At 45.3% G+C, this 263,416-nt stretch overlaps 47 protein-coding genes, 1 long non-coding RNA gene and 4 other non-coding genes across 93 annotated transcripts; 29 read left to right on the top strand and 23 right to left on the bottom strand.

Moving 5' to 3' along the window:
* Window positions 1-10,361: 10,361 nt before the first annotated feature.
* LOC6542124 (coronin-1C-A) lies at window positions 10,362-21,497 on the bottom strand. Of its 8 annotated transcripts, none has more exons than XM_015159165.2 (7): window positions 21,334-21,497; window positions 14,997-15,251; window positions 13,410-13,676; window positions 12,938-13,351; window positions 12,581-12,874; window positions 11,677-11,862; window positions 10,362-11,618 (listed from the first exon to the last, which is right to left on the bottom strand). In XM_015159165.2, exons 2-7 carry the CDS (start codon window positions 15,192-15,194, stop codon window positions 11,391-11,393), a joined length of 1,587 nt encoding a protein of 528 aa, XP_015014651.1. In that variant the 5' UTR covers window positions 15,195-15,251; window positions 21,334-21,497; the 3' UTR covers window positions 10,362-11,390. The 8 variants fall into 8 exon arrangements, with proteins under 8 accessions (XP_015014651.1, XP_015014653.1, XP_015014648.1 ...); XM_015159167.2 differs by having other exon boundaries at window positions 11,677-11,883; window positions 21,314-21,474; XM_015159162.2 differs by having other exon boundaries at window positions 21,314-21,474.
* A 398-nt stretch (window positions 21,498-21,895) lies between these two features.
* On the bottom strand, window positions 21,896-24,657 carry LOC6542426 (nose resistant to fluoxetine protein 6). The gene is made up of 10 exons (XM_001970678.3): window positions 24,525-24,657; window positions 24,014-24,466; window positions 23,735-23,875; window positions 23,133-23,674; window positions 22,950-23,029; window positions 22,786-22,899; window positions 22,384-22,724; window positions 22,179-22,321; window positions 22,011-22,125; window positions 21,896-21,958 (listed from the first exon to the last, which is right to left on the bottom strand). The coding sequence occupies exons 1-10, from the start codon at window positions 24,604-24,606 to the stop codon at window positions 21,903-21,905; spliced, it is 2,067 nt and encodes a 688-aa protein (XP_001970714.3). The 5' UTR covers window positions 24,607-24,657; the 3' UTR covers window positions 21,896-21,902.
* Window positions 24,658-24,742: 85 nt separating this feature from the next.
* Window positions 24,743-27,784, bottom strand: LOC6543209 (alaserpin). 8 transcript variants are annotated; one of them, XM_015159159.2, is made up of 4 exons: window positions 27,688-27,784; window positions 26,281-27,212; window positions 26,075-26,216; window positions 24,743-24,951 (listed from the first exon to the last, which is right to left on the bottom strand). In XM_015159159.2, exons 1-4 carry the CDS (start codon window positions 27,710-27,712, stop codon window positions 24,830-24,832), a joined length of 1,221 nt encoding a protein of 406 aa, XP_015014645.2. In that variant the 5' UTR covers window positions 27,713-27,784; the 3' UTR covers window positions 24,743-24,829. The 8 variants fall into 8 exon arrangements, 7 of the variants coding, with proteins under 7 accessions (XP_015014645.2, XP_015014643.1, XP_015014646.2 ...); XM_015159157.2 differs by lacking the exon at window positions 27,688-27,784 and adding an exon at window positions 27,293-27,539; XR_003407798.1 differs by lacking the exons at window positions 24,743-24,951; window positions 27,688-27,784 and adding exons at window positions 24,982-25,295; window positions 25,391-25,597 and having other exon boundaries at window positions 26,281-27,279.
* On the top strand, window positions 24,912-25,212 carry LOC113564114. The gene is made up of 2 exons (XR_003407799.1): window positions 24,912-25,024; window positions 25,100-25,212. It is a non-coding gene; the product is annotated as an uncharacterized LOC113564114 (long non-coding RNA).
* A 739-nt stretch (window positions 27,785-28,523) lies between the features above and the next one.
* LOC6541783 (ovalbumin-related protein X) lies at window positions 28,524-30,102 on the bottom strand. The gene is made up of 3 exons (XM_001970676.3): window positions 29,111-30,102; window positions 28,903-29,044; window positions 28,524-28,694 (listed from the first exon to the last, which is right to left on the bottom strand). Exons 1-3 carry the CDS (start codon window positions 29,960-29,962, stop codon window positions 28,543-28,545), a joined length of 1,146 nt encoding a protein of 381 aa, XP_001970712.1. The 5' UTR covers window positions 29,963-30,102; the 3' UTR covers window positions 28,524-28,542.
* On the top strand, window positions 29,158-32,250 carry LOC6542799 (serine protease inhibitor 42Dd). 2 transcript variants are annotated; one of them, XM_026979167.1, is made up of 4 exons: window positions 29,158-29,222; window positions 30,675-31,556; window positions 31,620-31,761; window positions 31,824-32,062. In XM_026979167.1, the coding sequence occupies exons 1-4, from the start codon at window positions 29,190-29,192 to the stop codon at window positions 32,009-32,011; spliced, it is 1,245 nt and encodes a 414-aa protein (XP_026834968.1). In that variant the 5' UTR covers window positions 29,158-29,189; the 3' UTR covers window positions 32,012-32,062. The 2 variants fall into 2 exon arrangements, with proteins under 2 accessions (XP_026834968.1, XP_026834969.1); XM_026979168.1 differs by lacking the exon at window positions 29,158-29,222 and adding an exon at window positions 30,021-30,280 and having other exon boundaries at window positions 31,824-32,250.
* LOC6543050 (serine protease inhibitor 42Dd) lies at window positions 32,159-33,786 on the top strand. Its single transcript, XM_001970674.3, has 4 exons — window positions 32,159-32,250; window positions 32,520-33,364; window positions 33,422-33,563; window positions 33,644-33,786. Exons 1-4 carry the CDS (start codon window positions 32,238-32,240, stop codon window positions 33,760-33,762), a joined length of 1,119 nt encoding a protein of 372 aa, XP_001970710.1. The 5' UTR covers window positions 32,159-32,237; the 3' UTR covers window positions 33,763-33,786.
* An 871-nt stretch (window positions 33,787-34,657) lies between these two features.
* On the top strand, window positions 34,658-37,594 carry LOC6542082 (serine protease inhibitor 42Dd). Of its 2 annotated transcripts, none has more exons than XM_001970673.3 (4): window positions 34,658-34,877; window positions 35,815-36,749; window positions 37,163-37,304; window positions 37,363-37,594. In XM_001970673.3, exons 2-4 carry the CDS (start codon window positions 35,862-35,864, stop codon window positions 37,491-37,493), a joined length of 1,161 nt encoding a protein of 386 aa, XP_001970709.2. In that variant the 5' UTR covers window positions 34,658-34,877; window positions 35,815-35,861; the 3' UTR covers window positions 37,494-37,594. The 2 variants fall into 2 exon arrangements, with proteins under 2 accessions (XP_001970709.2, XP_026834970.1); XM_026979169.1 differs by lacking the exon at window positions 34,658-34,877 and adding an exon at window positions 35,643-35,723.
* Window positions 37,595-53,421: 15,827 nt separating this feature from the next.
* Window positions 53,422-68,902, top strand: LOC6542901 (GTP-binding protein Di-Ras2). Its single transcript, XM_001970671.3, has 6 exons — window positions 53,422-53,887; window positions 56,996-57,163; window positions 57,710-57,819; window positions 61,687-61,877; window positions 67,380-67,509; window positions 67,607-68,902. The coding sequence occupies exons 1-6, from the start codon at window positions 53,723-53,725 to the stop codon at window positions 67,680-67,682; spliced, it is 840 nt and encodes a 279-aa protein (XP_001970707.1). The 5' UTR covers window positions 53,422-53,722; the 3' UTR covers window positions 67,683-68,902.
* Window positions 68,903-70,457: 1,555 nt separating this feature from the next.
* On the top strand, window positions 70,458-71,709 carry LOC6541562 (putative deoxyribonuclease TATDN1). The gene is made up of 4 exons (XM_001970670.3): window positions 70,458-70,526; window positions 70,589-70,768; window positions 70,905-71,511; window positions 71,577-71,709. The coding sequence occupies exons 1-4, from the start codon at window positions 70,490-70,492 to the stop codon at window positions 71,680-71,682; spliced, it is 930 nt and encodes a 309-aa protein (XP_001970706.2). The 5' UTR covers window positions 70,458-70,489; the 3' UTR covers window positions 71,683-71,709.
* Window positions 71,710-72,721: 1,012 nt separating this feature from the next.
* LOC6542895 (MTSS1-like protein) lies at window positions 72,722-109,961 on the bottom strand. 17 transcript variants are annotated; one of them, XM_026979459.1, is made up of 19 exons: window positions 109,126-109,961; window positions 101,049-101,288; window positions 86,040-86,101; window positions 85,193-85,266; window positions 82,661-83,115; window positions 82,347-82,604; window positions 82,148-82,228; window positions 81,733-82,041; window positions 81,021-81,135; window positions 80,064-80,882; window positions 78,020-79,639; window positions 77,234-77,355; window positions 76,815-77,087; window positions 76,072-76,272; window positions 75,534-75,867; window positions 74,385-75,281; window positions 73,703-73,854; window positions 73,506-73,624; window positions 73,249-73,320 (listed from the first exon to the last, which is right to left on the bottom strand). In XM_026979459.1, the coding sequence occupies exons 2-18, from the start codon at window positions 101,118-101,120 to the stop codon at window positions 73,514-73,516; spliced, it is 5,955 nt and encodes a 1,984-aa protein (XP_026835260.1). In that variant the 5' UTR covers window positions 101,121-101,288; window positions 109,126-109,961; the 3' UTR covers window positions 73,249-73,320; window positions 73,506-73,513. The 17 variants fall into 17 exon arrangements, with proteins under 17 accessions (XP_026835258.1, XP_026835265.1, XP_001970705.2 ...); XM_026979467.1 differs by having other exon boundaries at window positions 80,064-80,381; window positions 109,126-109,960; XM_026979456.1 differs by having other exon boundaries at window positions 74,385-75,867.
* LOC6542775 lies at window positions 89,988-90,822 on the bottom strand. Its single transcript, XM_001970668.3, has 3 exons — window positions 90,577-90,822; window positions 90,335-90,511; window positions 89,988-90,207 (listed from the first exon to the last, which is right to left on the bottom strand). The coding sequence occupies exons 1-3, from the start codon at window positions 90,820-90,822 to the stop codon at window positions 90,031-90,033; spliced, it is 600 nt and encodes a 199-aa protein (XP_001970704.2). The 3' UTR covers window positions 89,988-90,030.
* Window positions 91,344-92,562, bottom strand: LOC6541653. The gene is made up of 3 exons (XM_001970667.2): window positions 92,104-92,562; window positions 91,871-92,047; window positions 91,344-91,802 (listed from the first exon to the last, which is right to left on the bottom strand). Exons 1-3 carry the CDS (start codon window positions 92,338-92,340, stop codon window positions 91,626-91,628), a joined length of 591 nt encoding a protein of 196 aa, XP_001970703.1. The 5' UTR covers window positions 92,341-92,562; the 3' UTR covers window positions 91,344-91,625.
* Trnak-cuu lies at window positions 93,645-93,717 on the bottom strand. Its single transcript has one exon. It is a non-coding gene; the product is annotated as a tRNA-Lys (tRNA).
* Window positions 94,444-94,516, bottom strand: Trnak-cuu. Its single transcript has one exon. It is a non-coding gene; the product is annotated as a tRNA-Lys (tRNA).
* LOC6541460 lies at window positions 94,804-95,627 on the top strand. The gene is made up of 3 exons (XM_001970666.2): window positions 94,804-95,082; window positions 95,133-95,309; window positions 95,386-95,627. Exons 1-3 carry the CDS (start codon window positions 94,834-94,836, stop codon window positions 95,554-95,556), a joined length of 597 nt encoding a protein of 198 aa, XP_001970702.1. The 5' UTR covers window positions 94,804-94,833; the 3' UTR covers window positions 95,557-95,627.
* Window positions 95,717-97,586, top strand: LOC6542194 (sodium channel protein Nach). Its single transcript, XM_001970665.2, has 6 exons — window positions 95,717-96,030; window positions 96,083-96,364; window positions 96,576-96,675; window positions 96,734-96,925; window positions 96,982-97,206; window positions 97,273-97,586. Exons 1-6 carry the CDS (start codon window positions 95,717-95,719, stop codon window positions 97,504-97,506), a joined length of 1,347 nt encoding a protein of 448 aa, XP_001970701.1. The 3' UTR covers window positions 97,507-97,586.
* Window positions 109,962-110,262: 301 nt separating the features above from the next.
* On the bottom strand, window positions 110,263-113,465 carry LOC6541379 (probable cytochrome P450 6u1). Its single transcript, XM_001970663.3, has 3 exons — window positions 113,222-113,465; window positions 111,066-112,278; window positions 110,263-110,903 (listed from the first exon to the last, which is right to left on the bottom strand). Exons 2-3 carry the CDS (start codon window positions 112,105-112,107, stop codon window positions 110,485-110,487), a joined length of 1,461 nt encoding a protein of 486 aa, XP_001970699.1. The 5' UTR covers window positions 112,108-112,278; window positions 113,222-113,465; the 3' UTR covers window positions 110,263-110,484.
* On the bottom strand, window positions 112,323-113,387 carry LOC6543070 (probable Ufm1-specific protease 1). The gene is made up of 2 exons (XM_001970662.2): window positions 112,569-113,387; window positions 112,323-112,506 (listed from the first exon to the last, which is right to left on the bottom strand). Exons 1-2 carry the CDS (start codon window positions 113,142-113,144, stop codon window positions 112,381-112,383), a joined length of 702 nt encoding a protein of 233 aa, XP_001970698.1. The 5' UTR covers window positions 113,145-113,387; the 3' UTR covers window positions 112,323-112,380.
* A 1,040-nt stretch (window positions 113,466-114,505) lies between the features above and the next one.
* Window positions 114,506-123,859, bottom strand: LOC6542454 (rap1 GTPase-GDP dissociation stimulator 1). Its single transcript, XM_001970661.3, has 4 exons — window positions 123,567-123,859; window positions 115,913-116,818; window positions 115,432-115,818; window positions 114,506-115,373 (listed from the first exon to the last, which is right to left on the bottom strand). Exons 1-4 carry the CDS (start codon window positions 123,571-123,573, stop codon window positions 114,769-114,771), a joined length of 1,905 nt encoding a protein of 634 aa, XP_001970697.2. The 5' UTR covers window positions 123,574-123,859; the 3' UTR covers window positions 114,506-114,768.
* Window positions 119,558-123,655, bottom strand: LOC6542121 (dnaJ homolog subfamily B member 12). Its single transcript, XM_001970660.3, has 4 exons — window positions 123,567-123,655; window positions 120,071-120,851; window positions 119,845-120,011; window positions 119,558-119,787 (listed from the first exon to the last, which is right to left on the bottom strand). The coding sequence occupies exons 1-4, from the start codon at window positions 123,571-123,573 to the stop codon at window positions 119,630-119,632; spliced, it is 1,113 nt and encodes a 370-aa protein (XP_001970696.3). The 5' UTR covers window positions 123,574-123,655; the 3' UTR covers window positions 119,558-119,629.
* An 85-nt stretch (window positions 123,860-123,944) lies between the features above and the next one.
* On the top strand, window positions 123,945-127,315 carry LOC6541419 (G protein pathway suppressor 2). 2 transcript variants are annotated; one of them, XM_015159230.2, is made up of 6 exons: window positions 123,945-123,959; window positions 124,383-125,123; window positions 125,179-125,278; window positions 125,951-126,001; window positions 126,098-126,582; window positions 126,959-127,315. In XM_015159230.2, the coding sequence occupies exons 2-6, from the start codon at window positions 124,695-124,697 to the stop codon at window positions 127,148-127,150; spliced, it is 1,257 nt and encodes a 418-aa protein (XP_015014716.1). In that variant the 5' UTR covers window positions 123,945-123,959; window positions 124,383-124,694; the 3' UTR covers window positions 127,151-127,315. The 2 variants fall into 2 exon arrangements, with proteins under 2 accessions (XP_015014716.1, XP_015014717.1); XM_015159231.2 differs by lacking the exons at window positions 123,945-123,959; window positions 125,951-126,001 and having other exon boundaries at window positions 126,947-127,315.
* A 2,074-nt stretch (window positions 127,316-129,389) lies between these two features.
* LOC6542806 (23 kDa integral membrane protein) lies at window positions 129,390-134,454 on the top strand. Its single transcript, XM_015159233.2, has 6 exons — window positions 129,390-129,474; window positions 130,999-131,099; window positions 133,145-133,336; window positions 133,395-133,556; window positions 133,614-133,808; window positions 134,108-134,454. The coding sequence occupies exons 2-6, from the start codon at window positions 131,040-131,042 to the stop codon at window positions 134,177-134,179; spliced, it is 681 nt and encodes a 226-aa protein (XP_015014719.1). The 5' UTR covers window positions 129,390-129,474; window positions 130,999-131,039; the 3' UTR covers window positions 134,180-134,454.
* Window positions 129,432-130,942, top strand: LOC6541396. 3 transcript variants are annotated; one of them, XM_026979420.1, is made up of 2 exons: window positions 129,432-129,474; window positions 129,820-130,942. In XM_026979420.1, the coding sequence occupies exon 2, from the start codon at window positions 129,827-129,829 to the stop codon at window positions 130,544-130,546; it is 720 nt and encodes a 239-aa protein (XP_026835221.1). In that variant the 5' UTR covers window positions 129,432-129,474; window positions 129,820-129,826; the 3' UTR covers window positions 130,547-130,942. The 3 variants fall into 3 exon arrangements, with proteins under 3 accessions (XP_026835221.1, XP_015014718.1, XP_001970694.1); XM_015159232.2 differs by lacking the exon at window positions 129,432-129,474 and adding an exon at window positions 129,504-129,754; XM_001970658.3 differs by lacking the exon at window positions 129,432-129,474 and adding an exon at window positions 129,504-129,759.
* A 39-nt stretch (window positions 134,455-134,493) lies between the features above and the next one.
* LOC6541160 (23 kDa integral membrane protein) lies at window positions 134,494-136,243 on the top strand. The gene is made up of 3 exons (XM_001970656.3): window positions 134,494-135,586; window positions 135,649-135,813; window positions 135,873-136,243. Exons 1-3 carry the CDS (start codon window positions 135,335-135,337, stop codon window positions 136,122-136,124), a joined length of 669 nt encoding a protein of 222 aa, XP_001970692.1. The 5' UTR covers window positions 134,494-135,334; the 3' UTR covers window positions 136,125-136,243.
* Window positions 136,244-136,290: 47 nt separating this feature from the next.
* Window positions 136,291-138,336, top strand: LOC6542094 (23 kDa integral membrane protein). Of its 2 annotated transcripts, none has more exons than XM_001970655.3 (3): window positions 136,291-136,714; window positions 137,530-137,721; window positions 137,787-138,336. In XM_001970655.3, the coding sequence occupies exons 1-3, from the start codon at window positions 136,655-136,657 to the stop codon at window positions 138,231-138,233; spliced, it is 699 nt and encodes a 232-aa protein (XP_001970691.1). In that variant the 5' UTR covers window positions 136,291-136,654; the 3' UTR covers window positions 138,234-138,336. The 2 variants fall into 2 exon arrangements, with proteins under 2 accessions (XP_001970691.1, XP_026835222.1); XM_026979421.1 differs by lacking the exon at window positions 136,291-136,714 and adding an exon at window positions 137,026-137,223.
* A 2,375-nt stretch (window positions 138,337-140,711) lies between these two features.
* LOC6542203 (23 kDa integral membrane protein) lies at window positions 140,712-142,703 on the bottom strand. Its single transcript, XM_001970654.3, has 5 exons — window positions 142,503-142,703; window positions 141,596-141,787; window positions 141,361-141,522; window positions 140,967-141,164; window positions 140,712-140,903 (listed from the first exon to the last, which is right to left on the bottom strand). Exons 1-5 carry the CDS (start codon window positions 142,560-142,562, stop codon window positions 140,832-140,834), a joined length of 684 nt encoding a protein of 227 aa, XP_001970690.1. The 5' UTR covers window positions 142,563-142,703; the 3' UTR covers window positions 140,712-140,831.
* Window positions 142,704-143,230: 527 nt separating this feature from the next.
* Window positions 143,231-149,368, top strand: LOC6541114 (23 kDa integral membrane protein). Its single transcript, XM_001970653.3, has 5 exons — window positions 143,231-143,312; window positions 143,967-144,050; window positions 148,023-148,385; window positions 148,446-148,637; window positions 148,701-149,368. Exons 2-5 carry the CDS (start codon window positions 143,991-143,993, stop codon window positions 148,770-148,772), a joined length of 687 nt encoding a protein of 228 aa, XP_001970689.1. The 5' UTR covers window positions 143,231-143,312; window positions 143,967-143,990; the 3' UTR covers window positions 148,773-149,368.
* Window positions 149,369-149,387: 19 nt separating this feature from the next.
* On the top strand, window positions 149,388-150,463 carry LOC26526027. The gene is given in 4 exon segments (XM_015159947.2): window positions 149,388-149,802; window positions 149,863-149,976; window positions 150,032-150,170; window positions 150,227-150,463. Coding segments are annotated over 4 exon segments (423 nt in total). The 5' UTR covers window positions 149,388-149,718; the 3' UTR covers window positions 150,313-150,463.
* A 44-nt stretch (window positions 150,464-150,507) lies between these two features.
* Window positions 150,508-151,339, top strand: LOC26526299. The gene is made up of 4 exons (XM_015159998.2): window positions 150,508-150,747; window positions 150,808-150,908; window positions 150,970-151,096; window positions 151,153-151,339. Exons 1-4 carry the CDS (start codon window positions 150,642-150,644, stop codon window positions 151,269-151,271), a joined length of 453 nt encoding a protein of 150 aa, XP_015015484.2. The 5' UTR covers window positions 150,508-150,641; the 3' UTR covers window positions 151,272-151,339.
* A 5,249-nt stretch (window positions 151,340-156,588) lies between these two features.
* Window positions 156,589-159,517, top strand: LOC6541437 (23 kDa integral membrane protein). Its single transcript, XM_001970652.3, has 5 exons — window positions 156,589-156,865; window positions 158,248-158,421; window positions 158,482-158,643; window positions 158,716-158,913; window positions 158,973-159,517. The coding sequence occupies exons 1-5, from the start codon at window positions 156,809-156,811 to the stop codon at window positions 159,042-159,044; spliced, it is 663 nt and encodes a 220-aa protein (XP_001970688.1). The 5' UTR covers window positions 156,589-156,808; the 3' UTR covers window positions 159,045-159,517.
* A 362-nt stretch (window positions 159,518-159,879) lies between these two features.
* Window positions 159,880-164,018, top strand: LOC6541687 (tetraspanin-3). Its single transcript, XM_001970651.3, has 5 exons — window positions 159,880-160,162; window positions 162,611-162,772; window positions 163,170-163,346; window positions 163,405-163,578; window positions 163,639-164,018. Exons 1-5 carry the CDS (start codon window positions 160,103-160,105, stop codon window positions 163,717-163,719), a joined length of 654 nt encoding a protein of 217 aa, XP_001970687.1. The 5' UTR covers window positions 159,880-160,102; the 3' UTR covers window positions 163,720-164,018.
* Window positions 164,019-164,325: 307 nt separating this feature from the next.
* LOC6541263 (protein late bloomer) lies at window positions 164,326-165,748 on the top strand. The gene is made up of 5 exons (XM_001970650.3): window positions 164,326-164,471; window positions 164,531-164,725; window positions 164,798-164,962; window positions 165,025-165,222; window positions 165,448-165,748. Exons 1-5 carry the CDS (start codon window positions 164,412-164,414, stop codon window positions 165,523-165,525), a joined length of 696 nt encoding a protein of 231 aa, XP_001970686.1. The 5' UTR covers window positions 164,326-164,411; the 3' UTR covers window positions 165,526-165,748.
* A 159-nt stretch (window positions 165,749-165,907) lies between these two features.
* Window positions 165,908-167,716, top strand: LOC6541241 (tetraspanin-9). The gene is made up of 4 exons (XM_001970649.3): window positions 165,908-166,214; window positions 166,275-166,457; window positions 166,864-167,229; window positions 167,293-167,716. The coding sequence occupies exons 1-4, from the start codon at window positions 166,155-166,157 to the stop codon at window positions 167,371-167,373; spliced, it is 690 nt and encodes a 229-aa protein (XP_001970685.1). The 5' UTR covers window positions 165,908-166,154; the 3' UTR covers window positions 167,374-167,716.
* LOC6541506 lies at window positions 167,698-168,573 on the bottom strand. 3 transcript variants are annotated; one of them, XM_026978729.1, is made up of 4 exons: window positions 168,447-168,505; window positions 168,232-168,370; window positions 167,979-168,167; window positions 167,698-167,917 (listed from the first exon to the last, which is right to left on the bottom strand). In XM_026978729.1, coding segments are annotated over exons 1-4 (495 nt in total). In that variant the 5' UTR covers window positions 168,449-168,505; the 3' UTR covers window positions 167,698-167,752. The 3 variants fall into 3 exon arrangements, with proteins under 3 accessions (XP_026834530.1, XP_001970684.2, XP_026834528.1); XM_001970648.3 differs by having other exon boundaries at window positions 167,699-167,917; window positions 168,232-168,384; window positions 168,447-168,573; XM_026978727.1 differs by having other exon boundaries at window positions 167,699-167,917; window positions 168,232-168,380; window positions 168,447-168,524.
* A 525-nt stretch (window positions 168,574-169,098) lies between these two features.
* On the top strand, window positions 169,099-171,598 carry LOC6541577. The gene is made up of 5 exons (XM_026978793.1): window positions 169,099-169,223; window positions 169,296-169,422; window positions 170,414-170,575; window positions 170,635-170,997; window positions 171,417-171,598. Exons 2-5 carry the CDS (start codon window positions 169,357-169,359, stop codon window positions 171,507-171,509), a joined length of 684 nt encoding a protein of 227 aa, XP_026834594.1. The 5' UTR covers window positions 169,099-169,223; window positions 169,296-169,356; the 3' UTR covers window positions 171,510-171,598.
* A 117-nt stretch (window positions 171,599-171,715) lies between these two features.
* On the top strand, window positions 171,716-173,377 carry LOC6541274 (23 kDa integral membrane protein). Its single transcript, XM_001970646.3, has 5 exons — window positions 171,716-171,865; window positions 172,476-172,634; window positions 172,693-172,854; window positions 172,916-173,110; window positions 173,164-173,377. The coding sequence occupies exons 1-5, from the start codon at window positions 171,806-171,808 to the stop codon at window positions 173,233-173,235; spliced, it is 648 nt and encodes a 215-aa protein (XP_001970682.1). The 5' UTR covers window positions 171,716-171,805; the 3' UTR covers window positions 173,236-173,377.
* A 1,514-nt stretch (window positions 173,378-174,891) lies between these two features.
* LOC6541129 (protein late bloomer) lies at window positions 174,892-177,269 on the top strand. Its single transcript, XM_001970645.3, has 5 exons — window positions 174,892-175,157; window positions 176,068-176,226; window positions 176,292-176,447; window positions 176,677-176,883; window positions 176,949-177,269. The coding sequence occupies exons 1-5, from the start codon at window positions 175,098-175,100 to the stop codon at window positions 177,018-177,020; spliced, it is 654 nt and encodes a 217-aa protein (XP_001970681.1). The 5' UTR covers window positions 174,892-175,097; the 3' UTR covers window positions 177,021-177,269.
* Window positions 177,270-178,972: 1,703 nt separating this feature from the next.
* On the top strand, window positions 178,973-181,237 carry LOC6541214 (protein late bloomer). Its single transcript, XM_001970644.3, has 5 exons — window positions 178,973-179,170; window positions 179,239-179,308; window positions 180,309-180,467; window positions 180,529-180,864; window positions 180,946-181,237. The coding sequence occupies exons 2-5, from the start codon at window positions 179,249-179,251 to the stop codon at window positions 181,015-181,017; spliced, it is 627 nt and encodes a 208-aa protein (XP_001970680.1). The 5' UTR covers window positions 178,973-179,170; window positions 179,239-179,248; the 3' UTR covers window positions 181,018-181,237.
* Window positions 181,238-181,875: 638 nt separating this feature from the next.
* LOC6541391 (protein late bloomer) lies at window positions 181,876-183,261 on the top strand. The gene is made up of 5 exons (XM_001970643.2): window positions 181,876-182,092; window positions 182,148-182,321; window positions 182,385-182,540; window positions 182,601-182,795; window positions 182,918-183,261. Exons 1-5 carry the CDS (start codon window positions 182,033-182,035, stop codon window positions 182,987-182,989), a joined length of 657 nt encoding a protein of 218 aa, XP_001970679.1. The 5' UTR covers window positions 181,876-182,032; the 3' UTR covers window positions 182,990-183,261.
* A 256-nt stretch (window positions 183,262-183,517) lies between these two features.
* Window positions 183,518-186,466, bottom strand: LOC6541475 (protein late bloomer). The gene is made up of 4 exons (XM_001970641.3): window positions 186,352-186,466; window positions 186,122-186,295; window positions 185,704-186,063; window positions 183,518-185,636 (listed from the first exon to the last, which is right to left on the bottom strand). The coding sequence occupies exons 1-4, from the start codon at window positions 186,409-186,411 to the stop codon at window positions 185,478-185,480; spliced, it is 753 nt and encodes a 250-aa protein (XP_001970677.1). The 5' UTR covers window positions 186,412-186,466; the 3' UTR covers window positions 183,518-185,477.
* On the top strand, window positions 183,763-185,476 carry LOC6541073 (protein late bloomer). The gene is made up of 5 exons (XM_001970642.3): window positions 183,763-183,970; window positions 184,598-184,771; window positions 184,833-184,988; window positions 185,050-185,247; window positions 185,337-185,476. Exons 1-5 carry the CDS (start codon window positions 183,911-183,913, stop codon window positions 185,406-185,408), a joined length of 660 nt encoding a protein of 219 aa, XP_001970678.1. The 5' UTR covers window positions 183,763-183,910; the 3' UTR covers window positions 185,409-185,476.
* A 40-nt stretch (window positions 186,467-186,506) lies between the features above and the next one.
* On the bottom strand, window positions 186,507-190,727 carry LOC6541899 (polypeptide N-acetylgalactosaminyltransferase 3). Its single transcript, XM_001970640.3, has 6 exons — window positions 190,201-190,727; window positions 189,796-189,896; window positions 189,198-189,378; window positions 188,972-189,138; window positions 187,250-188,508; window positions 186,507-187,192 (listed from the first exon to the last, which is right to left on the bottom strand). Exons 1-6 carry the CDS (start codon window positions 190,332-190,334, stop codon window positions 187,031-187,033), a joined length of 2,004 nt encoding a protein of 667 aa, XP_001970676.1. The 5' UTR covers window positions 190,335-190,727; the 3' UTR covers window positions 186,507-187,030.
* A 617-nt stretch (window positions 190,728-191,344) lies between these two features.
* On the bottom strand, window positions 191,345-192,634 carry LOC6541800 (protein late bloomer). The gene is made up of 5 exons (XM_001970639.3): window positions 192,409-192,634; window positions 192,177-192,350; window positions 191,954-192,106; window positions 191,555-191,752; window positions 191,345-191,499 (listed from the first exon to the last, which is right to left on the bottom strand). Exons 1-5 carry the CDS (start codon window positions 192,466-192,468, stop codon window positions 191,425-191,427), a joined length of 660 nt encoding a protein of 219 aa, XP_001970675.1. The 5' UTR covers window positions 192,469-192,634; the 3' UTR covers window positions 191,345-191,424.
* A 517-nt stretch (window positions 192,635-193,151) lies between these two features.
* On the top strand, window positions 193,152-194,983 carry LOC6542030 (protein late bloomer). 2 transcript variants are annotated; one of them, XM_001970638.3, is made up of 5 exons: window positions 193,152-193,420; window positions 193,906-194,073; window positions 194,133-194,285; window positions 194,476-194,658; window positions 194,716-194,983. In XM_001970638.3, exons 1-5 carry the CDS (start codon window positions 193,361-193,363, stop codon window positions 194,785-194,787), a joined length of 636 nt encoding a protein of 211 aa, XP_001970674.1. In that variant the 5' UTR covers window positions 193,152-193,360; the 3' UTR covers window positions 194,788-194,983. The 2 variants fall into 2 exon arrangements, with proteins under 2 accessions (XP_001970674.1, XP_026834600.1); XM_026978799.1 differs by lacking the exon at window positions 193,152-193,420 and having other exon boundaries at window positions 193,628-194,073.
* A 538-nt stretch (window positions 194,984-195,521) lies between these two features.
* On the top strand, window positions 195,522-198,921 carry LOC6541747 (tctex1 domain-containing protein 2). 3 transcript variants are annotated; one of them, XM_026978754.1, is made up of 3 exons: window positions 195,522-195,625; window positions 198,091-198,420; window positions 198,492-198,921. In XM_026978754.1, the coding sequence occupies exons 1-3, from the start codon at window positions 195,609-195,611 to the stop codon at window positions 198,655-198,657; spliced, it is 513 nt and encodes a 170-aa protein (XP_026834555.1). In that variant the 5' UTR covers window positions 195,522-195,608; the 3' UTR covers window positions 198,658-198,921. The 3 variants fall into 3 exon arrangements, with proteins under 3 accessions (XP_026834555.1, XP_026834553.1, XP_026834554.1); XM_026978752.1 differs by lacking the exon at window positions 195,522-195,625 and adding an exon at window positions 196,531-196,763; XM_026978753.1 differs by lacking the exon at window positions 195,522-195,625 and adding an exon at window positions 196,788-197,599.
* Trnat-agu lies at window positions 198,805-198,878 on the bottom strand. The gene has a single exon. It is a non-coding gene; the product is annotated as a tRNA-Thr (tRNA).
* A 677-nt stretch (window positions 198,922-199,598) lies between the features above and the next one.
* Window positions 199,599-199,672, bottom strand: Trnat-agu. The gene has a single exon. It is a non-coding gene; the product is annotated as a tRNA-Thr (tRNA).
* A 2,081-nt stretch (window positions 199,673-201,753) lies between these two features.
* LOC6541827 lies at window positions 201,754-202,697 on the bottom strand. The gene is made up of 2 exons (XM_001970636.2): window positions 201,904-202,697; window positions 201,754-201,846 (listed from the first exon to the last, which is right to left on the bottom strand). The coding sequence occupies exons 1-2, from the start codon at window positions 202,581-202,583 to the stop codon at window positions 201,771-201,773; spliced, it is 756 nt and encodes a 251-aa protein (XP_001970672.1). The 5' UTR covers window positions 202,584-202,697; the 3' UTR covers window positions 201,754-201,770.
* Window positions 202,698-236,248: 33,551 nt separating this feature from the next.
* On the top strand, window positions 236,249-256,541 carry LOC6542395 (protein espinas). Its single transcript, XM_001970633.3, has 6 exons — window positions 236,249-237,502; window positions 247,318-247,912; window positions 248,625-248,738; window positions 249,267-249,395; window positions 253,715-253,918; window positions 254,085-256,541. Exons 1-6 carry the CDS (start codon window positions 236,511-236,513, stop codon window positions 255,501-255,503), a joined length of 3,453 nt encoding a protein of 1,150 aa, XP_001970669.2. The 5' UTR covers window positions 236,249-236,510; the 3' UTR covers window positions 255,504-256,541.
* On the bottom strand, window positions 256,510-258,784 carry LOC6542337 (cytochrome P450 9b1). Its single transcript, XM_001970631.3, has 5 exons — window positions 258,529-258,784; window positions 257,967-258,474; window positions 257,273-257,909; window positions 257,047-257,216; window positions 256,510-256,976 (listed from the first exon to the last, which is right to left on the bottom strand). Exons 1-4 carry the CDS (start codon window positions 258,732-258,734, stop codon window positions 257,050-257,052), a joined length of 1,518 nt encoding a protein of 505 aa, XP_001970667.1. The 5' UTR covers window positions 258,735-258,784; the 3' UTR covers window positions 256,510-256,976; window positions 257,047-257,049.
* Window positions 258,785-259,309: 525 nt separating this feature from the next.
* LOC6542348 (cytochrome P450 9b2) lies at window positions 259,310-261,134 on the bottom strand. The gene is given in 5 exon segments (XM_001970630.3): window positions 259,310-259,588; window positions 259,650-260,286; window positions 260,350-260,558; window positions 260,561-260,826; window positions 260,889-261,134. Coding segments are annotated over 5 exon segments (1,485 nt in total). The 5' UTR covers window positions 261,095-261,134; the 3' UTR covers window positions 259,310-259,421.
* Window positions 261,135-263,416: the final 2,282 nt, after the last annotated feature.

Raw genomic sequence — 263,416 nt, 5'->3', positions numbered from 1 at the left:
TTACTTAGGGCATCAATACATCACTTAGTGGCAAATTTATGCGCGCGCTTGCCGGCGGAATGTGGCAAGTAGATCCCAATACCAGCAACTATCCGCTTTAAGCTTAAACAGTGCGAATGCTCATGGCGAGCACTGACCGCATACTGCAATATCCCGTGGCCGGTTTCAATTTATGGCCACACGAAGCGCGCTATGAAAAATGTGGTCAGCATGCAGCGAGGCAAGTTTCCTGGGCAACGCCAAAACCGGGAAATCGGAAGGGCCGAGGATATGTGGGATAACTGGGAAAATAATCACACAAATTATGATCGAGTGCGAGTGTATGCACAAATGAACAAATGAATTTGGGCCGCCTGGCAGCCACGGCGGATGCGTAATGCAGCACATTGTTCATACGCAGTGGGTGCCGCGCCAAGCAGTTGGCTTCTAACTCCGGACCAATAAAGGGGCTTTAGAGCTGCTTAACAGCCACTGTGTGGCCTCGGAGTCTCTCCATGGTAGCTAAGTCCGCTTGAGCATTCCCTAAGCCCATTTAATTGTCTTCATTAGCGCGCTCAGAGTTACACTTAATCCGCAGCCGACTGTTTCCGTTTCCCTTTCAGTTTCCGTTTCCGTTCCGCCAAAACGGGAAGGTGTATTGGGCGATGGCTAATTAGACGGACCGACTTGGGTGCAGTGGGCTGAGTGCTTCGAGTGCATTACTTTCCGGCCGAATATATCAAATATATCAAATTTAAATGCGGCCCAAACACTGGAAATTTAATGTGTAGCGCAGCGATGGGGCGGCGGACAAGGAGCAAAGCAATTTGTTTCACCACGAGTAATTTGTCTTCAAAAAGCAAATGTTTTTCAATTTGTTAACAAGAACATTTTTCGCTTATGCTCCCACCGAACCTCGTCCTTGTTTTACTTTTTGCTCCTCCCTGCATGTATTTGTTGGCAGGCGCTTGGCGGCTTGTTTGCCATCGTTTGGTTTTTGCCTCTTTGTTTACATTGTTCGCGCGGAGCCAGACTCAACACGGCTCCTGGATTTCCAGGACTTTTGGGACTGGAGTTTGGAGCTGGGAGCTGGGGCCAATGCAAACGCAAATTGCGGGAAGCTGGCCCCCGAGCAGATAAGATGGAAAATATCGCTCTGCGCTTGTAACAAATGAGTGTTCCGCCTAAAATTGAAAGTAAATACATATCGGCAGACATGGCAGACATGGAGATGTGGCAGTCCAGCAGGATGTCTTTAGCCCAGGAGGACTGGCACACTGGTGGTCCACTTCACCCGGAACCCACTTGTTGGACACGGTTCACCCGGCAGCGAGCTCTTAATTGATTTCGCGCTAATTGGTGCGACCCACCAGCGACGCTGGTTGATGTTTAACAATTTGCAAATATAAATATTACCAACGGTGTCCAATTATGGATTTCGCAATGCACTCATGTGCATTCATATTCAATTATCTTCCTGGGCGGGCATGTTAATTGCTCTTAAATCTGTGCGAGCCGGAAAACTCTCTCTTCACTGGCGAATTTCCCGCATGCAGCGAGACGGTTTGTTCGGCTTTTCAGTCCTGCCATAGGAAATTCATTTTATTTCATTTGCATTATTTTTTCCCCTCATCTCCAGGTTTTAGCCCCTTCGAATCGGGCTGGAATCAGTCAAACCCGTAGAAACCACTGCTCTGGTTGTCATGTGCATGGCCGGAAATCCACTTTATTGGCGTGCTGTAATCTGAAAGGTATTTCGATTGATGATTAAGTTTATTGCATATATACTCGTACAAATTATCAGTAATCGAATGAACCAGGTAAATATTTAAGTTTAGTTCAACAGTTGATTTTTAAATGCACCAAAAACCATGTAAGTAATGTATATTCACAATTAGCTTGGTAAGTATAATTAGGGTTGCTTGGAATTAGTGGTTCTACTGTTGAAACCTTTTTTCAGCTTAAGGTTGGAAGATAGTTTCGTTTCGTTCATTGTTCGACCATAGCTCCACAAATCCAATCTGGAGAGAAAACATTTGCTGGGGAAACTGGGAAGGTCAAAAGGTAAGGCCCGTCGTCCCTGATGTGGTCTCTTGATGGTTTTATGCTTTGTAATCATGGCCAGCACACACACACACACTCGGCTACCACAAAGCGACACATTTGAACTTTAACACCTTCAATGACAGCCAGCTGTATGACCTCCGGCGCAATTTCGTGTAAATAACACGAAAATAACAAAAACATCCTCGAGCGGTCGAGCAGAAGGCTCCGACCTCCGGACCACGCCCCCAGGCGTACTGCCAATCTCAATCCCGTCGTGTTGGTGTGAGTGCCGCCGTAGTTGGCCATTATGCGCATAAAATATAAGAGGGTTGTTCATATCCCCGGCACAATGGATGCATAAATCTGCGCTCCTTTGCAGGAAAGGACGAATGGCGGGGGGCAGGACGAGAGACACAGTCGGTGAAAGACGCTGCCCCCGGATCGCACGCAAGATTTATTTTAACATTTTTATTATTAGTTTCCCGTCTCGTTTGGCTTTTCAGAAGTTCCTTGCGGTCATGCTGCATTAGCTTTGGCTTCCATCACAAATTGCTTGAAAATGGCATTGCAAATTATGGTTTACTCTTAAGAACTTCATTGAAACTAGCTTGGAGCCTTATCCACAGGCCACCTTGGAGCACTCCCCCCACTTTCCCAGCTCTTGTGCGCCATTTACAGCCTTACAAGGGTTCGAGTTTTCCATTCGAATGCCTTCGAGCCCGTTTCGATTCGATGCCATTGTGCGCCTATGTGTTTGGCTTAAATGTCAGCTGTCATTGGCCATAATTTCAGTTTATTGTTTTGCCAAAAACAAAACCCGGGCCCAGTCTTCAGCGGAAGGAGCCCTTTTCCGGGCCTGACAATTCCATTTACTCATTTTGGGCTCGCTGTCGCTGATAATTGGACGTAAAAGGCTATCGGCATTTCAGATGGCCCAAACTTTCCTCAATTCGGGGAAGTGAGTGAGAATTTGTAAAAAACTGACTAAGTCGACGATTTTAGAACTTAGAGCATTAGTTCCCTAAGCTTATTGTTTTTTCCTCCTTATTTCAGGCATTTGTATCTGTCTATAGTGTTTGGGAAAAGTTTACTCTTACATGTTTCTTCTATGACAGTTTGGTTTATATGAATGTAGCGATAATTACGATTGACTTGTATTTTGAATAGTTTCATGTTTCACTGCTGAAATCTGTCTTCTATTTCGCATTGGCTAACAAAGGGTACTTAACTGAAATCCGAAGACCTAAATGGGAAATTAAATAATTAAATGGAAAAACCGTAGGCCTCAGGCGATCCGAAACCTTTCGGGTTGGGTGGAATTCGCAGCTTACTTGTTGCAGACCTTTTCCGAAATTAAAAAGTTCCCTAATGTGCATTAAAATCCTTTCGTTTTTCAATTTCCATAAGCGCTGACCCTGTGCATTTCCCATTTCGCAAGTCTTGTAATTTTCCAATTTGCTTTTCTTGCTCAGTGTCTGTTCTGCCTTTTCACTTTTTCTGCTGACTCGTGCGCCTAATTGTAAGTAACAAGCGGGCAACAGCATTTACAGCTCGGAAAATGCCAATGGAAATGGCTTATGGCTGTGGAAAGCGAGCGAAAAAAAGGGAGCGAAAAGGGAGCGGAGAGCAGATGGGGGGAAGGAGGCCCAGAAGGAGGCGAGCAAAAATTATAAATGGCGGCGGAAAATTCTTTGCAAACACTTTTGCACTTTTTCACGCTTGATTAATTTTGGTTCGGCAGCCGCTAACTCCCAGCCCATCCGCATTTCTGTTTCACTTTATTACCATCCATTTTTTAAACGCAAAGTGTTAAGTTTGACAGTTTTGGGTCCACTGTGGGGCATTATGCACACCTCACTAGATGTGCGAAGAAGTCATGCGAGTCCCCCGAGCTGACAGGCTGCCTTTAATTAATGCACTCCGAGGTCCTTTCACCTGGATGCCAAGGCGGAGCAGTTCGAGCTCTTTCTGCTGCCTCCGCCGGTCAATAAGCACATCATTAAGGCCCTCAAAGGGAACCCAGACCACCCAGCCCACCCAGCCCACCCAGCCCACTCCAGGACCTCGAATTCCGGCTGTATGCTAAGGCTCAAAAGCCATATCTTCGGATTGAATGGATGAACTAGTCCGGCCATGGATTGCTCTGTGTTTGCGTTCTGCGCTATTTATGTTAGTGTCTTGCACTCCAGCTGCTTCACAAAGCCCTCTACTCCGCTCCGCTTTCAATTTACTAATGCACATCGCTTCCCAGGGCAGGCATCCCTGTTTCCACTGAAGATGTTGTCCCGCCCCGACCGATTTACGCTGGGAAAGTTATTGCCGACACATATCGAGCATATCGTCGAGTGAATTCGCATTGTAATCAAGAGCAAGCCAAAATAGAAAGCTAAGCTGCAGCAAGCGGATATGGAGTGTTATTCGACAGTGGAGACCCGTTTCCAGAGCGAATTTCTTTCGCTTGTGGTTAACCATGCGCCAGTCTTGTTTCGCAGGTTATCTCGATAATTAATTCGACCGCCGCGCCCGCAAATGCAAAAGTTACCTGCTAGTTAAAGTTGCCGCGACCAACGTGCCGTATGCGTGATGTGAAATTTAAGCTCACTTACCCGTCTGTTTACCAGCAAACACTCCGGCTGAATGGCTGCGAGCCGTTGTTGACTCTATCTGGAGTCTGGCCGCTGGAATCTGGCCAGCTACCCAAAGGAAGCTGGCCAAGGTGTTTGGGCGTTTATTTAACGCCGTTCGTTGCTGTTTGCCCAGCACGCTTGATCTAAGCCAGGCAACTCTTTGGAGGCCAATCCAAACGGCCACTTTAGCTCGCTTAAATGCCGTGGAGCCAAATTTGCCGGGCGTCCGAGCAAATTCACTTAAAGTGCTGCTCGGCGTGGGTGGGGCGGCAATGAAAATAAACGACTCTCATCAGAATAAAACGCTAAAAAATTAAGAAAAATGCGATGCCGTCCAGCCCAACGGCCCATATGGCAGGGAACCAAGGAGCAGCAGCAGGAACAGGAACAAAACAGGAGGCAAATGGAGCTCCAGCTGGCGGCAGGTGGTCGAGGCATTACAAATTGTTTTGAATTTAAATTGGACAACAGTTGCAGATACTTCTCGAGTCCCTCCAAGCCTTAATCTGTGGCCAGACACTTGATCGCAGCGCTTTCGCATCGAAATATGTAACGGCAACGACAGCTCCAAGGTTGCGGCAAGGATGCCAGCGTCGGCGTTTTGTGTTTGTGCAACGTGGCGTGAATGAGCAGCGCCAAAGGTCCCCTGTCCCAGATACCTGCCCCAACCCCAACCTTCGCCATCAGTGTCAACGTATCTCGGCCACATCCGCACCTGCACTTGAAGTGCAAATGTGCAGTGTAATTAAAAGAGTGTGCACGTGCAGAGCCTGCAGAGCAATTCACATAGAAAGCGGCAGGCGAAAGGCTCTTCAAGGGCCGAGCTGGCGGTAATTTTGGAGAACTCGAGTCCTCCGCCCAGCTGGCTTACCGATTGCCGACCGCCGGCCTATTTGGCTGTCAATCCAAGACCATAATCCAGCTGCAGGACCAATATATTAAGAGACACCTCCCTGCCGCCCGTCCCATTTCAATTAACGTTTGACCGGACTGAATTCGAAACCAGCAGGCAGTGCCTGTGCCCTTCACGGGGAAAAACAACAGATAAATATGCATCTGCTGGAATAACGATAAATCAGAGAGGTATCAACTTCGTCCAAGCTATCGGCATATCCTTTAAGCAAGGCGCATCCGAGCAGTACAGTTCGCATGGGGAAATTATCGTTTTATTTTTCCTGGTGTAGCCCTAAGACCATGCAAATTAGTTTTCAGGTGAAACCCAAACCAAAGTCGGCATCACAATCAGGACGAAGCTGGACGACCACTTGACTTGAATATGTGATAATTGGGTTTTTTGCCCCCTAGTTTCTGCCCTTTCGTTTCCCATTTTGCCTTTGCTAATTGCCATTTCTGGAAAATTGCAGCAGCAGATAAAAAGCGCAGGGCAAAGGAGAAATACACGTATGTGCTGAAATTGTTTGATATCACAACCCTCTCATGTGAAATTAAAATATTTAGCTAGTCAGCAGGAGTCAGCTGCTATGTAGAATAAATATTAAATGCTGACCAAAAATCCGATGAAAATTCCATTATTTAGCTGCGGCCATCGATCCCTTTCGCAATGCATAAAATTTTCATCTTGTTAAACGCATTGCACATTCAGAACTTCACTGCCAAACTCCCCGCCGAGGCTTTAATCTGGGTGGAGAAATAGGAAAAGAAAGTGCGAACATGAAATAAATCTTGGCCAGCATTGTCCTGGCAGCGCAGCCGGAGCCGGAACCAAACCTGATCCTTAGAGGGAACCAAAGCCACAGCCAAACATCGAAGCACTTAGCAACTGCCTAATTTATGGCCCTGTCTGACAATGTGAACGTGAATGTGAATGCGAATGCGAATTCGAATGTGAATGGGAGTCCCAATCCGAATGCGAATGCTTGAGCGCCGGGAGGCCAGACGGTCCACACAGACATGGGGCAAATATCAGACGATTAGCCACAGACGATTGCATTGAAACAAAGCTGAAATGGGGATTGGGTGGGGAGTCGCATCGTCATCGCCATCGCCATCGCCGGAAATCGATCCACATTTAAATATTTTCGTGGGCCTGCTCACAGCCTCTGTGACCAAAATCGATGTTTGAATAATTGTAATTGAATTAGATGGGATTGTTGTGGCACTGGCTGGCACGCGTCCTTACAGTCATGGCGCACACATCTCAGCCCGACATTTATTGGTGGAGCAAGTGCTGTACGGTAGTCACGTAGTTGGCAACTGCAGGAGCAGCTCCGGAGTTCAAAGTTTTGTTAGGGGGCACATGACATGCAAAGGCGAAAGGCGAAATCACAAAACACTGAAACGTGCTTTTTGACATTTTTGCAATGTATTTAGGCACGTGCAACATCCATCTCAGCGAGTGTGTGTGCGATTCCTTGGCCAAATTGAATTTAGCTGCCAAAAGTGATATCGATTTAAAGGCGGGAGCCGAGCGGAATCAGGAGCAACAGCATTAGGGTCAATTACCGCTGCAAAGTGAATTGTCAACAAAATCGAAGCCCCAAAGAGGCGGCAAACTGAATTCAACACATTGTCCAACTGCCAACTATCGCCCACACACACACACACACACTCCAGCCAGGATGTTCCAGGATGGGCGCACTTTCATTATCTGTGCAAATATTTGCCAAAAATGGCAGTTGGCAGTTGGCAGTTGTCTCCTCTCCTGCGAGAGTTGCTGGCCCGACACTTTTGGGCATCCAGTGCAAGTTTTAAGCCGCTTAGTCCCAGCTCCTTCCCATTACCCTTGCCCCGCCCTTCACTCGGCCAAGTGAAAGTTATTTTTCTATTCTGCACACAGACACTCATGCAAACTAACCCTGCGGTGCACATTTCATAAATGTGGCTGGAGAAAAACTGGAGAACTATTTTCATGTTCCTCGGTTGCGTGGGCTTTGCGAAAGTTTCGTCCTCCTATGTCGGCTGTCCCTCAACCCAACTTTTTGTCTGCGCCGGAAACTATGGCCCTTCCTCCGCCAGAATGGCGTAAATATTTGCCTGTGCGGCACAGATGCAAACACGTCGCCGGTTTGACTTTAAGACTCACCTGAAGGGACGCAGTTAACACATCCACTGCCCACAGCAGCAAAAGGAGCAGCAGCTGCACTGCCACAAAAAGTGGCGACAATGGTCCTGACGCATGTGAATATTGGGATTACTTGAAAATAAAGAAATCTAGAATGAATTGAATGTTTATATTATATATACTTCATCCATATTCATAGCCTCTTTGAGTATGACTATGTAGGTAACTTAGTGACGAAGCGCGCGTTTAACTATAAATTCTCCATGTCCAAGGAACATTACAAACCGATCTTTATCATAACCATACATGTAGCTTCAGTATTTCTTGCACTTATGGCGAAATGTTTTCTGGCAAAAATGTGGCGACAATGCTCCTGACGCATGTGAATGTTGTGATTATTTGAAAATAAAGAAATCTAGAATGAATTGAATGTTTATATATACTTCATCCATATTCATTGCCACTTTGAGTAAGACTATGTAGGTGACTTAGTGACGAAGCGCGCTGATACTATAAATTCTCCATGTTCAAGGAACACTACAAAGCGATCCTTACATGTAGCTTCGGTATTTCTTGCACTGTACTGGTACAGCAAAAGCAGTTAAGGGGGGGGAGAAAGTTGGCCAACTTTTTGTGGGAATATATTTGGATGTGTTATTGGAAAATTTTCAATTTGCCATCGAGTACGCAATTCGGGAAGGATGTGGTGATCGAGGGCAGAGTGCGGAACAAATTTCATACACCAGAAAGCTAATTAACTTCTCTTTACGAGGCATAAACTTCCGCCATTAAACGCATTTATTTTCATGCGAAAATAAACAAATACCCAAACACGAGCCGCCGGGAGAAGTAATGTTTTGACGGCTCCTTTTGTGCGCGAGTATATTTCTTTATGCATTTACAGGACGCCGAGCACGCCAGCAAATACAAACAAAGCCACGGCCCGCGTGAATTTACGACAGAGCCGCCGTCAAGGAGCTGGGTGGGGGTCCTTTGAGGTCCTGGAGGGGGATGCCTCTGCTGGTACTTAGCAAGTTGGAGTATTTATTTAGCACGTGTTCCCACGTCGTTTTGCCCCTGGCACTCGGCACATTTGCTGCTTGCTTTTAATTAACAAATGCCTTCCATCGCTTTTGACAATCGTTGAGCGTTAATAGAAGGCTGTAAACTCACCTGGCGGCGGATGGAGACATGAATTGGTCCTGCTTTTTACTGCCGCGCCATCATCTACTGGCCCATCCAATGTCATGGTAATAACATGGTTTGACTAACACGCAATCACAGTACTAACAACTAATACTCTAGTAATATCTTACAGTGTAAGGTGACACTTTTTGGCAATGAATTGTACTTTGAACTTCATAAAAGTAGGCGCTGAATTTAAGTGATGTACAGCCGGTTCTTCAAATTGGCGAGAAACCCAAATTTTAAACAACATAAACAGCGCCCAAGAATTTTAACAATAATCAATAATCAACAATATTCAATAATCCCTAGATTTCTGACTTCCTAAATGTCCATATTAATTCTTCCAGATGGCGACCATATGGCATTTCTAGGACACAATTTTTTGATGAGAACTAGAAGAAGGGTTGGAAGAAATTATGCCATTTGTCTTTCAATAAGTCCAACGCTACCAATAAAACAACCTACATATTTTGATTTTGAGCCAGTGCCTGGTCAAAGATGGTCTAGAACACTAGAATTCTAGAATTATTCCAGTGCCTTTGGTCTGGTGCATTGCTTGATCCATAGTCTTGCCTTCATCTGCTCAGTTTCCCATTTCAGATTAGTGAAGAAGGAAGGACCCCGACTGTAAACAGCTTCAAGAGCTCGTTACGAAATGAAATTCCCGGTTCTTCAAATTATAAAAGCATTAATCGTTACTTTTAAAAATATATGTAGCACACACCTTATTAAGCCAGTGCTGAAAGTTTGTGACAATTAATTAACAATCTCCGATTTCCTGGATCTTATTGGCAGTCCGAGATGCAAAATCTTAGTTCAACTGACCAAATGTGTCTGAACCACATTCGGTAAAACTAGAGTGATGAAGAGAATCATTTCAATAATTGTTAGTGTCAAATGTCGCACTGCAATTACCAAGTCGACCTCTAGTTGCTCCAGAGCACTTGGATTATACAGCTTTACTACGTGGGCTTCTCTTTTGGCCAACCAAGAAGACCTACTGATTGCTGTCGATAATCGCTGAAACTTGCAGTGAGCCAAATTGCACAACAAACATAATTTTAATTAAATCAACAACTTGGTGGGAACGCACTCTATCATAATTGCGCGCGCCACCCACAAAAGCACACTTGGCCAAGTTTAATTAAAATGTCAGAATCGTTGTGCACGTAAATTGTAATTGCATTTTTTTGGTTTGCTCGCTGAGGTAATAATTACACACAACACATTTGCAGTATGCTCTAAAGCTGTTTAGGCAGAAATTAAACGAATTTGCATATTCAATTGAAGCGAACAAATGGGCTTTTGCAATAAATAGCGCTTGGATGAGCTTATTTCTGCAATTAAAAGTTGTCAATTAGTTTAAAGTGCAGCTGATCCCTATAATTGTGACTAATATATACATGTCTCTTGGTTTCCAAGGGATTTTCTAGAGCTCAAATCACAAAAAGACCCTTTTCCTGAATTTGACTTCCTCCATCATCAGCACGCAAGTCTTCTGGCATTGTATTTTGTTTTATTTCGTATCAAATTGTAAATTAGTTGTATATAGAGTATTTATGTATGTGTATATAGGTCTGCACTTTACAATGGTTTTCAATTACAAAATCGGCAGGTGTTTAAAGACGCTCTCGCTCTCTGTTCTCTAACAAAACGAATGAAAATAAAATAAAATAAAAGATAAGTAAACAAATCTTTATAAAAATAGTTTCGTTGGTTTCTTATTTTCTCTCTGATTTTGTTGCATTTATTGTTATTCTTATTATTTCAAAATACAGCTTATCATTAGTTTGAACAAGAAAATTTTGATTACGAAAACGAATTTAGTCCGATGACCCCCGTCACTTTCTCCATCAATTTGCTGTGTTTAACACGGGAATTCGAACGGAAATGCGACTGTTTAGGAGGCCTCAGCCAGGATGAACGGTATCAATTCTATCAGCTATTGTCATGAAAACTACGGGACGTACAAATATACAGACGTTACAGAAAGGAGCTCGTACAAATTTGGTAGGTAGGTGTTAACTCTTAAGTGATTGAGGTTTAGTCTATGATTTGCCTTTGTTAAATTTACAATTTCATACTTGCGTTACAACAAAACGATCGAAGGGCTAATGTCTACCCTTCGCTGTTTGATTTTGGGCGCAAAATGTAGGTAGTTCGTTAGGTTTTTATATTTTTGGCAGGATGTAGTTTTATGTTATGTTTTATACGTTAACCGTCCAGCTCTGCTCGCTTATGTTCGATTAGATGGTTTAGCTCGGCATTCTCTAACCCTATCTGTGCCACACGCAAATGATTTCGCTCGTTAAGGACCTAATATTAAATTATAAAAAATAAATAATCAAAACCATAATGGTATAGACAATAACTTCTTTTTTCAATTCGCCCTCAGCGCGTACGAAATAAACGTTATGTTGCATTAGACAAATTAAGCGGTAACTACGAGCTTCTACAAGCAGTACTCTGTCTCTCCTCCAATCCATTCCGCCCTTTTTATCAGTTCAGTCCTCGTTTCACTGCAAGACCTAGTCCTCGTCCTTTGACGTTCCGGCTGATGTAGACGCGTGGTCATTGGCACTTTCACTGGCTTTGCCGTCGGACGCGACTGCTCCCGCTGAAGCTGGCGCAGCATCGCTTCCATTCTTGTTTCGGGCGTCCTCCTTGGCCTCCAGAGCCCGGATGCGGTTCTCTTGCTTGACGATGATTGCCTTGAGTTTGCGGATCTCGTCCTGGATGGTTCGCAGGTCCTTTTCCTTTTCAGGGTAACCAATTAGTTAGTCATGAAATCGTTGTGCTACTGCAAGTACTCACCGATAAAACCGCTGCAGGCGGTCCACCTTCGCTAGCCTCATTGTTGTTTCCGGACGCAAAGTTGCCGCCGCCCGCGCTGCTGCTCGTTGCACCGGAGCTGGAGCTGTCGCCTCTGGGCTTGTTCAGGATGTTACCCGCCTTCTTCGCTGGAAGTGATTTGTTTACCGACGAGGACACGTAGCCACCCTGTACAATGGAAACGCGATCCTGATTAGGCGGGTAAGAAAATCTGTTCGTTTCAGAACACAACAAACAACAATGAACACAACGACAAGCGCCACGCGCATTCGCGTGCGTGTTAGGGCCAAGTTTGCATTTGTGCGGCGTGTTACTGTATCCAGAATACCAAATCGTTTCAGATCGTTGTGAGTACTCTACATACTTGTGGTACTGGAACTAGGACATTCTCACGATGCCGCGTCCCGAAGGATAATGTATAGCGGAAAAATTATGTCTGTATCAGTGTATTGGAGTGGAATGTGGCTGGGCGGACAAGGCACAAACGTAGATAACGCAGAACAAACATAAGTAAAGCAGGCGCAGGCATCACACGCTGGTCGATAGCCACCGATAAATGCAGGAAGCAAGCTTTAAACGGAACTCACAGAAGCTCACTTGGAGTTCTTGTGCTGGCAGACAAAAGCAACTGCAAAAGCCGTTGGAATACATTGTAGAAGGGGCGTCCACAGTGGCAGCGACTGCCTCATCGACTTCGAGCCGCATTGCCATCTGTGGACAAGCCCGCTAGCCCACATGCTGATATATATCTTATATCTTGTACGCTCCTTTCGCCGGCGGAATGGCTGGCAGTTGGCTGGCCGAACCGTTGCCGCATTTGGCGGCGAGCGCTGTATTCGCAACACGGAATAAAAGTCGGAGTTGCAACTGCAGCTCTGCAACTTACTTTGAGCGAAAATGTGATCGGGTCCGCATCCTTGCCATCGATCCACTCCTCCGCGGTGATGGCGGCGTCTTCCGCTAGCGTGTCGGGGTAGAGATCCTCCTGGAAAAGATCCGACTTGCGCGGCACAGTCATCGATATAACCTGACAAAGACCGTTGTTGTTCATGCGGTAGAACTTGGCGACCTCGCAGGTGGTCACATCACAGCCTCGCTTGGGCATCAGACCAATACCACGCTGCGGCTCTGTAGTCTGAAACGTGTTTATGTAGTGCACGAAAGGAGGCTCGGGCGTCACCTGTACAATGGGCAATGGATTAGATAACATACGGATACGAATGAGGTTTAGTCTCTTACTAACCTCGAAATACCGGATGACCGAGTCACCCTTTCCACACAAGTAGATCATGTTCGTGTCTGCGTCGTATAGCGGGAACATTACGCCGTTGGACGTGTCCAGCTCCACCATGACAATTGGTTCGTTGAGGGCATCCGGGGCGCGCAGGGAGTACTGACGCTCCGAGCTACGGTTGAAGCCTGTGGTGAAGATCAGACCGTGGCGCAGGAAAATGGCCCGCGTGGCCTTGGAGCCCTCGTGGCACATGGCTTCGCTCTCCAGCTCGGCCGTACGCGGATCGTAGATGCGGATCTTTTTATCCTTGCAGGTGGTGACCAGCTTAGAGCCATCCCAGTTGAAGCAGGCGCTGTAAACGATGTCCGGGTGGGAGTCGATGTGCACGAGGATTTCACCAGTGCCCACGTTCCAGATCACGACCTTCGCGATACAAAGAGTAAAAGCGTGGACTTGTGAAGAGGTGTTGGCATAAGCTCACCTGGTTATCAGAGCCGGCGGTAAGCAGCACATTGAGGGCAGAGGGATGCCACAGCACCAGACCCACGCGACGCTGGTGGAAAACCAGGTCGACCACGGGTTCGGTGAGTGTTCGGGACAGCCCGCCATCGGGAATCTGCCACACTTTGACCACACAGTCCTCTGAGCCGGAGGCGATCACGTTGTCGTTGTGTGGGCACCAGGCGATGTCCAGCACAGGACCCTTGTGACCGCCCACCAACGGGTGGTCAGCAGCTATACGACCAACCTGGAAGAGTTCATTAAATTTCAATTAGCTCGATACGCTACCGCTAACTTATTAATTATGGCGACAATGTCATGGGCAGCAACCATCGCAAAACTGCAACCTCGCGACCCATTAGCCCAATTCCTGAATTATTATTTATAGCCGACTCCGACTGCACTCGGTTCTGCTATGTTTGCTAATCTGCCAAGCAGGCAATTTATGATTGTAAACTTCATGCCAAGTGGTACCGAATATGGCACTAGAGTTATAGATATTGGAATGGATATAATTCGAAGCATATAGTATATTCGAGCGACAGTAACTGAAGTTAAGGGGAAATATTCCAAATTCTACATTGTTAGATATATTCGCACATGAAAAATATTCTTGCTTCATTGTTTATATTAAGCTTCACACATTTTGTTTTTCAATAGAGGTATTGCATAAAATGTATCAATCCAAAAAGTTTTCGAAGACTTCCATGAGTGTAAATCTATTTTAGTTTTTCAAGAACTTGTGCTTGTTCTTTCCTACACTTGCCACATGCGGCCAACCTTGGCGACTAGATGGATCTCACTCATCATCCAGTGCCCATAAAACAACTAAAATAGGGCGTGTGAAAGCCGCTCCACATAGAAATCGTCACTTAAAAAAGCGGCAACTGCTTAGCCGTCAAGTCAAAATGGAAAAAGAATCGGTTGCCACGAGTTTTGCATACAAATTTGTTTCAAATGGAACGACCATGGGTTTGCTTCCAAATATGTTTTCTTCAAAAGAGGAGCATCGAAAGATTAGCGGAATGGGTGCTTCTAGCGCCCACACCAAAACTACAACTAAAAAGAAGTCCAAAAGGCTAAATCTAGGGCACGCCGGCCAAAAGATCTGGAGACTAAATGCAATTTAGTGGAATACAAACAATTAATTCTTAGCGGAATTAGTCGCCGAGCTGAGTGTGCATTTCAATGCAATGATTCGCCCGAATATCATTTTTGCATTCATTTAACTGGCTGCTCCTCCGCCTCTCGCTAAAATTAGACGATTTGTTTGTCATGTTGGCTGGTGGCCAAATTACAAAAGTGCGCCAGCTAGCAGAATCGCTGCGCGGTAGTAGCAGATCCCTAACTATTTATAAACACATGTGAGATTGGGTGGAGTCATGCGAAATCCGTCGACGTCACTCGCGACGTGGCAACAAGCCCGCAAATGGCCGCAAACTTTATGCCAAAAGGGCGCTATAAATAGTTGGCCATTGTCTTGCTTAAAAATACTCCACCAAGCTGGCCGCTGGGGGCAGACGCACGTAGACGAGTGCAACTATAATAGGTCCGGAGGGGCACTCACTTTGTTGTGCGGCAGGACGATGAAGGCTCCGCCGCCCGCCGACTCCACGATGATGGCCAGGAACTTGGGATTCACCGCGCAGAATGTGGAGTCCCAGCTGGACTTGGATACCCGTATGTTGTCGTAGCACTGCTCCCGCTTCAGAGCCTGTCCGTAGACGTGGCGGAACTTGGAGCTGCGTACTACGCGAAACGACATCTTGGTGCTGCAGTGGCTTGGGTCAGTGGTCAGTCCTGAGTTTCTCTACGTCTAGCTCTGAAAATAAATGGGAGGCACGAAGGTTAGTTAGCAGTTTCGGGGAGTATCTCACTCACAGACCCGTTTTGTGTTTTCCGCCCTCTTCCCTTTACATCAAGTCCTCAACCGAAATCATTGAGCTGTATTCTTACCGCACCGGAATAAGATGTGAAACCCCTATTGTTAGACAGAGTTTTGAAAACTCATTTGATAGGTCGATTTTTCTACAAAGTTCGCTGGCACCTGAAAATGCTGATCTTGGCCTTATTCGAGTTACGAGCGACGCATAAACCGACTGAATCGCAGTCTTATTCGCTTTCAGCTTTGCTCACTTATGTGTTAGCTTAACGCGTTTTTCTTTCACCGCGCTTCGCAGCCTCGATTAGTTCAATAAATTTGCATATGCTAATTCGCTTGTTGCGAAAATCAATGAGCTTTCCATTCACAGCTCGCTATTGACGCGCTGACTTCGTCCGCGAGAGGTTGCATCAAATTGCTTATGGCATCACTAATGTCGGCGACTGAAAGGAGGCGCCTAGAACGCTTTCACCTGCCACCTGCCACAAACGGCGCAACTTTCGTCAATGAAGCGCCAGCCGGAACGTGTCGAATTATCAGTTTTTCATGCCCCCTTTATTTCAGATGACATCATAACGCCGAAATACCCACTCCAGCACTGAATAGCCTCCCAACACGTGAGTAATGGCTGAGCAAAACCAATCCCACAGGCAAACATAGGCCCAAACATATACCTAACTCTCCGTGAGACTTCTAGATAGCTACTTGTTTGAAGCAGAATTAATTTCTGGGTTGGGCCGCGGCCGGCAGGCTGACTAACTTTGACTCGGAACAGCTTTCGTTTTTAATCAGAAAAGTGCCATAAAATTGTTTGCCTCTTGTGCCTCCTTGCTTCGTTTTGTTTTGCTCAAAGATATTCATATTTATTGCGAGCACTAAACTTTGTCATTGACCCCTTTAAACAGACCCCAGAATGTGACTACTTTCTAGGCTGCCTGTTTTTGGCCACAAGGTAAGCACGAAGGGCTTTCTTTATGGGGGGAGTGGGCGGTGTGGCCGTCCTATCGACAGGGCCTCTCCACCGATAAGGAACTATCAGCTCGGAGTTGGCTAAACACCACAGAGATAATGTTAAGTGCTACGCCTATGAAGCCCAAAACGACGCCGAAATGTTCGCCACCAACTGGAAAATACTCCAAAGCGCTGTACCCGGAATATATCTATATCTGCGGCGTGTGTATGCGTTGATATTTATGTGTCTATATGCCAAACACCTTCGTTTGCAGGCGGGAAAATTTCTGTTTCGCGGCTGAAGGTCAAACTTATTAATAGAAAATTAAATCATCTTAGGCAAAATTAAATGCTTATATACAAACACAGCGCACGATGCGCAAAGCAGCATTGTAAATCGCGTTTGAAGTGTTTATTTATTTCGTTCGCATCCCTGGCACCTGCCATGCTTGAGTTATCATAGCCCACTCCCACTTTCCTGCTCGATCATAATTGCATTCGCAATTCCGCTCGAAGAACCAAAAATGTGGCCTCCTCTACGGCAAGTAAACCGATGGTTTAATCAGCGACCCTGCGACTGCAAAAGTCAGCGATTAACGGAAGTGGGTTCCAGAAAATCTCTGGAGAAATAAAAATCTCATAAGTACTCATTCCAGACGCCCATTATGCGGGTCACATTGAACTCCATCAGTTACAGTGGGACACAAATGCAAGGATGTTTAAGGATATATTAATCGAAAAGAAATCAAAATAGAAGTACATCCGGCTAAAATTAGTACCGGTTCTTAAAATGTCACAGTGGTTGGAAGTGCACAATTTTAGTTATTGTGTTTAAATGCAAAATATATTTTTTACAAAAAGTTGTAGGGTGCGATCGTCACTAGTTTCTTACTTTGTTCAGAACTGTTTTTGAGTCGACTTGTTAATTACTTATAAATTGAGAACCTGATTAGGAATAAATTCTTCATAGGGTCGGAAGAATACTTCTTCCCTACAAATACCCGATAGCAATAAAATGGGTTCAACGGACAAAATGATTTTAATGGTATAATTAGCTTCCAAAGAATTCCCTGCGAAAATTGTCTTGAAAATGGCTGTCCTGCGTCAGATTTTAGTTCTAGGAGGTGTCTCTGACAGGATTAGAAACAGACTGCGGGTGTACACCAACTTTCAGCAGCGACTGTCTTGTAATTACGTTAACCATTTGACAATGCGCTTATTATGGGGCCCTTCAGCAATTTAAGTGGAAATCGCGCGAGATGCAGCCGCCGCTGAATTGATGCGAATGCGATGGTCCAGCGATCGGCGACTGGCTTAATGCTTGATTGCAAAACTTGGCGCTTTGTCGACACGTTGTGTTCACCGGTCACTTCTAATTGCTGGCAAATGCCGTCGTGTTGTTCTTGTTCCCGGCGGCGTGACTAAAACGCCGTGGGTCCCCCACTCGACACCCCTCCCCTCTCCACCCCCTCGACTGACTGACTGACTTGGGTGTGCAGTCAATTAGGCGTAGTACGAGTAGTTTCCAGCAGCAGTGCAATGGGGCGTGAGCGAAAATAAAACAGTGCTTGGGTAAAAATAAAGTGGTGATGGAATGGGACACTGCTCCAATTGTGGCGACGAGGGCCCGTTATATTGACATCTCTATTCCCATGTACACTCGAAAAACGGTCTATTAAATGTGCAGCAATCGTACTAGCTTCCACTGAAAGTTCAAAACTTTTCCTCAAAGCTAGTCTTGCTTGAACAAGGGGTTACTACATCAATACTACATAAACATAGTCTTGGTACTATAAGATAGCCCACCAGTTGTAGCGTAGTGTTATCAATATCACATCACGCATGTGTGTACGTTGTTCCCGTTGCGCGGCTTGGTTTTGATTAACCATGGTATCTTTTTTCCTGTGCACAGCTGCAGCGACACCTAATCAGCTGGCCAGTGATCAATGCCACAGGCATGAGTCACGCGTGATAAGGGGCCCGCTGTTTATCGGCTGTCGGCTGCACTGGAAACTTTCGCCGTTCGCCGCTACACGACTGGATGGTGAGTTCGATTGCGATGATGATGATGTCATTGATGCAGTCGCAACGTCATTGGTTGTGCAGCGCATATACATGCAGCACTTAGGCGTGTGTGTTGTAGGTTCATCAAACTGATTGCACAGTGTGCGTGCCTGACGGCGATTAGCCAAAGTTTTTGACAAAAAGCGCACAAGTGTCGCGGCAGACACACTGGCTTGCAGCACAGTGGGTGTCGTCGCTGTACGAGTGAAAGTGGAACTCTGCTGCTAAAATTAACCACATGCATAGCAGTGCCCCAACCGACACCCATCAGCTCCCCTCGCCGTCGCAAGTGGCGCTGGCTTTTGTTGCTGTCTTAATTGCCGCTCGTTCTTTTTCTTTTTCTCCTCAGCGCCCCCCACTCCGCCCGCCGTCCGCTTGTTGCTATATTTCCATTTGCGCTTAGTCAGACTGGGCGGCAATTGTGGATGCTCTGCACCCTGGAAATTCAGCGTACATGTTTTTTTTCTGCGGCTCAATTGGCGAAAAAAGTACCTTTCCTTTTAAAATTACACATTTCTGCAATTCCCAATACTGTGTTTGATACCTAACTATAGCCTAAAACGCTTATTCCATCAGACAATTCTTATCAATACGTGAAAAACTCGGAATAAAATATACCTGAATTTTAGAAAATCGCCTATTATTTGGAAGCGCCATAGAAATGGCACACCGAAAACTTTTCTAAATATAAAAAAATATAATGAAATATAAATATGTTTCTTTAAAATATTTTTTTATAAGTGTTGTCAAGTACAAGTTAATTTACCCATTTGTTGGATAGAAATAATAGATAAATCACTCTAACTAGGTATTAAAATATGCATTCCAATGCCAGTTCGGGTTTCAAAAGTTATTCTTCTTTATTCGAACTGATTTTTGAGTTCAGCAATGTCCAGCAAGATCAAAAAAGTTTTAAGATTGATTTCTAAAGTAAGATTTTTGTTTGTCTGAAATCATTAAATAAGGCTAAAAAAGACTCAGGGCTAAAAAACACTCAAATCTAATGTAAAACATAAGGAAACGCTATAGTTGAGTTCCTCGACTATCAGATACCCGTTACTCAGCTAATGGGATTGCAGCCAGAAAGTTCAACATCCTTTTTGGCATATCGATAGAAATTGGCAAAACAAACAAAAAAAATTTAAAACTGTGGGCGTGGGAAGCCTTGTGGCTTCTAGGCGTTAGAGTAGGCGTGGCCAACATTTTTTAGCTTATCGATAGAAATTTCTACAGTTTTTAAAACTTTGGGCGTGGCAGTTTTTAGCTGTTTGTGGGCGCGGCAACATGGGTCAAAAAACTTTCGTTGCGTCTATATCTCTGGAATCTGCATGCTTAATCTCTTTCTAGCTTTTATAGTTCTTGAGATCTCTACGTTCATACGGACGGACCGACGGATGGACATGGCCATCCGTTATTAATCCTGATCATGAATATACATATATACTTCATATGGTCGGAAACGCTTCCTTCTACCTCTTGCATACTTTTTAACGAATCTAGTATACCCTTTTATTCTACGAGTAACGGGTATAATTACTTCGAGCATCAGCACTGTTAGCGACCTATATTTTTCGGTTCCAAGACTATAGCTGATGATAGTTGGTGAAATGTGATCTTAATTTTTCTTCAATATTTTATTTTAATTCTAGTTCATATATTCGCAACTGTAAAATTAGAATTTTCGATTTTCGTAGTATCCGATAGGGTATTTAAGCAGTGACTTCCCAAAATTACTTGCTTCCTATTTCTTTTCGGACTTATTGCCGCCAATGCCCGGATACGCCGGTTGCCTGCCCAATAAGCGTTCATACGTGCGCCTGTTTTGCGATCGTTGTCGAACAGCTGTTGGCCGCCGCGTAATCACGACATTGACTGACGCATAAACACGATCGGCGGTCGCGCACGAGTGTGTGTGTGCTTCATTCCAGTGCATTTCTCATATTTTTGTCACTAATTGGTGTTGGCTAAGTTTCGCTGCTTAACCCATTTGGGGAGCAACCGAAATAGCTGTGCGTGGGGGCGTATGCTGTGCGCTCTCTCGCTTGCTCGCGCGCACTTTCGAAGACGCCTCTGGAGGTCGCTTGTTTTTTACACTTGCTCTCGCTCGCACGCACGAAATGAACCGTAATTCTGGGCTTGGTCCCACTGGATGCCACGTTTATGGCTAGCCAATATTCCGAAATTTCAAATGCCAGCTCATTTTGGCGCCCTTTGAAAGCACACCCTCCTTGCCCTTCAGTAACTTGTTGCTTCCACCAGCAACAATTGGTACACTCTCTCCCCCTTTTCCTTTCTCCCGCACTCGGCCGCTCTTTCCCGCTCTCATGCTCTCCCGTAGCGTAAACAAGTGAGAGCCGGAAAGGAAAAGCCACACAAATTACAGCGAAACGCGAGGAAGAAAAAAATAAATACCAGAAAAAAACAATTAATACAATCAAGTGCGAAACAACAAATTCGACTGCGAGTTGTTTGATTTCTTTCGCTTGTTTTTGCAACGTTTTTCGGCACTGGCGCTGCCAAAGACGCTGCTTCGCTCTCTTTATTCCCTTTTTTGGGTGTTGGACTCATATAACACGGCGAGCGAGCGGGAGAGCAGATGGCGAAACTTTTATAGCGGTACTCTTCACATGCACTGCGTTCGCCGCTCCGCTCGCACAAGAAAGCACGCACACCAGCGCACGCACGCCACACTCGGCGCACACAGAATCACACGCACACACACGTATGGTCGCAAGGCGGCTGTCGCACTTATTTTTTACCGTGATTTTTAATGATTTTGTAATACGCGCGTTCATTACTTAAGAGGTGCATTTGCATCGACCACTCGCAACGTCACCTGGAAAATGCGCAGCTTCAGCTGACACCGAGCCGCATTACTCCTATTCCGCAAAAATACAGCTGTGATTCATTGCAACCGCTTGCTTTTGCTTGACATTTAATGTGGCGGCACAGAAGCGGCCGCAAGAAACCAAAATACCACCACTCACTTATCTATCACTCCACTCACTGGGGCCAGCGCATTCAGCGGGATTCAACTAGAGATTTTGCACACGACTCCGGCTGGGAACTTAAGGCACTTCTTTTCAGACTTTTCAGTCAGCAGAAAGACGGGACGAGTACAAAATGCCGACGAGAGCGCGCTGAGCATCTAAGAGCAAGTTCGACACTGTTGTTCGAGGCGAGTTGTTGATATCAGCGCAGTTCGCGTTCACGTTCACCGGCGCCGCGTTCATCCGCCTGGGGCTGCCACCTGGGCCGAAACTGCCATGGCAATAGCTAGATCCAGCTAGTGTTTTTTTTCGGGCTGACTGCCGCCTTTTGAAGACTCCCAATTTTACAATATATTTACAAACGCAGAGATGTTTTGGTGTTTAATTTTTATGAGCCACTTAACTAAACTCTAAGATATTTGTTAAATATAAAGAATTTGCATTCAAAATATGACGATTTTTCGCAAATCCAATCCTTTAATTGATATATTTTTCATTATAAAAAAGCTGTATTTATGTACCAACAGGGATGTCGGAATTAACATTGCAGCATTGTCGTGCATCCCTGGCGCGGAATAGGGTAACCCTAAACAGCTGACGGCGCGGGTCTCATTTGAATTTCCGGGCCGACTTCTTCCCGTGCTGAAATTATTTGAATTTAGCTAGAATTGCGTCAAGTGCAGGAGGTGTATACCTTTCTCCGGCTTTGTCAAGCAACGCAGCACCTCTAGAAATGGATATTCAAGAAGCACCGCCACCAGCGCAGCCACAAATTGAGTGAGCATAAACACACTCAACACGTTGCACAGCTGAAGTGGAGATTAAAGCAATTGAATTGTATATCCTAAGTTAAAAATATTACCAAGTAGAAGCTGGAGACGTAGACCGGCTGCCTAAAATATCCCACCACTGTTCTGAGGACGACAATGTGCCAGAGAAACGACTGAAATGAGATTCTTGCCAGAGGCCGAAACACCGGCAATGTGCAGAAATCGTAAGCCATGCCTGTCGTGGATTGGTGAGTGACTCAGTGACTTACATAAGTTAAAATCTGTTAGTTAACCCACCTCCCACCTTGCAGCACATGAGGATCACGAATCCTGCGCATATTAGCACCCACAAGATCTTGTGGATGCCTGCATACAGGGCTAGCCATAGCGATGGCTTCGCAAAGTCCTGTCGAATGAAGATGTAGCCGGAGAAGAGCACTGCCAGCGTGGCCAGCACAAGCAACCACATGGCCAGCTCGTACTTACGTTGACCCCGGAGTTCTACTTTTCCAGAACGCTGCCTTAGGTAAAAATGACCGCACAGAAAACCAAACAGGTAGCCTCCCAAATTAGTGTAAAAGGGCGGATACATTTGGTAGAATGTGTCAGAATGTCGGAAGTACAAGTAGCGGTACGTTCTGGGGACATTCACTTATCATGACTGAGAAATAGAGCAATAGAGAACTTTTAAAAACCTACTCCGGACGAATATGGTAGATACCATCCAACTCGAGAACGTAGGTCACCACAGCAGGCACTGCTAGGGCAAGCGATAAAAGAGTTGTGTAGATTGCCCTCGTCCACTTGGGATGCCTAAAAGCACAAGCTAATTTTTGAAATTGCAAAAAGCGCAAGGAACTTACTTTTTGGTTATGATAATTACTATAAGAAAGAGCTCGAATAGTTGCATGTCAGCGCCTAAGTACCATGTCTGATGAGAGCACTACAATGAGAAATAGGATAGGTAAGGTGCTTTCAATGCTTCCACTGCTTTAAAGGGTGAGGTGGCCTTTCTAAAACACTGAACAATTATTAAAGTAACGCACACTGTCTTCCAGCATGTGGTTGGCCACGAAAAACACGTTCTTCCACCAGTTGGAGCGACAGAAGACCCGCTCGGCCTCCGTAAGATGTAGCCAAAAGGGGCCGTTTTGAAGGCGCACCAGCAGTGTTCCGTTGAACAGGATGAGAGCGAGAAGCGACGGAAGGAGTCTAAAGTATCTGTAGAGAAACACACGGAAGTACACAGCAATGCACTCAAGCATGCTAGTCTTGGGTTGAATCAGCTGGCGTTTGGTGAATTTCACGTAGAGAAGAAAGCCACTTATAACAAAAAATATCTGGATGACCAAGCTGCCGTTCTGGAATACTGAAGTCTCGAATCTGAAAAGGAACTGCTCAAAGAACTCCGGATTTTCTATTGGAACAGTCATAAAGACCATGAGCGTGTGCCCTAGGATCACTACAAACACGCCGATCACCCGAAACCCGTCAAAAAAGCTCACTTCGCGCGAGAAATCTGAGTTGTACGGCTCAACCAATCGATGATAGTTTCGCAGCACTGAGAACGATGTAAGGAGTCGCTTTCCTGGAGGCGAACCGATATCAGCTTAAGGGTGTCAAGTACCTGTAGTTCATATCCACTTACGTCGACTCTTTGGTGGCTCTCGATAGAAATTTTCTGTTTTTGGCGAGTTCATCTGGCTCAGTCGGTAGTCAAGCAAAGACGAACACAGAGTTATAATGATTATTAGGACCAGAATACCATAAAACGTCAAATCAAGCAAATCTGGGGAAATGAACTTTACACAGTGCTCAGGTTATCAAAAACAGGAAGGCGGAAAACTGCACCTATACAATTGTAATGGTGTAAAGCTTCCACAAGCTGCATGTATAGCTTGTCAAAAATAATCTCCACTTGACTTACCCAGCTTCAAGTCCATGTCCGAGGCCGAGACACAATACTCGATATGGTTGCGAGACCTGAGCGAAAACTTTTCACCGAAGTTATAGTTCAGGCAGCTGTTCACAACCTCCTTATAGAGGAGAGCCCTGTCTGAGTTCGATTCCCGACGGTGTACCTTGTTGTAGTAGGATATAAGTTCCTTATCCAGGATTTCTTCTTCCTCGTACTCCGTGAACTCAGATAAGTCATTGATACTTTGCTTGCAGCTCTCCAGACACACGCCCCTGAAGACGCGATCGTGGCGAAATCGGTGCTTTGAGTCCTGGGAAACTTGGTCAATCTGGTGCCACAGAGCAGAGCTAGCATTGGGCAGAATCTCGACGTACACCAAGCAGTAGGTACCAGAATGGTTATCCAGGCAGAGGTCGTAGTCGTCGAGATAGTATAGAGGGGGCATTTGCCTGTAGAGAGTCACTGCATACGCAACTCCCCGTGAAATATCTCTATATAGCATCTAGTTCACGCTACTTACAATTAAACGAGCCAGATACAACATGTCCTTGTCCCAAAGACAGTATGGCCGAAAGAAGGCCCATTTGCAACCAGCGGAGCATGTTGAGTGTGTTTGGCCTAACACTTGAAGATCAACTATTGGGAATCGCTGCTCGATTTGTCTTACCAATTTAGCGATAGCGTGCTACACCGTTAGGCTTGGTTGCGTTTGCCAAAGATATTTCTATAAATTACTTCGACTTGACGAAATCACAGCTATTAGGTGACTGTCGTTTATATTATTTTATTGAACTTAAATTTGTTTCATAGAAAGCTTTATATTGCTCAACCCAAGTAGCGCCCGGTGAATAACGGCAGATCGAAATGGGACTTCACGTAGAAAGCAAAGGGATGGTTAACAATAAAGTTTTTGCGACTGAAGGCAGCCACGGGCATCACCCGGAATCCTGAGGAGGAACCATGGAAACGATGCAGAATTTTAGACACCTGCTTCTAGACTTTATTAAGGCTACATGCTTGGTTAGTACAAAAATATTAAGCGTATATATAAATTCATCAATTGCGCACAGTCTAAAGTTTTGTGTATCCTTACAGGCAATGTAAAAGTCGAATTTATGCTTGATATATAGATATAGATATATATATATGTATATATGCCAGCTATAGGACTGGCCCACGTGTAAATTAAACAAAGACGAGACCCTCGAGTGACATGGTGGATTGGTTAGTAGAAGGTGCCCGTGCTTATTTAGATTTTCTTGATGCCGCCAGCGAAGAGAGCTGCTGAGTCCTTGTTAAGAATGTAAAAGTTAAATGGATGATCGACATAGAATCGTATCGGATCCGGCATCGACATGGGCATCGAAAAAAGTGTTATGGCCATACCTGCGGATTGGGATTGCATTGAAATTCAGTTCAATGGTTGTGACGGGTGGATTTTGATGGAGTGCTAACTTCAAAGCCTATTGATTCTGCCCGCAAACAAAATTGTAGAATCCTTATTGATTATGTAATAGTTAAATGGATGCTGTACATGGAATTGGACGGGCTGTGGTTCGTACGAGAGCATGGAGGCGAAGCACATGACCATTCCTGCAAATGAAAAATGGCTCAGGCATTACAAAACTGAATTTAGTTAGTGGTCAACCCAATAATGGCCCAGATGCAATTTATTTTCTTTATGTAATCAATGGATTTTCTTTTTAGAGCAATTGCGGATATTCCTAAAGCTTTAGACAAATTGATGCTCCATTGTAAATAGCTGCCTTTATTGTTTTGCAAAATAATCAGGTACCATCACAGCTCATCATGCTCGCTGGAGGCGGAGATATTTTCCTCGAGCCTCACAACTGAGCCCCAAAACAATGGCAGATCCTCCTTATGCACTAGGGCATAGGTGAAAGGATGGTCGGCAAAGAAATCAATTGGTTCCTCGAGCGAGTAAATAGCACGCTTCGTACGTGCCACCATTCCTGCAGGATGGGAAGAAGACAAGACAGACACGGATGAACAAATGGGACATGCACAGGATGATGGATGCCAAAAAAACAAATGACTGTGACCACATACCCGTGGCGGCCGCAGCCTCCGTTCCCTCTTCGTTTACTTCTATGAAGGCCTTGTGTATGACGGCTGACACTTTCAAGGGCTCCGGACTTTGCAGCATTTTTCCGAATTGAGCCTGATCGGTGAACATCCTTGACATGCCCAACTGGAGGAGGTTTATAGAAACATGAAGTCCATTTCCTTGCTTATGTGTATAAGGCAAAGCTCACCTCCTGGAAAACCTCAGTCAACTCCACTTGGAACTCCGCCTTGAACCTGGGCAGTTTGAGTGCCACCATGGTTTCGTGCAACGCCTGCGTGATCTGCGAAAGGGGAGTGAGGCGCAGCTTCTCCTCTAGTGCGGGCAGACCCGTCTTGGTGTTGGGCAGAACGATCAGCATAGATAGGTCTGAGTCCTTGTAGGGCAGTTCCAGGGCCTTGGCATCTAGCGCCGTCAGATCGGCGTAGCGTAGCCGCTTCTTAATACTCATCATCGGAACCTGAACGGTTCGCTCGCCATCCAGGTGAAAGGTGTCCGGGCGCGTCAAGTGCTTGGAGAACTGGTGCTGCCAGGTGCCCTTGAAGTGGATGGCGTTCACAAGGACCAGTCGCGAATCGGAGTTCAGTACGTCAGCCGACACAAGGTCCTTGATCAGGTGGTTGGTGCGCTGCTCGACCCAGTTGTTGATGGTGGCCGCTGCTTGGACATTTTTGGCAAAGTCCACGCTCTGAGCCGCCGAGAGGAACTGCTTGGACAACAACTGGTCAAACTCCTGACGCAGCTGGTAGCCCTCCATCACGAAAATCTTGTTGGCGATGCGCAGGATCTGGCTGTCCTGGTAGGCGGCCAGCACCTGGTGGAAACTCTGTGCAATTTGTTCTGGGTCACTGGTGGCCAGACCCAGTCCTTGGTCCAGTTGTGTGGCCGTCTCCATTTCTGCGCCCAGCCTGGCCATCGCCGCACAGGTCTGGATGGAAAAGGGCGAGAAGACGATGTTCTCGCCGGGCTTATGCGCCGACAGCTTGCTGTACACGTTGATGGAAAAGAGGGCCAACCGGCGGGCGAACTCCTGGTGGGCGGCGTCGGCCATGGTGACGTCAGCCGAGTGGACCGTTGGAAACGGGGAGAGGACTAGGCCGAGCAGGGGGAGCAACCAGCAAGCTGTAAGTATCCAAATCAACCGTGGATGAGGTCTGCTCGATTTCATAAATTTATGTAATTGCAGTGGACAGATGAGTCACCTCCACAAATGGCGTACACTGTATCTCTGGGGCTGGCCGTTTCGCCGGGAATTCAGTAGCTTGATTATCGAAAACGGTAATTTACTGCCTGCTTCAACTGCTGGTACTCAGTTTTTCTCCAGCTGCTTCGAGTTTGTAATTCGATGTCCGTTCTATAACCGTTGCCGTCGTCTTTTATGATGTGGCCTTTAAGCAACAACTGAATTCTCTCAGCGAGCGCGCGTTGTTTTTATACCCAAATGCATTGCACTCCCTCACAACAGTGTTTTCTCTTTAGTTCGTGTTCCCAAACGGGTTTTTCTCTCGCCTGCACTCAGTGTACTCATTGATTTCACTCTTTAAATGTATATCGCTCTTTCTTTCGCTTTTTAAAGTCGGACTGTCGGATAACTTACCGTATGACACCAAACGGAGATCCATTCTCAGTAATTTGTATTAAAGTAAACCTAGCCTTCAAAGCGTACGTTATAGACTGGTCTGACTTCAGGTCCGCACACCCTTATCAGTCAAAGCTCAGCATGAGCTTGTTATTATCTGCAACAATAATGGGATTTTTTCCGTTCGCTGATAACGGAGGGAAGCTGAAACTGAAATCGTTCCTAGCTCAATTTGTTTACTAGAATTTGTCAGAAGTTCTAGGCAACAGAATCGCTTAAGCCCCTGCATTTACACACCTCATTTGTAGGGTATACCACATTCGTGGAACAGTACGTACCATGCAGAAGGATTCAAATTATAAGTTCTTCGTGAGTTAGTTTTAATATTTATGGCCGTTACTCGTAGAGTAAAAGGGTATACTAGATTCGTTTAAAAGTTTGTCACATGCAGAAGAAAGCTATTCCGACCATATATTCTTGGATCAGGATCAATAGCCGAGTCGAACTAGCCATGTCCGTCTGGACGTCCGACTGTCCGTCCGTATGTCCGTATGAACGCCTCGATTTAAGGAACTATAAAAGCTAGTTTGTTTCCAAATGCTGCCACGCCCACAAACCTCCCAAAACTGCCATTGTAAACAAGTTACGAAAAGTAACAAGTCGACGAAAAGAAATGTAAGAGTATCTAGTAGTCTGTTAGTCTCTCAGTACAATTATTGAAGGATTAAAGTTTATTAAAGATAATTCTTAGATATTTCAAGTGTCAATTAAAAAATATTTCAAATGTGACGAAATGAAAATACAATTTATTTCGTAACTTTTAAGCCGGCCAAAGATATTTCAAAACTGCGCATTCTTTTCTTTAGATACGAATTAGGAGTTCTCAGCCTTTGTGGTGACAAAATGACCGACAAATAGAAGCCCATGGGTGTTGTCATGAATAGCATAGAAGAAAGGTCTATTAGCGTGAAATACCTTTGGAGAACCCTGGGGTGGAGGCATGCTTCTAAATGTGGCAACTACAGCTGAACAATAACTTTAAATTAGTTAATTAGAATACATACCTATTTGAGTGAATTACTACTACTGATTATACACGTTTTTACGTTACATAAGGAAAGCTGACTTAGAAAAGGGTACTACAGATAAAGGCATATCGAAATGCGAAAAGTAGAGTTTTGGCTTCACTCAAAAATGATCATGTTAATGGGACCCAAGTTCCTGCAGGCTCACCCGTTGCGGCTGCAGCTTCAGTGCCCACTTCGTTGACCTCGATGAATGCTTTGTGGACGATCTTGGAGACAAATAGGCCCTTTTCGGATTTTAGCATTCCGCCAAGCTCAGCCTGACCACTAAACATGCGGTTCATGCCCATCTGTGAGTAGCCTGGTCACGTATACACATATAATCGAAATTCGACTACAAAACCATTTAGGCTAACCTGCATAAAGACCTGGGATAGCTCCTGCTGAAACTCGGCTGCGAAACTAGGAATCTTCACATCAACTTTTTCCAGATTCATGGCCGCTGACAATGCCTCTAGAGAAATATCAGTAAGCTGCTTTTCCAGCCGCGTGAGATTCGACTTCTCATCCGGAAGTATAACGATCATAGCCAGATTACAGCCACTATAATTCATTCTGAGGGCAGTGGCTTCGAGCCTTGGAAGCACGGCAAAAAAGAAGTTCTCGCAGACGTGCATCATTCTCACTCTAGAGGGCTTACCCGATCCGAAGAATTCAGCTTCTTGGGTGTCTCGTTCATTAAATCCGATTGACCATTTTCCTTTGAAGTGAATAGCGTTCACTAGGCACAGCCGCGAGTCCTTGGTCAGAACTCTTGGACCGATAATGTCCTTGATTAGGTTGTTGGTCTGGGCCGCTACCCATTTGTTGATTATGCTGGCAGCCTGCTCGCTGCCAAAGTCAATCTCCATTGGCCTTGAGCGAAACTTGCGCTCTATAATGTGGCCAAACTGCTCGTCAACTTGAAGGCCCTTCATAACGCAAAGGCCGTTTACCATTTTGAGGACCTGGCACTGTGCATAGGACTCGAGGACGACATTAAAGCTTTCAGCTACTTCCTGAACATCTCGCCCACCCAATCGGAGGCCCTCGTCCAGCTCCTTAGCTGTGGCCGATCCCTCAGCCGTTCCCATGCGCAGCATGGCCGCCGAGGTCTGGATGGACAACGGGGAGTAGATGATATTCTGACCAGGATTTGCCCGGCACAAATGGTCATGCAGACAAAGCGCGAAGTGTTCCAAGCCCTGAGTGAACTCCGCATCTCTCATGGTGAAGGAAGCAGGCGCTCTCGCTTAGTCAATGGGAAATTCCTAAATGTCTGTTCTGCGACAGAAGAGTCAGTGTGTACTCAGTTTTCGGAACCATTCGAGCAGAGGAGTTATCAGCCTGCCCAATTTTGGGTCACTAGCCAGCTAGCTATCTCGGTCCGGAGCGCTTGCCACTTGGAATTTTTCTAATCGGGCCGCAGTTCGTTCAGTTCTGACTCACAGCGATTCCGGCGTTAGTCGATTCCGCGCGGTATGACAGAAGTCACGCTCTTACTCCGGCTGCCTTCCCATTGTCTTTGCTAGATTGTTTTTTACGGTGTAAGTTAATTAGCGCAACCTCACCTGTTTCGCCGATCCAAGTAGCTATATTCATAGTTCCTAGCATAATTCAAAATCTGGGCAGGCTATGTTACGCTAATCGAAGTATATAAAGTCCACATAGGGTGGAAAAGTGTATATGTATATAAACATCAACAACCTTATCAGGTGACGTGCGTGTTTTTATCTTTGAATTGCTTTCGCGGCGTTTGGACCTATAAAAATATATGTAATAGTTATTATCGTCACCTAGTAGTATTTGCAATACGTCATTCAGAGATTTCCATTTATAGTTTAATTAGAAGCCAAATTCTAAATGGCAATGTGACCAGAAAATGTGTTATTTTGTACATTTAAGCATTTAAAAATATCAAACATATATTTCTATACGCAGATCGAGATGAGCGAACCCCAAGATGGCAGAAATCAGTTTGCCCGAAATCTGATAGATGTCATTACCAAAGATGCGGTGCAACAGAGCAAAGATGCACACATCAATACGATTTTCTCACCAGCATCCGTCCAAAGTTCACTGACCTTGGCATTTATGGGCGCGACCGGGTCTACGGCAGAGGAGCTAAGGAATGGACTCCAGCTTGGACCAGGAGACCGCCATCACATAGCCCTGAACTTCGGAGAGTTCTGGCGCACGAACTGCAACTACGGCGAAAGGGGACCCGTGTTGAAGTCCGTGAACCGGTTGTACGTCCACGATTCCTTGGAACTGCTTCCAGAGTTTAACGAGATCGCCATGGACTTCTTCCAGTCGAAGGCAGAGGCGACTAGGTTCGCGGATTCGGAGGGCGCTGCGCAGCTGATCAACGACTGGGTGGAACAGGAGACGGAGCACAAGATCACCAACCTGCTTCAGCCGGACGCCGTGAACAACGAAACGAGCGCCTTGCTCATCAACGTCTTGTACTTCAAGGGAAAGTGGAATAAGCCCTTTATGCCGGAGACCACCTCGATCGACCATTTCCACGTAGACCGGGACACTCACGTGGAGGTGAACATGATGTACCAAGAGGACAAGTTCAGGTTCGCCGAACTGCCACAGCTGAAGGCGCGGGCTGTGCAACTGCCCTATGATTACTCAAATATACACATGCTGATCCTGCTACCCAACGAAGTAGCCGGTCTGCAGGAGCTGGAGCAGCAGCTCAAGACCACGGATCTAGCCGATATTGACGCAGCTCTGACCTGGCAGGATGTGGAGATCTTCCTGCCCAGGATGTGCATAGAGTACGACGTGGATCTCAAACAGGTACTTAATCAGGTGAGTTGCAAGCAACCTAATCCTAATAATCCGCTATCTAACTTCAATCCAATGTACCCACAGCTGGGTATTACGGAGGTCTTCAGCGACAAGGCCAGACTCGACGGGCTCTTTACCTCGCGAAGTGGCCAAAAGATCTCGGCGGCAAGGCACCGCGGCTACATCGACGTAAATGAGGCAGGATCGGAGGCAGCAGCAGTCAGTTGTAAGTGCATCAGTTGCGCGCAGCGTGCTCCTACTAATCCCAACACCGATTCCCACACTCAGTCATGAAGATAGTACCCATGATGCTAAATATGAACAAGAAGCTGTTCAAGGCGAATCACCCGTTCGTGTTTTACATACGAAACCCGCAGGCCGTCTTCTTCGCCGGCCGATTCTCGAACCCCAGGTCTGGATTAGGAGGGAAGGGCTCGCCAGGGCAAGGTTCCCATGCCAGCATGTACCATGTCTAGGAGCAGCAGTGAGACCGAATAGAACGCAGCTATGAAATCCCACTAGACGTCATTGGATTTCAATCTGAGAGAGCTGTGTGCGCGGTTCTCAGTAGCGAAGTAAAGTATTGCCAGTAGGTACATATAGGTACATATGAGTCCAGTGCATATATGAGCTCGTCTTGGCACTCAGCGCTCAGTTTACCGAGATACTTATCTCGGGCAAGAGTTCGTTGTATACGGTCAAATGTATCACTTGTGTAAGTGGCGATCGCTTATAGCCAGTGAAAATACAAGCAATAAATTACTTACAATAACGCATGATTTTAATTTTGTATTAGTCATATAAATAATAAAACAGTACGATGCAAATGTTTGCTACGGCATTAACTTTTAACTTGCTAAGACTATCAGCTTTCGTTGAATTCGATCTGCTTTAACCTGCAAAAGCAGAAATATCAAGTTTAATATGCATGAACAGAATTTCCGACCGCTGAAACCAAATTGATAATTCATTTCCCCACACCAGGCATCTTCCTGTGGGTCACTTCTGTGGCATGTCAATCCTCCAAAGACATCTACCAGCTACTCTCCAAGAGCCATACAAATCAGAACCTCGTCATCTCGCCCGTCTCCATAGAGACCATCCTCAGCATGGTCTTCATGGGCGCCGAAGGGTCTACGGCCCAGGAGCTGCAGAGCGCCTTGGAGCTGCCATCGGGGGACAAGCAGGCGGTGGCCGCCAAGTACGGAGCTCTCCTCAACAAGCTGCAGGGACGGGAAGAGGGACCCGTACTGAAACTGGCCAACCGCATCTACGTCAACGACCAATTTAGCCTGAATCAAGACTACAACCTCGCTGTGGGGGAGTCCTTCAAGTCCGAGGCGGAGTCCATTAGTCTGGCCAACGGCCCTCTGGCGGCCGAGAGAATCAACCAGTGGGTGCTGGACCAGACCAGCGGTAAGATCAAGGACATGATCGAGCCCGGCAGCATGACGTCCGATGTGAAGGCCTTGCTCGTGAACGCCATTTACTTCAAGGGCCAGTGGGAGTCGAAGTTCGACCCAGCTAAGACCAGAGCCTCCACCTTCCAAGTAACTGCGAACAAGAGCGTTCCCGTCCAGATGATGTCGCAAATGGGAACATTCAGAGCTAACTACTTCCGCGACCTGGATGCGCAAGTCATCGAGCTGCCGTATCTCAACTCCAACCTGTCCATGACTATCTTCCTGCCCCGAGAAGTCGAGGCCTTGAGCGCCCTGGAAGAGAAGATAGTTGGCTTCGCTAGGCCGCTGGACGCGAAGGAGGTGTTTTTGAAGCTGCCCAGGTTCAAAATCGAATTTCGTGATGAGCTCAAAGAGACCTTAGAGAAGGTAAGACTCCACCCAGCAGTACCCAGTGTGTCACTTTAGCGCTCCATTGTATTTAAGCTGGGCATCCGCGAGCTTTTCACCGACAAGTCGGACTTAAGCGGCTTGTTTGCCGATAAGTCGGGTGGCAAAGTCAGTCAAGTTTCCCACAAGGCGTTTCTGGAGGTGAACGAGGAGGGAGCGGAGGCCGCAGGTGCCACATGTGAGTACAGATTTGGTTATCAGCGATGAATGTAGACTCTATATACTCACTATATACTCACTGTTCACATTAATCCCCAGCTGTGGCCGTCACAAATCGAGCGGGATTTTCTATGTTCCTCGCGGCCGATCATCCCTTTGCCTTCGTCATTCGCGACGCAAACACCATATATTTCCAGGGCCGTGTTGTAAGCCCTTGAATAAATGAAAAATATTTTAACTGATTTGAAAACTTTGGCTATAACATTCCGTACGGCGTAATTACATTTTAAGTTATGGGCCCTGTGTAGGGCAGACCACGTAGTGACGAAGGGCACATAAGCAATATGTTGCAAGAAAGAATTTATTTTAAGTCCTTTAAATTTTTAGTGTCCAGGTAAATGCGTGACGTATGTATGTATACAAGAAACATAAATTATACAAATTTAAAAAAAAACTGCTAGTTTAGCTAGTTAAGCAATAAATAGTTCAATCTCCTGTGCTCATAGCTAACGAACCAATGTAGGTAGATGCAATTTGAAACACTATTCACACTTTCCAAACTTGTTATGTCCAAATACTTAATATGACAAACAAGTGAGCACGAGTCGAGTTCCTCGCACACGAATCAGGTAGAAGGAAGCGTTTCCGACCCAGTAAAGTATAGTATAATATCAGGATTACTAGCGGAGTCGATCTGTCTTATTATTCCCGTCTGCCTTATTAAAGTTGATATATCAGGAAGTAAAAGAACTAAGAACTTTTGAGCAAGAAGATTTTAGGGACGCCAAACAAGTTTGTTTCAGAAGATTGTCACAAGAACGCATTCCGCACATTTATAAAATATCGGAAGCGTCTCACGCTCGATTTAGCTTAGCAACTGGTATCTGCTATTCGAGCAACTCGACTACAGAGTTCTCTCCAGTTTGGGTAATTTCAAGTTGTTATTTTTTAGCCGTAGAATATAAGAAATTAACAAGAAATGATCTAAAATCTTTTGAAAAACATAGCAATTGCTTTATTTGGCATTTATTTAATACTCAATGTATAGAAAATGCCAAACATAAAATGTAGTTGAGTGCAGAAGTAAAAGAAAATGTTCTCAAGTGGCTTCTTTGGAAATACGACTTTTGAATATATCTAAAAAACTATTTATGTATGTATGTACATATGTATGTGGTATGTGGTTATTCAACTCGAATAAAATTCCCCACGGAGTGCAGTTATAGGGCCCGAGAAGAGTCAGTTCCCAGTTCAACACGGAAGCCCTCGCACTGTCTTTTAGCACGTGAACGGTTTATGTACAGTACAAGCAAATCCTCTACAGATAATTAAGGTAATTGTGCACACATACACTTGCTGATCTAGTATACATACTTAAAAATCAATTTTGTTCACTTTCGATGTGATTTCCGGAGAAAATGCGATTTCTATTTGTAAACAAAATGACATCACTGTTTGTCAACAATAAGAGAGCCAAATTGGGCCACACAAAAAGAGAATGAAGGTCAAAGAGAACTGAAGTGCGCTCTCTTTATATAATTCCTAATTTTGATGATTTGAGTCACGACCTAAGAACTACGAATGAACCACTGCCGAGTGGAGATTAATTAGTGTCTTTCAACTATATAACCTATATATGTATATATAAGTCCTATATATATACCCTATATATACATATGTATATAAGTCAACATAAATCCCTACAAATTTAGTTTTCGACTGTAAAGGTTGTAATGACATATGGATGTATTTTCATTTATTAGTGCAGAAAATGACCTTTTATGTGTTACATTCAACCACTTATTAGGTGGTTAGGGAATAATTGGTAAACATTATTGAGGTGACAGTTTAGTAGGCAAATGGAAACCAGAGATAATATTCCGAAAGGCGTATTTTTCTCCGTACCAGCAAACAATTTATTCATTTGCACACAATTTTTGATTTTCCATTTTTCGATTTGAAAACCTCAGAATAGGGCAATTCTGATTATTCGTTAGAATCGTAAATAGTAAAATGGTAGGAAGAATTATCTTATTCAAAAACCAGTTGTGGTATGGGTGTATTACAGGAGAACAAAGAAACATAGCCAGAGAACCAGTTTAAGCGCCGATAACAGTGGAATCACAGTTCAAACTCAAAGTAAAGACCTCGAATGGTTCAGTTTTCCTAATCATGTCAGGTAGGGAAGACGTCCAAGCTGTGTGTCCACGAATTAATGGCCTACTGTTCTTCTACTGCTGTTTCGGTCTTTCCATGTCCACATCCTGCAGTCAAGGCCACGTGTTCACTTCTGCTGCTCCAGGGCCTGATTGTGGCCATGGCGAACACTCTTAACTACTCCAAAAGTCCCGCAGGCGAGGCTCAATTTGCCTTGAAGCTCTTTGGCCAGTTGGCCAAGTCCGAGTCCGGCCGGAACATCGTCCTCTCTCCATCGTCCATCCGGACAGGCCTGGCCATAGCCTACCTGGGCGCCGAGGGCAGCACTGCCGACGAGTTGAAACTGGGATTGGGCCTGGAAGGAGCTGGAAAGAACGATGTGGCTGAGAAATTGGCCCAGCTGTTGGCCAAAGGACAGTGGGAAAAGGCGAGTGGGGACGAGGGCGGGCCCAAATTGAAATATGCCAATCGGATTTTCGTGGGCCAGAGATTTCAGCTGGCGCAAGCCTATCAGGATTTGGTGAGCAAAAACTTCGCAGCAGCTGCAGAGAATGTGAACTTTACCCAAAGTGCGGACGCAGCCAAGCGCATTAACTCCTGGGTGGAGGAGCAGACCCATCAACAAATCAAGGACCTCATAGATCCGGCCTCAGTGGACGCAGATACTTCGGCCGTCCTGGTCAATGCCATATACTTCAAGGCCGACTGGCAGAGCAGCTTTCCCGACTACGCCACCTACGCTAGCGACTTCGTCAACCACGGAGGTCGGAAGGTCAGCGTGGACACCATGTTCCAGGAGGATTTCTTCAGGTTCGGCGAACTGCCCGAGCTGAAGGCCAAGGCCTTGGAGCTGACCTACGCAGGCACAGATATTGTTTTCCTGATCATCCTGCCCCAGGAGGAGCAGGGCTTGGCCTTCCTCGAGGAGAAACTAGTGGGCGTTGACCTGAGTGAAATAAGCTCCCAATTGAGCAGGCGAAAGGTTCGCGTGCAGTTGCCCAAATTCAAATTCGAATTCGATGTACCTCTGCAGGCGGCGCTGGAGGAGGTGAGTGCTTTAGCCTAAGTGACCCAATGGTAGTATCCAAATCCTAGGCTCTGCAGCCTTAAAATTCGATGTGTGCGACATGTTGTGTTGAAATACTTTGGAATGCTTGATGTAACATATTTCCTTACTTATAGCGTTAAATCTTATAGTATATTCGTTGAAAAGTATTAAGATAATTGTATGTATAATGGAGCTGTAATCTGTAAATATGAACTTCGAGCTCTTGGACCTAATTTTCAAAATATTATCACGTATTCAAATTTTCTGAACATATTTATCTTGCAAATAGCTGCCAAATAATATATGCCAAATAATAGCACCAAAAATATTTATGCTTTGCCTATCCAATATAATATCTAACATATCTAACGAATATCTACATCGTTGAGCACACTTAATCCGCCCTATTTCAGTTGGGCATTAGGAAGCTGTTCTCTCCTGAGGCGAACCTCAGCAGCCTTCTCCGGGAATCGGAGCCCCTACGCATCTCGGAGGTGAAGCACAAGGCGATCATCGAGGTCAACGAAAAGGGAACCACTGCCAGTGGAGCGACCTGTAAGTCTGTTGGAAAAAGTATCTGCAAACATTGCTAATCATCAGTCTTTTACTCCAGTTGTCCAGGTGGCGGTGGAGTCGCTCTTGATTGGAGAGGAAGTATTCGAATTCAGCGCGGATCATCCCTTCTTCTTCGCCATCAGGGATGCCCAAAATACCCTATTCCTGGGCCACGTCAGTCAGCTGTGAGTTGGAGTTGAGCCCACGAGCCCCAGAATCCCAATATGATGTTTTGCACGCATCCAATAAATGCCAGTTTCGGATGTCAAGTGCACGAGTACCGACAGCTATATCAACCTGGTTGCTTGATTAGTTTTGGGTTGCGTAATGCTTGGCCTTCCTGCTTGCTGCTTCTGTAATTAGAGCCATCCGAGCTGACGTTGATAGTTTATTAAGGGGACTTGGCCCGTTCAGCCTCCGATCCGGGCCGAGTGCCAGGCTCTTTGGCTGCGCTGTATCTGCCCGCTGTGTGTGTGTAGGGGTAATAAATCAAAGTTGGTATAGCTATCAATCCATGACACAGCGGCTCAAAAAACGGGCCGAGAACGAAGGCGAGTGCGCTGGCAAGAACTGGCAATTTGAATGGCAGTGGTAAGTGGCCGAAGTCCAGGCACACAAGGACCTGTGGACTGTTGGACTAGCGGACACGCACATGGCCAAAAGTCAACAACTGTGTTGGCAATTTGCTGCAATCATCCAGCAACACAGCCCCTCGTCCTTTTCGTCCTTCTCGTCCTTCCTGCCGCCGCGCTCCCATTTCCCTGGAGCCGATGTTTATGAGTGCAGCTAAATTGTTGTGCTCTGTGTTGCGCTCGCTTTCCCTGCAGCTTTTTCCGCTTTTTGCCGCTTTTCGACGAGGATTTTCCAAATCCTTGACCGTTGACGGCACTCACATGAGTGCTTCACACATAGCCCACACGGAGCCTCCTCTTGTGGCGGCTATTTGCATATTTCTAACCAGGTGTAAATTAAATTTGACAATTTTTTGCGGCGCAGTGCGCGTCCTGTGATTTCCTGCCGCCCGGGCAGCACTTTTAATAATGTTTTGCGACATTTGCATACCTTTCGAGACCTGGTCATGAAGCCGGTCCATTATTCAGGTTTATTGTGGGCGGAAGGATGCAGCTGGCTGAGATGTGGAACAATTAGAGCGGGACTTACGCACGTGTAAAACATTTTAATTAAATCCGTGCTGACGTGCCGCTTGCTGCTCCACTTGATTCCTGCGCATTCTGTCACACTTTCGAAGGTTGTGTGGTGCCTTCCGTTTTCTCCGGCGCTAATTGGTGGCCAGGTGCCGGTGGCGGTGCCCAAACTTCGACTCGGTTGTCACGGGCGACGCTCAAGTTTCCGTCACCAAATTGAAATTGAAATGACAACACAACAGGAGCAGCAGCGTCAGGAGGCGAGCATTAACCGCATTGGGAGGAGCAAAGGATGCATCGCGCGCCCCTGAAAATGGGAACTTAGCGACAAGTTCAGCTGTGGGCAGGTGGGCGAAGTTTGGGGGGCTTCCCCACTTTTGGTTGGGCCTTTTGCTACTCTGCTGCTGACAGCTCTGCATCATTTGCCAAATTGGCAGGGAGCGTTTGATCTGGGCGCCACCTACGAGAGTGGGTCACTATTAGTAGTTTTTAGTTACTTCCCTGGCATTCTGCACTTGCAACTTCAGTATAATCTGCTTTTACCTACCGTCCATATAAGTGGACACAAAAAGCAAATAGTTGTTTGCCTCTGAACCTTAAACTTTCGAGTAAAAGTCATAAAGGATACGAGTTTAAGAATTGTTCACAGGACCAGCATTTAGGTTGAAAGTATGCACGATGAACAAGCACTATTCCTAAATAAATATTTATTTAATTAGCAACTGTGCGAAAGTTCGCTTTGCTCGACTCATATTGAAATAGTTTAAAATGCACAGTCCAATGGTCGTAAACAGAATTCCAGTGAAACTGGCCACCATTATGTTTCCGAGAAAGCAACTTTTGCCAACTATTGTGACTCTCGAAAGTTGGGCGCCAATGTGTGTATTTAAAGCTTCCCTTTGAGGCTGTCTGTGCCAACTACACGGAGGGGGAGCTCCGCAGGTGGCTGGTCGGAACGATTACTCCTGCTGCAGCGTGGAACAGACAATTGCGGAGGCAAATTGTAATTGTAACTCGCCTTTAAGTGCGTCTGACAAGTTTGGTAATTAAGGAATTATGTCATGCGCACGTTTGCCATGCAGCAGGACCCTTGTCCTTGCCTAGTAACTGGCTGTGGGAGGTGGAGCATTGGTTACCTGGGGTTTCCTCTGTCACATTCTGTGTCCCGAATATTGCATTTTTGCAATTGGCATTTAATTTCGCAAGCTGCAATGTTGAGCATTGTGTTTATGCACGCTGCACTCCCATTGTTGGAGCACCAGGCGGGCTACTCAAATTCCAGGTGACTTTGGACACCCAACTTTCCCACGGCCCCCGTGAAAGGGCACTGGCTACCGCAAAACGATAATAGAATCCCAGCGCGTCCTGGCATAGCATGCTGCCCACAAAGGGGGGAAAGGTCCTGCGGAAGGACGATTTGACGCTCTCGAGAGCGTCACACTGACAGCAGCTGCCAATGTGCGTATCAGTGCGAGTCAGTTAATGAAATACTTGGAACATGCCTCCTGCCAGCCGGTCAAGCGTTGTGTCTCGTCCTGCGCGGATGTCCTTTTTTCCTGTCAGTGTGTGGACACCGGCTCAGGGCGATGGAAAGTGCAAAAGTTTGTTAGTACTTTGAGCTTAATACATGCTATTGAATATTAACGAGCAGAATGGGCAGTAAACTGGGTTTCGCCGACAATTATCGAGTATACGCCCCGTTTGCCTTTTGGCACCTTGTGGGCTGTGTGGGTAATTAACATTTGTACGTCAATATTTGCAGTGGCGGCCGCTGGCATCTAAATGAAAATCTGCACGTGACATGAGATACTATTTGCCGCTCATTAGATTTAATTGCCATTTCAGGTGGCTGTGCAAACAATTGGGCTTTCAGTGTATTATGCTGTGGACAGAGTCTGTTGGGTTCTACTTGTCTGAATCAAAGTTTGGTGAGCGTAAAGTTTGGGTTGCTGCAAGGATGCCAATCCCCTAAAACGAACTTAGGGTCGTCTGCCCAAAATTGAACTGTCACAGGAATTATTACCAACTGACCGCAGTTGACTACGCCGGAGGGGCGAGCCCTTCATCCTTTCATCCTTGCAACACGTTTGAGGGGCAAGTCCCCGACTGCCGCTGCCACTGCCGCTGAAAGCTCGGGTTCGGAACACAGCTAGTGGCAGCAAGGAGCTCAGCTTTGTCCTGGCGACGCCTGCGTCCTGATCCGCTGGGGCATTTGCTGGCTCGCAACCACAACGTGCAACACGTTGTGTTTTGAATGCTTTGGCGGCAAACACTCGTGGCCTGTTGGTGAATATAAAAGCGAAATCCCCTGCTGGCAGCCAAACAGTTCCCTGCTTGACAGCAAGCCACGCGCTCCTCAGTGGAAACCCGGAGACTTTGAATGAGGTGCCAGGAGCAACCGATACTCCTGTGGTCCTAGTCCGTCGGTCGGTGGTGTTCAGTGTGTCTGTGGCTTTGTGTGCGGCTGATTCGCAACACATAAATCAAAAATTTAATCAATCTCACGTGCCGAGCTGCAGTTTCCCACAGTTTCGTTGCCATTTCGGGCTTATAAAGTATACGCCAGGTAAGCCCGCCTTGCAGCGCTGTCTCCCAGTCCCTGTGACCTATTAAGGCCTGCTGGAGCAGTGCGGTCACTCGGAGTGCGTCCAAGTAACTCCTCCACTTTATGGCCACATTAAGGCATAAACAGGGCAGGAAAACAAAGCACGTTCTGGTTGCAAGTGCAAAAGAAGGGACTTTAAAGTGCCTGCCAACGGGACAAGTTACGATTATGGCGAAAAATTCAAATTTCTCGCATCCTGACCTGCCGAATTCCCGCTTCCAGCCAGCCCTAGGTGGCTTTTTGGTATCCAATTTTAACGGCATTATTCGCTGGCATAATAAAAATTTATCGCAAGCGCATTAAATTTGTAGCCGCCGCAAGTTTCGCTCCGTTCCCCTCTTTTCTCTATTCGACATCCAGAGACAAAGCGTCTTCGCAGCAGTTAACATGTCTAAGTGAGCTCTAAGTTGCCCCCAGATCTGCCTTTTGTGTGTCCCGGGCGGGGAGCCATGCCATGTTGTGCATTTTTATTACGATTACACAGCTCACACATGGCGGAAAGCACTGGAGCGGCGAGGGTGGCCATCATCCCCTAGGAACCCCTAGAAAATCCCCCGGGAGGGTCCGTCATAAATTCCAAATTTGTCAAATAAATAAAAGTGGAAGGGCGCTCTATCCATTTGTGCACTGGTTTTGGGGATCTCTAATCGGATTCAAAATTTGTTCAGCCCCAACGAAAAGTGCTCTATGGGGACTCGATACTCGATAGTGGTAGACATGACTCCAATGGCATGTGAATAAGCCCTGTCTAAATGTTGTGGCCTTGTACTTTACTTTTAGAAAATGATACATTCTGCGCCAAGGAGTGTTTAAATCTACTTCAGTTATATGCGGCAAATTTGGTGTTTCTGTGCTTTTGAGCCGAGTTCCTGCAGATGCCACTCATATCATTTTATTATTTACTTCTTGTAACAAAAAATACCTTTATTTCCTGAAGATTTCAGATAATTTTGAATTGAATTTGAGTCAGTTGAGGTTTCCAGATTCTTACAAGCAGAGTAACAGCCTCTGGGATATTGGGATTTTATTTACAGTCAGCTCTGCCTTTAGAGGTACCACCATTGCCAAGGAACGCCCCATCTTCCTTGGAAATGCAGATCCTAGTACTTCCAGGAAGCACGTCCCAAAAAGCAGCACTCAGCTGGACTCATATTGCCGCGCTTACAGCTCACTTTCATGTCGTTCATTTGCTTAATTGTATTTTTCGATTGTTTTTCCAAGTATCGCTTTCTTGAGATGAAAAGTCAACAGACAGTCGGCCAAAAGGTTTGTGTATTTCGCTGCTTTTTTCAGCAACATGAGGGCTGGGTAATCGGAAACCGCAACTGTTTGTTCAACTTCCTCCGAGATTGCATAATTAATTTTACTGACTTCTTAAAGCCGTTCCTAGGGGGAGCAGCCCCACATTCACCTGTCGCCTTCATCCCCTAATGTGCACAGTCGCTTGTAAATGCCTGTGCTCCATATGTTTATGCTAGATTAAACGCTCTTCCTGCCAAACTGCGAGTGGGAATAGAACACACGCGCGCACACCCGGGAGCTATGCAGATGCCCCCGTAGGTATGCCAGCTTTTTATTGTATCTTAAGCCGGGCCAGCCGGGGGAGCCGGGGGGAGCAGCTCCTCGGGGACCGACTCGGTCGCACACTATATCATAATGGAGTCTAGACCGGATGCCTGGAGTGCGGTGGCATTTACCATAGTTTGCATTTCTGCGCTTCCCGTGCTCCTGGGCTTCTTGTCGAATCTAGTTGGCATTAGAGTCAGGCCTTCTGAGTGGGGTGCCCTAATCCCACCGCATTCACAGTCGCCTGTCATGGACAAGGGAGCCCGGAGTGGCTGCTGGTCTGTGAGGGCTATTAATTGTATGCGACTCATTTAATTGATAAACTGAATGCCTGTGGGCACTCGCCCTCCATACCTGCGGCATACTTCGGCGTACAGTGTCCTGGAGGTGTCAGCTGCAACATCCAGGGCGCATCACCCATACGCACTGGGAATTCCGGCAGCTGGCGTGAATTGCAATCCGTATGCAAAGCGCAAATTGAAAATGCACACGTGAGCTGAAGAAGCATCAAAGTGGCAACTAAATGGCAAGTGGCACGCCTTTAAAATTGTGGAATTTTCTCTTTGCCTTGTTGCATTAGAATTAAAAGCACATAAAAGGTTCAAAGCTTCCACTTGGCCTGCCAAGCGTCCTCCTCCTTCGGCACATAACGGAGAACATAGCAGGAGGCAGAGGAACACGACCTGGCCCTCTGTGCGAGTTCGTGTTTCCGCCCTAATGCCTCCATTTCCACTTATTTTAATAGTTTTGCTCTTTTCCGGACGCCACTTGTGGCCCCTTGGCCGCCAATGGCTTCATTGAAATTTGGGCACACACACGGGCGGCAAACTTGGGATGAGCAGGAGCTCTTGTTGCGGACGCATTTGATTAAAGTGCTGGACCATGTTTGTTGTCTTCCACTCTGCGGCCATGGTTATCATCTCGATGGGAATGTGTGCTTGGGTTTGTGCTGATTTTATGGTCCGACGGATTTCTCTTTTTTGGCTTGCGCCCCTTTCTAGCAGCTTTATTGAAATTTGATTGTACAAAATGGTCTCCACGAGCGGGAGATGTGGCACGTTTGCTGCCACTTGATGACCATTAAATGCTGGCCAGCAGAACTACGCAGATTCCAGGAGTGCGAGTTCAGCCGAGGCAAACAGCAATCGCATTATATTAAAAGCAATTCCAACTTTTGAGACAAATGCCCAAAGACTCGACTGGATTTATAATGGATGAACCGAAAGTATGCCAAATGCGCCTCAGCTCGGCGCACTTACAATTCAGGCAGCACAATTTGCAGTAATTGCACGGCGATTCAAGACGCCGCTCGTGGAAAATGTTTCCTTTCAAACAGGAAATTAATCTAGGACAGCGCCGCCCACGAACCTACGGATCCACAACTCGGAGGACCACAGCGGCCAGTGGGGAGCTGTGGGTGGTGGGTGGTGGCTCTGTGCGCTGCAACCTAATTAACGTGAGCAATTCAGTCACATTAACAATGCATACTCACGTTGAAATTGTTTATAATTTGATAACACGCCTGAGTGGGCACGGCGGTGCCCGCCCGAAGTTTGCACTCGATCAAGTGGAAAATCAAAACTAAAGACAAGGCCAGCAGACGCCTCTGGATGGGGGACGTGCATTCCCGGAGGGGGCCCAAACTTGGCTCGGTTCAATTTCAAAGTGTCAAATGCAGTCAGGCCAAACGAAACACTGAATGAAGACGGAATATCCTGCGAGTCCACAGATCGCTGTCGTCGCTTGGCAGAGATGGGAGCAAGTGCCTCGGTTATTGTCCAAGCCCGTGCTCATGAGCAGTCGAAAGGGTGCACAAGCCGTGGGTAGACGAGTGGGCCAGAAAAAATGGAAAGCCATCAGCATATGCCTCACTGAATCACTCGCCATATACACAGGCGTCCTCCATTGACAATCTCGGCAAACTTCCGCCGAACGGCTGTCCCCTTTGCGCCGTTTCGCATTTTCCATTCCAAATACCAGCCCGCTGCGGCAGAGCAATCAATAAGTTCGTATATCCGTCAACCAACCCTCAGATCCAGCAGCAACTGCTCCACTGCTCCACTGCTCGAGTGGGTGCTCCGAAAGTTTAGCTGCCGTTTTTTGTCATTTTGGTCATTTTTGTTCCCACGGCGGCAGACACGATGATAATATCAAATTGAGTTCGCTTTCATCGCTCCGCCGCGAAAGTGGCTAAGTGTTATTCAAAAATCGATTTCAGGCCGCGGTCCGCCAATCTGCCACCTCAAGCACGGCAATCTGACCAGCTTTTATGGGCTGATAAAGCAATTAATTTCAAATCGCCACGGGCAGGCGGCTAAGGGCGGGTGGGGAAGATGGAAATAAATCAGATCTGAACCCGATAGGCAATTTGGGGGTCGGAGGACAAAGTCAGCCAGGAGAGAGGGACCTCATCAGTGCCGATAAAGATTACGTGTACGCGTATTATTATGTTAATCGAGATCATGATGACAGTCATCAGCGCCCCATCAGACTGGGCCGATTGTCCTTTCGACTCGTGTCGTGTTCCTTCCCCGGCTGCCTCGCCTGGTATCTCCCACTCCGCGACCAGCACCCAGACACACAAATCTCTTTATAATCGTCCCAGCCCGTCGTCTTTGACAAGGGAAAGTAGGCCTAGGAGCGGGCGTGTCCAGGAAGTCGGGTCGGGTCGTTCTAAGGGCGGTAGGGATGCCTGGAATGGTTGGCCGGAGGGCTTTGTGCCTACACTTATAAATTTTTATTTGTTGGCATTCCGCAATTTATTTTATATCTTCTCCAGCGGCAACTCCACCGTCCACTCCTGCCAGCTGGCTGTTCTGCCTGTTTGTCCGTAAGTCTGTCCGTAAGTCTGTCCGTAAGTCTGTCCGTCCGTCGATTTGCTGGCTTTCGCAACGCTTGCCAATGACTGGCGGCCTTTTTGGGAGGCGCCGCGGCTGCTCGTTCTCAGGTCGTTACACTTTGAGAAAGTTTGAAGCCGTGGGGCGGCATCGCAGGAATCTCGTCAAAGGAAGCCGTACTCGCCGCCGTACGGCGCAGTATGACAAGAGGCCTAATCAAATTATGCCCACTTTGTGGGCCGCTGACGCTGGACTGGCAGGATACAAGGGAAAGTAGGTTGTGCTGAAAGCGGGAGATGGGAGATGTGCTCATTAGGCCAGATGTGAGTGGAGCGTGCTGATCTGATTGTCGGCTTTTCGGGCTGCCCATTAGTGGCATGTCGAACTGCCGGGACATCGGAACATCTCTGAAGCATCCCAGCTTATTGGCCAAACTCTGTTCCCTGGACGCTCTGGGCTTCCAGCCAGGCGTGCTGCTGAATCCTTCGGTGCTCCGAATGCCAGGAATGCTGTTTGTGATTTTACTTTCCGCTTTCCATTTAACATTTTTCACCGTGTCGCAGCGGCGTCTTCCCCGCCTTCCACTGGATCCCTTTGTTTGCTCGTGCTTCCGCCATTTTCCCGCCATCTCCTGCTGTTTCCCGAAGTCACTCACGCGGAAAGCGCGTTGCGTGCTTTATGAATCTGCCCCGGCTCTGCTTCTCTATTACGTTCTAGACAACTTGAACTGGTTCCCTGTCTCCGCCTCCGTCTCCATCTCCGCCTGCGTATCCGTCTTCGTCTTCGTCTTGTCCGTGAACTCCTGCTCGTTTCCGGTGAATTCTCAGCCGCGTCCTTTGTGGATGGGTCCTTCCATTGCCATGTCTCCAAGGTCCCGCGGCATTCGTGTTTATTAAGTCTAATTCAATTTTGTGTGAATTTTATTTGTTGCATACATTAGGACCCATGACGTTGAAACATCCACCACGGATCCCAACGAATCCCGTGCAGTTGTAATTACACACTTAGCAACTTGGAGAGTGCTCCTATGAAGTTTTTAATTAAAACTTTGATAAATTAGCTCAATTTATATCCAGCCAGATATTTACCATTTAACAAAAGCGCCCATCCCTTTGCGGGAGCTGATTTCGTGTCGGTGTGAATTTCTTTGAGAGTGCAGATTTCCCATTTTAATTGAAATTTACCAAGGAGGTCTTGCTCTTTGAAAGTGCGGAGACGTGCATGGCTAGACAGGCAGGATGCGGAGTAAATTAAATTGACAAGTAAATAAGTACTGGGGAAAAATGTGAGTAAATATGCCTTTCATGGCCACAAGAAATTGGTTCTGGCCAGCAACAACAAACCACTGCTCTTTGCAATCGGATTTGGCCAAGTTGCAAAGCGAACCTTTTCATATTCGCAGCAATTGCATTCTCTCCGATTTGTATCGGGCATAAGTTTATGGAAATTTATGGCTGTGACGGCATTTACACATTTGTTTCAATTATTCACAGTGCCAATGAAACGGAAAGCAGCTGCATGCATACAAATTCAGCTGAACTGTCGAGTGCGAATGCCTTTAATATTAAGGAGCAGTGGCTGGGGATCTCGAGTGCTCTTGACACAGTCGCGTGGACCAAGTAAACCCGCGCGAGCTGCCCAAATTGTCGAGCAAACACATGCTGCAATTTGCCGCCCTGAAAACTGAGAAAGTGGCCCCAAGTGGGTCACAATCGGGCCAAGTCAAATCAATTGACGCCAAGATGCGTCTGCACACACATCCTTTGTCTGCTGGCGTTGTTTGCTGGCAACACGATTAACCCACAAACGGCCCGGCAGACGTGCCCCTTGGATCCTGCTGCTCGGGGAGATTGTGGCAAGTCCGACTGGCACAGACATGGCAAACGCAACTGCAGCTGCAGCTGAAGCTTTGGCTGTTGCAGTTGCTGTTGCTGTGGAACGTGGCCACTAAAGGGGAGCGCACTTTGTGCTCGCTTCTTACCAATTCCACTTAGCCATTACTTCGATTACCCGGCCAACGGGTACCCTTCAATCTATTTTGGCTACCGGCACTTAATCCTTAGAAGAAAATCCATGAGTAGTAAATTCATGGATCTATTTCCCGCTGCGAGTTTGGGCCTAGGTCGTTTTCCCCATTCATATCCATGCTTAGCCGGATATCCACATCACCACTGTCGGCCAAAACGAATGACAATCACTCCTTTGGCCCAAAGACAAGCACAAAGGCGTCTGTGGCTTGTTTGTGTTTAATTTGTGGCGCTGCCAGCTGCTGACAATCGATGACGACCCTCCAGGCTCCAGGACTGACTGCATCCACGCCAGCCAGCGGCACCTGCTGCCCCAGGAAGCCCTGCCGGCTTCTCCTTTTCGCGCGCCTGATTAAGTTCTTGCATTCATTTCGCTACACCCTCGATGGCGCTGTCCTGGTGCTCGTCCTTGGCTTGTTTGCTTAGCCATTAGCCGGGGATTCTGCGACCTGCGGATCCTTGGGGCTGCAAGCTGCCTTTTTGCCAGCCATGCCTTCAGCTTTCGCCTTGCTGGCTTTTCATGCTTCGACTGCAATCGAATTTATTTGATGCCCTTTTTTAGCCAGCTCGCAGTAGCGGTTCTCATCAGCCAAAGTCGATTACTACACTTGCGTGCGGAGCCTTTTCTTGATTGCAAATCGCAGTGAACCCGATTAGAGTGCTGAGTCTCCGGGTAAGGGCTATAGATACCGAGTCCATCGAGTCGGTAAAATACTTCATGGAATAGCTCCGCTGCCCGCAAAGTCTATTAGGAAAATATCCGCATCAGCTCCTGATTTTGATCCCCTTTCTGTTCCTGCTTCTGTTTCTGTTCCCACTGTCCAATTAGCCGCGTCACCAACCACATGGCTTTGGCTCAGGCTCGCCCATTTGCATCAGATCCGTGTTGCTGCAGTTAATTTGTTGTTTCTGCAGCTAAGTTTGCACTCCACCCAGTTGGCTCATCACGTACCCCAAGCGGGCAAAAGGACCTTAACCTCGTCCGAGTCCGCGCCCTTGCCATTGCCTTCCATATTGGGATACCTCCACAAAGTTATTCACAACACTCAAGTCCTCCTCCTCAGCCGACTCAGGGCATGTGGCAAGTACTCGTCCACCTCGAGACCTGGCTCCAGGACAGGCCCTCCAGACTCCCAGCCATTTGCCGCGATTAGTATAAATAAGTAACTGTTAGTGACCTATTTTCTGCACGCCATTGAGCCAGAAGGAAAAAGGCTTTAATGCCATGGAATTGGTGGGGACAGATATGAGCTTGTTAGGGTGGACCTCTTTTTTATCAAGTATCAAGCATATATTCCACACTATAAGGAATATAAGCTAATATTCTGATCTGCTTCCTCCTGAAGGCGGGGTACTATTTCAAGGAAAAGTCGAAAGTTTAAGACAAACTAAGATGCGAATTTAGTTATAAGTATTTAGTTATATGAAACACATTTGGCTAGGAAATATTAATAAATTCCTTTTTTAACGTTTTGTGTTCGATTTCATGTATTAGTAGGCTGAGCGTGTAAAAATTCGCCTTCTACTGTTTTTTTTTTTATTTTTTTTTTTTTATTTTTTTTTTTTTTATAAAGCGACGTACTTGCAGTACTAGTACCATAACATTGCAATTAAGCATATAAATAATATAACCAAACCTCTCACTTATCGCGGGAGGACTAACAACTGAATCCTTACTGTAAGAAAGTAGTGAGTTGTTTTAAAACTTGAATTTTACTGTGGTCCACCTCGGTGTTACCTGCTCATCCAAGGATGAAGGCGCGCGGCTTCCATCCGAAATTGAATTTATGGCATGGCTCCGTGCCTCAGAGATTCAGAGATTAATATAGGCTACACCACCCTAGACGTGTGGCAAGGTGTGGCAAGTGTGCGGCACTGCGGGTCGGAGGTCAGATGGACGATCCGGAGCTGTCATCATCGCAGTAATCAACAGTTTAACGGCATCGCCTGGTGGCCCAGATACTGCGTCGCCACTTTGTAATCGTTTAGCTGGTCCTGCAGCCAACTACAACTGGCCTGGCCTGGAAGAAACCGAGGGCTGGGGGCAGTGATTGCGTGGTCCTGACCAGAATTATACCCATAAAATCATTTGTTTATCGCCGAGGTTGTTTTCAGGCCCATTAGTAGTTCAAATTCAGCGCCATAAATCCCCGAATCGGCGAAAACAGAGCTGATTCCTTCCCATGCATGGGCTTGGTGTTTGGTGGCAGATGGCAAATGACGCGCCGTTTGGCATGCAACATAAAAGCTTGTTTTATGATTTAAGCACCACAAGGCCACAGCTCACAGCCGCAGCACGAGAAGCATATTGCGAGTGTTAATCGCACATAAAGCGTAATGCTTAATGGCGCTCAAAAGCCGGGCCCCTCAACCCCAAAAATGTTGCCAAATTTCTGTACATGTATTTTGCGTATTTTGTGTTGCTGAATTTACATTAACAAACGGCAAACTAATCAAGTTGAACGAGAACCCACTGCAATTAGTTGTGGTCGAGAAGTGGCTAACCGGAGAATTCCAAGTCATTTAGGAAGTTTGGGTTCACTGAAGTTTCAAGGGAACTGAAAGCGTAAGCTCTTTGCAATTACAAGTTGAGCGTCGGGTTTTGTGTAATAAATACATTTTAATTACTTCATTTTGTGTATTTATAAGCACTTTACAAGTCTCACTAGGCATTGAGCGCAGCTTTTACAGCAATAAGTGTGGAAAGAACTTGTTTCATATGATTAATATAATGCTAAGATTTTCTCATAGTTCCTTGAAGATACAACACTTCCTTTGTACTTCATTTGTATCTAAAAGTAGTAATAAGTGATAAATGTTTATGCAGGGTTGCATGTGAATATACTTAATTTTCAAAATATTATAAATATACATTTAGCGAGAGAGATAGCTGTAGTCGACTATCACATACCCTACTATCACATACCAGTACCTCAGCTGGTGGAAGAAATTTCAGCATTTTCTGGAATATGGGCAGAAATTGAAAAAAAGGCTAAAACAGGTGATTCTGCTAAATTCTGGCTATCTCGGTGTCTTCAAATTAATGGAGGTATCGCAGGACATAGCAAGTACAAAAATATTGACATTTAATCCGTCGTATTTTCATCACATAACATCACAACATAAGCAGTTCCCTTGATCACAGGGCTTAAAATGCAGACATGGCAAGCATTTCTCGCAGTGTGACAGCTGATGGCTGGAGCTTAACGCACACGTCCATCATCTGCAACAAAGGCGGCCAACTAGCAGGATGTTAGGTGCGTCCAGGCGGAAGTAGTTCACCACCGAACCAAGCCAAAGTCCCTGGAGCCGATCCAGAGTTGGCAATTTTTCGCGGCTTTTCGTGATATGCCGGATGAACTTTTGATACCCCTGCGGCATTTGAGGCATTTTAATCAACTGGCAACGCAGCAGGACGCATTGGTATGCGGCTAATAAATATTTATACTCGTAAACGCTGCCCCGCACAAATTGTTTGACGTGGTCCGCCTGCTTCCGCACATATGAAAGTTCAGCATTCTCTGGCTGGCCAGAAACGACCCCCTCTTTGGCCCCGCCCCCTGGCCAGTGGAGTCCTTAAGCCCCTGTTGTCGTGTCATATGCTATCCTTGCCATTGCCAACGAGTGCAGAGCGTCCCAATGCCGCGGCAACAGGCAAATGTGCTTTTGATGACATTTTAAACGGCCTCGGGCGCAGGAATGCATCCGATCTGTCATATAGGCCGCCCAATCCTGGCTTGGGATTGACTCCGTTTCACTTTCGCCACAAGGGCCAGCTGCGCAGAGCTGGGCAGATTCGCAATAATCGATGGAAGGGCCAGGAGCACAAATTGATTTCCAGGAAAGCGAAAAGGGAACGTCAGAGCCAAATATTTTCATTCTTTTTCTGTGCGTCTGTTGTGATGGCAACCTTGCATTTCCTAACTGCTCGAGCAAACACGTTCCCAAAAGTTTTGAGCTCCTCTGCCCTTTGAGTTGTTGATGACATGTTTCCGTAGTCCGTAGTCCGAGGGTCGTGGTCCGTGGTCCGTGGTCCGCAGTCGGGATGATAAAACAAAAATGTCAACAACAGGAGCGCTTTTATTTGCGGAAAACAGAAAAATTAATTCAAGTTCGGCTCTCTCGGCTTGCTTTAAAATGTAAAGCGGAAACTTTTGGCCGGGGCTTGCCGTTCTTTTATGTTTTCCACAGCTGTTGGCAGTTGTCTTTGGCCTGGGCCTAGTAGATTTAATTAAATTTTTGTACACAAAAACATTTCGAAGGCTGCTGCGTGTGCGAAAGTTTGCGCCCGTTGCCCGGGAATCGGGAATATGTTGAAAATAGAGCTCTCATGGGGGCAGATCGGCGACAGCACTGGGTTTTCATATTGATATTTAAATTTTCTAATTTACTCTGCCCGTGGGAAATTCCCTCCCCTCCCCCTCCATTCAGTTATATCATTATCCGCACGCTTTCAGCTCATCTGAAGCACATCCACACTCCACTCCACAAGGCATTATGCAGTGCAAACAGTTGTCCCACGGGGCGTATGAAAATCTGCCGCAAAATATGTAGATGCAAATTAATATGCATTTCTGTGCTGCTGCTGGCCGGGCACAACAAACTAAATCTTCCGGCTGCTGGGTTTTCATTAAAAATTATGCCGAACACAATGTAAATAGTTGTGAATTTGCAAGGATGCCTACAAGTTCAGGTGCTCTTTGCATTCCGAGATTCGGCCAGACGAGCCGAGAAATTAAAAACACAGTGCTAAGTCTCGGCCAGCCCCACATGCATTTGATATTCCGTAAGTTTGCCCGCCAGGTTAAAGCAAACATGGGCGGAATAGCAAATCCCACTTCAGTCTTCAGTGCCGAGCGAATGATTATGAAAGTGCCTAGGCGCTCCGACTTCCAGATCTGAAAGTCCTGAATCCGTGCGGATACTTGCCATCTGCTGAAACCACTGGCACACAAGCACGGGCAGTGCAAACGAGCCGGCCATTACTGCATCCTCCAGGTGATTGGGTGATTGGGTGATTGGACCACCAGTTTGCTAGTCTTCACTGTGATTCATTAGCCCCGGAATAATTAGCAGCCGGTGCAGCCTGCACACTTAAATTGATCCTTATCATCTGCGCGCGGTACGGAGCCCAGTCAGCTGGGCATCTAACCAAATTTGCCCACTCATGAGCGGCGGCAACCTGTGCAGTTGATGGCAATAAATTGCGTTTGCTGGAAAACCTAATTACATTAAGTTGCAATTACGGAACAGAGAGCGCCGCAGGATGGCCCGGGTGCACTTGGCACAGGTGCAAATGGAGCCCCGCTGGCTGGCTTTAAGAAAAAATGCAAAATTCCTGCAAATTGAATTGGCAGCACTTAGCCTGCACATTACATCACATGTAAGCTGGAAGGCCAAAAGGACGAAACTCCGAGCGGCCGAAAGGTGCATTTGCCACTCCACCGCTCACTGTGTTTGTCTGGTGCTTTATGGGACTGACATGGGTTTCGGCTGCTGCCTCCATTGGAGGGGCTTGGCTGCATCAATGTTTGTAGCCAGATGCCGTGCGTTCCTCTGATTTGCGAGCGAGCACGTGGGCAGATTATGATTGCATGCCGCTGCAGCTTCAGATACTGCGAGCATCTAATTCGGGTGCATCCTCTGGTGAAGCCAATCAGGGGCGGCAAACAGAAAGTACATTTTCGGATGCAAATCGCTTCGGGTAGGTTGAGTTATGAAAACTGCAGCTTTGATGCTTGATTTGAATGCGATTACATTGCTGCCTCGAAGTTTTCTTTTCCTGCGGAGGTTTGGAGTTGAAGCACTTTCTAGTACCTTAACTATATTTAAATAATATTTGAAATATTTGCAATATTTAAAAGTACTAGCAAATTGTAGTTAATCACAGATCGAGCTAAAGTTCACCCCATTTGCTTGCATCCACAGCTTCGCAGTACTTCGCACTAGTTCGCGACCGGAAGCGGAAGTTGCCGGGCCGGAAGTCTAGCTGGCTGCGTAGTGGCATGGCCACTGCCATGTAGGTGTAGCTGGAGCACCGAGCTCGCAGCGGAAATCGAGCAAGTGCTGGGACTTATGATGCCCCGACTCCGGCTCAAGCACACAAATCCGTCATAATGCAGCGCTGAGGCCATCGGAACAAGCAAATACAAGCCAACGCACTTCAGGCCCAAAGCAGCTGAACCATCGCGGGACGAGGGTGCTCCACTTGACGACCAGCGATTTCCAAACAGGCGACATGGCGGACCTGGAGCGCATTCGCCTCGTGCTTCTGGGCGGCGCCGGCGTGGGCAAGAGCTCCATTGTGAAGCGCTTCCTGTTCAAAAGCTACACGGACAAGTATCGCGCCACCGTCGAGGATCTCTACAATCGCGAGTACGACCTGGGCGGCGTCACACTAAAGGTGAGTTCTGCCCCGAGTCCACGAATCCGGTTGCAATGGCATTCCAGCAATTCGAGTGGAATGTAGCTGTAATTGGTTTATGAGAGTTAAAACGTCAGAAATGCACTCACAGCTATGTATATGTCCTATACTCGTCTTGAGAACCGTGACAAGGTGATTGTTGAAACTAAGTGCCACAAACGGATGGGAAAACTGTATAGTTAAGTTAGAGCTGCAACATTAAACACTTGACTCCCATCATGGCAAAAGGTTAACTATAGTTCCCAAGCAATTTAAACTGACTGCATTGGGGCGACTTCATCACCGTGGTGGCCAGCAGCTCGCCGGGAATGCCATGCCCGCAAATCAGGCAGAAATCTACTAATTGGATGTCTGGAGAACAGGGCTCCGCAGGCTTTACGCTCCACACGCAAAGTATTAGGCAGGGCACGTGTGTTTCTGGTCTCCTGGCAATTGAGTAGCTCCCAAAAGCCTATTTGGAGCGGAGTGGAGCCGACGGGATTGGCTGGATTGGCGGTCTGTGCCAGAGGCAGTTGTATATTAAAGATGAAAACGCAAATTGAATGAATGAATCTCTACCGGCTTACATGTACTTACGGCAGTCCTGGCGAATAGTTACCCCTTCACCCGACCGACCGACCGACCGACGGACTGACAAACTGACTGACAGCTTGTGGGCGAAGACTCATTAATCAAATTTCGCACACGCTCAAAACAGCGGAAGCAACTTGGAAAGCGTAACCCCCTCCCAGCCTGCAGAGCCACCAGTGCTGAGGATGCGGAGCAGTTCCGGACTGGCGTGCCTAGAACGCCACTTAGGAGTGCGATTAATGGGTAATAACTTGTGTCATGCCGGCGAGGAACGAGTGCGAGTTTTCCGGAAGCTGATAACTGCTGCGTATTATTTTAATCGGGCCTTTATCTGCTACGGATAACCAGAAGGGAGTGGTGGATAGCACGGGAGGCATCGCAGCTGCCTCCGACGCATCCTTACGACCATGTCATGAACTGGAAAACTTCCGAGGGAACATCATTCACTGCTCCGCTGGAGCTGATTATACGCTGTTCAAACTTGTCTTACACCACGAGCACATGTTTGGCGAACAAAAGTTGCTGGGAAAGTTGATTAATAGGTGGGCCAGGCTGGCTGGCTGGCTGGCTGGCTGGAGCTTCATTATCGGAGCTCTGGCTGGCCAAATTGATTCCTGGAGCTGCTTTGGTGACACCGGCTCCCTGGGAGGCGGCGCCGTTGCCAGGCTCTTGTCTTCGACTTAATGAATTTCACTTTAGCGAGCGATAGGTGCGCATCCATTACTTAGACCGCCCAGATTGAATTCCACTCGGCAGCTGTCACCCGACCCAAAGTGATTTATTCCCGGCCGCCTTGGGTGCAGTGTCCAGGTGACCAAGTGCATCCGAATCAGGTTAGCCTGTACCGCAGCCCGCTGGGACTGATTGCCGGAGCAGCATGTGGCCAAACGGCGACATTCTATTGCACTAAATGATTTTCGGTCTTTAAAAGCCATTTCGTGTATGTGCGCACAGCAGGACGCATTTGATGCCTGGAACATGGAAACATGGATGGTGGAACAAAGGCGGGCAGGCAAACAATAGCCGGGTGACCGGGAATGGCGTCAAAAGTATAAATTGTGTCACTCTGCAAAGTGTTTTAATAAAGTTTACTCATTTCGGCCTGACAATGCGTTACAAATTTGCGTCACAATGGCCAAGGCTGTCAATTGGTGGGCTGCAGGGCCAAGAGGAGATCACTCCGGCGGGGCTAAATGGTTGGCACTCTGTTTTTGTGGCTTGGCTTTCAGGCTTCCACGTGCCATTGGCATTCCGGATCTCGTTATATGCGTATCGCGTACTCCACGCGGCATTATGCCCAACATAACAGATGCTGACACGGGGATTAGTTGGCCTCAACCAGGAGTCACGACCCCGGGAGCAAGGCCAGACAACCGGACACCATCCGGCTTCCCACGGACATATCGCTTGAAAAGCAGAGGGCAGTGCCAATGGCAGGGAAAACGACGCCCAAATAATGGTTGAAAAAGGAGGCGGACCATAGTTGTCTGCACTTAAAGTCCCAGGATTTAATGTCGCTTCACTTGAATTTCTATTCCTAGCTTTTGCTAGTCAGCGCCTTTTATCCGTTTAACAACTTCTCGAATTTGGCCATAAATAATAAGAAGGAATGTTTGCTTTTTTGCCGAATTTGTAGCAAAACGATAGCTTTTGAGTCCTATTTGCATGTGATTGGTAAAATTGAAAAAACTATACCATTTGCGCACTTTGTCGCCACTAACAAAGTTAATAATAATCTTGCAACATCAAAAGCAAACTAGAACAAAATTTTAAGTACGTCAGGACGAGGTTTATACACCCTAACCGCCCTTGAACAAGTTAAAATTATGGAGCTACCATGATATCATCAAGCTAGGCCTTCCGAAACCTTTTTATATTAGCCTTTTTCCAAAGCAACAAAAGTGTCCTGGTTTTCAATCAAATTTGCATTCATTTTTAAATCTTTACTATGGCAGCAGATGGCTTTTATGGTGATTAAAATTGTAATACCCGCTGCAAGGGTTATAACAACTTTGATAATAACTTTCGGTCGGTCTTCAGCTGCAGCACCTTTGTAACTGACACCTTTTTAGCCGTTTTTAAGCTGCGAGCGTTGAAATACCTCTTACAGTAACTGAAATTTGTTGGTTTGGGCTGCGCAGAAACACTGAACGGCAAAGTGACAAGCTGCGCAAAAATGTTCATCGTCGTACTAAACAAACTAACGTTAACTAGTTAACTGATTTCCCGATAAGGGAATGGTCTAAAGTGGGGCACAGAAAGTAATCGAATAGATTTATTTATTCATATAGTTCAGCTTCAAGTTCGCCAGAAAAATGAATGAATTTAATTTTGTGAATCACTTTTGTTGTTTAAATTGCACGTCAGCGATCTGAAACGCGGCGGGTTAAAAAAAAAAAAAAAAAAAAAAAAAAAAAAAACGCTCCATGGGTTCCGTGGACACGGACCTCGTTGATGGCAGTTTACTGCGGGGAGCGGCCATTCAAATTTAATTACGCGTAATGTCATCCCTTGCAGGTGGACATTCTGGACACATCAGGTGACATGCAGTTCCCGGCCATGCGGCGCCTGTCCATCGCAACGGCCCACGCCTTCATGCTCGTCTACGCGGCCACGTCCGCGCCCAGCTTCCAGTGCGTGAAGCAGTGCTTCGAGGAGATCCGCGAGCAGCGCGGCGACTTCCAGGTGAGTAACAGGAGCAGCACTCCTGCATTTTGCATGTAATCAGCGGCGCCTGAAAAGCGAAAGCCTGCGAGCACTCTCGTCCTGCGCCGCAATCCGAAAAGCAATTATAAACGTTCCCCTTTGTGGCGGAGAAGCCAGCCGAGCGGCAGAGGTTTAGGCTTTTTGCTGGGATTCGGCTCTCAGGTGGCACCGTGTGTCAACTGAAGGATTAAGCAACATGTAGACAGTAAAGAAATCGAGCTGCGATTTCAAGATAATAGCTGAAATTAGTATATGCCAATTAAATGCCTGTTATTGGCACTATAACTCGCGCCATTTTGGGCTTAGATCAAAATAGTTACCAGGCTTGTGGAGTTCGAGCTGGTTTAGTCCAGCTCCAACCCAGTGTGCGATAGTTAGCGCTATTGTTTCCGAGGCTTTCACGGTTTCCGCTTTTCGCCGCCATTGTGAGAACGAGTATCAATTACGCGCAATACGCTTTGTCCGCATCCCGATTTGGGGAGGACAAGGAGGCTTGTGCCACTGCTAATCCCTTTCGCTCCGCAGGACATCCCCATTGTGATCGCCGGGAACAAGGCCGACCTGGCCACCACCCACAGAGAGGTCAAGCTGGAGGAGGTGACCGACTGGGTCTTCTGCGAGCTGCCGCGCCTACGGTAAGTCCCACATGAATCGCACAGGATGCGGCCGGCGTGAAACGCGCAACAGCTGCTGCACGCGACAGCAATTAGGGCGCAACTGCCAAAAGTTGTGCAACAGAGCCGAGCCACAAAGCCGCCAAACAGCTGCAATTTCCATAAGTAACGCAACACAGCGGAATTAAAAAGCACCCATAAATTCTGGCCACCCAGAAAGGCTGCAGTAGCAGGAGGCAGGAGGCAGGGGCAGGAGGCAGGAGGCAGGCGGCAAATGGCAAAAGCGCAATTAAATTGCTAGAAATGAAATTAAGCGACAGAGAGCGTGTCGGCGGCCATGGAAGGGAGTTGGCCCAGCGAAATCAGCTGCATTGTCCACGGAACGGGTGCTGCGCTCATTAAATGCCATTTGTTGGCTGGGAAAGTGTCGGCGCCAGAGTCGCGCACTGAGGAAAATTACTAGGAGGCAGGAGAAACCAGGAGAAGTCAGGAGAAGTCAGGAGAAATCGGGCAATGGATAGTTTGTTAGCAGGACACAGCAACCACAGGTGTAAAGTAAAGTGCGGAATGGCATAAGTAAAGTAGAAATTTCCTGTTTCTCTGAGTGCAGCTAGGTGGAAATCGCATCAGGAGGAAGACACCATTTCGCTATTTGCACAAAGGATGTTTCCCATAATAGCTCCTAATTGGCCGCAAACGGTGCTGCTGTCATGTTAGACATCTACATGCAATCGTTGACGGTACAACTGGTCGTATGAGTGATGCGTTGGAGTGGTCTTGGAATACTAAGCAGTGGGGCACTCCATATGCGCATATGCATGGGGGCTTCAACTTGACTGTTCACTGCTCCACTGTTCCACTGTTCGATTGATGCTCCGGGGAACCGCCGAGGGGCTGCGAGAAGTATGATTAGTTGTGGTGATTTGTGTTGCCTGCTCAAACACAATGGGTGAAAACCAGACCCGAGCAGCAAACCGACATTGAGTTAAATGAATAAACCACAGAAAGTTGCCCACGTATGTGACGAATGAGCGCATATAAAATGCAGAAAGGTGATAGGTGAATTGTGCAAATATTTATAATATATTTATTTCATGCCTGACTCGAATAGAATTTCATAGCTGTTTTATTGGCGCTATTTCAAGACTTTAAGGCTTAATTTGAGTACTACACTCTGGTCGACGAGTGGTAAACGAGTATAACTGGCCTGATTAAGGTCTTTGTGTGCCGCATTAACAATTTTAATGCATTGCTTGCGTGACAAGCAGCCGTGAAAGCGGGCCGCATCCTTTCGATTCGCTGCTGAAAAGGACTCGCTGGCCAGGACATTTTTCAGAGGCGCTTTCCGCGAGGTAATTGCTTCCTTAATAAACCGTGGGGCTGGACTCGTAAAAATCACTGGCAATCACATACGTGCCTGCCACTGGGAGTGCGACTCCTGGCACAATTCCAGGCGGCTGTCCTGCGAAAGGCGGATGGGCGTGGCACGCTCGTGTTGCTGTTTAAGCAAGCGTGCGTAAACTTATTTAAAAGCGACCAAAGAGCGCCGCCTCCACGCAGGAGGCGCACTCAACCACAAAATGGAGATGACAGAGGCCGCAGGAGGAAGGATTGGGGATGTGGGATGAAGGATGAAGGACACAGGACACAGCACACGAGAGGCAGGTCAGTTGGCGTGAGCATTACGTACAAATCTCTGTTGGATTAAACATTCACGCAGATTGATGGTGCGGCGTGGATCCCGGTGTGTGGAGCGGGAAACACCTTGAACCCGTCGCCACAATCTCACACCTAGAGGATTGCCCAGGACTCGCGTGGAAAGTGTGTGTGGCGTGTCCTGGATCGAGCTGCAATGCAATTTGTTGCTGCCCGTCTGTCTGCGGTTAAACGCTTTAAGAGCATGCCACTCAAGTGCATTTATCTGCCTGAATGGGTGCTCCCCACATTGTGCACAGTGTATGCCACATTGGGGCAGGCCCTGCGTGGCAAGTGGTTTAGTGTGCCGAAGGTGGGGCAATGTATTTATTCAACATTTAATTGCAAAGTCATGCGCATTTTGCTGCCATTTGGCCACGTTAATGCGCAAAATAAACTCCCGTGCGATATCAATTTTACTTTGATTTACTGTTATTGCAGCTCACGGCATTAACAATTCGGCCATCTATTTGTTTATTTTGCCCAGTCAGCCGTTTTAACTTTAATAAAACGAAGCTGCCTGAAATACTCAAATGCTCTGCGTCACTCAGTAGCATAATAACTCATAAAAGGAAATAGTCTAGTTGCTTACAAGGATTTCGCTTTATGAATATTAATTCAGAACTAGTGTAAGTGCAACATGCAAATCTAACATGTGGAACAGCGCGTAGATAAATATACATTTCGCAAGTGGTAGTGCCATCTGCGCATAAAAAATCATTTATTTTAATACAAAATGTAATATCTTACACTTTTACGTGGTAGTTTTTGGCAGCTTGTGGGCGTGGCAACATAGTAAACAAACTGGGACTAAATTGCAGTTGTAATTTCGAATTGGACGTTCGTACGGATGGATATATCGTCCCGGCTATTGAACCTGATCAAGAATTGTATAATAGCTTGTATAATAGAGTAAAAGGGTACACTAGATTGGTTAAAAAGTAGGTAACAGGTACAAGACCGTCATATTAGTATATAATATATAATTAGTATATAATATATTACCATATTCTGATCAGGATCACTAGCCGAGTCGATCTGGACATGTCCGTCCTCCAGGTTGAACTTCGAGAACTCAGGAATTATAAGAGCTAGAAAGATTAAGCATTCAGAGATATTTCCTTTACCCCAAATGTTGCCCTGCTAACGCCCACAAACCGCCCAAGACTGTCACGCCCACACTTCTGAAATATCTTTTTTTTGTTTCATTTTATTACTGTTTTTCCCAATTTCTATGAATGTGCCAGAAATATGCCAGTTGTTGTTGTCGGTCCCAAGTACCAGTCAAGTTCGATGTAGATACATACAAAGTATTTAATATATTGATTTTCTTACAAAATTAACAGGGGAAAACTCAAACAAATCGCATAAACGTAGCTTGTTCTATTATTTTTTCCAAGCGCCAAAAATTAAGTTAATTATTTTCAGTTAATATAAAGAAGGAAAAAATATTTTTGTTCCTTATTGTGAAATATACTTATATATGAATTAAAAAAAATAAAGATTCAAAAATATTACTTTCGTTCTGAGACCAAAATTTAAAATCAATGATTCAACCAACGTGTTTATATTATTTTTTCCACCACTGTACGTATTTCCTTGGAAAAAGACAACAAAGGGCAATTATGATGTTAGTCAAACTGAAATATTTTGACTCGGAATAAGACTTCCGACGAAAAGCCGCATTGAAGCTCGAAATCCCTCTGACAGATTAATCCTGCCATCGCCAGTGTGCTGAACATCACCTGTCCTCGCCAGCATCATCATCCTCGTCCCCATCCTCATACCCATCCTGATACCCATCCCCATCCTAGTCTTAACCCAGTGCTGTGGGGCCAGCGCGGATCGGCGTGAATCCATAGTACCGCACCAATTTGAAACGAACATGACATGCTTAATTTGACCATTAGCAACATTTGTTTCGACCCCCGGACGGTGGTCGATAACCCACTAGGTCGTGGAGGGCACAAAAACTCCGTTTCGCTGTTTCGCGTTGAACATGCCACATTGTTGGTCTGGTTTTGTTTAGGTTATTTGGCTCGGCTTGGGCTTTTTGTTTTTTGTGTGGAAATCGCTTTGTTTCGGGCCACCGAAATTCGCTGATGTATGCATTGCATATGCGCTTTTTGCCCGACCGCCAATGAAATGATGCAACCTTTTTAAACCCTCTTTAAACCCTTTCCCTCCTCGCAGGGCGAAGGTGCTGGAGTGCTCGGCGAAGGAGGACAGCAACGTGACGGACCTCTTCAAGTCCCTGCTCTCCCTGTCCCGCTTCCTGCCCGCCAGCAGTAGTGGGAGCGGGGGCAGCGGGGTGGCCGGGGAGGCGGCGCCCAGCGGTTTCAAGCGGCGCTCATCGGCCTACGTCAGCGCATCGTCCAGTCGCAGTAAGTACTCCTAAATGCTCACATTTGTGCTGGCAGAACCAACAAGTCCATCTAATATATGTACAGTTGGTATTTGGGAAAGGCGAAATCCACTTACTATTTTAATATGCCCCCAATTCAACATCTTTAACGCATATACCTCCATAAACACAATAAAACATAGCATATAGCTTTTAGAGTTAATACAGATTTACAGTCAAAGTAAGAGGTAAAGTAAATTCCTGACAGCCCAACGTTCATACGGACGGACAGATGGACTCTCGGGTGGACGGACAAACGGACATGGCCAGATTGACTCGGCTATTGATTCTGATCAGGAATATATATACTCTATGTGGTCGGAAACGCTTCCTTCTACTTGTTACATTCTTTTTAACGAACCTAGTATACCCCTTAGTGCACGAGCAACGGGCATAAGCAAAGAGAATGCTAGTCAAGCTCCTAGACTATCAGATACCCTTTACTCAGCTAGTGGGGGTACAAGGAGAAAAGACAGTTTTGTACGGATTGTGAAAATTCAATCTTCAAAAAAGATTGAATCTGCCTCTAGAATCTGCATGCCTGATCTTAACTTCCTAGATTTTAAAGATTTTTCTCTACGACGGCTCGGCGATTGATTCTGACCAGGAATATATTATATATACTCCATATGGTCGGAAACGCTTCCTTCTACTTGTTACATTCTTTTTAACGAACCTAGTATACCCCTTACTGCACGAGTAACGGGTATAAGCTCCTAGTCAAGCTCCTAGACTATCAGATACCCTCTACTCAGCTAGGAGAAAAGACAGTTTTGTACGGATTGTGAGCGTACCAATCTTCTGAAAATCAATGCGCCTCTAGAATCTTAACTTTCTAGATTTTACAGTTCACGAGATCTCCACGACGAATCAGGAATATATATACTTTATAGTGCCGGAAGCGCTTCCTTTTACCTTGTTGCTTTTCAACGAATATACACAGTTGTGAAAAAAGATGTCCTGAATTTTAAAATGAAATCTAAGCAGTTAGCTGAAAATAAAACAAAGTTTTATGACAAGATTTGCATAGTACAGAGCGTTAGAAGCCATTGTGGCTGCATTTAACCCGATTAAATCCCCCGAGATGCTCCACATCGCATTCTGAAAGGAGTGGGCCATCCATCCTGCCAGAAACACCAGCATAACACACAGAGCCCAGGATTGAAGCACAAACTCGCCATGGATCCACCACTTGATTTGTTGCCATGGCCAGCAAAATGGAAATGAAAACCAAATGACGCAAACCCTTTGTCGATTGTTTTTGGCCTCGTCGGTTGGCCGTAACAGTTTCAAATGTCAATTAAACATTCATATTCACCGGCTCTGATTGAAAGTCAGGCCTGTAACTGGAACAGCTTTGTTCGGGGCTTTAAATGGCGCCGTAAGGAGCTTAATTAGTGCGAAATTAAAATGCGAGTGCGCCGCCCATTAATGCAATTAAGCCGCTTGCTGGTCGCAGATGTCACTAAGCCGGGCTTAAGCCCAATCAATAATTGATGCACATTTATGAATACATTCATTATTTTAAACAGGAGGATTCCAATTAATTGGAATTCTTTAAGTGAGGCCAGGACTAGGACAACTTTTGGCAATTTGGCTAATTGAATGCAATTAACGTTCCTGCTTCAATTGCCGCCCGTCCACTGCCATCGCCTTTGGGCTAATTAATTGTGGGAACTCGGGATCAGGAGTGGAGTAAGACGGGCCGCCGGGACCCTTTCTTCCGACCCAATTGACAAAGACAAACTCTTTTTCATTATTCATCAGACGACAAAGCGAAGGAAACGCCGAAAAGCAAAGCAAAGCCAGGAGAAAAACGCCGAGACGGGGTTAAAGGCTGCATAAGGACGAATTCGCTTTCGGGGAGTCCTTCGCCGCGCAGTGTTCAAACGAATTCAATTTTATCAAAATGTTTCCGAGCGAGCACGTGTATTAATTAAACAGCTTGACCTCCTAATTACCCTGTAATGGAATGCTTTATTATCTCATTAAAAACTTAGTTCGCAGCACATGAAAATAGAACACGGAGGCGAAGACAACAGCCAACGGCTCGAGAACTTCCGAATTTTGCCGAGCTCGTCAAAGTATAAATATCTAGTTAATTAATGTTGCCTCGACAGGCGCGGTGCCCAAATAATTAATTCAATTTTCGCTGTGGAAAAAGTTGTGGAATCCGCCCAGTCAGCGACGCCAATATTTCAATATTTCAAGTCTGCGCCCTAAAGTCTTTTCGTAAAATTTCTGGGCCCTCAGAATGAACTGCAAAATTGGTCAGCGGCTTTTGTTCAAGTACTCAACTTCGCTCAAATGTAAATTCAAACGGCAGAGGACCCCATTAATGTCCTGCCACCGAACATTTCAAAAGCCTCCCGAAAAGTGCAACTGTCGATGACAGGCGGACAGGACACGCCGCCAATGGCGGTGGCCTCAAGGACGAGGAACAAAGGTCGAGTGGCAAACTGTCTCCGGGAGTTCAGAGGTCGAGAGACCCAGCGGTGGCAGCGGTGACACCGACGCCCTGGCTGTGCCACCGAAAATAGGTCTAAGCACTTAATCACCGGCAGCTCGAGGGGCCCAAGTCAAGTAATTGCCTTAAAAAGTACAGCGCGACGTATGCAAAGCAAATCGCGGAAATTTCATTTACGACCCTGCCATTTTGTGGCTGAGATTGTGCCACACGTGTTTACGGCTGCCAGAGGAGCTTGGAGGATGTTGATGGGTGGTGAGCGATGGGAGACGGGCGGCAAGTTGAGACAAAACCAAAGCTGCAGGCCACATACATGTGCTGCGGCCGAAAGACCCACTTTTCCTCCGCGCTCCACATTGTTTCCGGCTTTTCAGCGGCCCGGCGTTGGGCGCCACAAACCGTTTTGTTTCAGACCCAAAAGCCAGAGCCTAACTCAATTGTGGGTGTTCCCCAGCACACACAACATGACAAACATATTTGAGCCACGTTCGTGGACGTGTTTTCCCTATTCGCAGCCAAATAAGGGAGAATCACTTTTTCGGTGCCAGTAAGTTATGTCCATGTTCATGTTCTTCAATTAATTGTCAGTTTGTTTAAGCTATTTTGTTCTCAGAACAGCTGAAAGTCTGAGATTTCATTTCATTTGATGTTTGGCAACTGGAAATTTGAGAAATTGGAGCTTACCACTTAAATGAGTCAGCCACTCTTGAGTAAATTTAATGAAATGCAACTAGCATTAGCCAGGTATCACTCGAATTCGAAACTGGCCAACTTATATTGAGCATTAAAACTTTACCAATAATGGAAAACAATTACTTTGGGTGACTTTACAATTGATTGCAATCAAAAACAATTGCGTTTCATTGAAAGTGCGGTTGTATTTACACCGGTTTCTCATATTACACGACAAAAATTGTCGGAAAATATATGCGTTTATGTAAAGCGCTTTTTTGCTGAACGTTTCAACTTCGGGCATCAGATGTGGCGCAATTGATGTGGCAAAACCCTGTGATGCTCGTGCTGGCAGGATAATAAACGCCCTTCACGACACTCGACTGTTTTGCGATTTCCTTGCTCGGTATCAGCGATTTGGCACGGCTCCTCCTGTGTCTTTGTGATGGCACCAGACCAGGGCACAAAATAAAACAAATTTAATTTAAATTTCCGTAACACGACGCACGCATCAATTCCCGCCGCATATGCACAATTTATATCCCCGAAACCGAGCCCCCTCTTATTTGTTTTTGTGCCTTGGTGCCTCGTTTCGCATTCACCCGCAGATCAGCGGGTCCTTGCTCCCCGGAATGGAATGGAAGTGGGAGTGGGATTGGGAATGGAAAAGGGAATGTGAATGTGACTGTGACTGTGAATGCCGCCCCAGCGAAGCCGTATTTGTAGTGCTGGCATTTTCGCGCGCTTTCTGTCAGCGGCAGCAATTGTGCCCCACCGCCCTGCCCCGCCCAACTTGACGCGCTTGACGCCTTTTTTTGACAACAATGGCGTCGGCGGCCATTTTGTTTGCACTTGACGCCGCCGACACCCGAAAAGCATGCAACACTCTGCCGCAGAGTGCCACTGGTGGCTCAATAATTCTGTTTGCACGGATCATTTGGCCCGTTCGCAGCTCGCAACTAAGCTGCCGAGTTTAATAACTAAATTGACTTGGCTCTGGCCTGGCTGTGGCATTCCCTCTGTATTTGTCTTGCCACTGCCACACTGCCGCACTGCCCTTGCCCCGCCAGTTGCCCATTGTTTTCCCATTGTAAGCCGTTCTTTGTTGGCGGCTTTATTGCTCGCCCGGCGGAACAAAAAGGTTTGTTTGCCACCAAGGCAAACATCTGCGCGAACACCTTTGTGCGACCTTAACACTCTCCTTGGCAGTCTAAGCCGGCTGATTGAGGATTACCGGAAAGTTAATGACTCCATTGACACTGATTTCTCCCACTTAATAGGCTCAACTTCAGCGACAGCTTTTGAGCCACTTAATTGAAAGCGATGTGCATTATCTTAAAGTTTATGGCACGCCAAGTGCAAAATAGATTAGGGAGATTCATCCAAGTGAAATGGCAACATGCCCTTTTAACTTAGTACTGCCACAAAAACTGTCATTTTGGCAGTTTATTTTTAATTTGAATTTTTAATTTTCTAATATAAATTCGATACTGAGATATTTTATATCATTAATAGAAATTTAAGGTGCTAATACGTATTACAGCTTACACAACTATCTATCACTCTATACAACTGAGTTACTTAACATAAACTAATTTCAAACACTAATGTTTAAAGGGTTTTCCCTTGTGTTTCTGTGAATTAATGTTAACTTAACTTTTAAATGAATATATGGTTATGGTTCCTGATATATGTATATGCGTTTCAAGGGTTTGCGTTTCAAGAATAGAAAAGACATAATAACATTACTGTGTAGAAACCTATTTTAATTGGCCGAGAATCCTTTAAGCTTAAGCATACCACATACCACACATGGTATGATGAAGTACAGCCATGATTTTAATTGAACTTCGACTCGTTTCGAGTGTTTTCACGACCTTCCCCTGCCAACTGCGAATGAGTATCCCTGTTGCTCCTTTGAGTACGCGTTCCACATCGGCGGCACATGCATAACGCATAGATCCGAAGGCAGGCAGCGAAAAGTGGGATTACCTCTTTCTTGAGATGAACTTTGACTGTGCAGCCGACCGTAAAAATCCCATTTGGAGCCGTAACTTGAATGTGCCACTCGCTCAGCGGCTCTTTGTGTCCGTCGTTCATAAGTTAATTACGTCGGCGGCTGCAGAGGAGGGCAGGCTGTTGGGATGCTGGGTAACTGGGATGTCGGAAGCACCAGTTGCTCCGGCAACTGGCAAGGACCACATCAGTGGGACAAATTGGATTTGCGCTGCACTCGCAGCTCCGAAATCGCGCAGTCCCTTTGAGTCGGCATGCGGCATACGACCACCATTAAATGCACTCGCGGGTACTAATTAGCCGCGCCTCACCATCTATTTGTTGCAGATAAAAATCGGATGAACAGCCCGGCCCTGGGCGGCGCCGGCGGCAGTGGCGACAAGAAGGGCTCCGGCCTCGTGGACGCCGTCGATGTGGCCACCACCAGTGCGGAGGCCAAGCTGAAGCCGCGTTCCAGGTGAGTGCGACACGCGCCTGGAGTCCCTCACCCGGATGGAGTGCCTCTGCCCACATCCAGCCACCCCTCTGACCACTTCCTCCCGCTTCCATTCCAGATCGCTCATACGCCGCGCATCACGCAAGACCAAGCAGCAAATCAACAACGCATCCGACGACTGCAACGTGCAGTAAACCGTTATTTTGGCCGCCAGCGCCGCGCCTAATTATGTTATTTAGTTATTATGGCTGCCACAATGTGAATTAATAATGGACGCCAGTTAATTAGCGTGCATAAACAAGTGCACTGAGCTGATTATTCCGATGAAGCTACCGAACTTTGGGAGAACCACTTGCTCAAGGCCAAACGATTTCGACGAATTTGCCACTCTGTTAAACATTTTATAGTTTGTAACTAGAGCTGCAAAGCGATGCCGTCATGACACTGGCCTGCGATTAAGAACATTCCACAAGCCACTCTGATTAGGTAAATTTATATTTGAGCATGAATGGAGCCATGAGAGATACCCCTTCTTTAACGAGGCCAAACAAAGCTCATACATACATATATCAATTCTGCAACATTGTGAATCCAGTGTCATCGCGGCATAAAAGATAAAGGATTATTCCGACACTGGGCTGACTTGCGAGGCATTGTGCACCCCAATCGATTTGAGTTGCGGTCATTAAGGTTGGCAGGGACCAGGTTTATTTTAATTTAAAATTAACTTTTATACGACAAACATGTTCGATTTTCGTAGGCTTTAGTACGGCCCGGGTGCCCGATTGAATTTAATTTAGATTTCTCCCATGGGAGAAGGCGTTTTGGAGCCGTTCAAGGAGCTCTTCTGATGGCAAAATGATGGCTCAGTCGCGTTGCTCGGCGTTTTTCGAGGGAGGACTAAGTTAAATGCGTTTTCGAGTGGCGGATTGTCATAATATTGTGACAGGTGGCATAGCCCTAAGGTACATCTAGGATACTAATTTATGAATCTCTATCTGCACCATCCCCAGCCGACACCATGGTTAATACTTGAACGTTCTATATACCAATACAGCCCGATAGGAATGTTAACCTCTCGCAGAAGTTTTACAGAAGTAAGCCAATTTCGCGGCATTCTCCTCGGTTCCAGCCACGTAAAATAACAAGAACTTTGGCAGAGAGCACGGCACAACTTACCATGCAAAAAGCGTAATTGTAAAATAAATTTGAGGGGAGCGTCCCGATGCTTATCAAGGATAATACAGGGTGAACTTCTTATGCCAAAATGCCAAATCAAATTGCCCACAATGCACATCCTGTTCGCAGGAGACTGGCGGCAGCGAATAATCGATAAATCTGTTTTAATACGCCGCCTGTATCCTTTGGCACAACCTACACTTGCATCTGGGTGTGTGTTGTGTGGTGTGATAAGAGTCCTTTGTGTTTGTTTGCCGGATTGTGCTTAGCAATAAGATTTATTTAAAAGACTACTTTTAGGCGGTACCGAGTACGGCGGAGATATTTAAGGGATCTGTAAATGGATGAAATACGGCATATGCAAAGTGAATTGTGATTAAACAAAATCGTACATCGTGCATCTAGACGTGTGCACGTGTGCGAGCTGAAAAATGGATGCAAACAATGCACGCAGTGATTGCAGTAATGTACACTGCAAACAACTGGGAAGGGTCAGAGGCGACCGAGTGGCCCCCGAAAATAGTATTGTATTCGTCCATGGAGGATTGTAGTTAAATGTGCGGCATTATTGACCGCTTACAGTACACACACGATACATAACCTAGTCAGTACCTAACAAGTTTGTGTGTACAGTTTGGATGTTTGTTTTATAAGTAATGCGTTTACACATTGTTACTAGGTGTAGTTATTGACAACAAATCTGCAGAGGCCAGCGCATTCGATCTCCGACTAGTAATCTCCTAACCACTCGCGTGCATCAGGAACCCATGGGAACACAACGGGGGAGCATTCCCCCTTCCATCTGGCGACGAGGACCGCGAGATGCTATATATCTTATCCGACCTACCCGATTTTAAACACATATTCGTCTACGTAGTTCGATTGTTCCGCCAACCGGGGCACTGCACTTAGCTACTCCTCAAAATCGAAAGATCGCGGCCCATGGACTAAACATAGTCTAGGGAAACCAAAATTAACTCTCTAAGTGTGCGTATGTGTGTCATGTACTTGTAACTAATTGAATTTCAATTCAAATTGAATTATTGACAATTGTATTAGCCAATTAAAATAAACCACAATGCGTCCCAGCATCGCTGTAAAATGTTTCACTCCCTTGCATAATGGACTCCGCCTCGTTTCGCATTCCGTTTACAACAGGGAGTCCGGGATCCGGACGGGGATCGGTTCGGAATCCCCCTGCTCACCGGCGGCCACCGGCGGCCTGGCAAATGGCACTAAATCAATTAAAACAGTGCAGCAGTACGGTGCAGCGACCGCAGCGTCCATTAAAAGTAGCTAATGGAATTTCATTCGAATTATATATTGCGACTCCCATAGATTCCGCAATTGCGTAATGCCGATTGCCGGCTTAGGCTTAAAGCAGCCGGGCTGCTGCTGATTTGAAATTTGCATATGCACTTGCTGTTGGGATGGGGCATCCGTGGGCTGCCGTGGGCTTCCGAGGAGCAAGCCGCTTTGGCATTCACGGCAAACAATAAACAGCTTTGCTGGCGCGGACTAATGAGTTTGCATTATGCGCAATTCCGAATGCAATTTACTGTGCCATTGAATTTGCATTAGATTGGCTTACGCCGTGCGCTGCGCTGTGCAAAAGTGCGGGAAACCCCAATTTCGAGCTGGCACGTTCGAGTTTAGAATTATGTTTTAAAACGGCTTAATGCTAATTGCAAATTCAAACTGCAACGGAATGGCGGCGCCACCTGGCGGCTGCCAGGGCTCGGTAAGACACGGCGCCCCCTGGCGGAAATCACGTAAGCGAAACAGTTGCTTCCAGCTGCTGGCTTTTTTAGGACATTTATCCATGCGGCGTTGTTTTGGAATGGCCATGAAATATATTGGTAACTTGCAAGAAATAAGCTCCTGCAGACTCGACTAGCTAACCCCCGGCCATGCTCCACAGACATTGGGGCCAACCTGACGGACCCCATGTTCCAGGGCTGCTACGGCGGATCCCAGAAGCACGAGCCCGACCTGGACAAGGTCTTGCAGCGCGCGTGGCAACAGGGTTTGCAGAAGATCATCGTCACCGCCGGCTGTCTGAAGGACGTGGACGAGGCACTGGAACTGGCCTCCAAGGATGGTAAGCTGCCCATAAGGATATATCCTGGAACTTAAGCTTTAGATTGAGCGGCGCCTTTGCATGTCCCATTCAAATTATTTCCTGCTCGCTCTTGGTGTTTAGCAACTAGCATCTCACAAGTTGTTTCCCTCGACAGAGCGCATCTACACCACAGTGGGCACACACCCCACCCGGTGCGAGGAATTCGCACCAGACCCAGTGGGCTACTACGATCAGTTGCGATCCAGGATCAAGTCAAATCGCAGCAAGGTGCTGGCCGTGGGGGAATGTGGTCTGGACTACGATCGCCTTCAGTTCTGCGGCCAGGAAACCCAGCGTCTGTATTTCGAGAGGCAACTGGACCTAGCGGCCGAGTTCAAACTGCCCCTTTTTCTGCACATGAGAAATGCTGCCGAGGATTTCATGACCATCCTGGAAAGAAATCGGGACAAGATCGAGCAGTGCGGCGGCGGAGTGGTGCACAGTTTTACAGGAACATTGGAGGAGGCCCAGCGCATCCTGGCCTTCAGTGGTCTGTACATAGGCCTCAATGGGTGCTCCCTAAAGTTGGAAGAAAACGCCGAAGTGGTGCGCAAGCTACCCAACGACAGGATAATGCTGGAAACCGACTGCCCCTGGTGTGGCATTCGACCCTCGCATGCAGGGCACAAGTACGTGACCACCAAGTTTCCCACCGTCAAGAAGAAGGAGAAATGGACAGCCGAGTCCCTAATAGACGGACGCTGTGAGCCTTGCCAAATCAGGTGAGCCTTACTAATACCTTCACCTAAATATGGGGGTGGTACTAACACTTCGTGTTCCGTTTCAGCCAAGTTTTGGAGGCCATTGCCGGAATCAAAGAGGAGCCCAAAGAAGAGCTGTCAGAGATATACTACCAAAACACATTGGACTTATTCTTCAGTAAGGCAGAATAGAAAGAATAAAACAACGTGCATTTACATTCAATGCGTTTACATTTATTTTATTATTGTTTCTCGCGTCTAAATGCAAATGAATTCAAAAATACGCATTACAACTTTGATTTGTTAGGTTACATCGGTTTGGTTTCTTCGATCTGCGGTGAACACACAGACACACTTTATGATAAACATTTAGATGTGTAAATAATTGTTGCATATGGCTAAGTTTATTACCATTCGTGATTACGCACTGCTATGTGGTGAATATAAAATGGATCGCCCAAAAAAATATATGTATTTCTTTCGACTCGAACTTGTATATTCTCTCTGGAGTCTAGTCTAAACTCTAATAGAGTGTCATAGCTTAATTATTGCCACGTTTTTGGTTACGAGTTGCCAATATTCATCGATTATTGGTGAAGCCTTGAAAAGCCTATATACAAAATATTTTGTAAATATTTAAAAAGTCTATCAACTATAAGTAGTACGCGTGTAGGTATTAAGAGTTTAGAATTTGGGGGACAGGAAATATGTTTACCTTATGGGCATGCTATAATCAGATCTCCGTTAAAGTTAAAGTGTAAAACAGCCAAGATCTGGAGCTAAAAACTGCATTTTGTTCTACGTTAGATGAACTGATATGAATACAAATGATATTGTTAGTATTAAACTTTAAGAGAGGGGCGTTTATTTACTCGGGCATGCATTTAAAATGGCAATAAAAGATTCAGTCCGATGGAAATGATATGATATGAACTCGTTCATATAGCACTTTAAGTTGGTGCGAAATATTCTGGGGAAGACTGATCTCCAACGTTCCCCTTTCCGCTTGGCAGTAGATAGTTGTCGTTTTTAAAAGCAGATCCAATGCGTTACTTCTTCGCAGATAGTAAAGTTACAGTGGGATATCGAGTATTCGGTTAACGCGTTAACTCTAACTCTATTCAAGACAATGTATTATGGGTTGTATTTGAAATGCGCTCAGACAAGGCCCAATTGACTTGCAGTTGACAGTTTAAAAAATAATATTACAAAAGTAAAAATACTAAAAACATTTACGATAAATTCCATTTATTAGGCGTCATATTAGTAGTTTCGAGTGTTTGTTAAACTCATATTTATATGTATGTACAGAAGCAAGGGAAATTATAAATATGGGAAATACATAAACATAAAATATCTTTTAACAGAAGTGCTCTAAAGATAAATTCGAGTTGTAGATATAAATAAACATACGAGTGCTAACTGTCTTCCATATGGTATTCACTTAACAGAAAAAGCCTTTCGACACATTTTTGGGATATAGGAAATCAAGAAAGGTGTTGATTAGTTCGCGTTATGCTTAATGCTCTTGTTAAATATCATATATCGAATATATTGTATCGTAATCATATGTGTTTAAGTTGTATGCTGTATTTCGAGTTTTCAGTTTCAAACCAAACTCTGCAGAGCTCTGCAGTCGAGCAGGCGTCGGGCCTCATGGTTATTCATAGATTAATTATTATGGTAATAAATATGCTGTTTCGCTTAAGCCTATAGGTTATTTCAATGTATTTTGGGAGCGCTGCGATCGTTTATCTTCTGGTTACGCTTTAGGGTGGCTCCGCGCTTTATTTGATCCATCAGCGACTCGTGACAGATGCGAGGGTCCGGCTGAAAGAGTCCACGAGAAGCGGGTTAGAGGAGCACTTTGCGGGAAAAACCTAGGGTCTATCGTTAGATCGGAGAGCAGTTAGTTGGTAGAACGTGGCACTGAGTGGATTAGCTGCCAGCTGGCTTAGTAGGCTTCAAACGAGAACGAGAACGAGAACGAGAACGACTAGGAACGAACTAAATACCTTAGCACTTAGCACTGATCTTCGCAAGTGGCATTGGTGGTTGTGCTGGTGTTGGGATAGGTGGGTGGTCTACGGTATTGCGCGCTGGGTCGCGATAGTTTTTGCGGATTTTGATACATCTAATTGCCATGGTGCCATGGACAGAGCATAGAGAGTGTTGGCAATCGAGTGAGTTGCGGTCGAGGTGCACTACTTACCAGGGCCTTGCTGTTGATGAGGTTTCGCACGGCAAATGCTCGTCCAGACATTCCCTGCTTCGCCAGTTTCGCGTTGAGATTCTCGAGGAATTCGGCCTTGGTCTTGGCCCGAATACTGCCAGTCTTTTCGATATTTGTGCTTGTCGCGTAGTCTATTGGTATGTGTTGTTGGTACCGATACGGGTGCATAAAAGAAAATGGTAAGCAGACATGATCGATCAATGGTTGTGTGGATGTTGGCTTGCGAAGAAGTGGTTAATATGGTGGTCATCCAAATGGAAATGGAAATGCAAAATAAAAGTCAACAATTGTTGCTCAGAGATGACTCAGTGATGATTGATGATGGCAAAAATTGTAATGTAAGTTGACTGCGGCGGAAACTGCACTCCCATGTTGACCCTATAGTTTCCAGACGCACTTGACACAGTCTCAATCAGGTTAATTAGCAACACTTTTCAAACGATAACTCAAACGAAAGAAAAGCAAAAGAACATATGCAGCATGCGCCAAACTTAGAGCTAACATCAAATCAAAATTTAATGGTCGCGAAATCGCAAATCAGCAAAACAATAATATACAAAACAGCGCCATTCCTTGCAATAAAATCATACGTAATGAAATCAATCAACTCAAATGAAATCGAATCGAATCGAATCAATTCAAATCCAGCTCGCGCTCTTACTTGGATGATGTGCCTGGGAATGGGCATGGGCATTGTGGTTATAGTAGGCAGCGCCGCCGTTGCTGTTGCCCCCCACAGCATCGCGATAGTAGTGCTGCTGCTGAGCCTGCTGCTGCTGCTGCTGCTGGTGATGGTGGCCGCCACGCGAGGTTGTGGCATAAATGCTGGCCAAGGACCCAGACCCAGTGACGGGAGAGCCGCACGTGGGCGAGGCCGAGGGCGAGTGAAACTTGACGGCCGTTGTCTGTATGAATGGATTCGTGGAGACGAATATCTTTTGCTGCACACTCGAGTGGCGCGAAGGAATGGGTGGCTGGCGTTGCTGGTGCTGCTGGTGCTGTTGGTGGTGCTGCTGCAGCTGATGTTGCTGATGCTGCTGCTGCTGCTGCTCCGCCAAGTGCTGCTGCTGTGCAGCTCTGAGCTTCTGCTGGGGCAGCGGCAACTGCGGACGCTGGCCTAGGTGCCCATTGCCGTTGCCAATGCCCATGCTTGCCGGCTGTTGATACTGCTGCTGCTGCTGATGCAACCGTTGCTGCTGCTGCTGCTGCATCATATTCTTGGGCAGCGTGGCCGTGGACGAGGCTGCTGCATAGGCGCTCGAGTGCGACGCGCTCTGGCCAGTGGGCGGACGGGCCATCTTTTTGGGCATCGTAGCCGATGCACCGGCGGCGTAAATGGGCGGCGGTGGGGGATCCTCCAGAGGAGGCGGACAGGTGTAGTGCTGTGGCGGCTGCTGGTGGTGCTGATGGGAATGAGCCTGTCTCATGCTCGGCGTTTGCGCAGCTGCTGGATTTTTGGTAAACGAACTTGAGTAGGTGGCCATGTCTTTGCTGTTAGCAGCTGCTGCAGTCGGCGGCTGAGGTGGCTGATAATGCGAATTGGCCGAGCCAGGGGCCGCTGCCGTTGTCGGTGGGGATGCGGATGCGGATGAAGAGTTCGAGAATGAGCTGACTTTGGAGAGCAACGATGATGTGGATGAAGACAGGGGAAAGTGAGGCAATGCATTGAAAGAGGTGGTCGGTGTTAGAATGGACGGCTTAGTGCTGCTGTTGGCCGCATGGGCCGATGACATTGCTGATGATGAGGTGCCGAAGCTAGCGTAAATTCTATGCTGTTGCTGGTGCTGCAGCTGGATTTGGTCAGATTTACCGTCATAGTGTTGCTGCTGTTGCGGCTGCGACATGGACAAGCCACTCCGCATGTAGAGCGACTCTCCTCCGGGCGCCTGCTGGTTGCCGTAGATCCCCTCGACCTGCTGCTGATGCTGCTGCTGCTGCTGCTGTTTCCCGCTGAGTCGTGCATTGAGCTGTGCAATTAGGTTCGGATTCGCCTTTGGCTGTGTCGGTGGCAGTGGGTGAGCATGTCCATTGGGACTGGGGCTGCTGGTGCGGAAGCTTGACATGCTGTTGACCAGTTTGGGCTGGGCGTATATGCCGCCGCCGCCACCCCCTCCGCCCGCGGCTGGTGACGAGGTGCGGAACGTCTGGTCGTGAATGTGTGTCAATGATGGTGCGTTTGTGGCATGAGAAAAACGAGAGGAAGACGGCACAAATTAAAAGTTAGCCAAAGCACGATCAAAGCTAAGCTCTAGTGTTATCTATGAATACAGCATTACAACTAAGTTCCAAGGAGGGCAGACGGCTGTTAGTTCAGGTTAGTAGCCCGCGAGATCCCGCTGGTCACTTACGGCATCGACTTGGTAGACAGGCGGCGGCGGTGGCTGATGCTGATGCTGAAGTGGCTGCTGGTGGGTAAAGCGCTGCTGGTTGGCCATCTGCTGGCCGCCTGGCTGCTGGCCAGTGGCCAAGACCTGCGCATAGGCGTGCAGATCCAAGTAGGAGTCGTAGTACACGGTCAGGTCATCTTTCAGGGGGGAATTGTGCGCAGACTACGTGGGGGATGGGGGTTTCGGTTTGTGTGTGGTAGTGGTAAAGCAAATGAAAGTTGAAATAAAATGAAATAATAGGTAACAGAAGAAAATCTACTTTTGGAGGTGGATCTAGATTCGTGCACTAGCTAGGCCCCTACTAGCTTAGGCTATAATCTAACTCTCTCGCCTAAATATACTGGCTTTTCTTGGGGTATAGTACCTACATTTGCATCCTTCGACACGTAATATTTAGCAAAAAGTTGTGCAATTAATGCTGACACTAGAAAATATATGGGACAAAGCCATTGTTAGATGAAAGGCACGCTAAAAATATATTGTTTTTACGCTGGCAAAGTAACGAAAACTCCTGCAGTCTACGATTAGTGATGAGCAATCCTGTGACACTGGACACTTCCAAAAAGTATGATGGCTTTCAACTGACTACATTTTCGATCTGATGCATAACTACACATTGATGGCACCCTACTTGGTTGCAAAGTGAAATAGCCAGGTGAGAGTAGGAGTTCAAGCAGATGGGAACTGGCCTAGCGTGCACACACCTGCAGTAGGGATTGCTGCTGCTGCACCTGTGGCTGCTGCTGGTGCTGCTGTTGCTGCTGCTGCTGCTGCATGCGCCTGAGGGACACGGGTGACGCCGGCTGGTGCCGCATGGCTGCCAGGGCTCTTACGGTCTCCGATACCTTCAGCGCGGAGCTGGGAATCTGGGGCGTGGCGTCCAGCATGAATGGCGGTGGCGGCGGTAAGTGCTCGCTGGAGCTGCTTAGTTGGTGACTCTGCTGCGACAGAGTCGCGTGCTGTGGTTGCTGCTGCAGCTGCGTTGCGTAATTAAATCATAAGTGAAAGAATAAAAGCGTAGAAGAAACCAAAGAGTGTGTGACCCACAGTTGAGCGGCTTAGCGACTAGCTTAGATTAAGTGGCTAACTTAATGGGGTTTTAGTAATTGGAGGTTTAACTTACCCCGACCGAGGCATTGGGACTGGGGGTCACCGACGAACTGCGTCTAACTGGCGGCGGTGGCTTGGCCTGGTTGATGGACGAGCGCCGTCCGATGCGCGTGGAGCCACCGCCGGCTGCTCCTCCTGGGAAAAGTGAAAATCAAAGTAAGTGAGGCGGTCAATTTGCGGCTTAAGTCATTGGTTTCTGCTGTTATTCACAGTTATGTACAGTAATCAGTTTATACACTTGGCACACAAAACACAGGACACCATCTAATACCAGAAGTTAGCGATAGACGCAGAGTTAGGAACTGCTGATCGAGAAAGTTATGAAAGTTCTGGGTCTGCTGTGAATCATAATGATGACCCTGAAGCGAGTGAAAAGCGTTAATGGCAGTGATGGCACTTCCGATATCAATTCATGAAGGATAGACGTTTCCCCTGATTCAAAATCAATTTCACAAAAAGATTGCAGTTACAATCGGTCGAATCTAGTAAGTGATTAAGCATTTAGCAGTTAGTGGCAGTATCATGCGGTATTTGAGTTGTCTGTGGATGATCTGAACTTGATGATTGTGACTTGATGACATGAGCTTAGTGCTTGGCGCGAACAACTCCAATTTCAGAAAGGTTACCACATCGAACTTGAAGCAAAACGAGAAACCAAAAACCACGTGAAGTTACTTCGGCAAGCACAAAATGATAAGGATATTTGCAAAGTACAACAAAGTAGGAACATATTGTAAATAAGGATTCAAAAACCAAAACCATATAAACCCAAACAAATCAAAATCAAATCGAAACGAACCCGACAACGAAGCCGGCCGGGGCGAAATGCACGGCTTGAGATGGGCATTAGCATTGGCATTGGCATTGGTAACGCTATTGGCATGATGGGGATTGGCTGGGGCATTGGAGCACACATATAGATGGGCGGGTGGTCGCTCACTGGCGGGCAGCATCGATGACCGAGCATTTGATGGTGATGAAGTGGTGGCTGGTAATGGTAATGACGATAGCGATGACGGTGATAACGGTGATAATGGCAAATGGCCGCGAGGTGATGACGGTGACAATGCCATTGTGGGCGTCTTGCACTGCCTGTGATTGGATGTGGCTGTCTGATTGTGGTTTGGCATTCTATGGTTTTGATTCGGGTACAGGTCTGTGGATGCAGGTGCGGTTGCAGATGCAGATGCAGATGCAGTAATATTGGCGGCTTGTTGATTAGTGACATTACAGTTTCTGGTTTGGGGCGACTGTGGTGAGTGTTGCTGTTCTGGTGGTGCTTGCTGCTGCTGCTGCTGCTGCTGCGTTTCTTGCTGCTGTTGCTGCTGCAACTGCTGTTTAACCTTCAGCTTTTGCCTGCGTAATTTAGCATCTAGAGCGGCCTTAAAGTCCGACTTTCGGGGCACGACAGGCCTATCGACCGCAGTGGACACTAGGTCGTTGAAAATGCTCAAGCTGGTGGGCTTGGGGGGCAGCTGGCGCCTGGCAAGTTCTACTGGTGGACTACTGCCATCGATCACATCCTGCTGATGTGTCTGTGGAAAATGCTGGTCCTGTGGTCTGCTCTGTGCTGCCTGCTCACTGGGTGTTTTACCTCTTTGCGGACTGCCGCGTCCGAGGAGTTGCAACTGCTGCTCGCTGGTGGCGCGAAACGAGGAGAGTCGCTGCTTGGCGGGCGCCACAGTTGCTGTTGGCGGTGCCTGGCCACCGGCCGAGTCCGGCGAGGAGTCCGGTGAGCCGGTTAAATTCGCGGGCAACTGCTGCAGCTCGCGCATCTCGTGCAGCTGCAGCGCGTGGGGCTGCGGATCCTTGGTCCGCAGCACTACAATCTCGGAGTTCTGCTTCACGAACTCAATGTCGGGCGTGTTGGGAATCTGGTGGTCGTAGATCACCACGACTGCACTGCCGCTGTCGCTGCACGTATCCACGTAGGCGTGGCGTGGCTGGCCCAGACAAACGCTGTCGGAGGCCAGCGAAACCGCGTCCTCCCTATTCGCATTGGCGGCAAAGTGCGCGAAAGTGGGATTCTCATAGCCGCCGGCCGTCAGGCCACCGGTTAGCGAACTCGTCTCGCTCACATAGCAGCGACTCAGCTCCGAATCGCTGGCGCCCAGCAGATCCCGGTCTCGATCCCGCCGCCTGACGTCCATTTCGTCGCCGGCCAGTTCGTCGGACGTGGTGTCGGATATGTCCGTTCCACAGCCGCTCGAGTTCGTCTGATTGCTGATGGCGCAGGGCTCGATGTTGCTGGTGGCGGGCGGGTTGTTGTTGTCGCTGCTGCTGTTGCTGCTGGTGGTCGTATGGTTGTTGTTGCTGCTGCTCGGCGGCTTGACCTTGCCCTCATCGATCTCGCGTTGGAACGAGTCTAGTTCGCCAATTAAATTATTTAGTGCTTGTATTGAATCTTCGAAAGATTTGTCTGTTAAGTTCATATTTTCATATTTGTTGGTATCGATTTTGGAGATGGTGTTGCAGTTGTTGTTGTGGTGCATTTGGTTTATTGTGAATAGTAGTTTATAGATGACAGAGATTTTGGGTGGGGTGAACATGAAGTCGAAACCAAAAAAACAAATTATGGTTTCAAGTTGGTTTTGCAGTTTGTTGTCGTTGCGTTACACAACAAACCAAAAATTTGTAGAGAAAGGGGAGGGAAAAACAAAAAAGAAATTTAGGGGTTAAAAAATATTCACGATATGTTTGTCAATTATAAATAAAAACGGGCGCTCGACATGAAAGTGGACAGAGGGGAGACTCATGTTCAAAGTGCTCTTTGGTGCTGGGCGGGCTGGGTGCTACGATCAATTGACACACTTCCTGGTGTGTTGGTCGCGGATTTAACTCACCCATTTCCTGCTGCTCCGCCTCGGATCGTCGAGTTCCGCCTCCCGAAGCTGGGGAACCGGATGCAACCTGAATGGGAGCTGGAGGCGAGACCGCAGCCGCAGCTGCCGCCTTTTCGAACATCGAAGCCTTCTGCAGGACAGAGGCCCTTGATCGCTCATCCGTCTCGTCTGCAACGCTGTTGGCTGCTCCCTGATCCTGTCCTGCTGCGGCCTGCTCGGTGATCTTCAGCACCTCGCTGGAGGGCGGTGTCGGGGAGCTGACCTGGTAGACAAATCCCAAACCGGACCCAGGACCTAAGCTGCTGCCACTGGGAGTACCTGCGGCAGTGGACGTGGGGGAGTTGGTTAGCAGGGGCGAGTAATGGTTCTGTGGCGTGGAGCTGCCACTGGACGGCGATGTGGTGTTGGTGTTCGTGTTGGTGCTGGTGCTGTGGTTGTGCTGGCCCATCAGCGAGCCGCAAGCGACGGTGGAGTCGATCGACGGATGCGAGTGAAGTGACGAGGCCGTCGAGGATATGGAATGGGAGCGTGTGGCAGTGGCTGGGTGATGATTCTGCTGCGATTGCTGATGCTGCTGCTGCTGCTGCTGGAGGAGCTGATGCGAGCCAGAGGAGTCGTTGGAATGCTGCGAGCTGATCGAGTCAATGGAGCTCTGCTGCTGCAGAGGCGGAGTGGAGGGCTTCTGCTGCTGCTGCAGGTTGGTCTGCTTCAAAGCTGCCATGGTGGCCAGCTCGGACATGTTCACGTAGGTGGGCGGCGTCTGAGGCTGCTGATTTTGCTGCTGCTGCTGCTGCTGTGCATGATGCGCTGCGGACAGCTCTGTGTGCGGATGATGTTAGCAAGGACATGCGGGTGGACACGGTCATTAGTAAGACTGATGGGATTAGCCAAGGGCAAGCGTGCACACACATACACGGAGACAAGCTGGCCAATTGCCGGGCATTGCGCACCATTTACCTTTCGTGATATGAGCCGGAATCGGCGAAGGGCACTGGCGCTGCAGCAGGTTGCTCCCGCTTCCCTGGCGGTGGTTACTCTGGGCCGAAAGGGGTCGCTCCAGCGACGAGCAGCGCTGAAAGTGGGCAAGGACATTCGTTAGCTACGGTGAAAATCGAAATGTTTTGGGTTTAATGATGAGGCGACTTAAAGGTCCTAGTGGTCAGTGGTCTAGCGGGGCGCATGCAGATGAGCGCGCTGTTGGATCTACGATTGGTGGGGCTCTGACTTGGGAATACTCACCACATGGGCTGGCTTCTATGGCGAGTATCATGGCCAACAGAACGAGAGAGACAACTTAATAGAATGTACACAGTCAATAGACGGTTGCCCGGCTATTCAAATACCCTGCTTTCATAACATTGCCTAGACTAACTCAGATATTTTTACAAAGCGCAATTAAGATATGAAAAATAATGTAGTTTTAAAATCTTCGTACTTGGAAATTGATTTCGTTAATGCACCAATATCCTTAACTTAATACAATTGATTTATTCTTCAAGAGGAAAGTAGATTTGAAACAGTCTGTATTTTTCTCATTAAGTGATTAATAAGTATATTTTATGGATGGCCAAAAGAACAGCCATCAGAACAATAAAAAATAAACAAAAACCCTTCACAAATTCTTGCTAATCATTTAGTGAGTTTGATTTTAAAACTACTCCCTACTTACAACTGGCAAGGGAGGCCGACTAAGTGAGACAGCCGGTGATTTCTGGGTGGCCGGAGTGGCTTGTCCGGATGACGGCTGTCCATTCGGGGTTCCCGCTGCGGTTCCATTGTTCAGGCAGCTGCCCGACTCGTGAATGGTCTCCGGATTTTGAAACGTGTAGACGGTCAGCGGCGGACGCTGGTGACCCTTTTCGTATGCCGTCGAAATCGTGTGCGGACGGTCAGCGGTCGGTGGCAGTGCTTCGACGCCATCCTGGGAATGTGGGGGCCAGGTGGAGACACTTGCCGTTTGATTCGTTGCATTCGAAGTCTGTGGGGAATCGGTAGAGTCGTTAGTAAAATCCAGGCAGGTAAAGGTGTCATGAAGAAGTATTTGCAATTTGGTAAAATTGAACGGAAGAAAAACAAATGAAAACCTGTGTTGTTAGAGCTGGCGATGAGCAAAAGCCACTATCACTGGATTCACCAGGTTTCAAGCGAATTGCGGGCGTTACAAACTAAAAAACGAAAACGAAACACAAAGACCATTGATGAAAACCAAGAAATGAGCGGACGCTACAATGCCGAATGCGGGTTTGATGGCGGGCACCTAGGAAGCCCTTGGACATGACGCACCTGCGACAGAGAGCGCGGATAGTGATGGTGACCGGGAGAGTTGCTCGAGCCGCTGCTATTCATACTGCTGATGGAGCAGACGGAGCTCTTTCGGGAACCCAGCGAGTTGGAGCAGCCGCCGCCCTGCGAGCCGGAGCCGCCACCCGGGGACTCCGGGTACAGATTAATGCTGGCCTTAGCGTCGTGGATTAGCTCCTCGGAGGCCTGGGGCAGGACACTGGGCTCCTTGGTCACTAGCGCAATTGACTGCATGGCTTCCTGTAAAAGACCTTTAATAGTCACTGAGCTGACCATGTAAGCAGCGTTCTACGCACCTGCAGGTGACCCAACTCTGACATGACCTCGCACTCCTCGTGCACCACTGGCTGAAGCATGTGGACAAAGCTGCAGTAGCGCAGCCGCTCCTCCACCATGGCTGCCCTCAAGGATTTTTTCTCCACTTCCTCCAGTTCTGCCCGGCGCAGGGTGACATCCTGCATGTGCGAGTCCATCAGGGACTGCAATCCGTCCGTCTGACCCTTGCGCGCCTTCTTCTGCAGGCGCAGCGTGTCGCTGGAGCGCTTCTTCAGTTCGCTGCGACAGCGCTTGTACTCTTTGGCATGGTCCTTGTCGATGGTGGCCACCGTGCGCTTCCAGTCCTCGATCCTCTCCTGCAGCGGCTGCACCAGGCAATCCATGATGGCGCTGGTGAAGGTCTTTAGACGTGTCTCCACCGCCTTGTGGCGGAGGCAAACGCGGGTCAGGGCGGTGCCGATCTCCTTGGAGGCGCCTGCAATCGAAGGAACAAACGTCATACAATACTCAATCATGTTGTCATGTGGCGAAGCAGGTTTAATGATTCCATCGGAAACTATGTTCTTTGATTTGAATCATTCAGCACATACTTTCCCGAAATGTTAAAAACCCATGTTTTATTCAGAAAGTTATCATGTAGGTATTGAACTTCGCTTATATAAGACACTAGGTTCCACTTTCCGCTCGTTTAATTTGTAACCCAAATTAAGCATGTAAGCATGCAATATTAAACAGTTGCCAAATTAAATTACTGGAGGGGAACATCCATCCATCCACGGAGCACGAGGAACTTAGCTGGCAGCGGAAATGTTTAGAGCATGCAGCAACAATCGCACGCCATGGGCTGTCGTTTCGATTTGGAGGCGCAGCGGACAGCATTGCATGCGACACGAATCGGGACTCCATTCCTCCAGTCTGTGGTGCCGCGTCCCGAGTCCCGAGTCCCAAGTCCCGTGTGTGCCCATTATGCCATGCCGCAGATAGATTCAAAGTCGGATCCCGGACAACTGGTCAGGCCAACAGCTACTGCTACTGCTATTGCTCCTGCTTTTGCGTCTGCATATCACCAGCAAATGACAGGCGGCCCGATTATCTCGGACTGCCACTGCCTCCGACTCAGAGAATGACTTTTCCATCCTCGTTTACTGTGTAATTATCTGCCAAGTAGGCAGCAGCCTATGAAGTCTCCTTTGACATGCCGGCTCTCAGAGCCACTTGCTCCAAATCCCAAATAATTGAATGGATATGAGCTATGAGCTGGGTGCCCAGAAAACCCACCACCTTGAGGACCACCACCATGATAACCGTGTGCCAAGTGCGCATCGAGAATCCAAACCGAGACTCGAGCTGCGTTTCACCCTCGTTTGGGGCGCCTTAAAGGAGAACTGACACTTGTGGCGATGCTTGACCGCACTAAGCCAAGTAACCACTAAAACTAATGAAACCATTTAGCAAGTGCAAACGACCCGGCCAGCAGGCTTCTGGTGCCAGCACGGGTGGCTAGCCAGGGCAGGAATTACGAGGATGTGCACTTAGCACCAGCCATACACCCAAGCCATGGAGGGGCGGTTGGAGTAGAAGTGCACATGGCGGGAGTGGATCAATATATGCTAATGCCAAACTGCGTATGCGGATGATTGAAGAGTTAAGTCTGCCAATCCTGCAGCAGTGCTAAGTCGGAATTTAGAAGATTAACTGAATAAAGCCGGTTTGCCGCAGAAATCTCACACTCGGATTTCTCAATCAACAGCAACTACGCATAAACCACTTTATTTATGGGAATGTGGAGGAAACAAGCTATGCATAATATTAACTGCCACGAATTGAATTATTAAGCGGATATATACATTATTTTTATTATCTTTTATAATATTTCGAATTTTATAATAATTCAATGCATTTGAGAGCGATTCAAGCCAATGATAATATTTTCCTAACTGCATCTCCACAAGATAAATGAAATAGTTGCACGATTGAGTAGGCCTGCTTATAAGACTACCATTTCATTAGCTAACGAAAACCGAATGCGGAATAGTAATTATTCAAGCCTATTCCCTACCTTGACCTGGTAAGTTCGCTATAGGACCTCGTTTGAATTGAGTAAGGACTCGGGACTTTAACAAGTGCATGCCAAATGAAAAAGGTCAATGGAAAAGCCACATCTTGTGCTATTCGAGCTGCTGGACTGGTAACGATCACAGCTCTACCCGCTGGTAATTTTCGCATTTCCCGTGCGGACTGAGGTGGGCTGTGGGATTCGGACGTCGGACATTGCATAATCGGGCACTCGATAAATAAATATAAATAGCAGAACCAGCGAAATGCGTGAGCTCAGTCGGAGCAACAACATGGCCATTCGGACGCAGAGGGGGAAAATCTACAACGTAAACACCGAAAGCATGAATGTGTATAAAAATCAGATCGATGACCGCCGCCGACTGCGCGTAGACCCATGAATAATGAGCAGCGGACAGAGATACAGTACGTGGGCCGGCGGTAGAGGGGAATCCCCCGTACTTTCAGTAGTAGACGAGTCCACGGTTTGAACTTACCCCTTGAGTTGGTCGCCGCGTCGGCTATCTTTTGGAAGGCATCCAAATAGGCGGCGATTGCTTGGATGGCGGCCCTGTGAACAGAGGAGAGCAAATGCACATCATTATTATTGTGGGCCCAGCCAGCTAGATTTAATATACATCTTATCCAATTGCCCGTGGGCGACATTTCAATTAGGCGACAGCTAAGAAAAAAGCCTGAACCTGCGGTATCTGAAGACTTGACTACCTTTTCGGTGGAAATATACTTGGCAGTATTTCCGTACTGATTGCAAGCATAGTTTTCCAAGCGATGATTGGAATAATTGTGCCTGTTCCCCAAATACTTAATAACCACCTCTAGGGTATACACAAGTGGTCCATCTGGGCGTCTAGATCCGGGCGTCCTCACCTCGCGGCAAATCGGTCAAGATGTGTGTCAAGCGCAGTGGGCAAACACTCGGAGCGAGTTTTGGCAAGCCCCGTGATTTGAACTCGGACAACAGGATCTGTGATAGTGGGTAGTGATTAATGCAGCCGCTATTCGGCGGCTATATACTTATGCCCAGACATTGCCAGCGAGAAAATTTGGGCCAAGTCTGAGCATAAAAAGCACAGAGAAAATAAAACAAACAAAAGCCCAACGTCTGTGTCGGTGGTCTTCACCCGACGATCAGAAATTTAGCAACGCAGAAAGAGCACAAAAATAATCATAGACACATTATATACGCCTGAGTGTGAGGAAGTGGAACGCATAAAGGCAACTTGGGCAAACGAACACTTTGTTTATTGACACGCAGTTCTCGTTCCAGAGTTGTGCAACTGCAGTCGATAGCTGGCCGCCCATGTGCACCCAAAGTTAACTTACCTCAGGCAAGTGTGCAGTTTTCCGGCCTTCGCAACAAAATCCTCCCACAGCGGCGAAGTGTTCTGCAACAGGAAAAGATAATACATTAGTTAAACAATTAATCGTATGAAATATTTAGTTAGCCAATACAAATTCAAACGAAACTGAATGGATATCCCTTTAAAATCAAGGAGTGCAACAAACAAACCTCTCATCTGTGAGAAAATTGGTCGAATGCTGTTCATTCCAGGACAAATTCCAGGACTGGAAAGGACAGGACTTGCAATCTAATAACTAATTAATAGTAATGTATATAATGTAATCCATTATATTCAAACTACATTGCACATTAAAGAGTGAATCGTTGTTATTCCATTAGCTCAAAAGTTCAAAGTTCATGTCGTCATCGTTTTTTCGCTGGATTAAATCTAATTGAGTTTGACTTTTGTTGTCTGCGCACTTCATTAAATGCGAATAAAGCAGAAAATTATTGTGCAAATTCAATGAGCAAACAACCCAAACATGACATGCAAAGTGTGAGACACATTTAATGTAGCCAAAGTGGGTTCCATATGGCTCGATTGAATACAGAATCGACCAATCAATCCCCTTGGGATTACTTTAATTAAGTTTTCCCGTACTCCGAGGTAATCTGGATTAATAAATTTCCATATTAATAAGACTACTAGAAAAAGAGCGAGCGTACAAAAGAAAGTCATTATAGATGGGACTTGGGAACGTGGAAATAATAATGAAATAATCCCACAAATTCTCGCCCTTACTGGATTCGCATATTTGGCCAGCGGGTGAGCCAAAAAGCGAGCTGAAATGGCTCCCACATGGGTGCTTCTCACACAATCCTGTTCAGCCAACTTATTTGGTCAAGACCACAAAGAGTTGCCGGCTGGCTTCTGGCCAAGTATCAGTGTCACGACGCCCGAACGGCAGCAGATTGTTAAGAGGCAGCCGTAAAAGGCAGCCAAAGACTTTATGTGTGCTTCTTTCTTGAAGAGAAATAAAAGCGAGTGAGGACGCGCAAATGGTCAATAAAAGCGAAAACGAGTTTTCGTTTTGTTTTGGCTCGGTTTTGCCCATAATAATGTTTCAATTACACAACAAATGACATTGAAAGCAAGAGCCAGATGAGCAGGCAGGCGGAGATCGAAAGCAGCAGGAGGCGTCTTAATGAAGACATAAAATGTTCCCATTTGGCGAGCAAATCACAAAAGCCAAGAGGCCCGAATGGCGACCACACTTGCATATCACTTTCGGTTTTTGCGCAATCGGGCAGAAATTAATGCCAAACACAACGTAAAAATCATCAAAATGTCAATTGCAAAAGCCGGCTCTGGGCCACGGCAATTGCATAAACAGCAGTGCTCAAAGGTAAACGAACGAGACAATGGCAACGGAAAAGTCGGGAAATGCACAAATAAGTACAACACGGCGAAGCACTAACAAAAACTAAACGGAAATCGATTTTTGGCCTTTTTTGCCAGCTTTTATTTAATTTTTTGTTATATATATTGCCATGCAACCACTGAGTTCAACAAAAACCTTATACAATTGTTCAATTCCAGCGACTACGTTCCCTCTGTCGAAAAACTCCACATGAGAGATAAAATAAATAATAAATTTGGTTCGAAAAAAGTACGTTTGAACCTATTATGTTGGCAAGTACTAGTTACACTCCCTATAAATATAATTTAAGCCAAAATGTAATCTAGTTCTTAGGATCTACTAATAATTGTATTACTTTTGCCATGATATCATCAACCTATACATTTAGATAAATTCAATGAATATGTGTGGGATAGGGGAAAATCGAAATATTACCCAAGAGATAGGTATAGAATAAATTCCAATAGACAAAAATGTTTCAAAGCTTATAAGCTGATTTTTTCACTGATTGAACCGCGTTTCCAAGACACGGCCCACATGCAAATTATTATTGTTTATTTGTTGCAAAACCATTTTTTGTGTGTGACAAGCGACCGCCAGCGACAACTTGATAAGCGGTTCTTGCCTCGAATGCGTGGGCGTCTTGGCGGCATTTTGTGAATGAACATTTTATAGTCGTGGAGCGATATAGCCACCATGCCGCCGAGCTACCAACAAGCCAGCCATCCACTCGCGGGCCAAAACACGCGAAGCTGTCATTACGTTGACCAGGCCCAAACAGTTCGCGTTGGCGTGGATGTTGTGTTTTGTGCTGGCGTTGGGAGAGAGCTCAGCTGGTCCCAATCCCAGTTCGGGTATCGCCTTATGAATGGGCGAACGGAGCTGGTTTGCAGAGCAGCTAGGCGCTATCAGCGTTCTACACCGCAAAGTAAAAGTGTCGCAGCTATGGAAAAACCTTCTTAACTTGATTTCAAGATCAATTCAGTTAGTTACTGATACGTTGTATACATTCGTTGATACGTTTTGTAAATAGTATTAGGGGTAGTCCCATATAGTAAATGAATGCATTTACTTTTAAATCATTTACCCAATCTGTTGAAGTAGTCCATATTTACTGTTTAATAACCAGTCATCGAGCTAAAAGATCTCGATTTCGAGCCTGAAGCCGTTCCCGCTGTACGTGGTTGTATTCAAAACACTTTCCAGTTTCTGTCAGACATCGAAATCGAGTCTAAGCACAGGAGAAGCCAGCGAGTGCAACGGACGTGGTGCATCCATGTATAGTACACCACAGCCTCCCCATGTGTATCCATTTATCTTGGCAAGCCACCTCGGCCGGGAAGGCAGTGAGCTAGACACCTAAAAACCCACAATTTATGCCAGGCAGAGCAAACTGGAAAAGTTCACACAACCACGGGGATACCCACACCCATGCACACAGCACAACATGCACAACACACAAAAAACGTGTGGCTGGCATTATAAACTCTTGATCTTTCCAATAGCCTACAAAAGCAGCCCACACGGACCGGCTCTCCAGCTGGTTCACAGCCCCATTCATGCTGCAATTTTGTTGCTTTTTCGGAGCTGCTCCTCGATAATTCCCCAAAGATTCCCAGCTGCAGCTCGGTGGAAAGAGGCGGAGATGGCCAAGAAACGGGTTCAGAGCCATCCCGTCGCCACGTCCTACATTGCTAGTATTTTGGGTTGGCGAACAAAGCCACGGCTTCCAGAAAGAGCCGTATCTTATGCTAAATCCAAGAGCCTGCGAAGCAGAAGTCCGCACTGATTGATTTTCTATGAGATCCGACGTACTATACTCGTATATGACTGCCCGCGGCCACAATTTCGGTTTTTGCCAGATGTTGATTTTGCCGGATTGCTCGAAGGGGGCTCTAAAATCGTGCGCTGCTAATTTGCACCTAAAGACGGCTTTTGTTTCTGGCTCTTTGGTTTAGAAAGTAGAAAATTATTCGCCGGGAATATGAAATAAAAGTGTTCCCGCCCGAAAGTTTTCGCAAATATCCAAGAATAATTTGGACATCATTTTCCGCGAATTGGCAAGAGCTTTGCAAATTGGTAAAACGATTGGTGCGATGTGAATCGATCGGAACTTGTGCCAATCATCATCGGATAATCCAATAACCGACCGTTGTATTTGCATTTTCACCATCTAACAACGGCAATCGTGACCCCAAAAAAAAATACTCCTGAATCTCCGACAGACAGTACACGGGTAATAATGTACCCTCTGTTCCCCTATCTCCTTAGTCTCGTCGATACCCGAGAATATACTTGCCACACGCAGCTAGCTATGGAAACCGCAACTTGAACTCAAGTTGCGTTCAACGCGTGCCACCAACCGCAAAACAAAATGGATCAAGAAGTGAGCTTCATGGAAATATGGAGGGCCACCATACATTAAGAAAAACGTAACGTGTAAACGATGTTTACGATTTGTCATTCTGATAAAAATATTTATATTGAATTTAATTAGTGTCGAGACATGTTTATAATAAGGATAATAAGTTTAATATATTGCAATATAATTATTATATTAATATAACAAAAAAAAAATTATAATTTCCAACTAAATTGTCCATTCCATTAACTACTTCAACTTGAGAGCTTCTCCTCTGATCTCCAAACAAATTGGGTTTGGACGCGGTATATTCAGCTCATCCACGGCGTTAAACAATACGACCATTTTAAGCCGCCCTCGAAGAAGAGGTCCATTAAAATTCTCTAGTTTTAGTATAAGATCGAAGGGCTCGTGTACCAAAACGGTCTGAAAGAAACCGGAATATTGCAAAATATTGTACGAACAAAATGGTATTGTGGCTTGTGACACCAAACTGGGACATGCTATTATATTCTACCATATTAGGTTGTCGAATTGCTTGAACTACACTTACTCTAGGCCCTCTGAGGCACTTCTTTTCCACCTCATGGCGATTGGCAATGAACTTTGTCCAATATTTATACCAATACTGGTGCTTGTCGTACATGATAGAGCAAAAGTTCTGGGTGGCCATGCCAAAAATAGTGGGCTCCCAAGAACCTCGGTTGTAGTGAAAGAAATCAAGTTTTGCCTACACGAATGCAAGAGTTTTGATATTAAAATCCTGGATTATTCCGAAACTGCAGTTTGTTTTACAGTAATCCGATCGGTGGGCTGCACATCCCAAATGACAGTGACGTTTCCGGACAAATGAAGTGTATCCGCTTCCTGGTCGACTACAAGATCGTCGAAATTCATTGCCTGGCGAATGTTAATGGATCCGGGCGGACCTTCGGAGCACGTCGAAAATATGTCCGGATCCTCGAGCAATAATTCGTAGTCAGTGGCCCAGGAACTGGCCACTCCATATAAGAGCAGCAGCACAACTATCATGATGACCATAGAACCAAAAAATGTGAGACCCGAACTCTTTATAGCCACTGCGACAATGGCATTGGGTATATTTTTGATCCATACAACATTATAACATGATTCCCTTTCTAATCATGACATGCCATCGTACATCGACCCAACATGCAAGAATGAAACAATCATCTTAATCAAATATTGTCAAACTCAAACAAGATAATTGGCATATTAACGCCATGTATGATTTGAAAAGAAAACAAGCCATTGTAAAATTAACAAGTTTAAAACAACAAATGAGATATTAATGTTAAAAAGCAAAAAAAAATTAAAATTTTTCCAAAAGTGTGGGCGGTTTGTGGGCGTTAAGCAGGGGCGTGTTCGACATGTTTTTGGTACGCCGATAGAAAATGGTAAGACATTGGCGTGATAAATTTTGGTAAGTGATAAGTTTGGTATGATAGTGTCTCAAACAAAGTTGCGCTGCGCCTACGTCTCTGCATTCTGCATGCCTAATCCTATCATTATAGCTTCTACAGCTCCCGAGATCACAACAACATAAGGACGGACGAACGGAAATACGGTTATGAAATACTCGGCTAGGGAATCTGACCAAAAATATATATACTTCATAGGTTTGCCTCTTAAACACTTTTTGCATAATAAACTGTAGCCTTTTCCTACGAGTAAAAAATATATAAATCTGTTCTCAAATTACAGTACTTTTTCTTTGTAGTGGCAGCTGGGGATAGCTAATATATTTTATTTTTAATTTTCGAAACATGTAGATCCTGGGCGTATCTTGTTTATTTGGTTAGCGACTCCGCTCCTTGGACAGATTATTTTATCTTTTCGGCTTCTCCCCTAATTTCGAAGCAAATGGAATTACGGCGCGGTACGTCCTTCTCATCGAAAGCCTCGAGGGATACCACAGCTTTATAGCGACCCCTCAGAGAAGCGCCACGGATGTCCGTTAGACGCAGCCGCAGATCGAACGGATTGTGCTTCACAACGGTCTGCAACAAAATTCCAAGTTTAAACCACTGCGCCAGAGATTGACTCTTTTGATTGCAGGACAACTCACACCACGATTTTTAAAGCATTTTTGCATCACCTCTTCGCGGTTTGAAATGTGTTTGGTCCAGTACTTAAACCATGACTGGCTCTCATCAAACATAGAGGCGCAGAAATCCGGAGTGGCCATGCTAAATACAGTTGGCTCCCAGCTGCCGCGGTTGTAGTGCATTACTGTAAACTTGGCCTTAAGAACAAATGCTTATTATTCAGTGTACCTCGCTTTAGGAAGGCGGAAATTACGGATATGCGATCTGTGGGCTCCACATCCCAGATTGTGGTGACACTCTCGGAGAGGTGAATGATGTCCGTGTCCTGGTCGAGTACCAGATTGCCAGTGTCGAAGGCATCGTGAAATCCAATCGATCCGGGCGGCGCTTCGGTGCAGGGTGAGAAGATATCAGGATCCTCGAGCAACAGCTCGTAGTCCGCGGCCCAGGAACTGGCGAAGCCAAATATGAGCAGCATGAGAGTTCTCATGATGACAATGGTATCACAAGGTGGGATGGGACCCTTTTTATAGTAGCACTTTTATCATGGTATGCCATCATATATCCACTCGACATGCGACAAAGTTGCAACCATTTTGTTTGTCCGTCATTATTTCAAATCGACATTTAAAGCAAGAAGCTCACTTTAACCATGACGAGCTTCGAGGAAACCAGTGTCAATGTAAATTGTCGCAATTTATCCATTAACACAATCTAGTATAAGCAAAATACGAAGAGGTTTAGCCACAGTTCACAATTTCTAAGCGAAATATGTAGCAGGAATGCTAAAATCTTTCAGAAGACCCTGCTCTGTGTAGTATTTGGCTTATGGCATTGCAAATTAAAACAAATATGACAAATTGCATGATTGGGCGACAACGAAATACCCGCAACAAGTCAACTGGACACATTCCGCAATTTAATCACAGCTTGTGAATCACAAGTGCATGTTCATATTCTTTTTAATTAACTACCCTTTGATAGCTGTTGTAGCTGACATTATACATACATATGTACATGCAGCGCACTCGGCACAGTTCAAGCCACCAAGCCACATCAGTCTTTCCACATTAACAGAGGGAACAGCATCCAGAATTGTTCCCGCACAGCTATTTACGGAATAATGCAAAGTAATTAATACAGCTAATATGATTCTCAGGCTCTCCAATTGTTTGTGGAGTCTGAAGGGGAATACATTCCGCATTCTTGTCTGATCTCAGATTTCACTGTCTCCATGTGGGTGGAGGCAAACATATGGAACGAGTTGCAATACGATAGTGACCTGCGTCATATCATGTTTGCCCCGAGATCTAAACAAAAAACAATTTGCATAATTTATTCATTTTTTTCCGAACAAAGCAGATGGCCAATAACAATTGTACACACTAACACCATTGTTTCCATAGGATAAGGACCTTGCCCCACATATGAAATGCATGATGGCATCCTGTCGACATCCTGTTCGGTGGCGCAGTGAACTGCCACTTCCAGTTGAGAATCAGCCTTGAAATGGCTTTCATACTATTCAAAATTGCAACGATATTCGCGAGGGGCAGAGAGAAAGCACACGGGACATTGTCATAGAAATGAAAACAGCTGCGAGTGCCAACATGAATAAAAACTCATTAGGTCTCGTCTATAAATAAACAAAAAGTTGAAATTGACTTTCGTCTTATAGCCCACGCAACCACAGACGTGAACTAAGCGCAGAGTATAAATGCAAAAGTTCAATGAATGCAATTAGAAAACATTTTCAATAAAATAATAAATAAAAAAGATAATAAAAAATTGTCTCGCCCAACGTGGGGCTCGAACCCACGACCCTGAGATTAAGAGTCTCATGCTCTACCGACTGAGCTAGCCGGGCACTTGCGATAAAAGCTCAAACTTGGTGATTACAGAATCATGAACATTGATATGTACAGGATCTAATCGATCAAGATCATAAACCTGCCTAAAACGCTCCCGAATTGTGATGTTCCAGGTATCTGTTATACCCGTTACTCGTAGCGTAAAAGGGTATACTATATTCGTTCAAAACAGGTAAAAGGAATTGTTTCCGACTATAAAGTATATGTATATATTCTTGATCAGGATCAATAGGCGAGTCGATATGGCCATTTCCGTCTGCCCGTCCGTATGAACGTCGAGACCTCAAGAACTACAAAAGCTAGAATGTTAAGATTAGGGCATGCAGAAACCGCCCAAAACTGTCACGCTCACACTTTTGAACAAATTTTGTTTTCCTTTTTTTATTTTTTCTCGCAATTTCTACCGCTTCTCCAGAAATTTTTGAAATTTCTGGTTTGCACTTCCACTAGCTGAGTAACGGGTATCTAATAGTCGGGGAACTTGCCTATAGCATTCTATCTTGTTTTATTTGTAGTTAAAAGTTTTAATACACTCATAAGTTTTCAGTTGAACTTTGTATAAGTTTTTAAATGTCTCCCATCACTTACAGAAAATATAGATGCAGGAAAAGAAGCAATCAAGACTTCTATCCATTTATAAATTAGGATAAATTGAATTGCTAAATAGGAAGCTCGAAAATTGTTTTTTATTATTTATTCATTTGGAATTAAAAAAAATGCATCGCCCAACGTGGGGCTCGAACCCACGACCCTGAGATTAAGAGTCTCATGCTCTACCGACTGAGCTAGCCGGGCAGGTAAACGAATTCGCTGTCTGTCAAAACTCGGGAAAATATTATATCAATTGGTTATAAACAGATTCGTTCTACGAGATCTTCGCCTAGTATTTAGTCAATAAATTGAAAACTAGATCAATATCAAAACTGGCACGCGCACTTCTCAAACGAAGGCAACATACTTATTTTCGTGCCAAACAAGATACGCCCTTTTGAAATTATTAAATACAATGATTTTATCAAACTGGATAAATTGTGCAATTATAATCACTGACGACCCTAAGCTGTATATAAGGTGCAGTTTTTGGCACTTTGCACCCAACAAAGCTAGTGAAAATGAAGGCTACTTTTATGATCCTGGTGCTCCAAGTGGTCATCTGTTTCGCTGGAGCGACTGAGTACCAGTTAACATTGGACGACGATGGCTTTCTAGCAGCTTGCGAGAATCAGCCCGGCAATCCTGCCAGCTTTGAAGCGCTGTTTGAAAATTCCTCTCTTACAATACAAAACCTTGGTTCGAAAGTTCAAGTTGATGGAGAACACAAGGTGGTCTGGAAAGATGTCCAGCCTGGAGACACATTGAAAGTAAGTCCCTAAGGGAACTTTTGCCAATAAACCATTTGAATATCCCACAGATGTTTGGTCAAGTCTATCGCCTGGATAAGGGCACCTGGCAGAAGACTATGTTTACCGCCAGCTCCAATAACTTTTGCAAAAACATGTTTGATAAGAACCAATACTGGTATAATTTCTGGACAAAGTATATCAGCAACTCCGACGAGATCAAGGAAAAGTGCTTGACCACACCAGGGGTAAGAAACCTACTAGTACCTACTAGTTTTGGGAATACTCCAATTGCTTCTGCCCATTTCTTAAAAAACCTTTTAGGCCAATATTAAGTACAAAGACTACGTCCTGGAATTGAAGAGCAGCCTGAATGTTCCGAATCTGGAAGGGCGCTACAAGCTGGTAGTCCAACTGGAGGCCTTCGATAAGCGCAATGAAAAGCGACCAGTGTCCATTTGCATGGAATGCCGTGGAACTGTAAAGCAGCTCTAATCATGACAATTTTATATGCATGCTGAACATACAGCAAAACACCATTAAAGTCTATAATTGAGCACATCAAACAAGGTGTCCACGAATATGAACATTGGGGGGCATTACTCGGGTCGCTAAAAAGTTGTACGCGGACTTCTGAACTTCTGTTCAGTTCATCATGGAATCCAACAGGAGTCAGTCGAAGCAACCGGACTGGCTCGCCGAGCTGTGCCAGGAGTCCTCCATCCACGGCATGCCCTACATCGTCCGCAGGAATCTCCACTGGACCGAGCGCCTCTTTTGGTCATTCATAATCCTGGGCTCGGCCTACTACGCTATCAGCAGCTGCCTTAGCCAGTGGTACCGGTTCCGGGACAACCCTCTTGTCTACGAATACGAATACCTCTTTGGGCTGCGCAACTTCCCCCACGTGGGGATAACAATCTGCCCCAGTTATTACGATGAGGAGGAGATCCCAAGGCTTATAAATCAGTGAGTTTTTTCATATAATATAACATAATATAAAATAATACCTATTATCAAGAACTTGGGGAGTGGATCCCAGTAAAGACAAAGAAAAAGCAGAATACTATAGGAAGTTTTTGATTGCCATCAACGGTCTTCGGTACTCCACACTGGAAACGCTAGAACCCTTCGATAATGATACCAGTTTGGACAACGTGAATTACTTGAACATTTTGCTGGAGCTGCAGAAAAAGATTATACCGGTTGATATACCTGCTGTCCTGGCGCCAATCATTACTGAGGTGGGTCTGTGCCAAACATCTAGCCAGTTAACCCGGTACGGAAATCCCTATGGCAAACTGTAAGTCAGCGTCTTAATTAAAAGGGCCATTGAAAACCCACTTCTCTGATTTTTTATAAACTGTTATTTAATTTTAAACAGAAAATCATCAGTTTTTATATTTTTTGAGCACATATTTCTGAAATAGTACAATAATTACCTACAATAATCAATGTCATGATGCATAGGACATCACGAATTTACATCATTTTACCTATCGCTTACATCTTAGAGAAACAATGGATGTGGACCCGATGCAACAGTGCGGCTTCTTCAGTGATTGCATCACGTCTCTAAAGCCTTTGAATAGCATTATGGCCCCTCTTCTTCTGGTAAACAGAATTTATTATTACTTTCGGAATACACTTTGAAACGAAATCAACCTTAAAGTACCTTCATGATGTCAACGAAATGATGCTACCCGACGACATGCGAACACTCGTTTTTGATGCTAAAGTCGCCAGCTCCAATGTTCTCGATGTTATGCTACATTCCACATCGGCGGAAAGTGAGGTGCGAAATCTACCATTGGCATATCGCAAGTGTCGCTACAGTAACGAAAACAATCTGCAGTATTACAGTGTGAGTTCAAGACCTTTACCAAATGCGCACAATCAAAAAAGAAAAAATCCTTGTAGCCCTATCACCCGAGTCTTTGCAGACTGGAGTGCCGAATCAAGTGGGCATTGAGCCTATGCAACTGCAAGCCATATTTCTATGTAGCAGCACCCGAAGCTCCGGTCTGCAAAGTATCTGGAATGCTCTGCCTAGCCCGTTCCAAGTGGCTTGAAAGACCATGCCATTGCTTTCCGTCGTGCCGGGAGGGAACCTTTAACATCTTCAAAGTCGATAAGCAGGCTGGGGTAAGTGAAGGAGAGTTGTATCCCTAAATCCAAAATCCAATTAATCCAATGTACCCTTCTCTTCAGGGTGATGTGAACTACTCCGGCGAGAAGTTCGAGCGGACGCTGATCGTCAAGCTGCACATTTCGAAGATGGGTATAAACCGGCGGGTTGTATTCAGCACGGATCAGTTGATAATGTCGTTTGGTGGAGCCATTGGCCTCTTTCTGGGAGCCAGCTTCATGACCATATACGGCCTGGTGTACCTTTTTCTTACTTTTGTAGCTTATAAATGCAAAAACAGTATTTGTGCGAAATAATAATTGACTATGGCCACTATAAAAATCGTTATGTAGCAAGCTTTTTCTGTTGGTCATTCAAATTCTATTTTTTATCTAATTTGTCCTTACAGGTAAATTTTCAAAATATTTTATGTAACAAAAGTAAAAAATAATCAACAATAAAATATTCCATTTGTATACCCGTTACTCGTAGAGTAAAAGGGTATACTATATTCGTTGAAAAGTATGTAACTGGCAAAAAGGATGTGTTTCCGACCATATAAAGTAACTATATTCTTGATCAGGATCAATAACCGAGTCGATCTGACCTGTCCGTCCGTCCGTCTGTCCGTCCGTATGAACATCGAGATCTTTTAAACTATGGAAGCTAGAAAGTTGAGATTAGGCGTGCAGAATCCAGAGACATAGCCGCAGCGAAAGTTTGTTAAAAGTTTGCTACGCCCACTCGAACGCCCAGAAACCGACCAAAACTGTCACGCCCACATTTTTGAAATTTTTTTTGATATTTTTTCATTTTTATTTGCCACGCCAACTCTACCACCCGCAAATTTAATTATTTTTTAATGTTTTTTACGCCATTCCTACCAATATCCAGAAAATTAAGAAATGTCTCGTTCGAACTTCCACTAGCTGAGTAAGGGGTATCTGATAATCGCGGAACTCGACTATAGCATTCTATCTAGTTACATTAAAATATACAAATACTTGCTAAAAGATGATGGGACTTTTATGATTTCTAGTAACATAGAAACGCTGAATAAGAGCTTCGTTAATCGTTGGGAAGAATTATGTTAATTGTACTTTTAAGAGTATTTTTAATTGGAAAAACTCGCAAGCGTATTAGACTGCGGCTTGCGAAAGCAAGATCCATTTATTTCAATGTTTATAGATCTTTGTTTAGTGCACCGCTCATAAAACATATACAATAACTAGAATATCATGTAACACCAGTTTTTTCACTGAGCATACATTATCTTGCAAGGTAACACAAAGCTAATGAAATTATTTTAAGCTTAACAACATCAGAGTTGTTTGATAGTCCGGCCGGACAACGTAAGCAAATTAAAGACTCGGCAATTGTTGCAGGGCCACAGGGTGGAAGCCGCAAAAGTGAAGAAAGCGACACGTTCAGCTCAGTTCAGCTGGGTTCAGAGAGCAGAAAAATTTCACTTTTGCGGAAAACTCATAACGAAAACTGCAGTGCGTTTTTTTTACCGTCTTCGGTTACCATCCGATGATGGCGCAGCTGAGATTTCCTATTGTAAAATGTGACAATTTGTCTGCTTATCCGGCTATTACTCGACGTATGATGGAGTGGTGCAGCTTGGTATCTCCATCCCACACACTTGCCACACTTGGCCCAAAATGCAGCCAACGGAGCGAAGCGGTTGGGTAAAGTTAACAACCTTTAAGTTTACTCAATTGTTCATTTTTCGATTCCAGTCCACATGCGTGGATAAACTTGGGAATTAGCCGCATTTAGTTGCCGGCTAACTGCGGGTATCCCGTTAGGAAAAACTATTTCAGAATGAAATTAGCAAATATTGTAAGGCTTTACGCTTATTGAATTGCGGCAGCCTCAAACAAGTCTCTGTTTCTGCCTCGGCATGGGCATAAATTTGTTCGGGTCTGTTGCCAAAAAATAAGAATGGTAGAAAAAGCAAAGTCAGACGGGGAGGCAGCCAAGCAATTAAAACGAAGCTAATTTTAGTGTCTGTGCTACTGCACAGCCTTCTGCCTTTCGACTTAACCTTTTAGCAAACACCGGGGGTAAATGCTGTCCGCTCTCTCCGGCGGCTCATTTGCATCTTGTACAGCTTTGTGACATTTGCAATGGCATTTGCCGGCTTAGCAAAAGTTGGCCAGCGGATCTGCCCACAAAGCAACAACGCCAGCAATCTCTTGCCATGAATCAGGCCAAAATCAGACCATGGCAAGGCAGCAAGAATTACCTGGTAAGGTGATCCGAGCACAGACGAATGTACGAGTATGTGGCCATGTAGCCATTCATATTGCACATGCTGCGGCGGTACGAGTATGTGTTTCTGCTCTAGTTCACACTCAGGTTGGAAAACACAGAAAAAGAGCAGCAACTTCTGCACAATTGCGTGCCGAACAATTTCCAAATTTCATAAATACAAAATGCAATAGCCCGCATCTGACAGCAGTCTTCTGCCTCCAGAGTTCGGCTCACACTCCCCGGGGGAAGTTGCCTTGCATTTTCCTATTATTAGTGAGCTGCGGGCGGGACGGCGGCGCGATTCATCTCTCCTTTGCCCGTCGACAGTTTATTTCGGTACTATGCCGCCGACAGACCCAAGACACAGTGAATTCCAACACCTGTCCGTCCGTCCATGGGACGACTGCGAGCAGCTGGCGGGAGAACTCCAATCACAATGTGCTGAAAATGTAATTTTCCTCGGCATAGCAAATGAAGCAAAAGCGACGGGAGATTTAAAATCACAAACTAAGAATGCGCTGGCAGCCAAGGAAAAGACTTAAGAGCTTCGGACACAAGTTCATTTAAAGTTTTCAAGATATGACTCAATATTCAAGTGATAGAATAGTGATAGCAATAGAATTACGATAGCAATAGTGTTGAAAAGGTACGTCCGATTCAAAAATGCCACCGACAATATTCAAGTGCGTTTCTTCCGATTGTTATACAAATGGAATGTAAGCCAAAAAGTGGAAATAAGAAGGAAGTTAGTGTTATACCTGCCTTTAATTCGTGCCTTTAAGTCATTTGTCACATAACATCCTATATCAATATGTTAGATTTGGGGAGCCCGTTCCATTAATTCTCTGCCAAGAGGCTTAGCCAGCGATAACGATTTGCCCACTCCGAGACACCGAGCGCCCGGCGTTAATTTACGCTTGTTAAATGAAATTGTCTGGCTCGCCATTATATAAGCGCAATAAACATTTTGTTTGAAAGTAAGTTGCCTCAAATGGCGTCATGGAAGCCATAAATTAATGATACCACACACTGGACAGATAGCAATGAAATCAATTATTGATAAATAAAATCAACAAAAAGTTCGCGGAATAAAGTTTTGTGTTTCGACACGGCTGTAGATACATGCGAAAAATGCCGAGCATTTTTTTGTGACTTTCATGGATTCCATTTGGCAGTTTTATTGCTTGCCATTCAATCAATTAGAAGAGATACGAAAAACTAAGCAGTTTTTGTTGTTAAACTAGAGGAAATCATTTATTTTGCATTTATTTATCGCTTTGTACCATAACTTAATTGGGCTTTTGTATATTTGTTCCGGCCTTGGCTGATCAAATTTCTTCATCTTTATCTGCTTCAGCCTTTTGTTTATACACGAGCGAATTTCATACCAATTCTAAGTTCTTGACACACTGACAAGCAATTGAGACATGTGGCTTTTCTGCTAAATGAAGACTGACCCCGTGATCAAGTATATACATACATATGTATACATGCTTCCCCAAAATGTTTCAAAGTTCCTGGAACATTCAGTTTCGGGGTTCGTGTGTAAAGTTACATTGCACTTCCGCAGAAACTGTAGAATAACAAGTGAAAGACTCACCTTCATGTCATTGATAATCTGCTGAAACAGACTACCCAGCGCGGAGCTATCGCGTTCCAGACTTAGATCCATGTTTCTTAGAGTTAGCTGGTTTGGTAGGGATGTCGATTGGTTTCGTTCGTCGTTCAATTACTCGGTATCAGTTTACTGGGGTGACTTTTACGTTTGATTATTTATTATCTTTCATTTTGAAGGGAAAGTACAAGCTATTTCAGTATTTCCTTGTGATTTCCTTGTGATCTGGAAAGAGGGAAACATATTTATTTATAAATAACCACGCTTTACAAACAGATTTACACACACTTCCGATCGAAATCTGTCTCATCCCGCGTAAGTCTCTAAAATTCGTCGCACCATACGACTCTCGTAAATAATCACGAATGTAAACTAGCGTCTTTCCAAACAAGAAATTATGCTTAATTAGGCTTATTAATATACGACTACGCGATGGAGAGTGGGAGTTCCCTGCTGGCGTAGGCACATTATAAAACTTTATTTGGGGATCGTTGACCCAAATTAAGTGCGTGAGTGTGGCTCCTGCTGATATGACTCTTTGATTTATTGTTCATGCAGCGAGGCAAATTGCTAATTATTAATTGATAATTGATATGTCTTCCAACGAAGTACAGGAAGTGGCGTACACAATTTACGGGCTTGCAATCGAAACTCCGGACCTGAGACCCATGTAAACGACTCCCATGCGGGAAGTGCAATAGTGCAATAGTTTTGACCCATTTGTGGGTTCGCTATACGTGACTAATTCCATGGCGCTTTCAGTGCAGATAAGTAGAGAAATCTAACGCCAGCCAGCCTTGGAAGCAATTAGAGGCGTTTCATATGCAGGTACTTCCACTCGAGCAATAACCTTCGACCGGGAGGAACTGGCCAAAGCGCTGCTCGGATCTCCAGTCGGCTTTTAAGGCCGTATCTCTTCAACTCAGTTCTTTTTCGGCTGATTGCGACATTGACGGCAACTCCAATGGAAGTTATTTGGGTACAAGTGCTTGTTCGTCTCTTTGTATGTACGTCTGTGCAACTCTGTTGCACTCAGAAAGCGTTCACAATAGACACTCAAGCGTGGAGGAAGCAAAGCCCAGTGATAAACAGACGCAACAACGAGAGCTGATTGCCCAGACTGCGTATCTTTCGTCTATGTCTGCGTGAAACGCAGAAGAAAGCATCAAAGTGCTAGCTTGTCGGACAAGCAGGACAGCGAAACAGTTTTCCGACTAAGAGATTACTATTAGTGGAATAACAGCATTCGGTACGTAACGAACACAAACTTCTTCCTATATGAACCTTCAACAAATTAGGTTCGAGTACTGATCACAGTACAGTACATATACTGGACTTCTGTCAGCAACATAGCCATAGAAAAACCAAGGTACTATATCAATTTTTAAAATATACAAGGTAAATTTAAAAGAAAATCCAATCGATCAGAAAAACAAAACTGCACTGATTTAATGCACTACTAAATGGCTTAAGCTAGACATCTTAAAACAGTCAGATTGGTTGGTTTCTTTTAGATAGATGCCCTATAAGTACGGGGTATCTAGACGGGTCATACCAAACTGGCAGCGAAACAGAGTGACGCACATTCTTACAAACATCGTGGAAGTACAAGTGGACTTTCTGCTGCCTCTCTTTTCTTCCCTCGCTTCTTTTTAGCTAAATAGTGTAAATGACCTCTCGAGATAAAATTGTGGCCACAACGCAAACGATGACAGGCCCGCTTTGTTGTCGCCGTTGTTGGTGTTGTTGGTGTTGTTGGTGTTGTTGGTGTTGTTGGTGCTGTTGCTGCCGCAGAGTTGCAGTTTCCTTTGCAGTGCGGAAATAATTTGTTGTTGTTTTCGGCAATGGAGTGCGTTAAATCTGGTTTAAGAGGCATATAGTCGGGCATATATACACGAAACATTGACCCAGTTAACCGGCTGCATTTAAATCATAAGCCCAAACTGGTTGGACAAGTAGTGCATGCTCATATCGAGTCTACGCTACTTATGCGGCGGAAATAGGAGCTTTTCTCAGCATAGAGATGAACTCGTGATTGCGGGCTTGGGAAATTCGCTGAGAGCATGGGCCACAAAACGAGCCTAAGGTCAGGCCTGCAGATCGTGATGCGATCGGGAAATCTGTTTTGGCAGTAGCCAAAGTCCAAATTGCCAAATCGTGCTATAAAAACAAAAGCAGGAAAACGACAATTTCGCAAAGTAGCCCCAGAAGAAGAGCAAAACATTTTTCCCGGCCCAACCATGGCAAATGGGGCATATTGTGTAAGGGGAAGTTGATGGTGGAAGCGGGGCATCTTGCTTCAAAGGGAACCCGCATCAATACTCCCTCAAATGTCAAGAAGATGACGCTGTGGTGTTTTTCCTGCGCCTGATGATTATGCTGCATGCGTTTTAGTTTAAACAACGCATATTTTCCGCCCTATTAACTGCCGTTCTCTGTGCGGCTCTATATCTGCGGTTCTATCTCTGAGGTTTCTGTTGAAATAAACGGAGGCTGCTCTGGTTGAAATGGGGAGGAAGTTGGAGCGCACCAGCCAGGGAATCGTAAGTTCGTTCGCTATAGAAGAGATCACATTAAAAGGTCAGACACTAATGAACATATTTGTATTACTTTTAAATCAAATGCTTAAGAAACGTGTTACAAAAGATGTCTATCTATGGACATGTTGTCAAAAAAAGAGCAGTCATGAGCATCCATGAGATTTTTAGATAAGCTAAAACCAATATCACTATTTGTTGGTCTAACCCATAAAATAAATATTTTAAATAGAATTCACTTTTTTTAATTTATTAAACTTCAGCGTTTGATTATCAATTTTGGGTATGCTAAAGTACAAGATGTAAGTATAGCCAACTAACCAAAAGTGACCTATTAGCGCTGTTCTATTGTCTTGACCGCATCTGTACCCGTCTGTACCCCATTTATGTTGCATGTTGTCTGGATTTCTATTGCAGGAAGTGACTTGACTGACGGAACGGAAAGCAGAGGAGGCAAGTGTGGCACACACTTTTCTCAAGGGCGACAGACACACAGAGTTGCTGCCGTTAATTGCTTACCAAAGATGTGAGCACACGCACCGCCATTTCTGTCCCATTTGCATTTCCCCCTTTGGACATGGCGTTGCTGTGCGTAAATGCAGATGAACAGTATTAGGGTGGACCAACAACGTGTTGCAGCAATAACTCTGGGGACTAAGCCAGAACTAGGGAGTACTTATACTCTTGAGCGTACCCACCGCGTAGCATAATGACTCATTAATTCTTTTTGAAACCATTTCCTCAGCACTTCTAAAATAATTACTGATAACTTATGCATTAAGAGAACATGAACAATGAACTATACGAACAGATTTGTACTTCTTCAAATGAAATTTCCTGTATCTTTATTATAAATTTAAGAAAAGATCTATTAGAATTTTATAGATCTATAGAATTATTTCTAAAAATCTATTTCAGAAAAAAACTCTGTGTTTAATCAATTCACGCAAAGAAAACAGAAAGATTGAACGGCCTGAAAATAGATCTCAAAGTTCTAATTTCCAGCCCACCACTTTAATGCACTGCCAACGACTTTCCTATCCACTCGGCCTATGATGTTCTGTTTTTCTTAGGCTTGTTGTCCCATAAGTTCTGGTTGGGATTTCGTAAAAGAAATAATTTTACAGCTGCCTTGGGGATTTGTATACTTGGAAAAGTGAAGTGCGGGTGCGGGTGAAAATCTTCAATGTCAGGTTGGCTTTTAGCGGATTTATGTCTTGTAATTTGTAAGTAAAGCGATACGTTGTGGCCGGCAAATTGAACATCAGCATCAGCAGCGGACGGCCCGTCATGACTTTACACTTTCACCAACAACTACGAGTATCAACAACTTGACACCAACAACTGCGGCCATCTGTGGTCAGCCAAGTGTCGAGATGTCTCGGCCCTTGGTCTGATCTTGGTCTGGGGGCCTGGTGGCCTGGGGTTCGGGATCTCTCATCTTGAGAAGGGGGTCTGGTTCCTCTGATCCGGGGTTAGGAAAGCGCCGATCATCGAATGAAATGTGTCGAGTGGTCGCGCGATGAAAAGAAAAGCGAAAAGAACGCATAAAACGATGATAATCAAAAGATCAAGTTTTATATGAACGGAATCGACAACGTCACCAGCTGAAACACAGAAACACACATGCGCTCAAACATTTATGTTTATCTATGGGTTTCTATCTTTAGCGTCATCTGTGCTTTGCACTGCATTTTCTATTTGATGTTTCTGGGATTTGTGTTTGTGAGGGCATCTGCTTTAGCTCTCTCCCCCAACTGCCGCCCCGCCCACCTCCCCCTGCCACACCCAGTGACGCGTATGGCACGTCATTAACCCAAATTTTCTATGAATAAAATATAGCGAAAAGGAAAACACTCAGTGTTTATGTTTGCGAGCAAGCCTTGGGAAATATCTGCCTATTTCATTCCTTAGGCTACTTTGATATGAATTTAATTGAATAACTCGCGGGCTGCGCATTCAACACGCTGTAAAATAGGCCAATTCATCGATAATTGAAGTTGATAGCCATCCCAGCTTGATAGGCTTCACTATCTAATCAGTAGCACTGTAAACACGCGTTTGTTTTGGCCACGAATGTGAAAATCGATGGGTATCGATCGGAAGTTATCAGGCAGCTGAAACTGCCCAAAGAAACTGAAATTCGGGAGAATGTGGAACACAAAACCCATTTCGCAACGCAAACGCCCACAAATCTGTAAACACAACTGCCCGCCCGAAATAGACTTTCGGCATTTAGCGGCGTTTAATCGATTTGTGCATAAAATTATATGTTTACACATGGCAAGGCAGCCGAAACGAAAATAAAGTCGAGATACACAACATGACCCATTGGCGAACATTTCGGTGTGGTGTTTCTTTTCCAGCGCAATTCCACACAAAATTCAGCGAATTAGTCATTTGAATAAAACAGTGTTTGACTAGCTTATTGTAGGTGTAGGAGTAGCCTACTTTAAAGATTTTCAGGATAATTTAATTGAAAAGAAAACGCATTGCGATTAGTCAAGAAGAAATGTATAACATTTGCTTCTATTTGCTTTTCTTTAAGTTTTATTTAAAGTGTTCACGCAATTATAGAGCTGTTTTGTCAGCGTTTTTAATCTTTTAAACCGATTCATTGTTCCCAACTTGCTCTCAACTCATTAGAGTACGGAAATTCTCAACAACCCAATGTTAAGGTGGGTAAATTTGCATTTACTAATTTGAACAAAGGCCCGGACATTGTCTATCATTAACACCAGAACCACACCCGCTCTCTTGCCGGTTTTCTGGGCGTTTTGGCCATGGCCAATGGTTATTAATGATTAACCGGAGTGCCGTTAGCCGGCACATGTTACTCCGTACTTTGTCATGTTTGTTATGTTCTTGTTTGCTGGTTCCATCAGCACGTTTTGTTCTGCTTCCTCATGACAGCTTTGTGGCCATCAGCAAAGGGGATTTCTCTGCCTTTCTCCGGCCTTTCCAGTCTCGTTAGCGTGAAAAGTTTTTCCCAGCTTTTGTTTTTCTTGCATAAGAAAAGGCCAGTTGCTCAGGCGGGCCGAGGAATTCCACAGGCATCTTGGTTTTGCTAATTTTCCAGCCCCGCCATAACTAATACACACAGTCGCGGAAAAGAAACGAGAATTGAAGGAAATACATTTTAGTGTCGCTTCTCGCAGGCCTCAACCCTTGACATTTTCACCCAGGGCAGCGATAAAGTTTTATACTTTTTAATGAGCTCCACGTTCTCTTCCAGCGCAATTCACCGCACGCAACCCACCCCAAGTGAAACCGCTTGAGGCCAATCTCGGGTTGGATTAGACACGATTTTCATTAGGACGAACCCCAAAAAATCGAAAGTGGTTACGAAAGATTCCACTCGAGTGGGCGATCCAGCAGTCTCGAGTCGCGGACTCATTCAAACTCAGATTCATTCACACAACAAGGAACGCCCATGCAGTTCACCAATCAAAAGAAAACGAAAATATTTTTGTGAGTGGGCAGCGAAAAACTCGAATTGCAGCAGCAGCATGCTAAACAAATGCAGACATTCAGGCAAAGTGAGTCAAAAGTTTTACAAGTTTTCAGCCGTTTTTTCTTGTTTACCAATTGAAAACAGTTGTCGCATTATATTGACATACCTATAAAGAGGAACAGCGGTTCCGAAACGCAAGTATAATGGTTTCATGAATGTGTATCAAATATTTTGACATTTAGTGGTAAACCAGATACAATAATAATTCGGACATACGCTAAAGAACATTCAAAATGTTATTAATTTTTTCCAAAACCATCGGTGGGCAGCAGGAGATAAGCAAATGTGCCCAACTAACAGTTAACGTGTTTCCTTTGTTTTGGCCATGTTCTCGTGCTTGCGAACCAATGGTGTTGTTTCTATGCAAAGGGGGTGGGGGTTGGTCAAGTGGAGCGGCCTTTCTGCATAGGACACAATATTTATTTATATTCACTGGTATTTGTTTTTCTCCTTTTGTGCATTTCTGTTTGCATTTTATTAAGACGCAAGTGCCTGGTTTCTGTTTATATAAGCGGTGTAAGATCACCGAAAAAAATAACCCTCACAAATACGAACTGTTCAGACTATTTATTCCGTGTATTTTGTTTATTCTCTACTCTAATTTTATATTCATGTTCAATTTCTTGTAATTTGTTTAGCGAATAATGCTTTCCCTGCAAAACGTGCCCTTTTCTCCAAGCGATCCTAATATCAGGGCCGAGATAGTAGCTTTTTTCTCAGTGCAGGAGCAAGTTTCTTCCAAATGGCCGACAGCTGTTTGTGGCTAATTTTATCTTTCTTTCTTAGCCCCTCTGCTGTTTTGGATTCTCTCGCTTTTGGCAATTGCACAGGTGCGGCAGTTGGATGGTTTGCGGATTGGGTTACTCCGCGCGAATCAGATAACCCAAGGCATCCTTTCGAATTTGAGTACTACTTTGGGTCTAAGCAACATATAGTTTGTACGTACATATGTATGTACGATATAGCGACTTGGCGAATGCAGCGCCCGACTTTCCAGACGCCGTTGCTCGAAAGTTATGCATAATTTGTTTAGACAAATCCGCGAGAAAACAGTCGCGGGACGTAAACAAACCTCGGGCACAATATTTTAATAATTACGCTTATCTGCTCCGTTTGACGGCGAACACAAAAGTCGTTTGAAAGGTATGCAAAGAAAACGAGACGTGCGATAACAGAGCCGGGAATGGGAACTCAGCTTTCGAGCGTTTAGTCCGCACCATGGGTGTCAACGTGCTGCTCCGGTTCCTGTTGCGATTACGAGTTCAAAGGAACACAAAGACACCCCACGAAAAGACAACCCAGCCGGAATCTGAAAAAATTACCTCTTTCAGATAAAACGAATTCAGGTAACAGTCCGAAGAGAAGTCCCTGCACTTGCGCAATTACCGCGCCACTTCAAAAGGGGAGTTGTGCACAGAGAAAACTTAATGGCAGTGGCTGAATTGCATAATTAATCTCGCATGAATTTCGTGGGCCGCAGCAAAGACACTTCACTAGCACTTATTTGGCACAATTTGCAAAAATCACTGATTGTACATATCTATGTGGTTTGAATTCAAGTTTGACTGCATGCTTATTCTAATCATATGAATTAAGAAACTACTGCAACTATTCGTAGTTGATTTCGTTATCAAAATATTGTTTTTTGCTCAATACAATTATTATAAAATAAATATATTCTAAAATACATTTAATATTTGAAGATTTTATAAAACTCCTCTTTTTTTAACGTGTATAACAATCCTGTTTGGATTGGCCGTGAAAGGAGTTTTCTGTTCTCACGACCGCCTGGAATGGGCACTGGAAGTCCTTGGACCTGGTTTCCACTGGAATGGAATCGGTCCAAGCTTGTTGTTGGTCAACTGCAGCTTGAACGCCCTCCCCTCTTTCCCATAACTAGCGCTCTTCGCCCCTCTCACAACCCCAGTAATTGGCATTATTAGCCCACTCCACACTCCACACTCGATTCTTGCTGTTGTTCTTCTCACGAGCACCCTTGAAGGATACTTACAGTGCACTTCCGACTGGCAAATATCTCAGGGCGACTTAATGCTATCGTTTGCTTGATTTTTCGACCAACGATGCTGCAGACAATTAAGCGATGTTAGCGATGTTGTTGTTGCTTGCACGCCTGCAACCCATCATGTCCCGGTGATGTTGTTGTTGTAGCATTGCATTTCCAGGCGGCAAAAGCGCACACAAAGGTTAGAAGCGGGTGTGAGTGTGTGTGGGGTGTATTTTCCCGTTATCCCCCTCTATTTGCTCTCTCTCTCTCTCTCCCACCCAGTTTCGTGTGCTTTGCTCTGCTTTTGCGTTTGCTTTGCTTTGCTTTGTTCAAACTCAAACAAACTACCCCGAAGAACCGTTGATCCTGACTGCCTTGTTGTTGCTGCTGTTGTTGTTTTGTTTTTTGTAATGTTATACACTCACAGACGCACGTACACACACATACACACAGTGGGCTGGCAGACAGACGCTTTATTTTCCGTTTTCCTCGGGAAATCGCATACAATTATTCGCGGATTTTCGCACCGAATCCGACACTTTTCTCCGCTCGCATTCTGAACTGCACTTCTAATTGGTTCGCGCACTCCTCTCCCGGCCAGAAAACAGTTAGAATCGTGCCGCTGCAACAGCTATTTTCGCCCCGCCTACGACTGACTTTCCAAGCGCATTTTCGGTTTCCTTCGCTGCGAAAGGGCTTTCTTATAGACAAACAAAAAACCGTAAAACAACCGCGACCGATTCGTTCGAGAGTCGAGTGTCTGCGTCAGTGTGGCCATCGCTTACAGTTCCGAAATTGCGCGTCTGCAGTGCGACCATAGCCAAAGAAAATCACTTGGCAGCGAGGTCTCACTAGCTGTAAAGAAGAGTCAGAAATGTTAACCGATTCTGTGAATCGGAAATGTTACCTAACATCTGAACCTTTAAAATGACATATGTATGTGCACACATTTTGGCGGGTTTCATGATGTTTTCAAAAACCAACACTAAAAACATATAAAACTAAATACCGTTTCTGTTATAAAAAGATTGAATGACTTTTAGAGCAACGTAGTTCCAAAGTTCATTATGATCGAATCCACTTTCTCAATGATTATCTAGCAACATAAGAAGCCTAATAAATTTAGAAATAAAAAATGGGAACTTTAAGGAACCTTTTACAATAGTCTCTCTAGGGTATTTATTTGTTCACGTTGTTGAGCTTGGTGCAAAGGATTATAAAAGTCATCGTCAGCATTATCACACAAGTCCACAGCTTAGGGAAATCAACGAAATTGGTGCATATACAAATATAAAAACAACTAAAACGCTTTGTAAAGCAAACAATACAAAATAGGCGATGCTCAAACAGCAGCCTCCTCTAAAGCTATTCCACCCGTTCCACACTAAGTTTGATGTCCGATTTGGGCATCAAGAACAGTCGTCGGTTGTCGTACTCCACGGGAATCGTGGTTTCCGCAGTGGGAGCATATCTGTGCATCCTCAGCAGAGCCACCAGACCCACCAGTAGCTGCTGTTCTGCGAAGCGAGCTGCAATGCATCCCCGCAAGCCATCACCGAAAGGCAGGAACGCGGTTGCCGGGCGCGATCGCTTAGCCTCTTCTTCAAACCGCTCCGGACAGAACTGCTCGGGATTCTCATATATTGCAGGATCTCTGTGTATAGCCGCCGTGGGAATCAGCACATTGTTGCCCTTGGCAATTACAAACACCGATCCGGGCACTTCGAATTCTTTGGTAGCCCGGCGCAGTAGGAAGGGATGTGGCGTGTGCAGGCGAAGCGTTTCTGAAAAGGACGTAAAGTCATCAGAGCGATCCATTACTGTGGAGGATTGAATGTAAACTGTACAGTAATGCAGCTTCGTATTGCAATAGTTATACGACTGATATAATATAGAAATAGATAGAGTGCTTTGCATTACTTCATTTACCCGTTCTGGGCACGTACCATTCAGGACTTGCTTCGTAAGCCTGAGCTCCCTTAGGCACTCCGGTGTCACTTGACCACTATGCTGCGCCAGTGTCTTATTTATCTCGAGCCGGGTTCGATCCTGCAGCTCGGGTTGGCGGGCCAACTCGTAGAGGCAGAATGCCAGGGTGGCATTCAGGGGACTCAAACCAGCCAGAACGAAACCAAAGGCCTGGGCGGCAATCGCGACGTCGGCTAGCGGCTTTTCTGCGTTGGAATATAGCTGGAGGAAAGTCTGCAGTGGCTGGCGATCCCTCCTTCGATGCTCCTGCAACTGCGACAGGGCCACCTTTTGAAAGTAAGCTGTAGCAGGTTCTGCGTAGCTCTTGTACTGTAGGAGCCGAGCGATGAACGGGAACTCCAGCGCCAGGTAAGCCCGCCACAGCTTGAAGTCCGCCCAGTAGTTGCGTGTCCACTTGGCGAATTCCACGTTATCCTCGCCTACTAGTCCAAAGGCCATGGACGCCATGACTTCTGTATTGTAGGCACCGACGAGTTCGCTTATATTGAGAGTTTGAAGGTTTTTTTCGCCCAGATCCCTTTGAATTCTGGAGGAAATTTGCGACAGTCGGACCAGGAGCTTCTGCATGTTGGCCGCTGTGAAAACCTCTGCAGACTTGGCGTGCATTGACCGCCATCTGTGACCGTCCTGCTGAAGGAGATTATCCGACAGCGGTTCTCCACTGGGATTGCTATAAAGGCCTCGGGAGGTAAAGTGTCCCGCGTCGGTGAATATTATTTGGTGGACTAGCTTCAGGTCAAGCGCCAAGATGAACGGCTTCAGGCAGGCGTAGAATCCTACAAACGGCGCCCTGCCCTTGTATGCGGTGTAGATATCTAGCAAGGCGTCCTGGGCATGCCTCTTCCCGCTCACCACGCCCTTGATGTTGCCCCACAGGAACTTGGGCTTTTCGTGCAGGATCCCCCGCCGCTTCCAGTAGCCCAGGCTGATCTTGACCAGGGCGTAGAACACGGACAGCGCACCCAAGGCGGTGAGCAGCGCGCGGTGCATTAGATCCATGCTCACTCAGCTGTCTTTTTCGGCTTTTGCAATATGTTCGCGCTGCTTGGTATGTTTAACAGCTGGGAGTAGCTGCTTGTCGCCGTTCTGTGGCTCAATGTCGCTGGCTTATCAGCGCCATTATCGTGCGGTTCGATTTAATAATTGATAAAGTCCATCGAGTAGCGGCCGCTAAAATGGAAAAGAAACGTGGCTATAAGGCAACTTGCAATAACTAATGGTAATCAAGAGCTAAGAGGGATTTATTTCTGAAATAGGCACGGAGAGTTGCTACTACGGCTGCAGGATGAGGCAGAGGTTGTACGTGCTGGCGGGGAACTCATCAACGGGCACCCAACGGACGTAGCCCTGATCTATTAACTGCTGCCGGGAGCTGGGCACGCCTACGAAATGTGGATCCTAAAAAGGAAAGCGAGTGATGAGTGCACCAGTTCAGAAAATGATGTAGTCCGCTGACTCACCACCACCTGCAAGAAGATGCGACCTTGTGCACTGCAATGGTAGCCGGTTATGGCCTTGGAGGCGGTGTCACTCAGTCCACCCATGGCGATGAAGCCTTGGTACTTCTCGAAATAGCTGCGAAGCTGGTCGAGGATCTCACCCGAGATGAGCACCTTTGCGTGAAGAATCTTGCAGGGCACCTGGTGCAGCACATCGATCACGTAGAACTCCTCGAGCGTGCCGATCCAGTCGCGCGAGCCCTCGAACTGCGGACCCTTATCGCCGAGGGCCACCAGGATCTGCTGGATCTCCCGTATGGAAGGCACATGACCGCTTAAGCCCCGTCGACGCTGGATCCAGGAAATGGCCGATTGCAGGGTGCGGTAGCCACAACCCCAGCCAGCATCCTGGTGGCCATCGCATCCGTAGTGGAAGTAGTTGAAGGCGCCGCGGGTAACCAGCGTCCGCCCGCCCTCAGTGGGCGTGGCTAGCGCGCCTTGCGGATCCTCTAGAAGTGGATATGCATAGTCCTTTGGCACAATTTTCAAGGACGCCGTTGAGGAGTCCCCAAAATCTGCACTCTTTTCCGTCGCCATAGCAAAAGTTATGGAAACTGGGTAATTTGATAGCCTACACCTGCTTCAGCTGCTCCTTTTGTTTGTTGTTTATTTACCTTGGGCAGCCGTAATTTGTTTTGTGAAAGTGAAATCGCAGCAGAGAAATTGGAATGTTTTTTGGCCCACTTAGAGATGGTAAAAGCTGAGTCGTCATGCACCAATGATAAAATATCAAAATAATGCGACAATTCAATTGAATAATATATACATGTGTCATGCTGACACATTATCTTAAAACAATTTACATTTTTTATATTAAACAAACATTTGCATGGTTTCTCCAGGAAGTCCATCACCAGCATTCTCATCGAAATATCGATAGCAGCCCGTTTTTGCCGCCGAAATTTAAACGCACTTATTTGTTTTTCTCTTATTCTCATGCATTTCAAATTTTATTTGAATTATTAAATGTACATTATTGTGTTTAGAATTCATAAATATGTTTTCGCATTTACGGGTGTGTGTGGGTGTTTCAACGCTTTATATATTAACACCATTGCTCTGGAATTGTGCTCGTTTAATTTATAGTTTTTGGTGACCAAACATTAGTACATCGTTTATAATAATTGGTAAAATTTGTAGCACTCCACGACTACGCTTTGTAAAATTGAAATATTTGCATTATTGAGTTTCAACTATTTTCGGATTGCTGATTGTTACTGAGTTCCAGTTTTGTTAATGTTTAAAAGTTAGCTTAAAAATGCATTGGATAACTTCGCCGAGTTTTACAATAAATAGACGGTGTTTGCAATATGTGTTCGTGCACCAATTAAAATACCTTAATTACATTGTGCGCCTAAATGTTTTGTTATCTTTTCGTTTTTGGTGTGGGCCAGCAACGGTTTAAAAGAGTTCGATTAAAAATTATAAGTACAATCATACAATACATTTATTAAATATATTTAGCGATATCACCACGATTTGTTGTTATTGTGCTCTTAAAAATCATGTAACAGAAAAGATTAATATGCTAAATTATTAATTATTATATTTATACGTATATATTATGTATGTTATAAATATTCATACGATTTGTGATTCTCCCTCACTACATCGGATTCTCCTCATAAATGCAGTCAAAATACGCTTGCGTCTAAAAAATACACTCTGCTCCTCTCGTGCTCGCGTGTTCCACTGTGCTCGACATTGGAATCTGCACTTTCCTCTTACGAAACTACAGTCAAGTCTACATCTGAATCGTTGCTTTAGGGTGAAAACTACTATGTTCTTCGGTTTTGAGTGTGTCTGTGTGGGTGGGGGTGGGCTGATTTTTCAAAAACATGCACTAATAGTGGCAAACATTTATCTTTGGCTATTTGAAATCATGCAACGTCAGTGAATCTCAATTGAGCTGATTTTATTACAATTTAACAAAAAAGCTTTTAGGTAGTAAAGGGGAATTAAGGACATTAACGCAAGGTATTCATTTCTGTATTGTTACGACTAAGTACTGGCGTTTCTTATGGTAGGATAAACAGAATTTTCCAAAGATAACTGCTTACCCCTAACGTATTTATGTTTTGTTCAATCCTACAAATCGACCCATCCTACTGTGAGGCATCCTGCGGTGCTGGGATAAATGCAATGACAGTCCCCTTTTTTCTTACAACGTGCAGTATTCGGTGAGAATGGGTATAGACTTTAGCAGCTCGTTGATGTTATGCTGTTCCAGATGCGCCACCAGCTGTTCTGAAGACTTGAGCAAGTTCACGCAGTTCTGCAGGTTCTCGACAATCTCCTTGGTCATGGTGTCCGACGACTTGCTGATGAGCTCAGCCAGCTTCTTGCCGACCTCGCACTTGACCAGCTCGTCCTGCAGGCGCTGGGCCTGCGCCGCCTCGCTCGCCTGCGAGAGGTACACCACGGACAGGATGCACAGGGCAATCAGCGCCTCGTTCTGCATCACCAGGTGCTGAGCCGTGAGCATGCTGACCATGGCCTCCACGGTTCCCTCGTTGGCAAGGAACTCGCTCAAGCTACTGCGATCGTAGTCCTGGGTAAGTGGGATCTTGTCGGCAATCTGTTCGGCGGGTGCATCGCCCTTGCGCGGCAGGGCGTATGCGATTTTGCTGAGGTAGGCGTGCTTGATTAGCCAGGCCATGAGGCGCAAAGACTCTCCGGTGACGCCCGCATAGTCCGACGATTTGCTCCAGTGCACCAGCTGCTCGATCAGTGTTTTGTTCTTCAGCAGCTCCAGTGCGAGTTTCTCTGGAAAAGCAGATGTTGCTAGAGATGCGGACTGCATACAGTTATGGCCACTACTCACCCTGTCCGTCGACGGTCATGCGTAGCGTGCCCAGCAGCTTGAAGACGACTGGTGGCTGGTGTATTTCCAGCATGGGAAGAATAGTCTGTACCAGGCCAGCCTGGATTACCGCGTTCTTGTTGGGCTTCGGAATGACCAGGTTGCGCAGCGCGGAGAGCAGAGCGTGCTGCAGGCGTACATCGTCCTTGACGCCGTTGTTCTTGGCCAGCACTTCGAGCAGCTTGTTCATGGTCTGCTGCTCCACAAAGTAGATGCAGTGGCTATCGGTGCGCGCAAAGTTGCCCAAGGCCAGCACGCCGGTGGTTAGCAGATCGATGTCCGTCGAGTCCAGCCAATCCACCATGTTCTTTAGCAACGGCGTGGTGTACAAATAGTGCATTGAGTCATCTAGAACAATTATGGAATAATTAGTTTGTAAATGTGGCTTTACAGGGAACAGGTTTAATTAGGGATATTTTCAATCATATGGTCCGAAACTTACCACCCGTAAGGATTAATACGATGAGTTCGCAGGCGAGCTTCATCAGCGCTCTGGCCTCACTTGTGCTGGCCAGAGTTTTGTACTTTTCCAGCAGGTTGTAGATGGTTTCGCACAGACCGTCCTTGGCCAAAATAAGCTTGACCTCGTCGCTCTCCGCCTGGTAATGGAGCAGCTCCAGGCACATCTCGGCAAGATCGGGATTTATGGAAGCGGCCAGAATGCGAGACAGCTGGATGTTCAGGGAGGATTCGAAGTTCAGATCCGCCACGTTCTCGGTGAGTATACTAAGAAGTGGAAGCGTGTTCAGCAGCAGATCCTCATGCTGTTCCACATTGGAGGCGCCAATGTCTATGATGCCTTGCAGCTTCTTCATCACGCCCAGCTCCATAGCCCGCTTAGCCAGGCCCTCGCCTCCGAGAAGATAGTTGGACAACAGACCACCACGCACTTTGATGAACTGCGCCGCATTGGTAGCATCCTCGATGGTTGTGATGTCCAGCAGTCGCAGCAGAACAGCATCGCCCTCCAGCTCGAGAATTAAATCCCTGGCCTCGTCGTTCAAGTAGCAAATGTTACCCAGAGCCCGACATATCTGTATGGGCAGCTCCATACTGCCGTCGGGCGTGGGCACGTGGCGCAAACACTCCAGAAATGCGGCTATTATGTTCCTCTTGGTGAATTTCTTGCGCTGCACCTCGGACTTGGTGATCTCCGCAATGCACTTGGCCGCCTCCTTGCGCACGTTCGTGTCGTCGCACTTGGTGAGGCCCAGGAAGCACTCCGCCAGCTCATGCTTGTCGAAGAGTTTGGGATCCTTTGTGGCCGAGATCTCGCAGAGCAAGTTGGTCGTGTTCGCCGCACTGACGCTGGTCGTCTTCAGTTGTTCAATCAACTCGTCGATTTCAGCTGCGGAAGTCGGTGGAGAATCGAGATTGATTAGTTTTGGTCATTTAAGCAATCTAAAGGGTCGGCTTGTTCTGTGTTTTCGAATAACTCATGCCTTTGTTGAAAAGTAATCATTAATTTTAAATAAAGTTTGGTTTGCTTACTTCCAGCCCGCCTTTTAACTTGTTCCTAGCTTTTAACTAATTTACTTATTTCATTAGGAGTCTCTCTATGTATACTTAATACTTAAAGGGTACTGGGTATTGTAGGTATACTATGTATTCTATTCCGTTCCATTTCAAGGAGCACGCAATCCACCTTCCCCTTCCTGCACTGTCTAAGTTGAGAACCGCAAAATTGATTGCCCATTTCGATTATCGTCGTTGGCTGGACGAAGTCAAGACAAATGCTTTCAAAGCAAGTTATGGGCTTGTGGCCTGGCACAAAAGAACTTTCCTTATTCAAGAATAGAAAGCGTTTTTGTGTCTTTGAATCTCCAGTTCGAACCGTTTTTGAGCCATTGGAAACGTTCGGGAAAACTCGTGGAGCGTGTGTCACATTAAAGCTTCCTTTTGCCACCCAAACAGATGGCTCGGATTATAAAAGACCCAGGATGGACTACAATTTACATAAGTCCTGGTCACGGACAAATGAAAAGGAAAACAATCGGGATTTAATGTATTGTGATGATGAAGGTTTAGGTTTACTTATTCTGCATAAATGCATTGGAATTGAGCTTTTCAGGGGGTGTTTTTAGATATTAGTGGGTGTGAATGAAAAAAACGTTGTATTATTAAATCATAATGAATTTTAACCCCGAGATTTATAATTTATTTGCTGAATTTCCATTTCAGATATTCGATATACAGCCAGAACCCTTATATGACCAACATTATCATAATATTATTATTTCAGTCAGGCCTTCCCTGCCGCCAAGCACACACGCTGGAAAGTACATTCCGATAAGGCATTCCAGCAGGACGAGGGCCACAGGACGAAGGGCAAGGGCCAGACTCCGCCGCTCGACAACTGGCGACAGTTGGTGGCAACAGCAACAGCAACGGCAACATTGTGGACTGGGGTAGCAATTCAACAAACTTTGTGGAGCATAAATAATGAATAAGTAAAACAAAAAGCAAGGAGAACCCTTCAGCCGGGCGGGCAACCGTCGTCATCATCGTCCACATCATCAACGGAGGCAGCATCCACGATTTGGCATAGAAACAGCAACAAAGGACACAGAGCAGCCAAAGCAGCCTGAAAAACAGCACACTAACTCGCAGACAAGTTGCACTTAGAAACGTAACCCCAACTAAAGAGAACACAAGTGCACTGGCTGCATTCGAGTGTCCCGACCTAAAGGTACCCTAAGAAAAAGGTACAAAAAACAATTTTTCTAAAGCAAGTTGTACAACATAAGATTGTACAGCAACATAATAGCAACGACTTTGGGATACGCTAACGTAACTAACCTAACTAATGGTTAAGTTATTTTTACATAGTATACTATCAAATTCCCTATTCACTTGTTGAAAATGTCGAATGATATTTCAGTTATCTGTTAATGTTACCCTTCAGTAGGGTAGTATCACTTTTTCAAAAGTGAAGTGCAGTGAAGTATGGAACTTCCAATTAAAAACATATTATTAAGAATAAAATCAAGTCTGGTTCAAACTGTCTTATGCAAGCTTGAAAACTTATAAAAACTTGTACGGATATACTATAAGTAGCCCAATATGCCCTTTTAATCGAAACGCAGCCAGGGAATATGGGTATATATATTGCGGGATGCATCTGCATATGCAGGTAAAGGGGAAGTTGCATTTGTTTGTCCGACGCAGCTGACTGAATGCAATTGGACAGGTGGCAGAGTCGCGTCGCCCAGCGGAGTGGCAGCTCGACAGGGGTGCGGGATGGAGGAGGACAGGTGCAGTGGCAGTGGCAACAGTAGCGTCACTTCCGTCTGACAGGAGGTGGCCCAGACCAGCGCCTTAATGCGTCTCGGTTGCTGCTCCACCGCCTTTTGCGTGCCTCCGAATGTTTGCTTTGGTAACTGGTACTCGTTGGTATTCAGAGTATGCCACTCGTCCATCCGTCCATCCAGCCATCCAGCTATCCCGCCATCAATCCATCCATTCCGTTCGAGTTCCGTGGCAAGTTCGTTAGCTTTGCGCTGCGGAAGCGGGATTCGTTCGAGGCATTTATTCGCCTGAATTTCTGGGGCAATGGCTTTATTTCATTTTCGTGTTTCCTTTTTTCTGGGTATGATTGGGCACCATGGCCTGCGTTTTATTTGCAGTCCGTTGTGGTATTTTATTTTCTCCATTAAACGATTCACCGACTTTGGCCACATACAAAAATAGCAAATAGCAAATGGCAAACGGCAAACGGCACAGAAATCAGAAAAAGTAGTGCAAACTTATTGTTGCATGTTTGATTCATGTGCAACTTGCGACGCTAATGTCGGTTTTAGTTGTACTCGTATTGTTGCTTTTTGGGCCTGTTGCCAACGAAAAATTCGGCAAATCTGGGTTAAGTTGGAGGAAAAGGCCTGGCACAGAAAATGGGAGCCATGGAAACCGTAGAATTCAACCAAATGATTCCTTTTGCATGGATAACTAGGTCGTAAATACTTAATAGCTTCTGCGAGCTGGTCTACGTTTCTCAAAGTTCAAATGCATGGCAAAATTAATAAGTCATTTCGATTAAATTTACCCAAACGCAATATACAATAGAATAACTATATAATAAAGCTTTGAATATTTTTGTAAGCTGCCTTTATTTACACTTATCCATACATCTATCAATAAAAACTACCGAGTACCAGAGTTGCTAGACCTCCTTCAAAGACTCATTCTCCAGCAGCAGTGGACCGTGACCAGACTTTCCCAGCTGGAGTAACGCCTGGCAGGCAGGAGTGGGCATGTGGCCGACATGCTGGAGTAACTTCTGGTTGTTTCCCTGTCTCGCCCTAAGAAACAGAGTATCCCCTGGAAGCAGAAGTAATTTGAAGTGCCTGGTACTGGACAAAGTTTTATAGTCCTCACTCAAACTCCGCTCTTGCCTGCACTTCTGTGTGAGGTCCGAGATGTAAACCTCCTCGATTTCTGCTTCCAGTTTGGCCAACTGCTGTTCTGTGTATTGGGACAGATCGGTCGGGTTCATGTAGTAGGCGATATGCCTCGTCTGACTGAGCCGACGAAAGCTGTGGGTTCTGAAGAAGATTGGGCCTGTATACAGCCGTCTCAGCATCCGAGTGAGTCCAGAACTCACCTGGTTGGCGTGAAACTGTATGCAGGAGCGGCAGCGATGTAGTGCATGGTGACGAAGAGGAAAACCAGAGCAGCCACCACTCCGATGACGAGTTGCTCTGTTTGGTAGAGCGACTGCCGCTGGGGCATCCGCTGATTGGCCCCCTGATAAGGCCTGCGAAAAGCGGCTCCCAGATCGGACTCAACTGCCTCATCGATTCCGCTTTCCCCGCGATAATCCGTGTACTCTGAGCGATCCTGGTCGTGGCAGTCGCCCACTGCCGTTGCTATGTTGTACTCAATCCTCTTTTGGCAGTCCGTGAGGCAGTCAGCCGCCTCGCTGATGCGGCGAAAGGCCTGCTCAGCTCCAGGGGATTTATTCTTATCTGGATGGAGGCGCAGGGCCAGCTTGTGGTAGGCCCGCTTTACCTCCGAGTAGGTGGCATGGTGAGAGACGCGCAGAACCTCGTAGTGATTGCGGCACCGCAGGACCTTCTGCACCACGTCCAGCATCTCGAGGGTGAATCCGTGGGGCAGGGCGTCAGATTGGCGAGTTGGGCCTATGGTCCGCTGGGCCTCGCCCTTCAGTCTCAGTCTCACGAGGATGTTCTTTAGCTCCAGCAGCGCCATGATCTCCTCATGGTCTTGTAAGCCTTCCAGACCCTCGTTGATCCGCCTCAGAGCCTGCTCGTAGTATCCCTGGCACAGGTCACTCACCACTTTGTCGACGCACAGGTGAGTCCTCTGGTGCAGGACTCCCATTGTGGAGGTGTCGTCCTCCGGTTCCTGGTTTCTCTCTCCTCCTTCCCAGCAGCGTGAGTAGACAAAAAAGGATTCGTTTTTCTGTGTTCGTTTGCAAACTTTAAATTTTGGTTGGTTTTTTCTGGGACAATCCACCGAGTTGGTGGCGTCAACAAAGATTTTATGTATGTACATAAATGTATGTATGTCAGAGGTAGCCAAAATAGTATCGAACTCAGTTGATTGTTGGCCTTTTCTATATCAGGTCAATTTTTGTGAATACTTGGGAAATGACAACTTAATTCAGCTTCTCCATACACCAGCATACTGTACTATTAGTTCTTGTCCGGTGCTGTGTAAATACCAGCGATTTTACCAACTGGAGCTGACACAAAAATAAGTTGCATTCTGTATGGCTGAGTTTGATGTTTAGAGCGGATAAACTTAAAGTTTGCACACAAATTTTTCACTTCGAAAGGCACTTGAAGCACACAAGTTTAAACGTTCTGTCGATAGAGGATTCCCCCAAAATGCTAACCCCCTTTTGGCCCCAAGAAGTATGCTTCACAACTTGTCAAGGGGACACAACCTCCTTGAAAAGACTGGAAACTTAATTGAAATTAATTTCTATGCCAATTTGAATAGGGCACGAACTCAATTAAAACAGAGCTAGCCACCCCACATTTTCATCTTTTCTCCGCCCTGCTCGCCTCATTCATTCTCAAGGCCATTAGAAGGGCCAAAATCTTATTAGCAGTAAAAAGAATAAGGCGAGTGGAAGGTGGGCAGGGGAAATCACAAGTCACCCAGCTAGATTTGAGGCAAATGAAGCAACGAGGCCGGAATACGCAAGAAGGAGGTGGAAAGAGCAATAAATTCGGGGCCGGGTAAACTACAATAACATCCAGCTAATCTGGGTAAGCTGCGTGGAACGAATGAAAAGGCCCAAAATAATAACAATAACAATAAAGAGGCAGCAGCTCCGGAATCTGGCAGCTGATATCGTCGTCCTTATCAGAATCCGAGCTTTGGGGTTGATGGAAGCCACAGCCGCCAGGACAGCAGTCAAATTGCGTCGAAGACGCCGAGCGAAAGCGTCGACAAATGCAGTCACAAAGGACCAATTAAAGTCCAAAGTGACTGAGCCGCAGGGAGGACGTGGCAAGCATCTCGCAGCTGGGATCTGCACAGGGAGAAAATACAACCGCGAAGGATAGCGAAGGTAGTACTACTACTACTAGCTAACTCTTTGGTCATTCATTCGATTTTAAAACAATACGAAAATTCAAAGCGAACTCCACCAAAGTATATCACAAAAGAAACTAGTTTTTAAAGATTTAATATACTTGTAGCATAGGTATTCTCCCGGATATAAATAAGTACACATAAACTATTAAATGTTGCGTAGTGCAGATCCTGAAAACGATATATTCAGTAGGCCTTGCAAGCATTTTCATGGGAATAAAACTGATTTAAAAGAAACTGATTACAAAAGCCACCAATTGTTTTCAGTGTGCCAATGGGTCTCGCTACGCTGGGCGCAGCTGGTGGGTTACGTGGACAAGTGAGGTACAGAGTGGTGTGGGGATTGGGATGCACCACCGCCCCTGAGAAAGGGGAAGTTTTGAGGCCGGGATTGCCGGCGCGTTCAAGTGCTGTTTGTTGTCGTTCTGCACAGGTTCCCCTCGGGAAAGGGTATACAAACAGTACAGTCTGTGGGCAGTGTTTATGTGTTGTTTCAGTGCAGTGACGTTTGAGAACTAAAAAGTTTAGGGACTTGTTTACGTTTAACAATTTTCATCGGTGACTGACCCAAATATACATCCAGTGCGTAAGCACGTAATTATTTAGTTACACATCCGACTACACTGAGAACCAGCAGCCACAACTCCCATTACTTACTCACAACTTTAGCTTGGCAATGTCTAATTTGACTGAAAAGTACCAGCCCATCCTTCTAGCATAGCATATGTGATTTTTTAAAGCTTAATCATAATAGTTGTAATGATACATTGCATGTCACGTGTTTCTCGTCAAGGTTCTGTCATCAAACCAGCAAAGGGGGAACAGATTTCTCCCAGTGCATTACTTCTGAGTTTTGTTTGTTATATCACCCCCCGTGGGGATAAAACGAATTGTGAGGACTGTGGGGAGTGTTGAGACACGCCGGTAAACCTGGCACCTCGCAGGAGGCATATTCTCATTTATTAATGCGTCGTCACTGCTGTTCCCAGTTCCCATTCCGCCAGTGCTGCGGTGGAGTGGGAGCATCGGGTGGAGGGTTCGTGCCAAACGGTGGTGGCCGATGTCTCAGCCGCACTTAGTTCCCGCCAGAACTGCCGGGGCCATTAAAGGATAAAAAACCGGAGTTTCTGATTGGGAAGCGCTGACCCTGTTGGCCGCGATAAGTGGGTGCGCGCAGCAGCAGGAGCACGGCATCTGCCTAATCCAACCGGCCCATTGTGCAAGGAGTGGGGAGCGTGAGTATTGATTTTTCTCACATGTCTCTGGCAAACACTCATCTTGTCTAGGAAGCCGCGCCGCACCGCACCGCACCGCCCACACCGCACCCCCCCTCGCTCGGAGCAACTGCCTCCGACACCTGGCAGCGATTTCGAAGTCTTCGCAGCTCGTAAATGCTGCACTGCAGCCATAAAACGGGCGCTGCAATGACTCGCATGAGTTGCGTTTGTTTATGCGATGGAAAAGGAATCCGGGTTCTGCTGTATGTTGCTTGGGATGCTCCATAGGCGGAGAAGTGCCCCGATGTTACTCACTCGCCATGTTTGCCGCCTTTGTTGATTATTCCGCTGCTGCTTCTTACGCTCCCAGTCACCGAGGTTTTTGCTTTTTTTGTTCTGTGGCTGCGTTCCAGGCACGTTGTATCACTGTTAACTTCTAACACTGCTGATAGGCTAATGGCTGCTGCTGGCAACTGAACACATTTCACGGCTTTCTTCCAGTCGCGTCTCCGTACAACTTCCGTAATGTCCGTATAATCCGTGTAATCCGTATTTTCCGACTCGCGTTCACACGTTCACCCGCACTAAAACTGCAATTCTAGTGTGACCGCAGCGCTATAGCTGCAAGATACCGCGAATGAGTGTCGCCATATCGATACTTATACATATTATAAACATCGATCGATTTTAGAATATTAATATATCTGAGTAAATAGAGCGAAAGGACAAACATAAAATAAGATAGTTTTAAGTTAACCGATGCTTACCGAATACGAATATAAATCGATCAAAAGTAATAAATCCACAGTAAAATTTTTATTTTTGATTTTGTTGCTTATGCGCATTTCTCTTCGGTCGAAAGTCCGTGTCGGAATTTTAATTTATCTAGCACTGAAACTCTTATAATTGGGCCAATATGGCCCAGAATATGGAAAATCAGTTTCCCAAAAAGTTATCGATACGTATCGGTCAGATATTTAACAATTTGTATTTCTTATTCCGTTCTTTTGTGGCACAGAAGAATATTAGCCTTTTGAAGAAAAAAGCGTTTTAATTTGTAGGCAATTTTATGCAATTACAATTTACAATATACAATTTGCCACCGCAATCTGAAAAGTAGCTATTTTCTAGCTAGCGTGGCCCAATAATCGATAGTTGGCAACACTGGTCGGCACATCCCACTCACTCAACAAATTGTTTACCACAAAAACCGTGCTGAAAGTGACCAAAAATAAAGTGCAGCACGGCGCCGAGCATTTGCAGTGATCCCAAGACGCCCAACACTTGATTCCCGTAGCGGTGTCCACCCGGATTCCAGCCCACCGCCACCAGCACGTCATTCCACTTGGAGCGCCTCTCGGTCGGATCGGTCGAACAGTCGCGATTGCCTGGTCGTCCACGAACGCTTATAAAATTGGCAAGATAACTAAGCATAGCACAAAGATGCCGCCAGCATCAGCGGTAAACAACAGCAACGCGGCCGCCCAGGCGGCAAAAGCCGAGCGGGCGGAAAAGCTGCGCGGCGCACTGAAGGGCTTCATCGTGGCGGACCGCCAGCGGCGCCAGGAGGAGTTCGAGGCGCAGTGCGAGGAGCAGCGGCTGCGAAGGGAGCGCGAGGAGGTAGACCGCCAGAACCAGGTGGCCCTGGACGATACACGCGGCCAGATCACCCGACTGGATGAGCAGCTGGCCGACCTGCACAGCCAGAAGCATCAGCTCACCGTCCAACTTAAAAAGGTGCTCAACGAGGACGAAACGCGCAAGAAACTGGCCAAGGAGAACGAACTATTCGCCATCCAGCAGGCGGCGGCCAGTAGCCCGGTCTTCCTGCCGGCCCTGCGCGTGCACCAGCACCATTCGCTGATGCAGAAGGTGTGGACTCCGCAACTGTGGGATTCAGGTTCTAATGGTCTTCTTTTTCGCACAGCCCCCTTCCGGCGGACAGCCAGGAAAACGTGGCAGGAGTCCATCGCCGCCGAGTCAGCAGCAGGCTTACTACAAGAGCGCCGCCAGCTACGCCCAGCAGAGTAAGCCAGGAAGAGGTCAACAATGTGGTCCCTGGGCCTCCGATACAGTGAACGCTGCCTCAGGCAGACAGTCAAAGATCTCATGCACGCAATTTCGGTTGGATTTTATTAACTTGAACATAGGATCTGCTCATAATCTAACTAGTCATTGAACTGGTTAGCACATATGTATGATTTTGATTTGCGCGACAGGTATAAGTGGTTTTTGTGATGTCATCAGCTGTACATTTTGATCATAATATCTGTTGAATATTAGCACTAATAAGTCTTCAATTGAACTTCAAATTAGAGAAAATTTGAAAAGTGAAAGTTTATAAGTGAATGATCAACTTTATCAGAAGAAAGATATGACATGCAGTGATGTTCAGGTTTTCGATTTGGTTGTTAAGTTTAATTTTTTTTCATATTACAAAATAGGACATTATTTTATAGTATTAAACAAAATATGTGTTTAGGGCTTCCTGTCTGATAGCTCGAGTTTTAAAAATTCAACTGCAAACTGGCGTTAACTGACGTTGATCTGTTCTGCGGGGCTTTCGCTGTTCTTGATTAACTGCTCGCTAACACTCCGTCCCGTTCATGAGAAACCCATTTTACTGCGCACACTAACCTCTAACAACACAGGCACACAACTTATGTTCATTTCGCTATTTGTTTACGATCGATTCGCAGAACACGATGACTACCGTCGTGCCGCGGACTATGCTAGATTATCATGGAACAGTAAGCACCTCACTTGCAATACCAAGCCCGAGATCCTTCGTCGGAACGATCGCAACCAAGATTCTCCAATGAACCCTCGCTTTCCTTCTCTTCCAGAGACATCGGCGCAGTATCCGGGCACGGGAACGGTCTTCTATCAGACGGTCGCTCCTCCGCCGACGACGCAGCACCAGGCGGACGCACGCTTGCAGTCTATCTACAACTACAACCTTCCCTTGCGCCAGGCCTACCATGTGGATCTGCCCAGCGCCACTGTCAGCAAGCCGCCGGACTCGCAGTCGCCCAAGGCACCGTCTCAGTCGCAGCCCATGCAAGTGCTCCACATCAACCTCGACCAGCCGACCATCTCGCAGGCAGACCTGGTGGCTCAAGCCGGCGGCAGCATCTCGGTGAAGGCCTCCCAGCCGCACGTGACTATGGAGAAGCTACCGGACCGCTACCACATCGAGGTGAAGCACGACGGCCAGCCGCCGAGCCACGCCCCGCCTCCGCCACACCTGCTGTCGGAGGGCGTCATCTTCAAGCCGCTGCTCAACGAACTCTCTTTGCACAGTAACGTGCTGCAGATAAGTAGCAGCCAGGTGGGTCTCATTCTCAACAACGATAGTTATTTTTTTGTGGTTAATTCTGCGTTGCTCTCCCAGAGTTCTTCTCCAAACAAGATACATTTACTTTTACGAAATTCAAGTGCAAGGATTTGGCTCTAAAAGAATTGTTATTAAAGTCTCAGCCACGTTTCTACCACCAAACCCGTCATCACTTATCAAACCAAACGCCACGAAATGCGTTACATAGAGCTACTTTCCGTGAAACAAATATATTGTTGCAGTAGATTTTTACAAAAGCTATTAAAAATAGGGAAACGCATTACACCCATCTTCTCATCTACTGATAAACATATTTGATATAACTTAAAAGGAAGACCTAAGTCTAACACCTGACCAGTTTCCTCCACAGAATCCGAAAACAGCGGGAAGCATCACACAGGGCTATGCCCCTGGACGAGGTGGATCCGCCCACGAGCAGCAGATGGCTCGGCAGCAGTTGGCGATGCTGCCTGGCCAGCCGGGAGCCCCATCCGGATCCGTCTCTGGGTCCGCCCAGCCGCCTCCTGGTCAGCAGATGCACTACACGCGACGATTGTACTAGCCACGGCTGTGGGCTAACCCCTTTTGTCGCTACGGAACTCACTCACTGATATACTTACGATTTTAAATGGACATTATGTATACTGACTACGCTTCCCACGTGGAGTCGGATACACGAAATAAAGCACACAACTATGGCGTCCCTATTTTCCAATCGATAATACAATACTGAGACTTGATATTGAGTGGAATAAATGGGAGGGTGTGATCTGCGGTTAGGTGGGGTAACGTATTTCTGATGACCAACAGCCACATTGACCCAACACCCAACCGCTTTTTATAACAAAGTTCTTTGTATTAATATCTGAGAAAAATTAAAATGTTCTGTTTGGTCAGCTGCAAACCCAGAAAAACACATTTCCATGATTTGCAAAAGGCGTTTTGCCTTAAAACCAAGAGAATGCAGACTTTATTAAATTCCTCACTCTTTTGTTTGTTATTTATTTCACTGTGTTTTACTTTCTGTGTATAGTTAATTTGATACCCCGCACCCATGGGAAGCAGTTTCACGTTTTCCGCGCTACTAGTACATTTTCGAAATTGCTCGAGTGTGGCGCATTAGATCTCAATCTCGACCACGGGTTTTCCTCGCCGATAAGTGTCCTCCCCTTGGGAGACAATCTCACTTAAGTCATTCATTTGACGCTAATTCGACGTTTACAGAAAATATTCGCTTGAGGAAGCTAACCAGAAGTGCAAGCAATGATTCATAATTGATTCTACTTTTGTCAATAATTGGGGAGCCCACACAGTAAAAAAAATTTAATATATGAGTATAGTGTTTTTTCTACAGTTTCAGCACGTTCATTCTATTTAATCTATCTATGTTATAAACCATTTATCTTCAAAATAATAGGAATATTTGTAATTAATTGATCATTTTGGGTTTATATTTCACATTCTGTAATTATCAGTATATCTCTTACGTTTAGGAAAATCTGTATGAGTTTTATTTTAATCTAAAGGAGAGGAGAAAGTAATGCTGAATCGTGCTGCATTCAAAATTACTGAAACAGAAATAGATGAGGAGCATTGCCTATTTGATCGCGCAAATTATTGGCGTATATGTACATTAATCTTAAGTACATGTGAGAAATTCATCAAGACGATCTCGATCGGAGGTACATATCTACAGATACATTCAAATTGGAAATTGTGCATCTTCAGTGGCAACGACTCATTCCATATCTATAGCGCGATTCCGATCAATGCAGATACGAATTTCTCTTCGTGTGCCGGGCACTGTGGAAATATATTTAAATACGGAACAACGTGAGGTTAATTGTGCGGAGCACACTAGTTAATTAGGAATGTCAGCGGGCGCGACAGTTGGCGCTCTCCCCCCAAATCCGAAAATAATGCTTCCAAGCCACGTTTTCATTGGATTACGTAAGCTGTAAACCAGTTTACGACGTTGTTGTTGCTTGTGTGTCAAGGAAAGGCTACACACAATTACAACGCCCTTCTGTCTGGTAATTAAAAACGGAAGCCGTTCCCGAAGCCATAGTAGGGTGGCTACGAGACCTGCAGCTCATCGGGCAAACTGGTTGGTGTTAGGCCACTTTCATGGAAAATCCATCCGCCCACGATGAGTCGAAAACCGCAAAACACGTTCGCCAGTGGAAATCGCATCGAAAGTTTTGTGGTTGTGCGCCATTTTTCTGTAACTCAAATTTTTATAAGATGAACTTAAAGGTATTTTTCTTTTCGTGCTAAGTGTAAATATTCTTTTTAATGTTTGCTACATTTGGTGTTTCAAAATATTTTTGAACAAGAGTTGTAAGTAGTAGCGTACATACATACAAAATTTGAAATCATGTAACAATGTTCACTTTTCATTACTTAAAATACAAACATACTTTTCCCACAATTTCCTGTTTTTGAGGCTGCTTATGACCCATGATCTTAAAAAACCTTGTAATTGTTTGAATATCTTCAACGCGAGGTTTTTGCTTCTTTTTTTAGACGAATATCTAATTCATTTTCCTAGCGGCGGGCAAAAACAAGCTTCGACCGCAGCGAATTTGCATAAATAAACAAAGGGTTTATTCAGCGCGATTGGTAACAGAGAGTGGAAAACAAGTTACAGCAATTACCGTTGCGGGGAGGGGGTGGCGAACGAACCAAAACAAAACAAATTATGCTAGCGCATGTGTGGCTGTGTGTGTGAATGCGACGCAACAGGCGGTTGAGTCTACTGTATCGCTTGGCGCAGCTTTTACCGATCTCGGATATTCAGTTGGCATTGTCAACTGCTCACGAACGGTTCGAAAAGCGGAGCGCGCGTTAATTCATTCAGCAAACGGAAAAGGCGTAAAACTCAAGGTGTGTGTGTGTGTGGGTTTTGTTTTTAAACTCTGTGTGCTAGTGTGTGTGAGAGAGCTAGAGCGACAGTGGCGCAGCAGGCAGTGTTGTAAGGTGCCAAAAAAGAGTGATCTCGACGGGCTACTAGTTGTCCCGCTCGCACTCCAGTGAGGCAAATGTCAAAGTCTGTTCAGTAGCAAAACAGAATTGCAGCCGAGAAAGGCGAAATCAGCGACAAAATTAGACATTAGCAGGGTTTACATATAGATTAGGGCAGCAAAACGACATAACGCCCCGAGTGGTACAGTGAGATTCGCCAGTTGCGGCACCCAGCCCGAAAAAACCTAACCAGCGACCACTTTCCAGTTATCCAATGGAGTCGGCCAAGGATTTTGTGGTGGCCAAGTACCAGGACTTATGTAACTTCCTGGAGCGGGACACGCGCGGCAGCGAGCTTGCCATCTACGGCACCTCGGCTCTCATGCTGGCCGTGGCCTATGCGAAGCGGAAGCCGGCCTACCTGGTGCGCCAGTTCAAGCAGCCCTCGCACATCCCGGAGCGCCTGATCAGGGAGCGCGTCATGCACACGGGCAGGATCGCCGGAGTCAAACAGCAGGAGCAGGACACACTGCTGATGATCCAGCATCGGCCGCTGATTCCAATCTTCACCAGCCGCAAACGCCTGCTGCCCGTCAAGCTGCCGGGCGTGCGCGTCAATGCAAACGGCTACTCCTGGTTGCAGCAGTGCCTCATTGGCCGCGAAGCCACCTTCCTGCCCCTGAATGCCGCCAAGGGACAGGACTTTGTCGTCTGTCAGCTATGCCTGGTCCATCCGCCCAGGGGCAACCGCCTACTGGACGTCTCGGAGACCCTGCTCAAGCTTCGCTTCGCCCGATTCGTGCAGGATGCCTCCGCCGCGGTTAAGAGGAACGGGAAGTACTACCAGCATCTGAAGAAGGTGGAGCAGACCACCGCGGAGAAGGAGGCCTGGCTGTCCTGGGCTTCCGGCTATCCCTACATCTGGCGCCGCTATAACGAACTGAGGCAGCGCTGGTTGCCCAAGGAGAAGCTGCTGCCGGAGCTAGTGCGCTGATTGCGATCTCCACGCTCCTGCTTCAAACTTAGTTACAGGGCGAGCTCGCTACCATTAAGTTAGTTCTATGGCCAGTTACTCTATATTTTATTGAGCCTTTTTTACTAACAGCATTTCTTTACAAATCCTTGAGCACAAGTACAGAAGTCAGTCTCAAAGGCATATTAGTGAATAGCTAGCGACTTGCCCAACGACAACGATTTAAGCGACAATCGACGCCCAGGCTACGGGGCAATCGACGTGATCGTGTGCTAATTTGCACACCCAGTATAGCGAAGAACGTCATTTTTTAAATATTTAAATAAGCGAAATGTTTTTACCACGGATCAGAGCGTGTGCCTGGGTGTGTACGTGTGCGTGTTTCCCAAATAAAATGCCGAAATACCCAACTCTTTACGCTCGCATCTGAATTTCTTAATTCCATTCCATGTTCTCGTCTCCCAAACGATCAGTTGCAGTTCTTCATCCATTTCCACCAGCAATCTCCGACAAAATGAGCTGCGGAATGTCCATGGTTAAATATATCTTATTTATATTTAATTTGCTCTGTTCGGTGAGTAGCATACATCTAGATTCTAGATTATATAATTTTTTAGCGCCATTGGCCAAGCTTAGATCGGTTTCTCAGCCTTTTAGGCTCGCAGTGATATCATAAGTAAACTGGTTTTCCTAAAATTGGCGTTTTGAGTATTGCCTGAGAAAGTCGAGGCCCACAAAACTGGTCAACATGAGTACATTTGGAAACCGCAGAAGGCACTCGTTAAATGCATCATATAAATGCTAAACATATTTACATTTCATAAAATTAAACATTTCTCTAATAATGTTTATCAAGGACTGTAAAAGTAGGATGCGTAATAACATTTATGGGGCCTTTTCTCCGGTCAGCACTATCACTTTCCGGCTTCGAACTTTAGATCAACAGCATTTCAAAACCAGTTATTAAAATTGGGCTACGTTTGTGACGTAGCGGTACCCAAAAAGTTCTATATAAATTTGTGTATACTACGTACACTGTTGTTTACTTTTGAGTCCCAAAACGAGTTTGTTTTGCTTCGGTCCCACAGAGTTCCCCACTGAGTTCCCCACAACCGAGCCTCAGAAACATGCATCCCATTAGTTGGAGTCAGCCCGAGGTTAACTGGTTTCAAACGGCAACCAAACAATCGCTGAAACGCCAGCCAACGGTGGCATTTCGATATTGTGTTGCAACTTCTAACTCACTGCCCCAAAGTCACTGCACCGCCAGGTGGAACTGTACTTCGTCCAACCAGTTTGGGGCCCTGACTTGCAGGTGGGAAATCTGACTGCGTCGGAGGCCCACCGCATTACTCGCGACACGCAAATATGAATATCATTCTCTACAGGCGGAAAAACAATGGCACACGGCGCGAATTCTTCAGTGGTCTAAGCAGTGCCGTAAACGATATAAAATGCATAATACGAGAGGGATGACCGATTTATTGTAAAGAGGTCATTTGTTTTGATCGGGAGCTCTAATCCGTAGTTCCCCAACCTTTTTAATATTTTTAAGTAGCTCTAATTAGCTCGAAAACTGACATATAAACATTTTGTCTTTGCAAAAGTCTCCCACTCCGTCTGGCATTGTTCACAGTTGTGTAATGGCTTAGGGGGCTCACCCAAAAATAGTTGACTTAATTAAATATGAACTTGCTCCCATTGTGAGGCGAGCCAAAACTCGGAAACAACGAAATTTCATCTACACACGCCTCATGATGGCATGGAAACGGGGGTCGTTGGCGGTACACTTGAACTCAATTTTCCACGGAGTGGTGGGGGCTGACGAGTGGGTGGGCTGGTTAGTATTATAATTAGAGCAGTGGCGACATTTCGCTCTCTTCTGATCGGATCCCATCCGATCTGATCCCATGAAGTGGTGAGCTGGGTGGCTGAGTCAATCATATGAATTATAGTTTGATTGGGAGCATCTAATCTAATAACTTGGGTTTGACTACGTCAGCCGATAAAAATCAAAGCCAAAGCAAATTTGTTTTTGATAGCTAGCGTAGAAGGCCAGCCGCTTTTATGTATAATCTTAATTAACGAAACGAATCGGATTGATAAGAGATAAGCCTTTAATAGGCGTGCAAATAGTCAAACTGAAATTTTATAAACGAAACTCGCTGAAGAACTGGCGAATAATAAAAAGTAGTGCTAATATTTCAGGTGATCTCACCCAAATGAAGCCTGTACGTCTTTGAGCGTAGTTCTAGTTTCTCGCAGTGCATTTTATTTGTCCAACAACAGGCGTGAGCTTTTAACGACACAAGCTTTCAAATGAAACTAAAAAGCTTATGATATCCCAACAATCATTTATTTAGAATAATATTCCTATGTTGTTGAATCAGATATTTCTAAAATTTTGCTGTATCCCGAGATTCAGGCGATTTTGTATTGCAATTCGATAATCAAATCATTTAAATATGAAACATTTTACTTTTACTAGCCTAAAATACATAATTGTTTTCCTTGGACAATTTCTGTCAAAATCTGAGGGCTGGAGGACTAAAGCTTGGTTAGACTAGGACTGGACTGGTTAACTTATTTGTGTGTTCAACTACGAATTTCCTTCCTCAGATATGCGGCATCTTACTGATCGTATTCGGAGCTCTGCTGTTCAGCAAAGTCCACAACAGCGATGATGTCGGGGACGCCCTGCGATCCCAGCAGGTGTCATTGACTATGATCATCCTGGGCACCATCATCCTGCTGATTTCCTGGTTCGGCTGCTGCGGAGCCATTCGGGAGTCCTACTGCATGTCCATGACGGTAGAGCACTTATCCTGCATGTTGCCATTCATAGCTAAAAATGTGTTCTTTATGACAGTACTCGATTCTGCTGTTCGTCCTGATGATTGGCCAATTGGCTTTGGTCATCTACATGTGGGTGCAGAAGGAGAAGTACCTGGAGATCATGGGAGATGTGGTCGAGAAGGCCTGGGACAATCGCACCCGTCGTTCCGACTACTTGGACGCCATTCAGATTAACGTAGGTTCCTCCTACGATGACATCTGATACATCTTTAACTAACTTTTTGCCCCCCAGATGAAATGCTGCGGACGCAATGGCTACACCGACTACTCCTACCAGGGCAGGCTCCCTCCTTCCTGCTGCACCGACACGAACATCTGCCGCGTGGAGACCGCCTACAAGCGGGGATGCAAGGTGACCTTCGTCGAGTTCTGGGACAGGAACTGCGACATCATTAAGTATGCCGGTCTGGTCATCGCCGCCATTGAAGTAAGTCAATTACTCTGGCTGGGAGTAACTCAATCGATCAACGAAACTAGGTGCTTCCCCATTTGAAGTGCGATCAGTTTGATGGATGGGTTCAAGTTATACACCTTTCTGAGTGTTTTGAACATATCTTTCTTGCGGATAGCCAAGAAGTACAACATATTGTGATACATTTGTTGTTGCTTTGCAGTTTAGCCTGGTATTTTACCATAAATAAACTACAAAAAGATGGCTTATCTATTTTCCTACGTCAAAGAAACGAAATATGTGTACTATATATAACATACTCTATTTTCTTTCAGTTCGTGGGATTCGTTTTCGCCTGTTGCTTGGCGAACAGCATTCGGAACTACAGACGCCGTGCGGAATATTAATCGCTGGACAAGGGCCTCGCAGTAATTTAAATTAAAAACGAAAGTACGAATTATGTTGCCCAATTTTACGAATACGATTATATACCTGATACAGATGGCCATTCAAATTTGCATAATCTCAAGCTTAAGCAGCAAATCCCATGACGAATGCGAAATGATCCCTTTTGTAAGATCGTTTGTTCAAATTAACACTGATTGTGCTAATATGTTTAACTGTACAAAATAATTTATACTCCTAGAGATTGCAATAAACGGAGAAATTTATTTACAAACCACGGAATGTGTTTAGTGTGCCCTAAAATGGCAATTTACATGGCGATGATTGCTTACACTGTTTGCAATACGATCAACACATTAATGCTATTTTTCTAATTGCCACGGGAGGATTTCAGCCATTCGCGATACCGTATCTGCGACTAATAAGTATAAATAGAGGTTGCCCAACCCAACAAATATACCTGATTACAGATCGTTATCAATCATTGCCTCTGGAACTAACCTATCAGAAGATTATATTTAGTTAGCTTTGTAGTTGGCTTTTTTGAGTGTCAACAGAAAATGATTCCGCCCTGGAAAACCCCAATAGTTGTCAAAATCCATTCGGCTTATTGGAGCACCGCTGGAGTGCACTTGGTAAGGGGTTTATTACCCGATTGATAGGGCATAAATCCATGCGATAAGATCGGGGACTCACGGGGAATGGAGTCCCAGCAACGCAATATGTGAGTCAGCCTGCACAGCGAACTTTTGATGGTTGATAAGGGAGGGTGTGAAAGGTAGGAAATAGCTAAAGTGGTGAATGATTCATCTTTTAGCAAGCTAACGTCCCCAAGATGGAATGGCGCGAGTGCTAGATAAAATGCCGCCCCCAGCAGTTTACACCTACGAATGAATCAGTGCGTCAAGGACGTAGCTTCCCAAGTTCGGACCGTCTCCGTGATGCGGTATCTCGGGTACATAGAAATCGGAGCTTCCAGCGCAAGTACATAGAGCACTTTATTGCCGAGATAAGAACGCACCCGATAAGATGAGGACTCCGTGTAAGCTTTAATAGCCGGGTTCTGTCAGAAGGCCCATTCAGTTTGACGAAAATCGTCGCTTCGAACGAACGGATTATCGAGCTAAGCAACCAGAAACCGAACCGAACTCAGCACCATGAACTGTCTATCCGCGATGTTCAAGTACCTGCTGTACTTGCTGAACCTGGTGTTCGTGGCCGGCGGCATCCTGCTCATCGTGGTGGGCTCCATCATGCTGTCCACGATGGGCAACTTCACAGCCTTCGACGGAGGCGTTAGCACCAAGACCATCCCCATCTGCATTATCGTCATCGGATGTGTCACCTTCGTGGTGGCCTTCTTTGGATGCTGCGGCACCATTCGCGAGAACGCCTGCTGCACCACCGTGGTAAGCACTCGGATAACCCACTGACCCAAGCCGTAAGCTGACTGGTCTGCTCTCTGTTCCAGTACGCCATCTGCATGCTGATTCTGTTCGGCCTCCAGCTGGCCCTCTCCATTTGGATCTTCGCGGCCAACGACAAGTTCCTGACCAGCATGGGCAAGGTTGTGGACAAGGCCTGGGATGAGAACAATGCCGCCCAGGGCTACCCCATGGACGCCCTCCAATTGGCCGTAAGTTCAGCGAAACTCATCCACGGATGTCATTAACCTATTAACCTATTTCAATGCAGTTCACTTGCTGTGGCAACTCGGGATACCAACAGTATGACAGCGTGCCCAGCTCCTGCTGCGGCTACAAGGATCGCAACAAGGCTTGCGAGGCGGCGATCTACAGCCAGCGACCTGGCTGCCAGAAGGAGTTCGTCGACTTCTGGGCCTCCAACACGGACCTCATTCGGTGGAGCAGTCTGATCATCGCCCTCTTCGAGCTGGGCATCTTCGTCATGTCCTGCTGCCTGGCCAGCGCGATGAGGAAGCGCTAGAACGCTAGAACCGAAGTCTGACGCAACCCCTAGATATATAGCCCAGTTCCTAGCATAAATCCAGAACACGAATTCCTCACTCAGCGTAAATAAACCGGAATAGGTTAAGCCCAATGAAATATTATTGCTTATTCGCTGTCTACCGCTGGCTACCTAGTCTATCTTATCGAGACAGGTTGATGTTTTTCCAAAAAGAGTGTCCTTATCGGCCCGTAAGCCCATTGCCGCGTTTCCGAGATCAAATGCCCTCAGAAGTGAATCACCTACATATGGCAATGGCTATCGATCTCCCACCGCCCACTATCTATTTTTCGTTTTCGTTTCGGCCATGATTACGATAACAGGCACTCGCGTATCTTTCCGATAGCACCCATGTCTGTTGGGCAACTTAAAAACAGTAGCCCATCTGGAGGACCAGTCCAATCGAACGACAGTAAACGACGCGAGTGCGCGATAAAATCAGACCTCCTTTGGATAAAACTATTGTCTTTATTTTATTCCACTGAATAGAGGAGCAAACTACTTTCAAAATGGGTTGTCTATCGGGAATAGTCAACTTTATTTTATACATTGTCAATATCGTGTTTTTGGTAAGTTGAATAAATAAATAAAACAACCAATAATGTGATGTAACGTGTAGAGCAATCGCTGGGTGGAAAAATCCTTGTAAAATCCTTGTAGTTATAAAAAAGGGGTTTCCCAAACTGTTGTAAATTTATTAAGCGCTACCTGATTTTTAAATAGCCATTTCTTTCCATAAAACCTCGAAGGGTGTTTTGGAAAATGCTTGCATTCAATAATATATGCATATACATACCAACTTTGTGCAAAAAATATCGAAGTAGGAAATCCTCATTCTGTACAATTTCGAACAAGTGTTATAAGGATTGAGAATCCATAAATTACGCATTGGTCGCTTCCTTTCGATTGGCTTTGAGTCACAAGGTCTAGCACTATTATTCATAGAAATGTGCTGGCATAGATAAAATATCTATCTGTAACGCAAGTGGACTTTTATCAGTTGATTGACATAATCAGTGATTTGTAATATAAGTAATGAGCCCAAAATGAGCTTCAGAGGGTGCACACATTAACACAAGTTCGTATTTAAGCAAGGCCAAGTCAGTGTAAATAAAAAACCATGTAGATAATTAATTAAGAAAGTATATCAGACTATTTTATATTAAATGGTGTGTATCTTTCATACTAAATATGGACCTGCAACTCGCATTATTCAAGTACTAAAACTCATAGAAAGGTCAATTTTGTTGACATTTTCAGGAAGTATTATCAGATACTAATCAGATACAACCATTAAACCTTTTTTTATTGTGTGGTGTGATTATGGCTCGAGAATTGCGTGGGAACCGGAGATAGATACTTATGATCCGCCGACTATTTCCAGATCGTTGGCGTCCTCCTGATCGTGCTGGGTTCGATCATGTTGTCCGATCTGAGCCACTTCGAAGCTTCGGGAGCTGGCATGAACACCAACACCATCCCCATCTGCGTCACCGTCCTGGGAGCGCTCATCTTCGTGGTGTCCTTCTTCGGGTGCTACGGCATTTTCAGGCAGAGTGTCTGCATGACCGGAGCTGTAAGTATGGGTGAAGGGCATATGGGAAAGGACCGAGCTAATATAATTGAGGTTGACCATTGCAGTACACCAGCATGGTCTTCGTGCTCTTCATCCTGCAACTGGTGCTCACCTGTTGGGTCTTCGTGAACCGATCCGCCTTCCTGGGGGACATGAGCAATCTGGTTAACTTGCTCTGGAACTCCCAGGACTACAGTGCCATGGGCGTGCTGGAGGAAACCTTCGGCTGCTGCGGCGAAACCGGCTATACCAACTACAACAACGTCGGCCTATCGGTTCCCGGCACCTGCTGCGGCTACCTGAACCGCCAGGCCACCTGCAGCACCCCCTCCGTCTACCAGTCGAGGCCGGGCTGCAGTGCCAAGTTCGAGCAGTTCTGGAACGACAACATGGACATCATCCGCTGGTCCGGCCTAGGACTCTGCATCTTCGACCTGATCGTCTTCCTGATCGCCGGCGCCCTGACCAACTGCATGCGCAGCCAGAACGCCGGTCGCCAGGGGTACGCCTAGACCTCGGATCAAGTCTTTTTATCTATTTCTACTTATGTTATTACATTATGTTATTACATTTTCGAAAAGTGACAGTATTAATATATACGCCTAGACTTCTGAGGATCAAGCCTTTTTATCTATTTCTACTTGTGTTATTATACAAACACTTTTTCGAGCCGTGCCAATATTAATATATACGCCTAGACTTCGGATCAAGACTTTTTATCTATTTCTACTTATGTCATTACATAAACACTTTTTTAAGAAGTGCCAATATTAATATATACTCCTAGACCTCGGATCAAGTCTTTTTTATCTATTTCTACTTATGTTATTAAATGTAATAACATAATGATGTTATTACATTTTCGAAAAGAGACAATATTAATATATACGCCTAGACTTCGGATCAAGCCTTTTTCTCTATTTCTACTTATGTCATTACATAAACACTTTTTTAAGAAGTGCCAATATTAATATATACCGCAACAACGTTACCCATTACTCGCTTTAAGATAAGTTTGTCACCTATAGCGTTCTGTTTTTCTTAATTGGCTTAACAAAATCTAACGATTATTGGTTGCTTGTTGTCCTACAAAATGTGCTGTAACTTAGGCTGTTTTTTCGATATAAATATCGATTTCATTATTTATTGTCTTAATGTTTTCTACAAGCTTGCGAGTTTGTGAGATCTTGATCCTAAGGAATTAACAATTTCTCAAAGTGTAATGTTGTATAACGCAAACGTAAAGTTAACAGCCCAGTTCTAAGAAAACAATGTCTGTTGCAACTTAACTGCACGAGTGCTTTGGTAGTGCTTTTTAAAGTTAGTCGATCGTGTTCCTCAAACTGAATTGATAACATTAAATTTAACATGTGATATTTTCAACTTTCAAAAAGAAATTTCAAATTTATTGTAAAATTGTTTCAAGCTTAGTGAAATTGCCCCTGTTGTAGATGGAATTTTAAGATCGCAAGGAATCCTTCAATAGTGAATAAACAAACGACAAAACAATAGTTACATTTTATTGTGAGCATGTCGATATTTATTTTGTAAATACAGTAGATACAAATACAGTAGAATGGTGGAAAACTTTATAGCACAATACCCAGCATGGATGAGAGGCTAACACAGTTTTGATGGATTAGGAAATGAACACTGGAAATAGAAACTAACTGGTCGTCCAAAAGTTATATTTCCTTTAAAAAAGGCAGAAAAACCACCACCTCCACCACGTCCACCTTTCAAGGGCCCAAAAACAGTATACACAGTTTTTTGACTATGTCATGGACTCACGGTATGTCCAATCCGGCTAAAACCAAAAACCATCAAAAAATGGTTTGGCATAGAACATCCTCAACCTCGCTTAGGTCTCAGTACATATATTAAAACCAAAGAGAACGCCATAGTCGAGTTCCCCGACTATCAGATACCCGTTACTCAGCTAGTGGAAGTGCGAGCGAAAAATATGGAAAAAAATAATAATTTTAAAGTTTTTTAAAAATGTGGGCGAGCCATTTTTGGGCGGGTTTGTGGGCGTGAGATATTGAACTAATATTGAACAAATTATTACTTAACCTTTATGTAGAATGTAGAATGTAAAGAATATATTTAAAAGAAAATGTGTTTGTCTATATTAAAGAATATCTTCTGATTTATTAATTAGTGAGAAGTACTTGTTTCTCAGAGATATCAAATCTATATTAAATTATCGATGTAAGGATAATAGAAATAAAAACATTATTTTGGGCTTAAAAATCGCACCCAAATTACAAAACTGGCTTTTTCTTGCCAGTATATGTATATTTATAAGGTCCAGACCTAAAACAAGATTAGAATACTATAGTCGAGTTCCCCGACTATCCGATACCCGTTACCCAGCTAGTGGAAGTGCGAACAAGAGATTTCTTCATTTTCTGGAATATCGGTAGAAATTGCGAAAAGAAATAAAAATATTTTAGAAAGAAATGTAAAATGTTTTCAATAGTGTGGGCGTGACAGTTTTGTGCGGCAAAACGATTTTTGGCAAATCGATAGAAATTTACAAGACTAATAGGAAAATTAAAAAAGAGGAAAACCTTTTTTAAAAGTTTGGACGGTAGAGTGGGCGGCCAGATCGACTCGGATATTGATCCTGATCAAGAATATACATAATAATATATACTAATATATACTTTATACTTTACATATTACTTTTAATATACTTTACATAATTTTCAACGAATGTATACGTTTTTACTCTACGAGTATAGGGTATAATTTCCATTATCCACTTCTTTAGATTCTAAAGTAGCAACGCCCTGCTTCTATATATAAATGTACCACGGCTCGCTGGTGCTCATATGATATCTCGGAAGCAGTCACTTTTATCCACATCCCGATCTCCCTTGCACTCTTATTAACTACGTAAGTAATGGGTATCTAACAGTCGAGGTGTTCCATTTCGTGGAACATTTCCATTGGAAAATGCTTTAAATGCTCTTTGCTAAACTATTAAATGCCGCAATCATATAGTAGGTATGCGAAGGACTTTGTTTTATTAATTCATATCGACCTTATAACGTTAAGAGGTCGGGAGATAATCCTAATACTATACTACTACTGCCGCTCCATCGTTAGTAGTTCTGGCGTCTCTGAGAGTTGCGGGTCTGGTTGGCCAAGCAACAGGCGAAAATGAAGGCCACAAGCTGGAAGAACCAATCGGTACCAATCAGTTCGACGAGTTCGAAAAGATGCGACTCGATATTTACCTCAACAGCAGTCACACCCAGGCCAGCGTACTTGATGATGCTCACGTTAGTGTCCCAGAACGAATCGACGGCTTTCAGGCAACTGGATCGCGTCATAACTTGGGTTAGTGCGCAGGTTCCATTGGAGGGCGAGTCGCAGCAGGAGGCCGGATACGTAAGGATGTAATCAGCGAAGCCGTTCAAGCCGCAGCACTTGAACTGGAATCAGAGTAAATACTCGGTTATGCAATCTGTGGAACTCTATCGAACAACACTTCTCTCAGAGAAGCAGTGTACAATAGGTAGATTAGGGCTAGACACTAGAATAATTATATTCATTGGTTCTAGTGTCTTTGGAGTAAGTAACATTGACCATCCATTTTGGAGTTCAGCGAAACCGAAGAGAAGAACTCACCGATCTCTGCAGTGTGTCCATGAGGAGGGCATCGGTTTTTCGTTGATCCCAGATGGTCTGGACGATCTTCTCCAGGGACTGCTGTATCTGCACATGGTCCACCCACACGTAGATAATGAGGGCTAGCTGGCTGACCAGTAGCACCAGCATGACCACAGAGTACTGAAAGGAGGAGGCGAGATTGATTCATTTGTTGCACCCTGCACCCAGCAGGGCATGCATCATGGGAACCTACCGAGGTCAGAGCACAGGAACTCTCGCGAATGGCGCCGCAGCATCCCATGAAGGCCACCAAGAAGACGATGCAGCCAAGGACCAGGATGATGATGGCCACGCTGTTGGCCGTGAAGGTCTCGCCGACACCTGAGAAGTCCTTTATGGTGGACACCATGAGGGAGCCGAAGATGATAAGCAAAATGCCGCATATCTACGATGGAGAACCCGGAATGTGCTAGTTAGTCAATGGTTCGGCACCAGTCATGGGGATGGTGAATCAGGCCTATTGAATAACAGTCACCCGCCCAAGTATTCAATTCGACCGCACAACTTACTTCGAATGAGGGATATAATTAAAGTAACGAAAAAGATAGATGTATGAAACACACATCATAAGTCAGTGTCATAAACTTTGATTGTATTCAAAGCCAAGCGTTAGTTGCCGCTTTCCAAAGCGGTTTGATAATCCTAAAACCGCACTGTGTAAAATCCTAAACCAACTTGGCATTTGAGATAACTGAGCTGGTGCTTTTTTTCAGTGTGATTTCTGCGGAGTCTGTAAACAATTTCATCACAAACACTGCTGGTTCCCAGATCTTTTTGAGGGGGATGGAACGTATAGTATAGTATTACTCATGCACTTATCTTTCCGAGTAGAATGTGTTTTCCGACAACTGTTTCGGCTCAATAGCCGTAATTACGTTCGTTATAGGCATGCAATGATTTATTTAAGGAATGCCAGTTTCTAACCACTTCCACCCACTTTCCCAGTATTTTTCGATAAGATAAATTTTGAAATGAGTATCCAGGGCGCTTTGGACGGAGTCTCGCGCTTCGAGAGCTCTTTTGTCGGTGTTTGCCAGATAAGATACCGCCCGCTTGTTGACTAATGGAGATCTTTGTATCTCTTGAGAAAGCGGTCTTACCACGAACAGAATGTTAAATATGAATAGCACATATTTCACAAAGACTCCGCCGCAATCCATTGCTGAATTATACTTTATTTCACTTGGTTTCGATTAAATAGTAAGTTATTCGATGCGATTTCTTTGGTGGTTCGGTTGTTACTGAACAAATTCGATATATAACAATATTTTTATGAGCGCATTACTTATCGCTCGCTGAAAGCTCGGTTCGACCTTCGCTAAAAATTAATAGGCGATAAGGAAAGCGTTAACGGCAATCGAAATGCTTTTCCCGAAAAGTATGTGGCATTTACTGTAATTATATACAATATTGTATCGTTTAGTATCGGTTATATGTTGGTGTCAATCCTTGGGTACCAAGTCTCGATGTCCTCATTTGTGCAGCAGTAATAATATTTCAAATAGCTCTTGATATGTTACTATTACTACCGCTCCTAAAACATTGTTATTTTCATATTAAACAAGCTAAGGATGAAACACCCATAATTTTACGTGAGAAAATGGGTTATTATGACCTAATATTGTCTTAAAACTCTAAACCGTTCAAGGGATTTTAACGGTTGGTTAACGTCTGTAAGTTGCCATTAATGCGGCTCAGTTGGAACAGGCTGTTATCGGAATTAAGTGCTACCGAAGTTTCGCTCCTATCAAAGTTTCGTTTACTGGCATTTGCTGGCATATTTAGGGCTTGCTGTGGCGAATCGGGGTTTATAAGGCCGCCCCAACTACGTTCACACTGATTTCTGAAAAGTTGTTCAACTTGAACGGACGTGCGTGGAAGTATAATTTGGCGATAATTTAAAAGCGAAGGTAATGATGCGGTGTAAACTAGATTGTTAAACATTGTGGTATTCTCGGAGTTCGACATACGGGAATGAGTGCTTTTCGCTTGGCGCTCCTGCAGGAGCACAAAAACAAAATTAGATGATGCTGCAGGCCGCACAAAGTGGTTAGGAAGAAGAAGAGGAAACGTTGGCGAAGGAGAAAGAGGCGGGAAAACAAAAGACTGCGCAGTATGCGAAGAAAAGTGGGGGCAATGGGAAAGCGTATGCTGCGCTTCCTCTTCTCCTTGACAAAGTGCAGTGAACTTTTCCCATTTCCCCACTTGAATCTTCGAGCCCCCTTCACGCGTCCTTCGTTGTCTGTTGTCCGTATTGTTATTGCTGCAGTGCGAGAGCTCCGTTCCGTTTGTTGTTGCCCTTGTTGTTGCCCGGGCAACGTATTCGAGATTCGCGTCCAGGAGATGGAGGTGATAATGGGATGCTTCGGAAGCCTTATCGCCACTGGCCACATAAAGAAGCCCTCTCTGTTTGTTTTGTTTTCCGAGAAATCGATGTGTTTCATATTTATTTTTATATCCGTGATTATCGCTTGAAAATGTACATTTAGCGGGCCGATTGCTTAATTTGCACATCCGTTTTAATACGACGCACTCAATTGCGCTCTTTTCGTTTCCCCTTCCAGACGGTACAGTGAAACAACTTCAAAATGGACTGCGGCACCTCTATGGTCAAATACATCCTCTTCATATTCAACACCATTGTGTCGGTGAGTACATAAGTATATGTATGTATGTGTCTTGATTATGTTTACGTTTCTGGTTTATAACCGCCGAAATCGAAACCGATACAAAACCGGTACGAAAGAGTTGCGTGAAAGCCAAATGGGACTTTTGTTACGAAAGTGCTGTCGAAATAAGAGTCGATGAATTCATTCGCATGCAGTGTTTATACTCAACAGTGTTATCCACCGATAAATCCATGTATGTATGTACATATGCATATATGTACATGTGTACAGTCAGAAGTCGAGAACTCGTGCTTTTCTGTTGTCCGACTGCTGAAACAGCTTCAGCTTCAGACTCGCTATTGAACTGTGATGATATCATCGCCGACGCCTTTCTGTTCATCTCCCATTTCAGCAACTGGGTTTTTCACTTTCGGGGCAAAATTCCCAAGAAGTCAGAAAGTCCTGTGATTTTTAAGAAAAATTTATCGCTAGCCCGAGAAACAATTCAAAATTTTTTACATAAATGATTTCCGACATTTCAAGAAAGACTCGCATATCCTAAGTTAGATAGGGATTTCCTGCGACTGCAAGCTCTCGTTCCATACAACTTTTGAATTAGAATTATCAGTAAATTTAGTAATTGTGATGAATAAATTTTATAGAACTGGAAGTACATGCGAGTATTTATTTTTTAATTAAAATTGTTAGTAAAGTTGGTAGTTGTTAGTTAGTTTTGAATTAAAATTTTTATCAATGAATTAATGTTGTAAAACTGAAAGCTATTATATTTATTTATTTTTGTATGTACATATGCTCACAAGTAGTTTTCAAAGAATGAGTCATGTTTTGTAAAGGTTATAATTTTGTTATTTTCCCTATGCTGTGCAAATGAGCACGTATACACTTTCTGTGGAGATACGATTCATTTTTCCTGTTTGTGTAATATTAAACTATTATAAACACGATTGCAGATTTGCCCTCAGCGCGTTCTTGACGTAGAGTTTTTGGGCTTAAATCATTGAAGCACACTCATCAACACACACGAGCTAGCCTTGCCAGGCCAAACCCTGTAAACTGCGGTTAAAATAATAACTAAGCAAATAATGTTATACTCATCGTAAATTTTTGAATACTTTGCATTCGCTAAGGCGCCTGCAAAACACGGCCAAAATGAGTCACAAACGTAAAACAACAAACGAAAAGCGATGCGAATATTAAATATAAAAATGATACAAGGGCGGTCAAAATGTTATCAACAATGCTGGAAAATCCCACAATCTAAGAATGGAAATCATTATTTATATACGGAGTACTATAGCTTTCCATTAAATTTTGTTGGTTAAAAAATTTTATGTTTAATAAGTTCGTGTACAACTGGTGCAATATGTTGTAGTTTTTGGACCGTCGTCTGGCTTTTTGATTTGCCCGCACCTGTGGTCCAAACATACCTGCACATAAGTAGGTAAATGAGCAGAAAGAACAAAAGCGGGGACGAAAATAAAAATAAAAACTTGTTGCTCTAGAGAAGAGCGATAAAACAAAGGCAACACCAATCAACTGGTTGGCAGAGCCGAAGCTTGTAGTATACACGGTCTGCACTTACAGCGAGCCGTGTTGATATTTATCTGGCCCGATCGAGTATATAGCCGAGTACATAGCACACTTGACAGACAAGCCAAATAAATTAACAAGCCGCTTTTAGAGCTCGCCAAGCACCACTACATCTAAAAGTGAAAAAGCTGCGCCACGCTTGAGAAACAGCAACGTAAAGCAAAAAGGCAGAACCACAGTTCGCTGTTTGTCAGAAAAAGTTGAGAAAAACCACTCGAATACTATCGAAACGATAAAAACTTTGTTTTCCTCTCATCTAAGAAAATTGTATTATTTTTATTGAAAGTTGATGCATGGTGTATCCATTGACCAAGGACTTTCGTTCAAATTAGGCGTTTGTTTTAAGTTACTATAGTAACTCCCCAGTCTGTGTCAGCAGTTTTGCAATGAGTGAGCTAGAACATATGACAAACCGGTATTTTCATAAGAGTGCAACAAGTCAGTCAAGCTGCTGGCTGCTAAAAGGGCGTGCAGTGCCGCCCATGAATGTAAGGCCGACCGATATTGAATGACCTGCATTCAGCTCGTCGATAGCCGTTTCCTGTGCCACAGCCGAAGTGCAAACAAATTTTGAAGTAAATATTTACGTATCCGTTTAGCCGAAGCGAAACACATTGATTAAAAATCGCATCGAATGTTTTTCCGATGACGTGTCATTTGTCAAGTTTGAAGTCTTCGTATTGGAGTGCTTTTGGAAGAGTGATTCAGACTCCAGTGGCTTGTATAGCTTTAGTCAGCTGGCTGGATGGGCTGCTATTATCAAATATTTAGCTTAGATAGTTGTTCTTTTAAATTTGACCTTAGTTGCAAGGTTTTATATGAAGTTTTTTTTGAAAAAATACAAAAAATCCGTTTAATGTAAAAAACTTTGAGCGCGGTATTAAAAAGTGTACACAGTTCAGCAGCGTGACGGATAACTATAGCATGCCTACGCCAATTAAAATGTACACTTTAATCTTGTAATTGAGCATTCCCATCACGCATATGTCCTCTTGCTCATCGGGTAGCTCAAAATTGTTGTTCCCTCACCTAAACGCACTCAAGTTTACTTGTTTGATTCTATGATGCAGGCAGTTTGGCGCCAATCGACCCATTCACATCGTTGGGTGTGGTTCCCCACATTAATAAATATATATCTATCTTTTTATTGCGGTACGCAAAACTCCCAACTATTTTCATTTCCGTTGAGGGTTGTTTTTCTGTTTAATTTTGTGCTTTTTTTGGTCGGCAATATGATCTCAGACCCTTGCTTCGGGCTTTCTGGTATTTGCAAAAGCAAATTTGCATTGTATTCTCATTCCAGTGTGACGTCATTGAAGCTGTCGCCGACAGTTTTGGGCGAAAAATGGCCAACAGCATTGTCTCGGCCATATTTATGTGGATTGTGTAACGTCCTCGTCAGCCAAAATCGGGCTGAAATAAGTAAAAGCTGGAGAGGAAAAGTTGGCGGCTGCAAACAGGTTTCCAACCGAACACTGTTGTTTTCATGTCTCATTTCTTAATGCTGAAGTAATGCAACAATTAGCAGAGTGTCGGGGATTTGCTTTCTTTTGTTGGGGCTTGAAATATTTTTGGGTAGATTTTTGAATCAAATCCAGCTGCCTCCGCCGCCCACGTTCATTCAAAGCTCCTCGCGCACAGCCGCTCGAGTTCTCAATGTGCGGAGCTATAGCCAGGCAGCCCACACGCCCCGTAGATATAAATACAAATACGGTGGCCGCGAGCATTATATACACATAATGAAATAAAGCAGATTCAATTGATGACCGCGTAATTGGGGCTGCAAGTCGGGCATTCGTTCCTCCCGAAAGATCAAAGTTGATTTGCACTGTCTGACCAGCTGAACTGAACCCCACCGTAAAATCAAAAACTCGACCTCGTCGAGATTTCTGTGGCATTGTCATGTGTGAATGTCACGGGATGCCTCCACGTCTTCCAGTTCTCATCTAGGGCTGGCTTATCTAATCCGATCGGATCAGACGGTCTTCGTTTTGTTTGGCCAGCAAATACTCTTGGACCAATATTATGTTGGTAGCCCACTATTTTAGTGGGGAATTACGTAACCCGTTTACTTATTTTAATTATCATGAACCAAGCGTCGCTTATGGCGTGCCTGAGCCTGACTAGGAATCCCTAAGGTCAGCTACTGGGTTCTGTGGTAATTAAGTCTTTTTAGCGTGGTAATTGCGAAAGTTCTTCCACTCCGCCACTTTCAATTAAAATAAACGAGAGCGAGCTGATTAATTTGAACTATATTTAGAGCTGTTTGTTGGACGTGCAAGTGCAGTGTGTATCTTACGTATCTGACACGATTTGTCATTAGCCCATTGAGTTAATTTTACTGCTGACTATACTGTACTTACTATATCTGACCCTTCGATTCTTTTTCCTCATCCGCAGGTTATCGGCATATTGGGCATTGTTTATGGCGTACTGATTCTAAAGAGTATCGGTACTATCGAAGTTAATGGAATGGAGGGCTTCCCGCCACAGGCGCTCATGCCTCTCATTCTGATCAGCTTGGGCTCGATTGTGGTCTTCATTTCATTTCTGGGATGCTGCGGTGCCATTCGCGAATCCGTCTGCATGACCATGAGCTATGCAGTCTTCTTGCTGATCTTGCTGATCCTGCAGCTGACACTCGTTGTTCTGCTGTTTACCAACAAGGAAGAGTTTAATAACGCAATGGGAAAGGTTATTGAGAACGCATGGAAGTCTGACACTGCTCAAGAGGGAGGTGTCTTCGATGCCATTCAGAAATCGGTAAGTGCTCAAAAAAAGAACCATTTTCCATATTTCTGACTTCACTACGCAATCTTTTAGTTGAAATGCTGCGGATCATCCTCTGCCCTAGATTATTTAACATATGGAAAACCCCTGCCCTCCAGTTGTTGCAGTGGCTCGTGCTTAATCCCGACTAACTACTACCCAGGATGCCGCGGAAAGTTCATCGATCTAATGAGCGCTGGGTCTGAGAACGCCAAATTTGTGGGCATCGGCCTTATTGGAGTAGAGGTGAGAATTCTACCCCAAATATTGGCTTGTAAAGCCGATTTAATAACCAAATATCAATTTTAGCTGATTGGCTTCATCTTTGCCTGTTGCCTGGCCAACAATGTGCGTAACTACAAGCGCCGGAACGCCTACTAAACTGTAGGTGCGCATTCATCAACCACATCTAGAGGCACACCCACATCCAGTAGTACACACTCCTCACATTCTCATTAACTTTTACAGTCGTTGAACGCACTTACACAAAGGGATAAACAATAACACCTTGAAATAAGCCATTTAAGTGGATACTTATGATGGAAAATCGAGAAAAATCTTAGTTTAAGGCGATATGAAACGCATACAACTTTTATATCCTATGTATTGGTAGAATTCGCTTTGTACCTATCGAACGAGCAGACAAAGCTATTTCCAAAGCCTTTGTACAAACGTTTTACTTGTTAAACCGAATCCCCGCAAATAACAAAATAATCACGTTAATAATGGTATATTTGTTTAAAACTAAGGATATAATCTATAAACTGTTGAAGAGTCCGAATGCGAAAAGAAATATAAATTTGTAATAAACATGTATATACTCGTATATATGTTTGTAAGTACACTGTTCATTCTATTCATATTTGTAATGAGAATCTCCGTGTAAGATTTAAATTTGGAAAAAGCGTCAATAATCAAGAGCTCGAATTGCATACGAAATTTATGAATAAAGCATTTACTATGTATTTATATACCAATACCGTTGTGTTTATGTGCCGAGTGGCTAGTAATAACTTGGTCGGCTTCAGACGGTTTGTTATGTCCAAGTTGTCATGGCAGCGACTTCAGCTTACCAAGCAATATATTTGGACTGCAATTACGAGAAACCTTTTAAGGTCCCACGACTACTACAAATTTGTGTGCACTTGTCAACGATATTATTGCCATTATGCAAACATAATTGCCTGCGCATCGACATAGACTTTCGATACCCATTCTTAATATATCCCTTTATGCTATTCGATGATTCGACCCATTACACTTTTTTTAATTTTCTAGGCAGTAGCAATAAAAGCCAACATAGATCAGTTCACTTAGAATTGCAGTCATGTGCTGTTTGGTTGAGCACATTTTCAAAATTGTGGTCTTTATCTTTGCAATTCTAATGAACGTTCTTGTAACAGTTTATTTAGTGTTCCATTTCTACAATATTAAATTAAATGGAACGCAAGGTGATAAAGACAATTCTAAGGAGTTATATTTTTAACTATTTGGCTCAGTTTTCACTCCGGGAATAGACCATTATTATTCCCTCTGGACATTGCAGAGCTGGTGCGGAACTCTAATGGTCGTAATCAAGATAAAGGTTTGCGAAGGCTCCTTCTCTTTTTTAAAACTCACCGTCGAACTTTCGCGTATAGGATCTGTGTTATCTGCATTGGTGGCTTCTGATGACTTCGTTCTTTATATTAGCTGGCTTGGTTCTACACTTGTTTCTGTTCGACTTTCAAGAAGAACAATTTAGCACCACTGGAAAAGTTTTAAACTACTTTGGCCTCGGTAGGTAAATATAATTATTGCAAAATTTGCTCTTTCATTCTATTTATTAATTCCAGGGCTTATGTTGGTTTCCTTACTAACAGTCGCAAGCTATTCGAGAACCCTAAGGCCACCAGAAGATTCAAGTCGACTATATAATTAATTCATTTTTGTTTTTAAATAAATCTTTAGTTTGTTTTTAATATGTACTTTTACTTTTTGTTTCCTCCTGAACCCCTTAATTTTTGTGTGACCTTGCGATCGGTGTATCAGTTATGATACATAGTATACATAGTAGTGCCTTCACACACTCCCATGGTGTGCTTCGTCACCTAATGGACAGCCGTTCACGATGATGGATTCGAAATTAGAGTTTGTATACATTGGTTTTTGCGCTGTAAAATTAAAATCGAAAGGCTAAGGGACTACCCTAAATTGAAGTTTATCATTTGATTTCAAGAAAACTTTATTGTCTGCATTGCCCTTTCGACTATGATGCCGAAACTACTAAGTTGCTTGGGACTTAGCATATATTTTCCACTCACTTATTATTTACCTTCGACATTGTTGCCTTGCCTGGAGCACTGCATCAAATACTGTAAGTTATTTAACTTGGCTTTAAATGATGCAAACTAATCGATTTCCTCATGACCAACAGCTTCTTGGGAGAAATGTGAACAAATTAAGTTTGAACATTTGTTAATAGTGTCGGCTTTGGTCGGCGTCACTGGATTGTTGTGGGTATCGGCGAATAGCACAGTAAGGGAGCTGAACAATGTAGTATTAAATAAATCAATAATTTAATTTTATTATCTTTCAGGAATTGCACTTTCTGTTCAACTGGATAATTGTCACATTTGAATTAATAGTGCTTGAGATTTCCTATGTTGCTTATGCTATTATTCTATCAAGAAATCATTTTTGGAAATGGCACATTGTATTCTTCGGTAAGTCAAAGGTCAAAGTCGTGTATAAATATGATTACTTTGCCTTTCATCCTAAGGTTTCCTGGTCGTCAGCTTTATTTTGGTTTCGTTACACGTTCTGGTAGCAAATAAGATTGTAAAAAACCACTTCATCGAAAACATTTTTAGGGTGGTTCCTGATAACACTGATATCTAGTACGGAGCATTAAATAAATATATACTATACTTATAAACCTTCCTATCGAATTAAAATATAATAACTAATTTCAGTATCCAATTTTTTTAAAAATTGTGTTTCAATTCAGTTTTAAATTTTGCGGTGTACCTGCCATTATTTTCTGAAGGTAAGACATCAAAGACTTGCACGGAATTCTTTTGTGCAGAAATCTCCAAAGTTATAAAATTACTATTTCCATCTTCCATGTACTTCGATTAACTGAGTAACTGGTATCTGATAGTACCACTATATCCTAAAGCTTCCTGTCGGAAAATTTCTTTATTACATGGCTATATCGAATCGGCTGTTACTAACAAAGAATATATGCATATTCCCTATGTGTTAGCAAATGTCTAGTTCACTGTGTTGCAAAGGTCTGACTGAAAAGAATATACAGCCTGCAAGAGTTTAATAAATGTTACATTATATATCATTTGGTATGCATATGTATTTTATTCTTGAAAGCATTAATACTGCAAGCTAGCTTAATGGAATTAACTAATTAAGCATAACTATAATTGCTGTGCGGCTAATAGAATTTTTTGTTGTTCTTATTAGTTTGAGTACTGAAAGGGACATCACCGCAACATCAGAGTGAAACATTTTCAAATGTGCAAACCACTATGCCTTGTCTTAGCATCACTTTTAGTTTTGCTAAGCGGCATATCATCGCTTTATTTTGCATTTTCATATGCATTTCTACGTTTATTTCAACCAGAATATTTTCACAATATGTTCAAAAATGAAGAATTTTTGATGATCTTGGAATTTGTATCACTTTCTCTGGCGGGATCTGGACTCTTTTTGAATTACCTGCAATTCAAAGTGGGTGAGGTAAAATAAATTACTATATTTTCTTAGCATTCTTTTTTAACAGGTTAAAATTCTTCTCTGCTTCTGGATTGTAACTTTCTGTATATTGGAGGCCGAGGTATTCGTCTTAATTTTCTGGGAAACCGCTAAAAAATTTAATGCCCTTTCAATTTTTCACTTTTTACACATCTGTGGGTATATGTGATATGTATTTTAGTAAATATAAAAATTTCACTTCCATTTTCTTAGGTTTTGCCATATATGCTCTTGTTTTAGTTTATAGGAATTACAAAGGCCTGAAATATTGTCCTACAAAAGAAGTTCAGCTGGAGCTTGGAGGTGGAAATAGTTAGAATTAATTCAATAATTTTAATAAATTAACCTAAGTCACATTTAGGACTTAGGCTTAGGAAAAGCCGATCGGTAATTATATTAATATGCTTATATGTTGGGGTATTTGCTTGGATTTTTCTCATACATTTTTGTACAATTGTTGTGTAAAAATAAAAATTTTAAATGAACCAGCATATCAGCACCAAAAACATTCACTTACGTATTTTCTGCGTACATGCATAAATTAACTGGTAATCACGAAGGGGTGATTTACATTTTCGTACATTTACATTTACATACATTACGTCGACCTTCTCGACGCGCGGATATGGCAGGATCATCTTCGCCAAAGGACTTCCGTTACATACCTTGTAACGAGTCTAGTATACCCTGTTGGTACCCAGTTAGTACCTCTGTTACCCAGTCTTTCATTTAAGTCTTTCGACGTTACAGAATGAGAGCAAATTTAGAATTAATGTTGAGAGCCGATATATTTCTCGAAAACCGTAAATATAAAAAACCCACAACACTACAGCTTTATTAGTATGGAAGATCCTGATATGAAACATGGATAACTTTAGAACAAACTGAAATAATAGGACCAGGATCTATATATTTTCTGAAAAAAATTTTAGGCGGATCAAAAACACAAACAGCTATCATTTTCAGAATTTTTAGTGTGATAATTTGATTGTCCCATATCTTGTAATGGTACCATACCTTTCGATTGTTATTTTTTCGTACCCTTTGTGTTCTGCCATCCACATTGCTATCTTTATCTATTAGCTATTAATAGGGCAATTCTGAATGGTTATTGCAATTAATAAATGTTACCTTAGTGTTTAAGTTTGAACAGAGCTAGTCGTAGTTTCTTGCGATGTGTAACAGTTTGGTGATAATTTTGCATATTGCGTTCGTGTGTTGTAATGGGTATTTGGTGTGTTTTGTTTAATACAATTGCATGCATCTTGTCTTAAATGTTTTATTTTAGCTTATAGCTCTACTTTTATCCGATTTCAATATCGCGATAACTGAAGGTAGCTGCATAATATACTATATATTTTTATTATTATTATATAATTTTTAATATTTCAGAATGTCTAGATCTGTGGACACTACTTGGTATTTTTCAATTGATTAATTCTGCCTATGGTCTCGTTTTGGTTTGTGCTAAGTCTCAGGTTTGACACCATTTGCGATCAAATATTTATTACATTATTAATTTGTTTTTTTAATTAAGTTAAAGCTTATACTATTTTCTTGGGGTTTGATGTCTTCATGGGTAAACTATATCCATATTGTCTGGATTTTGGGATACTGCCAGAAACACAGCTCCCAGTTTGGTGCTGTCGAAGCCATTACATCTGCCTATTTGGTGGGTAAGCATACAAATGTATAAGGCTCAAGGATTTTGTTTGGGCTTAACGAAATCATTATAATAAAATTCGTTTATTCAGCTTTCAGTATATGCACATTGTACGTTGTGTTTACGTATTTTCGTGATTTTTTGGTAAGTTTATACAAACGTATGAAAACAAGATAGAATGCTGTAGTCGAGTTCCCCGACTATCAGATACCCGTTACTCAGCTAGTAAACGTGCTAACGAGAAATTTCAAAATTTTCTGGACTTTTGGTAGAAATTGGGGAAAAATAACAAAATAAATCAAATTTAAACATTTTTTAAAATTGTGGGCGTGAGAGTTTCGAGGCGTTCATGGCCAGACGAACATGGCCAGATCGACTCGGCTATTGATCCTGATCAAGAATATATGTATGTATATACTTTATATGGTCAGAAACGTTTCCTGCTGTTACATACTTTTCAACGAATCCAGTATACCCTTTTACTCTGCGAGTAACGGGTATAAAAAGATTAACATAGAAAGTGTGATCAATCACCTCGACTAGCAGATACCCTTGACTTAGCTAAACGGAAGGCACAGATGTTATCAAACATCAAACGTTTTGATGTATTAGGGTGGTTCCTAAACCTAGGATATCCACAAAAATTCATGTTTGTTTACATATTAACATATTCGACGTTTTTTTAACGAGTAAGAATATAAAAAGGGTCACAAAATTGCTAAAATTGAATTCGGATTTTTGTAAATTTTGGTCAAGCGACCGCAATGTATTGTCCCGTTCACTCTTTATTTATAATTAAAACCTATTTATAAACCTACTGTAAATATTAATTACAGTCCTAACAGGCTACTTGATTGCAGCATGTTCTTTTGATATTTCGACAAAGTTTTGATTGTGTTTGGAAGTTCTTAAACCTTATATTTACAGTGGTGGAAAAAATAATAGAAACACGTTGGTTGAATCATTGATTTTAAATTTTGTGCTCAGAACGAAAGTAATATTTTTTAATCTTTATTTTTTAAAATTCATATATAAGTATATTTTACATTAAGGAACAAAAATATTTTTTTCATCTTTATATTAACTAAAAATAATTAACTTCATTTTTGGCGCTTGGAAAAAATAATAGAAACAAAACTCGTAAAACTAAGAAAAACATAATTTTTATGAATTATCCTATAAAAATAGTTGTAATATTAATATTTAGTGGTATTTCCTTTATTTTTTATAACTGCTGAGCATCGTCGGGGCATTGAATTCACTAAATTGGCGCAAATTTCGGGGTTAATGGCATACCACTCTGACTTAACTTTTTCCCACAGCTCTTCCTTATTTTTTGATTTAAAACCTCCAATTCCTCTTTTTAATATTCCCCATAAATGTTCTATGGGGTTTAAGTCCGGGGATTGGGCAGGCCACTCCATAACATTAATTGTTTGGTCCTGAAACCATTTCTTAGCAAGGGTTAGCAATGTTTCGGATCATTATCCTGCATGAACTCCCATTTTAAGGGCATTTCCTCCTCAGCATATGGTTTCATAACATTCTCCAATATGTTTAAGTAGTCGGGAGCACACATCCTATCTTTTATCCGGAATATCGGACCAACTCCAGACGTGGAAAAGCATGCCCATATCATGATGTTAGCTCCACCATGTTTTACTGTTTTTTTTTTGTGTGCTTTGGATCAAATGTGGTATTTTTTGGACGTCTGGACGTATTTTGCCATCAGATACGAACAAATTAATTTTAGTTTCATCAGACCATAGAACTTTATTTCAGTTTTTACGGTCTAGGTGTCGCTTTGCACAAGACAGTCTTTTAGCGATATTTTTTTTACTAAGCAGTGGAACTTTCCTAGCCGAGTGTGCCTTCAAATTCTTTTTAATTAGTCTATTTCTTAATGTTCGACTTGACACTGATGTCTGGAAACTATATTTTTCAGATCCGTCGACGACATAAAACGATTTTTTTTGGATGTTCGAATCAAAAGGCCGTCGAACTTTTGGGATGTGGCTCGTTTCCTGCCCCGTTTCTCCTTCGTATCTTCATAGTAAATCCCGGAAAATACTTTTTTTTGCAGAGCAGTGCATTAGTTCAGCAATTTCCCTTATTGTTTTTCCTTCGTTTTTAGTTTTTGTATAATATCTCGTTCTACAGGTGAACAGTGCTCTCCGCGCCCCATTCTGAATATAAAGGTGAAATTAAACATTTTTTTTTTTACAAAATCACTTATTATGAGCTAAACATACCTGAAAGTATTTAATATATTGATTTACTTACAAAATTAACAGGGAAAAACTCAAACAAATCGCAGAAACGTAGCTTGTTTCTATTATTTTTTCCAGCTCAAACAGGTGACCACTTCAAATATCGCTATGTACCGCAAATAACAAGATCGAAATCAACTCAAAAAGAAGAGCACAATAAAGTAAACTTATGAGTGGCTTATGTGCTAACGGTTTATCCACACACACTTCGTACATAATTAGTAATTTTGTTTTACATGCAGGAGCGATTCTTGTTTCTATTATTTTTTCCACCACTGTATATCATGAACAAGGATTGAATTGATTGCTAGTAATAAGGAAAAGGATTGTACTGAATGCTAGCAATGAATATATCTTTACTTTTAGCAAACATTAAACTAGTTTAAAACCGACCTTGGGACGACTATGCTATATTTTAAAAGCCACTTGAAACCCGCCAGTCAGCTTTTCTTGTCAGTCTGGCATCGCTGATTGCAAAAGCTACTTCGAAAGCTTTAGGAGAGAGATAGCCGGCTGAAGGTAGAAAGCGGCATTCAGTAAATTTCTAGACGGCGGTGAGACTGCATCTGATCGGTAGTCGAAGCCAGTGAGTCATTCAACGGGCCACTCAGTGATCCGATCTCAAAGAGAGCGGAGGAGAGAGAAATCAAGTTTCGCGCAGCTGGCTTTCCCTACAGGCGGCAACCCAGGAATTCAAGGAATCCAGACTCCGAATCCGAGGAGCACAATCCGCCATGGCGTCCACGTCGAGTGTGCGGCTGGTTGTCTACGCCCTGGACGTACTTTGCACGGTGAGTTGCTTCGCTAGTTTCCCGCCCACTCCAGCTAATGCGTCAATTGAGGCGTTGTAAACAAAAGTATGGTGCAGCGAGCACTTGAGTCGATTTCCCAGCCATCCCAAGCATAGCAAAAAATATATAATCTTATCACTTAACTTAACAACTTAACCCAATTGTGTGTGTAATATATGTATGCTACATGTGCGCGGCATATTTTAGCATGGGAACCGCCGCCATGTGTTCATTTTGTTGGCCAGGAGTGTAAGGCACCCGTCTAATGGTCGAACCTGTTTCCCGATGGTAGTTTATTGGTTTATTTATACAATTTAATTGCAAGCCGCGGTGAGAAGGACCAGATGGCCCCAGAGGTCACAGCACATATAATACGATCGCTGGCCAGCGGCCACTCATCAATTCGGAATTCCCAATCGATATCTGGACTTGCAGCGCGGACTTGGCTTTCCATCGCACCGCTTACTCATGACTTCGGACGAATCCATTGCAATCGGAAAACAGTCCCCTCAAAGATAGCCTATCTAGGAAATTAAGCGAATCGAAACATCATCGCTGGATAAGCGCATCACGTCACCATTCGAACTTACCTCATGCTGCTGAGACTGAATTTGAATAATGCAAAGCCACCCAAACAAGAGCGTTGGCATTAAGCTACGAAGCGGTATCAGATATGAATAATAATCGAGTGACCTTGTCTGGGTGCGCAGTCCTGTCCGCATTGTTTGCTGTGGGTGACCTTCCCGGAGGCGCCCCTTCAACTTCCCAATGCCCAGTTTCTCACTCCACGCTGCCGACAATTTCCTTGGCGTCTATCCCTGTCGCCAGATGGGCTAGCCTGGAGGACGCCCCCGATTGGGTTCCCCAGTTAACGCCTTGTGCGAGGTCAGAACACTGGAAATAGAACACTAGGCCACATGTGCTCCTTGTTCCTGCGAGTACCACAAGTTCCGTGGTGGGTTGCTGGTGGAGGAACTGGCGATTGCCGTTCAGCGAGTTTTACTCGAGAGGGAAGATGAGCACGATAACATAACAAACTCTACACGCTCTAAGACAAAATGTGTATGAATTTGATTGGCTATCAGCCAATCCCCAAAAATATGATAATCTACGTAAAAATAGGCATATAATTTATTTATAATTTTATACAAATTTTCAAAATTTAGATTTAATACAACTTGATTTATTGTAAACTCTTTGAAAGTCTTTAGTTTCTACTTAAATCGTGTAGTATGAAGCACATATAATATCACATTTCCATTAAGTTTTTGCCATTAGTAATTTCATTGCTTAAGCCAAACGAACAAAAGTTATATAAACTATTGTCAGAGTCCCCATTTCTCAAAGATTCCCTATTAACACTGCATTTCCGATCCCCACAGCTGCTGGCCCTGGTGCTGATATCCTTTGGCATCTATGTGGTGGCGTCCTACGACCTCAACGAGATCGGCGAGCTGTCGGCATACGCCTACGTGGCAATCGGGGTTGCTACCCTTCTGGTTGTCCTTTGGGGATACCTGTCCGCCTGGCGCGAGAACGTGTGCTGCACAGTCACAGTAAGTGAAGGATGGGTGGCTGTTATTAAACTGGTGTTACATGGTGCTATTTCATTGCAGTTCATTATTTTCCTGTGCCTGGTCATCATTGCCCAGTTCGCCGTCGTCTACTTGCTGGTCACCAAGGAGAAATCGGTGTCCTCCAACCTGGCCAATGCCCTGGAGGCCACCTGGGAGGAGGAACTGAACAGCCCCGGCGCCATGTCGCTGTACCAGAACTGGGTGAGTTTGCAGCAGGGCCTTAGTTGGATGACCCCCAAAATAACCCCACTTATTTACCCGTTTTGCGCGTAGTTCCAGTGCTGCGGTCGTGGTAGTCCCCAGGATTACATCGTCAACGACCGACTGCCTCCGGAAAGCTGTTTCCTAAACCACGACAAGAGCAATCCGGAGAAACTGATCAAAACCGGATGCCGGGTGGAGTTCGAAAACTACTGGCAGCACTTGACCAGGATTTTTAACATCATTGCCCTCGTACTCATAGGATTTGAGGTGGGAGCCCAAAAGCAAACTTCTGAGCGGTGTTTTTAAAATGTCTACATCTCTTGCAGCTTCTGCTGAGTGTCATCTCTTGCCGCCTGTGCAACAGCATTCGCAACGATGCTCGTCGTTCTTACTTTTAGACAGTGGAACCTGAATATACTCAAGTTGGATTGGCAGTCGAGCTGAGGAAACTCATTTAATCTGCACAGTGCAATAAAATGAACACAAATAAAGTTAGATTTATGTATTTATGCATTATTATATTTATTTGAACCAAGCACCTACTTTCTTCTCTCATTATTGAAAAACATTCTATATACATATAGTTTTCAGTTCTGTATAAGGATTCGTGTGAGTTAGCAAATGGGTTGTGTATCGTTACTACTATACCCTAATTAGATATCAATATAGTCGCACACATTTGTCGTTCGCTTGTATCTTAATATCGTCAATCGACATTATATTTAAAAATAAAACACGCAGCTCACACATAGAAAGCTTTGGTATCCAAAAAATACACACAAATGCCGTTTTAAATGGAAATGATTTATAATCCTAAACATGTGCTCGAAAAAATGAAATAAAGAAGCAGAACGCCGTATTCAGAGAAGTATTACTATGAGATACTTTTCAGTGCTGTTTTTTGTTAAACATGATTTCTTTGCTGAAGGAACATACAATCGAAGTTCTGTATTTTAATAGTCAAGCCAGGCAGAGGTGTTCTTAAAATCGGTACCTTTTTCTTGCTTATGTACACGTACACAACATACCCTATTTATTCGAGTAAGGGGTATAACTAGCATAGGCCACCGCGTCTCCCATTTTATTCAAATAGATCGTCATCTATTTCTGTGTACATACATGTACACGCTTCAAATATATATACGTACATAAGTAAATACCTAGTTGAGCACCAAAACGTTTCGATTCCGCGTTGTGCCGAAGCTTTCGTTCCGATTTCCTCCGGTTGTTCGCCAAACGCTTTTCGCGCCATCACAAAGTCGGAACGTTTGGAAAAGTTTTCAGTTTTCATTTAACAGTCGAGCGGCGAGCATGAACCCGGTTTTGGGTAACCCCAGCAACCGTTAGATCCAAATAAATATTTTCCGATTGTCAACAAGCCGCGAGTTGCCAAGTGTTATAAATAATACAAGTGCCTTACTCGCAAAAAAAAGAGTCCATACATTGGATTGGCAAGATGGCCTGCTCCACAAACGTTTCGAAGGGGTTTGCCCTCTTCTGGGATATTATCCTCGCCGTGAGTAGAAGCATCTATAGAAATTACACATTACAAGTTGAGCGTTGCGAGGCAGGAATAGGTTTTGTGGCCCAAGATTGGTGACCCCAAAAGCACGACGACACTAATTATGCTGAAGCTGTAGCCAAGGCTAATTGTAGAGACACCACTTAACTTTGGCCCAATGCCAGCTCTTGCCAAATGCCAAGAATCGTTCTCCAGCTTCGCCCAAGTTCGTGCAGATTCATCAGCTTTTGTTTACTTCATTGCACAGAAACCACACGTTGGAGCACAACATTAAACACAAATATTGTTTTGAAATGTGTATTTCTTAGTTTTCAAATTTGTTTCGTTTTTAAATTCGGTCACAGTTATTAGCTGTTGAAGAAACCAATTCTATTTCAGCCAGGAAGAGAGAAACTCTGAAAAATACCTACGTTCTAGCGAATTTTATCCGCCCAAAAATATCTTTAATATGATATAATATTTATAAATTTGCTCGTCTGTTGTTTATTTTTTACTGAGCTTTTTATTTGGTTTTCAATTTCAACTTTTAATGGCTGCCAAGTCGAAACTTGGTCACCCACGCCATCGCTTAACCCTGAACAAAATCTACACACTTTTTTTAGATATCTGCTGTTATTTTAGTTGGATTTACTTGAACCAGATTTTGGCTTGGGATGTGTTTACGTATTTCTGTTGATGTCATGTCCCAGACGTTTTGGGCATCTTTCTGCCGTTCGATTCCAATGGAATGCGGCTGAAGGCCGAGGAAATGCCAGCGCGCGCCACATGGCGTATGCGCGATTTTCCACGTTTGGTTCCAGGCGAGTTAACTTCTGATTTGCGCGCTGAGGGATTTCAATTATGCTGCAGCCCAGGCAGAAACTGAAACTACTTCACTGTGTTTTAGGGTAGGGCCTAACCTTTGTGTCTCGGCCTTTAGAGCACAAAAATCCGGGCCCTGCTTGTTGGGGCTCTGGCAATGGCATTTGATCTGCCTACTCAGTGCACTAGTCCGCTTTATCAACGGATATGCAAACTAGTTGGCCGCAATGCTCCACCGAAGGCCGACCTTGGCCAGTCTGGTGATCTGGTGATCTGGTGATAATTGCGTTTAATTGCTTGTCTGCGTGGGGATATGAGAGCGAATTCAGTGCTCCTCTGTTGCCAACACATGGCGTTTCTTATCGCGTTTATGGGACAGCACCTAAGTGTCTTCCTAGGCCGCTAAATAATCTTAACAAGCGTAATAGCCGCTTTAGATATCACCGAGTGGGTTCTCTTGTAAACGGCGTTCTTAAGGTGCTGCTTCGAACTAAGTCACATAACGCCGCACTCAATCAAAGTCTAACTATGGGTCGATGGTCCTAAGTGAATTCAGATTGCTCGCTCGCTCAACTAATAAAGTTTGTTTGTTTTCGATTTCCGCGGGCCCAGCGGAATGATTTTGGGCGCCTAGGAATAATAAATTACAATTACAATTAAGTGGCGCGCAATACACAAAACAGTGCCAGATGTCTGAGTGGTACGTGTCTGCTGGACTACAGCTCATCCAAAAACACTAGAGTAATTATTCTTGGCTCATCCCTATGGTCTCATAAGCATTAATTGATGGGCCAGTGTCGATTGTAACTCTATTAATGTAAGCGATATTTTCCCGCTGCCTTGTTAGGCAACGCAGCTCATTAAATTCGGCCTTAAGTGAATATTTATTTAACTGCCTGCTATCCAGGCCCAAAAACCAGCGTTACGCCCAGTTTAGGCTTGCCAAAACGTTTTTGACCGGGGATTTCACTCTAAATCATTCAAAGCCACTTCGTAGGCTTTGGGCTTTGGGCTGATTCGTAAGCTTTTTCTAAGCCGGGCCCATTAAGAAGGGGTGACAAACAAACAAGGCACGACAAAGCCAACGTATTTGGCGACTGGTTTGCTTGTTTGCCGCCGACAATTGTATAAATAATTTACAAATTGGTGGCGACAACAGGTTGCCGTGCGCAAACATCATCGCGTTGTAATTACTACTCATTTCGAAAACTTACTTTCAGTGGGAGATTGAGTTTTGAATTCTTTGCGCTTCTCTGGGCAAGTTGCCAAATTACGAAGAGCCTACATTTGGCAGCAGAGTGCGAAATATCGCGTTGTTTGTGGAACTAGTGAGTCATAGTGGTAATTTTAAAATGCAACTGCAATGCATTCGAAAAGCGAGACAACTCTGCGCATACGTAATATAGCTCTATGATGGCATTAGACGGCGAGGATGACTAATGACCAAACTACATTGTGAAACGAGTTGTAAGAACTATGATTTAAGCTCAGAAGCAAACGCCTGGCTTGTTTCCATTGATTCTCGACAGAGAAACCTCATTTGCATACTGACTCAACGCGAAAGCCTTCGGGCGATACGGTTTTATCACCTTTCGGCCAAAGCTGAATTATTTACCCCTTCAATCATCCACTTCTCCACAGCTTTTCGGCCTGGTTCTGATTGGCCTTGGCGTGCACATCTACAAAATCGAGCACTTCGAGGTGGACGGCTACGTCATCATCGCGGTGGGCGCGGTCGTCGCTCTGACCGCCCTTTTCGGGGCTCTGGGAGCAGCGCGGGAGAGCAGCGCCGCATCGAAGGTGGTAAGTAAAAATTACACTAAGTAAAGGCGTCTCAGAGTGGGCGTGGCCCAAATGTTCCTCCTCCTACCAATTACATACTTTTCAACGAAACTAGCCATTTAACTCTACGAGTAAGGGGTGTAATTGTAACTTATACTTAGTAAAAAGTAATTCATAACTCTTACTTAGTAAAACTAAAAAATGCCAAATAAATCAAATTCTTTTGAATATGTACTTTTGGTCCAAAAACTTACGAGCGAAATTAGAAGTTGCACTCATCCCGGAATTTACAAAATTATAGATACGCAAGCTTGTTCAGAAACTAATAATATGGCCTTATATATTTGATCCTACTCCCGAACAATTTTAAGTGAATTTACATTACAATTGCGAATACTCTTTCTATTTCCCTGCTCAGTTCGTTGTTATTCTGATTATCCTGGTCGTACTGGAAGTTTTAGTAGTTGCTTTCCTGTGGGTTTTCCAAACCTCGCTGCTGATTAACTTGGACAAAACGTTCGACGATCTGTGGAACGACCAGCCCGTGCCAATCAAGCCTGGGAACCAGAGTCAGATTGCCAGCCTCGAGCGATGGGTAAGTACCAAAGAGATCCATTGAAAGTGGTGCTAGTGAAGATCTGTTGACATCTTAGTTGGATTGCTGCGGCAATGTGGGTCCGTCGGACTACATTCTGCCGCCGAATAGCTGCTACAACGGCGAGAGTGACAAACTGAATCTGGAAGGATGCCGGCAAAAGTTCCTGGACGTGATCGCCGATTCCTGGACGACATTTAACCTGGTTTCCTTGGTGCTATTGGGCTTGGAGGTGTGTAGAATGCCATAACTACATGTTGTTCACTAGTGAAAACCAATGCTTACTCCACAGATCATTTGCGCCCTGTTGGCCTATGTCCTGGCCAATAGCATCGTGAACCGCTGGCGACGCTCCAAGTACTATCAAAAATAGGCTCACGTACGGTTTTTGAAGTGGCGGCATTTCGAACATTTAAGTTTAAGTTGTGCATACTTAAGCCAAAGAACTCTCCATAGAAATACTTAAGCCGAAACAAATTTACTTAAGCCATGCAAGCCGAAAGCAGTGCGTTGATGGTATTCTGTTTATCAGTTGGGATAACTGTAGTGTTGAAGCGGCTTCTACTCCGCTTACAATGTAATTTAATCTACACTAAGCTCGACCTAAGCCACACATTTTTTGTAACAGCCAAGTCAAATAAAGAATCTGGCCGAAGAGCCAAAGATCCGACAGTCTGTTGACATCATTCCTATGATAATGAGTCAAAGGGGAGTGGCGGCCAAAAGGTGAGGGTGGCCACATGTTTCATAGAGCTCATTTTTGTGGAGCGCGTGGGCGCTCGTGCTCGTGCTCGCCTTTGATTTCCCCCTGGCATTTATTTGGCCACTGCATCTGGCCAACGGGTGGGACCGGACCGGACCGGACTGGCTGGCGACAGAATCCGAAGCAGTGGGAGAACGAATCTGTGGGCTAATCGTCTCCCAGCGACAGTTCTGCGAGTCGCCGCAGCCAGGCAAATGGAGATTATGCGACTTTAGTCTATATTTTGATGGCACTGCTCAAGGTGTGCGCTCGCCGACGGAAAAACTTGTAGAAAATTGGGAAAACCGAAAGCTAGCTGCGCCATGTACTGCACCACCCGACTGCTCAGATACGTTCTGTGTGTCATCAGTGGCGTCTGTGCCGTAAGTGCCCGAAATAGACCCGATCGGCTGACATTGAAGGGATTGTGGCCTTTGTTTAGCTAGGTGGCTGCCTGCTCATCTGGTACGGCGCCTGGCTGCTGGACAGCCTCTCCGACGAGCAGCGCGTGCTGGGAATGGATCACGGCGAGGAGCTGGCCGCCGTTCTGTGCATCCTTCTGGGCAGCGTCATCGTAGTGGGCAGCCTCTTCGGATCACTGGCTGTGGCCAAGGACTCCAGGACGCTGCTGATCTGCGTAAGCACTCGCCATTGATCATATAACTCACCTGGCTTCCTCAAACTAGGTTCCTCTTACTCCCATATTCAGTACGCAGTTTTGTTGGTGTTCCTCTTGATCGTTCAGTTTGTAATGGTCAGCATAAGTTATGCCGCCAGCCGGGATTCCCTGCCGGCTTCCTTGAGGCAGGGACTTGACGATCTGTGGGACTTGCAGCACGAGGGCAACAGCACTCTGAACTCGTACGAGGAGTGGGTAAGCTCGCAGGCCCTTGGATTACCTATTTCCTGCTCATAAGTGAACATGAATATCACCAGCTTCACTGCTGCGGCCGCAACAGCGCCGAGGACTACCTGCACCTGGAGAAGATGCCCCCGCCGAGTTGCTGCCTCGACCGGGACTGCACCCTGCCCACGAATCTCTTCATGGCGGGCTGCGAGGTCAAGTTCAAGGAGTATGTCACCGCGAAGACTGCCAACTTGCACTCGCTCAGTTGGTTCCTTGTGTTCTTCGAGGTAGGTGGAAATTTCAGAGTTTCTGATGTCAAATGGATGGGTTGAATTATATCCATAACTATCTATGATATGTAGTAGTTCGAATCTAACTTATTGCTCGACAAAATCATTATTATCAACCCAAATTCCAATACTTGAAATAGATTTACTCACCCCTACTTTAATTGCCTTTGTCCTTATATCTTTTGACACCCATGGCTACATATTGACTTATTATATTTGCAGTTCGCCGGCTCGGTGACCACCTGCTACCTGGTGGACAGCATTCGCAACGACCGCGACCGCATAAGATTCTATAATTAATAGTATCTATAGTATTTAGAGACTTACACGAACCGTATTATCGTTATTTGTTATGAATAATTTCCTAGCCTTGCGGCCCTGGCGAATTGTGATTGTAGTTTACGATGATTAACCAAGTTAGGCTACAGATACCAAGTATTCATTCATAAAACTGTACACTGGCACCCACGCCTAGAAATAATTCGAAACGAAAATAAATGGGCCCGTTGCCATTGACTTAACTTTTACAAGAGTTTTTTGTGGGCAAGCAGGAATGTAAACGTGTGGGGATCTGCGATAAACAAGAAAAGCGCACACGAGTGGGCGATTCTCGCTCTCGATTTTCCCTCACCGATTTATAGATAGAATATGCGATCGGTGAGTCGGTCGTTGCCTAAGTCAAAACAAAACACACTGTTTCGGTTCCCATCTCACATCGATGCCAGTTGATTCGCACAGCTGAACCACGGCGGTCGGACGTCGAGCGATCTTGGCCGCACCGCTGTATCCGAAAGATACGTATCTGAAACAGGCTGCTGGCCATATAGCCATATATGGAAGGCCTCTGCTGCAGTCTACTGCGCGCTGCCTTCGTATACCTCAACAGTCAGTCCCCAGCCGCATCTACAGGTTGATTGATCCCAGTAATCATGGGTCTGGGTGCCACTACAGTGAAGCATGTGCTGCTCTTGCTGAACTTTGTGTTTTCCGTGAGTAGCACACCTGGGAGCTCTAGTATTGGCCAACCTCACATGTCGCGTTTTCCGCAGGTGCTCGGGCTGGCGTTGATCGCCTTCGGAATTTTCTTTCTGATCTCCGCCGCTGAGAATGCAGTCAGCATTGGGGAAAATGTGGCCGGCGGCCTCATCATCGCCTTGGGCGTGGTCATCCTGATCATTGCGATCTTCGGCTGCCTGGCCGCCATCCACGAGGCTCCTGTGCGGCTCCTCATCGTAAGTAGCTCCGCCTTATTGACTCATTGAGTAACACCGATCCCAGACAGTTTGAAAACTTGTATTCGGTACAAACGCTTCACTATTTAGGTGCACTTTATAGTATTATCCTGATTGGCTTGTGGTTTTTTGCACGGTGCACTCTTAAATATCTGTACCCTGTACGGAGTATTAGAGTATTAGAGAGAGTATTAGAGTATTACTACTCTGGACGATTAGATTTAGCCGAATCACTGAGTCAGCTTAGATACTAATTGTAGGATCAGTTAGAAAGTTATTAGTTAGAAAGCTGTCAATCTTCTAAAAGTTGAGCTCTGTGATTAAGTAATACAACCACCCAAAAAAGGTGGTCCGGAATGCTTTTACTAAGCATCTTGGATATATTTTTTTCCAATTTCCTCTACAGTATGTGGGCGCCGTGGTGCTGCTGATCCTTGCCCAGCTGATGTTTCTCGGCATGTCCTCCCACGGCACCAAGGACGGAATCTCGGGCAGCATCAACGAGGGCTTCGACCGCCTTTGGGAGGCGGAGCGCAACCAAACGGGCGCCCTGGGCTACTACGAGTCCTGGCTGCAGTGCTGCGGGGTGAACAGTTCGGAGGACTACTGGGTCATCCATCACGGGATTCCGTCCAGCTGTTGTCCAGAAAACAAGTGCTTGGACACGCCGAGCAGGGTTTTTAAGACCGGCTGCAAGGCCGCCTTTGTCAAGTATCTGGACGACAAGTTACTGGTGTTCAAGATCGTCTGCTGGCTGCTCGTCATCGGCGAGGTGGGTTAGATCATTTGCCCAAATACGGACTTGCCTAATACGCCTTGCTTAATTCCCTTTTAGGCTGTGGGAGCTGTATTCGGTTGGCTGCTCTACAGCAGCGTGAAGAACCAAAGCCGCCGCAACAATGCCGTCTGGATGTAGGGATGGTTCTAAGTCAGCTTAGTCTTAGTTAATAATATATTTAAATCTGTTTTCTAATCAAGTGTTACTTTTTGAATATTTAATAACTGATTGCTAAAGGCAAACCTAATCTGTACAAAGAACTTAACACATTTAAGAGCAGTTTCCACGAAGTTTATACAGGGATTAATGTGCATATACTGGTTTTTTGATAAAGATATTTTTTGTTCCCAAATTTTACGTTTTTTGCTTTTCTTACCATTATTATTTCCAAAAACCAATACACAATTTTCATCTATTCGTATTTTGGCAGTTAAAACCCCCACCCATAGAACACCTTTTTATCTGGTTGCTAAGCATTTTTTCCGTGTTCACACATTTAATTACACAACATTTACATTTAAGGATTCACGACTTCAAAGTAATAGTTGGTCACAGTTCGAGTTATGTTTTCAGTGGACCACTTGGTGAACAAGGCGTAGAAACCCTTTGGCATGGGCACTCCGCGGATCTTGCGAGAGACTTCGGTGTTTGTAACGTCATCAATGCAAATGTATTTTTCTTTCTAAAAGGAAATATTACCCATGAAAATATCATTTTCCCTAATTTTAGCCTGTTCAACTGACCGTGTAGGGGCAACTGTGGTTCAGGTTCGAGTGGCCTTCGATGAATTCAAACACCATCTTGGCCAAATAGTTGTGGTGGTGGTTTTTCAAGTATCTGCAATAATCAAGCTTCACTGAATAGAGGAAGGGCTGCCAGTTAGAAGCCACGTTAATACTCTCACTGCGCCTTGTCATTAGCTGTAAGTAAATCTGCGGAGGAAAGTCACGGCACAACAAACTAGAAATGAGATTACCCTATATATACATAGATTACCTCTATATTTCTCAACATCGGCTGGAGCATAGTGTACCGAAGGCTAATTCTGTTTTTATCCTTGCTCAGATTGGTCAACTTACAGTATTCCACGGTCCACATGCTGAGGTCGGTGCTCTCGCAGGTCACATTGTTGAACCTTATAAAGACTGCCTGAATGCCAGATTATCCTCCATCAGCAGTGAGCCTTCTTCCCAACAGACATCTGTACTTACATGCAACTCTATCAGACATTGCAAGCCCATCAACAGTCCTAGAAGATTTACTGCAGCGCTACCCATCGATTGTCACAGAACAAGTGATTTATTTCAATGCAGTATTTCAATAGTAACCAGCTGATGAGCTGATTCGTGATGAGGACTAGACCACATTTCCAGTAATTGCATGGTAATTGCTGTCCACTGATCGCTTGAATGGCTTGATAGCGCTGCTAAGCACTTAATAGATTCGTGAGAGGGCTTGGAATTTCACCAAAATTGGAGCTATTGTTCGTCATTAGCTGTAACACATTAGCGCCCTACTAAATTCCTTGCAATTGAAACCAAAAGTTACGCTTGGTTGTAGTTCGCGTAGTGACGAAGGGTGACGTCGCGTCACTGACGAGTGAGTGGAGGAAAATGTTAGGGGAAATGTAAAATTCTGTAATTATGCATATAAGTAGGGCAAAATCTAATTTTTTAGGTTGGATTACCCTTACCCGTTGGACATCCCCTACCACATTCAGCTCATCCAGCAGTAGGAACCGAAGCACCCTGTACGCTGAGCCAGAAACGCGCCTGCGTCATTGTCACCACATTGATGGTAGTTGCCCGTTTGTTTTGGTTCTCATCTTGGCCAGTGGTGAGTATCCGGCGAGTGTTGGGGCCCTTGGGTCTCTCAGTTTTTGGCTCAGTCGCAGGCCAGCTTTTGCGGCATCCACACCACTAGCTCAAGTCCAACAGAGGGCTCAGAGCTGCGAGCCCAGTTTGATGTGGGCATAGACCTACTTGCAAGTAAACAATGCCCTGCCCCAATCCAGTGGCATAGTGCGAATCGAGAGGTCATCTCTTCCCTTTTATCGCCAGCCAGAGACCTTGCCTCAAAAGTAAAACCACCAAGGAAACTCACGTGCAACAGCGAGGCAACATGGAGAAGTCGTTTCCCATAACACCCTGGAAGTACGGCCTGCTGGTCACCTGCATTCTTATTGTGGTAAGTGAAACAGATGCGCATTTTTCCATTCCGCGTTTTCCCGTTTTCCCAAACCTGACCCAAATGAGTATCTTGCACAACACCCGGTGATGCGAACTATGAGCCAAAATCGAAAAATCAATATTGCGCCCAAGTGCACATCTTTCGCAAGAGAGCCAAATTGTGGCAAAGAGCCGATAAAGACCATAAACAAATCGATGCAATCTTAAAAATATTTATAAATACATAATACCTGTTCACATATTTACGTAATTTCGCCGGCCAGCTGTTTGCAGTTTTTGCCATATCTATTAATGGCACCACAATTCTGGGTGGCTTACGCCAATTAAATGCATTATTATATCAAGGCAAATTCATGTTGCATATATGTATTAAGCATAGCACACAACTTTTTGATGTGTTTATTGTCTTAAATGTTTTACATTTAAGAAGTACACTCTCTTAGTTTTTCATTTTGGTGCTTGGCAAGTAGAAGTGCCAAATGCTTAATGACCTTTTAGCCCCAGCTTAGGAAAGCAGTTCATGGATCACTAACTGCCAAATGTAGTGTAAAATTGACGCTGTCCATTGAGTAAAGTGGTAATGATCGTTTTTGTATTTATTTATTTGGCGCCCTAGCACTACACGTGCAATTTATCTTTTAAGGTAAATGTATTAGCTCAGTATAAATTGTATTTTTAGACAGTGGAGCTCGTTGGCCAACGATTTATTAAGTTATTTTTAACTATCCACAGCAAAAATACCTGTTGCACTTAAAGGTGTTGCGCTTTATGGATATTTTTGCATTATATATTATAAAGCTAGTTCCCGAAGATCATAGGGACTAACTCGGCACGTGATCCCGATCAGAAATTTATACTTTTTTGGGGTCAGAAGAGCATCTATCTCCAACATACCTTCCAATGCAGTTTCATTCTAAATCCGCGATAGATTCTCGCCCAAGAAGAAATGACTATGAACCCAACTAACTATTCTACTCCTATTCATTTAGACCTGCAACGTGTTCTTCTTCTCCTGCGGCGTGACCACCTGGGGCTCGGCTGTCTCCGTCTACGGCAGCTATGGGTCAGCCCTTTGTGGAGGAGCAGTCTTCGGAGTCGCCTTCCTGGGCATGTACGTGGCCTTGAAGGTGTCGTACAAGTATTCTATATACGTGAGTAGACTGCGTTCAAAACTCGTTCACAAGTCACATTCCTAACACCTCACATTCAGTACTTGATTTTCAGTGGCCTGGTCATAGCCGCACTGGGCTCCTACCTCTTCACCTTCACGGCGATGCGGGAGCAGCTGATGGGCAGGTTCGAGGAGCGCATGCGCGACCTCTTTGAGCGGAAGACCCACAGCGACGACAAGATGCAGCCGGTGCACAGTCTCTTCGGCTGCTGCGGAATCGAGGGACCGCAGGACTACCTCAAGGAGGAGCACGGCGCCCTGCCCAGCAGCTGCTGCTACGCCTTCGACTGCTCCAAGCCGGCCCACGTCTACGAGGAGGGCTGCTCCACCAAGGCGGTCGCCAATCTGAGGATGCAGGCGGAGCTTAACTACTATAGCTGCATGGCGATCATTGCCCTCGAGGTGAGACCCAAACGCTAACGTAATTTATTGCAGGGAAAATGTTTATTTAAGAGGTGCTAAATTGTTTTGAATTATCGACACACCCAACTAAATTAATGCATTTTTAGTTATATTCACGCTAAATAGAAGTCCCAAGAAGTGTGTTTTTTATTTCAATCATTTTTGTTTTGTTGTTCCGTAAGCTTTGGAATGTTAGATGTAGTGCATTCGTTACTATTTATTAAAAAAAAAACATTTTCATAATTTAAAGCATCTTCGACAGTGGTTGAAAAGCAAAATTTATTTTTTTAGCTCACGCCTTTGGCGATGACCGAACTTAACAACTTTTTTCTTATGTAAATTAAACTCGCTGGTGTACGCATATTTGGCCCCACATCAATACTATACCGGATTTCATTTTGCATGGATTTTATTTGCAGTTCCTGGGCTTGTTCACCGCTTACCATTTGGGCAAGGCTCGCAAGTACGCCAAAACCAAGGTAAAGGACGAGGAGACCCCCATCAACGCCTGATGATGAGGACACCCCGCATAATTACTGATAATAAAATTAACCAAATTAGTCAGAATGCCATTAGAAAATAAATACTTTCCATAGCCTAAACTCGTTCCTCGCAGTTGTATCTCTCTCCCATCGAATTCGGCAGCATTCGGCTGCGAAGATCTGATTTTGCGATTTTACGTACTGCCGGCAAGTATTTGCATCTGAAATTCATTGTCTTTCGGAGCTCCGAACTGGCTGGTTCGATCATAAAACAAGAGGACTCATACTTGGAGCTGTTAGTTTTGAATTTTAAAAACAGCAACAGGATGGGCTGTACTTCCGGTTGCGTTAAGTGTTTCCTTAACACTCTGAACACTTTGAATGCGGTAAGTTCTTAAACTAGACATAATCTATAAATGATAAGCCAGTATAGCAGTATGTTTGAGCGTAAGTCGATTGCTTTATGGATTTCAAACTTTTACAAACTTAAATCCGCAATGCGAATTTTATATGTGTGTTTCCCCAAGAATTTGACAAGTTGTTTGGCCAGTAAACGTAATGAATATGTTATTGGCTTGTCAGATATGTATGAAAAACATTTGGCGCACTCTAATGATTACCCCAACACATTCCAATTTGTGCTCTACAAATTTGTTTGATCTAAAAATGCTTTACGACTCTACCATATGCTGCGGTGTGTACCACATCTACAATTTGGGGAATGTTTAAATCAAGTTTTTAGCTTTAAAAAACTTTTCTTACGTCCTGGTTAAATGTAGCCCTGCCCCTTTAAAAATAACTCATTATTTAGCCATGTGCAGAGAGAACCAATCAAATATCACAGATTCCAGTGCCTAGATAAGCGGGAAAATCTAGTTTACCCCCGTGGCATTTGATAATATTCCGAATACAGTCGGAGTCACTGACATTTCATTCCGGTATCATTGCCAAAAGCTAATCTGAACTGCCATTGGCGACCCCATGCTCCCTCTTTAGCTGTTGGGTCTGTCCCTGATAGCAATTGCGACGTTGGCCCTTTCCAAAGCCCCTCTGGCGTACATTCTGTTCCTATATGGACTCGGTGGCATTATCTTGGTTTCGGCTGTTCTGGGATGCTGTGGCATCTGCATGGAGAACGTGTGTATGACCGCAACGGTGAGTGGAATCCCTATATCATCCGATTGGCAATTCACTGACGCTATGTTGACAACAGTACGGCTTCCTGCTGTTGGCTCAGCTAATAATCAGCTTGCTGGGCATCTTCCGCTTCAAGTTCACTGAGGAGTACATAGAGAAGTTCGCCGCCGAGGAGGTTCAGATGAAATGGGACCAGGAGCTGGTGGAACCCGGCGCCATGGACATTTACCAGGCAGTGGTGCGTATTGTGGCGAAGCTATTTTAATATATTTTAATATTTTCAACCATCCTAACCGCAGTATGAGTGTTGTGGGCGTGACAGCCCCGACGACTACGTGGCTATCGGTCGTCAAACCTTGCCGCCCAGCTGCTATCCCCAGGAGGATTCCCAGATGCCCCACTATCTAGCTGGATGTGTCCAAAAGTCCAGCGAGAACTTTGTGGTGCTCTTCAGCTACGCCCACGACACGAACTGGATCGCAGTGGGAATAACAGTAAGTGAGATACGAAATTCATTTGGAGGCACTAATCGCTTGAGTTCTTGCAGATTCTTATGATGATTGCCGCCTTTTACTTGGTCGGAAGATTCCGAAAGCAGCGCGTTCGCTACAGCTACTAAGTACTTATTTTTTAACTTTCTGGATCTGGATGTACTCGTATTTTAGAACGCCAGTATACCGTTGCAGTAATCATGTATAGACTTTTCGATGCTCGCCGGAGAAATAAAAGTGTATACCCGATGAATCGAATATTTTCAAATAAGTGCACTTGAAAATGCAAGCAGTGCAATCCGAACACATACTTTTAATTTAATTTGAGACTTCTATGTTGAGCATGTAGGGTTTCCATTTTGATTGTGGAAGGCACGATCCTGCTCCCCGCTCTGGAAATTGAGCTATTCCGCCGGTGGTGGTGGCGTCATTCAGTGCCGAGTGTCTGACGCAATCGAGCTGAATCAATCTCATCGCCTTAAATACGCTCGCTGGTAAATTGCTTCGAAAGGCGGTAGACGATTAGACCCTACTCCGCTCTCGATAAGACACACACCGCGGCTAAACATCTGGCAAATGGAGCCATATAGAGTTCCCAACTTGAATAGCGCTTCAGTTCTGTCAAGCATAACCAGCTCCACGCTTCGAGCTTTCCCGCCTCAGCTTCTGTTTGGCTTCCGGATGATGGGACACCACTAGAGGGCACCACTTAACTTTCTTGATTTGACTACTGCGAGTGCAGACGAATTTCCCTCACTGGAAATATATATATATATTATATATACAGATATATTTAAAATATATATATATTATATATATTTAAATTATATATATATATATATATATATATATTACTTTAAGATGATAATAACCTCTCAATAGGCGTATATCCATTTCCATTTTTATACCCGTCACTTGTACAGTATACGGTATACTAGATTCGTTGAAAAGTATGTAACACAGAAGGAAGCGTTTCTTCTATAGAGTATATACATACACTCTTGATCAGGGTCAATAGCCGAGTCGAACTGGCCATGTCCGTATGAACGCCTCGATCTCATATGATATTATTTTAATTTTTTTATATATCTTGTAAATTTCTATGTTTGCCAAAAAACTTTTTGCCACGTCCACTCCAACGCCCACAAACCGCCCAAAACTGTCACGCTTTTAAAAAATGTTATACATTTTATTATTTTTCCCCAATTTCTACAGATATTTCAGAACATTTTGAATTTTCTCGTTCGCACTTCCGCTAGCTGTGTAACGAGTATCTGAAGTCGGGGAACTCGAACTTTATTCATAGTTTGTAAACTAATGCATCTTTTGGCAGTAGTTGAAAATCAAAAGCTATATATTTTTTAATATGTAATTAGGCGTGTACGTTATCTACGAAAAGAAATACAAAAATCAGTGTGGGCCACTGAGGTTCTACTGTATTTTAATATGTGTGCTCGGCTGCTTTTGTTTGCATTAACAAACCCTGCTCGACGGCAACGGAACACTGTGGGGCGCATAACTTTAACTCAATTAAGTGTGAAAAATACTGGGAATGGAATTAGATATTTCTTTAAAAAATGATTAAATATGTAAATTTTTGCAAGCACAACTAGTCCATACCCTCTGCATTCCCCCAGCATTACGAGCAAAGTCTTCGTGACTATAACTTGGTAGTTACACGAACAGCTCTTTGGATTCTGGCCAGAAAAGTGGCCGCTCGTCCCACTGTGCGAGTTTCGGACCGCTCGACTCGGATCGGATTCCAAGCTAGAGAGTTTTCGGGTAGCTCAGTTTGCTCGTGACCGTGGTCGCACCAGTGCGCACTGCTAACCGATTCAGTCAGGTTCCGCCGATAAAGTTTCGGAAGTTTGAAAATTATCTGCGGCAGAGCTAGCTGCCGCACGTGTGGCACTGCGTCTCGGTATTTCGGTATTTCGGTATTTCGGCATTCTAGCCAAAGGCTATAGTTTGAAGTGGAAAAATATTCGAAATGGGTTGTGCAACGGGCACCATAAAGTACTCGCTGTTCCTGTTCAATGCATTATGGGCGGTAAGTAGAGCAACGAATTGGAGTTGGCATATGGGGATGTATCTGCGTATCTGCCGGTTCTTTTCTACAAATAGCCAGCTAATTGCGGTGGCTTGAAATTTGTTTAAGGAGCTCCGATGTTCCACGTCCAGCTGGTCAGTGGATGATATCATCTCGGGTGCGTGTTTGGCTTATGACTACACTTCGCGGCTGGCTGTGTGTGTTAGCCAGTGTCTATTGTTAATGGCTTCAGCTCGGCCTTTGAATTCCTTGAGCCAGAGGGGCGCTTGCCAGCCAAGCGGCGAAACGAGGCTGCTGAAGTGCGTCATGCATTGGGATTTCGTTTAAAAAGCTAATATGAGCGGAATATGGAAACCGGATTTTTCGGCTTATAATGATAATGAACAGCAATTAATTCGTACTAGTCAAAAAAACTTGCATTTCTGATGTAAGCCCAATCCCAGGAGATAATATACTGATCCGTATGGATCCCATCTGGGCATGTCCGTATGTTTGTCCGTTTGTCCGCCCGTCTGTCCGTCCGTATGAACTTCGAGTTCTCGGGAACTATTCAAGCCATGTTAGAAGGTTAGGATTAAGCTTGCAGATTCCAGTGTAAGTTGTACTGGCTTGCTTTAGAACGTTGCCAAGCCCATACAATATCAAAATATATTCATTTTATTATTTGTTTTGCCAATTTTTATCGACTTGCATTTTGATGTGCATATCCACTAGCTGAGCAACAGCTTTCGGCTAGCGTACTTTGTTGTTTTTTATCTGTTTTCCAACGTTGCTTTAAAGACTCAATATGTGCTTTATGAAAACATTCCAGACAGTCTAAGATTAAAAACAATATGCAAACTATACGCTGCTTTACAATCTCCTTGCTGGACATATTTATTCATTGACTATCTAACTTTCTGACTTTTAGATACTGGGTATCTTGGTGCTCATCCTTGGGGGCCTCGGCTGGGGAGCAATGTCGAATGCGTATGCCATCGGCATCTTGGTTCTAGGCGGTACTATCCTGGTAATATCCCTGTTCGGATGCTGCGGAGCCATTCGCAAATCGGCGCGCATGCTGTGGACGGTACGTCACTGAATATGGCAAAAACGTGAATCATTCATGATCTAATAATTCTGATTGCCGTGCAGTATGTGTCACTGCTGCTGGTTTTGCTCCTACTTATCGTGGCCTTTATCATCCTGCATCCCAAAGATGTCTTTAAGAAGTACGCCCTTCAGACGGTCGAGAATCAGTGGGAGCTGGAGCAGACAAGTCCTGGCAGTATGGACAATATTCAGAAGACGGTGAGTGCCATGTTCGTGATGAAAAGTCAAATTTACAACCCATCTACAGAAACCCCCTGAAGCTAGGATAGCAATTTTCCATTTATTATTTAACCAAGGCTAACACAAAGTGCTATTGCGCTCAAAAAGCGATGGAAGATGTTATAAAGTTTATTAATATGGGCTTACTTGTAATATGTGCATCTATGTAAACAGTTTATTAACTAGTGATTTTATTATATTCCTCCAGTACCAATGCTGTGGCCGGGACAGTGCCCAAGACTACTTGGATATCAAATTCTGGAACGACACCGTTCCAAGCAGCTGTTGCAAGGGAGGCAGCTGCGTGAATCCCCTGAATCTCTACGTGAAAGGCTGCCTCAGCCAAGTGGAGGAGGCTTATGCGGATGAGGCAACCACTCTGGCGTATTTAGAGTGGGGTCTGCTCGGATTGAACGTGAGTGAACTGTCTTGAAAATGTTGTAGAGGAAATTACTTACTCATTTATATATTTTTTTATAGGCTGCCATTCTCTTGCTGGCCATCTTCTTGGCCATTCACTACACCAACCAACAGAGGCGATATAACTATTAGTGAATAGTTACTGATTATGAAGCCAAACTCCTCATTTTTAAGAGTCATCAATGTACTGTTTGATTTTTGATACGAAAACACAGCTTTACTTGCCATGCAACTGATTTCGTCTTTATTTAAACAATCGAACATCTCTTATATAAAGCAGTTTTTAACACAGTCGAATTTTAAAATAATATGTACATTGTTACAAGACACACCCAAATGTTGTTTTAAAATACCAAATATAGGAAAAGTAGTTCCAACAAAGTTCTCCTTCAATAATAAGTTACAAATATTTTGTGCAAGAAAGTATTTTGAGTGTTTCAACCAGAAAATAACTTTATGAAGAACAAAATAACGACTTTCTTGTGCAAAATTCAAAAAATTTTGCCTTTGCAGTAAAATTGGGGCTTTCCTTCCTTTAAATATCAAAATTTATAAAAGATAGAAGGAAGAGTATAAGGTATATACAAATGTTCATACATATGTATAATCTTGTTTGGGTTCATTGGCAAGTCGATCTATCAATGACCGTCCTTTGTCCGTCCGTCTGAACGTTCTCGAGACTTTTAAATATTTATTATATTAATGATTTTAATTAATTAAACAAATTATGAGCACATATGGAAATGCCGATAGGAACGTACGTTTGCAAAATTGGAAACAATTGCATTACTACTTATATATTTCGCTATTTCTCTCTGATTCAAGTAATGGGTATCTAATAGTTGAAAGCCTTCTCGTAAAATGAAAAGATTCATTCTTTTAAAAACATGCACGTCGTGTTTAGAGTCACCTCTGTAAAATGATCGTTTCGCTCAGTGATCTTGTGCGTAGGAGTAAACTGACCACTAGAGGGCTCTTCAAATGAGTTGCGCAAACAACTATATATTTCGCTATTTCTCTCTGATTCAAGTAATGGGTATCTAATAGTTGAAAGCCTTCTCGTTTGTTCTATCCATGCATTTTCCTTGCTGTGTGCACATCCACCGTAAAATAAAAAGATGCATTCTTTTAAAAACATGCACGTCGTGTTTAGAGTCACCTCTCTAAAAACTTTACGAAATTAAATGATCGTTTCGCTCAGTGATCTTGTGCGTTGGAGAAAACTGACCACTAGAGGGCTCTTCAAATGAGTTGCGCAAACAACAGTCAAGCGGACTGGTGTATGCATACTGTAATAATTGGAAAACCAGAGCCGGAAAAAAACATAATTAAGTCCAAGTGACGCGGTCAAGCCATTTTTGACTGTATACATATGTACATACATACGTGTCTGTGTAGGAGTGGGAGGAATTTGGGAGTTTGTCTGCGAAAGGGGGGATTGCTCAACCCAGACATAACAACCACAAAACTTGTAAACAAAGCGCGTTTACAATCTGGGAAGGGGAGACAGTATCAATGGAGAGGTCGACACTCTGGACTGAGGATTGTGAATGTGAGTCACTACTGAATAAGCGCCAACTCCGGCTCAATATCATAAATGTTTGCAATAGGAATCAAAATTTAGCAAATAACGTTTGATTAATCCTAATATAATCAATTTAAAGTCACAATTTATAAATTAATATTTTGGTAATGATATACAAAAGAATTTTTGAGCCATTTAGTTCAAAGAGGGTAACTACCTTTAGTATCCTTATACAAACTTAAAAAAAAAATGGCTTTCAACGACTAGGTTAGACTTTTAATTCGAAATTAAACCTTGGTTGTGCTTTTTAATAGCTGCATTGGTCCCTAAAAGCTCTGGAAACATCGATATTCAGCTAATTAATTGCTTAAGCGCGAATCCATTCAATCACGTATGTGTGTACTGTCACAACCCGATAAGAATTCGAAAACACCACCGTATAAACCCAAGCCGACATGACGTCATGGCTTGGAGCGCTGACCCAAGTGCAGCGCTCTCTTTCGCGAGAGCGAGAGTGCTCTTGCGGTTTATTTCGATGGGGAAACAACAATCCTCAGGGGGAGAGAGAAACAAAACTTTTCCCGCTTTCAGTTCGCCAGCGTACGCAGAACGCGCCAGACCAAAAAGCTCAGATCCGAGAGCGGAAATCCCGCCGAGCGTCCAGCGGAAATATATTTGATTGTTATTCGAGCCCAGCAACGGTTTTTTAAATAAACAAAAAACGAACTTTGTTTGTGTGCGGAGAGAGAAGTCAAAGGTTAACACACTTGAGATTCGATACGTGATCGAGAGTTTCGACTTAATGCGTTTGGATCATGTTTTCAGATCCAACAACATGGGCTGTGCCACGACCAGCGTTAAGATCACCTCCATCGTGCTGAATGCCGTTTTAGGGGTAAGTCATCTCATACATGGACTACTAATTACCTCGACTGCGCCGGATATATTGTGCATATATATCCATGTTCCGTGCAAGGAAAATAGCGTGATGTCATGTGGAATGGGTGCACAAGTGAACGCGCTTCAAAAGCGCCCCAAGTGAATTATTTTTGACTATTCTATACCATATAAACTTGAAAACACACGGTCGGAAAGAGCATGTTTTTGAATATTTTCGAATATTCCGCTCTTGCTGGGTGTGTATTTTTAAGCGACGTCGCTCGTTCGTCCGGTTCGCGCCCACCTGAGATAGACGACCTGGCCTCAAGGTGGCCATTGCCCCTCCTGCTGCTGCTCCGATTTCTCCACCACTGGTAACTGGCTGCCATGACAGCCATGTTTACAGTGCCGCCTGTTCCCTGCTGTCCCCCTCCCGCCAGAGTCTTCAATTGCTGCCACCTCCGCTCCCGCAGGATGATGTCATGTCCACGTACCCTCGCCCAGTATTCGCACTCTGGTTTGCAGTCTGACCTATTTATCGCAATCGAACGCTGGAGTTCCCGAAACTGGGCCACCAGCAAGGGTGGGTGCCAACCCCCGGAAGGGCGGGTGCGGGAGTGACGGGGAGTATTCATGTCACTATCACAGCTCAGTCAGGCAAACTTCCCGAACGACAAATTATGTGATGCACTCAGCTGCGGCTCTTAATTGCCTCACAAATGAATGGCAATTGCCCTTGTAATTGCAGCTGCAACCGTATCATATTGTACAGGCGATCTTCCACAAGACCAAACTTTATAACATTAAGCATTATTAGCAGCGAGACCAGGTCCACTTTAGTTTTGTGAAATCTAAAAATAAAACCGGGGATTGAAAGTAGTACGATTTGCTTTAAGGTTTTAGGTTAATCCTATAAAAACTTTGGTAAAATCTATACGTTTCATCCGATTAAGTTCTTAGATATACATATGTATGTAAGTAGTCGACCGCAGAGGTTTCACTGTTATTAATTCCAGGTTCTAGCTGCTGGGGCCATCGGCTGGATTGCCTACAATGCGGACACGGAGACGGAGGAGTTCGTTATAGCTGCTTACGTCGCGTGCTCAGTCATCCTGGTCTTCGCGCTGCTGGGCATCTTCGCGGCCATTCGGGAATCGGTGGTGCTGACAGCAACGGTAAGGCAGTTAGCCTGAAGCCGAAACTGTTTCTGAATTTGAGCTGTTGCCTATCCCTTAGAGTGCCGTCTTCCTGCTGATCCTGGCCATCCCGCAGATCGTGAGCACCTGCCTCTTCATCCACGAGTTCGACGTGAAGAGCGGCCGGGACATAGTGGAGGTGGCCTGGCAGGCGAACAACATGGATGCCTTGCAGCAGAAGCACGAGTGCTGCGGCCAGAGCAGCGCCCTGGACTACATCCACCTCAACCAGCTGATCCCGCCCAGCTGCTACGCGGATCTGCAGCAGACCCCCAACCACCTCTACCTGGCAGGGTGCCTTGGAAAGGTGCAGAGCTTCTACGAGAGCGACAAGCTGCGCTTCATCATAGTGTCCTGGGTTCTAGTGGCCTTCGAGGTGGGTTTTCGGTGGCCAAGCTTAAAGTTATATGTACTCGTATTCTATATAAGTAATGTTTATTACCCGACTTCCTTTCAGTTGATCTGCTGTGCCTTGGCCGTTTTTCTGGCCATTAGCTTTAAGAACAAGCAGCGGCGGATGGAGTTCTAAGTCTTCGCTAATCTCGAGCTATCCAACAGTACAAACTCGGAATCGGGGTCTCGCTGATATTCTACGCTTCAACATTTCATAACCAAACGCAATGGACAGTCATAACTTATTCACTCCTACCTTAAAGTAACCTGTAATTAAAGTACATATTTATAGTTCAATTGGGTAATTACCCATCATAAGTATCATAATAAATGTGCGCGTGTTTGTTTTCACATGATTTGCTCGCCTGTCACCTTGTTTGCATGCTCATCCCATGGAAATATTAAGCATACGACGCGTGGTCCCAGCGCGCCTTTCATGGCCAAAACTTTTGGTTACTGGCTTTGGCTGCCAACTGACTTGTTGCTCGTCGCGTAATGGCATGTTTGGAGTCTCCAAGATGCAGTTAAGAGTGCTGCGCATAAATCCCTCAATGACCACGATGCTTGTGTACTGCTGAGTGGATTCTTGTGGGTCTGTCCAATTCCTAAATAAAAAAGGCGGTGAATGCTTTGGCCACTGACATCATACCACCCACAAGAATCCACTACACCAACGTGTGTGTAAATACAGTCGCCAAAAACATTAGTGCTCAAGAATCTTGTTCTGAATGTAAATTAGAAGGTCTTGAAGAGTAAGTAATAGAATAAAATCCAATTCGTGTGTTTGATATGTACAAGTGCATGCCAAATGCGTCGGGCATAATAAAAATCGCTGTTTGAATGCTTTACCCTGGAATAAGTTTTACAATTTTAGTTTAGTTACCAGTTACCCTCGATGCTTTTCGCTCAGTGCAGCAGGGCGAAGCGCCGCGGAATAGTTGAGTTCTGTCGAGTGGCGGAACCCACTAACTGGCGCTTTCGGGGGCGCCACATTTCAGTCGCACGTCAACCTCTACGGCAATAGGGCTGGCGGAGTTCATTGGGTGTTCGCTTTTCCGGTGGTCGTCGCATCGGGTCAACTGCGCAGCGGAGAACAGGTGCGGCAGCAAGGATAACGCAGTGGTTAATTATAGGGATTATTGATTGGCAACATGGCCTGCCGCACGTCGTTCCTGAAAGCCGTTCTTATCGCTCTCAATGTGCTGCTATCGGTGCGTATGAGTGAATGGACTGGGGCCAATGGACTAAATGTGACTTTATTGCCAGCTGATTGGAGTGACTTTGATTGCTCTGTCCGTGTACGAGCTGAACAGCTCCACGCCGGGCACCTTCGAGCACATCGCCATCGTGGTGCAGATCTTCGTGGGCACCTTCGTGGTGCTGACCTCGTTCCTGGGCTGCTTTGCCTCGGCTCGGGTCTCCCTGGGCCTGGTTTGGAGCGTAAGTGAAGCCTGGATAATAATAGTATTTAGTAATATGCAATAATCTTTAATTCTCTGCTAGTATGTGATCTGCCTGCTGATTTTGCTGTGCCTGCAGATTTACATAATCGCCGCAGCCCACTCTACGGACTACGTAGAGCGCTCCAGGAAGGACTTCCTGGCCAGCTGGGCTGATCAAAGGGACAGTGTGGAGCGGATAGCGCTCCTCGAGCAAAGGGTAAGTGCCAAACCAAACTCCAATACCCCGTTGTTGTATAATCATTCCTCCTGCATGCAGTACTCCTGCTGCGGCCAATCGGGCGCCCGTGACTATGTCCTGATGGGCCGGGGAATACCCCTGAGCTGCTACAGGGCGCAGGAGCGGCGCGAGAACAGCCTCTTCGCCGCGGGCTGCCTGCAGGCTGTGCAGGCTCATGCCACCGACAACGTGACCATCGGGCTCATCATCAAGTGGCTGCTGCTGCTGGTGGAGGTAGGTTCCATGCCGGCCTTGGCCACATACTTCGTGGGCTTGGTGGGCTTGGTGGGCCAAGGGCGGTGCGCACAAACAGACGCCCTAATGCTCCAATCAAATATTCCGATCTCTCCTCGCAGTTCGCCGCCCTGGGAGCCGCCACGCACTTGGGCATCACGGTGCGCAATAAATTACGGCGCGAAAGATTCTAACAGGTCTCTTGGAAGCGCATAATTCGATATCTATGGATGTTTATAGCAGTTTAGGATGATCTGGAGGCAACAGAAGCGTAGAATAAAAAACAAACCAGAGTCATAATATTCAATAAGTGTTGTTTGTGCCCACTATGCGGAATTTCGGCGGGCCTGCTAGTGGATGTATGTTGCCCATAAAGATGCGTATAAATATATACGATCCATCGGGTGCACTCAAAGAAAATCTACTACATTTTAGAAGTATACCTTTTTAATAAACAGAAACATAAAGGACCTATTTGCTTAGCTTAACACTTAAAAAGTAAAGTAAAAAGAAAATGTAATTTAAAACGAATGACTTAAAGAATGCCTCGACTATCATATACCCGTTCCTCGGCTAATGGGAGTGCGAGGAAGAGCTTTAAAATTACATTTAAAATATTGAAGCTATATATTCTTAGACATTTGCAGAGGCAGAAACACATATGTATAAATATGCTTAGGTTGCCTTGCAGTGTGTTGCAAACTTAAGCGATATAGTTCAACTATATAATTAGCAATTAAGTATTTCTCTCAGTGTGGGGCGGAAGAGGCGGGGGCCAACGAGGTCTGGTGAACGCCGGTCTCCTGAGTAACGACCGGCACACGAAACGCCGAAACGGAGACCGAGACCGAGGCGGACACGGATGCGGACACGGACGGCCACTCGGCGGATTTGTAAACAGTTCGCAGCTTCTTAGCGCTTTTTCGGGTTTCGCTTTATTTTGGCCCGGCCCACGTCCGACGTCCGACGGCACTAACGGTTCGGTCACCGCCACGCACAGACGGTCGAGAGTGGAAAGCGAATTTTCCGGGAAACGCGTCCGCCGCCTGGACCCGCCGCTCGAATGAGCTCTGAATGAGATTGATTTAAGGACAAAGCTGCACTCGCAAGTGAAAATGCCCACGGTTCGCGTGTGCCTGCAATGGACCTCGGTTGTCTTCAGTGCGCTGACGTTGGTAAGGGAGATATCTCCGGGAAATGCGCCTCATTAGCCAGCATAAACTTTCCATGATAGCCTCTGGCCAAGCGATAATTGTCACTGTGCCTTGATAATTTCAATGCAGATGTTTCTTGAGGCACACACTGCGTATGAGTAATGAAGCACTTGCCGATGGAAATCTCGATTCAGAATTAACTCGCTGGCATTCTGTCAAAGCACGATCATAAAGTGTCTTGCATTCTGGGCCCGTTTTTCATTGCCGCTTGTAATTTCTTGCTGCCGAGTAGCTGGCCAATTTGGCAGCAAACAAATCCCATTCAAATTTTCCATTTTCCATTTCCACCAGACAACATGTCACTCCGCGCCCGTAATGCCTACTTTTGTTGGGCAGGCGCATTTTCGGCACATTCAAAGCGACAGCAACAAGAAAGGAAGCTGTGTATGTGCCATTTAAAAATAAAGCCCAAAGTAATTTAATTTATATCTGCGTCCGTTTTGTTTTTATTTTGGTTCTTCTCGCTGCCCGATGACGTATGCCGCGCGTCGAAAGTTTGTCTCTGAAGATTTTGTTTGCCCATTCCATGGGCCATTAACAAACGCTTAGTGTGCGCAGGCATAATTCATAATCTTAATACCCATCCAGATCGTTGGCATCCTGGCAGCCCTGGCCGGCGTCTATGAGCTGGATCAGTTCAGCGAGGGCTCCGCGGAGCACGTGGAAAAGTTCATCCAACTGGGAATGGCAGGTGCGCTGATCCTGGCCGGCTTAGTCGGTTGCCTGGGAGCCATATTCGGTTCCATCAAGGTGATGGTGGTGGTGAGTAACCAGAGCAGATAATTTGTCGATTGGTGGGAACTTTGAACGCCTTGGTTTTCAGAACCTGGTTGTGCTCCTGGTTCTGATAGTCTTGCACATCTGGAAAGTGTCCCACTACAATGAGACCAAGCAGCTGGACGCCACTGAGGTGTACGTGATGGATCTCTGGATGAAGGAGCTGGTTCACCAAGGCGCCATGCAGGACTTGCAGCAGAAGGTGGCTCCTCCCCAATGCGATCGCCCTACGACCCCTAAATACGCTCTTTTCCCTCTTCCAGTACGAGTGCTGTGGTGACAAGGGCGTCTCCGACTACACGAGCCTCAACATGAAGGAGCCGCGCAGCTGTTTCCACACCAAGGACGGCATTCACGCCTTGTATCCGTATGCGGAGGGCTGCATGGCCGCCGTGAAGCGAGCCTACCTGCAGATGTATCGTTACGAGAAGTGGGTTCACTGCGGACTTATTGGCTACGAGGTGGGCAAAGCTGTCAGTTTGCAAACAAAATGGTTGAGAACTGAGACGTTGTAAATGCCAACTGCAACGCCTTGTTTCTTTTATTACAGGTCGTAGGCATCATCTTGGGAATCACCTTGTGCTGCCAGCTGACCAACAAGACCCGTCTTTACACCTACTAATTACGAATGACATTTATGGCTAAGCATTTGTGGATAACCAATAAACCCAAGTTTTCATAAGATCTTAAGTCAGGCGTCATGCAGTAAGTGCGCCCGAGAGGCGGACACATGGTTGGAGCGCGGCTCCCGCCGCACACCTGGAGGCACCTGTCTTCGAGCGATGCGCTGCCGCTGCCGCAGGCGGAAGAGCAGCACACTTAACGTCATGGTTTGCAGCAGTATGAAGATCTGCGGCAGATGAAGAGATCGATAATTATTCAAGAAACTGCTTTTCAGCCGCAAGTCAATTTCCCACCTCAAGGCCAACGATGACCCACATATAGAGCTTATCGCGGTGCTGGATGTACCGCTGACTGCGGTTCAGCGTCTCTAGGCAGCCGCTTGGATAGATCTGCGGGGCGGTGGCATTACCAGTGGCCTGATAACAGCTCGCTGGCACCAGCAGATGCAGCCGCTTGTAATCGTCGGCTCCATTGTAGCCGCAGCAGTGCTGGGAGGCCTCGTATTGGTGCATGAGCTCGGGTTCTCTGTCCAGACCATGCCAAGCCAGTTCCAGCTGCTGCCAGGCGCCACCAGAGCTCCTGAGGGACGGGCTGTGATAGTGGTGCAGCTGGAGGTACTCCGCTGCCAGAGCAATCAGTATGAATATGGTGAACTGTGGGGCAGTTTGTTAGGACTAGTAGGAATAGGATACGGTGTTTCCGTTCGCTTACAATCAGATTGACACACAGCAAGTTGGCGACCATGCCATAGCATCCGAACATCACGATCAGGCAGATGGCGCCGCCCAAGACCAGACTCTTCACGAAATACGTGTGCTCCGGCGTGTTAGGCTCCGCTATCTGCAGTCCTAGTCCTGCTCCAGACATCACTCCTATGCCCAGAAGCTGCAATACCACAGATTACCAACAATTGAAAAGGGAGTTTCAGGAACCAGACTTACCATATAGAGCAGATTGCAGAGCAGGCCCGTGTACTTTATTGTGTTATAGCAGCCGTTCATCGTGAGAGTGGTGTAATCTGCGGCAGGCACGCCAAATTTAAAGCCATTGCATCGCGACCTTTCCCGGGGGCCAGCGATAAGAAGTCACAGAAATGGACGCTTTCTACATTCGGTTGCTTTATTCAAGTGATATAAAAATTAAGGTCAAAGGTAGTAAGTACAGCTAAAAATTTCCTAATTCTTCTTAATGTATATGACGTAGGTATAGCATACAACTATGCTATCTAGATCTATAGAGTCGCAATGCGTGGCGGGAGAAAAGCTCTTCCACGCACTCGGTTAGTGTTTTAAAAACAATTCATGTGGGTCTGTATCGGTGTACGATTGTTTGGTATGGCTTGGTTCCACTGCCACACATATTTTGCTACTGCTTGTGTTTTCGCGCAGTTAAAAGTAAAATTGCGGCAGTGAAATCAGGCTATGCTAGACAGCTGGACAGCAGGTCTGCGGGTCTGCCGGTTTCTGAAGTTCGTGTGCTTGTGGGTTCGTTACTGTTTACATAAACAAATTAACGAGCGAACTTCGTTAAAACAATTTCAATAAATATCACATTGCGTTAAAAAGTTGCTGGCAGAGTTATTGGATTAACTGTCCTGGCACCGGCATGGCATCCTACTCTCTACATGCGCCATGGCAGCGGTATGAAGCCCCATTTCTGTGTGATATCCTTGAAGTCGCACTCCATGCTGAGCACAACCTTCTCGACTTTCTGGAGACGCGAATTAGTCGCCGCCTTGAGAGTGAGGCAGAGCTTTGTGTCCCTATGAGAAATTTGCTGTGTCTGCGGAGGAATACATTTTTAACACGAATGCAATTGTCGTTGTTGTGATACACTTACATCCATGTCGTAGGTCCACAGCTGACTGGAGTCGGGAGAGCACTGCGCCAGCATCACATTCGAAGTGGTGGCGTTGCGGTTCTTCAGCATCTTGATCACGCCCAGCTTTTGCTGTCGGAACGTCAGGCAGACGTTGTCGTTGGTCATGATCTGGCCCTTGGGAGTTATTACAAACATGTCCATCGATTGGGCGTGAGATGTGCAATCGCCCACGGTTACCGCAGACAGAGATGAGCGCGGCACGTCCTCTTTGAGCGGGCGCAAACACTTGTCCCGCTCCAGATCGATCAGCGCCAACAACTCCTCCGCCTTGCTATCGATCTCCTCGAACGCTCGCTTCCACTCGCGGGACAAAGCACGACCTGGTAGGTTCTTCATGTGCTTGCTGTAGGCCTGGGCGCACTCGGTCTCCCCGTCCAGCCAGATGATCTTGCCGAAGAAACGGTCGGGAGCAGGAAAGAAGTGCTCTGGCCATATGTTCTCCAGATACCAGGAGAACGGCTTGCACTGGAGCCTCTCCCTGAGCGCCAATCGCTCCGTAACATTCACCTTGTCCTTGGCCCCCAGAGTCAGGCCGGAGGTGTACAGCATTACAAAGTATTGCCAATCGTCCATCCACACGGTGGCGGCTCTGGCCAAATTTTCCGTGAGAACCTCGCTCATGCCGCCGGGAAAGGTATAGGGCGTGCTGCTGCGGAACACGTGACCCACGTGGGAGCAGGGACTGATCTCCACACGACCGCCACACTGCCAAATGCGGAAGGACATTTCCACGTTCTCGCCGCCCCAAACGCGCATGTTGCTGTCGTAGGATCCCATTTCGTAAAAGTACTTGCGATCGATGGCAAACAATCCGCCGGCCATTCCGGGCGTAGCAATCGGGGCAGTGCTATCCTTGGAGCTGTTGTCCGCTGTCTGGCGTTTACGGTCCGAGGAGAACCAACGGAAGCTCAGTTGCCAGTTAAAAGCGCCCCAGTGGTTCTCGAAGGTCTTCGTGTAGCTAAAGTTGTCATCGGATATTATGTCGATTACCGGGCAGATTACCACCTTGCGCGATTCCTTGATGCGGGAAAGCAGTGGTTCCAGCCATCCCCTCGAGCACTCGCAGTGGGCGTCTAGGAAGGTCAGCACATCACCGCGAGCATTTTCGGCTCCTAAAAGACGGGCGGGCACCAGGCCACTGCGCTTCTTCATGCGAAAGATCCTCGTGGGCACCGCCAGCACTTTCACATAGCTCTCCAGTTGACGTTTTAAATACGCTTTGGAAAAACATTTGATTAGCCTTGTTATTACAGAGATATGCATAAATAAAATAGGGTTTGTCGTTTTAATGCGGTCTTTTGGTACTTGTATTTTACTACACATGAATTTGGCTTACTGCTTCGTACGCACTTTACTACATTCTTATAAGTTTTAACTTTCTGGCATGGTGGGGGTGAAATCGACAGTCAATGAATCAGTTACGATACTTATACCGCTTTCAAGATAAGAAACAAGTACTGTGAATCATCCCAAAACTATGTATATATTTCATTCTTAAAGCATCGGACTTTTCTTTGGCGGAGTGGACTGAAAATTGTCTACCTTAGCCGCGAGAAGCACGCTGGCAATAGAATAAAATGTCCTTTGGGTACAATAAAGTTGGTAAGCTTCGCTCAAGGTCGGCAATACAATCGCGAGGGAATACGTGGAGGTTACTGTGATTATACTAGGCAGACTTACAGCGATCGCTGGCATCGTCAACCAGAATAATTTCCTTAAGCAGGTGGCGCGGCGACCGGTTGATGACGCTGGTGATAGTTCGCAGGAGGACGGACCAGGCCTCGTTGTGGAAAACTATTATCACCGACGTGCTGGGAAGACCGCTGGCGTACTTCTTGTCACGGCATCTGTGCGGGAGGAGAAATGCATGAGGAAAGGTTCTCAGTAAGCTATGGGTTCTACTTGCTCGGGTGTGCGATAGTCCTTGAGGGTGCGGTTCAGTGGGATGCGGTCGCTGGCCAGCAGGTTAAAGCTGTTTAGTCGGAAGAAGCGCTGCATGCGAAAGCGATCTCGAGGTGGCACCACAACTGGTCGCCCATCGGCACCTTCTCCGTTGATGGGCTGGAACAGGTTGATGTTGTAATCGTCTGCAAGCGAGTGGGCATTAATGCATTTCGACGTTGTGTCATTTGGTGGAAACTCTCTTTAGTTATTTTCCATCAATGATGGCTTTCAATGGTGCAACTGTTTCACCAACAAAACTAAACAAAATTCGTCAGTTCTTCCATATGGATGGCTAGGGCTGCCTTACAAACTAATGCGTCGAAAGTGAAATGATGGAGAGCTAAGATACAAGGTAATAAAATAAGTCTTGAATATTTTCCCGAACGCCTAAGCCCCATGTCCAGAAATTGAAATCAGTGGTGCTGGCAAAAAGAAACCATTTAATGACACTTTAAATTATTGATGGTTAGGGTAACTGGGAAAGGTAGACGAATAAACTGTTTTATTACCCCAAGGAACCATCTCAACTGATGCCGATCAGGATGTACCATCGCACTCACCTGCTGTCATGTTGCCAAAGATGTCTCCCTTGCCGATGTAGTGGGCCACGATGTTTTTGTGCGGCCAGAGGGAGCGGCGCTTGGGCGGTGGTTTCGGATGACTGTGCGGGAAATCGGCATAGTGATCCACAAAAGCCAAATGAGCCAAGATGTGACAATGGAGTGGTATTAAGACTTAGCATTTACAATAGCCCATCGAATCACGCGAAGCGATGGCAAAACAAACAGAGACTCAAGACCCAAATCAAATGCAAAGTGCCTCGGCAATCGAAGCACAAAACGCGGAGGCGAGGCACTCGACTGGAACACTTGCATTTTGCAACCTATTTGGGCCCCAGGGGAAGTTGTGCAATACAAACGGCGCGTCCTAATGGGCCCATTGCTAATTACCGGCCAACTACTCACCGCATCTCCGAATCTCCGCCTTGGATGCTGGCCACGTACAGGTTGATGCTGATGGCGAACATGAAGAACGCGAAGAAGAGCAGGAAGAGGTAGAGCAGCCAGAGCTTCTTCAGCTGCTGGAACCGGAGACCCATTGCTGCGGCTTGCTACCAATACTGGAACTGCTTCTGGCCAAAACGGTGCGGTGTGAATGACCGGTGCAATCGCTAGCTCTGTTTACTGCCAACTAATCAAGCCGCTGTTGTTGTTCCACTGTTTTAGTCACCAATCCAATCCGATCCGATCCGATCCAATCCGACGACTCCGCGGAACGCTCGGCGCAGAAATGCGGCGCTTCTGCTTCGCGGCCGCTTTAAATTCAAATTGGCAGGTGCGCGGCAGGTGCTTATGAATACATGGCGCTTGTTCGGGTGTCACCAGTTACTCAGTAATTGTGCAAATACGGCCAAAACGGATCATTCTACTGCTTTCACCAGCATTTCGGCAACTTTGACAACAGTTCACGGAACCAGTTTCTCGAACGCAGCTGCGCTGTGAGTCTAGCTATTTTTCAGATAGATCACGGCTTGTTCGTTTGAATGAGCTGATTCCGAAATGGTAGTAACTAAATAATGTGATTTAAAAATATGTAATTAGGGAGAAAAACGTGTTTTAGTATCAGTTGTTTGAATGTCTTAAAAAAATGTTTAGAAATTAAAAGAAATGTAAGTCACGTATTTAGCTTTATTTAGATTTTAGCAGCACTTGTGAGCAGTCAGCTGTTTTCACTGGCTCGATAGGTATGCTGAAAAAAATTTATCGGCGCGCGTTGATATCGAACTTAAGTCAGTTGAATAACAAATTTAATCTAAGTGCTATTTTAAATATTCTATGCATTAACATTGTTTATTTATTTATTATTATTATTTTTTTTTGATGTCTGCATTTATAGAAGTATAAGGGGTATAAGGGGTATCAGAAATTGAACATAGTATATAAAAACTGCTTAGGGTAGACGACAAGAGCAATACAACATTCCAAGTGTAAATGTTAGATGTGCCTAATTTTATTGTTTCTAAAGTTATTTGATATTTTGCATTAATATTTTAATACATTTAAATACATTTAAATATTTATAATTTTCGAATCGAAATTATTAATGGTTTGGCAATTACTTCTTAATATAGGAACACTTTCACATTTGTACAGTTCTTAATACTGTGGGCGGAATCTTAGGACCAGCTCCTATCGGTAAAGACGGCGTCGCTCCGCATTCTGCAGGGTTATAGCCAGGAGTCCGGCGATCATGACGGTGAGTATCTGGGGAGCATTTGGAATATGAGTTGCAGGATCGAAGCGATTAAGATTCAGTTACCTCTACACCCACAACGGACCAATCCGTGATTCTCTCCCAGCGCGTTCCCTTGACGAAGGCCGCTGCCAACTGACGGTCACATCCCACCGTATAGAGATCCGTAGTCACCGTGGCGTTCTGGTTGAAGTAGCAACTCTGCGGAATCTGCAGGCCGCTATCCGGGTAGTTTGTGGGCCCTGTCTGGCCACAGCAGTGATACTAAACGAAAGTTGGTTAAACAAAGATAAAAGGCTTGCAAAACACTTTCGATAAAATTGCACTGATAATATTTTCATAATTCCCTTTCCGAAAAAGTGCAAACAATGTTCTTTACTATATGCCAAGCGGCTTAGGTCCCTGCCAGATAAGATCGCTGTTCCTTATATATGAGAAGGTCTTGAAGATCCCTGCATAGCTCACCTTGATCTCATAGTAGGACATGCTGCCCGAATGGTAAAGTTGTCCCTGCCAGGCGTCGTATATGGTCTCGTTGGCCAGCAACTCAAAGTTGATGGGTTGGGCGAAGATCACGGTGATCTGTCCGAAAACCAGGGCCAGCAGGATTGCAGCATACTTTTGGGCGAAGGGAGACGGCTGTGTTAATACTGGAGGTCATCTGGCTACCAGATAGAGCACTACTCACGATCCAGGTCATGCGAATGCTCTCCCTCAGGGCGGCGATGCAGCCGAAGATCGTGCTGAAGAAGAGCAGGGCGCCCAGGACGATGCCCAGGATGCAGGGCACCCGGATGGCCACGCTGTGGCTAAGAGCTATGAGGGCGTAGGAGCAGGCGGCGATGGTCAATGCCGCCAGAACCTGCGGTTAAGAGAGTACTTTGCTACTATCAGTTGGCGATTCGATGATAACAACTCACGCAGCACAGAAAGTCCAATACAAAGGAGGACACCTTCAATGCCTTCGTGCCGCAGCTCATTTTGCCGGATTTCCAGTTGTCTAGTTGTCGGTTTGGGCCACACTCGCTATCGAAAATCAACTGAAAGGCAGCGCCCAATACCAAAAGCCAAACGGAACGGCAAACGGCGCAGTCCAATGAGGCTTAGAGTTATCAAAAGCACCCGACCATCGGCCTGATAAGAGCTGGGTTCCACTGAGATCCACTGCCGAGCGGAGAGACTAGCGCCCTGCCTAATTGTTGTATTTGATGAGCACTTGAGCATGGAAATTCGCTCGATATTGGTTCACCCACCAAAACGCTGTGGAGCAATCAACGGGAGCGGGTGATTCAGGGCAGAAATTGAGCATGCGTACGTGCTCCAGGTTTTGGTTACTTTATACGTATCTAAAGCGAGAAATGAAGTGTAAGTAGTGTTATCGCGCCATGAATAGAGTCCACCCTAATCAGCAATAGCTTGAAGTGCAATATAGATAGCTTCCCGGGCGAGAGCACACTTATCAGATGTGGGTCCGTTTGGTTTCATGGTCAGCGAGGTTTCCCCAAGAGAGCAAAGCGAACTTAATCTGGGCGGTAATCAGCTGGGAGCAATGGCATGTGTTGCACCTGAAAAAATCAGTGATAGCGTATTCAAGCTATTTAAAATGCTACTCGGTACACTGATAGTGGCCGGCTCTTCACTCGTATACCATAAGTGCTATTAAAATTGTGTTGTTGAAATGGACTAGCACCTTAGTGATTCGCATTCACTTTTGCCAGTGCATTCTCACACTGGATGGCAAACCCAAACAAACCCAATCGCCGCTCGTATTTGCCCACCTACTTAGTACAGCAATAGCCGTCTAGAAGAAAGCATCGAAACAAGTTAGTGACTTCTGGAAAAAATTACGGTAGCCGAATTTATTCTTACGCCATGGGTTGGTCACCGCTGGTGATAAGGTATCTGGCATTCCTCTTCAATTTTCTTTGTGCGGTGAGTGGTGGTGATTCAAAAAGAGTTAATAATTAATCAACTTGTTCTACGAAATGAATGGTGGAACCCTGCAACTTTAAGGTACTGATTGCACTAGTCTAAGAGGTTTCGTCAGAACAAATATCGAAAGTGTAATAAAACCGTATCTTATATCTTACACTTTAAATAGAGAGAGCACGGATATTTTTTGAAAACACTGCATATTAACATGGTTAGCATTGTTGGGAAATGTTCAGCTTTCTTTCATTTGGTAACAACGAGATATTTACAACGTGCTAACAACGCCGCAATCTAACTTATTAAGCCCACATTATGAGTCAGCCGACGTTATCTGGGCAAATTTGCTTGGCTAGAATGATTAATGGCAGAGGGAACTGAATATAATGTATTGCAGTAGTTAAGTAGTCCACGCATATTTGTTAATGTTTCAGTACAGATACTTGTCTAGAAGTATCTTAATGATTTTAAACCCAATTCATTCGCAGGTCCTGGGTATCGCCACTATTGTGGTCAATGTAATAGCCATCGATCAGATAGCCCCGAAGGACCAACTCATCCTGGGATTGTACATCGCCGTGGGGTCCATCGTGTTCGTGCTCTCGTTTTTTGGCTGTTTCGGGGCCATCAAGCAAAGCATCTGCGTTACCTGGGCAGTAAGTTTTACAGTGTAAGCGCCATTATTCATTTACTAATTAACTCTTCCGCGCTTTAGTACGCCACCTCCATGTTGGTGATGCTGATCGTCTCCATAGCCCTGCTCTTTGCCTTCCGCATGCATTTCGAAGAAGACTCCTTTACCAAACTGAAACAAGCCTTTGCCAAGCAGACAAACACCTACGACGCAATGGCCGAGTACCAGATACAAGTAAGTTTAGTTGCACTAATCCCAAAGTGCTGACGAATGAATAAGTAGGGATGAAATCCCTGAGGGATGAAGTATGAGTGTAGATATGTGGTTAAAAGATTGCATATTTCATGTTGCATCATAGTGCCTAACTTAACAGATAATAATCATAGTATAAGTAGAAGCCAATGTATCTTTTGTTCAATTCCAGTATAAATGCTGTGGCATATACAAATTAAAGGACTATGGAGAGGCTTTTATAGTTGTTCCCAGTAGCTGCTATGACCAAAATGGTTCGCCCTACAGGGAAGGTTGTCTGGACAAAATGAAGACCCAGTACGATGTGCTTCTGGAGGGTCCTAAGATAGTTGGCTGGATGCTGATGGTCATGGAGGTGCGTGTTTCTTGGAGTTTTTGCATTCATTTGCTTGAAGTACTTCGTTTTTTATAGATCGGTGCCTTCACTTTCTCCACTATTATGGGAGTGTCTTTAAGGAACGAGCTACGGCGCTCTGCTTACTGAACAGTAGCGTGATTTATGATATTTTTAAGATACAGAAGTTCTTGTATATATGTACATACACACTTGTCAATCGATTGTCAAACCGATTCACTCTTTTGATACCTGAAACATACTATCTTAAGTAAAATTTAAAGTAAAATTTAAAAAGTAGTAGAACAAAATAAAAAGTAGCGTAAATTTGCAGTAATTAATATAAGTGCAGATGTGCCGTCTCAATATCGCGACTTTTGTCAGGGGCCCTTTTCTCTCCGTGTAGATAGAATCTATCTCCTGTTCGCGCCTTCTACGTACTTAGAAGCTATTTAGTTTGCATGCGGCGCGTCGACAGCTGGCAACCTACAATTTTAATTGCCAAACTGTCTGGCGGAGTCAGGCGATTGTGTGTAGAGGCGAGATGTGCCTTGGCCGGATTGCAGATTACTCAAAATAAACACAATTTAGAATACATTGGCACACATTCGGCGGCTCCGAGCCCGAAAATTGCCGCCGAGTTGTCCCTAGACATGCTAACTCAAAGCAAATCGCTGCCGAGGCAGCTAACGAGTGACAGGAGTCCTCCATTTGGCCCAAACCCCCTGGCCCAACTCCGGGGTCGCGAGCCAATCGCCAATCACCATCAAATCGTACACCTTGTTGGCGCACTCAGCTCAACCCTTTCGCCTTCTGCTTTCACCTGCATGCCATTTGCGCTTTTATGCTTCCGAGCTCCTGGAGCCGGAGCCTTCAGCCAGTTTCATTTGTGAGTTCCATTCGTGCAGTTTCGCCGAAAATCCTAGCCCCACTGACTGGTGAAGTGAAGCATACTTCCAGGCGCCGCTGCCATGAGTCGCATGCAGGCGTGAGTTCTATGCAAAGTTCTATTTCGCGGGTCGCGGGTCGCGTGCACTCAGGTGCTAATGAGTTCGAGCCGCTCGTGGGCCACGCCCCCGATTTCCGCCCGTTTGCGGGGAGCACGGCGGTACAAATTGCTTAATTCGCTTAGCTGTTGTTTAATTTTCGCCCACGCACACGGAAACTGTCACAAATTTGGTCGTTCCGTTCCGAATCCCTCATCCATTTGGCATGAGTCGGGAAAAGTTCTGTGATTGGAAATTATTAACCTGGTTACTAGTTGGGGGTTCGTGCCGCCCCCTCGTTTTGGCGGTTAGAGGATGGGTGCTTGGGAAATTATGGGCTCATCCGAAATGGATTTGTGTGAGCCGGGCGGCTAAATATGCAAATTGAAGATCTAAGCCAATGAACGACATCTGCAGTCAATCATCAGTTTCAGATTACTGCTCAAAAGCTGCTAGAAAAAGAATTCATATGGCTTTAAATATTTTTATATTGCTTAATAGCTATGTATATACATATATTAAACGGAAAAGGAGATGATAATCAGCCGTCTATAAGATTAAACCGTGAAGATCGTAATATTAATATTCAAAGTTGCATTTGTTTTAGCGCAAAGAACACTAGTCAAACGCTCTATTACTCTTCTTCTGTTTTGTATTCTTTTGTGTTAAATTAAGAGATTAAATGTAGCTTATGCATAGTCATATGATAGTCATATTTCCGGCTCAACTTTAGGAATTGACTATAACATGGAGTATTAGTGGTTAAGAGTATCCGACATTTTCTAATAATATTGGCAACGAATTTTGAAATAATTTTTAACGCATTTGGATATTCGAAATGGGAATTTTTAAATAATTTTGAATTAAAATAATTTAATACTTTAATTTAATCGCTGCTTTCTATGACCGTGAAAGCATTACGTAAGTAAGTAAGTCAATTGTTTCCTTCCAGTACTCGCAGCAACTGCTCCTATTCTCGTGGCCTGGGCTGTTGGAGCCGTTGTTCGGCCACAACGCCCACTGCATGCCACATGTCCTACCCCAATCCTTGCGCCGAGGAATGCTCAGCTGCTCTTCATTTTCCAGCCACTTGTATCGCCCATTTGGGCGCGATGAGGAGTCATCAACTCCGCGCTCCATGTACGTGACTTGACAGTTATTTCAATTTAATAACTTTATATATATGGGGCTGCAGATGCATGCCGATAGATTGAATATGCCGCGCCAACGCGAACTTTGCATACGCTGCCGCCGAGCGAAACTTTTGCGATAAAAGTAATCAAGGTGCTTGAAAGTTCGCGCCCAAGACGAAGACACTCACCTGGCCGGGACTACCGCGCCCAGGTGTCGCAGGGCAGCCGATCAGAAGTCATCAACTTCAGAGGGAATCGCGTGCCGCCTGGGTCCCAGTAATTCGCCCATCCCGCACGTCCATATGGCAACACTTTGCCTTTGACTGAGCCCGCGCCCTGTGCAAATCCTGCCGAGTGGCTGGTGGCGATGACACCCACGTCTCCGCCGCCATCCGGCGGATTGCAATTGGAGCGCCCCGGCAGTGGATTTATGATAAGCGGCACGCAAGCCGGAAGCCCGAGGCCCAACTCGAAGTCGGCGATGGCAGCGTGACGTGTTTGTGGGATAACCCTTGATGGTTAAAGGGAAAATATACAAACTATGCCATCCCCAGTCCGGCTGGAGAGCGGACCTAAACCAACAAAGCTTCAATGAACTTTTGACGACGTGTGGACTCCCCATCCACACCCCTTTCCGCGGTATCCACGAGGCCCTGTCGATGAGCAGGACTCGTGTCGGCATGTCGGTCCTGTCGGTCCTGTCGGTCCTGTCAGTGTGCAGATAGCAGCGCCCGGTGTTTGTTTTCCGCTGCCGGCTGGCAGAGCTCCGAGCTCTGAGAAAGGAAGCCCTTCGGTTGCAGGAACAGCTCCAGGCATGACCTCCTGGACCACCATGAAAACGCGGTACGAATCGCCGGCAAAGTTATGGATACACCAACTTCATCGTGGTTATAAGATGCCTATAGTGAACACAATAATCAGCTGTGACCAAAATAATCGGGAAAACTATAAAGCTAGTGGAACATTAATGAAGTACAATAACACGGCTTCAAATTGAAGAGCATGTTGCGTTGTGAGAGCACAGAAACCATTATGGATATTTGGTTACTTTGATATTTGTAAATTTGTACATATTGTGAACAAGGAGAAAACATTTTTTTTCATTAATGCCTAAGAACAAAGTTTAAACTGGGACCAACCTAAATACTAAATATGAGGAATCATCCTGTAAATATACCATAAGAATCAGAAAGTTATGTCTTAGGTCCCAGTAGCGCCGCATCCCGTTCCCCAACCCCTTTTCTCCGAGTGTACGTATGACTCGGGACTATTATTTCGATCGAAATATGATTGGTAACAAGGGACTAATCAATTACCGCGATTACCATCCGCAGGATAACCGCATCGGTGCGCACCACCAACCGGATGAACGCCCTGCTCTCGGAGTCGATGCTGAGCAGGAGGCGAGCGGCTCAGAATCCGGAAGGGGAGGCGGCTGGCGGAGAGGGCGGGGAGCCACGGAAGGAGAAGCCCAAGAACGACTGGAAGTTCTTTCACACCAACTTCAATATGGAACGTGCCCAGAAGATCATCGAAGATTGCATCGAGGAGCGGCTGCTGTGGGACCGCTTCAGCCGCAATTACGACTCTTGGCGGGCTCTGCAGCTGGCCGAAGGCCTGGCGGCCGAGATACGCGACCGGGTCAAGAAGCTGAACCACAGGCGGTAAGTGGGGGCACCACCTCATCTGCCACCTAATCACTTAGCCCCAAGATACCCTTGGATCGCATCCGCAGCCACCGCATCGTCTGTCTGCTGTCGATTGTGGAGAAGCAGAACCAGGGCGTCTACCAGCGCATGTGCCACCTGATGGACGAGAAGCGGGACAACTTCACCCAGCTGGTCTTCGAGCGGCCCACGTACTTCATGATCGTGGTGCTGTATCTGGTCTATAAGGATTAGTCGCGAAACGGATGGGAGTTGCACTGTCTCCTGTTGCTTGTTAATTACGCTTAGGTTAAGCAAAGTGTTGAATTAAAATAACTTTTTAGGTACTCGGAATTAAAAAGAATTGGATAAAAAAGTGAACAGAACTCCGTCCTCTACTATAGGCCCCGGCGAGATTCGAACTCACGATCTCCTGTTTACTAGACAGGCGCTTTAACCAACTAAGCCACGGCGCCGCTGTGGGAACGGCCGTTGAACTTCCCAATTTAAGAAAAAATGTCTGCCCATTTCGAACTTTTTGGAATTTTTAATTTAGAAATTGCTGTGTGTTTAGTTGTTTCAAATCCAATATAATTGATGATATGAGATATGGTCTGTACATGGTCGGCACTCTTGAGATTGGACAGCGTAGAAAAACGTCTTTCGGAAGAGCTTCAGATTCTAAAGTTCTATTTTACGGTAATGGAAAAGCTTTCGGACTGTATTTCTACGGTTCTAACACGGTTACACTGGAAGTAGCTAACTGTTATACTAAAGTGTTATAAAAGAATGGACAGAAACCATTTTACAGGTTTTTAATCGGAATTAGAAGATTCTTCACTTTCCATAGGCTATCTAGACTAAATTTCTGACATCCATCAGAATTAGCAAACTATTACAATAATTAATACAAACATATAACAATTTGTTATATTTTCAATGGAAATTTGTATACACAACCCTGTCCGTCCTTCGGTGAGCTTTCCTAAAGCTTTCCATACGCACAGTACTTGATTCGGGATGGTGAACTACCCTGCCAGCACAAATGTATTTTAATGATTATTGAAACAATTATTGCTGCAACTGCAACACAGTGCCATCTGGCGAGGGAAGGAACAAACATTCACAGTAAATATCAGTAGGGGTGGACTAATGGGCTAAAAAAATAAACACCCCAGAATCAACGTTCAAGGGTTAGGCCCCGGCGAGATTCGAACTCACGATCTCCTGTTTACTAGACAGGCGCTTTAACCAACTAAGCCACGGCGCCCTCGAAAGCTTGTGGGTGAGAATGGCGCATTGAAGCTACGTGCGAGTCTGCGGACAAATTCATAAATAAACGGTCCGCCATGTGAACAGATACTCAGATACTTATGCTTGTAGATGCTTGTGCTGGGGATATCCGAAATACGTGTATGTATTCGTGGCGAGCGGAAAGAGTTTCTGGCGGCGCAGAGCAGAACTAGTTATGTAATCTATGCCATATTTATCTACAACTTGTGCCGTATCGTTTGCCAAGACGACAAAAGTATTTATAAGTAGACGTATCTGCCAGCTATTTAAATACTGGCCGACGGGCATGTTTGTCTGTTCGAGGCTGGGCTGGAGAAATATGCAAATGCCGCCGCCTTGGCCAAATGGAAATTATTTGTACTTTGCGGTTAGCTCGCGCTAGCTCTGCGAAGAGCAGAGCAAACTTGGCCACTCGAAATGTATCTTTGAAATTGCTGGAAAGCAGCCCAGGGCAGCCCGCTGCTCCCCAGCTCCTTTCATTCTTTTCTGCTCTTTTCTGGCATCGGCTTATTAGCAAGTCGGCGAGCGTTATTTCTTTTTGTTCTCCGCAGCTCGGGCTTGTCAAAGAGTTCAGTGGAGCAGCAAGACCACGAATCCCAAACGCTGGCGATGGCTAAGTATCCGGGGTTCCGTTAGAAGCGAATGTCACCGCGGTGCCAGAGGTCATGTGAATGGGAATTGTGTGGAAATTGGGGGAAATTTTCCGATCAATCCGGCACTATCTGTATCTGCGTGTTGCCATTGTCCCAATAAATCACTTTGCAAACTTTCGGGCAAATAGCTGGGCATCTGCGTCCAAACTCCCAGCAACAGTTTAGCCAGACACGCAACTCGCAACTAATTGCCCAACTTAGTTGCTCATCAAATTGCCGCATCACTTTACGCAGATTTTTATCGCGCCAACTCAGCTCCATCGGTGGGGCTCGGGCAAGGGGAGTCCCCCACTCACCACCACTCCGAATCGGAGGTATCTAATGCGTTTCCTGTGTTCTAGCCTTGTAACAGCCAGCAGTCCGATGTCGTTGTCCTGTGCCGGTGTCTGTACTCGTGTATCTACATGTTTCCATCTGCGCGCACTCTACTCTTGTGGGTGTATCGGTGATTATTGGTATTTAGAAGGGGTTTTTATAAATTTGAATAATACAATATGTGGTACACTGACCTGGGAATATAATAAGCTTACTTTAGTTAGTAATAAACTCAACACAACACATTCCAATGAAAATCTTATTGACGTAAGGAAATCTTGCTTTTGGTGGGTAGGTGGATTTTCACTACATTCAATTAATAAAGGCTTTTCAATAAGATATATTAAGACTTAATATATTAATATTAAGAATAAATTGTAAGACTTATCAGAGCATGCTACGTTCGTGGTAAAGTTGGAAGCAGCAGCCAGCCTCTAAACGCTTGTAACCTTGCAATTTGGCATTGGCATTAGCACATGACTCCAATAAATTCGTTTCGCCAGTGGCGACCGCTCCCCGCCATTCTATTTCGGCGTTATCTAGCATCTCACTCAACCCGGGACCCATGTCGATCCCGGATTCCAGCGCCCTCCGCCAGCCTCCTCGTCAAATGCGCAGCAATTGAGTTTTTACGCATTTCGAAACCTCCGAAAAGGATGTGCAGCTGGAATAGGAATTGGAGCAGGAGCTGGAGCAGGATAAGGATTTCAGCCTTGGCTGCTGGCCCCAGCCCGAGGCAGTCAGCTTAGCTCCGCTCTGTTTCAGTGTGTGGTGCGGATTGCGTCGATTTCCAGCGAGGATGGGGAAAGACAAATCTGCTTTTGTTTTTATCTGATGCCGTTTCGTATTTAGCCATCTTATCCTGGTGGGAATGCCAGCACATTTGGCTGACGTCGAAAGTCGGATTAGGCAACCGGAAAGTCCCTGATAGCCTGGCTTTAATAATGGCCGCGTTCGAGTTGAAATGCTGTAATTATTATTGGCCACAAAAGGGCCATTAGGTCCGCGGAACCTCAATAACCTTAATTGGGCGACATTTCCCAGGCCATTATAAACAGAGGGCCCGCGAAAATAAAATGTAAATTAAAGCATTAATTGCTGGAACTTTTATTCGTGGCTCTCCTGGTCGATTGGCGTTTCCGGAACTTTGGTGGACGTAATATGGACGGGTTCAATAGAGAAGCTGAAACGGAGCGAGCACTATAGTTGTATACGGATGCGAGAGCTGGAGGTTACCCACTTAATGCTCATGTGGCGGCCGAAGAACTTAAAGTCGCTGACCATCGTCTCGAAGAGATTGTGCAGGAAAACGCGGAGCAGCAGGAGCTCGATGCGGATGCGGCGTCGGAAGGACTTGTGGCACTTGAGGGGCACCACGCTCTTCCGGGAGTTGTCCGCGTGATGCACGTGGGCCTCCATTTCCTTGCGGTAGGTGGCGCAGTCTATTTTGTGGGTCTTCTGGTGCTCCCAACGCTCGATGCACAGCCCGAATTGGTGGATGACCCTAAGCTTGAAGTCCTCGAACTGGTCAAGCTGCCGATTTGCCTGTTGGATGCGGTACTGGAGCTGGCAGCACCAAGTCTCAAGTTCTTTGAGCTCCTTTTGCGAGTCCTCCAGGTGCTGGGTTACCTCCTGAAGTCGGCAAATAAGCTGGCACTTCTGGTCACGCAACTGCTGCAGTGCTCCGCCCTCCCGAACTTTCAGCTCCTGGCAAACATCTGGATTTGTGATTACCACCTTGTTACGCAGTGCGATCAGGCGCTGCTTCATCTCCTCCAGTTCATCGTAGGCGGCATCCAGGTCGGTCTCCTCCTCTGCGTCGCTGGGATCTCTGCCGCTGGTCAGCAGATCGCTCTCCTCCTGCTCTTCCAATTGGAGTATACCCGGTGCTCGACACTGGCCTGTTTTCGATGTGGACATGGCGCTCACCTCGGGATTTGATAACTTCTGGGATTTGTGTTATTCGTGGGAAATATAAGTAAGTAAAGTCATCGATGCCAGTGAAGTAAAAAGCAAGAAAGTAATGTTTTTCAATTTTGGTTTCTTTGGCGTAAAATAAACTTTCCAAAATTAATTTTAGTTTCGCTTGATATGACATGGGCATGACAGCGAGTGTTTGGATCGTTAAATCAAAGTTTAACTGATTTCACTTCCCGCTCCCCTGCTACCAATTTAATTGAGTTAAGCGAATCTGCAGCCCCTCGTTTCGCTTTCAATTAAATAAACAACTTTTCAGCGGCTGCCAAAACGCCTTGTGCCCCGCATCCCTCGGCGTTGTTATGGCATTTTAACCCCTAATTTATTAATGACTGCCGGCATTCATCACAGCAAAAAGTTCATATTTCAGCAACTGCCGCACAAAGGGTTGCAAATTATTGGGCGGCATTTGATTAATGACACTTACCGCTCCAGCGAGGGGAATTTGGAGCCAGTGAGCCGGGGGTTGAAGTTTCCCCGCCCGGCCCCAAAGTGTCTCAGCAAAATGTTTGCCCAGTTTCACTTTTCGTCGAGTCCTGTCACGTGCAATCTGCACCCGGGCCAGAAACTAGGATGCCAGAGTCTGTTTGGGTTCTCCATAACAATGTGCTACCCTCTGGGATGTTTCTGCATACCGTTGCGCATTGTGACATGCCAGATGAATTTGTCCGAACATGTGTTCATCTCCAGCTGCAGCTGTTCCAGGACCTCCTCCGATCCTTGGGGCGGTGGAACTGATACAGATAAATTTAATTTCGTTCGCTCTGCTCGCCCGTCGCTGGATGCCAGCCATCGAACTTGAATGCCAACACGAATTTTGATTTTTCTTGCTATCCGTATCCAAATCTCCCCTTTCTTCGGGAATCGTTCCTCCGTGTGTTCCACATTGCTGGTGGATCTGGAGCTGGGCTGTCGGGCTATTGGCATTATAATCACGTAGCCATGCATTCGGCTCTTGGCGTTGTTATATCATTTCAGAAATAGGTTTATTTGCGGTCTTAATGCGGGCTTTAGTTGAAATTTGGTAAATGAGATACACAGCCCTTAAAGTTGAACTCGTATCTGGGAGGTTTGACTTACAGGGAGGTTGTATTTAAACTTTAGACATGTTTTTAATTGTGCTAGGCAATGTGAAATATGAACTCCGCTCTGTAAATATTCCCAATACTAAAAATTTGGTAAATGTGATACACAGCTCTTAAATTTGAACTCGAATCTGGGAGGTTTGTATTTTACAGGGAGGTTTGTAAATGTGAAATATGAATTCCGCTCTGTAAATATTCCCAATATTAATATATTCGTTTTCAGCTAAACTTATTTAAGGAACCTCTTGCAGCTCTTGGGGTTTTGCATTTGGAAGATGGAATGAAAAGCGCTGAAACAATGAGCTTGGGTTTGAGACCGGAAAATCCACGAGCTTTCCCCAGAAACTGCGATGTGAACGTGGCTTAGGGTTTTCCGCTTTCCAATCGAATCCCTCTGCTTGAAAAGTTTACTATGCATGTGCGCTCCATAAATCACACGATGGCAATTTCCAATAAGTTTGCATTCGCGGCATAAATCTGAATATTTTGGGACCCGAGCGGGGAAGACAACAAACCTAATCCCTGGGCAAACGTGACTCAATTATATGGCCAGCAATCTCTGCCATCGCATGTGTGTGCGGGTGCCACTCAGATTCATATGATGTTTTTTACACAATGCATAATTCGGAGCGAATTTATGTGGAAAACAATAAAATTAAATTGTTTTCGCATTCGGCATTCAAAGGCAGCGTCCCGACAGGCAACTGCTGTTCGCATAATGAACTCATCTAGACGAGAATAATAAATTTTCGCAACAGCATTCGCAGCGAAAAAGAAATGGCACAGCCATTTCAGAGTATTCCCACTCCCATCCGGCCCAGGCATCCATATGTGATTTTATTCCTGCCACCAGGATACGTATCCTGCCAACCAGGTCGTAAACCACAAGTGCTCGCCTTCAGCTCTCTGGGCTTCAGCGACTTTGTCACTCCGCTGGTTCCTTCGCCATGGTACCGGGTCCTTGGTCCTTGGTCCTTTTGCCTCGTGCCTCGTGCCTCCTCGAGTGTTTAACTCATGAACGCCCACTTTGATTTCTATTTGAATTGTGCGCGCAGACGGCGACGCGAGCCACTTGTAAAGTTGCCATATGTGGCACCGATTTACTGCAGTGGCAAGTGGCGGATTCGGAAATGGGAAGCGGTTGCAAGGGTTGGGCCAAGCTGAAATTTAAACGGAATTCATTTTTTCAATGCTTTTGTCCTTGCGGAGAACCTTCAATGTATGAGAAGGAACTAGCAGGAAAGGAAATCCAATCAAAAGTCAGAAGTTTAGTTATGCTGCTATTATTGCTCTGCTCTTATTTTAAATTTAATTCCATATATTCAATAATGGTCGACCATTGATTGCGTCAGGGATAACTTACATTATTAACACAGCGAAATCCAAATATATCAAAAATATTGAATGAAATTCCGTTATGATTCCTTTTAGCCAGGCTTACCATCTGGCTGGCTCTTTTAACTTCATTTCAACATAAAGTGGGAATGTTCTCCTGCTCCTCCGCAGCTTCTTGCTGCACGGAAATACTTAAAAATACTTTCACCTGCTGCTCAGACGATTCAATTAAATGCAATTCGCACGCACACATGCCATCCTGGCCCGCCTTCCAAGCTGTCATGTGTTTCTTTGAAAAATAGATTTCTAAAACGTTTAAGCTGCAGCATGTGTCTTGAATTTTAAGCCCCTGGCCACCCCCACATAAACATATTAAAATTGCGCCAAGGTGGATGCAAGCTAGACAGCCACCCCCTGGATCCCTGGATCCCAGAATCCCGGAATCCGAGGACTAGCATATGCCTTGGCCGCCAAATAGCACAAACGTGACCAAACTTTTTGTGACTCTTTGTGCATTGTTGGCAGGCGATCATTTATCTTAAATGCCAGGCCATGGAAACGGTTCGGGGAGTCCTTTGTGCGGTGCCCCATTCTCGTACCCAGTATGGGTAATGAGCGGGGGTATGTTGGGTTTGTTTAACTACAGCATAGTATACTCCATTTCAAAGTGGGCTGACGAGAGGTATCGGTTTCCTTTGCCAATTGAAACTAATTTGTATATTTAGTTATGTCAATACCTCTGTAGTGGGTATCAGGTAGTCGGTACACTCGCCGCTTTCCTCCCATCCTGGTTTTCCGGGTGCTAGGCAACCTCCTCGGCAGACAGGGCGGAAGTTTCCCAAGGTGAACGCGGACTGCCTAATAAGGAGCCTTGAGGACGATGGAATTCATGACTCTAAGAGGCTTTGTGGACAGGACAACCCATCGTGCCGTAATGGTCAAAACCTTGAAAGAAATGGAAATCCTGCAGTTAAAAAGGAAAAGTTTGCGGGCGGAAAAGTTGATTCATTGAACGGAAGCGGAGTTCAAACACAAATTTTTGGGGGTCAGCTAGGTATACTCGTTCATTCTTGAAAGGACTTTTGCCTCGACTTGAGTGTGCAACTTCTATTCAGTTCAAAGTTACCAATCATTTCTGCTCAACCCGTTTGCTTGCCGGGCAGTTTTCCATCTAATTTAAAACAGTTGGGCGAAAGTAGTTTTCCTCTTTATATTTGCATCGCAGCTGAGGCTTACAAAACTTTTTGGCAAAACAATTACGGGGCATGCATAGATAAACAAACAATGTATAGCTTCCCCCAAATGTTACATCCTTTTTCAGGGCTTCTGTTTAAAAAGAACTTTCGAAATTTTTGTTTGTTTGCCCAGCGACTTTGTCTGGGAATTGTGCTCAGATCCTTCTTCATTCTTGGACGGATATTAAAATTGTACAATTTTTTAATCTTTTTTGCGAGAAGCGTTTTACATATTCTATAGATTCCGGCGCACGACATAATGTCCCTATTGGGTCCTGGCAGCCTGGCAGCCTGGCAGCCTCGCATCCTGGCACGAGCACATAAGGATGAATTTATGTATGTATTCCGGCTAGGACTACCCAATTTCCCGTGCCGCTCGCACGGCAATAAATGGAATATCCTGCATAAGGACGTTTCCGTTCAACCAACACCCAATCTGGAGCTCCTGGCGCTGCTGCTCCTGCTCTTGAGTGGCAAAAGTTTTTGTCCTTGCCGATGCCAGGAACGTAAAATTTTTATAGACACGTAGGTGAGGAGTGCGCGTGTGTGGGGCGGTGGCTCGGTTGGCGGGATGCTTAAATCCCAGTTTACTACTTTAGGTGTTTACCACACAAAAGGCCAGGGGCGAGGACCCCGCACCGCCGGCAATCGTCGAATTATGCAGAAGAAGTTGAGTCGCAAGTCTGAGCTGGGCTGAGATTGTTTCTGGTGGCGCTTGATGAAAGATTTTTATCATGCAAATAGTTGGGACTCGGAGTGTGGGTGTTCCTGGTGGGTGTGCGGCATTACTGCTACATTTTATGGGATCTACTAAATTGGATTTATATCAGCATCTGCTGCCGCCCGCCGAGAGCTTTAAGCCAGAGATCCAGATAGAGCCGGGAAAGTTCGGCGCATTTATCACCCGATGGCTCGGGAAATATGTTTTAATCATATTTATGGAGCAAAAGTTGCGTAGCTCTGGGTGCCCACTTAACTTATTGACATTTGACCTTACAACGACCCTCCCCTTCGCAAAATGGCCAGCGAACCGGGGCGCAATCATTGTTGATCGAATTCAAAGGAATGCGGGTCGAGTGTGGTGTTGCTATCGGAGCAGGACGGGGTAATCCTGCGCGTGCCCGCGGCATTGTCCTGTGTCTCCTGCCCGGATCTAATTTATTTCCCTGCTCCGTATTTGCATGCGACTCCGGCTTGTTGTTCATTTGAAACATCTTCCGTCATTTGTTGCTCCCGGCTTTACCAATTTCCCCATTGTCGATGGCCCCCACTGCCGCCGATTTCCGAGCTCCTCTGTTTGGGGGACCGATGACGATGATGATGATGATGGCATTATTATGTGTCGGCGCCTTGTTCATTTTTCCTGCCCGTGCCCATTTGCCCATCGGCATTACTTCCGCTTCCGCTGGCAGCGGGGTGGGTTGTAAAAGTTTTCTTTTCGGGTTTTCCTCTTGACATTTTTCATTAAAACGCATTTTCATTTTCCGTATTCGCTGTGGTTGCCAGCGGCCCCAGTGAATTATGTGTCACGTTGGGACAGTTTTTTCCAAATTGGAACTCGGCGTAATTTATGTTTGATTTTATTGAATTTTAATGATTTCGTAAGGTAATAGGATTTGTTTTGCATTAATTGTGTTTGGCCAAGTAAATTGTTGTTATTAAATTGTGAAACCTCGACGGCTATCAGGAAAATGTGTTCCATAAGCCAGGCCATGTAATTAGGTTTGAAAGTTTTGCTGCCCCATTTGGTTTGGGATGCCGCAGATTACAATAAAATGTAGTAATTTATCTGCCAAACGCATGCCAAAAATGTATGCAAAATATTTACAAAATTAATTTACCATAGTCAGCGCTTTCCGCTTAAACGCACTCATAGCTCTATTTTTGATTTGGCTCAGCGGGTATTTTTCGGCAACATAACAGGGCCCACATGGCGTATGAGCAATTAAGGGATTACATTAAATAAATGCCAATTAATGCGGTCATTATTTATTCAGCTGCGAAATGTTCTGCGGCTCATTATTGGCTTGCCGACCATTAAATTGTATTTACATTTACATTTTCCACCGACCGCACAAATGTTATTTTACGGCTAATTGAAACTAACTGCAAATAAAATCGGCGAACTTGAGAACTTTAAGGCTTTAACTCGGCTGCACTGGCGCCTAATGATGGCCCTTTTCCGGGTGGTCAAGTGTTGCCCAGTGGCTTCCTAATCCCTAATGCAAACATGTGCTGACCACTGAACTCTGCGGAATTTATTCCGTAGAGTGTGTGGCGAAAAATTGGGAAGGGAAAAAGGGGCACCGGAAACTAACTGTGCGCGTTTCTGGTTTTCCGGTTTAGGCAAATGGAATATTTAATTAAAACATTCGCAGACAGGCGACTGGCAACCGTTGGCACCTGCGACTCATCCCAGGTGGAGCATGTGCAATTTGCGGTCCGAGTTCGGGTTCCGAGTTGCCATGAGTCCATCTGCATGCCAGCCCTCGAAAAATTTGTTATTGCATTTATGGATACACGTGTACGGCGGGGAACTCAGGGGCCATAACATTTAAATTTTATGCCGGCAAGGCTTTCAACGCCTGGCCAACGCGCCATCGTGATGGTGATGGCCATGAAGATGACGCCAATGATGTTGCCTAAGACGACTCTTTGGCACAATAAAAAAGCGACCATAAAATTATATTGTCCAGGCCGGGCAGGGCAGTTTGCCTTTGACTCCGGCCATCCAGCAATTTAGCCCCCTCTTAGACAATCGCAGCCCAATCCCCTCCTGGCTCAGACCCATTGTCATCATGTGTGTGTGCTTGTATTTTTATTATGCTAATAATGGTCCGAATGCCAGGCTTTTACTGCCAGCCATGGGCTTCGACTTGGCTTTGACTGGAGTGAAGTCGACTGGAGTGGAGTGGAGTGAAGAGTCCCCGGAAAGTAGGCAGTGGAGAAATCACTGCCAAGTGGCTGAGCGCCCTTTTACTACAGTTTAATAACCCGGACGCAAAGCCGCGTCCAAATTTATGAGCATTTAAATGTACATATACGGACATCTTCTTTATTATTTATAACAGATGCTCCGGAGATTTGGGCTGAGCGCAAATAAATATGAGTGGCTTCGCACACAGCGTTGGAAAAATTAATAGAAACTCGTTGGTTGAATCGTGGACTTTAAATTTTGTGCTCAGAACTAACGTAATATCTTTTAGTTCTTATTTTTTTAATTCATATATAAGCGTATTTCACAATAAGGAACAAAAATATTTTGTTCATCTTTATATTAACTAAAATAATTAATTCATTTTTGGCGCTTGGAAAAGATGATAGGCACAAAATTCATAAAACTAAGAAAAACTTCAGTTTTATGAATTATCTTATAAAAATTGTTGTTATATTTAGTGGTATTTCTTTTATTTTTTATAACTGCTGAGCATCGACGAGGCGTGAATTCACTAAATTGGAGCAAATCTGACTTCACTTTTTCAGCTCTTCCTAATTTGTAGATTTAAAACCTCCAATTCTTCTTTTTAATATTCCCCATAAATGGTCTATAGGATTTAAGTCCGGGGATCATTTCGGGATTGGGCCACTCCATAACATTAATTTTTTGGTTCTGGAACCATTTCTTAGCGGTATTTTTTGGACGTCTTACATATATTTTGACATCAGATCCGAACAAATTAATTTTAGTTTCACCAGACCATAGAGCATTTTTCAAGTTTTTACGGTCTAGATGTCGTAAAGGACAGTCTTTTAGCGATATTTTTGTACCAAGCAGTGGAACTTTTCTAGCCGAGTGTGCCTTCAAATCCTTTTCAATTAGTCTATTTCTTATTGTTCGACTTGACACTGATGTCTGGAAAGTATTTTTCGGGTCCGTCTGCGACATAAAAGGATTTATTTTTATGTTTGAATCAAAAGCTTATCGAACTTTTGGGATGTGGCTCGATTCCTGCCCCGTTTCTCCATGGTATCTTAATAGGGAATCGCGGAAAACACTTTTTTCGCAGAACAGTGCATTAGTTCATCAAATTCCCTTATTGGTTTTCCTTCGTTTTTCACTCTTTTATAATATCCCTTTCTACAGCTGAACAAAGCAGTCGGCGCCCCATTCTGAATATAAAAGCCGAATTAAACAAATATTTTTTGAAAAATCACTTATGAGCTAGACATATCTGAAAGTATTTAATATTTTTCTTACAAAATTAGCAGGGAAAAACTCAAACAAATCTCAGAAATGTAGCTTGTTTCTATTTTTTTTCCAAGTATATTTTTGTTCCTTATTGTGAAATATACTTATATATGAATAAAAAAAAAATAAAAATTAAAATATATTACTAAAAATACCTGAAAGTATTTAATATACTGATTTTCTTACAAAATTAACAGGGAAGAACTCAAACAAATCTCAGAAATGTAGCTTTTCCAAGTATATTTTTGTTCCTTATTGTGAAATATGAATTAAAAAATAAAAATTAATAAATTTTACTTTCCTTCTGAGTACGAAATTTAACAAACATGATTCAACCAACGTGTTTCTATTACTTTTCCCAGCACTGTATATCCGCTGGCTCCGAGAAACACGCGAAGTGGGTGAGGGAGATTTTACTGGGCGAGGTTCGTTATATTTTATTGGAGTGTTTGGAGTGCTCTTAAATTGTGAGTTGTGGATATCAGCACTAGGTTACGGTGAACGAATTAGTGAGTATCAGTGCATTGAATTGATGGCACACAAAAATTTCATCGGAAATTCAGCTAGAGCCTAAGCATTGTAGAAAACACCTCCACCGCCTTTAAAATAAAAATTCCACACTTTTTAAGAGGTTTGTTTATTTTTAATGACTTCGTTTCACCTGTGTTTATACTCAGGTTTTTCTTATATAAATTCACTTTCCTTGAAATTACTGCAGAACTAAGGGACAGACTCCAATCTTTTGAATTTGAAACCTGATTCCGATAATCGTATGTTAATTGGCTCTTGGAATACAGTCGGCTCCCTAGTAAGTCCAAATCAAAAGGAACATGTAAGTCCAATCAGAGAGTAAAAGGCTGGATGGCAGTACTAATTGGACGCCCCTGCGATAGCCCCTCACCCTTTAATTAACCAATGGCTTTTGCTGTCGACTCAAACGACTCAAACGATTCGGAGCCTTTGTATCAACAGTTAATTTTAATAAAGGAGCGAGCCACCCACTGCCACTTCCGCACATGTCCTGCCATTCAGCCAAGGATTTGGCATCGTGTTCCTGTAATGAAGTCCTAATGCCGCGCCGGTTCCGTGTTGTTCCAATGTCGGGCGGACTGGCAGGTACACGTGTCAACTTGGTGGGCGGGGCATCTTTGCGCGGCGAGGGGCGTGGCACGTCTGGATTTATGTCGCGGCTCATTAGGAAGCTAATTTGTCATGTGTTCAACACGCGCGCGTGTAAGCCGGCGAGGCTTTAAATTTTTCAACACTTTAATTGAAAATTTCCCAGCTTCCGGGCCCTGAAAAAATGAAAGGAAAAAGGATACGAAAGTAAGATGCTCAAATTGCCAAACTTTGTTTGCCAGCAATGCGGGATTAACTGTATTTAAGTGCCACGCAGCAGCAGGATAGCCGAATTCCACTGGGCTAATTTATGGCGCTACCCGAACTTACCCCTTTCACTTTCCTTGCCCGAACTCAGGCTGGGAAAACTGAAAGGAAAAATCTGCGAGATAAGGAAAACAGAGTGGAAATCGGGTCTTAGCAGTGCATAAATCTTAAACCGCAAGGAATGGGCGACCGTAAAGCGGATTACTTCGCCGTGCATTGAAACAATTTATTTTATTGCGACTTTTCCGCCGCTTTTCCGCTTTTTTTTACCCCGGTACGTAGGCGTGTCTGCGTTGACAGTTTTAGAACGAAAGTTGTCCTTCGCAGCTGCTTAAATATGCACGGAAGTCCCGACTTGGCTGAAAGCAAGCCAACTGCATCCGGCGGGAGTCCTTGTCGATTGCATCCGAGAGTGAAAAAGTTTATCGCAACTTTGTGCTTGCTCAGCTGGATGGCGTTTCTAATTGCTTTAGCCATGCAAATTAGATGCGGGGACGGAAGGGTTGGGAGGAAATTAAATGGCCTGAAACCCCACAAATTTACTCCGCTTTTTTTGCTTACTCAAAACAATCGGCAATTCATTAAATCCACGCTAATGTTGAACTAAATGTAACCCCTTTTTGTAACTGCTGCCGAAAGAATACGCAAGGCATTTTTAAGTATTGTTAAACATTAAGCATTTTTAATAGTTTTAAGATTACTTTGGATCTTTTTTTTTTTTTTTTAAGATCTTTTTTCGACACGAAACTCATGTTCTCCGTTGCTCAACAACTGCATCTTCTATTATTGATCTGCGAACCACAATGAATGCGATACATGGAACAAAGCCGATGGGTTCAACCAAATTCCTATGTCAAACCGCTGGCAGATTTACATACGAGTATGCGATACACATGCTGATCTATTTGAGTAGTCCCAGGATCCCAGTCCTGAGCCAAGGTTATTCCGCCAACTGATTGGATAGCCGTGTTTTCCACTCCCCTTACTTAGCTTCGAGCACTTGGGGCACTCGAATCGATTTATGTTAAAGAGTGCCTCTGGACCGGGCCCAAAGCCCGCGACTTACTGCAGAGAGCCACGCACCTGAGCAGGCAAGAGGGAAAAGGCTAAAAACATTGGCAATTGTGATATCTTCTGGCAGGAACGACGTGTCGACAGGCAGACAACAGAGCGATAAGATATGCCCCATCTATTTGGCCAAATTCAACTTGACTTTGGCCTTCAGGTGGTGCGGGCTGCCAAGCTGCCAAGCTGCCAAGCTGCTAAGTTGGCAAAAATTTACGCTAATCTGTTGGCAACACGCCACAAAGTTTCAGGCTCCCAGTCTCCCAGTCTCTCAGTCCCCGCCAATTCATTAGCATTAGCTCAGATGGGCCAGTTAGCCCGGTCGGTAGAATAGGTTAAAAGGTATATACAAGTAGTATCCGCAAGTACTCACATACATACATACATGTGTTGTGACGCTGCGGACAATGCAAATGCGAATGTGAGGCATTTGAACAAGCGCATAATTGCCAGAGAATTTACGATAATGTTTTAAATTAAAAAGGATGTTGGACCAGCAACCCAAGCCCATCCACATCCACATCCACATCCACATCAACATCCACATCCGTATCCATGTCCCAATCCCCATCCCGCGATTCGCATGGCATGACGTTGCCTGCGCTCCTTGGGCCAGTTGGACGTTCTGGCCAGAGTTGAGTTGGCATTAAAACATCTTGACGCAATTTTTGCGATAAGTCGACAGCAACGAGCCACAGCGAACCCTGGGCAGAAATAATGGCTGGATTATGTACGAATCATGTCGCTGTTGTGGTCGTTGCCTTTGCCTGGCCATGTCTACAGCAAAAGATCATGTTGGGAGCGAGCATGGAGCAAGGATAAATCAAGGCACCTTGCCACAACCACTGGCTCAGCCACTGCCACAGCCACGGCCACTGAGTGGCTAAAAGGTGTTAAAACTATTTTTGTAAATTTAATGTGCGATAAAAGAAATGAAAATTCAACAGGTTGCGCAAAAACGTGACGAATTCCGCTCCCCATACCCTCCACACTCCCCACACTCCTCGCAGCTCTTAACTTGTTTGTAAGCCTTTGTGGGAAAATTCTGAGTTTTGGCCAGCCGGAAGTGCGCGAGGCGATTCCTTCTGTGCCACTTTAAGTGGAGCTGGGCCCAAGCCAAAGCCAAGCAAAAGCATGCTGGCCGCCAAGCACCTGGCCACCCAAGGATGGGCTAATAACATTGTGTCGGCCTAATGAGCCGGCCGCCATAAATGGCCAAAAACATTGTGCTCCAATGAAGCTTGTAAAATTAGAAAGCAATTTCAATTGCAGTCGCCAAGTATTTGGCCAGATGCACGTTGCCGCTGGCCGAGATGGGAATGTTAATGGTCATGTTGCAGCTAATGTTGTGGGCCTGCCCGAAAAGCACTTATGCTAATCATGGCAATTAACAATCGAACTTCCCAACCGGTTCGAAGGAGATATCAGGGCCTTCAGCTGGTGTCCATCACGGCGTCGGGAGCAGGGGATCCAGACCTGTAGACCTGCAGACCAGTAGATTGTGATGGCTTGTCGCCAAGATCGCTGTCCGCAGGCGAAACTGTTAGTGCACTGGCAGCTAGTCTAACGATGATCCAGTTTCCAGTGGCACTTGCCCATCCTTCCTCATCCTGACTCCTCCTCTGCATCTGCGGCAAGTGCCATCCGATGTGAAGTGAAATTGGAAAGCAACGGCGCTTTATTATTATGGCTTAATCACATTGCATCACCATTAACAGCGGCAGCAGCAACAATTGCCCAACTTGCTGCTTGTTTTGTGGCTGCAACAGCGATTAACACTCTCATCTAACAGGTAATGGCACAAAAGGTGTTTGGGAATCAATTAATTTACCTGGCCAGAAGACTCCGCAAGAAGACACTTCGCAAGGCCCTCAGGCGGACTCAGAAAAGGTAACGCGAATTCCCAAGGCCAAAACGACGATCTGATAGTGACGAACAGGATCTAACTATGCGGAAGGGGTAAATGTATCTCAATGTTCTCTTCCAAGCTTACAAGAGTCTCGAGTGAAAAGCTTAGTGTCAAAATATAGTAACCGTTCACATAAAATAGTGATTGGTTTTTTGATTATTTTCTGCCTACCTGCGAATTGCTTCTGCAACCACTAAGATGAAAAGGGAGTTGTTGCTGCATTTTTTATTTGTTAATATAAAAGTGTCCGACTTGACTTTTACGGAAGTAACTCGTTCCATTCGAACCAGGCAACAGATTTATGGTTATTGCTCTCTAACTTTTACAGAAAGCTTATTTGTAAGCTATGGCTAGCAGCAAGAAGTAATTTAAATGTATTGTACTTATGTACTTTGCTTGGAGCCGCAATGATGCCGTTTGAAGTATAATTCCGTAAAGTAATATTCTATAAATAATGCACAACAAATATACTTAATATCGTTTACTTGAATCTTCAGTGGGATTGATGGAATCACTCCCAAAATTCAAAGACAACTTAGGTTTAAATTTTGACGTATTCGAGATTTATAACAGAAGAGTTGAATTTCGAGAAACTTTAAAATTAGCACCCAATCTTTGAAATGTTGTATAAGAAATATTATTTTTTTTTGAAAACAGAATCAAAGTCAAGAGTCTTGATTATTCTGATTATTGTAGAAAATCTACCTTCGTAGAAAATGTAATTTCAAGTTGTGGCCTGTTAAAAAAAAAATCACTTTATTATTAGTAGTAGGGTTGTATTTACTCTGGGAAAAGCTTGTAAAGATCGAATTAAATCCATGAATCAAAGTCAAGACTCTTGACTATTCTGATTCTTGATGAATACTTTTGTGAAAAATTTAATTTTAATTTGTTGCCTATTAAACAGAAAATCACTTCAATATTAGGGTTTTTCATACTATTTACTCCGGGAAAAGCTTGTAAAAGTCGAATAAAATCCATGTAATTGTCTGTCCTCTCTCCTTTCGTTCCTATCTCAGAAAACCACATCACTTTCCGTTGACGTCTTAAGCTGACAGCCAGGAGAATCGTGTCGATAATGCCAAAGGATGATAAGGATGCGAGTATAAGCGCCTCCCGCGCAGCATCTGGCAACCCTGGTCGGGCAACCTGCTCTCATTAAACTATGTGCCCACGAGGCGATATCGCGTTCTAACCGAGCAAAGCTGCAAAAAACTGGCACTTCCAGTGGAGCGCAGAACGGGAAGATGCACGCAGCCGGCGGAGGAGGCTGAAAACTGAAATAAAAACTCGTTGCGAGAGGAGCCAACCTGGCCGAAAGCCCATCCCACCGCGTCGGTTGGAATTACCAAGCCAAGCTGGCCAGTGCGGAAAGCAAGCTCGACGCGAGCAGAACTCGATCGCGAACTCTCGGACTGCAGAACCCGATCGCAGAAACGGGTCGGGACCCAGAGATCCAGAGATCCAGAGATCCAGAGATCCACAGATCCAGAGTTGTAGAGTTGGGACGAGTGCGGATTTCGCGATGTGGAAGCGATACGCTACCGCCTGGTGTAAAGAAGGCAATAAAGTCGCTGCCAAGCTGACAAAACGGCAATAAATTAAGCCAAAAAAGCGCCGCGGGTCGCGGGAAAAGCAAACGCAAGAACAACAATACGAAGCGCAGAAATTTAGCAGTTTACACGGTTGCAGTTTTCGAAAGGTAACCGAGGTAGCAGCCCATAGCCCGCAGACCAGTCTTCTGCAGAGCGTCTTCAGCGCGTTCTTCTGGCCAGGTCGTTGGCAGCCGCAGCGGCTGCGTGAGCGGAGAATCGGGCGGCGAAGAAAGAAACGAACGGAGAAGAACGGAGAACGGAGAATCGAGTCCCAGGAATGGGAATGCGCCGGGCCTAGGACTATTATTAGTTTTGCTCACCGGCGGTAATTAAAGCGTGAAAATCACTCTTTAACTTGCCATAAATTCGTGCTTTTAACGCAACATTCCAATCCGCGGCTGCAACTGTGCTGTGTCGGCGATATGTGCGTGTGCGCCACTCCGGTAATGCGTTTTCAATTATAGACTAGCCCCAAATCGCCTCAACTGGGATTAAGCCGACTGGCAGTGCACCGAGGACTGGTAAGTACCTCCCCATGTTGGCCAGCCTAATGGGCGGGGGCGGGGCAGGCAATTGCCGCACTGCAACAGCGACTGCGACTGTCAATTGATTTTAATTTAAGCCCAGGCGATTTGCTTTAAATTGCCAATTATGTTTAGTCGCTAGATATGCGATAAGACCGAGAGCCCAAACGAAACCGAACTAAGCCGGCAATTTAGCTTGACTTTTCCGCGCTCTTTTTCCGTTGCTTGTGTTTTTGTGCATTGTAAATACACGAGTAATTGGCCGGCTACAGACTACAGTGATTTAATCTCGGCCTGAGTTGCAGACCAGAAATGCCAACACTTTGGACTACCCCACCTCCCAATCCATCGATTCCCACACAAAACCATGCCATACCACGCCATACGACACCATTCTATACCTTCTCCGATTTCCGAGCCGCCTGCACTTGCTCATTAAAAGCGCGCCACACTGACCTCAAAGAGCTTAACTCTCGGTCCTCGGTCCTCGGACCTCGTCCTTTCCCGTTTCGCAGAGCCAGGACAATACGAACAATACGGAAAAGAATTAAAATAAATTGCGAAAACAAACGAAAGCGGTCCAATGAAGGAGCGCGGGGATGGGCTCGGCGAAGAGTTAACAACTTAATTGGATTTGCATGTAATTTTACTGTCCAGATTGAAAAAATCGACAGTTGTTGGCAGTTTGTTTGCTGGCCCCACAATCTGAGATAAGCGCGGTAAGCGGGCCAAAACCGAATCGCAGCGAAAATAAGAGAACGCCACTCGGGGCGGCAGAAGTCGCGCGCAAAACGCACCAAAAGCGCGGCTAAAACGCGGGCAAAACGCTCTTATCCGTTCTGTGTAGCGTTTAGTTTATCTCCTTGTTAAATGCTGCTCCATTGGACAGCAGTTTTGGGCATCTTGCATCTTATTCGGGATAAATCTCCGTCTTCTAGAAGTCAAACTTTTATTTCGTGGTTTCCTTTAAATTCCGTATTAATTGCTACATTAGGCAGCACTTACCTGGCTCCATACGTGCCCATTTTAAATGGGCTGCTTTCGAGTGGGCGGCGATGTTAACAGGCTCTTTCGTGGATCCAAAATCCAGTCACACAGGTTTACCTGAACCGCCAATAAATTGACTCTGGCATAAATTGTGTCTTTGCCGCTTAGGCAAATCGACAGCGTTTGACCATAAGTGACACTAAAACCGCATTGTGCAACCTCCTCCTGCAACTCAGCCACCCAGGCCGCCATCGAGTCCTCTTATCCCACTCGCTTGGAGCTCACGTATTTAAACAGCCGATAAGTGTTACACTGAAGTTCCTCCCTTGCTGGAAATTTCGATTTTCGGTTCGCTGACAGGCCATAAAATTTGGCGCTACAGAAGCTGCCACCATTTGTCGCCGGCAAATGCGATTTAAAGTGGATTTCTGGGGCGGATTCAGCTGTCGCTGACTGTGTGGTTAAGCAGGTAAATTCGGACCGAGGGAAGTGTCTTTAGTTACACAACCGCTCTTTGCGAGTTTCAATTCGGAATGTGATATTTAACATGCTGCATTGCTGCTGTTGGCTAAATATAATAGATTTATTTTAGGCAACACTATTTCTTTTCCAGCCTAGAATGCTAGTTTTTAAAGGGAAACGTGTAAGATTTGTTGTATAGTATTTATCTCCGAAAAGTGAAAGGAATTATACACACACCCGTATAGTCCTCGATCGACCCTCGTCTGGTTTTTGTTTTGACAGTGAGCACTACTGTTATCATCTCGACTTGAAAATTAAACATGTCAGCGCTTTCAGTGGAGCCTGATAAGGTGGGCTCTGCTGATCCTTCGCCTGGAAACTGGTGTTGCGAATCCAGTTTTGGAGACCCTGCCCCATGGATTGCGAGTCGGGAATTACGCAACTGGAGCCTCGCCGCGCCTTTTACGGCATGACTGCTGATGTGGTCCATAAATTTGCCTGCCTCTCTGATTATTTCTATAAAAATAAATACTCATAAGCAGTTCATAAGTCGCGAGGCTCTTTTGTTTTTGCGATTGGTTTTGCTTTATGGGACTGCGGGGCATGTTAGGCCGAAAGCTAAAACCTGAGAGCTGGGAGCCGTGTGTGCATGTGCCATAAATTAACGTCAATTGGCTGGCGGTGCGGCAGGCATAGATACAGATACAGATACAGCCCGGACCCGGCAGATACAGATACATTTGCGAACGCAGCTCGCAGTTGGGCAAAGGAAAAGCTGAAGGAGCTGCGGATCGGCGGCGGCGCATGCGCTCATAAATCTTTTTTTGGCTATGCAACCGCGACGGAGCGGTCAGCAGAGTTCATGTATTCATTTTTGACAAGCCCACTTTTAGGTAGAGGTGCTTGAGAGCCTAGGCGGAATCTGAGTCCGATTCGGAGTCCACAGGCGACCCCGAGCACTGTCAATTGGGTGCATTTAAATTGTGAAATTAAGGTGGAAATTGGCAGCAGGAAACATAAAGAAAGAACCAGGGGCCAGAGGCCAATTTATCGGCATTGTTTCCACGTCTCTGCCTCATTTTGATTGAATTCAAATCGCGCTGGCCGCAGACAAAAGAATGCATCGCAACTCCACAACTTCGCAACTCCGCAACTCGGCAGCTCCGCACTTCCACGGTTCCACAGTTCCAGCAGAGGAATGTCAAAGTCATTTTGGGCCTGGGAGAGAGGAAGAGGCCCGCCATGTCCGCCTGGGCCTCCTGCTCCGACCCTTACTCCTCTGCAGAACAAGTGGTCGCAGCTGTGTAAAATGTTCATCAAATGAACGCTTTAACGGCCCCTCCCCACCGGCACACAATGCAACATTTAAACAAACAGGCGGGACCAAGGCGATGTGAAAACGGGGCAGCCGTAGTCGACTATCAAGTACCTGTCACTAAGTGCTTTGCTTTGCTTCGAATCGGATTTGCAGGTTTTGGCTGAACATAATAATATGAACATAGTAATAATCAGTTATGGGTAATTGTATGTCGACCTTTACAATATTATGATGTTACGACTTAAATTACTATCATCACATGTATTTCAGCTGTTATACCAATCCGCAGTACGTCTGTAATTCATAAAGCTGTATCTTAGATTGAAATTGCCATATTCAATTTCAATTTCAAAGATTCAGATTTTATATCGGTACGACGAGGTACGAATTGTCTCCATCACGTCATAGTTAGTAACCCTTTCACTGGAGTTGGACAAACTTGGCCGAGGAGAACCCAATTTAAGTTGCCGTAGTTCTGCGGCTGGCAGCCGGTTCTGGTTTTTGTTCATCTGCAATTTTTCACATGCCTCATCAGATACGTCATTGTCATTGTCAAGTGCGCAAATGGCGGGCCTAATGAAAGTAACGATAGGCAATGGCCACAACTCCACGGCTCCAGGGGCATCACCAAGTACACAAGCCGGGCATAAGCTGTTTTTGGGGCTTCCCATTACAGAGTTGGTGATCCAGGAGAGCATCAGGGTCTTGCGATAAAAGAAACCATAGTTACAGGAACTTTATATGGGTATCCCTATCTGCCAAGTTGACATGTGGTAAATACATCCGATATGGGAGATGAATTACAAATTTATTCATTATATAAATATTTAAAAAAAAGGATGTGATATCGTACTATATATCTACGGACTTAATCATTTAGTTTTGACCAATTATTATTTTTAACCGTAATTAGCTATGTTTTAATTAAAAATGTTTTCACGCCTAATTCATATTGCAATCTCACTTTGCTGTTGAATTAATTTTTTTAATTCTGAAAGTTTAATTCTGAAGTTAGAAAGTTCAATGCGAATAGTAGACCATTAAATATGAAAAGGAAATAAAGGGAAAATGTTTGTTCTTAGGTTTTAATGCAGTATAAATACATTTATATTTAATAGTTTACATAGTCAAATGCATATATTTATTTTCGCGGAGCAAATCAAACACCTTTATATTTTATTTAATTTCCCATATAACTGGATCATTAAAGTCATTACTTTAGTACCATTCGCATCGATCACTAATGCAGAACTTAAACCAAAGTTTCCCTCAACTTAATCTCCATAATAACGACGCTTATTTTAATGCCGAAAATCTTTTTTTTAATGCATGCTAATGCCTTTCAGTCGAACCTCCTGTGGGGCACGCGGCAATTTTCCGACATTTATGCAACACATGCCACCAAAGGGGATTATCGTCATGCCCATAGAGAAGCCAGAAATCTGTGCGTGGAAAACTTTTTGCTGTAGTGGAGCATTTTTGAATTTATATGCAAGTTCATAAACAAAGCGGTAAAAGGGATTTGAGTTTGGCAAGCAACAATGGGCCACAATGATGCCATAAACAATAAACAGCCAAGTTTTTGGAAGCCTGTAAATTGTTTGTGCCAAGCGGGAGTATCAAGGACTCCCAGCCCGATTTTCCTCGGCCACAAAAGCTGCACACAAAACTATGCCGCACACTCAACTGGAGTCGGGCTGAGCTTTCAGTTGGGCGGAAAAGTTGGGAAGTGCCGGGGATTTGTTGCAGCCAAAAAGTTTCGGTGTCTGTGCGAAATTAATTGCTGGCTCACAGCTCCCGCCCTCCCCGCAGCCAAACCCGCTCCGAAGCCATTTTTAAGCCAAAACAAAGCTATCACTTACACGCCGGCAAGGATTAGTCCAAGGATCCAGCGAGACGGAGCATGCGAAATTCAATTAGGCGCCATGACGTGCCACATCCGTCGAAGGGAAGGGTCTAAAGTCTAGAGTTGCCCGGCAATAAAACACAATGCAGATAATTTGGCGCTTTTTCAATTCCTTCTTGGAAGCCACAGGCGCTGTAATTTGCCACATAAGTCACAGAGTCAACAAAAGTCGCTGGTGCAGAGCAGAGGGTCCACCTCAGACGGTCAAAACCAACAAGTCAATTCTCCCTACTCCTCCCTGCCCCGATTTCCCACTCGCACAAGAGACCTCTACGGATCCTGCCGCTGACCCTGTGGAGGGGGTGCCATGGGGCCAGGGGCCAGGGGGCGTGGCAGCCACACCCCGAATGCTCCTTCGAGACCCAGAACACGCAACGATCCACTTCGCTTTCAGCTGCTGGCAGCACTCAACTAACAAGATTAAAGTTGAAATTGTAAATTGCTTCTTAGTCTAATTACGATATGTTGTTGGTACTGCGCCTGATCACCGTGATCATCAAGAAGTAACCACACAAAGCAACTGATGCAGAGGGGGGCGGATGGAAAGTCAGGGGCACAGCTGCGGTCAGTGATGTAAAGCCGAAACAATGGGATAAAATAAGTCTTACAATAAAAAAAATCATTTAATGCAGAATATACACACTTGATACCTACATGCATTTTCCATCCGATATCAAACTAGAATCACGAGCATTGAATTTCACTAGCTTGTTTTGTGTGTTTCTTTAACTTATTAATAAAATATGTTTTCAAAGGCCCTGAAGGCTTAAGATTATATTGTAGTAAAACACTCAACACATTTTAATGCAGAATATACACACTTGATAAAGAAACCCCTACCTACATGCATTTTCCGTCCAATATCAAACTAGATAACTTTAACTTATTAATAAAATTATTAATAAAATATGTTTTCATAAGCCCTGAAGGCTTTAGATTATATTGTAGTAGCACATAATTGCCTTCTTCAATTTACGCGACCCCATTCACGTGACCGCTGCTGTTAAAGCTCACCTGAGTCTGCAGCTTAATCGAGCCTCTTGTTGTTGCTGCTTGTCGAGCTAGTTGTTGCTGCTGTTGTTACCCGCTCATTTCGTACTTTAATTACAACAACTAAACGGAGTACAAGACTCCGTGGAGGCAATTACCCGGCGGAGCAACAAGCTCGCTGCCCTGGCAGCTGGCTTTATTAAAAAATTCTAATCATTTCTTCAGATTTACATGGAGATAAATGTTCTGGAATTTGTTTGACGGACTGAGCTGCGCTCAGGGATTGAGAGGTCTTGGGATAAAAGTAGCCAGCTAATGATGAATGTGACGAATGTGTGTAATCGTTATAGTATGACTAGGATCTTGTCGCAGATCAATAGCAGCACTGCTATCTGTTTTTAAATAATAGTATGGGACAGCTATATAAATTGCTAAAATAGAATGCCGCATAACTCTTTGCCTGAAATCAATGGCGAACCGGAATGCCATCCTGAAAATCACCAAGGAGCGATTGTCCCCTCCAGATAGCGGACCGTTTTGTCAAGGCATTCGAAGAGGTTGCAGCTTCACCCGGCCGAGTCACCCACTGGGGTTGTGCATCCGCATCTGCATCTGCATCTGCATCCATGAGTTGTGTGCCGCCACATTTCTCGAATGTCGAGAGGGGCTTTCTGCACTTTCCTCGGTCGAGTTATGAGCCCCTGCCACCGATCCGGACCCTAATCGAGCCCATACAACGGTAATTGCACTCGCAGATAAATATCACTGTTAGAAGCCCACACGACGGACTCCGGAGTCTCCAGTTTGCGGGCTAAAACTGCGTCTGTGGCAACTTTGAAGCTGTTTGCTTAGTTGGCAGCGGCGAGCACTCACAAAAAGTGGTCAGTGGCAGCCAAATGGGAATGGCAAGACGACTCCAAGACAGACCGGTCGCCAAGAGTTTCTACCGCTCTTTCCCTGCCTCGTCTAGCTTACACTTGGAGATATGACAGCGGAATGCTGAGGAAGATACTTGTGTATCTTTAAGATTGTTTTATTAACAGTCATCTGATTCTGATGGTACGCCTGTGCGTATGGTTTCCTTTTCGAATGGCCATTAGGGACATATCGATGTTGTACCATTCTGGCAATTTAATCTGGTTTCTCGCAGTGCACTACTGCTGGCGAAAGCCGGAGACAAGGAAGAAGTCGAGGCAAGGCAAAGATGCTTTATTAATTTTAACCGTTTGCTGCGTGCCAGGCAGCCTGCGAGGGGGGTTTGCTAAACAGAGGGGTGGCGGGTATGGGGCAGGGTGGCCAGGGGAGCGGGGGACCGGAGGACCGGGGGACGTTGTCGTGAGACAAGTTTATTTGGCTCAGTGCCGTGTTGACGTTTAATAAATTTACGAATTGTGGCCGTGCGCGGCATGTGGCCGAGACATTGGCAGTGGCCATGGCAATGGGTTGGCGATTGGACGATGGGAATGCCGCATTGGCAGTCGAACAAAGTACGTGCTCCCAGTGCAGCAAGAAGTGCAACAACAACAACAACAGCCGGGGACAGCAGCTCTTGCGGCTTAGAGTGGCTTCATCAATCTTGGCCAGAATGCCGGGCCACTGCCGGGCCACAGTTGCTTGCGCTCTTAATGCGCCACATCAATCCTGGTATTAGGAGCAGCAGCCATGTCCAAAAGGGAAAACAAAAACAAAAACAAAACAATTTCCCTGCCCGGGCGGAACTTTTAATTTCTTTCAAATAGAGACACACACGGTCGCCTGCTTGGGGGGAAGTGAGTCGGATTCAGATAGATACGGGAACAGAACAGAAGCACTGCTGCTGTAATTAAAAACTCGAGTTCACTAAAAAGGCGACGTCGCTGGGACTTAAGAGCCCTTCGAGGGCTTCCAATGGCCCGATGCTACGGAGCTGCAACAATCAAAAGATAAACTGCCGCCGTGGCAGTGCAACTGGCAACTGGCAACTGGCAACCTGGAGTCGCCACTGCTCCCGCCACTGCATTCATTGAAGTCCATTTAGACTGCAATTAAAAAACTCACAACTTATACGCGGGCTGCAGATAAAGGCACGGCAAAGGCATCAAGTTCACTTAACTTTGGCATAAATGTGAGGCTTCCAGCTAAGGAATGCCTGGCCCCGACTCCAACCCAAGTCCAGCTATCTATGTATCTCCAAGTACCTGTATCTGAGTCGGTCTGTATCTGCATTGGGTGTACCTGGCAACCTGTTCCTGAAGCTCAGATACGTCTGTCAAAGAAAAAAGTGAATTAAGTGAATAAGAAAAACATGTTTGTGAAAATTGTGCGAATGCTTTAAATAATTAAGTAGGTGGACAGACAGTCAGGCGGACCGAGAACAGGTCGGGAAATCAGATTCGAGACTCCGGCAATGTCATGAGCTTGGCTTTGACATAGCTACAGGGGTTAAGCATAAGTAATTCCTGCTAATGAGCTGCGCACTGAAGAGTTCACCGAATACCTCAGGAGAATCCCGCATATGTAAGTAATGCTAATGAGCAGCGAGTAGGTGGCTCGCAGATTCGATGGCTTGGGATTGCTCCCAAAATGGAGCAGGCAGCGAACATGAAATATTTAGCAAGCATAGATAAAATGTAAAAGAAATGCTGAAATATTTTCCCACCGCTCGGATACTTTATAGTATCTCAACGATTACCTTCTCATAGCGCATCGCGAATTCGAGGCAGTCTTCCCACACATTTGGCATAACACATGCAGTTCAATCGATCACTGACTGACGATCAGTATCTGCTCCATCTGCGGCTGCGGCATCTGTCCCGCAAGATACTCAACACGTCTGCAGTTCTCAGCGGATTCGGAATTGGAATCTGAATCTGAATCTGAATCGGAATCGGGGAAGACAAATGGCAGAAGCTTCTGCTGCTGACAAGCAACTTAGAGGCACCACATCCTGTGCCAGTCGTTCTGGTTCTCGTCTGGAGTGCGCTCCACTCAATTTCCAATAAAGCGAGAAATATAGAAAAGGAAAAACATTTTTATTTAACAGCTTTGGAGAGAAGAAAGTTCTGGCTTCATAAGGTCGTTTGTCGCACATGTTTACTTGCACTTGCAGTGCCCATAAATTAGATTGAAAACGGAATCACAACCGAAACCCCACCGAAATCGACAACAAATCAATTTTTGTGCCATTGCAGCAGAAAGCGCTGCTTGCCACAACTTTCCATCCCCTCCGAATATTCGTCGTCGTTTTCAATTTTCCCATCATTGGCGAGCAGGCAAAAGGCGAACTCAATTCTGGGCTTTCCCCCAAACAGCTGGACACAATGTGCCGCCTTTCGGGAGGGAAAAGGAGCTGCTTAGATGGCCAGTAAAAATGCCATTTCCTTGTCGACGTAAAAACTTTTTGCCAAAAGTATTCCGCTCGTAAAATTGCGACTGACACATGCGAACAAAGTGTTGACTACTGTGGGGGATTGAGGACTGGGGACTGGGGATTGGGGATTGGATCGGACGCCAGCAATCGTTATTGCCGTTTAATAGTGGACGCTTTTATGACAAGTCTCGTGCTGAACGATGGGGCAATGGGCCTGAACGCTTTTCACACATTCATTAATTTACTTGGCCAGCGGGGGAGAAGGCCGCTCCAGGAATAAAAGCGAGGAAATAAAAGTTGGCCGCTCAAATAAAAGCCGCCAATCTGCTGAGGCAATTTCAATTTCAAATTCTGCCTGCCCATTGGCAAGCCACCCTCTCTAGTCACCCCATAAAGGTATTAGGAAAGCCAAAGGCGGGCAAAAGGAAAAAACATTCAAATCCTGTGGGGTAAAATGCACCTTCAGCAAGGACGCGAGGGTGGCTGAAAGCTTCACCTTTGCCGCTAAGTATGCTCGCACCGGATTCATGGCCCAATCCCTCCGCATCCACCATCCATCCCCACGTAATTGGGCAACGGCGCGTAACGCATGCACATTTATAAGAATTGCAAATAACTTTAAGAAAAGTTGTCAAGCTGCTTATCCCCCTGCCACTCCCCCTGCCACACCCCCTCCCACTCCCACTCCACTACCCTATTCCCGAGGACCGCGAAACAGAGTCCTGGCCACAAGATGTCCCCCTCGCCAGGTTTCCGTGTGCGGTTTCCGGCAGCAAAAGAGAAGCGGGGCAAGGAGGGCGCAAGGACGACACTTGCCGGGGTCACCAGCCATCGTAAATGGCCAAGTCTCTGGGGTGGCATAAATGTTGGCCTTCAGGCACTGCCCGCCCCTCACTTTCGGACTGCCTCGCCGTCTTATGTTTTAAGTGGCTGCATTATAGCCTGGTCTTAACTAACACTAAAACTGATTGATTTTAATTCCCCTGCATTTACATACATTGTGATCTTGTTTTGGCGGGCTGCCCATTGATGGCCACTTTGGGTGGAGTGGATGACTGGCTAGGATTACCTGAAGCATGTGAAATGCATGCCTTTAGTTATGGAAAGTTTTTGACTATTTATGAGCTTTGCGTGCACAAAATGAATCGCAAAGTTCGTATAAAGTAATAATATTGAATCGAACGATAGTATTTATTTTAAAATTAGAATACCTTTTACTTCAAATATCAGTGTTGAAAAGACAGGCAATTTTTCAAACAAGTATTGTAATTTTTTTTTTTTTTTTTTTTTTTTATTTTACAATCTGTCTTAAGTGTACGATAAGTAAATGCTGTAATTTATATTAAAAATAACAGAGGCAGTAGATTTCATTAAGCCGAATACATAATCTATGTACTATCACATGTTTTATTATTATTATTATTTTTTTTTTTTTATCTATCTATGAGGGAGATCGAGCACGTGAATTCGTTTGAGTCTTCTTACAATAACAATTGTTGGTAATCAAACTTAAGGCTAAATTGTTTTCGGAAATTCTTGTCTATCTATATAGTTTTTGCTATATTTTGTAATTTCATCTTTAACATGAGGGATTGCTAAATCTTTACGAATGTTTGCATTTCAGATATAAAATGGAGCATTAACAATTTGTCTTGATATTTTTGAATGATATCGTTGTAGTATCTGAGTATAGTAATGATCTTTAAAAATTCGTTAAGGTATGGTACTTGTTAATGTACTTTTAATCAGGCTGTATCACTGAAATAAATATCATTGAAATAAGCATACATATGTGAAAAAAATATTGCGTGGATTATTAACTTTCCATTCTGCTCGGTTTTTATTTTCGGTTTAATAACAAGTTAATTGCGTGTTTTGTTGCAATCTTAATTACTTGGTAATTAAGAGGGAATTCATCAGTTCATTCAGGTGCTGCTGGTAAGTCCCAATGGGAATGATTATCAAATCAGTCCTGATTGCCGCGAATAATACGGAAGGTACGGCTCCAAAACCAATCAAAACAAGTGCGAGCCATAAAAGCGGACGGCGAAGAGCGGCTGCCTCGGCGATGTTGCATGCAACGCGGCGAAGAGCGATTTTCGCTGGGCGCCTGCGCGTATGCAACGCGGTTCGAAGCGGAACCAAAACAAAGCGCCACATACACACGCACCCACATGCAGCAGGAGTTCGACGCCAGACGCGGAGGCACCAGGACGACGGAGTGTCCTGGCCAGACAGCCCGTCTCCATGCGGCGTTCAGTTGCGGTTTGCTATCGCGGCACTACACAACGTGCGGCGCAGTATCCTCGACAAGCTTCCTGCGCGATTCCCGAGCTCGCGTGGCGCCTCGACTTCCACTTTTTGGCGATTGAGCAGGGTTCTGAGCACAAGAGTGTGTTTAATGAATTCCAATCCACGAACGCGTGTGCATAATTAAATAACGAAGGTGAAAGTTGAAAATGGAAATGCCAGCAAATTGAATTGCCCGGCCGACTCTTTGTCCTCGAGTTTGTCGCCCCTCGAATTGAATTTCGGTCCGCTCCGGCGCGCAAATTGCTTAACGAGCCAGTGAAAGTCTAACGAGAAGTGCCGCAAAAAGCACGTGCAGCGGCGGAATCTCTAATTGGATTAGAAGTCAACCAGCCCGGGTCCGAGAAAACTCGGGGATTCCCGGTAAGCGTAATGAACTTTCCAGCTGCGGCGACAAGTGTCTCGCTACTGGCCCTCAAGTGGCCGACTTGGCCAAGAAATGGCCAGCAGCCAAAGCTGATGGGCGTGTAATTGATTCGGGGATGTCATGGTGTGGGTGGTTCCCCGACTTTCACGAAGGTCATGGTAATGAGTCAGAAAGGGTATATGTGATATGAATGCCTAATTTGAATGCGCCCTGCCTCACTTTGAAACCAGAGAGCCAATGACTAAGCGGCGATTAATGGGAAATAATGTGCGGAACAATCGAATTGCAAAAAGGACACTCATTGCAAAAAGGACACTATCTCAACAATGGAATATTAGCGTTTAGGCTTGCTCTAAACATCCTAAAGTGAATGACAAACCTAATGTCATTTCAGCTTGTACTCTATTACAATTAATTGTTAGCTGTGACAAAGGAAGTTACCTTTGGACTAGTTCACTTGATGAGCCCGAAAGTTTTACACAAAAGATATTTATTGTAATGTATTCTTTTGATTTTGCAGTAAATTAATTTTTGGTGTTCATTTGATTATTTTGATCTGCTTAACAGTCAAGTTGTCTAATTAGATATTGGTAAAATATGTCACATTTTAAAATCAAACAAATCACATTTATTACATACAAGTGTGTCTAGGTTTTCTAGTTAGTTTAGTTACAAGGCGAGGTTTGCTTATTTGTACACTGTATGCATTACAAATGTAGCAATACAACATATACAAAATTAAACAGAAATTTATTTTGCTTACATTAATTTTATTATTGGCTATTTTGTGTCCGGTGTTGGCCGCTGGTGTGGGACCAACTTAGCTGGCAGCTCAGTGCCTCTTTAAATATAAACAAAAATGTACAACAAAAAATTAATATCTATAATATCTTAATGTACAATTTTATATAATGTCTAGTGTTTCTGCTTGAGCTGTTAAGATAAATAAAAACGGATTCAGTACTACAAGAAGAAGATTTTATAGAGAATGACGGACAGGAATTGATCCTCTTGTGGAAAATCTGTGCAGTTATAATTGTTGATGATTACTGATATTTATAGAGCTGTGCTCAATTGCTTAAATCCTTCAATTTTTATTTTTATTTCCCAATCGAGTCAAGCAATACTTGTTGGCCCATTTTTGGTCCATCGAGATAATAAACCTTTAAAGATAGAAACCAATTTATTTGGGCAGTGCCATCAATGGTTTCTGAGTATAAATGCAAGACATGCCAAACTAACAACTTTGTACAGTTAAGCCAACAAACAAATTAAACTCGTTCCCTAATTGCCTGCTTTATTGCCTCTTTTAATCACCTGGCTTATCTGTGCCCAAGTTCCCTCTAGATTTGGATTAGCCGCATAATTCCCGAGGCAATTGCCCAAGGCAACCCTCCTATGGGCCACAATGGTGTCGTTACCACTTGCGAACTACAACTACTATGACTGAAAAGCCAATTTATTTTAATTTTTCACTCTGCTTGGCAACTACTCACAGGATCGGGGGCGGCGCCACGCCCACCGTCGACCGATAAGCCGGGAAAAAAAAGAATTGCGAGGAGGGCTCCTCATAATGAATACTAATTCGCTCATTAGGGCGTTGATGACATTACTTCCACTTAGTGACGTGGAGGGGTGGCATTTTCACCTGCTTAAAGCCAAAGTTTCGCCTACGGCACATATGAATTATTAAAGCTAATTAAGTGAATGTGACACTGTCGGAATCCAAAAACATACCCATTCCTCGCTCATATGAGAGTTTATGAGTGGCGGGAATTCTTCGCCTGTGGAAGGTGGTTGGAGATAATTAAGAATTTAATTATTTACACCCCCATCACCCACACACACACATTGCAATGCTTATTAGCTGAAAGTACTTGTGCAAACTTAAGGCTTTTTGCCTGATTTGATGGCTAGAACCCTTGGCGGGATGGGTCCATTCAATATTCATAATTCCTAATGAAAGCTTAGTGATTCCGGGGGTTGGTACAGGGTATCCTGTGGCGGGGGTGCAGTTTTCAGCTGCCTTGCACTTTTCATTGTGTCAGCCAAGTGTTTGCTTTGGGCCCTGCTCTTATTTGTTTGCCTGCTGGCCCGAGTCAATGGCTCCTAATTGAGGGTGTTGGATGGTGTTTGTCCACGCAGCCAGCCCAGTTCACTTCGGATCAGTGCGTACGCATGGCCATTTAATTATGTACACAATCCGATTCCATTTACCCCTCTCATCAGTTCAGCACGAGTGTCGTGTGCTGAAATCTCTCTGAAATTGATCGCTGCCACTGCAGATTTTTATTGCACTTTTTAAAGCGTCATCATCGCAATGCACACAATGCAGCCTTTCACTTTCGTTTTTGGAGTTGGCAAATCACCTCTGCCCGTCAACATGATGTTTGACAAATGAGCAAACAATGTGGCATGACACGTTCATTTAATTGCCGAACATGGCTTGGTTTACAAAAAACATTCAACTCGAAAGAGGGCAGGCCCAATTTAGGCCAAGTTAATTAGGCAAGCTGATTGAGATATACCCGTATTATCAATTATTCTAAATGATCTCTTACAAAACAATTGAACACGCGTAGTATAAATATCGCCTTTCATACTATTAGCACTGTTGTGTCCTAAAGCACTTCCTATAAGTTAAATAGTTAAGTTGTTAAGCGAGTTATTATAAGTTTAGCTGTTTCAGTTTTGCAACATATGACCATCTTTTATTGTTAGTATTAGTTAGTATATTAGTTTGACCGCTTTCAGTTCCTTTTTTAACTGTTACTCAGTTAAGAGTTAAAGGGTTTACCAGATTCGTTGCACAGGTAGAAGGAAAAGTTCTTGGCTATATTAGTCTTTCAGTCCATTTCCATCTGTCCGTCCGTTCTAGCAGTCTGTCCGTATAAACGGCGGGATCTCGGGAACTATTAATGTGATGTGATGATCGTGATTATACCTGTTACTCCTAAGAGTAATCTACTATAAAGTAAAGGATATAATAAATTCTTTGAAAATTATTAAGCTGGTAGAAGAAAGCGAGTGCGAATATATACAGAATAAATATTCTTGATCAGAATTACTATCCGAGTCTATCAGTCCATTTCCATCTGTCCGTATGTCCGTCTGTCCGTATAAATGGCGGGATCTCGGGAACTATTAATGTGATGTGATGATCGTGATTATACCTGTTACTCTACTATAAAGTAAAAAGGTATAATAAATTCGTTGAAAAGTATTAAGCGTGTGCGACTCTAAACAGAATAAATATTGTTGATCAGAATCACTAGCCTAGCCGATATCTGTGGAGCTATAAAAGCTAGAAAGTTGAGATTAAGCAAGTCCCACTTCAAAGTTCACAAATCGCCCAAAACTGACACACCCCGTAATATTTAGATTGCTGGCGATTTCTATCAATTTGTATTTGAAATTGTCCCTTGCAACGGGTATCTATACCTTGACTATATCCTTCTATTTCGTTTTGGCTGTGAACCACGCTCGGCATCTGCTGTTGTTTTTTGAGATTTAAATTGTAGCTCCGGATTCTAAAGATAATATTTAACTAGTTGAAAGAAGAGCTCTTTCCCGCATTCATGATGCCAGCAGGACTTCTTCTTCTGCTGCTGACAGAAGTAATGGAATCGCGAGATGTTTGTCAAATTAAAAACACAAACTGGTGCCTTATTTCCCTGTGAGGGGCGTGAAAAGTCAACAGAGTGAGTGGGGAAAACGCACATCGCATCAACTGGGGACATCGACTGAGGACGACAACGACAGCAACAGCATCACGTGGCAACAACAAACCCATAAATAACAAAGCCAAGTGTTGGGGAAACTCCAGGAGGGGCGGGTGCTGCAGGGGTGGCGAAAAGGAAGCCACTGCCAACCAGGACGACAGGTGCAGACGGGGTGGTGCTGGTGGGGTGATTGTGTCGTTGGAAGCGCAGCAACAGTCGCGGGAGTTCAGGAAACAAGTCAGCACTGGCCGAAAAGGAGTTACAACATTTTATAAGTAAAGCAAAACCTCATGCTAAAAATGATTCATTTCCATTAGGGAAAAATATAATTTTGCTTAGCTAAAGTATGAGCCTAAAATGATGATTCGACTTTAACCTCTTTTTTGGGGCTTAAAAGCTAAATTACTTTTTTCTTAGCCATCAGTTATATAAATAGATAATAGTTATGTTTTCAAAACATATTTATGAGTATAAGAAAGCTCATTTTATTATATTCTGACAACATTTTCCTCTGTTCACTCAAATATAGGGGAGTGACACAACAGATTGGAAGGAGAAAAAGAACAGGGCTTATGCAAAGAAATATTTACAATCAAGTCGATTAACAAAAGGAAACCTTGTGACGCGCACTTTGAGTTTTTCCTTGTTGTTTCTGAACCCCGCTTTCTGTTTTATTTTTTTTTTTTGTATTTTCCACATTCACCCGCTGCTCGGGTGGTTTTTGCGTTTTTAATTAAAAATCAGTAGACTCACGTAGTCGCTGGCTCTGCGGAGCCTCTTCAGCCGCCGACTGTCATCAGCGCCATTTGGCAAATCAACGTAATCATTGCTCCTCCCTGCTGCCCGTTGTTTTCGCACCCCTGAACAGAAATATTTTTTATAAATACTACGGAGGCAGCACTTGAGATCTTTGCCACATTTCCCCGCTAGCGACACAATTCATAAGCGACGTCATCATTAGGGAAACATTTGCCGCCTACACGCTCCTGCCACACGAGTGTGTGAATTGTGGCGACTCCCGCTGATTTCTGCCTGCTTTCCTGCCCACCTCCCCATCAAACATCCTGGCCCAGTGCTTATTGTCTTAAGAGGAAGTCTGCTGCGGAGCGGAAGGGGCAGGAGGAGCAGGAGGGGGCACGGCCGCCGAGATTGGCAAGCGGATTGGTGCTACGCACCTTATTTACTTAATATATTATAAAATATTATAAAACCTCTGCAAGGTAATAAATATTAAATATTAAAAAAAATTAAGTACAGTTTTGTTTGAAGCCAAGTTTATTTTAAAACTTAAATATTAAAACGTAAATTTTCAAACGTAAATATCAAAAAGCGAAAACTTATATAACTCAATAGACATTGGCCATTTTTGTTATTTATTTAAATATAATTTTTAACATTATGAGGCATGACTCCTTCAGCTTTTCCCGCCTCAGCTCGCTGATTCGACCCACTGTGCCTTCACCGTTCAGCGAGCAATTGCAGCTTTGCTTTTTGCGCGTTCTATGCCCATCTATGCCCATCTGTGCCCATCCGCCCCTTTTGAAGTGCTTTCGCCCCTGCCTTTCTCTTGCCACTGCTTTTTGCCACTCGCTTTGTATTTTATATATATTTCGCAATTTTTCACTTTACGACTTTCACATTGTTTATGCAAATAGGCGAAAACGCTATTTGAATTTAGCAGAGGAGAATTATGATAACGCGATTGTCAACGGCAGCCCTGATTTTATTTTATTTCCTATTTTTCGCTCCCATTTTCCCGCTGTCTTTCCCGCAGAGATACAGTTATGATTATGACAGGCATGGCGCCATGTTGTTTGCGAGTGAAAAAATATTAATAAAACTACACAGCCACCCTCCACCACCCTCACCCCCCGCGACACGTGCTACAAGCCGCACAACAGTTGGTGCTATTGCCCCGTTGTTGCTTTTTTACAAAGTGTAAATTGTTTTAATACTTTTTAGTGCTACGCAGCGCCATCTCGCGTCGCGTAGTGGCGGCAGCTGCTCCAAACGGCCACGCCCTGCTCGGCCCTCCGCCCTCCGCCCGGGGCAACTTTTGACTTACACGTGTACGGTGCACGTTCAAATCTCAACTTTTACGACCTCTGCAGGATATTATCGTCGTTGTTTTACTAGCGCCACTTTCGGTCTTGTTGTTTTTGCGCTCCTGCAATGACGCTGACTTTTACCTGTTGGCCGTGGCCACAGTGGAGGGATACACTCGAAAAAACTATTCCTACTCGTACTGGATTATAATGTTCAGTACGGAGTATTCCTGAGTTGTCATATACTTCAAATACACCCTCCTTCCTTAGGAAATATGTTATATGAGAAATAATATGTCGGTTAATGTAAGCAGAGGTTAGTTTTGCAGGTTAATCCATCGACCACAAATATGTTTGTTACGATTTTGTTAGTTCCTACGTTTTAAAACCATTTGATTGGTTGCTTAACGTTAAATAGAAATGTATTATTATCTCAAAAAAAAAAAAAACCTTTGATTACCAATAATTATCTTCAGAATCTGATTCTCTCAGTGTAATTATTTTTCACCTGCTGCTGGCAGATGCCAACTGCTTCTGCTGACATTTCTCCAGCTGAGACCGTGTGCCTCAGCTTTAATCAAAATTGTTTCATGAATTGTTCAGTTGTTCCAACTGTCAAATAAAGTTTTGACGCCCTCTTTTCGGAAAACTCCGGGCAATTAAAATACTTTTGGCAGTCACTTGCTTATTTCGTTGCCTTCCGAAACTTCATGTTGACTGTTCTCTGCTGGTCTGGCTGCCAATTAGTTGGGCAATTTCGTCCATCACTCTTTGAGTGTCAAATAGGAGTGCAAATATTCAACATTAAATGGGAAAATTAATTTATTTACTTTCGTCTTTCATTGCAGTTGGTAAAACAGTTTGTTAGAACGCGAACTTCGCAATGGCAACTCAACTGGGCGAGTTTTGAAAGTAAGTTAAGCTTCAACTGTATCTTTAGTATACGAGTTTGTTAAAACCGCTAGCAGTTTGTACCAAAATTAAAAATAGAAATGAAAGCTATAATTCATTCTAAGAATTAGGCATTTTTTATTGGTCAAATGTTTTTTGTAACATTTTTGTATTCGAGATCGTTAGTGGTTGATCTATTTCGCCGAGTATTGAATCACTTACTTATAGACAGGTCGGCACAAAATATTTTCAACAGGACATAATTGCACTGGTTAGCAACTTGTTATGAACACGAATTACACAGTGAAGCCTCCATTGCGATGAACCAGTAGCTGCGTGTTAATTGAATAATACGTGGAATCGGTGTCGACTCCATTCCCATCCCATGAGAGTCCCGTGCAGCGCAGGGAAGCCACAAACCCTAATTTCCACTGATTGGTTTATTCCTCGTCCACGTTCCATCCGCCATTGGCTGACTCTCTGCCCGCGGCTCACGGATGGATTTCATTAGATTACCACATTTTCACCTGGCCCGCAGTCTAATGACCACCTATGAGTGCGCCGCTAATGTGGCAACAGAACGCCCAAGGGACGCGGGCTGTGTTCCTCCCTTGTTGGCCGTGATTGAAATGGGTCAATCGCTAAACGGCCTGAAATGTGTCAAATGGCCCGAAGACAGCTGCATCAGCCAGTTGCAGCTACCAGAAGCTGCCACTTCAATAGCTGGCTAATAAACGCGACCACATTCTGGCTCGAACCAAAGGCACTCAACCGAAAGCCACTCGACCACCTGTTTTACCTGCACTTGTTTTGGCCAAAAGAGAGCGAGAGAGCACTGTGGTGAGTTGGCCGGAGCACCCGGCGATCGTCTGGGTGGTGAGTTTGACCTGCACCAACCTGGCCAAAACCCGACTTTCGGCCAGCAGCTACTTTCTACGGTCTTCAGTTGTTTGAGCAGCCCCGAAGCGAGCGGTGCGAGTGCTGCTCTTCCGACAGATAGAATCCAATCCGCAACGTATCCAAACGTATCCGAACGCGAGTGCACGTAATTGGAGCAAGCGGATCGCCCGTTAATTGCTGGCGACGGTAATTGCAGGCCGCCGCATACCTGCCAACTGCTTGAGGTGTTCCCCGTTCGTTAATGTGTCAATTGATTGATTGGCCCGCGACCCGTGATTGACGCGCGTTTCACTCACCGCGATGCTCTCGAAGAAGCGCTGGTGGAAGATCCGGCTGCTGCAGGTGGGCAAGCAGGACCAGTCGAGGAACTACCGGGACATCGTCAATCTGAGCGAGTGCTCCTCGGTGCTGGCCAACACGGCCACCACAATTAGCGACAGCTCCACCACCACCGCCAGCAGCGGCAGTCCCACCCGCCACCGGAGCTGCGACAGCCTCTCCAAGAGCTCCCAGGCGGAGGCGGGCAAGCTCTTCCCCCGGAACATGCCCAGCATACGGCGGAGTCGCCGCAGGGCTGTGTCCGCGGAAAGGGAGCGCCTGGCTAGCCGGGGGCGGCTGGAGGAGCAGGTGCAGCCACCGAAAATGCCGCAGATAGGGGCTGGACAGCAGTCCCGGCTATCGACGGTGACCAAGCTGACGCCCAGGAAGCAGAGTGGCAAGTCCACGTGCTCCAAGAGCAGGAGCAATCCCCCCGCGAAGTGCATCATTAAGTCGGCAGTGCGAGCCAAGACCAAGCCAAAGGCCACGATCACCCTGGCACCCTACGAAATAGCCCTGGAGCTGCCCAACGAATCCCCAGCTCCCACTTTGGCCATGGCAGTGGCCCAGTCATCCGGTTGCGTGCAGAGGAAGCTGAGCAGCGAGGAGCAGTTTCACTCCTCGGGTATCTCCTGCAACGGGGAGACCGACGACGACGTGGAGGTGGCCATGCTGACCGGCAGCCTGACGCCCTCCCAGATAGCCAGGATCCAGGGGCAGCAGCTCCTGCCCTTTGGCGACCTGAGAAACCTGAACCGCTGCCGCAACAGGAACGCCGTTTGGCTGAATCCCAAGGATACGGAGCAGCTCCTCGAGGTAGACAGGAGCAGGAGCGGGAGCAGCAGGGAGGCCCACTGCTACTTCAACAAGGCCATTGCTGACGATATCCAGCTTAGCGATATTGAAGAACAATTGGCCAGGTTTGATGGCCACTCAAAGAGGCCGCCAGCGCCGGCAGCGACAGCTTCCAAAACGTAAGTCTCCACCGGCTATCTCTAATGGCCATAACTCTCGGCGATAACTGGGCGGGGAAATCGGAGCTGGCGGCGGGAATGTGGCCAACTAATTTGAAATCCATTTGATGAGCTTTGCGTTTTCCAATTTAAGTGACTATAAAACGGGCGACGTAGTCGGCAGTTTACGGCCCAATTTGATGACTGCTTAATAGCTTTATATGAGCCGTATCCCTGGTCCGAAGTGAGCAGCAGTTGGGTTCTGGAGGATTCGTTTTCTAATCACTAGAATCATAGTTTATGGTTCCTCGAATGAAATGGGCTATCCAAAGTTTTAGACAAGGCCCACATTAAAGTGGGTTGGCAGGCTGACAGCTTTATAGATTTCTGACTTGCGTTGCGTTAATAATATTGGAAGTGTAATTTAATACCTTTTAGCTGCCGTTGAAAATGTGGGTCTGCCACTTTCTACCAATGTTGTTTTACAACTATTGAAAGAGCAATACGAAGGCCAAACAATTTACCGACTACTATTGCAACTGCTTGAATGATAATAAACTAGTGGACAATTGTGCTGTCTTTCGCCCTTTGGTTTGCAGTTTTGGGATTGCAAAGTGAATGTGGAATTAATCCTACAATATTCACACACTGAAAATTCACACACTAAAATTTAAATAAGTGGATCAGCTCATTCACGACTCTTGTTTGTCTTCATTGCTATTTCCACCACTGATTAGATTTTACATTGTTTTCGATAAATTCAATTGAGATCAGATCTTAAGGAATGCATCATTCCTTCTTGGCGGCGTATAAATAGAGCGGAGTTTTAATTTTCACCTGATCAACAGCCGTTGTATCTACGCGTATCAGTTTCAATTGTGCTGAAAGTGCAAATCCTACAGGTCGCCCTCGAATAATGGCACAAATAATCCGCCATAAGAGGCTCTGTCAGCTGGAGGCGACTTTCTGGGCTCGCTAAGAAGGTGTTATTAATGCTCGACTATTTGCAAAACTGGCACCGGAAAGTTATTTATCATTTTAGTGGCCAGCACGTGCTCCTCCTTCGCTCCTTAGCTCCTTGGCTCCTTCTGTCGAGTTTTGTTAACCGCAAAATGAATTGCATGCAGCTAAGTGGCAACAGCAGTGGTTAAATAAAGCTGGCAGCAGCCCATCCTCCCGAGGTCCTTCTCCTCCGCTCGCCCGTCACCTTGTGTTTGCATCCTGCAGCCTCATAAATTCCATCCGTCGACTTCATAAATTGAGTTCTCTTTGCCGCCTGACTGAGTGCCCCTCATTGGAAGGTATTCTGTATCTTTCAGATCTTTCAGATCTTCGGCATCTTTGCCATCTCTGCCATCTCTGCCTTGCCATCTTTTGTATTCCCTGCATTCCGCTTGCAGACTTCATTTGCATGGACTTCTGTTCATAAATCTACGCAAACTGTTAATTAGATTTTGTTTTGGGTGCAGCCATAAATATTGCTGGAAAGAGTGAGCCATCAGTTCCTCGAACAGAACTTTGTAATTTGAGACGCACATGCACATCCACGTCCAGATCCACATCCAGATCCACATCCTTGCGACCCATTCACAATCAGGGGGCTATTAAATACGCAGTTTAAATAAACCAAGCCCAATATTGACTGGCGGCTACTTAAAGCATAATTAAGCGCCTGGCGGCCGAACACTTTGCATAGGAATCTCAACAATAAAGTAAATAAGTGGGGTCCGCCGGCGGCCCTCTTTTTCCGGCCTGGCTAATTGAAGTTGGCCAGAAGGGGCTAGCAAGGGGCTAGTCCATGGACCACCCGAGGGGTCCAGTCCGCACTTATCGGTTTACGATTTGCTTTGATTTCAGAAAGAGCTACGCATTTGATTTTAATTGCATTCGATGTGCGCAGTAGTTGGGAGTGGAATGGATTGGAGTTGGAGCGAAAGCCTTTTGGCCGTGATATATGGCATTTTAATTGAAATGGCAAAAGGCCCACAATCGCGAAGGGCAGGGAAGGGGCCTGGTCAGGAACGTCCGGGCCATAATCTGACTTTAACTGATTCGCGGACACATCAAGTAACGCCCCTTCAGTGCTCAGCGCTTCGGTGAAGTGGAGCTGATTTTCTTTGGCCTTTCTTTGGCACACAAATTTTCAAATTATTTTTTTCGCGGGGCGTTTTGGCCAATTTCGCTGGCTGTCAGCGAACGAAGCCAAGCAAACCCAACAGTCGCTCTCCAGAAAATGAAAACCCCAAGATGTGTGACACAATCCCAGGCCCAAATGTTGTATAAGAAATGCTGAGTCTTTGTCTCAAAGTGGCTGGGCAGTCAGAACGCTCGTTTTATTGATTCAACACCTAATCGTGAATCCATAAAACGCATTAACAAAAACAAGATTTACAAGTGAATGGGGAAGAAGACAGAAGAGTTGATTGATTTCGCCTCGAGTTGGGGGAAACTCAATTTATAATCTATAAGTGGCGGCTCGCAGGAGGGGAAGTTAGGCATTTTGTAAGCAGAAAATGTGTTTATGAAATAAAATCGAAAACCGCAAGTAAAATTAGCCAAACAAGCCGTGGGCCAAAGGGGAAGGGAAGGCTGGCCAAATTGAAGGGCGTTTCTTGGCAAGCTCATTATATTTCCTGTTCTGCCGGCCGATTTTGATTATCTTTTCTCCGCGGATGCCCCGTGCGGATATGAACGGATCTGAGGAGCTCCGCATCAGGATGGAGTCAATTTAGTGGCCACAAGTCAGAGGTTGCTGTTTGGGAGCGTGTGTGAGCCAAGTAAAGTGTTCTGGCCACGATCGGGACGCGGCCAAGTCGATAACCAGTTTGCCGCATTACGGCGTTTAATTTCGTAATTTACGTTTAATTGAAAGCGGAGGAGAGCGGAGGAGCAGCCCGTGTAATTAATTTAATGGCCATCGCTTTGTTGGCCAAACACAGGTGGGAAGGCAGCATAAAGGCCGTTTTGTGCTGTCATGCCCCTTACAAATCGTTGCCAAATTGTGGCAACTTGGGTCTAGACCTGGACAATCACCAAGTGGAATTGCCGAGATCTCCAGTCGCCCACACAAAGCATTGATTTCCAGGCGAGCTCTAAAAATACAAACTTTAGAAATTGCCATCAATCAGACGGCGGTGGCTTAATGAGAACCGAATGCAAATCGAGCCAAGTAGCAAACTGGCACAAATGTCACTTGGCCGAAAAGCTTGTGAAAGTGTCTGGCCGAATCGCCGATCGCTGGAATTCAAGTTGATAATCGTGATTCGCCTGAAATATTTAAGCCACTCCAGCGTCGCGATTTCCGCAAATTAATTTCGCCCCCATCTGCGCGGCTCTATGCGGAGAAAGCCGGCTCGCAGATGGATGCATTCCGACTCCGCCGATTCCAGATAGCAATTTGCTGAAAAACACGTGTTGTCAGCCTGGCACATCCACCTACGGCAGATCCACATCGGAAAAATGAATAATTTAAAGCTTAACGGGGCTATTAAAGCGCTTGCCATTACGGAGGAGCTGATCTAAGGTGTCCAAGATGAGATTAGGCAGAAGGGCGGAAGACCCGGAATAGATCAAATCGTTTTTCCCAGTGCAACGAGATGGGACGTGAGTGGGGTCAACTCGAACACAATCGTCAGCATCAATCCGCACATGTCGCGCCGCCTACGCGACTGGAAGCGTTAATGAGACGCCGCTGGGCTCTTGGCCATGGCCAAGACTAGCCCTGCAATGGCAACTGATAAATTGGAGCCAGCTCCTAACGGATCTGTGGATCTGTGGATCTGCGGATCTGCGGATCTGTGGATATATGCCCGTGGACGTTCTCCGCCCAGACGCTCTAACAAGATCCTGTTCGCGGCCTCGGCCATTCTGGCTTCATTAGCAGAGGCAGTAAAAGTCGGCAGTGGGGCTTTCGCACTTGGCCAATTTCCCTCTCTGCGGCAGCCAAAGACCAGAATGCGGACCGGACTGGATGCTTGCTTCCTGGTTGCACCCAAGTGCATTAGTCTAATGCGAACTTGGTCTTGGCCATTGGACTCGGTTGGCTGTGTGGCTGTTGCTTGTGGCAGTGTCAAGTCGCTTGGACACTCAGGCCAAACATTTGATGGCTTAATTGCGCATTTTAGCAGATACACATGAATGCGCCTAGGAAATGCTGGGGACTTGACAGTGCACTGAGCGAAATAATAAATGGGAGAAGCTTACATTTAGAGGCCTCTCACTTTGATGGCAGGCCATCAATCCATTTTAGCACTGCCTTAAATTACGTTGAAGCTCAGAACTAGCCCCAGTTTCGTATCTATAGGAAAGTGGTCCAGTTTCTAGCGGTGTATTCTGTCGTGGGGCCTAAGGAGGCTCCTCAGCGATGCACCACACAACTTTATTTTGACAGGCGGCGATTAGAAGACGACTTTCCCAGCCGTCCAGCCCACCGCCCCTTGCTGCTGCTGCTCCTTTGTTAATTGAAATGTTGTTGTTGTCTGCTGATGCAGATGCTGATTCCGATGTTTGTTTGCTCAGCCTCCGTCCCTGTCCCACACCGTTCACCGTATCGCCGTCTCCCTCCCTGTCGCCTGTCTGTCAGATGCTTGTTGCTTTTGTCAGTTGTCATGTTCTGAGCGGGGACCTACACGATTTTGACATTGGTATGGCGATTGCCATTACAGTTACAGTTAGCCATGTTTGTCCGTTTGTCCGTAAGTCCCCCTGTCCGCTTGTCCGCTTGTCCGTAAGTCCGCAAGTCCGCCTGTCCGCTTGTTTCACGAAGGAAGTCTCGGCGGCTGATCAAACGCATGCAAAGATAATCCATTTACGCCCCAATGGGACTCCAATTGGAAATGGAAAATTGGAAATTGAAAACTCGTAGTGCGTGAGAAAACAGTTCAGCGTTTTGAGCCCATGTATGCTATGTATGCCATCATTAATTATGGGACCAAACATCCTTTCGGCCTTTTGCTGATCAGCGGAGCAGAGAGCCGAACCAGAGCGGTCATAGGCGGCTGCACTTGCTCCACCACTGCGGTCACGGCCAGCTGAATCAGTGGCACCAGGCGACTCGAGCGGGTGAGCGCAGTGCGCTGCAACCGCAGGAACGGCAACAACTCCGCCCGAGGGAGTGTTTGGACTGTTGCATTATTTTCGGTAATTGCTTTTGGCCATCCCGGGTTGTCGTTGCCGAAACTAGATTCCCACGTTCCAACAGGCGAGCCAGAAGTCCCAGAGACCTGCCCACCTGTTGGCCGTCCATCCATTCAGCCATTCAGCCATTCATCCATCTTTTGGAACGCTGCTCGCGTTTCACGCTCGGTTGGATTTGCTTGGCTGTCATACGAACACAGACAATAAGTTGTACTCTGTTTTTTGTTTGGCTGGGTTCTTTGTTCTGCCTTCTTTGAGCTCCTCCAATTTCAGGGGGCTTCTCCGAAAAGAGTCTTGGGCCGCGTCAATTATTTCGTAGGATTTTAACGCACTTTAATTTAATCAACTTACTGTGCCCTCTCCGATTCCCAAATGTAATCTCTGCTTTGATGTGCCTTAATTTGATGGGAGAGACGCGAAGAGATTGTTGCCAAGAAAGCAATTACATTTATCACCGGCTTCAATCATCATCATCATCATTAAGCGGAGCACACCAAATTAGAGGAGATATTTAATTTATGTCTAAGACCTGTGGGAGCCTCGTATCATTGGCAAGTAATCTTTGTGCCAGGAATTCACAGCTAACTAAATGGTTCAATTGTATGCTGGGAACGAGACCAAAACAACGGAACCCGTCAAATATCGGATACATATGGAGCTTTAAAAACACATGAAAGTCCGGCAACAGAGTAGCATTTTGTCAGGGAAATCAATAAGCCCACAAAAACCTGGCCATCAACTCGGCAGCCTAATGAAGCCAGCCTACCAGTTGGCCATAAGTATTGAAAAATACCTCCGGCAGACGCAAAAAGAGCGAACAAGTAGCGAACGAATACACGAGGCGAATTACAGAAGAAGAACAACATTTTGCATAAATTAGAGCGAGCCATGCAACATGGAAATCGCTGAAACGTGTCCAATGTTGTTGACAGCGTGGCAAGAAGGACGTTGGAAGGCTGGAGAAGCTGCATAAAATTAAGCAAAAGCTGTTAATGACGAGCGCGAATCAAACTCGGCTCAAACCCGACTCAAACCTGCCTTGAGTGGAGTTGGGCTTCGCCCCACATGCAACCAGCCACCAGCCACCAGCCACCAGCCACCAGCCACCAGCAACATGCAACATGCAATGCCGCGACATTAGCGGCAGCAGCATCAGCAACTTGCTCCCAAATCGCAACTGCCAGTGTGGGCTGGCCCATTCCTCTTTTCGCCCCTGCGAATAATTATGCATCTTAGCCGCTGCTGAAAACGAAGATCCAGATGCTCTTGTTTGACTTGGCCATCTACACCAGGGAGTGGCATCCGCTGAAGGGGGTTTCGGGGGCTCAGGACTCCCCGAAAGGAATTTAGTAACTACTTATTTCAGTTTAACTCCCTTGTATTCCCTTGGCACAATCAACACGCGTATCATCTGGAAATAGATTGTGGAACTGCCCCATTTCCAAGTTCCCCCGAAAATATCTCGCGCCTACGCTCCTGCCTCATTGCTTATGGCTTATCACTGGCCGGGTTCTGGAGTGGCGAATAACGTGTACCGCCTAACGGTAACGCTGCACTAAATCACCAGGCGGTACTTAGATAGGCGTTGCAGCACACACACACACACAGAAATCCGCGGAACTCGTGCAACGGGCCCGACTGGCCCCCAAGCCCGGCATAGACCCAATCCCAGAGCCAGTGGTGTCCCCGTCCAGGTCCCGATTCCAGCTGGCTCCAGGTGGGGCTCGAGCGGCAGACAGGGCCACAAAATGTGCTCATGCTCGGACAAAAAGCCATAAAGAAAGCGAAGAAGCTGAGGGAAAACCAGTCAAAACGCATAAAATGCTGAGCGACAGCAACACGTGCAACATACGAGTATGACGCGATTGCATGTACGGCTTTTTGTTTGGCTTACGGCCCGGTTTCGTATCCGATGGATTGCAGTTGGGGCTTTGGGTATTCGTGTGACGTAAAGGCAGTCAAACGCGCAGTTTAACCCGAAACTCCGCTGCATGGGGGCATAAATTGCGGCATTCCGCGTCGTTTGGGAGTCGTTCGGGCCAGACAATGGAACACGCAACGCAACAAGGTCACGAGTTGGGGGGCCAATGAACGAGATTTCGAAATGTGCCCTACCCGGAATGCCCCGCATGGCCACGCCCCCTGGCCAGATATAAATGGGATGCTCGATCGGTGATTGCAGATCGGAGAACGCAGATCTGAGATCGAAGATCGTGTGCTGGTCATGGATAATCAAGCATTACTAGGCCTAATACACGGCTTAACCCGGCCGAGACGGCGTTTATCTTTCGGCCAATTGTGAAAGTAATTCAATGCGGATTGGCTGCCCGGCTCTTTTCAATTATTAAGAATTGCATGTTACGTATTAATGTCGATTCCTGGCGCTGCTGCCTCAATTGCTCCGTTCTGTGTCGTAGTGCATTTAGCATTTCCCAGAATAGGAGCCCCATTGGAAGAAACGGGTTTCGGGGCATCTGAGCTGAGCGAGGCCCAAATGATTTTGAACCAGTTACGTGTTCCTGCTGCGGCTTTTTCTGGGGAAACTGCGTGTCTAAAATTTAATGAAATCGTGGAAACACAAAGACTGCGGCAATCTGCGGAGCGAATAGAAATGCCATCGATACTGTGGTGTTGCACATAATTGAGATATTATTACGGCTGCAGTTGGCATTTGTGCAACCCAAAACGTGATGAAATTGCTAAAACAGAAGTCCGTTAATAAGCAGCGAATGGGATGGATGGTATTAGATCAGCTCGCAGCTCGGCTTTTTAAATGGGTTTGGGGTTATTACTAAGGGCCAAATCATTGTATTGAAAAGCAGTTTCCTTTATATTTACCAGTCATTTATCAAACTTACAAGCTTACAACTCGGGTGACCGCATTTAATTCCCAAAAGTGTCTTCAAAATACCGAAAATGACGCCGACTTCTCGGTGTTGGCCAAGCCAAAAGCAAAGAGACCGGATTGACAGTTGTGGATCGCTCGGCCATTTTCAACCGATCGGAGTGCCAAACAATTTACTTTTAATTATCCTCAGACGTGCGCAATTGCGACGGGCCATCAAGGAAATGACAGACATCAAGCCAAATAAACTCAAAATCTTCTTAACCCAAATTTATGTATATGTCCAGGCCGCCATCCGTAGTTGGCCAAGCGGCATTTTAGCGTATTTTTCGTACTTTGCGCCTCGCGAGGTGGCGTTTGCTGCAGAAATCGCATGCAGCCGTGTGGAAAACAGTCAACAGAAACCTGTTGGCCGAAAAAAGAAAACCGAAATCCGGAACGCGTCTAGGCCGAAAAGTGGCATGTTCCATATGCGGCAGCTGGAGCTGCGATTTGAACCGATCTGATCTGGCGTGGCTCTTTGTCTTTTGGCCCTGCGCTTGCCGCTGTTTTCCGCTACCAAAGTCAATCGCCAGTTACCAATTCATCGGGTGACAGATTACGCCCTGGCCGGCGGCAGTTGGCTCTGGGTTAGAAAGTACCCTGTGATCGATCAACTTTTGGCACCGAACCTATCCGCAAAGCAAATGAAATTTGCATTGGCAGCCGCAAAGAAAGAGAAGAGTGGCCGAAACTTTCTCCCAACCAACAGCAAAGCAACCTTATGGAGGTGCTAATGGCTCCTGGTCATCCGTGTGGTACTAATGCGCACATGGAGAGTAGCTAATGCACCTTCATGCCACCAAAACCTCTTCAGCCATTCAGTGGCATTCGGTGGCATTCACTTTCTGTGGGCTCAGCTTCATTAGCAGAAGGCTAAGCTCCGATTGTGATGAGATCTGTTCGATTTGCATAAAACAGCGGGTCGCTTTCGGTGGAATGGCAAATTGGTTGGGGCTTCTTCTCACGTTGATTAGTAAATAAAAATGCTGGCAGGCCTAATGGCTCCGTGTGGCTGTTATTCATGCTCCGAATGTTGTGCAATTCGATATGCAGGGCAAACGTTTAATATTTCACACAGCACTCACAGTCGCTCACCTCCGAGCCAAACAAATGACTTTAATTGCCACACAATCACATGAGGTAGGAAGGCCCAAATGGGCCGCAACATGACCAGGAATCTGTCGGCCGTCTCTGCTTGGCTGCATAATCGCGCGGCGTGCCACAAACCGAGTGAAAGTACCGCAGAAAGCGGCGCGGAGAAGATTCCACTGTGGCCAGCGGTCAGGCGAGTGGCAGCAAATCTTATGACGGCAGCTCGGACTCGGGGTTTCATCAGATTTGATTGGACAACTGCACGCATGCAGCTGCGCCGTAATTGCGCCTAAAAGTCATTCGAAATACCTGCGGGCTCTCAAAACGAATACTATTCCGCTAGTCCAGCCGGCTAATTGCAGATGAGTCGCGCAGATGGATTCGGCAACGATTTGGGGCATAATAGACGGCATGGCATTCCGCACACGAAGTTCTCGGGAAGCAGATTTATATGGTGCTGCCAAAACTAATCAGCATCAGATCTGAGTTCAGCTGCTTAGCGAATTTAATCAGGTTATCATGAAACAAAGTCTGTAAATTTGTATTCCCACCACGCCCAGGTGTAAACTAATCGAAATGCATGGCGTATTAACTTTACAGTTCAGTCTCGCTTTCTTTTGACCAGCTTTAACCACTCAGAAAACTAGAAACCATATCCAATGATTGTTTCGTAAGCTGGGCAGCTCATAATGCTTTCCCTCTCGTTTTTTATCTTCTGCAGCACCCAGGCCAACCCAGTCATCGGAAAATTCAAGCCCACGCCCGCACCCCGCTCCTCCGGCAACATGCAGCAGGCACCGCAGCAGCATCCGCAGCAGCATCCGCAGCAGCATCCGCAGCAGCAGCATCCGCCCAGCAGCAGCTACTACACGCAGACCGAAAGCGAGCTGCTGCAGATTGAGGCGGGCGGCACGGGCCTGACCTTCGCCGCCCACTCGCAACGCCCCGAGTCGGCGGTCAGCCAGGTGGCATCCACCGCCCACCTGGACGTGCCCTCGGCCGCCTCCAGCGGCAGCGGGGGCAGCGGGGGCAGTGCAGTCAGTGGGGGCAGTGGCGGAGCCCCGGAATCAGCGGGTCGCTTCGTGTCCCCGCTGCAGCGCCGCCACTGCCAGCCGCCCAGCCACCTGCCGCTGAACTCGGTGGCCTCCCCGCTCCGCACCGCCGGCTACAAGTCGGCGGCGGCGGTCGCGGGTCACGGCTTCCACCACAGCCACCACCAGCAGCTGGACTTCCAGCGGAACTCGCAGTCGGACGACGACAGCGGCTGCGCCCTCGAGGAGTACACTTGGGTGCCGCCGGGTCTACGGCCCGACCAGGTAAGAAAACCTCCGGCAAAAGTGGCAGACTGCAAGAAAACTGGGTTATATCCACAGCTCAAATTTACGCGCAAGTTATTGCTCATTCTTGTCTTCATAAAACACAAACTTATTTTTTTGAGTGTTTGCACCCAACCAAGCCCAGTATCTTCAGCACGATGATGAGTAGCTTACATGTGTTCCGATTTGTCGCAACAAATTAAGTGAAATCTCGGGCGAGGTGGTTGCCTTTTGGGGCCGCTGGCAGCTCTTGCTTTCCATCGATTTTCCACGGTCTCCCCATCGGATTCCCAAGTCAAAACCAAAACCAAATCCAGTTCAGGTCTGGTCGTTGGCCAGTTGAGCGCTTAAGGAAATCGGTTGGACACCACTTTAATTTCACGCTGAAAAAACCGAAAATTATCGCTCCCGAATCGCCATCGGTATTTGTATCTGGCGGACAGCGAAAGCGTTTTGTAATTAAATTGCCGATACATTTGGCGGCAATTAGAGCTTGAAATGCCTGTCGATATTTTTCGGGCGGAGGCTTACATAAAAGCGCCTGGGAAAAGCCGAAGTCGGCCTGCACTTTTCCTTTTCCTCGATTCATTTTTCTCATGAGCATTGCGACACGATTTTGTGGGCCAAATTCAACACATCCCACAGCAGTAAGCTTGCAGTAAGCTTAATCGGAAGCTAATCCAACCTTCCGCCTTGCATTTTCCACTTCCAGGTCCGCTTGTACTTCAGTCAACTGCCGGACGACAAAGTGCCCTACGTCAACAGTCCCGGCGAAAAGTATCGCGTCAAGCAGTTGCTGCACCAGCTGCCGCCGCAAGATAACGAAGTGAGTATTGGCCAAAGACAGCACATTGGTTCTGGCCTGGCTAAAACCAACTGGCCGCTTCCAAACTGGTTGAACAGCAACATCAGTTGTAAAGGGATGGGCACTACTTAAATATATATTCATTTTTGCTTTCCGGATATATCTTTGATGTAATCTTTTTTGCGATACTTTATTTAACGGATGCCATCTGCATTAGGATTACTATGAAATGAGTAGAAGAAGAGTATTTTGTAGAGGAGGAAGCGGAGTATTAATTAAATTACAAATCCAAGTTAACTTATTCCAAGTTTTTTAAACACTGTATTTCTAAAGTGCTTGCTGAAAAAGAAGTTCGGGCATCTCGTTGTGACAAAATTTATAATTACCCCGGTGCGGGCATTGAGTGTAGAACATAAAGAGCCCGCCTCAAAAGGCCCGGCGAGATTAAAAACTTGCCACCGCCTTTTGAGTTGGCTTAATTAAAATTCAGGAACCCCGAAGCTGACTTCCTGCTAACTTTTTTCGTCCATGTCTACGTGTCTGTTGCAGGTGCGCTACTGCCACTCGCTCAGCGACGAGGAGCGCAAGGAGCTGCGCATCTTCTCGGCCCAAAGGAAGCGGGAGGCCCTCGGCCGCGGAGCGGTCCGTCTGCTGTCCGACGAGCGACCCTGCAAGGGGGTAAGTTTGGAACCAACTTTTACTGCCCCTTTCCGCCCCTTTTGCGCCCCTCCCGCGCACATAATTGTTGCAGAAATTTGCATTTTATTATGAAGATGAGGAGTCGTTTCGATTTCATTTGTGCCCGGGCGGGCGAAGTTTTGCGCCAGAGATTCCTTCTTGGCCCGCTCGCAAAGCGGGGAAAAATTGACAATGGCCCGGAAAAACAATGGAATCAGAGGGTACGGGATGCGGGGTGCGGGGTGCAGGTGCTGGGCGGCCGGTGTTGGCAACTTTCAAACGTCTCGAAGTAAAAGATGACAAAAAGATTTCATTAAGTACACTTTCAGCTGGCGCAGGGCGAGGGAAATGAAATGTTGCAAAAACAATTGCGCTGACTTGGCTCTGACAACATAAAGGCTAAGAGAGTCGCAGTGGCAGCTTTTCTCCTTTTCCACAGTTTTCCTCGCGCGAAACCGAATGGAGTGGCCGACCAAAGACGCAATGAAATGGCATTCAAGCACAATGGCAGTGGCATAAAGCAGTGGCACCCACAGTGCCTCCTGCGTCTTTTCGCAGTCTGGACTGGTCTGGGAAATTTGCATTGTTATGACCTGCTAGTCGGAGGACCTGCTCCACTCCACTTCCTCCACTGCCACCAGTTGGAGTTGGTCATCGTCAGCTTCGCACTTTTCCGGCTGATAGTTGGCAGCTCGATTTTATTGTGCTCACACTCGCCCGCCACTCGTAAAACTTATTAAAAACTTTGTGCCGCATGCTGCGTGTCTGGGAACTGGCCGGATCCTCTCTGGCCGCTCTGGAACCTCGATCCGTCGGTCTGGTCCTTGGATCCGTCTGCTACGTGCCCCGCCGAATGAGAACCCGCCGGATTGGGACTAGCCCGGAGTCGTGTGCGTGCGTCTGATTTCATGTGGCATGTCCAAATTGGCAGACGACTCGGGTTTATTATGACTCTGCCCCGAGGTCGGAGTTCATTAGAGTCCCGAATAATCAGTGTGAACCTGGCGGAAACTTTGCCAAACTTATGCACACGACTATAGCCACGTTGGATTACTTTGAAATATCTAATAGAGTGGCATTTGGCTACCTTCACTGTTAGAATTATTAATGAATAGAATTTATTGGCTAAATATATGCATTTAAAAATGGAAATTAAGACATACATATATGTGTATATGAAGGAAGGAAAAATCCATGGAATCGCGTGGGCGTTTTCGCCAAACTTTCCACTTCGTTGCCATGTGGAATCTGATAAGCTTTAGAGGAATTCGAAAATCGGAGCCATCCCCAGTCGGAAAAAGTGCTTAAAATTCACAGACCATAACTGACTTGCTAAACGGACGTTAAAATGCGAACAAAGGCCTCAGCCCGGAGTCACCCCATTGAATGGCGTGGAAAGCATGGGGAAATTATTAGGGAAAATTTATGAAAACGTTCAATGATCCTGAATCCTGAATCCCGTATCCTGAATCCACAAGGGCAGGAAGCCTTGGCAGTCAGTCGAGCGTAAGTGAGTAGCAAACGTGTGTCACATCCAACTGGCAATGATTTTGGCCAAAAATAATGGAATCGAGCGGCGGAAGGAGGGGCGCTCTTTTTGACAGATTTTCCGCACGAACAGCAACGAGCGGAAGCTGAAGTTTTGACAAGGATGTGACACTAAAGGTCGTCCTGGCAACAATGAAATAATTACAAGAAAGGCTGTCTCAGACTCGGCACTTTACAGCAAGAAATACATGTAGAGAAAAAACTGGAATGGCTTCAGTAATTCTCAGAGTTTGTACCAATTAAATTAAGTTCATTTTGATTAAGAGTCGTACCTGACCTTTCATTTATTTGCTGTCCTGTTGACTAGTAGCATGAAAAGTGTAGCTGAATTTTGCTCAGTGCAGCTAGGTGGCAGGAGCATAGCAACAAAAACAACCAGCAACGAAGGTAAAGCGCAGTGGCTGTTGAGCGAAAAGTTTATGTACTGAAAAGGGCATGATAACGAGCGTCATTAATAATTTGAGTTGCTTTTTGGGGGAGATTGCTGGTGGGTCTGTCGCGGGATTGGGCAGGACACTGTCTTGCCCGCCTGTCTGCCGCTCCGGATCCCGAGTGGGATTAGTCCGGACTCGAAATGGGTTAGCAAGGACTCTCCTCGCCGCCCGCCCCCGGGTCATTCGAGTTCAGCTAGGTGCTGCGATGGCTCCGCCGGCAACAATTTGTCAATAGCATAATTGTCTGGCGCAGAGTGCCTGCAAACAAGCGGCAGCCAACAGCCAACAGCCAACTGGGATTAATTGGATTGATAAGATAAATGAGCAGCGATTGCTGTTATTTACATGACATTTAGCCGGGCTGGCAGTCCCATGAAAAATGTCATTTTAAGTGCACAGATTTCACAGACAAACTAATCAATGGCCTAGGAACATCCATTGGTTGGATGCGGGGAATGGGACCGGGACCTGGGATCCATGGTCCTTGGAACTTTAGCACTTTGTGCCCACCGCAGAAACTACTTAAAGAGCTGCCTGCGGGTAAAGTTTTTTGCAGAGTTTCTGGGGTTAGCCACGCCAGAGTGCAAGGACAATTCCATTCCGCCCTCAATGCGTCATTAGCTCGGTGGAAGGAAGGGGGGAACTGCCTAATTAAAGTGTGTCCTGCGCAGCTCCGAGGTTTCGAGGTTGCGAGGTTTTTATGATTTTCGTGGCCCGAGGCGATAAATTTTTGGAGCTGCCAAACAATTAACGACGCATAGAGGGAGCCACTTACGCCCCGGGAAATTATCAACCGCGCGCAGTCAGGACCCCGGCTATTCGCCTGTCAATGCTTAATGGCTTGCAAAAGTAAATGCTGATTGCGGCAACTCGGTGGAGCAAGTGGGTCCAGGACGGGCGCCTCGCCCGCGCCGAGGTTTAATAGCCTGGAAAGTTAAGCAGCTCCTTCTCCAGGATGCTGGCTGACTGGCAACGGCAATGGCAACGGCAATGGCATTGGCACTGGGGGTCCTGGTTCCCGAATCCTTTGCGGTGGCTCTGTGGTGGGGCTGCATAATTTGCCTGCGCCAGAAACCGCCAAACCCAAAAACGGAGACGGCGTGGAGCCGTCTGCAGAAGTGTCTGAAATGAGGGTGCGAATTGGCAGGGAACTAGGGTTGCTTCGGTTCCTAGGAGCTGCATGTGTCGCTTCCTGGGTGATTCTGCATATATTAAGGCGGACGGGCTAATTGCTTTATGCCGGAGAAGCTGCAGACAGGTGTGAATTGAGTAAACCAAATAGAGCAAACGAGGAATTTAAAAGTAAAAGCAAAATAAAAAGCTTCATTTAAAGGTTTTTCCTAGCTGAATTGGCTTAGTTTTAATTTATTATAATTAATAAAATTAGTTCATTGTCGCCCTGCATACTGCAATCATATTATTATATAGTAATATGATAGTAATAATACCCGTATATGAGTGAAATATTAATCTATTGAGCACACCCTCACTTTTAAAGCTTCGCTACATAAATAGTTTTTGGGCTGGAAAACCGACAAATATCTACTAAATACAACAGAATACACATAGTTTCTTGGTAGATTGAGGTGGCATTTCTAATAAAAGGTGTTTTCTAGACTCTCAGTTGTGTAGCTATAAGTTGATATACCCATTTCAGCATAGGCGAGCACTTAGTTTGGAATTATCCCTCTCGACGGTTTGACCTCCGAGCGAACTCAATTAGATCCTTAATTTAGGGACACAAAAACGTCACCGGCATTGGCCGTGGTTGCGAACCCTTTTGGGCGAAACGAGTTCATTATGCGAGCGCGTTTAAATTTAACGAGTCTCGAGCTGCGTGGCTTGCCAGGAGTCATTAAAAGCGGCACTTCCTGCCCGCACTGCTCAGTTTTCAGTTTTCAGCTTTTAGTTTTCAGTTTCCAGAAATTTCCCAGCAGCCAGCTCCACTTAAAGCGTTTCCTTATCCGCAGAGGAGCACTTCTGGGGAGGAAGGAGGAGGAGGAGGAGCACACGGGGCTGACACGGACACATGGCCGGCAGCTATTTTTGCATGATTTCCGCCTTGGAAAATTCGAGGGGGAACCGCAGAGCAGGACTCGAGCCAGGACTTTTCTGGCTGGCGGCTTTTCCTGGTCGCTTTTCCCAGTTGTGGGGCGTTGAGCTTAAGCGTTTTATTACCGTTATTTAGCATTTATAGTCGCTTAAATATTTCTGCCCCGCCAGCAACCAGACGCTGCAGATTTTTATCGCTCGCAGAACTTGAGCATATTCCTCCCGTTCGTACGATTCACCTAACTCACTCCCGCTATTCCCCTCCTGCCCGCTGTCTCCTTTCAGTGCGAGGAGCCTTTGTCCGGCGGTGACATCGTGGTCTTCGCCCAGCGGCTGGGCGCCCAGTTGTGCTGGCATCCGGGCTGCTTTGTGTGCAGCGTCTGCAAGGAGCTGCTGGTGGACCTCATCTACTTCCAGCGGGACGGGAACCTCTACTGCGGTCGGCACCACGCCGAAACCCAGAAGCCGCGCTGCTCCGCCTGCGATGAGGTGAGTACTCTTAAAATTTCTGGGCAAGTCGGTAAGGAAATGTGGCAGGAAGCCACAATGTTTAACTTCTGCGGCAGAGAACTTAAAGCATTTTACGTGCTAGGCCGTCCAGTGTGAATCCTCCTCGCTAACAAGACGCTATCCGCCTGTTCTCCTCTGCTTCCAGATCATCTTCTCGGACGAGTGCACGGAGGCGGAGGGCAGGACGTGGCACATGAAGCACTTCGCCTGCCAGGAGTGCGAGCACCAGCTGGGCGGGCAGCGGTACATCATGCGCGAGGGCAAACCGTACTGTCTGGCCTGCTTCGACACGATGTTCGCCGAGTACTGCGACTACTGCGGGGAGGTGATCGGCGTGGACCAGGGCCAGATGAGCCACGACGGGCAGCACTGGCATGCGACGGACCAGTGCTTCAGCTGCTGCACCTGCCGCTGCTCGCTGCTGGGGCGGCCCTTCCTGCCCCGGAGAGGCACCATCTACTGCTCCATCGCCTGCAGCAAGGGTGAGCCGCCCACGCCGTCGGATACGAGTTCGGGTCCACAGCTGAGACCCACTCACCGGGCTTCCACCTCCAGCCAAATAGCTAGATCCCCGCGCAGAGGGGGAGAGCGGGAGCGGGATCCGGGTCGGAAGGCCCACCATGGTCACCCCAAGGCCACGGGCAGTGCCGGCGATCTGCTCGAGCGACAGGAGAGGCAGCGCATGGAGGCCGCTGGAGTGGCAGATCTGCTGCTCGGAGGAGGGGTTCCCGGCATGCCACGTCCGGCCCATCCACCGCCCATTGACCTCACCGAGCTGGGCATCAGCCTGGACAACATTTGTGCCGGCGACAAGTCCATCTTCGGAGACACCCAGACTCTGACCAACTCCATGCCGGACATGCTGCTCTCCAAGGCAGACGACTCACACAGTTACCAGAGCATCGACAAGATCAACCTGAACTCGCCCAGCAACTCCGATCTGACGCAGAGCACCCAGGAACTGGCCAACGAGCTGGAGCTGGACAACGAGCCGGTGCGGGAGCTGCCCCACGATGGCTACGAGCAGCTCTTTGCCAACAATCGCAATCAGGAGCACCCGGCCGAAGAGGAAGTGGACGACGAGCAGCTGGACAACCGGCCGTTGAAGGAGGTGCGCTTCCACAGCGTCCAGGACACCATGTCGCGCTCCAAGAGCTACACGGATAACTCCAATGCGCGGCGGCGGAGGAGGCGTCGCAACCAGTCGCGCAGCTCCTCGGAGATGCAGATCAACCAGACGAACCTCCGCCTGCACAACGCCCAAACACAGGTGGGAACGACGCCCCTCAACCTGCTGAACAACCTGGACAACTGCGACGTGGCCAGCATCTGCTCCACCTGCTCCTCCAGCTCCTCAAGCGACATGGACGACTACGTGTACCGCCTGCCTGCGCGGAAACACTACGGCGGAGTACGAGTAGCCTACGTGCCCAATGATGCGCTGGCCTACGAGCGCAAGAAGAAGATGGCCCAGGACTCGACCCTCGCCCCCGGAGGAGGCGCTGCATCCGTGGGCGGCGCACCGGCGATCCTGCATGAGAGCAAGAACTGCACGATTTCCTGACCACCCCCCATGCTGCCGCCGCCGCCCTTCAACCTGAGCAGCTACTACATCCTGGACACGATCCTGGAGGAGCAGAGTCTGATGCTGCCGGAGAAGAAGCCCGGCTGCCTGCGGAGAGTGTGGAACTTCTTCGGACTGGGCAAGCCCCGCCACTCCAACTCCCAGCACAGCAGCAACGGAAGGCTGTACAGCGTGTAGCTGTGGAATGAGGTTTAAGAGTGGAGTTTTTAGCACGGTTGCCAACTGAGGGAAGAACCCCAACAAAAAAAGATTGGTTCTGGACTTGAAGTAAGTCTGGGTTAATGTTTAAAAATGTATATAGGGATGGGATGACCCGCGGTTTTAACTATATACTTGTATTGAATGGCAACCGTGGCTGTAAATAACATATCGTCATGTATAATACACTTAATAAGAAGGAACATATGAGATCAGAGATGAGAGAAATCGTTGTACAAAGCTGAAACTATATCATATTTGCATATTCATATACACATGCCCAGTCGGGGGCATTACCGTAGGTTTAAGTTTTTCTAGAGCTAGACTAGGCGAACAAAACAAACGAAAAGTAGAGACCACAATCATCACAATCAACGAACAATAAACTCCAGCGAAATCCTATCGATGGCCAACAAAAGAATCTCCGAAAGAGTGAAAGTATCTTAGCCAAACGTGCAATAATTTAAAATGGCATCGCAGAACGCTAAATAAACTTCCAAACTTCCAGCAAAGCGAAACACAGATATGTGAAGCCATTAGCATTTGCCACATTTGCGGTTTCTTTTCTTTCTTTGGACATTTTGTTAATCAAATCGAATTGAAGATTCTTTTGTTCGCGAGCCAAGCATTTATGTAATTTGCGTGCTTTCTCCGCGGCGCGAAAGGAAATTGTTATATAAAAGCTTGTGTCCAGAATACTTTTGTAACCAACCAGTGAGAGTTAAACGAAACTTATTTCTAAGCTATGCTATATCAACAAGTGTGTATGGAAACATAATCAAAAGTAAAATATATGTCTGTGTATTTTATTCTTAACAATTGATCCGTCTTTTAATTAACCGATTCTCGGGGAACCTACTGCAGCAGTAATCCGGACTTCCACAAATCCTGGCAATGTAAATTCAGAAGAAGTCTGAAATCTCGCTAGGTAAAGGGTATCTGATAGTCGAGGAACCCGTCTGTAGCGTTCTCTCTCGTTTTATCGTATAACATGAGGAGCTTTCGATTTACATCCTATTTACATCCTATTTACGTAACACCAACTGCATCCAGAATCCGATCGTAGGAATTATATTGAAGCCACGTGCCGATTAAAGGGTATTTGATAGTCGAGGAACCCGTCTGTAGCGTTCTCTCTCGCTTTTTCGTATAACTTGATGAGCTTTCGACTTACATCCTATTTGCGTAACACCAACTGCATCCAGAATCCGGTCGTTGGAATTATGTTGACGCCACGTGCCGATTAAAGGGTATCTGATGGTCGAGGAACCCGTCTGTAGCTTTCTCTCGTTTTATCGTATAACATGATGAGCTTTCGACTTACATCCTATTCACGTAACACCAACTGCATCCAGAATCCGGTCGAGGGAATTATATTGAAGCCGCGTGCCGATTCCCATAGATCCTTGGTGGTTTTTGGTGAAGCCTCAATCTTGTAATTTAGCATGAGATTGTACAGCATGCCCTTGGCCTGCATCAGAGCATAGCGATTTCCTGAAAAATAGAAGATAGATTTCAATGTAATGCAATAGGTCCTTGGTTTCAGTCACCAATGCAGCTGCGGGGTCCGACCCCAAATGGCAAATAAGTGTAGGGTATCAAATCGCCTTTTCGCCTCCCGCTAAATCGCTCTGGATCAAACCTCCTGGGTTGCGGAAAGAAGCGTTCATCCCAGTGCAACCCAGAGATGGGAATGCTTATATTATCCCCTGCCTTAAACTCGAAGAGTTTGGTGCCTTCATCATCGGTGAGTGTGTAATCCTTGGAGCAGAGGCGGTCTGCTGCTGCGGAAAGAGTCCACTTGCGAAGCGACTCCGAAACGACCATGTCCATGTAGGTCATCTTCTGCACGGCGTCGTAATTGAGAGGTGCACCCTTTAGTGCCTCTTGGGTTTCCTTCACCTCTTCATATAAACGCTCCTGGATATCGGGATTGTGAAGCAGTTCGTACGTGGTGGTGCAGATCAGATTGGAGTTGTTTTCGAAGGCGGCGAAGAAGAAAATGAAGCACTGGGCAACGATCTCATCGTCGGTCCAGTTGTCCTCCGACTCCTTCTTGGCCTCCAACAGAAGCTGGATCATGTCGGGCCTGGTGATGTGGTGCTTCTCCCGGTACTGCATGGCATCCACCACCAGGCGAACAAAGTAATCCACCTTGGCGGAGTCGAAGATAGTCAGTTTGAAGAACTATTGGAAGGCACAGTTACAATTATGGTGAACTTCATTCGCTTCCAAGGTACCCACATTGAACACATTCGGTGCAAGTAGGCACACCATGAACTTAAGGAACGGCATGCCCCGTGAGAAGACCAGCGTTCGCCCGATCGTATGGAACTCATTCCCTGGGTCAACGAATGAGTTAACCTTTAGTCCGAAAGCCGTGGTGGCAATCACGTCGTTGGAGAGCTTGTTGCAAAGCACTTTCATGTCCAGCTCAAAAGCATTTTCACCTAAAGCAATAGGCTGGGAGGATCTCAGGTGCTCCAAGCACTCCGCGAAGCTCTCGTTCATCAGGGTGAACATCTTTCGCATCTTGGCCGCCGTGAAGACCGGGGTCAGGACGCTCCTCATGTTCTTCCAGTGCTGATCCCTCATCACATTGAGCATGTGGCTAACGAGACGTTCGTTCGGGATATTTAGTGGCTGGTGGTTGGGAAAGTGGTCAAAGGCCTTAACGCAGATCTCCCTAATCAGTTGGGGGTCGTTTATCTGGATCATTGGGGTGCGGAGGTTAAAGAGCCCTACTAGTTTGCTGGAATTTCACAAGATACATTGATATTTCACACACCGCAAATGATCCACTTACTGATGCCTAGTGCGATTATAGAACTCTGAAGTTTGTTTTTGGAATGAGGCCTTTTGCATGGCCGATGCAGCCATATTACCTACAAACGGGTACGGTTTCTCAAAGTATATGTTCCGCTTCTCGAAAGCCCTAAAGGTGCTAGTACTCCATTGGAGCAATAGCAAGCCGATGATAGCCAGGACGAGGAGTATTTCTACAAAAGCCATTTCTAGCACTTGGAGTGCTTACAGCGAACTGAAATTGGCGAGTGCTTTTTGTTACTATTATTTATTTAAATGGACCCACACATTGAAATCTTATCTTTTGCTCTCTCTGCTGTTTAAGTTGAGAACAGCTAGTGAGTACAAAGCTCCCATCGATTTGTTTACTTATATTCTTATCTAATAATTGTAGCTTTTTTCGGGTAAACAACTCAGTTCTTGCCTTGCCTTTCCCCTACCCATCATCAGCTAAGGTGTCATTGTAGGCACACTTGTCGTACTCGTACTTGATATCAGTAATTATAATAATCTTTTCCCCATAACTGATACATCTTTAAACTGCTTTGGGTGTGTAAGATTCAATCGCAATGAGTTAAATCCGGCTTTTGCGCCGCTCTATGATACTAAAGGTAATACTAGTCCTTCACTTGTACCTTTTAACGGAGAGATATTTTATTGTAGCTGCTTCATTTTCTTTCCACGCAACAAAGTTGCAGATTTATTTACTAGCTACCGGTATCTGGTAGTCGAGGCACCCTTTCTTGTTTTTTTACTCTTATTTATTGAGCTAGAACCGCAAGTTGATTAATTAATAGGTTCTTCCATATTTTATTTATTTGATATTAAATAGTGTGTGCACATAATAAGCAGAAAACATATACATATTTGTAAGCAACTAACCGATCAGTCAGCCTATTTTCGCGGCACCAAGTGCATCCAGAACCCGGACCTAGGAGTAAAGTTGAATCCACGCGCGGATCCCCACAGATCCTTTGTGGTCCTCGGAGACGCCTCGATCTTGTAATGCAGCAGCAGATTGTATAACATACCCTTGACCTGCATCAGGGCATATCGGTTTCCTGTAAAGAAAATGTTCATATTGAATCCTTGCTCCACATCCTAACACTTCGATTGACTGACCTATGCAGTTCCGGGGTCCCACGCCAAAGGGCAAGTAGGTGTAGGGCACTATGTCAGCCTTTCGCTCGTCGCTAAATCGCTCCGGGTCAAACTTTCTGGGTTCCGGGAAGTAGCGGTCATCCCAATGCAACCCAGAAATGGGTATGTTGACCCGGTCGCCTACTTTGAAGTCGAACAGCCTGGTGCCATCATCATCCGTGAGCGTGTAGTCCTTGGAGCACAAGCGATCGGTGGCGGCGGCCAGAGTCCACTTGCGAAGGGACTCGGAGATGACCATGTCCATGTAGGTCATCTTCTGCACGGCGTCGTAACTGAGAGGTGCACCCTTTAGTGCCTCTTGGGTTTCCTTCACCTCTTCATATAAACGCTCCTGGATATCGGGATTGTGGAGCAGTTCGTAGGCGGTGGTGCAGATCAGATTGGAGTTGTTTTCGAAGGCGGCGAAGAAGAAAATGAAGCACTGGGCAACGATCTCATCGTCGGTCCAGTTGTCCTCCGACTCCTTCTTGGCCTCCAACAGAAGCTGGATCATGTCGGGCCTGGTGATGTGGTGCTTCTCCCGGTACTGCATGGCATCCACCACCAGGCGAACAAAGTAATCCACCTTGGCGGAGTCGAAGATAGTAAGTTTGAAAAACTGAAAGGGGAAAAGCTCGAATATGTAATCTTCTCAGCGCACAACGAGTATTGGCAAGCTTACGCCAAAAATCTTGGGCACCAAGGAGGACAGCATGAACTTAAAGAACTGGAGTCCTCGGGAGAAGACCAGCGACTGCCCGATCTCGTAGAACTCATTTGCCGGGTTGTCGTACGAGTTCACCTTCAGTCCGAATGCGGTAGTGGCGATGATGTCGTTGGAGAGCTTGTTGCACAGTACCTTCATGTCTACCTCGAATCCCTTTCTGCCGGGAAGGCTTCCGCGAAGCTCTCGTTCATCAGGGTGAACATGTTGCGCATCTTGGCCGCCGTGAAGACCGGAGTGAGGGTGTTCCTCATGTGCTTCCACCGCTGGTCCCTCATCACGCTGAGCATGTCGTTGATCAGACGCTCGTTGGAGCTGATGAAGAGCTGGTGGTTGGGGAAGTGGTCGAAGTCCTTGACGCAGATCTTCTTGATCAGCTCCGGGTCGTTGAGCGTGATCATGGGGGTGCGCAGGTTGAAGAAGCCCACCAGCTTGCTGAAATTCGATGAGCAGTCTGTTAGATTCAATAGCTCGAGGACAGCCGCATAGCTACTCACTGTTCACGAGTGCGTTCGTAGAACTCGGTGAGTTGTTTCTGGAAGGAGGCCCGCTGCATGGCTGATGCACCTATATTACCCACAAAGGGGTACGGCTTTTCGAAGTATAGCTGCCTCTCCTCAAAGGTTTTGAAGGTGGCCGTGCTCCACTTGTAGATCAGATAACCGATGACCACAAGGGCCACACAAATTTCGAGGAGTACCATTTCTGGGCAATGAGCGTACTACCAACTGTTCCGTACACTGCAAACTGATTATCACAATTACCCGCCACGCCAATTTATACGGGCCACTGTCATATATACGTGTGTACGAATATGGTAAGCAGTATTTACGCTCTCGACAGGTTTCAAGCTTTTACTTAGCCAGGTTCTTAGCCTACTCAGACACAGAACACTTCGCTCTTAGCCCGCTGTCCCTGCAAAATCTACAGCAAACTGTTGTGCTTTGCACTTACGGATTTGTTTGTATCTACGAGTGTTTTAGAGACGCTCTGCTCTCCAAGAGTCTAATCAAATGCCTATATATACGGCAATCTAATCTGTGACATGGAATACCTACACAGGGCAACAAAATGTGAGTAAAGTCGCATTTGTAAACATTGCACATATATTATTCTCAGCTACTGAACGCTCTTCAAATGCCATGCGAAATTAAGATTGATAGTGTGGAAAACAATCGCAAAAAGAGCTGAAAAACCTGGCAAACCAAAATGTTGATAGCAGATATCTGATTTTCTTTCAAGAGTTTGCCGCCTATGGCAGCGAAAAGTATTTCGATTTTCAGTTACTGTATTTCATCGCCCATTTGGACTTGTTCTCAAATGGAGATAAGGGTGCGTGATTTAGACCTGGTTGATGAAATGAAGCCAACGTTTTCATCGAGTTCTTTTCAAAGAAAGAAAGGCTATGCCTGGAAATTTTCAGCTGGACAAGTTTGCTCCAAAACTTCTGGTGATATTGCATGCCTAACTATTTTCATATTATTTCGCTTTTCCCATCGCCCAGTGCTTATGTCACTCTGCTAGAACTCCAGTTTATCGTGTCGCACACACTGGATGTGATGTAAGCCTGGCCAAGACGGGTTTGAGTCATAGTTTTGTTGATGTTGGGCCCACAGTTTGAATATTTAACATATTGACGGAAGGTTGAAGCCACCAACAAAAGCATAATGACAAGCAAACGGTTAAAACACAAATTCAGCCGCAGGCGTAATGGGAGAAATATAATTAAATATTTAGACGGTTTTGTTACCGAACTAAGTTGTGTTTTAGTTTCTGCTTCTCTGTTGTCGGGCTTAGAAACTTTGTAGCCATATCGTTGCCAAACTGAATATTTATAAGACGCGGCTCGAAGAAGAAAGTAAATGCGATCAAATGTCGCGGCTATCTAACTATATAAACGTATATAGACAAGTGAAGATAATTCCCTAATTTGTCTTTGATATTTGCACAATTCATATTTCCATAAACTTGGCTAATTAACGTCTTGGAAGTATAATGTATGTGTAATATGAGGTTCAGACAATGTATTGTAGGATCCACTAGCTTTTCCGAGTTCGCAGGGTTTATTCACCCCTTTGGAGCAGGCATGCACTCGAAATCCCCTATACACATATACATACACATAGCTTGCATACATGCGCGGAAAACTAAGCTCCTAAAACTCCCGCTTGTCGCACATGAAGGTCCTTTAACATTTCATGCGCGACTAAAGTGCTAGGATATACATGTCCAAACATACAGAGCCTGCGAGGACGTAAGTGATTGTGGACGGGGGAGCTGCATTTTATCAAAGCTGCCCAGCAGTTCCCGATGTCTGTCAGGCTATAATGCCTCCTGCCACGCCCCCGCCGCCCAGCTATTCTATTTCACTCCGTTCTGTTTCGCTTCTTTTTATGCGCAAATCATGCTGCATCATTAAATCTAGCTGCTGTCGCTGCTTTTGTAGCTATTGCTGCTGTGCTTTTCCCTTTTTGCATTTCCTTTCGCTTTCCTTTCAGCAGTTTGCTCGGAAAACCCTCTGCAACCGACGGAGGGAAATTTACGGCTTTGGGCGTTGATTTTGTTTCGGATTCAGTTGCCTAGTCCTGCCACAGTTTTATTTTGTTTCGCTTTTTATGGGGTTTTAAGTAGTCGTAAAGCGCAACACTTGATGAGATATTAAACGTTGAAGGGATACCCACAATCAGGGGACCGCTCCCGATTTGTGATCACACATTGTTGCACTTTCTTTGATTTGATGGCTTTTTAAATATTGGTTGGTGAATTTTTCATCATTTCCTGGATCAAAACGCTCTCAATGACGGTTTAATACGTTTGTGGCCTCGTAAAAACGAGGGTTGCAAATCGGTATACTGAGAAAAACTTTGGTATACCATTAAAGGAGGATATATAGTATAGGGAATCTTCTCAATCTTAATCGTAATCTTCTGAAAAACATCTGGAAACTTACTTTTTATTGTTTAGGTTTGATATATTTGAAATATAATTTCAGGATCGGCGTGTTTTCCTCAGTGAGGCGGTGAGG

This window comes from Drosophila erecta, unplaced genomic scaffold (genome assembly GCF_003286155.1).
Source record: "Drosophila erecta strain 14021-0224.00,06,07 unplaced genomic scaffold, DereRS2 tig00000055-arrow-pilon, whole genome shotgun sequence".
In the NCBI taxonomy this organism is placed as follows: domain Eukaryota; kingdom Metazoa; phylum Arthropoda; class Insecta; order Diptera; family Drosophilidae; genus Drosophila; species Drosophila erecta.
The sequence above is the reverse complement of the archived record's forward strand: the minus strand, read 5'-3'. Positions and strand labels throughout refer to the sequence as shown.

What these genes read in the sequence shown, in the direction of transcription:
- LOC6541114 (XM_001970653.3), top strand. Translation starts at nt 143,991, where the DNA reads ATGGACTGCGGCACCTCTATGGTCAAATACATCCTCTTCATATTCAAC. An exon ending in TCGATGCCATTCAGAAATCG is followed by an intron (nt 148,386 to 148,445) that starts GTAAGTGCTCAA and finishes GCAATCTTTTAG; the next exon opens with TTGAAATGCTGCGGATCATC. An exon ending in TCGGCCTTATTGGAGTAGAG is followed by an intron (nt 148,638 to 148,700) that starts GTGAGAATTCTA and finishes TATCAATTTTAG; the next exon opens with CTGATTGGCTTCATCTTTGC.
- LOC6543070 (XM_001970662.2), bottom strand. Translation starts at nt 113,144, where the DNA reads ATGGCGACGGAAAAGAGTGCAGATTTTGGGGACTCCTCAACGGCGTCC. An exon ending in GCATCTTCTTGCAGGTGGTG is followed by an intron (nt 112,507 to 112,568) that starts GTGAGTCAGCGG and finishes TTTCCTTTTTAG; the next exon opens with GATCCACATTTCGTAGGCGT.
- LOC6542806 (XM_015159233.2), top strand. Translation starts at nt 131,040, where the DNA reads ATGAGCTGCGGAATGTCCATGGTTAAATATATCTTATTTATATTTAAT. An exon ending in TGGACGCCATTCAGATTAAC is followed by an intron (nt 133,557 to 133,613) that starts GTAGGTTCCTCC and finishes TTTGCCCCCCAG; the next exon opens with ATGAAATGCTGCGGACGCAA. An exon ending in TGGTCATCGCCGCCATTGAA is followed by an intron (nt 133,809 to 134,107) that starts GTAAGTCAATTA and finishes ATTTTCTTTCAG; the next exon opens with TTCGTGGGATTCGTTTTCGC.
- LOC6541241 (XM_001970649.3), top strand. Translation starts at nt 166,155, where the DNA reads ATGGGTCTGGGTGCCACTACAGTGAAGCATGTGCTGCTCTTGCTGAAC. An exon ending in TGCTGAACTTTGTGTTTTCC is followed by an intron (nt 166,215 to 166,274) that starts GTGAGTAGCACA and finishes CGTTTTCCGCAG; the next exon opens with GTGCTCGGGCTGGCGTTGAT. An exon ending in GGCTGCTCGTCATCGGCGAG is followed by an intron (nt 167,230 to 167,292) that starts GTGGGTTAGATC and finishes ATTCCCTTTTAG; the next exon opens with GCTGTGGGAGCTGTATTCGG.
- LOC6541214 (XM_001970644.3), top strand. Translation starts at nt 179,249, where the DNA reads ATGGGCTGTGCCACGACCAGCGTTAAGATCACCTCCATCGTGCTGAAT. An exon ending in TGCTGAATGCCGTTTTAGGG is followed by an intron (nt 179,309 to 180,308) that starts GTAAGTCATCTC and finishes TATTAATTCCAG; the next exon opens with GTTCTAGCTGCTGGGGCCAT. An exon ending in CGGTGGTGCTGACAGCAACG is followed by an intron (nt 180,468 to 180,528) that starts GTAAGGCAGTTA and finishes CCTATCCCTTAG; the next exon opens with AGTGCCGTCTTCCTGCTGAT.
- LOC6542030 (XM_026978799.1), top strand. Translation starts at nt 193,843, where the DNA reads ATGTTTCAGTACAGATACTTGTCTAGAAGTATCTTAATGATTTTAAAC. An exon ending in GCATCTGCGTTACCTGGGCA is followed by an intron (nt 194,074 to 194,132) that starts GTAAGTTTTACA and finishes TCCGCGCTTTAG; the next exon opens with TACGCCACCTCCATGTTGGT. An exon ending in TGGCCGAGTACCAGATACAA is followed by an intron (nt 194,286 to 194,475) that starts GTAAGTTTAGTT and finishes GTTCAATTCCAG; the next exon opens with TATAAATGCTGTGGCATATA.
- LOC6541391 (XM_001970643.2), top strand. Translation starts at nt 182,033, where the DNA reads ATGGCCTGCCGCACGTCGTTCCTGAAAGCCGTTCTTATCGCTCTCAAT. An exon ending in CTCTCAATGTGCTGCTATCG is followed by an intron (nt 182,093 to 182,147) that starts GTGCGTATGAGT and finishes CTTTATTGCCAG; the next exon opens with CTGATTGGAGTGACTTTGAT. An exon ending in CCCTGGGCCTGGTTTGGAGC is followed by an intron (nt 182,322 to 182,384) that starts GTAAGTGAAGCC and finishes ATTCTCTGCTAG; the next exon opens with TATGTGATCTGCCTGCTGAT.
- LOC6541274 (XM_001970646.3), top strand. Translation starts at nt 171,806, where the DNA reads ATGGGCTGTACTTCCGGTTGCGTTAAGTGTTTCCTTAACACTCTGAAC. An exon ending in ACGTGTGTATGACCGCAACG is followed by an intron (nt 172,635 to 172,692) that starts GTGAGTGGAATC and finishes TGTTGACAACAG; the next exon opens with TACGGCTTCCTGCTGTTGGC. An exon ending in GGATCGCAGTGGGAATAACA is followed by an intron (nt 173,111 to 173,163) that starts GTAAGTGAGATA and finishes GAGTTCTTGCAG; the next exon opens with ATTCTTATGATGATTGCCGC.
- LOC6541506 (XM_001970648.3), bottom strand. Translation starts at nt 168,512, where the DNA reads ATGGGTAGCGCTGCAGTAAATCTTCTAGGACTGTTGATGGGCTTGCAA. An exon ending in CGATGTTGAGAAATATAGAG is followed by an intron (nt 168,168 to 168,231) that starts GTAATCTATGTA and finishes TTTCCTCCGCAG; the next exon opens with ATTTACTTACAGCTAATGAC. An exon ending in ACCACAGTTGCCCCTACACG is followed by an intron (nt 167,918 to 167,978) that starts GTCAGTTGAACA and finishes ATTTCCTTTTAG; the next exon opens with AAAGAAAAATACATTTGCAT.
- LOC6541577 (XM_026978793.1), top strand. Translation starts at nt 169,357, where the DNA reads ATGGAGAAGTCGTTTCCCATAACACCCTGGAAGTACGGCCTGCTGGTC. An exon ending in TCACCTGCATTCTTATTGTG is followed by an intron (nt 169,423 to 170,413) that starts GTAAGTGAAACA and finishes CTATTCATTTAG; the next exon opens with ACCTGCAACGTGTTCTTCTT. An exon ending in TGGCGATCATTGCCCTCGAG is followed by an intron (nt 170,998 to 171,416) that starts GTGAGACCCAAA and finishes TTTTATTTGCAG; the next exon opens with TTCCTGGGCTTGTTCACCGC.
- LOC6541687 (XM_001970651.3), top strand. Translation starts at nt 160,103, where the DNA reads ATGGCCTGCTCCACAAACGTTTCGAAGGGGTTTGCCCTCTTCTGGGAT. An exon ending in GCAGCGCCGCATCGAAGGTG is followed by an intron (nt 162,773 to 163,169) that starts GTAAGTAAAAAT and finishes TTCCCTGCTCAG; the next exon opens with TTCGTTGTTATTCTGATTAT. An exon ending in TGGTGCTATTGGGCTTGGAG is followed by an intron (nt 163,579 to 163,638) that starts GTGTGTAGAATG and finishes CTTACTCCACAG; the next exon opens with ATCATTTGCGCCCTGTTGGC.
- LOC6541160 (XM_001970656.3), top strand. Translation starts at nt 135,335, where the DNA reads ATGAACTGTCTATCCGCGATGTTCAAGTACCTGCTGTACTTGCTGAAC. An exon ending in ACGCCTGCTGCACCACCGTG is followed by an intron (nt 135,587 to 135,648) that starts GTAAGCACTCGG and finishes TCTCTGTTCCAG; the next exon opens with TACGCCATCTGCATGCTGAT. An exon ending in TGGACGCCCTCCAATTGGCC is followed by an intron (nt 135,814 to 135,872) that starts GTAAGTTCAGCG and finishes ATTTCAATGCAG; the next exon opens with TTCACTTGCTGTGGCAACTC.
- LOC6541379 (XM_001970663.3), bottom strand. Translation starts at nt 112,107, where the DNA reads ATGGATCTAATGCACCGCGCGCTGCTCACCGCCTTGGGTGCGCTGTCC. An exon ending in TACGAAGCAAGTCCTGAATG is followed by an intron (nt 110,904 to 111,065) that starts GTACGTGCCCAG and finishes CGTCCTTTTCAG; the next exon opens with AAACGCTTCGCCTGCACACG.
- LOC6542895 (XM_026979456.1), bottom strand. Translation starts at nt 101,120, where the DNA reads ATGGATCTAAGTCTGGAACGCGATAGCTCCGCGCTGGGTAGTCTGTTT. An exon ending in AGATTATCAATGACATGAAG is followed by an intron (nt 86,102 to 101,048) that starts GTGAGTCTTTCA and finishes TTCCTGTTGCAG; the next exon opens with AACACTTCGCCGCTGTGGGA. An exon ending in GTCGGCCTCCCTTGCCAGTT is followed by an intron (nt 81,136 to 81,732) that starts GTAAGTAGGGAG and finishes GCCCACTTTCAG; the next exon opens with CGCTGCTCGTCGCTGGAGCG.
- LOC6542799 (XM_026979167.1), top strand. Translation starts at nt 29,190, where the DNA reads ATGGCCGCTGACAATGCCTCTAGAGAAATATCA. An exon ending in ATGCCTCTAGAGAAATATCA is followed by an intron (nt 29,223 to 30,674) that starts GTAAGCTGCTTT and finishes TTCTATACGCAG; the next exon opens with ATCGAGATGAGCGAACCCCA. An exon ending in GGAGGCAGCAGCAGTCAGTT is followed by an intron (nt 31,762 to 31,823) that starts GTAAGTGCATCA and finishes TCCCACACTCAG; the next exon opens with TCATGAAGATAGTACCCATG.
- LOC6541073 (XM_001970642.3), top strand. Translation starts at nt 183,911, where the DNA reads ATGCCCACGGTTCGCGTGTGCCTGCAATGGACCTCGGTTGTCTTCAGT. An exon ending in TCTTCAGTGCGCTGACGTTG is followed by an intron (nt 183,971 to 184,597) that starts GTAAGGGAGATA and finishes ATACCCATCCAG; the next exon opens with ATCGTTGGCATCCTGGCAGC. An exon ending in CCATCAAGGTGATGGTGGTG is followed by an intron (nt 184,772 to 184,832) that starts GTGAGTAACCAG and finishes CTTGGTTTTCAG; the next exon opens with AACCTGGTTGTGCTCCTGGT.
- LOC6542094 (XM_001970655.3), top strand. Translation starts at nt 136,655, where the DNA reads ATGGGTTGTCTATCGGGAATAGTCAACTTTATTTTATACATTGTCAAT. An exon ending in TTGTCAATATCGTGTTTTTG is followed by an intron (nt 136,715 to 137,529) that starts GTAAGTTGAATA and finishes GACTATTTCCAG; the next exon opens with ATCGTTGGCGTCCTCCTGAT. An exon ending in GTGTCTGCATGACCGGAGCT is followed by an intron (nt 137,722 to 137,786) that starts GTAAGTATGGGT and finishes TGACCATTGCAG; the next exon opens with TACACCAGCATGGTCTTCGT.
- LOC6542194 (XM_001970665.2), top strand. Translation starts at nt 95,717, where the DNA reads ATGGAATCCAACAGGAGTCAGTCGAAGCAACCGGACTGGCTCGCCGAG. An exon ending in ATCCCAAGGCTTATAAATCA is followed by an intron (nt 96,031 to 96,082) that starts GTGAGTTTTTTC and finishes CCTATTATCAAG; the next exon opens with AACTTGGGGAGTGGATCCCA. An exon ending in AAGTCGATAAGCAGGCTGGG is followed by an intron (nt 97,207 to 97,272) that starts GTAAGTGAAGGA and finishes CCTTCTCTTCAG; the next exon opens with GGTGATGTGAACTACTCCGG.
- LOC6541129 (XM_001970645.3), top strand. Translation starts at nt 175,098, where the DNA reads ATGGGTTGTGCAACGGGCACCATAAAGTACTCGCTGTTCCTGTTCAAT. An exon ending in TGTTCAATGCATTATGGGCG is followed by an intron (nt 175,158 to 176,067) that starts GTAAGTAGAGCA and finishes TCTGACTTTTAG; the next exon opens with ATACTGGGTATCTTGGTGCT. An exon ending in CGGCGCGCATGCTGTGGACG is followed by an intron (nt 176,227 to 176,291) that starts GTACGTCACTGA and finishes ATTGCCGTGCAG; the next exon opens with TATGTGTCACTGCTGCTGGT.
- LOC6541899 (XM_001970640.3), bottom strand. Translation starts at nt 190,334, where the DNA reads ATGGGTCTCCGGTTCCAGCAGCTGAAGAAGCTCTGGCTGCTCTACCTC. An exon ending in CTTTGGCAACATGACAGCAG is followed by an intron (nt 189,379 to 189,795) that starts GTGAGTGCGATG and finishes ACTCGCTTGCAG; the next exon opens with ACGATTACAACATCAACCTG. An exon ending in AAGGACTATCGCACACCCGA is followed by an intron (nt 189,139 to 189,197) that starts GCAAGTAGAACC and finishes CCTCCCGCACAG; the next exon opens with ATGCCGTGACAAGAAGTACG.
- LOC6541653 (XM_001970667.2), bottom strand. Translation starts at nt 92,340, where the DNA reads ATGAGAACTCTCATGCTGCTCATATTTGGCTTCGCCAGTTCCTGGGCC. An exon ending in AGCCCACAGATCGCATATCC is followed by an intron (nt 92,048 to 92,103) that starts GTAATTTCCGCC and finishes TTTGTTCTTAAG; the next exon opens with GCCAAGTTTACAGTAATGCA. An exon ending in AATGCTTTAAAAATCGTGGT is followed by an intron (nt 91,803 to 91,870) that starts GTGAGTTGTCCT and finishes ATTTTGTTGCAG; the next exon opens with ACCGTTGTGAAGCACAATCC.
- LOC6541460 (XM_001970666.2), top strand. Translation starts at nt 94,834, where the DNA reads ATGAAGGCTACTTTTATGATCCTGGTGCTCCAAGTGGTCATCTGTTTC. An exon ending in AGCCTGGAGACACATTGAAA is followed by an intron (nt 95,083 to 95,132) that starts GTAAGTCCCTAA and finishes AATATCCCACAG; the next exon opens with ATGTTTGGTCAAGTCTATCG. An exon ending in AGTGCTTGACCACACCAGGG is followed by an intron (nt 95,310 to 95,385) that starts GTAAGAAACCTA and finishes AAAACCTTTTAG; the next exon opens with GCCAATATTAAGTACAAAGA.
- LOC6542454 (XM_001970661.3), bottom strand. An exon ending in CGTATTAATCCTTACGGGTG is followed by an intron (nt 115,819 to 115,912) that starts GTAAGTTTCGGA and finishes TAATTGTTCTAG; the next exon opens with ATGACTCAATGCACTATTTG. An exon ending in CATGACCGTCGACGGACAGG is followed by an intron (nt 115,374 to 115,431) that starts GTGAGTAGTGGC and finishes CTGCTTTTCCAG; the next exon opens with AGAAACTCGCACTGGAGCTG.
- LOC6541827 (XM_001970636.2), bottom strand. Translation starts at nt 202,583, where the DNA reads ATGTCCACATCGAAAACAGGCCAGTGTCGAGCACCGGGTATACTCCAA. An exon ending in GGCCGCCACATGAGCATTAA is followed by an intron (nt 201,847 to 201,903) that starts GTGGGTAACCTC and finishes GCTCCGTTTCAG; the next exon opens with CTTCTCTATTGAACCCGTCC.
- LOC6541437 (XM_001970652.3), top strand. Translation starts at nt 156,809, where the DNA reads ATGGCGTCCACGTCGAGTGTGCGGCTGGTTGTCTACGCCCTGGACGTA. An exon ending in ACGTGTGCTGCACAGTCACA is followed by an intron (nt 158,422 to 158,481) that starts GTAAGTGAAGGA and finishes ATTTCATTGCAG; the next exon opens with TTCATTATTTTCCTGTGCCT. An exon ending in TCGTACTCATAGGATTTGAG is followed by an intron (nt 158,914 to 158,972) that starts GTGGGAGCCCAA and finishes CATCTCTTGCAG; the next exon opens with CTTCTGCTGAGTGTCATCTC.
- LOC6542901 (XM_001970671.3), top strand. Translation starts at nt 53,723, where the DNA reads ATGGCGGACCTGGAGCGCATTCGCCTCGTGCTTCTGGGCGGCGCCGGC. An exon ending in AGCAGCGCGGCGACTTCCAG is followed by an intron (nt 57,164 to 57,709) that starts GTGAGTAACAGG and finishes TTCGCTCCGCAG; the next exon opens with GACATCCCCATTGTGATCGC. An exon ending in CAGCGCATCGTCCAGTCGCA is followed by an intron (nt 61,878 to 67,379) that starts GTAAGTACTCCT and finishes TATTTGTTGCAG; the next exon opens with ATAAAAATCGGATGAACAGC.
- LOC6542203 (XM_001970654.3), bottom strand. Translation starts at nt 142,562, where the DNA reads ATGGATTGCGGCGGAGTCTTTGTGAAATATGTGCTATTCATATTTAAC. An exon ending in TATTTAACATTCTGTTCGTG is followed by an intron (nt 141,788 to 142,502) that starts GTAAGACCGCTT and finishes TCTCCATCGTAG; the next exon opens with ATATGCGGCATTTTGCTTAT. An exon ending in GTTCCTGTGCTCTGACCTCG is followed by an intron (nt 141,523 to 141,595) that starts GTAGGTTCCCAT and finishes TCCTCCTTTCAG; the next exon opens with TACTCTGTGGTCATGCTGGT.
- LOC6542337 (XM_001970631.3), bottom strand. Translation starts at nt 258,734, where the DNA reads ATGGCTTTTGTAGAAATACTCCTCGTCCTGGCTATCATCGGCTTGCTA. An exon ending in TATAATCGCACTAGGCATCA is followed by an intron (nt 258,475 to 258,528) that starts GTAAGTGGATCA and finishes GTGAAATTCCAG; the next exon opens with CAAACTAGTAGGGCTCTTTA. An exon ending in CGGACCCCGCAGCTGCATTG is followed by an intron (nt 257,217 to 257,272) that starts GTGACTGAAACC and finishes TCTATTTTTCAG; the next exon opens with GAAATCGCTATGCTCTGATG.
- LOC6542121 (XM_001970660.3), bottom strand. An exon ending in TACAGTTTCACGCCAACCAG is followed by an intron (nt 120,012 to 120,070) that starts GTGAGTTCTGGA and finishes AATCTTCTTCAG; the next exon opens with AACCCACAGCTTTCGTCGGC. An exon ending in CAGGCAAGAGCGGAGTTTGA is followed by an intron (nt 119,788 to 119,844) that starts GTGAGGACTATA and finishes TTCTGCTTCCAG; the next exon opens with GGGATACTCTGTTTCTTAGG.
- LOC6542124 (XM_015159167.2), bottom strand. Translation starts at nt 15,194, where the DNA reads ATGTCGTTTCGCGTAGTACGCAGCTCCAAGTTCCGCCACGTCTACGGA. An exon ending in CGGTCATCCGGTATTTCGAG is followed by an intron (nt 12,875 to 12,937) that starts GTTAGTAAGAGA and finishes CCCATTGTACAG; the next exon opens with GTGACGCCCGAGCCTCCTTT. An exon ending in CGCCTGCAGCGGTTTTATCG is followed by an intron (nt 11,619 to 11,676) that starts GTGAGTACTTGC and finishes TACCCTGAAAAG; the next exon opens with GAAAAGGACCTGCGAACCAT.
- LOC6541562 (XM_001970670.3), top strand. Translation starts at nt 70,490, where the DNA reads ATGCGGCGTTGTTTTGGAATGGCCATGAAATATATTG. An exon ending in AATGGCCATGAAATATATTG is followed by an intron (nt 70,527 to 70,588) that starts GTAACTTGCAAG and finishes CATGCTCCACAG; the next exon opens with ACATTGGGGCCAACCTGACG. An exon ending in TGTGAGCCTTGCCAAATCAG is followed by an intron (nt 71,512 to 71,576) that starts GTGAGCCTTACT and finishes GTTCCGTTTCAG; the next exon opens with CCAAGTTTTGGAGGCCATTG.
- LOC6542082 (XM_026979169.1), top strand. An exon ending in TGCAGGCGGCGCTGGAGGAG is followed by an intron (nt 36,750 to 37,162) that starts GTGAGTGCTTTA and finishes GCCCTATTTCAG; the next exon opens with TTGGGCATTAGGAAGCTGTT. An exon ending in CACTGCCAGTGGAGCGACCT is followed by an intron (nt 37,305 to 37,362) that starts GTAAGTCTGTTG and finishes CTTTTACTCCAG; the next exon opens with TTGTCCAGGTGGCGGTGGAG.
- LOC6542426 (XM_001970678.3), bottom strand. Translation starts at nt 24,606, where the DNA reads ATGCTCCGCTGGTTGCAAATGGGCCTTCTTTCGGCCATACTGTCTTTG. An exon ending in GTAATTATCATAACCAAAAA is followed by an intron (nt 22,900 to 22,949) that starts GTAAGTTCCTTG and finishes TTGTGCTTTTAG; the next exon opens with GCATCCCAAGTGGACGAGGG. An exon ending in CTTGACAAAGCCGGAGAAAG is followed by an intron (nt 21,959 to 22,010) that starts GTATACACCTCC and finishes AAATAATTTCAG; the next exon opens with CACGGGAAGAAGTCGGCCCG.
- LOC6542775 (XM_001970668.3), bottom strand. Translation starts at nt 90,822, where the DNA reads ATGGTCATCATGATAGTTGTGCTGCTGCTCTTATATGGAGTGGCCAGT. An exon ending in AGCCCACCGATCGGATTACT is followed by an intron (nt 90,512 to 90,576) that starts GTAAAACAAACT and finishes GCATTCGTGTAG; the next exon opens with GCAAAACTTGATTTCTTTCA. An exon ending in AGTGCCTCAGAGGGCCTAGA is followed by an intron (nt 90,208 to 90,334) that starts GTAAGTGTAGTT and finishes GGTTTCTTTCAG; the next exon opens with ACCGTTTTGGTACACGAGCC.
- LOC26526299 (XM_015159998.2), top strand. Translation starts at nt 150,642, where the DNA reads ATGATGCCGAAACTACTAAGTTGCTTGGGACTTAGCATATATTTTCCA. An exon ending in GGAGCACTGCATCAAATACT is followed by an intron (nt 150,748 to 150,807) that starts GTAAGTTATTTA and finishes CATGACCAACAG; the next exon opens with CTTCTTGGGAGAAATGTGAA. An exon ending in ATGGCACATTGTATTCTTCG is followed by an intron (nt 151,097 to 151,152) that starts GTAAGTCAAAGG and finishes TTTCATCCTAAG; the next exon opens with GTTTCCTGGTCGTCAGCTTT.
- LOC6541475 (XM_001970641.3), bottom strand. Translation starts at nt 186,411, where the DNA reads ATGAACGGCTGCTATAACACAATAAAGTACACGGGCCTGCTCTGCAAT. An exon ending in TGCTGTGTGTCAATCTGATT is followed by an intron (nt 186,064 to 186,121) that starts GTAAGCGAACGG and finishes ACTGCCCCACAG; the next exon opens with TTCACCATATTCATACTGAT. An exon ending in GGGTCATCGTTGGCCTTGAG is followed by an intron (nt 185,637 to 185,703) that starts GTGGGAAATTGA and finishes CATCTGCCGCAG; the next exon opens with ATCTTCATACTGCTGCAAAC.
- LOC6541800 (XM_001970639.3), bottom strand. Translation starts at nt 192,468, where the DNA reads ATGAGCTGCGGCACGAAGGCATTGAAGGTGTCCTCCTTTGTATTGGAC. An exon ending in TATTGGACTTTCTGTGCTGC is followed by an intron (nt 192,351 to 192,408) that starts GTGAGTTGTTAT and finishes TCTTAACCGCAG; the next exon opens with GTTCTGGCGGCATTGACCAT. An exon ending in TGTCCTACTATGAGATCAAG is followed by an intron (nt 191,753 to 191,953) that starts GTGAGCTATGCA and finishes ACTTTCGTTTAG; the next exon opens with TATCACTGCTGTGGCCAGAC.
- LOC6541396 (XM_026979420.1), top strand. Translation starts at nt 129,827, where the DNA reads ATGGAGTCGGCCAAGGATTTTGTGGTGGCCAAGTACCAGGACTTATGT.
- LOC6541783 (XM_001970676.3), bottom strand. Translation starts at nt 29,962, where the DNA reads ATGAGAGATGCGGAGTTCACTCAGGGCTTGGAACACTTCGCGCTTTGT. An exon ending in TATCCCAGGTCTTTATGCAG is followed by an intron (nt 29,045 to 29,110) that starts GTTAGCCTAAAT and finishes GGCTACTCACAG; the next exon opens with ATGGGCATGAACCGCATGTT. An exon ending in TGAAGCTGCAGCCGCAACGG is followed by an intron (nt 28,695 to 28,902) that starts GTGAGCCTGCAG and finishes GTTATTGTTCAG; the next exon opens with CTGTAGTTGCCACATTTAGA.
- LOC6543050 (XM_001970674.3), top strand. An exon ending in TCAAAGAGACCTTAGAGAAG is followed by an intron (nt 33,365 to 33,421) that starts GTAAGACTCCAC and finishes ATTGTATTTAAG; the next exon opens with CTGGGCATCCGCGAGCTTTT. An exon ending in GGAGGCCGCAGGTGCCACAT is followed by an intron (nt 33,564 to 33,643) that starts GTGAGTACAGAT and finishes ATTAATCCCCAG; the next exon opens with CTGTGGCCGTCACAAATCGA.
- LOC6541419 (XM_015159230.2), top strand. Translation starts at nt 124,695, where the DNA reads ATGCCGCCAGCATCAGCGGTAAACAACAGCAACGCGGCCGCCCAGGCG. An exon ending in ACCATTCGCTGATGCAGAAG is followed by an intron (nt 125,124 to 125,178) that starts GTGTGGACTCCG and finishes TTTTTCGCACAG; the next exon opens with CCCCCTTCCGGCGGACAGCC. An exon ending in CGCCAGCTACGCCCAGCAGA is followed by an intron (nt 125,279 to 125,950) that starts GTAAGCCAGGAA and finishes ATCGATTCGCAG; the next exon opens with AACACGATGACTACCGTCGT.
- LOC6541747 (XM_026978752.1), top strand. Translation starts at nt 196,648, where the DNA reads ATGCCACATGTCCTACCCCAATCCTTGCGCCGAGGAATGCTCAGCTGC. An exon ending in TCATCAACTCCGCGCTCCAT is followed by an intron (nt 196,764 to 198,090) that starts GTACGTGACTTG and finishes TACCATCCGCAG; the next exon opens with GATAACCGCATCGGTGCGCA. An exon ending in AAGAAGCTGAACCACAGGCG is followed by an intron (nt 198,421 to 198,491) that starts GTAAGTGGGGGC and finishes TCGCATCCGCAG; the next exon opens with CCACCGCATCGTCTGTCTGC.
- LOC6541263 (XM_001970650.3), top strand. Translation starts at nt 164,412, where the DNA reads ATGTACTGCACCACCCGACTGCTCAGATACGTTCTGTGTGTCATCAGT. An exon ending in CCAGGACGCTGCTGATCTGC is followed by an intron (nt 164,726 to 164,797) that starts GTAAGCACTCGC and finishes TCCCATATTCAG; the next exon opens with TACGCAGTTTTGTTGGTGTT. An exon ending in GGTTCCTTGTGTTCTTCGAG is followed by an intron (nt 165,223 to 165,447) that starts GTAGGTGGAAAT and finishes TTATATTTGCAG; the next exon opens with TTCGCCGGCTCGGTGACCAC.
- LOC6543209 (XM_001970677.3), bottom strand. Translation starts at nt 27,712, where the DNA reads ATGGATCTCCGTTTGGTGTCATACG. An exon ending in TCTCCGTTTGGTGTCATACG is followed by an intron (nt 27,213 to 27,687) that starts GTAAGTTATCCG and finishes GGATACTTACAG; the next exon opens with CTTGCTGGTTGCTCCCCCTG. An exon ending in TGACTGAGGTTTTCCAGGAG is followed by an intron (nt 26,217 to 26,280) that starts GTGAGCTTTGCC and finishes AACCTCCTCCAG; the next exon opens with TTGGGCATGTCAAGGATGTT.
- LOC6542395 (XM_001970633.3), top strand. Translation starts at nt 236,511, where the DNA reads ATGCTCTCGAAGAAGCGCTGGTGGAAGATCCGGCTGCTGCAGGTGGGC. An exon ending in GCAGCGACAGCTTCCAAAAC is followed by an intron (nt 237,503 to 247,317) that starts GTAAGTCTCCAC and finishes TATCTTCTGCAG; the next exon opens with CACCCAGGCCAACCCAGTCA. An exon ending in TGCCGCCGCAAGATAACGAA is followed by an intron (nt 248,739 to 249,266) that starts GTGAGTATTGGC and finishes TGTCTGTTGCAG; the next exon opens with GTGCGCTACTGCCACTCGCT.